The 286,213-nt window shown below is 47.3% G+C and overlaps 4 protein-coding genes and 3 long non-coding RNA genes across 13 annotated transcripts; 4 read left to right on the forward strand and 3 right to left on the reverse strand.

Annotated features, from left to right (window-relative positions):
* Positions 1-715: 715 nt before the first annotated feature.
* TMEM181 (transmembrane protein 181) lies at positions 716-50,875 on the forward strand. Of its 4 annotated transcripts, none has more exons than XM_047858997.1 (17): positions 716-861; positions 13,039-13,142; positions 19,912-19,967; positions 21,756-21,846; positions 23,752-23,873; positions 27,090-27,200; positions 37,691-37,771; positions 39,516-39,615; positions 40,193-40,323; positions 40,530-40,621; positions 41,821-41,878; positions 44,416-44,518; positions 45,123-45,174; positions 47,325-47,407; positions 48,512-48,601; positions 49,972-50,038; positions 50,205-50,875. In XM_047858997.1, the coding sequence occupies exons 1-17, from the start codon at positions 854-856 to the stop codon at positions 50,368-50,370; spliced, it is 1,515 nt and encodes a 504-aa protein (XP_047714953.1). In that variant the 5' UTR covers positions 716-853; the 3' UTR covers positions 50,371-50,875. The 4 variants fall into 4 exon arrangements, with proteins under 4 accessions (XP_047714953.1, XP_047714957.1, XP_047714955.1 ...); XM_047859001.1 differs by having other exon boundaries at positions 50,467-50,873; XM_047858999.1 differs by lacking the exon at positions 716-861 and adding an exon at positions 1,206-1,768.
* Positions 50,876-54,865: 3,990 nt separating this feature from the next.
* Positions 54,866-62,532, reverse strand: DYNLT1 (dynein light chain Tctex-type 1). The gene is made up of 5 exons (XM_047860452.1): positions 62,440-62,532; positions 59,521-59,562; positions 56,232-56,355; positions 55,773-55,850; positions 54,866-55,266 (listed from the first exon to the last, which is right to left on the reverse strand). The coding sequence occupies exons 1-5, from the start codon at positions 62,464-62,466 to the stop codon at positions 55,196-55,198; spliced, it is 342 nt and encodes a 113-aa protein (XP_047716408.1). The 5' UTR covers positions 62,467-62,532; the 3' UTR covers positions 54,866-55,195.
* Positions 62,533-69,247: 6,715 nt separating this feature from the next.
* Positions 69,248-80,192, reverse strand: LOC125165701 (uncharacterized). The gene is made up of 2 exons (XR_007152192.1): positions 80,067-80,192; positions 69,248-70,042 (listed from the first exon to the last, which is right to left on the reverse strand). It is a non-coding gene; the product is annotated as an uncharacterized LOC125165701 (long non-coding RNA).
* Positions 80,193-80,684: 492 nt separating this feature from the next.
* SYTL3 (synaptotagmin like 3) lies at positions 80,685-163,899 on the forward strand. Of its 3 annotated transcripts, none has more exons than XM_047858897.1 (15): positions 80,685-80,816; positions 83,543-83,761; positions 101,615-101,679; positions 121,497-121,548; positions 122,582-122,651; positions 124,950-125,028; positions 129,013-129,137; positions 136,804-136,938; positions 148,452-148,630; positions 153,906-154,008; positions 157,986-158,156; positions 159,933-160,038; positions 161,027-161,132; positions 162,030-162,250; positions 163,570-163,899. In XM_047858897.1, the coding sequence occupies exons 1-15, from the start codon at positions 80,707-80,709 to the stop codon at positions 163,677-163,679; spliced, it is 1,851 nt and encodes a 616-aa protein (XP_047714853.1). In that variant the 5' UTR covers positions 80,685-80,706; the 3' UTR covers positions 163,680-163,899. The 3 variants fall into 3 exon arrangements, with proteins under 3 accessions (XP_047714853.1, XP_047714854.1, XP_047714855.1); XM_047858898.1 differs by having other exon boundaries at positions 162,030-162,235; XM_047858899.1 differs by lacking the exons at positions 80,685-80,816; positions 83,543-83,761 and adding an exon at positions 97,884-97,949.
* A 1,443-nt stretch (positions 163,900-165,342) lies between these two features.
* On the reverse strand, positions 165,343-215,082 carry EZR (ezrin). 2 transcript variants are annotated; one of them, XM_047858084.1, is made up of 14 exons: positions 214,964-215,082; positions 213,987-214,074; positions 189,369-189,452; positions 184,602-184,697; positions 183,411-183,685; positions 182,732-182,815; positions 181,620-181,766; positions 174,169-174,265; positions 169,133-169,296; positions 168,710-168,840; positions 167,898-168,058; positions 167,455-167,547; positions 165,624-165,875; positions 165,343-165,507 (listed from the first exon to the last, which is right to left on the reverse strand). In XM_047858084.1, the coding sequence occupies exons 2-14, from the start codon at positions 213,996-213,998 to the stop codon at positions 165,343-165,345; spliced, it is 1,761 nt and encodes a 586-aa protein (XP_047714040.1). In that variant the 5' UTR covers positions 213,999-214,074; positions 214,964-215,082. The 2 variants fall into 2 exon arrangements, with proteins under 2 accessions (XP_047714040.1, XP_047714041.1); XM_047858085.1 differs by lacking the exons at positions 183,411-183,685; positions 184,602-184,697; positions 213,987-214,074; positions 214,964-215,082 and having other exon boundaries at positions 189,369-189,427.
* A 23-nt stretch (positions 215,083-215,105) lies between these two features.
* LOC125165337 (uncharacterized) lies at positions 215,106-223,734 on the forward strand. Its single transcript, XR_007152072.1, has 2 exons — positions 215,106-215,905; positions 223,103-223,734. It is a non-coding gene; the product is annotated as an uncharacterized LOC125165337 (long non-coding RNA).
* Positions 223,735-257,404: 33,670 nt separating this feature from the next.
* Positions 257,405-282,765, forward strand: LOC125165632 (uncharacterized). Its single transcript, XR_007152164.1, has 4 exons — positions 257,405-258,337; positions 258,589-258,676; positions 280,706-280,867; positions 282,184-282,765. It is a non-coding gene; the product is annotated as an uncharacterized LOC125165632 (long non-coding RNA).
* The last annotated feature ends 3,448 nt before the right edge of the window (positions 282,766-286,213 follow it).

Genomic DNA, 286,213 nt, shown 5'->3' on the forward strand with positions numbered 1-286,213 from the left:
CCTCAGGGCCACTGTAGCAATCTGTGCTCCTCACACTTAGTTTTGGTAACTTACTTTGCCTGTAAGTTTGCTGAGGGCAGGAACGGAATCCTATCCGTGTTGGTCTCTTGTTGGCGGGAAGAAAGCTCGAGTCTTTTCTTTTCCTCATTCAGATTGACTTTAAGCCCATAGCAATAAGGGGACATTCTGACAAATGTTCCAAAGAGAATCTTGGAAATATCCAAAACTGTGGCTCTTTTAAGTTTATTTATTTTGAGAGAGAGAGAAAGAGAAGCAGGGAGGGGCAGAGAGCGAGAAAGAGACACCCAAGCAGGCTCATGCTCAGCACAGAGCCCAGTGTAGGGCTCTATCTTCCCACTGTGAGGTCAAGACGTGAGCTGACACCTAGAGTTAGAGCTTAACCGACTGGGCCACCCAGGCGCCCCTCCTCTGTTCTTGATTACAGAAATTTGGGAGGTGGGCGCGCCGCGGGACCCCCTCCCATGGGGCCAGTGGGGGGGGGTCTGGGCGGGGTCCTGCACCCCCTCTCCCGCCCCTGCTCCGCTCGGGCTGCACCCCACCTTCACCCGGGCCCCGCCCCCACTGTCACCCCCGCCCCCGCCCCCCTCACCTTCGCCCCTACCCCCCACCTTCGCCCCGGCCGCGCCGCCCCCCGCCCCTCCCGCCGCCGCGCGGTCGCTTCCGCGCACGTGACCCCGCGGCGCGTCGCGCTCTGACGAGTTCCACGGAGCCGGCTGCTCTGCTCCGGGGCCGCTGTCCCTCCGGCTGCGGCTGTGGCTGTGGCTGCCGCGGCTACCGTGCGGTGCCGGGCGGGCTCGGGGCGCGGGCCGGGGCCGAGGGCCGGGGCGCCGAGATGGAACCGTGAGTGCCGGTCGGCAGGGCGGGCGACGAGGGCCGGGGTCTCCCCTCCCTGGGCGCCCGGGCCCCGCGTCCGGGTCCCGCGAGCCCTGACGCCGGGCCCTCCGCCCACGTGGAGCCCGGGCCCCGGGGGGAGGGCGCGACGCCGGGGGCTTCGCGGGGGCGGCTAGGCGCACGCCCCCCCCCCTCCCCCGCCCCGGCGGCCTGCAGGCGGTGGGTACCGGGGCCGCGTTCCGGGACGGGTCTCGGCCAGAGGCGCCCCGGGAGGACCCTCGGAGGCCAGCTCTGGCCCTGCTGTCTCCGGAGACCCGTGCTCCCCAGGTTTGGATGGCTAAGGAGCGGCCCTCCCGGGAAGCCCTCACCGCCTTCCCTGGGGCAGCCCGGGGCCCAGCCTCCCCGCTGGAAGGGCGGTGGCCCCCTGCCCCGACAGTGGCCCTGTCACGTCTCTGTTAAAAGCGCCCAGAGCACCCCACTCAGCTCTTTGTGATCTAGCCCAGCTGAGACTAAAGAGAGGTGCTTTCCAGTGGCTTTTTGATGATGGTGGCACGTTGGGAGCCTGCCACAGCCCTTTTAGATCTCAGGGACACCGAGTTTTATGAGTTTTAATCTGCTGACTTTGGGCCTTATTACCTCTGTGAAGTTGAGGGATTTTAAGGAGGAAAAACCTGTCCAGGGCCCCACAGACGCCAGCCCTAAAGCTTGCCTTTGACGCAGCAGAGTCACCTGGGTACCTCCCAGGGGACATCCGGGAAGAGGAGAGAAAACTAACAAGTTTTGTGCTTGAGTTGCAAAAAGTCAGAAGTCCCAGAGAAGGAGTGCCCAGAGTCTGTCTGCTGTGTGGAGCAGTGTCTGTGGCAGGAGGTTGGGAGGGCCCCTTGGGCAGTTGAAGGCAACCTTCAGACAGGACTGTGTGAGTTTCTCTGTGTTTGGGGTCGTAGGGGCTGGGAGGGTTTGCATTGGACTGCTGCCGAGTCCTCTGACTGTGGACATAGAGAAGATCGGAGGGTGTTGCCAGAATGCAGACCTATGTGATGGAGGGAAAGGTTTTCCTCCACCTCCTCCGAAGTTTCTGACTGTGGTTAATTACTTTAGCACAGCATAGGGAACCGGGCCAGCCTAAAATGGTAGCCCTACATGGATATTTGAAAGGTCTTTCTTTTAACTAAACCCCGGGCAGAGGTGGGTTACCGGTGGTGCCTTCGCACAACTCCAGGGACACCGTTCGTTTGTGACCTGTGCGAATAGTGTACTTGGGATGCCGTGCGAAGATGCCTTCTGGGGTCGTGCAAAGCTGTGACCCTGCGGCAGAGTGACAGCCAGCATGGTTTGGGAGGTTCTCCTCCGTAGCGAACGTCCTTGGGTCCACACAGCACAGCAGCCCTGGGTGGTGTGTGGGGTGTCCTCCCATTTACTTGGACCAGAGGAGCAGAGAGCTTGAAGCGGTGTGGGCGTTGGCCAGGACTGCAGTCTGGGTCTCCTGGGGAAGTCGGGGGCTGTCTGTCACGTGATAGGGAACTAGACCAAGTGGGGGCTGTTAACTAAAGCGAGACTCTCAAACCACAGTGTGAGCAAAGGATTTCAGCGGAGTATGTCTCCTGCCATGGAGCGGTCGACGGCCCGACGCTCTCCTAGAAGCCATGCCGGGCTCTGTGGAGCAAGGGGCTGGGGTTGGGGGATGTTGGAGGTACCTGGAGGTCAGCCAGCCACCGTCGTCTCATTCAAGAGGACATGAAAGCAGTGGGAGTCAGAAAAAGTCTTTGGTGCGCATCAGAATCCCACGAGGAAACAAGCCTGAAGCGTGTCCTGCTTCAGGCCCCGGGAAGGTCAAAGTGCTCTTGTTGCCAGATGTGACAGAGCCCCGTGGCGAGAAGTGACAGGAGCAGGAAGAGGAGCCAGAGAAAGAGTGCCGGGGCAGGGGGATGGGGGGGGGGGGGGGACGGAAGAGAAAAGAGCAGCGTGGTGGAGGAGCTCAGCTTGGGGGGCCGGGGCCAATGCAGGGTCTGCAGGACTGTGAGCTCCCTGCTCACATGCAGCCCTGCCTACTCTTAAAAGGGCAGAAGAGATTGCTGTCAAAACCAGTCAGGATAAATAGTTTCCCCGTCCTTAAAGCTTTAAGCTTAAAATTCCTGCAAACTCCCTTCCTTTTCTGAAAATGCCTGGGAAGTGACAGGTGCCGGGGTTCAGGAGGTAAGGGCCGTGGGCGTCTCAAACAGTTGTTGCCCTGACTTCCTGTTTGAGCATAGCCGTCACAGCCCTACACATAGTTGAGGTGTCTCAGGTTCGTGTGTTGCTTTGCTCTCGCAGTAGCATTTCCTGCAGACGTAGATAAGGTTGTTGTTGGTGGTGGTGGTGGTGGTGTGTGTGTGTGTGGTGTTTGATACTTACAACCAGTTTTTGGAGAGTCTGTTTCACATGTCCGTTTCATTCTGTATGCATTTCAGAGTGGAATTGTATTAAGTGGACTCCTCCTCTGCCAGCAGTGAAGGCGTGGCTCAGACAGATGAACACAGACCTTGTTGGGGTTTCTGTGTCCCAGGCCTTCCGAGTGTCCCAGTGCTCGAGGGGACAGCAGGCCTGTGTCAGTATCCTTGTCTTGCAACTACAGAGTTTTTTAGGATTGTGCCTCTTAGGAATCTTTTGTTTTCCCCCCTGAACCCAAATGATCTCTGGAGCTAATAAAAAGTAACGCTGTTTTCTCTGTACCAGATACTGCTGTGAGCCCCTTCTGTGTGTCATTTCGTGCCATCCTCACAGCTACTCGCCCCGTGACCATTCCCATTGTTACAGATGGCAACACTGAGGTGCAGAGAAGTCCGGTCCGAGGTTCTCAAGGTCACAGTATGTCGCAGAGCTGAGGCTGAAGCCCGAGTGGTTGGCTCCAGAGCCCACATGAGTGACATCGCTCAGTAGCGGCTGGCAATGAACGAGTGCTCACGAGGGCTTTCGTGTAACGAATGACTCATTTAATTACCCCGGCTCCCCTCGGCGGTGGGGCATGTCCATTTTCTGAATTTTACAGTTCGGGGACTGGAGGTGCCGAGAAGGAGAGTGGCTTGCCCCAGGTCACCCTGCGGGTCGTGGCGGAGAGGCCTTCTAGCCCGGGCGGTCTGCCTTCAGATCCTGGGTTCTTCACCGCCGGACGCGCTGTCTGGGCCTGGGCTTGGGTGCTGCCCCCTGGCTGGCGCACTGCCTGCGCTGACCAGCGTGTGGCCTGCTTCCTTGTTGTCTTTGCCCCGGGAAGGCTATTCAGTTACCTAACACGCTCCTGGGTGTGAGTCACTGGGCTTGCAGCCTGGCGAGGATACACAAGGATTCGTGGTTCCTTGAGGAGTGTCGATGAGCATACTGTTCATTAAAATACGCTTTGAGGTTGTTGGGCCTTGAATGTTGGTATAATGGCTTTTTTGACTAGGTAGCCATAAATTATTTATAATATAGTCAAGTTTGAACTTTGAATATATTTGGCTGTATTCAATATATGTCCCTGATAGAAATTTCGGAGTTCTTATTCTGTTCTTCCCCTTAGAGTTTTTTCTTCTCAAAACCCATTGAACGGTAGGTTTAAAAAGGGGAGATTTTGGTGAGGGGGCCAAAAAGCGAGAGTGAGGGAGCGGTGGGCCTCCTTTCTGCTGCTGACTCTGGGGGTTCAAATCCCGCCCCCCTCATGTGGACTGGGACCTCAGCAGTGTATGCCAACCCTAGCCTCTAATGTCCCGTCTGTGAAAGGGCTGATAGTACCTGCCTCACCGGGAAGCACCTAGCCTAGTACCAAATAGGTGCTTAGGGAATGACGGCCCTGCACTTTTCTTCAGTTGGCTGGGTTCTGAGCTGGAGGAGGGGAGGTATTACAGAGTGGATCATCAGGGATAATGGTAAGATGGAAACGTTTTTAGAAAAAAAATTCTTTAATGTTTATTTTTTGAGAGAGAGAGAGAGAGAGTGTGAGCAGGGGAGGGGCAGAGAGAGAGAGGGAGACACAGAATCCGAAGCAGGCTCCAGGCTCCGAGCCGTCAGCACAGATCCCGACGTGGGGCTCGAACCCATGAACCGCGAGCTCATGACCTGAGCCAAAGTCGGACGCCCAACTGACTGAGCCACCCAGGCGTCCCGAAAACAGATTTTTAAAAAAGAAAAAGTAGGGGATGGGGACAAAAGCACAACTCTTACTACTATAGCAAACCTGATTGAGTTCTTCCTATATGCTTCCTGCACTGTCCTGGATTCTTCATTCTTTCATCTATGCCCGCCAACGACCCTGGGGGTTTTCCACGTGTCTCTGATGTACAGAGGAGGACACTGGGGCCCTGAGAGTTACTTAGTCGTCTGCCTAGCAAGTGGGGGTGGGTGGGCAGGATTTGAAGCCAGGCTGCAGATACCAGGCCAGCGCTTTGGACCACGGGAGAAGAGATTACTTTTATACACATGATGAGAAAAACAAAATCTTCGCTTAAAGCATGCCCACGTACTGAGACTGAAAGGCCCTTCCCACTGCCCAGATGTCATTTTTTTAATTCTCCAGTGGGAAATCTGGGAAGGAGTTGAACAAGTAGCGAGATTTGTGATACTGAAATATTTTCAGTCTTAACTTACCTACTGTATTGTGACTTTATGAGACCAGATGAAATACGTATTTATAAGAATGCTTCGGCCTCCTGGATGCTGTTTTCTCCTGCCTCCCTGTGTGTGCTGACTATATCATTTAGGGTTCTGTCAAAGGCAGAGACTGCTGCTGGTCTCCTCTTGCCGCGTCACTGGAAGGCCATGCCTTCAGGTGTCTTCTCGCCTTCTCTGCTCAGCCAAGTTCTGTCCGTGTCATGGTCATTCTGCTCCAGGCCCATAAAGGGACTCGTCGAGTGTGTGCCTCTCCCACGGTTTCTCTCCAGTGGTGTTTTAATAACTCTTATAGGGCCTGTGTGGGAGGGAGAAGCGTCCAGTGGGAAAGTAATGTTGGCTCAAGCAGTTCTGGAGTTCTCGGTGGCCCTAATGGGGACACTGGCTTTCCAGGCGGCTGAGCAGGGGCCTGACTGAGGGTGTGTGCTGAGGGGAAGGCACTTTCTTGGAGCTGTTCTGGCCAGTTCCCAGACCTAGCAAAGGCCAGAACCATACAAAAAATTTACAAGATAACAGTGGGAGAAAACGTTCAATTTTACAATTCAGTGGTCCATACTTTATAATCGCAAAGAAATTAGAACCTGGAGGAAACCAGAGTAAAACCAGGGAGGAATGCATAGAAATGGAAGAAATCAATAGTTATTGGACTAAGGAATCTCTAGTTCATGGCCTGTCATTTATAAGGCTCAGCGCTGGACCACTGGGCCTAGAGAGGCCAAGGGGGAGCTCCAGGCTGGGAGAGGCATGGAAGTCTGTGAACAGTTGCTACCCACAGTGAAATCTGGAAATGGGCACGTGCCTCCTGTCCTCCATTGGAGGAGACAGTTGCCTGGTCAGTGTGGTTGGGGGGCGACCTCACAGGAGGCAGGACTCAGCTGGGCCGGGAAGGAAGGGGGAAGGAAGGGTGCGTCGGGCCTGGAGGGAGAGGAAGGACTCGGTGACTAATCATCGATGGAAATAGGAAGGGCAGGCAACAAGGATGGTTGGTGACTGTTTCACATTCTGACAGGACAGTTCCAGGTGCTTGAACAGGGAGGTTTCTATACTTATGTGACGTAGTGTCTTGAGTTTCATTTTTAATTGTGGGGTTTTTTTTCTTTTTTTGGTATGTATATGAAGGCAAGCTTTGTTTTGTTTTTTTTTTTTTTTTAATGTTTATTTTGAGAGAGAGAAAGAGCTTGTGAGCCAGGGGAGGGTCAGAGAGAGAGAGAGAGCACGAATCCCAAGCAAGCTCTGTACTCTCAGTGCAGACCCCAGCTCAGGGCTTGATCCCACAGTCCCTGAGATCGCAACCTGAGCCGAAATCAGGAGTTGGATGTTTAACCGTCTGAGCTACCTGGGTGCCCCGGGAAGCTTCTGGTTCGAATCGAATACCTGTGAAAAGTGGCTTAAAGAACAGGAGCATCGAGAAGTTGAAGGGGGCATCTCCAGGGCCGCTTTGGCAGCTCTTGTGTCCCTGTGTGGCCTAGGTAGTCTCTGTCTCTGGCTCTCAGTCTGGGCCTGTCGGCTGTGTGCACCTTCTGACGTGCCGTGTGGCTGTGGCCGTGCGGGCAGCGCTCCCCTGCACGGCTCTCCCCACGGGGACAGAGGAGGCTCTTCTCACACATCTCTTTGTGAGGCAGGGAAACCTTGCCTAGCAGCGCCTGGCTGGTTTCCCACAGGTTCTGGGCCCCAGTGCGGCCGGGGGGGGGGGGGGGGGGGACTGGGCAAGTGAGGCTGGTCTCTGGAGGGCAGGGGACCAGGGGAGGAGGAGGCAGAGTGTGGCTCTGGGCAGACAGCAGTGGTGCTTCTGCCCTGCCCCCGAAGAAGTCCCTTCATCTCCCATGGCTCCTGTTCCTCCTTTAGAACGAAGTGAGGATTATGGTGGGTGAGTTGTTTCCAAAGAAACCCGTGTGATCATGTCACAGGCGTGCCAGCGACTGTTGGTGGTGGAGTGTTTGGCTGTCACTCACCGTGATAGGGAAGCCACTGGAGAGTTCCGGACTGAGAGTGAACGCACGTGGCTTTCAGAGCAGTGAGGCGGAGAGCAGAGTGTGGGTGCTCAGGCCACAAGCCGAGGCCCGGGGGAGGCCTGCGGTGCAGTGAAAGATGGCAGGGCCTGACTGGGGGACCGAGAAGGGCCGCGACACGATGTATGTTGAAGGCTGTGTTGTTGCATTAGATGTGGGGAGTGAGCAGAAGACAGGTGTCGAAGGTGACCGCCCTGCTCTCGGCCTGAGCCCCTGGAAGGCTGGGGCTGCCACGTCCTGGGGCTGGGAACTCTGCAGGACAGGGTGGGGGAAGATCCGGAGTCTGGCTTTGGACGCATCACACCAGCCGCTCACCAGATGTGCAAGCGGAGGGTCAAACAGGTGTTCGCTGTCAGCCTGGGGCTCAGCTGGGCCGGGCCGTGAACGTGGAATTGTTCGCCCGGAACAGGGTGAGATCGTTGCGCAGAGCTGACAAGGGAAGAGGGCAAAGGGCAGCACGTGCCAATGTGTCCCGGCAGGACAGCGGTGACGTCTGGCTGCAGAAGGTCCTGCGGGATGGTTTTCCTGCTGTTTCGTTGTGGGTATTGATGGCTTCACAGACTTCATGGTACCTGGAAGCAGTCCCTTGGGAGATGGTTATGACTATGCACAACGAAGGGCAGGCGCAGCTTGCAGCCATTTGGATGATGGCTGCAGTTTGGGGGACTGGCTTTCCAGTAAAGGTGTTTTTAGTTTCTCTAGGAAATAAGTCTGGGTGCTATTTTAAGTCACCCGTGAAACTGAGATTAATTTAGAAGGGACCTAAACGGTCCAAGCCAAAGCTAAGGGGACAATCTGTTCCATTGAGTTTGAAAGGTCTTCCAAGGCTCCAGGGGCTCCAGGGAGGTCTGCATTTTAGAGTGTGTGTGTTAAATGCCTGAGTGTGAAAAGAGACGTGGGCCTGGAGAGGAAGACTGGCGTCTGGGTCCCATCCAGAAGAGAAAAAGGAGGGACAGCTGTCCTGAGCTGGCAGGGTTTTGTCCGGGGCCTTCCTGCTCTGGTTATCTGGGTTGAAGATCCCACCACATGCGGTGCTTGACTTGGCCAGGGTGTCTGGGGAAGTGGGGAGTCCTCTCCCTGCTCCCTAGTATCTTACACACCAATTCAAGGGAAGTACGTGAACACTTTTGAGATAACTAATGAAAGTTGGACAGGTGTTTTCTTGTGTCCAGCGTCCATGGCAGGTAGATGGGTACTTTGTCTTCAGGCCCTCGGCTGTGTCGTGCAGGCCACGTGTGTCGTAATAGGTTAAAGTTACGAGAGATGGGAGGGAGGGGAAGCTTCCTGGAGAAGGTGGGACCTGCAGGTGAGCCCTGTGAGGCAGATTTCGATGGTTTGGTGTGGAGAAGAGAGAGCATTTCACATCAGGAGAGCAGTGTGCGAAGGGGCTGGTCTAGAGTCTGGCTTCACCATGGTGGGAAACATTAAAGAAATTAAGCCCTGGATGCTGATGCTTGGGTTTGAACACCGCCTCAGCCACTTAGTAGCTCGCTGGTCTAGGGCAGGTTACCTGCTGAGCCGTGGCACGGCACCCAGGGGAGGCATCTGGCAGGCTGTTGCAGTGACCGTGCTTGGCGTGGCCAGGGCCTGGGCCCCGAGACCCCGCATGGGGAACGAGACGTTAGGAAGCAAAGCGCCCCTCCTCCTGGCTGGCCGCAGGCGTGGGGTGAATGAGAGATAGGCATCCTCAGAGGTGACTCCAAGGTTGCAGGATGTGGGATGCAGAAAGGGGAGAGGCAGGAAATGGGCAGTGGAAGCAGCTTTTTCATTTGTTACTTTGTTTTTTAATGGGTTCGGTTTTAAACTTATTGACCATAAAGTGGTGTAGACTCCTTAGTGAAAATGTCTTGGGGGACACTGTCTCAGGGTGGGATCAGGGGCAGGGAGGGGGTTGAGATGGTTCCTGGAGGTGGGAAGGAGTGTGAGAGAGGAAGCAGGAGAGAGGAGGCAGGAGATGGTCCGGCATCGGAGAGTCCATGCAGTGCAGGGGCATGGGTGACAGCAGAGGCCGAGCGGATTAGGCTCCTGGATCGGAGGCCTCTTGGTGTCAGGCTGTGTGTATTGCCTACATCACAGCCTTGCCTCTGAGCACTTAGGGAATATTCGTTCCATTGGTGGCCGGATCCTAGGGAATACAGGTTGCCTGTTCACTGAGACTTGCCTGGGCTGTCGGCTCGCTTGATGGTCAGAAACACGTTGGTGTTTCAGCTGGGAGGTGAAGTGGGAGGTAGGCAGAGAAAGCGCTGGGAGCCTGGGTCAGGCAGGAAGTGGTTGTGGGGCGGCTGGCAGGGTGGGGGGAGACGTGAAAGGAGACCCTCTGGGGAGTGGCCTCGACTCCCCACTGCTGCCACTCACAGCGCCACTACTTTGATTGAGCAACAGTGCAGAACTGTGATTTGTCTCGAATAGGAAGGTGTTTCTGAGGCTTAGGAAGTCCCTTGTTTTTGAGCGAACTGCTGTGGAGTTTTTAGACACGAAGCCGAGAGCAAAAGGAACCCTGGAGAGGAGGCACCGTCGTGCGGAACTGAGCCATCTTGGTGCTGGTGCTGGCCCACAGCACCCTGTGGCTGGAGGGGGTCCTCAGACCCCAGGCCCCCAGGGTGAGGATGCCTGGAAAGGTTTACCGCTGGAAGACAGCAGAAATGTGGCTCCGTGCCCAGCCTGCCCCCAGCAAGCCGAGGTCATGGCCGCGATTGTGCCCGATCACATTTTCTCGAGCAGGGGGTTTATTCCGCTTTCTCTGTGTCTTTTTTCCATTGACTTGGGTGAGGTCTGATTTCTGAACCAGGAAAATCTGTAATAAATTGGAATTAAGTAGCAGGGTTTACAATTTTTTTTAATGTTTAGTATTTATTTTTGAGAGAGAGTGCGTGCACAGGTGCGTGTGAGTGGGGGAGGGGCAGAGAGAAAGAGGGAGACACAGAACCCGAAACAGGCTCCAGGCTCCGCCGAGCTGTCAGCACAGAGTCCGTTGCTCAAACGGACTTGAACCCATGAGCCGTGAGATCATGACCTGAGCCGAAGTTGGATGCTTAACTGGCTGAGCCACCCAGGCACCCCTTAAGTAGCAGGGTTAAGGAAGGGAAGCACTAGATTTGTATTCAGCCCTGGAGGAGGAAATTGGCACAGCGTCCCTGGGCAGGTGTTTGCTGCAGGAACTTGGCCTTGTGCTCCCGTTGCCCTGCTGATCTCTTTTCTCCTCATACCCTCTCGTCTGCTAAGTAACTAGGCTTTTCTAGCAAATGATTGATAATGTGTCTTAATGATAGGTTTTAAATATCAAAATTTAAATGTAATTATTATTACTCTGTTTTTCTCTGCTTCTAACTAATGTCCTTTGGGCTCTCGCCTGTGCTCAGAGCCCTCAGCGCCCCTCAGAGCCTCAGCACAGGGTGGACGGGGCGGGGGGAGGGGGTGGAAACAGGTCTCCCTGAGAGCAGCAGAGTGGGATGCCGCAAGTGACTCTAATTTTTTATACAACCTTGGGTTTATGGAAGAGTGGCAAAGATAGTACAAAGTGCCTCTGCACACCCTTCACGCAGCTTCCCCTCTTGCTAGCGTCTCAGCATCGCGGCACGTTTATCAGAGCTAAGAGAGCGACATCGGTGCAGTCCTGTGAACTACAGACTATTTGCATTTTCCCAGCATCTAGTCCATTTAGCTTTGTGTAGTGTTTTTTCCAAGTGAAAATGCCCCGTGCAGCTGCACAGAAATCTTCCCTTCTGCAGACTGTGCTAAGGATCTGCATTATTAGCCTCGACACCTGGGGATGGCAGAGAAATGACAAAGAGGACCTTGTTCGCATGCCGCCCCGCCTCCACGGGGCTTTCTCCAGAAGGGCACTCACGGAGATGGGTCCCCTCAGCTCTCCCTGCTTCCCTGAGCCTCCTTCCTGGGGAGCGGCAGTTACTGCCAAGGGGCAGAGCTGTGACATCTCAGGCAACTGTTCTGCCGTGTCTAGGCCCCAGTGTCCCCATGTGTCAGTCGAAGGGGTTAGACTTCCTCCCTGAGGTCATTTCTGGCTCTAATATTTTAAGACTTTCAGGCCTCTTATAATCATTAGGATCCAAAATCAGAGTTGGGGTCAGACTACTTAATTCACTGGCCCTCGTTTTCATGCACAGCAGGGTCGCTTGTGGGTCAGCCTTTGGACTTGAGTCCAGAAGGAAGAGACAGAGTTACTACTCGTCCCTTTATTTCTTCACTGGTGCCGTCATTCAATGAAACACAGTGACACTGACCTCAGAGTTCATTCGCCCAAAGGTCTGGTGGGTCCTGCTGGAGAGAGCTGGCTTGGTATCAGCCGAGCCACGTCTGAGCCAAGGTGGCTTCTGGGCCCCACCTTTGCCCCGAGATACCATCTGGCTGATTTCCTGCTCAGGAACTGGAATCGTCAGCCACGTAAAGGAGAGGTTGTATGTGTGCACACAGTACCGTAAAAGCAAATAACCTTTCCTTCCGTTTCAGTTCTCAGCCTGGTTCTGCCTGTCCCAGGCGTGTGTGCACTGTTCTGAGGTGTGAGAAGTTCCTCCTGTCCCAGCTCCCAAGACCAGGAAATGCTATGGGAATAAAAAGAATGTAAAAAGCAAAGCAAAACAGCCCCCCACCCCCGTCGCTCATCTCTTTGGGTTTATGGGTCTCCTCGTTAGGTTATTTGGTAGCGGTCGGCCGCTTGCGGGCCAGACCTGGCCTGCCACCTCTTTGCAGTCAGGTTGAACTGAAACACAGCCACGCACACGCGTGTTCATCACGCCTGCCTGCGTGTAGAGGCAGCAGTGAGGACTAGAGGCCGTGTGGCTGGCCGGGCCTCACACATTTGAAGTGTGGTCCTTCGTGGATTTTCTTCTGACGCCTGAGGTGGGGCATTCGAAAGGAGAACTGATCCCTCCCCACTGCCGTCTTCTTCCAGAGCAGAAAATAGGACTGAATAGGCAGGGACCTCCTGACGGGGGGGTGGGATGGATCCACTGAGCTGCTCTCCACGTTGGAGTAAGTCACAGAGGACTGTGGGCGGCCTGCTCAGCAAAGGCCAGGCTGAGCTTCACCGTGTGGGTGGGTGCAGGTGCAGGGCTGTGCAGAGCCCTGGACAGGAAACGTGAGGCCGTGGGCTTCCTGGAGGGCCAGGTAGGAAGATACGTGCTGGAGGCACCTGCAGTTCCTGGTCTGGGCTTGACTGCGTCCGCAGACAGCCGCGAGCCCGTGTGAATTGGGGTCTTCCCTGCACCCAGGCTCTGCTCTGGCTGCTGAAAGTCGGGCTGTGTAGAAGTGCTGAGCCACCACGTGGGTGGGGTGGTGAAACACGCCCCGAGTGGGCGTCGAAGCCGCAGCACGTTCTCGCGCCACGAGGAGTGGGGTTTGGCTGCCTGCGGAGAAGCCCTCTCCCCGGAGCGCTTGACCCAGGGCTTAGCGGACAGTCCCCCACCCTCTGGTGGCCCCCAAGGTGTTTTGGTCAGGCGGGCGACCTGGGTCTTGGGGAGGCCCGCCCCTGAGGGGGGGAGGGGATGGCCCGATGTAGCCTCGGCCACCCCTGTGTGAGCCTCACCCGCTGGCTTCTCTGCAGGCTGGCGCCCATGCGGCTGTACACGCTCTCCAAGCGCCACTTTGTCCTCGTGTTCGTCGTCTTCTTCGTCTGTTTCGGCCTGACCGTCTTCGTTGGGATCAGAGGTAAGCCGCAGTTTTTGATCGTTTTATCATTTACAGTTACCTTAGTACCCGCTTTTCAGCCCAGCTGAGCTGTCCCCACTCGCTGGCACCCGCTAAGAGCCCTCCCTGCTGTAGAGGGTGAAGTGCCACTTCTTCTGAACCCACTGGGTGAGGGGTAACCCTGGCCTTGCCCCACACAGCAGCCAGGGCTTGAGTTTAGCCTGGCAGTACCGGGAGGCCTCGATGGCGTACCTTTTAGCGGACGGTCCAACATTTCTGCAGTCTCCTGTGCTCGGGACCCAGCCTGGGCGCTGGCGAGTCCAGGACATGCTGGCCGATGGGGGCCGCAGGCAATGTAAACGGCCCGGCGCAGCAGATTCCAGGGAGGGCATGAGATAGCTGTGAGCACGGGGCTGGGGTGACCGAGGGGACCTGGGAGGCTGCTCTAGTGACGCCCCAAGCTCTTGGCAGGAGGGAGCCTGCAGGTTGGCTTTTGCCTTGTGTTCAGGGCACCAGGTGCCCTGGGGTTCCAGAGCCACATCATAATGCTTTTAGCTTCAGAAATGCCTTTGAAATCATCCAGTCCAACCCCATTTTGCACAGATGGAAAACAGAACCAGAGAAGCTGGCCTGTTTTCAGCAGGTTCCCAGAAACCTGGTCTCTTCAGCCCTGTCTGGGGGGTAGGAGACCAGGAGCCTGTGTGGTTGTTTCTTCTTTCTTTCTTAAATATATTTTTTACTGAGGGTGGTCTCTGATAGGTGTTTGATTACGGCATTTCCTACTAAAGTCAAATGACACTTAGGCTTAGCGTGTCCCAGAGGCGGCTGGGCCTCCAAAGGCTAGTTTCTTAAACTTTTTTTATGTTTATTTAATTTTGAGAGAGAGGGAGAGACAGAGCGTGAGCAGGGGAGGGGCAGAGAAAGAGGGAGACGTAGAATCCGAAGCAGGCTTCAGGCTCCGAGCTGTCAGCACAGAGCCCGACGTGGGACCTGAACTCACCAACCGCGAGATCATGACCTGAGCCGTTGTTAGACGCTCAGCCAACTGAGCCACCCAGGTGCCCCTCAGAGGCTAGTTTCTTAACCTACACTGGATGTGGGCTGGGTGAATGGCCCAAGGAAGCTGGGGAGAGGGAGGTCGTTTATGTGCTGTTTGCCTGCTGGTGACGAAAATGATGGTGACAAGCAACTGTAGCCTCCTCTTTTCCTGCCTGTGAAGTCACCAAGGAATAAGTTACATTAATCACAGCACAGGACATATCAGTCATCTTACTTGATTTTCATAACTGTCCTTTTAAGATTGGTAGGAGAGGCATTCATAGTCTCCTGAACTGCCGTCTCATGGGACCTCAGCCAACTCGTTTCCTTAAGCCACTGTTGGCCACAACATCCGTGATTATATTCAACCTTTTCCACTCTTGCATAAGTGAAAAGTGATACACCTGGGCTGAGATGGGAAGAGCGATGTCAGGATTTCCATGTCCCTTTCCTTCTTTCCAGTGAGTGCTGGTATTAGGGTTCTCCAGAGAAACACACCAATAGGATATACGTAGATACCGATATAGATGGATTTATTGTGCCTTCGGGGCCTGCTTGGGCGCGATCGTATATGCCCCACTTCCGTCGGATGATGGAGTGCTGCTAGCGTGTCCAGCTCCGTTCCTGCTGGGTCGGCTGACACGCAGCTCGTGGCGGGCAGCTCAGGTCTCCTGGTAACTTGGTGGCCCACGGGTAAGCATTTAGTCTCTCCTAAGGCCCGGTAGGAAGGCAAGAGCTGTGTGTCACGAGGGGAGTGGTTATCTGTGGAGGAGGGCAAGGCTTTGCTCCAGAGTCCCAAGGGTCTGCGCGAAGATTCATCTGTGGGCCCTGCCAAAGGCTCCAGATGACATCCTTGTCTTCTGACATTTCAGACACCTTTACATCTGCCGGATCATGTGGCCCAGCAGCAGGCAGCCCGCACGGCAGCCTGGAGCTGGTGGAGAGCCTTCTCTTGTCCTGGCCCCCACTCAAAACTTGCAGCTTTTTGGTTCACGAGGTAAATGGGCCAGAGTATGACACCCAAGCGAGGAACACGTTGCCTCCAAAAGGCAAAGAGGGGAGGCCCGCTAGGCGTCGCGTCTCTGGTTTGGTTGTAGGGGAGCCAAATACAACGGTTTAGCTTTCACCTCAGAAGGGATAGCTCTACATGGCGCACGTGTATCTTGACCAGATTTCTTTCCGTTCTCCCACGTGCGAGTGTCTTACCAGGAAGTTTACAGTACTCGCTGCTTCTTGCTCACGGCGGCTTGTGGGAGGGAGAGGTGACCAAGGTCCGTGCGAACCAAATTAGGATGTAGGGCCGGAGATTTGACACTCCTTTGAGGGAGGACCATGAAGGTGTATTGCTGGCCTGGCTTCTGGTGGGCCTCGCTCTCGGCGATGAAGAAAATGGCGTTTGCCGGATCAGCAGCTGCCTCAGGTCCCAGAGGATGTGTGAATTTGCTCAAGCAATGAAACCCTGCCTGCAACAGCCGCTGCGGTTCGAACCACACCCGGTGATGCTTAATGGCGATCTGCTGTCCTCTCCAAGACCCACCCACCTTCTGCCCAGGCCAGATAGGCGAGTTGAACGGCCGTGTGGTGGGAACCTTTCCGGTTGGGGGATGGGAGAACTCACGGCTGCAGTCCATCCAGGCATGCGATACTGCTTTTGATTATGTTTTTGTAAGTAGAGGCTCCCTGCAGGGTGGGGATTCTGCCAGGCGCTGAGTGTATCTAGTGCAGTTCTGCGTTCTGGAACTGGGGACCCACTGGGCCCATTGTGACACGTACCTGAGCTAAAACCCCACTGATTGCGTGACCTCCGTGAGTCCCTGCTCTGACTGGTGGACCGCATTGATGTTTTGGGTCTCCTGAAATTAGGGTCAGTTCAGAGCCGGTGTCCGGGGGTCCCCAAAATGTATTTCTTTTCCCCAGTGTGCGGTCATCTTGGTAAAAGGTTGTAGGTTCCTTTGGGAGAATGATTAATAGTACACATTTTTGGCAATGTACTGGGGTGCTTTCTTAAGGGGACCCTGTCTCCTCTTCACTCAAGGTTTGAGTCTGTAACCCGGCTCAAATCTGGAATCTATCGATGGGCTGCAACTTCCTGTGTTTATGATTCTGGTTACACTTTTGTTCACTTAGAATTTTCTGCTTACACAGATCAGGTAAGACTATAGTAGGCTTCCTGTGTATTTCACTTCTGGAAACACCATAATCAACTAGCCAGCACCACAGGTCTGTGTGAATCAGATGGTCGGATTGCTGCTTTGACTCTCCTGTTCGTTACAGTGACCATACCCACCTTGCTTTTGGTGGCTGAGTCCCTCTGCTTGGCCCCACCGCTGCTGGGATTCAGCGACTCCCATAGCGTTTGGTTTCCCCCCGTTCAGTGGTCATGGCTCCTGCTCTCTGGGTGGCCTGCCGAGCAGGGCCGTCACAGAGCTCTTTCAGGATGCTGGGGCTCCCCTCACAAATTTATTCCTCACAGTAGTAGTGAAAGGTTTGTCTTCTGGGCTCTTCCAGCAGGTCTTAAATGACAAATCCACCCCAATGTTCTAGTCTCCCCAAGTCTCCCAATCCCCTCCTCTCCATTAAGCCAAGGCAGGTGTGGCATTTCTGATTTGCTCACTGGGGACCACCTTTTGGTCCAAGTTTTAACCAGCCAACCGAACTGTTAGAGCCCCTCCTAACTCCCTGAGCTCTAGCATGCAACGCAGTATCTCTGCTGAGTGAGCCCATGTCCATAAATCCAGCCTGATCCAATTTACGTTCCTTCCACCATGTTCCCCACACCCTTAGTAGTCGTTCCCATACACGTTCCCCAGATTTCTCTCTGTATAAATCCGAAAACTCAAGTATTCTTTGAGAGTGTAGTGCATCTCCTCGTGGGTCATATTTGGTGCCTCACCTTCAGAGGCCTGTTGGGACTTAAGTCTAGTTATTGTTCTAGAAGCAAAGAAGGAAGGTTGCTCAGCAGAATCTGCATCGTCTTGCCTGATCCTCAGGGATCACTTGCGTAGGTAATGCAGGGTCTTCGTCTAGGAAGGAGGTGGGAGGGCTGTTTCTACTGGGAATGGAGAGAACTCGTCTAATGGCAAAGAAGATGCATTGAAACGTAGTAGCTCCACACCCCCAGCTTCCTCAGGATCCTCCTGTGCGTCTCCAGACCAGGATCCCACATCCCCAGACCAGGACCCCACTGCTCCCCAGTCAGTGCCCTCACTTCAGCAGTGAGCCTGTGAGGCCGGTGTCCAACTTGCATTGTAATTCTGCCAGTTGCAGGATGAGATTCTGAGCTTGATTTTCAGCACTCAGCCCCTATGGCTACAGGTGATAAGGGTCTCTGTCAGGGCGCACAGAAGCTGTCAGATCATTTATGCAGCTCTGGAGCTGGGAATTCAAACCCCTGACCTCGCCTTTTCTTTTACCACGTTATCCAGGGACATTAGGAACAACCAGTCAACCTCATTCTATTTGTTATAAAAAAAAATTTTTTTTTAAGTTTATCCATCTATTTTGAGAGAGAGATAGACAGCAAGGGAGGGGCAGAGACAGAAGGAAACAGAGAATCCCAAGCAGGCTCCGCACTGTCAGCAGAGCCTGACGTGGGTCTTGATCCCACGAACCGTGAAATCATGACCTGAGCTGAAAGCAAGTGGAACACTTAACTGAGTAAGCCAGCCAGGCACCCCAATCATTAGCATCTTTATTATTTTTTTTTTAATTTTTTTTTAATGTTTATTTATTTTTGAGACAGAGAGAGACAGAGCATGAACGGGGGAGGGTCAGAGAGAGAGAGAGAGACAGAATCTGAACCAGGCTCCAGGCTCTGAGCTGTCAGCACAGAGCCCGACGCGGGGCTCAAACTCACGGACCACGAGATCATGACCTGAGCCGAAGTCGGCCGCTTAACCGACTGACCACCCAGGCGCCCCAGCATCTTTAAATCTAATCAGATTAGAGAGCCAATTCCAGAAACCCCAGAACCAATATTAAAAAAGGTCATTATTAATATTCTGTTCCTCTTTAACCACTCTTGTGCCAAACTCTGTATTAGTTAGGGTTCTCCAGAGAAATGGAACCAAAGGGGAGATACATATATATGTATATACTCAGACACACATACGCATAGGAGGGGGGAGGGAGGGACAGGGAGACAAGGAGAGAGAGGGGCAGAGGTAGAGAAGAAAGAGAGATTTACTGTAAGGAACTGGCTTGCATGATAATGGAGGCTGAGAAGTTTCAAGATATGGAGGCATAGCAGAGCTGGTTAAGTTCCAGCTTGTGTCTGGAAACAGATGAACACCTATGTGCCAGCTTGAAGACCGAGGACAAGACCAGGCAGAGAGCAGATTCTCCCCCATTCAGCCTTTTGCTCTGTTCAGGCCTTCAACCATTTGGATGAGGCCTACCCACATTGGGGAGGACCAAATTTTTTCTCGTCTGTCCACTGATTCGCCAGAATCATGTTTATCCAAGTATCTGGGCACCCCAGGGCCCAGTCAGTTGACACAAAAATCACCATCCTACGTCCTGTGGTAACATTGTTAGGATTTCAGATTAAGAGTGTGTTAGCGACCAGTGGGTTTGTCACCCCTCATTTTGCAGATGTGAAAATAGATTCAAAAAGCCAAGTTGGCTAAGACTAGAGTCTGGACTTTGCGACTCCCAGTTCTTAATTCTTTCTGAGAAAGCAGATTGCCTTATTTCCTGGAACAGGGATTTGCTGAGATTGTGAGTCTATTTAAAATAAGCCTCATTGTGGGCGAAAGCCTCCTTCCCACAGAGGGACAGCCTGTCAGCATTCTTAACGGTTCTTAATGTTGCTACGTTACTTACATACTTGCTGTACGTACTCGAGTATTTCCTTCTGTACATGGCGGTTCCTGGGCAGCAGGCTGGGGATGGTCACCCAGGCAGCCCAGAAAACTGGCATCCCAGCTGAGTGTAATTTATTGTAGAGCAAATTAAATTAAAATCTGCTTCACACTGTTTCCTTTGATTGCTTCTTTTAAGGCCAAAGCTCTGAACAGTTACATTGTAGGATTCCATGAAGCTTATAGATCTGTTATTTCAGGAAAAGCCTTGAGTATGCATTAAAATATTTTATACTTTTTTATATCCTGAACTCAATACATATTTTTGGAAGACTGGATTAATTGGATGAACCGATAAATGTGGCTTAGTTTTTTAGCAGAAATTGTTATACTTTATAAAATCTATAGACAGTGTCCGTGTCATTAACGGTTTCTTGGATCGGAGCACTACTGAGTGAGCCGTCATTGAAAGCAAAGGAGAGGTTTTGCATGTCTAGATCCCATGGAAGTCACACACATTGTGTGGTGGTCACGTGATGTTCGCCTGGTCTGCGATGTTGTGTGTCTGTTTGTATGTTTATATGTCCCCTAAGGACAGACCAGGAAAATAGGGCCACCTCTACATAATGCGAGTCTTTCTTGGCATTTGAAAAACAATCGATAGGGGCACCTGGGTGGCCAGTTAAGTGTCCACCTTCAGCACTTCAGCTCAGGTTATGATCTCGCGGTCTGTGAGTTGGAGCCCCATTTTGGGCTCTGTGCTGACTGACGGCTCAGAGCCTGAACCCTGCTTCAGATTCTGTCTGCCTCTTTCTCTGCCCCTCCCTCACTTGTGCTCTGTGTCTGTCTCTCTGAGAAATACACGTTAAAAAAATTTTTAAGTGAAAAACAATAAATTAATTATTGATATAGATATAACCTGGCTTTTTCTTTCTCTGTTACATTTTTAGGGCCCAAAGTGATCCAGACTTCCGCAGCTAATTTTTCACTAAGTAATAGTAAAAAGGTAAGACTGGGTCGAAGTGGCAGCTGGAGGGGCCCTAGAAACTTCCCGGTGACTCAGACGCGGTCCTGTCCTGTGTGGAGGGTCCCCGCACCACCCTTGCCCTGCAGCTCCCTTCTTCGGCAGCATGCATTTCCTACAGCGCTGTCAGCCGCTGGGCCCTGGGCTCTTGTTTGCCGAAAGGTCCTTTTCTGCTGCAGTGAATACCGCAGCACTGTGAGAGGCCGGTGGTGTTACCTGTGAGGGAGCAGCGGTTCCTTTCCAAATGCTGGTTAACTCCCCCTGATTCCTCCCGCCCCTGAGTCTTACTAGACTGTAAGTTCTAACAGTGCTCACTCAGGCATCTGACTATTTTTTATTATTTTTATGCAAGCGAAGATGCCGTCTCCATGTCGGGTTTCTAACAGGCACAGGTCTGTCTGACGATTGTTTGGTCATTCCTTGTATGAACTCGGTTTAAGTGAAAAATCCGTTTTCTTTTCTTTCTTTCATGTGGTTGATTCTTCACCATCTTTAGAGAAAAACAAAGGTCCTTCCAGTTGGAGAATTTCAGTACTCTTTAATAAATGCTAACTTGTGAGAGCCCAAACAACGAAACCCCTTTATTTTTCTGCATATCAGACATAGTATCTTTATCTGTAAACCGAATTCAGTTGTCCTACATTCTCCTGGCATCATAACAAGTTTAAGTTGGATTATTTGCCCCCAAATATCCCCTTGTCTTCCTTCTCTTAGCTCCCTGGTGGGTTTTCACCCTTAAGATTTTCAAAAAAGCAAAAGGACGAAAATGCCCTAAAGCTTACCTTGTAATCCTTTTTCTTCCTATTCCTAGTTTCAAAGGGCCCTCTGGTTAGCCCGCTAGCATGTGTGTTTATTTTATTTACTTCTTGCCCTGAGGATCTGATCTAAGAGGTGCCGCCATGGAGCTTCCTAACCATAGTTTGGTCTTTTACAATTTCTGTCTCAGGACGTAAGTCCTTTTTTGACACCGAAAATAACAGCCGTCCCACCAAACTGACTTGCTTGCAAGAGCTCACGCTCACTTCTGCAAGATGCTAGACCACCCGCCGGTAGGCATCATTGCCTCGGTGGCTTCGGGCACGCCTTCGGGCACAGGGAGTTTCCGCGGGGCTAAAACACAGAAATGATATATTTACATGCAGAGACTACACATTCTAATAATGTGTTTCTTTGGAACCCTGGGTGGTTTTCAAACACTTACACAGTGTTCTCTGTATCCCAGGCTGCCAGAAGCCATTATTGTGGTTTTCAGCAGACACTGCTGAAAGTGTCATTGGCAGAAGTATTATTGGCAACCTGGTCCCCTCTAATTTTTCTCTCCAGGGGTGTTAAGACTTCACAAAAGCTGAAGACAACCAACCTCACCCAGCAACAGGTCTGGCACACTGCTGCTGGGGAATGATTCCTGTGAATACGGAAATACGTCTTTGATGTCCTTTATTATCTTAACAACACATCTCATTATATGTACTTTTAATTTTTTTCTCCAAGATGGCCTTTTGGTATTTAAGTAGGAATGTGATCCCAAGGCTGCAGGTGGTGGAAATCGCCTGCTTAGAGGTGTTTGTAAGACAGAGGTGACTGCAGTAGAAAGTCCTCTCTTTTTCTGGAGGCAGAATTTCACTGTATTGTCTAAATGAAAGCTGCACGTTTCTGTTTCAGAGCTAACACTCCAACCTTTTTTGCTAAATGTAAATTTTTGTATATTAAGACAGACTGAATGAAAAGGTCATATGGATTCCTTAACTTTTTTTTTTCTTTTTGCCTTAGCTGAAGCCAATTCAAATACTTTCAAATCCACTGTCTACATATAATCAGCAACTGTGGCTGACATGTGTTGTTGAGTTGGATCAATCAAAAGGTATGAAGTCTGGCATTTTGGAATGATTTTTCTTTGTACAAAGCACCATATTTGAAAGATGGACGGAGCTTTAGAATCTTTGAACAAGTTCTCAGAGGTGGATCACAAGGATGGTCATTATTCTTTATAATGGCAACAAATTGAAAGCCCCTCAAAAGTCTGCCAGTGTCTTCCAGAGTAAGTTAGAAGTAAGTCAGCATTGGTCAGCTCTCAGGGAGCACCGATCAGCTTAGCTAAGTGGCTGCAAAGCGTAGGTGCTGCTACAGCAGGCTTTTGCCTTGGGGTTCTGGGAGAGAATTAAGTTCTGATGCCCTGAGCCAATGGTTCTGTCCCCCAGGGAAACTTGGCAGTGTCTAGGAACATTGTGACATTTTGGTTGTCACCACTGGGGAGGAGGGATGTTACCAGTATCTAGAGGGAGGAGGCCAGGGATGCTTCTAAACAGCCTGTAGTGCACGGGGCTGTCCCATGACGAAGGATTGTCTGGCCTCAAAATATCAGTACTGCTGAGGCTGAGAAGCCCTGCCCTGCAGCACCCACGGTTTTTTGTTTTTTTTTTTTTAATTTTTTTTTTAATGTTTATTTATTTTTGAGACAGAGCATGAACGGGGGAGGGTCAGAGAGAGGGAGACACAGAATCCGAAACAGGCTCCAGGCTCTGAGCTGTGAGCACAGAGCCCGACGCAGGGCTCGAACTCACGGACCGCGAGATCATGACCTGAGCCGAAGTCGGCCGCTTAACCCACTGAGCCACCCAGGCGCCCCAGCACCCACGGTTTATAATGCATCGGCTCTGTTCGTCTAGAGTGGCACTACTTACATACCATTCGGGGGGAACTGAAGAAATGACCACCCACGTTATTTTCCATGTTCTGTGATCAGGCGAGAAAGATTTGGTTGAGAAAGAATTTGAAAAGATAACCCCATGACCGCAGTAAATTAAATGAAAAAAAAATGTATATTACAAAAAACTTAATCCTTTTTTATAACATTTCATTATTTTTGTAAAGTTTATATATTTTGAGAGAGTGCAAGTGGGGGAGGGGCAGAGAGAGAGGGAGACAGAGAATCCCAAGCAGGCTCTACACTGTCAGCACAGAGCCCGACGTGGAGCTGGAACTCACGAAACCATGAGATCATGACCTGAGCCGAAAAGTCAGAAGCTTAACCGGCTGAGGCACCCAGGCGCTGCAGTTTTTATAACATTTTAAAAAACAAAAATAAATTTAGCATCACTGTGTATTTTTATGTCTAGAAAATGGTCTGGAAGGATGGACACAACATGTTAATTATGGTTATCTCTTGGCGATGGGATTGTAAGTGTTTTATTTCTTTTTAATGTTTATTTTTGAGAAAGAGAGAGTGAGCGAGCGAGCATGAGCAGGGAAGGGGCCGAGACAGGGAGACACAGAATCTGAAGTAGACTCCAGGCTCTGAGCTGTCAGCAAAGAACCATGAGATCATGACTTGAGCCAAAGTCAGATGCTTAACCAACTGAGCCACCCAGGTGCCCCAGGATTAGTACTTTTTGTTCCTTGATTTTTTAACAGTGGACATAAAGACAAAATAATAAATTATATAAACAGAAAAATAAATCTAACTTTATTGTGGTGTAAAGTGAAGTTAAACATTTATGTGGGGAAATAAAAAATAAAATTTCATTAGCCATCAAATACTTGCCCTTTTGTGAACCAAAAATGATGGATCTGGAATGAAGGTTTTCACACAGGCTCCTGGACAATGGGTTGGAAGTAGAACCTAATGGAAAGGTTTTACTTCGCTGACAAGTGTGAGGTTTTCAAATGTGCCAAGGCTGAGGTGGTCAAAGGACCCTCCTGGGCTCTTACCTTTGCAAGTGTGATGTGCCTGACATGGTCTCTGACGCTGACTTTCTTTCTTTTGTAGAAACATCTATTCAGACAAGCTTTCTCATGACTGTTAAAGTTGATGGTGTAGCTCAAGATGGAACCACCATGTTCATTCATAACAAAGTTCACAATCGGACAAGGACCCTCACCTGTGCGGGGGTGAGTGCATTTGATTGGTCAGTGATTATTCATCACTGTTAGTGCATCACTGCTGCACTATTACATATGTGCTCTCTGAAGTGAAAGCATTGAGTCATACCAATGGTGGTGTGGAAAACACACCTAACTTTATACATTGATACCCTTAGAAATTCTTACAAACTTACACACATGTACACATGATACGTGAACCCACATATGATGCCTGGTGTCTACAGGTGACTCTTTACGGGCTGCTCGTCATCTCTGAAGTCTGCCGTTGTTCGTGGTCATTCCGAATTGCCGGGGTCTCGGGCGTCAGCCCTGTGATGAACACCCTGATCCACCTGTGGGGGCTGAGGCCCAGGCCCCTTAGGAAGAGCAGCCTGCTTGCTTGAGTGTCTACTTTCGGACGTACTGTGTGGTCATGGGTTAGGAAACCTGGCGGTCCAAAGTGAGAAAGGAACCCTCACTCTCGATTATTTTTTGGCACCATATTCTGCTGGAATCCCAGGAATGAGAGCCAGAACCCCTCTGTATAGGGCTGGGAAGCTCCCTAGGACTCAGCAGGTGGCCTGGAGAACATGGGGAACATCAGAAAAGAGAATGCATTGGAGTGTAGGGTTAGGAAAGTGGTTTCCCCGACAGGCCTCATGCCTGGCTTTCCATGCAGTCAGGTTTCATTGAGTCCCCAGAGCAGGCCCACGGAGCAGGCACTGTTACCAGAGCCCCAAATTATGTAAGAAACTGAGGCTCCGAAAGGTCAGAGTACTTGCCTGAGGTGACGCTAGTGACAGGGGGGGCCAGGATTTCAGCTCGTGGTTTGTTATTGTGCAGCGTGTATCCTTAGCAACCACGCACCGCCCGGTTGAGAAGAGTGAAGAGCAGGACTGTTTGTCCTGGCAGGAAAGGATTCAGATGGCAGGGCTCCTGTTGGATGGCTGGCCCCCGTCTGTGGTTCCCTGGCCCGCATCTATGGTTCCTCCCTGCCAGGGCCTGCTCCCTGGGACCGCGTGGCAGCTCCGCCCACTGGGTCGGCCTCATGGGCCTGGCAGGTGCTGCTCCGGAAACATAAGTGACCAGACCCTCGTTCTGCCTCCTCTGTAATCACCCACGGGAGCAGGGCTGGGCCGGCCTGTAACGTGTTCTCCTTGACTGCAGGGTGGGGTTACGCCTTCCCTGACCGTCCTCATAAAGTGGCAAGGATCAAGTCGAATATCATATGTGAGCGCCTGCGTGTTGGTGCCCATGGGGCCCTGCACCTGCCGTGTCTGTGTCCAGTAGGTGCTGTGTTAGCTCCACCAGTACACGGGAGGGATGATGGATGCGGGGTCTGAAAGGACCTCTGCTCAGGCCTCGGCCCTGCCTCCACTCCCGGGAAGGCTGGAGTCCGCCCTCAGCTGGCCTTGCTCTTTCTCGCACCGAACAGGCGGTCAGTGACTTCGTCCTAAGGCTGGTGTGACTAATCTTTCTGGTTTGCGAGGACTGAGGAGTTCCCAGGATGGGGGACTTTCCCTTTGAAACTGGGGAAGGTCTCAGGCCAACTAGGAAGACTCGGGCACCTTGTATAGTGCCAGGCTGCCTGTGAGGCTGCTTGCCTGCACTGCTGTGGCACTGCCCGCCACACTGTGCACCTTGACAGTGGCCCTTTGTGCCTCTCCGCGGTGTCTCCCCTCTCCTGTCGGTGGCCCTACTTCAGTTTACGCTGTGTCGCCTTGGGGACTTCTCTGTTCTGTTCTGTCTGTGCAGGTCCCACCCTAGCTCTCCCAGGAGCATTGCCCTGACTTAAAAAAAGATGGGATTTTTTATGTTGTAGAGATATCAACCACCCTTTACGCTGCCTTTGTCTTGACGTGAAGAGAAAACGCTGTCTGCCTCGGGTAGCAAGTGGTCCGCACCGGGCGGGTGACAGGCTGCTGTGCTCTCATCAAGTGATTGCACAAGCACATCATAATCGGTGCTTGAACCACAGCTTGAACTCAGACCCCCTCCTCTCCCTCCCAGATCATCAGGTGGGCTCACTATAGCTTTTTTAAACCTGAAGATATGTACAGCCTGAGGTATAACCGTGTTGTTAACGTAAACGTCCCCTGAAAGTCCAGATTTGTAAGAAGTGGTCACCTGTGCGACATGAATACCTTCACAAGTGCGATCCTCTCCATTCCTGATCACGCCCAGGACTTAGCTGCCCCTCTCTCCATGCGTCCTCCTGTGACCCGACTTTGAGGAACAAAAGGTGGATTTGGGTTTGCTGAGACCAGGCAAGGCAGGCACACCACCTTCTTCTGATTTCTTCCCCGGCCCTGAGGTCAGCACCCCTGCCTTCAGATTGTCCTCATATCTTTTGAAGGCTTCTTAAGAACACCCAGATCTGTTTTCCTACCCTGACCTCAGACATTCCTAGCTTGGGGAGTCTCTGATCAGTGGTAGGGGTGACTGCCCTGTTCAAAGCCACAGCTGTCACAGGTGCCACCCAGAGACTGGGCTGTCAGACACGGAGAGAACTTCTGATGGGGTGTGCCAGGCGGCGTGGCTGTGCCAAGGTCACTGCCTGCCTGGCCACCGAGTACACATCCCCATCCGGAGTGAGGGCTCCACCACCCCAGTGAATAGAGGGGAGCCGGTTCCTAGTTGTACAAGACAGAAGACGGGGGGGCTCTTGGCCGACAGATGAGCACACACACCTGTGTGATCACACTAGCCATTGTTCCCACAGCCTTTGTCTTAGGTGTGGGCCTGACCTCCTAACAGAGACTACAGGGGCTCTGCGTAGGAAGGACCAGGCATTGGGGCGAGGAGGCATGCAGTCCACTCTGTATATTGTGCAGCAGCTGTGGAAGTGAGCAGGGAGGAGAGTGGGGGGGGGGGTGTCTGATTTGTTGTGTCTTGGCTTACACCACCCCCCACCCCACCCTATTGTATTTGTGTGAACGGCAGGTTTGCATTGTGTAGTTACCTTTTTTATGCGGGTGACACTGTTCTGAATCATCCAAAGTAGAACGATTCTAATGATTATAAACCATATATTGTTTGTTTGTTTCCAAAAATACCCATTTGGTTCTTTCTTTCTAAGAATTGTTTTTGGCTGATGTCTGAATTTTTCTGGGCTCTGGCAAGTTCCCTGGAGGTGGTTCATTGTGCTCCTGTGTCGTTGCCATGTGTTACTTCATGGGTCAATTGCTGGGGGAGCCGACCTTGCTTGCTTTAAAAACACAGCTCTTCCTTGTGTCTTTGCAGAAGTGTGCAGAAATTATTGTGGCTCACCTCGGCTACTTGAATTACACTCAGTATACCGTGACTGTGGGATTCGAACACCTGAAGCTAGCCATCAAGGAAATGAACTTTACAGTAAGTATGCCAGCTGCCCTCAGTGTCTCCGTGGCTTGTTTAGTTCTCAGCCTTCTGCCAAATGATTGAAATAAATGTCAGCTTTGAAATCCTGTTATTTGGGACAAGGGCAGACACGCACAGTTTTTAAAAACTATAGAGAAACCATAATTTCTTAAATATACGGAACCAAGAATAGCTTAAAGGAACAACATGAAATTAGAAAGCCTTTGTGGTGTTCTGAGATTCAGAACAGAGAGAATAGAGAGTAGCCTTCCAGTTGGAAGGTCAGGAAGAGGTTGTCAGGTGCACCCTCCTGGTAGCCGAACAGGTGGGACCCCCTTCACCTTGCTTGTGGTCTGCCCTTGGGCTCCGCTGGGACCTGCGGTGAGGCTCGGGCACTGCTCTCACAGGGCCCACCCGGTGTGCAGCTTGCAGGGTTAGATTTCCCAGTCTTGTGCCCCGCTGAAATCAACCTCTTTGTTCCTTCCGTTCGTTTGTTCCACGGTATAACCAGCACAGTGACCGGGAGTATGGCTTTGAGCTGGTTTAGATCCTGGCACCATGAGCAGATTCTGTTTCCTCTGTTTCTTATCTGTAAACTAGCTGCCTCACAAAGCCTGTGGATCAAATGAAGGTGGTAATGGGTTCCTTTTGAAAAGCAGTCTTTTATTGAGCCAGACCTCACATCCCCTAGAAGCAGCCTGGGGGCAGCCACTCCCCATTCCTCCCTCCCCCGTCCCTGAGGGACTGAGAAGTCACTCACCTTCTTTCTGTCTCTGTGGATTAGCCTGTTGGGGACATTTCATGTGACTGGATTCTTACCATGTGTGGTCTTTTGTGACTGACTTCTCTCCTGAAGCATAGTACTTTCAAGAGTTCATCTGTGCTCTTGAGGACGTCAGCACTTCATTCTCTCTCTGCTGCGTGATGGTTCACTGTGTGGGTGGACTGCATTTTGTGTGTCTGCTCATTGCTTGATGGGCATTTGGGATATTTCCATTTGGGGCTTTTATGAATAATGCTGCTGTGAACGTTCATGTGAGGGTTTTTATGTGGACTGACGGGCACCCTCTCCTGAGAGGTTTGACGTGTAGGCCCTCTTCTGCGGTCTTGACATGCATGGCCTCACCCGCCCCACCTCTGTACTGGTGCCTGTGGTCCCCATTTTCCCGGGGGGCCTCTGGAGGTCAGCCAGGCTCGGAATCATTCATAGTGCCTGTTCATCGTAGGCGCTCAACAAATGGCACCTGTTAACGTTCATATTACTTATTTTTTCACTTTCTGTCTCCAGACTACCCTGGAGTGACTTTTATTCTGTACCTATGTGATGGCTTTGCAGATATTTAAAAATGTTGTCTCGGTCCCTCTGAGGTTCTTCCTTGACATGGTCCTCGGGGTGGCTTCTGTGCCTCTCGGGCTCCTGGGTTTCCTTTCTGTGGCTGCCCGTGTCAGCCTGGCCAAGGGGACGGCTGCTTGTCAAGCAGAAGGAGTAGGTGGCCCTCCAGGTGCTGCTGGAACCAGACAGCTGGCTCCTCTGGCAGCCTCCTCACCTGTCGGCTTGTGTGCTGCCTGCTGGTAAGGACTCCTTGGACTTTTTCCACTGTAACTGCTGTTGAGTCTGGCCTTTTTCATTCTCTGCTTCTTTGGTTAGTTTGTAACAATTCTTAGACTCTGCTCAGACCTTAACACTTTGCTCTTGAATTTCTTTTCAGCAGCTTTGACTTTTGGTCTAGCCTCTCCTGATCTTTTGAGTTTGAATCTGGATTCTGTTCTTTGTCGTATGAAGATTTCCTAGAGCTTTGTCCTCAGAAAGTCTGGCCAGCATTCTGCCTGTGTCCTCAAGTTCATAGGGTCTGAGACAGATGCCCCAAGCTCACCCTTGCTGATCCTGTCTTGTGCTAATCATCTGTGCTTTAGACTTTGCTATTTCAGAATTACCTGGAATCAAGAATGCAGAAAACAAAGAGCACCATGTTTCTCAGACAGGGGACCTCTCCTTTTCATCTTTATAGGAGCATCACCCCCTGAAGGCCTTTACCAAAGTTCTCAGCAGCTCTCCCCCAGGCTTAGTTCACCCTGACCCTGTTACATGGGTTTGGACTCTTGTTTGTTTTTGATTGAGGTTCTCTCCTTTCATCTTTTGTATCTATTTTATTTTCTCTGGGAATTCTTCCCAAATAATTTGATACATATCTCAGATAAACTTGGTACATGTCATTCCACTGTTGCTAAAGAAGGCAGGTGATGTGATCTCACTGGGGGAGTCAATGAGGAAGTTGCTGTCAGAACAGCTCACCTTGAATGCCAATAGGCAGAGCTTTGTTTTGGGTGGCGCTCTTCAGGAAGTCCAGAATGCTAATACATAAGACCCTTGGGATTTGTGAGGGATGTCACCTAAGATTTTTCTACATTTTTGTACATTTCTGTATTCCCAGTACCCAACAGTGTGCCTGGAAACAGTTAAGCCTGAAATAAATATATCTGGGTTGAATTGAAGGATAACACCATAGCACTTCACAAATTAAGAAATTCAGATGGCCAGCGGACTTTGGTTTTTATCCTTGCTTATAAACCCAAGGGTCAGAGAATTCAGAAAGAAATGTCTTTTTTTTTTAAATTTTTTGAATGTTTGTTTATTTTTGAGAGAGAGAGAGAGAGAGAGAGAGAGCGAGAGCGCGCGCATGGGAGGGGCAGAGAGAGAGGGAGACACAGAACTTGAAGCAGGCTACAGGCTCTGAGGTGTTATCACAGAGCCTGACATGGGGCTCAAACTCACACACTGAAATCATGACCTGAGCTGAAGTCGGATGCCTAACCAACTGAGCCACCCATGTGCCCCTAGAAATGTCTTATTTTAACCTGGAAAGTGGTGAAAATACCCACAAGAAAAATAACATCTAAGGTCAGTGAGATGCAGGGGCATACATTCTCTCGTACAGTTTAATGGTGTAAATTGATTTCAGTGTTGGGGGCAGTTTGGTGGTGTAGCAAAGCCTTTATGTGCATGTTCTTTTTTGACCTAGTAATTCTACTTCTGTGAATTTATTCTAAGGAAATAATTAGAAATGTACAAAGATTTCTATTTTTCGTAGCAGGAAGTTGTGGGTAATCTGTATTTCAGTAGAGTTCTGGTTAAATAAATAGATTAGTTTTTCTGTAGCTGTTAAAATAATGAACTAGTCACAAAATATATTAAATACCACAAACTGCTATTGATTTAAAAAAAGAAAAGAAAAAGTGTATGAATTAAAAGTATTGATTAATATTTTTTATTATAGAAAACTCTAGAAAGCTATCTTTGGGTGGTGGGTTTATTGTTTGATTTCTTCTTTTCTTTTTTTAAAATATGTTTATTTATCTCTGAGAGAGAGAGAAAGGGGGGGAGGGTGGGGCAGAGAGAGAGGGAGACACAGAATTCAAAGCAGGCTCCAGCCTCCAAGCCATCAGCACAGAGCCCGATGTGGGGCTCAAATTCCTGAACCTTGAGATCGTGACCTGAGCTAAAGTTGGATGCTTTATCAGCTGAGCCACCCAGGTGCCCCTGTGTGTGTGTGTGTGTGTGTGTGTGTGTGTGTGTGTGTATGTGTATGTGTGTTAATAATGAGCTTTTTACTACCTTTATAATCAGAAGTGAAAATTATTTTTTTTAAAAGGCTCCTGAGACAACTGATATTTAAAAGAGGAAGTCCAAGATACCCTCTGGCAATTCATTCTAAGAAGCTTAGTTATTGAAGAGCTACCTCAGTAAATCACAATTTACTGTTATGTCTAAACCTCATACAGAGATGCATTGAGAAATCAGAGAACCTTACCCAAAGTACTTCTGTATCTTTATAAAACTGCTGTTGAAAAATATCCATTATGTTGTGAACACTGATCTAAACCTCCATATAGGATTCTTTTTGACCATTTGTTATAAACTCCTTTTACTAGAGACTGAAAGGTATATAGCTTGTCACATGTCACTTTTGCTATTAGCTGCTGGAAATTTCAGAAATACCAGTTTTATGCTGAATTGTGACAATTACTAATATCCTGATATAGGTTTCTGGTGTGATTATTTGCCCTCTTTCTTTACAGTTTTGCCATTTAAAAAACTTTAAAACTTGTTCCTGTCTAATCTGTCTTTTTATTATAAGCTGACTTCATTTCCTTCTCAGAAGTAAACAAAGTGTAACAAATGAAATACATTTAAAAAGTATGTCAGTGATGCTATCATACATGCACCAAATGGCTAACATAACAAAGTCAAAAAGATGCCAACGCTGGCCAGGCCGCCTAGCAGCCAGAGCTCCTGTGCTCCACTAGTGGAAGTGTAAACTGATACACCAGAAATGCACAAACATCAACCAGAAGACATGCATTTCATTGTTCATGTCTTAGCAACATGGTTCTTAATAGCTCCAAACTGTACCCATTAATAAAAGGAATGCTCATAGTGGCACGTCCTTTCCTGTAACGGAGTATGTATGGCTGTGAGGAGGAGTGGTTACAGCTACGTGCAGCCTTAGGGATGACTTTCACAAGCATGATGATGAACACAATAGCACACAGTGTGTGATTCCATTTATATAAGTTATATGAACAGGCAAATGAATCTGTGCTGTTAAATCAGGATTAGTGTTACTCGGGTAGGTTAGTGACTTGAAGGGGGCATATGGGGAGGGACTTCTGGGGGTGCTGTGATGCTGTTTCTTGATCGGAATGCTGTCCACACTGGTGTGTTCCATTTGTGACAGTTCATTGAGTTGTACACTTAGGGTATGCATACAGGTTTTCATAGGTATGTTACCTTTCAGTAAAAACTTAACAAGATATATGTGATTAAAAATCAGAGCTCAGCAGGTTGGTGCCTGTTTAACCACATTCTTTAGACTGTCCTTGCTTCTTTGACAGAATTTGATGTATTATTCTATTCCTGTTGTTTGGTGTTTTCTAGGAAGCCTTTGGCATTTGGAGACTTGAGTTCTGTGTTCTCCCTGTGTGGGGTGGTGGCTGTGGCTCTTCCCCAAGAGCTGCAGGTCCATGTGGGCATCTTCCCCTGGGCTTCCCCAGTTCTTTCTCATTGATAGAAGTCGTGTTCAGGGTGAAAATTACCCTGGTTGCTGCTCCAACCTACTGGGAGAGAGAATCGTCACGAGGGCAGGCCCCAAGTATTCACATGCTACGTTTTTGGCAGAAGACGTCTGTCCTTAAGCAGACACCTAGATGGTTGATGCCCTTTTCCTGTCTTGCCTGCTGTGTGGGTTTTATCTTCCATCTGGTGTGGTTGTTGAGGCTATGTACCCTTACTTTGAGAAGCTTGATTTCGCTCCTTTCGTTTTCATTCCCATGCTCCGTGAACATCTGGTTCATTGATTTCCACTTACATTCATATCTGCTTGAAGTAGAGTGGCAGTCCTTCCATCTCTGCTTCTTCTATCAGCTGTTCTTCTGAGTACCTCTTGCCCACACCCCATTACCATGTTCAAGTCAAGACCACCCTGCAGGCCTTAAGGTATGTGGGAGATGGCGCTTATCTCTGGTGTTTTTTAAAAAGGTTTGTTCTATTGGCCATGCTCTGCATATGCAGTGGAGTGTAGACTTTAGACATGGTGCAGATTGCTTTTACTCACTTGCCTGTCATTTTCTCCTGAGCTTTGTGAACACCTCCACCCGCATCACATCAGTTCCCTGTGTCTTCAGGGCCAAGCTGGGCATTTTCCCCTCTAATTAAATACCTTCTGGTTGATTCTTGAGCGACACTGCAGCCAGCTGTTCGCATTTCCTTCTTTTTCTTCCTAAGCCACAGCCTTTCACTGGTAGATGAGATGAAAACAACAGCTAATGTTCCCAAGTCCTTCAGTTTTCCATCCAGTGGACGCCCTCCAGTTTTCATGTGAATTGAGAGGTCTGGCAGCAGGCAGCACTTTGATAAGCACTGACTGGATTCTTGGATCACTCTTGATATGTTGTTCTAATAGGACATTACAAAAGTTCTTCCCCTCCAGATATTTCTGTGTATAATCTTTTATATTGGTTTTCAAGTGGGCTGTGAACCAGTTCCATTAGGTTTCTGGGAATACCACCTACTTGAGCAGCCTGTACCCTAATGTGCCCCCACCCCTGTGTGTTCCTGTGGCTTTCCTAGTCAAAGGGCTTGAAGGTTATCATAGAGTATATGTTCTCTGCCAGAACATTAGCTCCTGGAGGCATTTTTCTGATTTTGTTTGTTAGTGTTTCCTGTCTGCACCATATTTGACATCATATTTGCTTGCATATAGTCAGAATAGGTGCTCAACAAATGTTGAATGGATGAATGGAGAAACTGGACCAAAACTCTCTAGATTCTGCTTAGGGAGAAGTGGCCTAGGGCATAAAATGGATACTTGTTCCAAAGTCAGTTTGTGGTATTGCAGGGTGAGCCCAATCTCTGAAAGGACAAAGGCGGCTTTGTGAAGGCCAAAGGACCTTAACACACATGCCAGTGAATGGATTGATGGCTCTGAAGATTTCACAGTAAATGTCTAGAGCCTGAGTGTTTTCTGTTTGCTTTCTTTTACTTATTTCCTTTTTAATCTCAAATATACATATTCACACTTAAAAGAAAACACAAAGACAAAACTCCCTAATTCCATAGAATGAGGTCCATGCAGTGGCTGTGGTCCTAATCATGGCACTGGCACAGGCACTGGCCAACTGATTGACAGAATCCCAGTGGGCCTGGCATCACTGGATCCATTGTTTGAGGTGGAGGGGCCAGGGCCATGTTCTCTGAACTTCCTGCATTCTTCTTGGGCTCACTTGAAGGAAAAGAAAGACTTTTCAAGCCCTTGGCACAAGTGAATGCCAGACTGAGCCGTGAGGCTGGTCGGGTCTCCGAGGAACTCAGCTGCTGCTAGTGAAGGCATCCTCCCAGAGATAAATGCTATGTGAACATGGTTTCCCTGGATCGGGAAGGACAGGGAAAGGTACAGCAGGAGCAAAGGAAGACTGGATTGAGTGCAGTACAGTTTTGAGTGTCCACCGTGCACCAGCTGTCAACCCAGTGTTCAGGGCATTGTTTTCTAGTGTTAATTTTGAAAGTGAGTGAGTTTTATACTGTTCTGACAATCTTTAAAACAGAATTTCCCTCCTTCAGTGGGGGTCCATAGTTATTTCCTTTCTGAAGAGTTACAGTCTCCTGAAGGTGAAAAACTTACTTTCTTCACTGTTAACTTTAAACGTATTTTGTGACTTTTTGCCTAACGTTAACACTTTTTCTTTCTCTTCTTGATTATGTCTTAAATCTGTTTTTTCAGCTAAGATACGTATTGTACTTTTTTCTATTTGAATATTCTGTTCCCATTGATACCCCCATCAGTGCTCATAATTGCTACTTTCTCATTAACACTGATTGTTAATTGTTGGTTTTTGTTTGATGGCTTTACTGAAGCATAATTTACATACAGGGTAGGGCACATATTTAAAATATAAGATTTGATCCCTTTTTAAAAAAATTTTTTTAAACGTTTTTATTTATTTTTGAGACAGAGAGAGACAGAGCATGAACGGGGGAGGGGCAGAGAGAGAGGGAGACACAGAATCGGAAGCAGGCTCCAGGCTCCGAGCCATCAGCCCAGAGCCCGATGCGGGGCTCGAACTCACGGACCTCGAGATCGTGACCTCAGCTGAAGTCGGACGCCTAACCGACCTAGCCACCGAGGCGCCCCAGATTGGATCCCTTTTAACATACATACATACCTGGGAAAAAGTCACCGTAATCAAGATAATATGCATACCCCCTCACTTCCTAAAAGTTCCCTCATGTCTCTTCCTCCTCTTACCTTCTGTCCCCTGGCCACCACTGATCTGTTTTCCTTACAGATTCATTTGTATTTTTTTAGAATTTTATATAAACACAATCTTACTTTTCATCCAGCATAATTATTTTGAGATTAATTGATGATGTTGGGTGTATCAGTTCATTCCTTTTTGTTGCTGGGTAATATTCTGGTATGTGGACACAGCAGAATTTCTTCATCCATTCACTCACTAATGGACACTTAGATTGTCTCCAGTTTACGGCTCTTATAAATAAAGCTGTTGTGAACATCAGTGTATAAATCTCTGTATGGACGTGTGCTTTCATTTCTCTTGGATGAATTCCTAGGATCAGAGTGGCTGGGTCATATGGTAGGGGTATGTTTGTTTAAGAAACTGACAGACTTTTTCCAAAGTGGTTATATTGTTTTACATTCTGCCAGCTGTGTATGAGAATGCTCCAGTTGCATCATATCCTCATCAATACTTGGTATGGTTGTGTTTTTAATTTTGGCCATTCTAATAGGTGTATAGTGGTATTGCATTGTGATTTTAATCTGCAGCACTTTGAGAATGTCTTCTAGCTTATGTTTTTCTGGCAAGAAATATGCTGTCCGTATCTTTGACCCTGTGCTGGTGCTCCTCTCCTCCCCCTCTACCCCCGCTTTTAAGATGTTTCTCTTTTACTGATTTAAACAATTTGATTTTGGTGTTCCTTGGTGTACTTTTCTTCATGTTTTTCTTACTTAGCGTTCATTGAGTTCTTGGATTTGTGATTTCATAGTTTTCATTAAATTTGGAAAAGTTTTGCTCATTACTTCTTCACATATTTTGTTTCATCCTCTTGTTTACCACCCCCCTGAGAAATTCAAATATACATCTATTAGGCCATTTGAAGTCGTCTCGTACTTACTGGTGTTCTGTTTATTTTTTGCTCCAGTTCATTTGAAATCACTTCTCCTGTCATGTCTCCACATTCTCTCATCTCTGCAATGTCTATTCTGCTCTTGTTCCATTTCCAGGTTTCTCCCTCACATGTTCAGACTTTCCTCCAGCTTCTCACTGTCCTTATCTGCTAATTCTATATCATCTGTGATACCTGGGGCAATTTTGATTGATTAGTTTTTTCCTTGTTATGGTTCCATTTTTCTTGTTTTTTTACATGTTTAGTATTTTTCTTTTTCCTTTCTTTTTTTGAGTATAATTGACACAGTGTTACATGTGTGGTATTTTTTATTGAATGCCAGACATTATTGATGTTAGATTTTGTATTCTTATAAATAATCCTTCCATTGGATGTTCTTTCCTGCTTTGTCAAAGATGAGTTGGCCATACGTTTGTGGGTCTAGTTCTGGGGTTTCTATTCTATTCCATTAGTCTATGTGTCTGTTTTTGTGCCAATATTCTTATAAATAATCCTTGAGCTTTGTTCTGGGATGTTGTCAAGTTACTTGGAAATGGATTGATTTTTTTTTTTTTTTTTAGGTCTTTTAAACTTCACTAAATAGGGCCAAAGCAGCATGAAATCTAAGGATACTTTTTTTCTCACCACTGGGGTGAGAGCATTTGTGCCTCTTTGTGTGTTTTTTTCTGTCTGTGAAAGCAGGCACTATTACTGGCCCTCTGTGAGTGCCAGTGATCCATTTCAGAGATTTTTTTCTTCCAGCGGTAGGTGGTTTACTCACACTCATGCCCTGATCAGTGTTCAGGTGGAGATGTGACAAGGACAGTCTTTGGCAGGTATCCAGGTCTCTCTCTTACAGCTCTCCTCTCTGTACTCTGTCCTTTGAATCGCAGCCGGTGGATTGTCTTCCTGGACTCCCAGCAGGTGTGTTCGTGATGCTCTGCTTGGGCTCCCTCCCTGCCATGGCTTGGGGCAGCTGGAGGGTGTACCGCTCTTATCAGCCAGAGATTATTGTCCTTCATTACATCTGTCCAGGGTTTTAGGTTGTGTGTGTGTTTACTTACCTGTGTGTGTATGTGTGTATTTTAAATGTTTCAGGTAAGCAAGGTAAATGTCATGTCTGTAACTCTGTTCTGAAGTAGATTTTTTTTTAATTGCTCAGATGATTTGAATTCCATGCATTAACACACTAGGGCTCATTGGCCCAGTGCAGTGCCCTGGGGTCTGGTGGTAAATCTGGCTGGTGACTGAGGTTGGAAGGGCTGCCTTCTGCCTGCCATTGGCATGTGTTGCCTGCATCCTCAGCTGTGTGAGGTGTACACTTGATAGGGGTGAATCTACTCAGCATGAGAGCTGACACCTGTAGTTCCATTGTGCTTTTGGTTTCAGATTCATATTTGTATGTTTCACTTATTTTTTTTAGAACATCCTACCTACTCACATTTTCGCATCTTTTAAGAATCTGTTTCTTTTAATGGAAAGCGTAGCTTTTTCTAATAAAGGGATTGACAGTGTTAATTTTCAAAATCAGGTTTAAAAGCAAAATGCTCTTGTGATTACAGAATGATTTGTCTGCCAGATTTATCATTAGTGCAAACCATTTAAAACTATTTTCAATGTTTGATAATTAAGATTTTCTTAAGTCTGTGCTCTTTAACATAAAAATTTACTGTTAAAATTTTAGAACATATGAGAAAGTATAAGGAAAGAGAACATTTAAAATTAAAGCCTCATATCAAGACAGAACTATTATTAATAATCTGGTGTACTTCCTTTTAGATGCATATATCTTTTCAAATTATTTTCCTACTTTGCATTTTAGTGGAAGACTTATGACCCTGCATTTTCCCAATTGGAAATTTGGTTCCGATTCGTCTTTGTGGTGCTTACCTTCATTGTCACTGTAAGTCCTGTTTGCCTGACAGACCACGTCAGGATCCTAACAAGGGCAGAGTTACTTTATGAATGATGATTACGGACATATGACCCACACAGGAGATTTATCTGAACTCTGAGACGCTCCATCCAATGGGCCAACCTGATATTACCAAATATTCTGTATGTCTGCTAGGATGCTGCAGGGCAAAAAGAACGACGGAAGAACTTCCATGTAATAGTGATTACAGATTGCTGACATTTAAGTAAATGCTCATCAGAATGCAAAGACCATGTCATTTAACCTGTGTGCCATTTAACCTAACTTGTTTGAATCATCTTCTTTGCATGTAGGCAGATACAGCAGGGACATTCTTTGGTTTTTACATGTGGGAAATCGTATGAGACCTTTCAGTCTTTGGGCGTTTTCAGGAGGCAGGCCTCAGATGAGTGGGTTTGGAAGTGCAAGCTTCTGTCTCATTTGCGGTCTGAGTTCAGCATCCAGAAGCACCCTGTGACTTTGGGGAAAATGCTTACCCTTAAAGCACAAATGTTCCCCACAAAGGCCCCATCAGTGCTGATGAGAATTTAAAACTGGAGGAGGAGGGGGTGTGCCTTGGTACTTAGTGCCATCCAAAGGGTGGTGTTCTGCCCATCAGCTGCTTGCCGCTTGCTGATGCAGAGGGTGTGACATTCAAGAGATCTGTTGAGTCTTTGCGGTGGTGGCCACTCCAGTCGCCACCCAGGGATCACTTGGTGCTTTACAATCTGACGGAACACAGCAGGACATAGGCTCGTGGGGGGTAGGCACGTGAGAAAAGTGCCAGATGGTGGTGACATGGGACCTGGGTGTGGATGGAGGGTGGGACATGGCCTCTGGAGTATAGTAGAATATGCAGAGAGCTGGGGATTGCATTGCATTCCCGGCCATGCTCTGGGCTCCCCAAGTGAACTACTAAAGGAAAGTGGAGAAGTGCCATTTATATTTGGCCAGCAGAAATCTTTGCTGTTTCTTGAAGCATCTCTAATGTCTGAGTTGCTGCTGCCACACTCTGGGGCCCAAAGAGCTGGCACCCAGGGCACTATGTTCATAAACCAGAGACATGAGCCTGAGCCTAACAGACCAGGAGAAATGGCCCATTGGCCCAGGAAGACCAGATTGCTCAGAAAATCATTGGCATATGTAGATTACAGAAAAACAAAACAAAAAACTCCAGGTCTTCTTATACAGATAGTGTAATGTGTTAAAGTACTTGAAAGAAACTTCCATGGCTCAATCAGTACACCTTCTTCAGGGACGTGTTTGAAAACATACACATCTAGTGACCATAGTTATTAGCCTCATTCTCTTGGTTTTTGTTCGGGGACCCCCCAGTGCCCTCCTTACAAGCTATAGTCATCAGATGTTGCATGGCTGGGAGCGTGTGGCCTGTCCCCAGGGAGGTCCTCTGTGTGGCTCTGTGGGGCCGGCCTTATAGAAGTAGCCTGTCCGGGAAGGAGGAGGGTGGGTCCTCTTCCCTTTTGCAGAGGGGTTATGGCCGGTATATATTCTCTGTCCCCACCTGCCACTACGAGAACAGCTTGTGGCCATCTTACCCGTGGCCCCTTGGCAGACATTCACCATCTCCTCTCCGTTGGCACTGATGGTCTCAGCAGGCAGTGCAACAAGGGGGTCAACTTCGAGGTTTGGCTGACCAATTGGGACGGCTTACCACGATACTAAGCAAGGTATACGCAAAAACAGTAACTCAAGTGCCTGATTTGGTCTGCAGTGCCTGTTTGCCCATTCCCTCCGGAAGTTTTCCATGAGAGACTGGGGGATGGAGCAGAAGTGGATGTCCATTCTTTTGCCTCTGCTGCTGCTTTACAATGGTAGGTGCCCGTTTTTATTTTGGAGCTTTCAGCTCTAAGGCTTAAAGCTGGAAGGTGTCCTAGAGAGAGTCTGGCCCCAGAGTCTTTAGAAGAGCGTGGGAGCCTCTGAAGGAACAGGTAGCAGCATCCCCCAGAGTGCATGAGCGCTGTTGCACGGGGATGTGGCAGATGCCTGGCTGCTTTCACAAATAAGTGATCGCTTTGGTAGTTAAAACCTGGAAGGGCTACAGACACAGCCGTCTTGGAACTTGGCTGAAGGCGGCAAACACTGCCGTCTGTTCCTCTTCCCCTGCTTCAGAAAGCATTTGCTTCCAGAGCTGCAGCACTGGGATTCCCAGGCCTGTGGGGAGGAGCGGATGGCGGGAGCAGACGGCACTCTGTAATGATCACTGGAGCAATCTGTTCAATGGCTTTCAGGTTTTTTGAAAAACAAAACAGCCTTTAGTTTACTACCTCCCTTTGGCTCTGCCTGAGGAGAAGGTGATTGTGAGTTCTGCCCTCACAGAGGGGACCGGAAGCCCTATGCGGGGTGGGGGGAGCCTGCCTTCATCAGGCCTTTCTGCCTGTTGCATTCCAGATCCGTTCTTCCCCCTCTCCTTTCTGGTGAACAGCTGGTTTCCAGGCATGCTGGACGATCTCTTTCAGTCTGTGTTCCTGTGTGCCTTGCTGCTCTTCTGGCTGTGCGTGTACCATGGGATACGGGTTCAGGTGAGCACCAGCCCTCAGCGCTGCCAGTCCAGACTCTGGCAATAGTCCTTGAGGTAAATTTCTCCTTGAGAATCTGTCTTCAGCCTCAGTCAGCAGAAGCTTGCATGCTATGTGGAAATGCTTTTATCTATGATCTAGTGTGGTCTGCTAGACACTAATGGTTTGGTAGAATTACTAACTTATTTCTTACTTTTTTTGATTTTTAGGGAGAAAGGAAGTGTTTGACTTTCTATTTACCTAAATTCTTCATTGTTGGACTGTTGTGGTTGGCTTCTGTTACACTAGGAATATGGCAGACGTGAGTAATTTTGTTATGTGTGAAACTTCAGGCATGAGAAGCATTTGACAAAGGTGGAAAGATCCACAGTCTCACTATATTTTGTGAACTCATCTGGAAAGGAATCTGTCACCAGGGTATCAAGACCGGATAGTGTGATTTGAACTGAGGATTCATTTTTGCTTGAATGTCACGTCAGGTAACGCAGTCCTTATAGTCTAGTTTGGAAAATGAAAAAGTATGTGTCATTTTAGCTTGCCCCTTCAAAGTGGCAAAGACATTGTCTTTAGGAATGACGCTCAGGGGTCCTGGCTCATCCCTGCCCGCCAGAAGCTTTAGTTTCTCCTTGGGCTTACATCTGTAAACTCCCATCCCTGCACCAGCTCCCAAGGCTTGTTGATATTAGTAGTTTTGTCCTGTAAACTGGGACCACTGTAGAAGCCTGATGTGGGCACAGCCTGATGCATTCAAGTAGGATTTTCTATAGAAATGAGTTCCATTTCAGGGGTATGATTTTGGCACTTGGCACGTCTGACTTCATGGCCCATGACAGCACTCAGCCCACCTCGTCTCCCTTCCCCGTCCCTGCCTGCCACCTCAGCTACCTAGTTTCATTTTAAAATGAGTTGCATGGTGGGGTGCCTAGGGGACTCTGTCGGTTAAGCATCCGACTTCAGCTGAGGTCACGATCTTACATTTCATGAGTTTGAGCCCACATCAGGCTCTCTGCTCTCAGTGCAGAGCCAGCTTTGGATCCTCTGTCCCTACCTCTCTGCCCCCTTCCCTACTTGTGCACACTCTCGCTCTCAAACATAAGTAAACACTTAAAAAAAATGAGTTGCATGGAAGTTGGTATTTACTTTTATAACTTTCTTTGTGTACTCAACTATTCCCAGTGCCCATGAATGCCATTGAAAAGGTGCCTGAAAACAGTTTTTGGCCTTGGAAGAGAAATGGTATAGGGATTTCTTTGAAATGAAAAATACTGCAGCCTCATAGTACTAATGACTATGGGAAAACAATTAAGTTTAGTAGCACCAGATGCATTTTCATTGTGAAATTTAGGGTTTCTTATAAATTTAGGATTATTTTTAAAAATCTTTTACTGTTGGTTAGCAAGGAGTTTATGTTAATAAGTTTCTTAAAAAGCCAAGTGAAAGTATAAAATGGAAAGTACTAGTTATTAATCTATGATATTTTTTATAATATTGTATTTTCAGAGTTAATGAATTACACGATCCAATGTACCAATATCGAGTTGACACAGGAAATTTTCAGGTAAGAATTATTAATGATGCCTGGTGTTTTTTTTAAATGCCGTTTTTCAAAATTACTGAACTTCGTAACTTAAATTGTGTTAGGGACATGAGCTCATTGGCTGGCACTTTGGGGGAGAATGCAGAAGGTTCATGGGTGCAAAATTTGGAAAAAGGTATTTGAATAGTATAAAAAATAAGTTTTTTTTTTTTAATTTTTTTTTCAACGTTTTTATTTATTTTTGGGACAGAGAGAGACAGAGCATGAACGGGGGAGGGGCAGAGAGAGAGGGAGACACAGAATCGGAAACAGGCTCCAGGCTCTGAGCCATCAGCCCAGAGCCCGACGCGGGGCTCGAACTCACGGACCGCGAGATCGTGACCTGGCTGAAGTCGGACGCTTAACCGACTGCGCCACCCAGGCGCCCCTAAAAATAAGCTTTTAAAAACAAAGTTGTTGCTTCCATTGCTTGGTATATGGTTGAGGCACAGAAGAGGTGTCAGATTTAAGAGCATTGTAGAACAATTAAGAAGACATTTTTGTTTGTTTAATTCTCTAAAATAGAGGAAGGTTTCCAGCTAATGAATGATGTGGCCAGGCCGGCACTGTAGGCGTGCAACCCGGGCAGTCACAGGGCCCAGCACCCTGGGTGATGCTCTGCTCTTGCCAACCCAGAATTCTTTATACTTTCAAACAAGGGGTCCTGTGTTTTTATTTTACACAGAGGTTCACAAATGGCAGTCAGCCCTGAGTGGGGCTTTCCCTTGAGTCTCTAGGTTTATCTGCATCCCTCATGTCTTGCAGGGCAGCCCCTGTCACACGCAGCTGGCTGCTCAGCCCGGGTATGGATGTGCGTAGGGCTGGTGGGAGGCGGCGGGGGGCGGGGGGGGGGGCGCCGCAGAGGGAGCCCTGGGAGGGGTCTAGGAGGGATGTTTCCAGCAGGGCAATCCCAGAGGCACAGAGTTGAATTCTGAGCTTGGTGACAGCCAGCATTTCTCTGATGCTTTGCAGAGCTTCCTGTGAAGTGATAAAATCTGTGGCTCTTTATGGGAATGGCCTCTGAGAAAGAGGGAGGTTTAGTGAATGATGGTATCTTGAAAGATGTATAATGCGTGTTGAGACTACACATGTCATAGCAAACAGAATAAGCCCTGATTCTTAATCGAATTTCAGCAGGGAAGTGCCAGTAGCCTTTCCATTCCATTATTTAGAAGTTTGAGGAGTTTTGAAGGTCAGTCAATGAATGCCTTTTGAGCAGCATGCCATGATTCTTGCTCTCAAAGAATGCGTGACCTTGTGAGGGAGAAAAAGCTTAGAAATAAGTACAGACCAGTATTGACAAGTGTGCAGTGTCCTGACAGCTGTATCCTTACATACAGTGGGCCCAAGTTACAAGTTATTTGTGTTTTGTCCTTTTTCTTTGTCTTTTATTTAGCCTTATAATGCTTTAATAAGATTTTGTGGGGAGGGGCTGCACCTGGAGTGGAGAGTAGGGGAGGCATTCTGGGCCAGGGAAGGGAGGAATTGTTCCAGACTTGTATGGGGCCACAGGGGGAGGAGGCCATGCAGGAGACCTGAGTCAGGGCAGACTCAATGGAGGCTGTGCTCGAGAAGGGCACCCGCACCCTAGGAAGGCTTGAGGCCCTGTGTATGAGGGGCTGGGCTTCAGAGAAGCCTTTTCTCCCTGAGGGCAGGGCACTAAAGGAAGGGACAGGGAGGAGCGGCTTTGACACATTCTCATGAAGATTCTACAGACCCCAGTGATGGATCACATACTGGGCTGTAGGTTGAGCATAATTCCCCAGATTTAGATGAAATAATATAAATTCATGCTAATCTGTTATTGGAGCTTTTGTCTGGTCCAGTCCCCTCATTTTTCATATGAGGAAACTGAGGGCGGTGAAAGGTCTTGCCTGCGGTCACTTGGGGCCAGTACCTGGGCCAGTGTGCCCAGCTCCCTGGATGGCCTTCGGGGTAAAACCTGTGTCCTGGGGGCAGCATCCCAGCCTGTTTCCCTCTGTAAAAGGGGGCAATGCTGCAGTCTTAAAGAGTTGTTGTGTGGGTTGAATTGACCAGGAATTCAAAGCACATGGCCAGCACTTAGAAGGACTTGAGCAAGGCAGCTGTCACCTGTCCCCTTCTCAATCAGTGACCTACATCTGTTACTAGAGAAAACACTGGAAACCAGAGACTTCTAGGAAGCTGAAAAAAGCTGAAGACCCAGCACTGGTGTATTGAGCACCTGCTACGTCCCAGGCCCTGTGCTAGGAGCTTTCCATGTGTCATGGAAGGAGCTTGGATTCTCGCTCATCTGATGAACGAGGGCTGGGGATGCCCACCCAGGTGAGCCACCCGTGCTCACAGATAGGGTGAGAGGCTGGGTCTGGATAAGGAAGTCACAGTGGTGGGAACACATCCTTGTTCTGTGTTACAGAGTGACCTTCAGGATTCTAGGCTCCTTTTAAAAATGTTTGGTTTTCCTGCTTGTGGTGGTATTGGAAAGACGAGCAGCACTGAGCCCCTGTTCTTATTCGATTGCCCATCTTGTGTCATTCTAGGGAATGAAAATTTTCTTCATGGTGGTGGCAGCTGTGTATATTTTATACCTTTTGTTCTTGATAGTGCGGGCCTGTTCTGAGCTACGTCACATGCCTTATGTAGGTAAGTGCCACATCACAAATTGCCCAGGGCAAGGTGAGCCAGGAGTTGACCTCACATGGTGGGAGGAGTGGCCGGAGTCCACCCAGCAGGAGGCCTGACCTGGATGGGGACCCATCGCATTCCCTTAGGCTAGAGACCAGTGTCTTTGGTCCCTGGGGAGGTCTGGTATCAGGGCTGACTGGGTAACTGTGAGCCTTTTGGACAGTGCCTTAGGCCAGCACTGAAGGGAGGCCTGTGGGGTAGAAGCCACCTGGGGCCCTGGGTGCCACTGTGGCTTTGGAGCTGCCTGGATCCTTCCAGAATCATACCTATATAGAGGAGGTGGCCATTGTGGTTTTCCTGGTCCTGAATCCGGGCAACTCACCTGATCTCATAGGATCCTTTCCTTCAATCCGTCACAACCAAATAATAATGGCCATGGTCTCTCTGGGAGGTGGGATAGCATTTCTTCTGGGCTTCAGGTACACACAGGCTTAAAGTCCAGATAGAGGAGGGGTTTTGTTCAGGAGGCTTTGTTTATTTTTGTTTTTATTTTTAAGGTCTCTGAGCTGAAAATGGAATTTACTTCCAATGTGGTTTAACGGGGTATTTATTTCTTTTTCAGATCTCAGGTTAAAATTTTTGACTGCACTGACTTTTGTAGTACTTGTCATTAGGTAAGAAGACTTTATTTTTTTGAAAGAAACAAAACCGTGAATTTTATTTTCCTACCATGAATATCTTTCTCCCCCTTTTACAAAGTTAACTTTAGGGCATTTCTAGCCAAACATATTCACTGGGTCAGAGAGCCTCTTGCCCAGGGCAGGTGCTGAGTGTGCACAGTGGTGGAGCGAGTACAGTTGTGTTGAATGTGCCCTGGGGAATGAAGAACGTTGACTTGAACCCAGCCGGTCCAGTGCTGGGGGAGCTCACTACTTGCTCTGATGTCACCATGTAGGTGGATCAGCCACAGAGCAACTCAGGTTAAAGAATTAGAACACCACACATGTACTTGGCACCTGGCATCCTTTTGGTGCTCTAAGTAGAGGACTAAGTACCATAGGTGTCCTTGAACCCCATGTGGTGGCCCCGACAGGAAGGGATGCTGTACCTGGAGACTACGAAGGCCCAGGTGACCCAGTTGTCCCTGTGAATCAATGCCAGATCATTGTTCGGTCGTTTGTGGTTTGTCTCTTTCTGCTAAAATCAAAATCCAGAGGGAAAGAAATCTATTACCTGCTTTTCTCTCTTGGTTGTTTGGGTGGCGAATAAATGGCAGCCAGCCCTCTTCTCTGGCCCGAGCCACACTGGGCTCTGAGAGGCCAGCTTTGCAAGGAGGCGCTGAGGTCCCCGGCTGCTTGAGCAGGCAGACTCCTGTGGGCACCTGCGTCCTTTCCCTTTCCCAGGTTGTGCACATCACTCATCACACTGCGTGAACTCAGCGTGGGCTTCCAAGTGAGATCCTTCAGAATTTGCGTTTGCCTGAAAACAGCAGTGCCCGTATCACGCAGGCGGGCCCTCTTCATCTCTTGGCGTGTGTTGTCTCCCACCTCTCCCATGCCTCCTCTCACACACTCCGTCTCTCACACACGCGCTCTCTCACACACCCTCACGTCCTTCAACACCTACCCATACTCCTCACACACCTCTCACACAGTCACACACTCTCACACACGGTCTCTCACACACACTCTCACCCTCTCACACACACACCCTCGCCACCCCCCCCCCCAATCCTTACCCTCCTGCTACCCAGTCCACAGGTCAGGAGTGGGATACTTGTAGTGCCCTCCGAGGAGTCTTAGAAGTTGTTAGGCCCTCATGGTCTTTCTTCATACAGGTTCAAGGGGATTCGTTTATTTGCCCAGCAGACCTGTACCGAGTGTCTGCTCCCTGGTCAGCAGGCAGACATGTTCCTCCCGATGGTGGTGGTTCTACTCCAGGGGAGGAAGACGGTGACAAGTAGATAGCAGTCCCGTCGTGAAAACAGATGTGATGATGGCAGGAGAGGCTGTGCTGCAGGTGGGGAGGGGAGAGAACGTCTCTCTGAGGAGGTGACGGAGGCCTGACGATGAGCCCTGGAAATACATGGGCGCTGGGGACAGCAGGTGGCTTGGGGAGGAGAAGGAGAGGAGACATCGCCAGAGGGGAGGCCACCGGAGAGGTCAGGGCAGGGTCCGCAGGCCGCCATGCGGAGTCCCAGTTTGTTCTGGGCGATGGGAACCCTTTGGAAGGGTCGAAGCCCAGAGGTGAAGGCTTAGATTGTCAGCGGTCAGTCAGGCTCCCTGTGGAGGACGGGCCGCGCGGGGAGGGGAGACGAGCGCAGGGGAGCGGGTTCGGAGGCTGCGGAGCTCCGTGTCAGGACCCTCGGTGGTGGCGCGCGGCCGAAGGCGGGTGTGGGTGTGGGGTGTGCGCACAGGGGTGCGGCGCCGCCTCACCGTGAGAACCCCGAGCGGAGGAGGGGCGCGCGCCGAGGAGCCGCGGGCTCCCCTCCGGGCGCTGTCGTCTGCTGTGGGGACCCGTCTGGGAAGCGTCCTCGAAGGCGGCTCGAGAAGGGAAGGAGGACGCGGCGGGCGCTTCCGGCCCCCGAGGCGAGGCTGCGACGCGGCCTGTGTCAACGTTAGCCGCTTCTACCCCAGCCGAGGCAGGGTTGGTGTGCGCGTGCGCGTGTTCGGGCGCGTGTGGGCGCGTGCGTGCGCGCGCACTCGGGCCGTGCAGCCCTTGTAGCGAATGGACGGTGTGAATAGGCTGAGTGGAAGGAGCTCTGGGAAGCTAGTGCCACTTCCTCGTGTGTTTTTACTTACTGTCCCTACCCCCTTTTTTCCAGCATCGTCATCCTTTATTTAAGGTTTGGAGCGCAAGTATTACAAGACAATTTTGTAGCTGAACTGTCAACTCACTACCAGAATTATATCCTTTCAATGGGAGGCGGCCGCCGGCCTTCAGGAACACGCTCAGCGTGGAGTGGTTAGCGTCTTAGGTCTGCAAACGTGAAGAAGAGGCGGGCCCCTGCGCTGTGGTGCCCTGTGTGCTGCGGCCCGCCACCGCCCTCCCCTGCCCTCCCCTGCCCTCCCTTGCCCTCCCCTGCGGGCAGCGGCCCAGGCCCAGCAGGGCCAAGCTGTCCCAAGGGACTCCCGCTCCCCAGCTGCTCTCCCCGCCACCCTGCTCTCCTGTCCGCCTGCTGGGGATTCTTTAGGAACCCAGACTCCGTCCGGAGCCTCGCCTCAATCCCGGTGCCCGCTTCTGCCCGCAGAGCACCGAGGGAGACTGAGCCTGATGGGAGAGTCCTCTGTCCCCATCACTGGGGTGTGTCCAGCTGCAGTGTCCACAGGTGGTGGAGATTAGGGCAGTTTAAGCCTGTGTCCCCAGAAAGGGCTCAGAAGTCCCGGCTCCCAATGTGCCTGGGGCCAGTGGGGTGAGCTCCTGGGCTCGGAGCTAAACCTTCGGCTGTCTGGCAGCTTAAGTGTTCTTGCCGCACCCTCCCCTCCCTTTCTGTGATGGCATCCATCAGGGGGCGCTTTGGAGTTTTCATCCCTTATATCTCAGGTTCTTCCCCTGGGCCTTTGTACATCCTTAGAGTTCATGCAGGATTTGTCAAACTTCAGTGACTGAATTTGACACTAAACTTTTATCAGAGGAGTCTGTAATGCAGAGAAGGCGAAGAGAAACTGGTTCGAGAAACTGTTTCCCGTTCTTCCTTTCAGTCTTGGTTTACCCATATGCATGTGTGGCCTTCCTGCCCTTTGGTCCTGCCACCTCCAGAGGTTTCCATGAAAAGAAGACAGCACGGTGCACCTGTTGTTCACAGGTGACCTTGAAAGGTTATTGTAACGTCCAGCTGTGGGCTTGCCCTGTGGCTTCCTGCCGTCTGGGCTGTGCAGCACTGAGGTACTCACTGCTGGTTAGCAGTAGCAAGGACTGCGGGTGGTTGGACGGAGGCAGCCAGACTGAAAGCAAAGACGCCAACTGAATACGCAGTGTTCGGGGCTGCTTATTTCCCTTAACCGGTATCACCAGCTGAATTCTTATCTTTCTATGGCTTGTTGAACTTTTACCTCTACACTTTGGCCTTCGTGTATTCTCCATCGAAGAACGCCCTGTACGGTAAGCCTCCCCTGGGGCCGGGACGCTGGCCAGATAGCTTCACGGTAGTTCAGGACCCACCTCCTGGGTTCCCTGTTAGTGCTGGGCACTGGGACTCTTATTTATTCATTCATTCATTCATTCATTCATTCATTCTGTAATTTATTTATTTTTTATAATTTAATCCAAGTTAGTTAGCACATGGTGCAACAATGATTTCAGGAGTAGATTCCTTAAGCCCCTTACCCATTTGGCCTATCCCCCGCCAAACCCCTCCAGCAACCCTCTATTTGTTCTCTATGTTTAATAGTCTCATGTTTTATCCCCCTCCCTGTTTTATATTATTTATGCTTCCCTTCCCTTATGTTCATCTGTTTTGTATCTCAAAGTCCTCATATGAGTGAAACTGTATGATATTGGTCTTTATCTGACTGACTTATTTCACTTAGCATAATACTCTCTAGTTCCATCCACATAGTTGCAAATGGCAAGATTTCATTCTTTTTGTTTGCTGAGTAATACTGCATTGTATATATATATACCACATCTTCTTCATTCATCCATCGATGGACATTTGGGCTCTTTCCATATTTTGACTATTGTTGATAGTGTTGCTGTAAACATTGGGATGGGCACCATGACTGTTTGGCAGAGAGAGAGACACGAGGTCAGTTGCAGCGTGAGCTCTGAGGCATTAGAACATGGTATGTGCTGTGTTATTACATAGTTAGTGGGTCTTAGCACATATGAAGTCAAGTCTGTTGGAGACCAGTGCCATGGCCATTCAAGGAAAGCCAAGGTGCCAGCTCCCCCGCCCCCAACCCCCCAAAGAAGAACTAAACTCTCACACAGGCAATGAGAAGGATGAGAACCTCCTGGAATGTGGGCAGGGAGATAGCCTTTCGGGACCACCACCTGACTTTCATGTTGTGTGAACTCTCAAAGCGCCTTCATGAAAATGTCTTGTTTGAGCCTCACAGCATCTTTATGATGAAGATGCAGTTACTCCCATTTGAGGTGAAGAAACCAGACAGAGGCTTGCTTCCCCAGGGCAGGAGGGAGGGCAGGCACCTCTGGTCTCCTGGGCATTTTCCGCCCCTGCTACCTGTGCGGACTTGGGAGAAAGTAGCCGGGTTGCAGCTCCTGTCCGAGGGCTCCCCTGGTGCCTCTTTTCTCCACCGGTCTGTCTGCCCGGTGGCCTGCCCGGTGGCAATGCTGCCCCTGGCTTGTACTTGAGAAAGCACGCTGGGGAGGCGAGATTTATTCAGGTCACATAGATAATAAATGTTGGAAGCTGGGATTTGAATCCAGCCCTTTCTACTCCTGTCCTTTTTCTGTAGCATCCTGCCTCTCTAGGCTCATGCATGAAAATGCTCTTTGTTGGTTTTCAGAGTCCCAGCTGAAAGACAACCCTGCATTCTCCATGCTGAATGACTCCGACGATGATGTGATCTATGGGTAAGTCACTGCCTCTCTGAAGGCTGTGCTATAGTGAGCACTCGGCCTGGGTGTATGGAACAGGTGTTAACAATCCTAAAATGATTTTCAAGGCATTATGACCTTTCTTTTACCTGGGAGTGTCATGTGATACCATGGTTTTCTGTTTTCACATTGTTCTGACTAGATGGAGTGGCATTCCTTTTTTTGAACACTTACCACGAGTGGTGACCACAGGAGGAACAGTTCGTTCTGGCCTTGAGCCCTGGTGCTTGATTGGGGGGGGGGGGGGGGGGGTGGTGAGGAGCAGGTGGGGGCAGTTGGCTATAGAAATGGGGAGCACAGAGCTATGAATGTGTTCTTGCTAGAATGGTATGTCAGTGTGGAAGAGGAGAATAAATGAGGAGCTGTCAAAAGCCGAGTGGCTTCAAAGGTCTCTTTTGTGACAGGAGTGACTATGAAGAGATGCCTCTGCAGAACGGCCAGGCCATCCGGGCGCAGTACAAGGAGGGGTCTGAGAGTGACTGAGCCTCGGGCTGTCCTGCAGCACCGCTTCCTGGCCCTCCGTGCTCCTGCTGGTGTTCAGGCTTGTGTCCTGAGCAGAGATTTCCCGGTCCTTACTTGTTTACGTATTTTTGAAAGGAAAACCAAAACCAAGGGTAAATTTAAACATTGGGCCAAATTTATTGTTAGAGTGGCTACATTTGTTTGGGAAGAGAGGTGCTGATGAAAAATGTAAACAGGCAAATCCTTTTTCAAGGGTTTCAGATGAGAAAGGGTTTGTTTTTTTTTTTAAATTTTTTTTTTTTCAACGTTTTATTTATTTTGGGGACAGAGAGAGACAGAGCATGAACGGGGGAGGGGCAGAGAGAGAGGGAGACACAGAATCGGAAGCAGGCTCCAGGCTCCGAGCCATCAGCCCAGAGCCTGACGCGGGGCTCGAACTCACGGACCGTGAGATCGTGACCTGGCTGAAGTCGGACGCTTAACCGACTGCGCCACCCAGGCGCCCCAGAAAGGGTTTGTTTTTAGTGGTGAGGAGGAAATTACTCCTGTTTTTAGTAGTTTTTTTTTTTTTTTTAATAATTTGCTAACTCCAAGTCCACAGAAAGCCCTTATGAATGAAGTTGTCAGCATGGTGACGTTCTCTCTCTCTTCCTTTTTTCTCTGCCCTGTACCAGTTTCGACCCTTTAAACTCTAAGGGAAGCCTATTTTTGTGCCTGTCTCATGAGGGCAGCCTGAGTGGCCAGCGCTCTGGATAACCACGCATGTTAAGTGACTCGTAACTTGTCTGTTGTGTGAAATTTGTGTCATGTCTCACTAGAGAAATGGTGGGCGAGCCGGTTCTAGCCCTTCACTGCCCGCCCCCCACCCTGCCCCCCGGGGGTGGAACTGGCATTGTGGGCTTCTGAGGAGGACTGGGTGAGCTTCATAAGGAAAGGGTAAGAAAATTGACAAGTGCCAGCTCTTGTTGGGAGAGGTCTTGCTACCATACAGTTTTCCAAGGGCCTGTGTACACACGTGTGTGCATGTGAGGGTTACATGTATGAATATGAATGGATGTTGCTGTGATTGGGGTGGGGAAGAGGGTATCCATTACAGTTCCCATGAGCTGTAGTTTCTACAACTCCATTAAAGATGACACCCTGTGGAACTTTATTTTTTTCATAAAAGCTAAACAAAGGATCGATAAAATATTATAGTTTCTTTACTGAAAAAAGGTTTTTTAGTTCCTCATTTGGAACCTAAATGAAAGGAAAGTAAAACATTTTTTTTTTTAATTTTTTTTCAACGTTTTGTATTTATTTTTGGGACAGAGAGAGACAGAGCATGAACGGGGGAGGGGCAGAGAGAGAGGGAGACACAGAATCGGAAGCAGGCTCCAGGCTCTGAGCCATCAGCCCAGAGCCCGACGCGGGGCTCGAACTCACGGACCGCGAGATTGTGACCTGGCTGAAGTCGGACGCTTAACCGACTGCGCCACCCAGGCGCCCCGAAAGTAAAACATTTTTGATGACTTGTGGAAGGAAGCACATCTTTGGGTAGAAGGTCACTTGATGGGAATCATGCCCCACCCTCTCGGCCTCTTACGGTGGCCTGGGAAGATGATGGCTTGCTCTGGAAAAGAAAAGTTGTCTGAATCTGTGGCATCACAGAAGGCCCTGGAGAGTTGCCAGTTCCTTTTTGTCAGAGACTAAGTGTAGAAGTCTGGTATAGATACCTCCTTTGCTTTTCCTTTGACACGCACAATAATGTCTGTCTTGAACTGTTGACATACGATCGTTGCTAACATCCTGATTGATGGCATGGCACAGGATAGGAGTGTTCGGCTCTGCAAACAGTACCTACATTTTCTTCATCTATGCATTAACTCTTAGATTACCAAGCTAAAAATCGGATTTCACTTTAGACAATGCTGGAACCTTTTAGAGGTTCATGAGAGACTATTCATTATGACTTTACCTCTTTGTGTTTAATTTAAACTTTAGTGATAACGTACCTTTAATATGGATTCCACTTAAATTTGTTTTTAAAACCCTGTAAATATGAAAGTTTGAATTAAAACAACTGTATTATTGCAAGGGTAATTCGAGTTTACATGGTTTTTACATTTTCAATGGTGTGATTTCTTTTTTTTTTTTTATTGTATTCAGTGGTATTGGAAAAACTTTTCTGTTACCAAATTTTTCTTCTACTAACTATAAATAATTTTATGTAAATTGATGAAAACTTACTTGGACTGATTAATGTATTCTAGTATGTGATATAGTTTACAGGTTTTAATCATTATAAAATAACTGTCCATAATTTGGAATGCTGTTATTTATCAGTAAACTACTTGAGGCATTTAGCCATATACGTTAGAACTTTTTAAACCTTGTCTTTGTCCTGTAGTATAATTATAAACTGATGACTTATATCTTCATACTTGAGTCTTCATGGTATCAAGTCAATGAAATGAAAATACGGGAGTATTTACTTACTTTTTATAACTAAGTTGGAGACAAAAAAGGTATAAAAGTAAGTACTTAAAGGGAAAATGGTTCTTTGTTAAATCGTGCATTTTGGATCTCTGGTGCATCACATGTATCAACAAATTACACACTCCATGTAAAAATTTGCTTAAAGTATATAGCATTTAGCATGTATTATGTATGCCGTAGATACTAGGTTCAAACACTAAAGTCTGCCGGAAACTTTCGGCAGTAGCAAGAAAAAAACTTTTCTTTGGAGAGTGTCAAAGTTTTGCAAACTTAAATTATAAATTCAGAGGGCTGACTTCAGTTCTTGCATGGTAATGGCTTGTATAACATCATCTTTGGGATAATTTTTTATACTGGTCCAGTCTAGGGGAATCTGGAAGGTGCCTGTCGGTATTTCAGTTTCCCTAGGGAAAGCATCATTATCCATGTGGGTAATAGGTCTGCTTGATTTATTATTAAATCATTACAGCAGTGAAGTGATGCAGTTTTCTCTCTCTTAAGCCCCATTTGAAAGGCTAGAGAAGGGGATATATAAAATATATTCAAGGTTTGTAAGATTGTTCCTGTACATAATTACAGATTGCAATAAAAGTTAAGATATACTATGTAAACCCAGCCCACTAAATGGGCAGGTTACAAGACAAATGTCACCAGCCTCAAGTATTTCCTGAACTATTTACTGAAGGTACAGTTGTTAAATGGGTTACGGTGTGGTCAGTGACTTGTTTCCTGGAATCCTTCTCACAGGGTAAACCACGGGAGCTCATAGACAGGATGACAAGAGATAGCTAGTACATACTTAAGTCACTAAAGAATATGTATTTTGAGGATTTTAGAAACCAGTTGCCTTAGAGGTTAGACTTTTGGAAAAAAAAGATGTTAATCTTTTCCCCAGGCCAAAGGGAAGTCGCTTTCGTCTGTGACATCTTGTTACCCTGTTCATGTTGACCTGACAGGTTTTAGATATACTGGTAACTATAGTACCACACAATGAAACACAGAATTTTCTGCTACTGAAAACTGCCTTTTTACAAAAAGCCTGTAAATATTTGTAAAATAAAAACAACTTTAAGCTCAGAAGAACGAACTATGTATTAGGTCTTGGAACTGTGTCAGTGAGCACAGTAACACCTGATCACAGAATGATCATTGTAATCAATCAAAAGTGAATAAATGTTTGTTTATGGCAAACTTACACTTTGGAAATGGCTTCATTCTGAGACTGCCTTTCTGGTAAACGTTAATAAATTTGAAACATTCGGTCCTTATTTATATGCGATGTATTTGCTCTTGTGTGTGAAGTTAATTTGGCCATTCAGACATGAGTGCTTCAGGGACAAAAGGAGAGCTTTTTTCATTTCAGCAAGTGGGTATAGAAGCCTGTCTTTATTACAGTGTGAATGTGCCTGTGGATGAGCACTGAGAGGAGGTCACAGACTGAGGCTTGGGGCCCACCCCTCCCCTTACTTGGATAAGATTTTAAATCAGATAACCTCCAAACATGTTTACTGACTTATAAATAATGGTCTAATTGTGGACACAAAGTGAATGTTATGAAAGCATCTTGGAAGCCCGGATGTACTAAAACATGTTTTTGGTGATTGACTGCTACTGAAAAATGGAGACTGGGCAGCACGTGGGGACCAGAGCTCTCTGGCTGGAGTAGGAACCAGCTCACCCACTCCCAGAAGCCAGTGGAATCCTAGTCCTGCGGGTAAAAGCATCAAATCATTGTACTGAGAAGACCAAAGCCAAACTGTAACTTTTCCTTTTTTGTTTTTGCAGTTTTAGATTCTGAAGTCACTAAGGACATTGAAAGAATTCATTTGTGGTGTTATTTAGACTATGAAGAAAAACACAAACTTTAAATTGGAATAATTTATTACTCTAACCAAAGTACAAAGTGTGGAAAATTAGTGTATCTGAATCATTCAGAGAGTAGAGAAAGTTTCAAACTAGCAGATTTCAGTTTTTAGCACCTTTGAAAAGAAATAGTTAAGACGAGTGGCAGCAGAGGCCTGACTGCCTGGGATGGCAAGTCCTCGGACCTGGGGGTGCTGTTCGCAGAACAGGGCCAGCCTTCGGCTTTTCTCTCCATCTGGAGAGCGCCCCGAGAACCACGCTGAAGGAGCACGAGAAAGGCGTTCACCGGCCTCCCGGGGGCCGGGAGCGGAGCGGAGGGTCGGCCGCGGCTCAGATGGACAGCCCGAAGGCGCTAACGATGCAGTACATGGTCTTGTTCTCCCACCGCACAGTGCAGCTGCCTGTGGGGAAGAAGGCACAGCGTCACTCAACTCAGGAAGACGGGGCTCGCTAGTCTGACTTGTCACCTTTCTTCACGGCACACAAAGAAAGAAAGCCAGTAAGTCTCTTCTAGGAAATGTGTTAAAGGTGAGTCTAATAATAAGCATGCATTCAAAAAATTTGTTTTGAGAGAGAGAGGCAGAACGCAAGCAGGGGAGGGGCAGAGAGAGAGGGAGACAGAATCTGAAACAGGCTCCAGGCTCTGAGCTGTCAGCACAGAGCCCAACGTGGGGCTCAAATTCATGAGCCACGAGATCATGACCTGAGCCGATGTCAGATGCTTAACTGAGTCACCCGGGCGCCACTAATAAGCATGCATTCAAACACGGGAAATGTCCAAGCACACACTTCACAAAATACTGCACTGAATGATCTAGATCTCAACAGGATCAAGGAGGCGCCTCAAGGCCTTCAGGGAAAAGAAAAGCCCACGACAAGCCTTCACAAAACACAGGGAAAACCATACCGTCCGTAGAGCTGTCCCAGAAGCAGGAACTTGCCGTGTGTAACCCTGCTCCGTTCTTCTGCATAATTACACAGGTCACTTCAATTAAAACAAACTTTTATTAGAGAGATACACTTGGCAACCCTACTTTAGCCTACTCTGGGCATATACATGCAGATCACATGGTTGATGTGCACGATAAATATTATCAGGGTAGATTGGTCCTATGACAGTGACACATCACACCCTTCCCATTCCTTCACCACATGCCTGTTCTAAAGCAGCCGATCTGCAATGCTGGGAAATCCTGTGCCATGCGCCCTGCAACTGTTCCAGCCAGGCGGGTGGTAATGCACACGACACCGCGACCAACTGCTACTGGGAACTTTGAGGTCAGATACCACACTGCCACACGTGCCTCTCATCAGTATATATGAGAAGAACCACCGACAGTATATATGAGAAGCAAAAACGCATTACCGATGTATTTAAATGGCTTGCCCAGCTTGGTGAGTTGGCTTAAAGTCTGTTCGACTACGTTTGTGGTCCACTGGTTCACTTTGCTGTGCTGATAGGCGTTGCCACCGATTGCACTTTCTATAGCCTAGAACACAAAGGACAGAGGTCACTGCTGGCAGAACACAGCCAACACCTTCCAGGTAGTACTGAGTTCATCACCCTAAGAACTGCTAAAATACAATCTGCCTGAAACGTAAGCTTATTTATCACCATGAGGACTCCTGTGCAAATACATCCTTTGCTTATCAGTGTTCTATTTCATTAAGGTTTATATTCATTTTTAAAAATCCACACTTATATAGAGTCTGTCAAATTTTAAACACATTTTGACTGAATTTAATGTTTACTGTTACAGTTGGTACTTGGAGATAATCAATACTTTTCCTACTAAGGCTAGAAAATATTTCCCTTTGTCCTTTTTTTTTTTTTTTTGAGAGAGAGTGAGCGAGCATGCAAACGGGGGAGAGGAGCAGAGTGAGAGAAAATCAGGCTCCACACTCAGCACAGAGCCTGAAGCGGGGCTCGATCCCACAACCCGGGGATCATGACCTGAGCCAAAATCAAAGAGTCGGATGCTCAACCAACTGAGCCACCCAGGGGCCCTTGCCTGTTCCTTTCTTAAAAATATAGTAGCTATAAGACTTTATATGGGTTGCCTGTACAACTGACAATGCACAAACCTATCCAAATAATCATGTATTCAAAAATACTTCCTTTATCCAGCATCTTCTGGAACTATGTTAACACAGAAGTACACTTTTCAGATTACAAGAGAAAGACCCCTATATATTATAAAAATTATTTTAAGTTTATGATGAATTTCTCTATCTGAAATTCCTGGTCTTTTTCTGTGTGCGTCCCGGTGCGGGCTCATGTTATGTACGTATGTATGTATTCAGGAATACATATGGCCGCTTGCCCCTACTCTTGCTGTGTAGTGAGGCTGCAAGTCTGTAGTCAGGCTATTACCATCTGAAGATTTTCTGGGCCTTTTACGTTGGTTGCCAGTGTGCCTGCCTCTAAGCCACTTCCTTCTCTACCCCTTTTCTAACTTGCTGTGCTGGAAACCAGAAACCTGAGTTCTGATGACAGTTGTGACCTAGATAGAATGTAAACATTTGGTGAGGGCCCAGTTCTGTCCTCAGAGAAGCAGAAAAAAACAGTCCTGGGCTCAGAGCTGTGCACATTGGAGACGGATTAGGGTCTGTTGTCTGGAACATAAGCTCAGTGATCTTGCTTTTGAGGAACAAAGAGCTACCTAAGTCCCACCCTGGTTTCTACCTGTCTGTCCCGGGACTCTGAGTGGTGACATGAAACACACCACATGTAGCACCTGGCCTTCCTCTACCTCTTGCCCCCACCATTGTCCTAGCTCCTTCTCATCCTGACATGTTCTGCCCCCCTCCCCAGCTCTGGGACTGGGAGATAGGCACTCCTGGTTTAAGGGGACCTGGTTGTTAGAAGATCTGGACATTGGTCAAAGAAAGGGGGAGGCACCACTCAAGCTCAACTCTGGCAACTGTCCACATACCCTTTGGAATTCAGTGTTTTTCAGGGAGGAGGAAAACTCCACTTTTGGACGCACCCAAATTTATTACTACCCAATCCTTAAAATAGCTCAAGTGAAGAATTAACCTACTGCCAGGGGTGAAAAAGCTGTTGAGGCCGGTGACCACATGAAGGCACTACAGGATATTACTTCAGGCCTCCACGGGGCCTGGGAAGGTCTACTCTCAACCATACCTGCTGCAGGCAGTAGAGTCTAAGAGGAGGCCGAAAACCAGCGAGAGCAAAGGGGACTTCACAACAAGCCAGCCCCACGTGTCACAGGTCCTGTGTGGCTCCCCCCACCCGTGTTCCGTAAGAAACATGTGTAGGAAAACTGTGAAAAGCACACCACTACAGATCCTGCACGACCGCCAGGAGATCACGTGGGACGGTGAATAATGTACATGGTAGGACAACGACATTCTGCTTTTTGGTGTTGGGTCACGAAAACAGGTTGTGATTCTTCATTATTCTGGCGTTCGTTAGTAATTTGTTTGCATTAGAGTCAATTCCCCATTACACATATCTCAATTGGTACTATTTTTAAATTTTTTTTTTAATATTTACTTTTGAGAGAAAGAGAGAGTATTGGGGGGAGGGGGGAAGGGCAGAGAGAGAGGGAGACACAGAATCTGAAGCAGGCTCCAGGCTCTGAGCTGTCAGCACAGAGCCTGATGCGGGGCTCGAACCCACGAAGTTGGCCACCCAACCAACTGAGCCACACAGGCGCCCCTCAACTGAGACTGTTAAACTTCAATCATCTAATGGCTTTCTCCTGGCCAATGGCTTCAGTCTGGTCTCAATTTACACAGGAAGGGAAGGAGACTAGGAATAGCTTTCTGGCCTCATTCCTGCCCCAGGCTCCCCCAGTGCTCTGCACTACAGCCCCATCAGCCTCACTTCAGTCCCTCAAACATACCAAGCACAGTCCCACCACAGGGCCTTTGAACACGTGTAATGCCTGGAACGTCTACCCCCCTCTTCTTGCGGAGTTAACACCACTCCTACTCATTCTCCAGATTCTAGCTCCGAACTCACCAGATGGGTCAAATCCTTCATAGCACCACTTGCCATAGCAGTTACCACACAGGGAATGCAAGTTTACAATTCCCAGTGTCATTGACAGGTGCCTGCCTTCCCCTGCCCCATCCTGTAAAGTCCCTGAAGGTCGGTCCCTAATGCCCCCTTGCAATGTACTTTTTAAATGAATGAAAAACAAATATCCTATTTTGTCTTCCACTGTCATCCACTGTCTTCCATGCATCCACTGGGGCATGGTCAATAATGATAAAATAGGTAGTTGAGGAATATACGAAAAATAAGCAGGTAAGCCCCAACTGGATCACCAGGTCTTAAGTGACTGGAAGTTACTCATTTTTTTTACATACTCTTTATTCAACACCAGAAACATTTATTTGTATACCATGACAGGAGTCTTTTATGCTAAGAGGTTATAGAATCAAACCTTAGTAACATTCAATAATAATGTCAGTACATACAGTTTCCTGTCTGGTTTAAAATATATAATTTACATAATATGGGAGTAATTCTTATCTACATATTCACTGACGTAAAAACTGTTATTTTAAATGCCAAAACACACAGGCTCAGCTGAAACAATTCCAAGGCAGTATTTAAAACACGTTATTTTACTCATAAAGCCGTTAATCAACATTTAAAAAATAAGCATCTTTCCTCTTACCTCTTTTACAATGTTGCTCACTTCATCAACAACAAAAGCAGTCTGTAAGGAAGAAAATTAGTTAAGTTTCATGGCTTTAAAAGATCTGTTTCCCCTGCACTGATTAATGCAAATTTAGGTAATGAACATAATTTAGAAATGAAGACTTAGAAATAACTGAACTAGATTGTTCATTTTACCAAGGAAAACACTACGATGAGGCTCAGAAACACCAAGTGGCTCTTAGAGAATCGCAGAGCTGGTACAGTCAGGAGTCTAGACAACGTATATAATTTAAACGTTTTTGCTTTGTTTTAATCATGCCATGGTTCAAAAGACTGACTCCGCTTTAGATTCAATCTCTCTAGCCATTTCAACTGGCTGCTGGGATCATTAACAAATACAAAAGTTTACTGACTGACTTGATTTTTGTTTACATTAGTGAACACTCTGCCTGATCAAACTCATTAGGAGGTTTGACACTTAAGACATTTCTGTTTCTGTTTTTAACCACCATTAGTGATAAAGTACAATGATTAAACTATTTCTGATAATTATGTTTTCTTCTCAATGCTGTCCTACCTCAAGACTACAAAACCAGCTGCTAGCACAGCTGTTCTCCACAGGTGTGTCACGATGAGCTGGGCTGCTGCAGTAATCTAGAGGAAGAGTTTACAAATGGGTTTTCTTTACACATATAGTACATGTGAATGGGTACAAGGTTCTGTCTGAATCCTGGGAACAATACTTAGCTCTGGACATTCCTTCTAGAGGGCAGCCCGAGGCCCTTAGTCATTGTGACTCCTGGTGGAATAAAGTCAGAGCACCCTGCTTTTGGCAGTGAGTTTCCCTCCCAGCTGGGACGCTGTCCACTGTGGCCCCGTCTGAGCAATGCCCCTTTCTTTCCAGGAGGATCACGAGCAGCCTGCCTTGAAGCCCTCTCACTTGCTCTGCTCAGAAGGCATACTTGGGAGACAAAGCCAACTCACCAAATGATGAAAATTTGCACTATCTTACAGGTTAAATGACTTCTTGAGATTTAAAGGATCCTTCCAGGGGACTTCAGTGATCCTAAACCATACAGGAAAATCCCTGTGTGACTATCCACATTGCTAAAATATGGAAAAGGTTGCGGGGCATTTCAGTGGAGATTTAGTGGAAAAGTAGAGCAGTTGTACAGAATCCACTGGGCAATTTCAACTTCTACAAGAAATAGGAACAAGGAGTTGAGAATAGTCTTACAAAGGTCCAGATATTTATATGAAGTTAGAGGATATGCAGAAAAGGCTTAGTTCAGAAGCTGTTAGGACTGGCATCCATTAGTAAATACCTAAGGCACGCCTACTAGGAAGAAGTTGCCCTCTTATCATGCAAGGGCCTAGGGCTTTATCTCCTGTAAAACACATGCTCTGTTCAGCCCCTTCAATCCTCAGATCTGTAAGTGAGATCTGGAATAATGAAGTCACTTAGCCACCTCATTGGTGGGAGAGCCAGAACCGAAATGCCAGTATTAAGAGATTTCCCTTACAGGGTCATTTCCGTTTTTAAAGTTTTATAGATATTCCTATCATATGAGCCATTTTCCTACATTAGTTTCCAGGGAAAAGCTTTTCCTTTGCTAGCTGCTTACGCACCATGGATCCACTTGATTTTTTACCAGCACTGAAACACATGATTGTGCTGCCAATTCGCATGGTACAAGCATTAGAATTTTTTCCCTCTCTAAACATCCCTGCTTAAACTAAGTTTCAAAAATGGTAAACCTTACCGAATTCGTCTATCCTTTTTATTTTTGACAGGCTGCATAATCTGTAGGACTCTATTTCAACAAAAATTACTACTTAGCAAGGAGAAAATGGGCAGCAAGAATTATTACTTAGCAGGAAGAAAATGGGCAAATATTTTTCTATAATAGTAGCATCCATCAGCTATAGTCCCTGAATGCATGTTAAACTGAAGGAAAGCCATGTTACCAGCCCGCTGTTAGAATGTCTTCTGCTTGGCAAATAATTGTGTGCTTTACCCTGCTGCTTCCTCACTGAGGCAAGAAGAGATTATTTTTCCCAAGTAGGAGTTATCATACTGACATCTCAAACTCAAAATGAAACCTAAGGGATGGTGGCCACGGTGGATGTAAGCACCACACTGAAGAACAAGGTGCGGAACGGAAGACAAAGGCAGGCTCTCCTCCTGTGCGCTTCCGCATTTTGCAGGTGCATCAAATCCATTACTGAAGGGACTTAGAAGATGTGACTGGACGTGTCATGCATATGTGTCACTCTGTAGTCTTCCGTTAAAACATCAGCAGACGCACACGCGGCCTTCAGCCTTCCCCACCCGTGGACGTGGAGCACCTAATCTAGGGTGGGGGGTCTGCACCACGGAATAAAGGGAGTGAATGATACCACTCTCCCGGCGGCCCTGCCGGCGTGGAGCAAGGTCTGGGGGCGCGGCTGGGCCGCGGGCGTGGAGCGGTTCGGGGGCGTGGTGGGCCGGCGCGGGGCCAGGTTCGGGGCGGGGCTGGGCCAGGGGCGCGGCGGGCACCGGGCTGGCCCGGGACGTAGGGCGGGCGTGGGACGCGCCCCGGGGACGCCCGGGGACGCCCGGAGACGGGAGAGCGCGGCGGGGTGTTCCCGGCCGCAGGGAGAAGTCCCAGGGCTGCGGGGCCCCTCCCGGAAGAACGACGGGGCTCACGCCGCCGCGCGGGGAGCCCCTGCCGCGCCCCGCCCCCCGGGCAGGGTGACGACGCCCAGAGCAGGCCGGGCCGGGGGTCACCGCGAAGCGCTCGGCAGGGGGCTGGTGCCGTCAGCCCGCACCTCGGACTGCCGCTGCCCACGTCCAGACGCGGCCCGGGTGCCCACACACGCCCTTGGCTGCCGCCGCCCACCCGCGCCCGGGGCTCTCGGCCTCCACCCTTCCTGTTGCTGACCCGGCGGTTACCTCCTCGGCAGCCTGGTAGTCTTCCATCTTTCCTTCTGCACGTCGCCTCCGCCTCCCCGAGTAGTGCGCACCGCGCAGGCGCACTCAGGCTCCGCCCCTCAGGCTCGCGCCTCGCCCCGCCTTCCCTGCCGGCCTGCGCAGCTCCAGGGCCCCTCCCACGCCCGGCTAGCGGGGCTGGGGACTCGGGATCGGCCCCTCCTCCAGTCTTCTCCAGGGTGGTTTCCGTGGGAACCCGGGGTAGCCTGGCAGCAACTACAACAAAACAAATGTACAAAAGCCATTCCGAGAGGAAGAGTCGTCCGGACCTTCCCTCCAGCTTGTGCTGTATGGATTAGTTTTAATGTTCAAATGGATTCAGACATCCTGTAATACACTGCAAAGGGATTTCTGAATATGAATGATGAGCAGCTGAGAAACTAGTTACAGTCTTCCTGGAGATCCAGGATTAGGAAACTTCAGCTCTGAACGAAACCCTGTTTTAGGGAGGTAAATTTTCCATATAAATGAGCTTGTTTTTTTTTTAAGTACCAATAAAAAAAAAAAAAAGCCATTCTGGGTGGAAAATTTTGTGAAATGCTGCACACTTCCTGGCTGCTTTAACCAAACTGACCTAAATAGACACTTGTATACAGGGGTCTTTCTGAAAATTAGTAATTGTACAGTACTTTCCAAGAAGGACTGGAGTTTGGGCACTTGTTTGCATGTACTTTGTGGCTAAGATCTTTGATTTGGGGGGCTGTTTTTTCTGGTCTTGCTATGTCCTGGAAATCAGGCTATCACTTCTTACCTCTCTAAAGTGCAGTTGCTGAAACCCACTTTCCATCCCCCCAGGAAGCACTGACCACAAGCCCTTGAGATATAGTAGAATTAAGCTACAGAGCTCACTTTCAATCCATCAGAAACCTTTGTTTCTACCCTATGAATCTAAGTTCCAGGCAGGCAGAAGCCATTTTATTCACTGATGCACTACCCCCTACCCCTTCCATTATGCCTGGCACAAGTAGGTATATAATTACAATTGACTGAATGAATAAATGAATGAATGAACGAACGAATGATTTCCCCAGGGTCATCCGTTTTGCCTCACGGCCACTGCAGAGGGCTGCGGAGTGAAAAAAGATGCAATTATCTGCTCCCTTGCGGGAGGCAGAGGGCTGGTGAGCAGAGATCCCAGCGGTGAGACACACAAGGCTGCTCTGCCCTAGACACCTGACCTCAGCTAACTGTATTTTCCTTTGCTATTCATTCCCTTCCTATTATCTGGCTTCGAGTCACCTGTCCCAGTGTTTCAGCCTTTGTGCCTCACATGTGGTTCTAATTCTGACATGTCTTTATCTGGCTTCCCGGCATTCCCAGCTTCACCCGAGATCCCATTTTAGGTGTCCTTCTGCCTGCCGGGTTCTGGGCCCTTAGCGCCGCCACGCTCCTCAGCCAAACGGGTCTCTTCACCGTTTCCTAATTTACTCTCGCTACTCTGCTGTGGACCTGGAGACCAGGTCTTTTTCTGGTCTTGCTATGTCCTTGAAATCAGGTGAGTGTCTTAGAATCATGTGCAAAGCAGAGTGAACAGGTTCTGAGGGGACATCTGTATTTGAGTGCTGTGTGGTTTGGGGCATCTTCTAGAGGTTGCTCCACAGCCTTTTAGGAACTTCCTAATTCAACGGAGTGTTCTAAATGGCTGCTGGGATGGTGCATTAGTAATGCCTAGACTTTAAGTTACAGTGTAATTGAAACTCAGCACGTGCAGAAATCCACAGAAAACGTACAGGCGAATTTAAAAAGTTTTTTGACTTTATTTTTATTTATTTTGAGAGAGAGATAGAGAGCAAGCAGGGGAGGTGCCGAGAGAGAGGGAGACAGAATCCCAAGCAGTCTCTGTGCTGACATGCAGGGCTCGAACCCACAAACCACGAGATCATGACCTGAGCGGAAGAATCAAACCCTTAACCGACTGAGCCACCCAGGCGCCCCTGAATTAGAAAAAATTTTACATGACTTTATCTCATATGCACTGGGTACTGCTCTCCAATTTTAACTATCAAAGAACATTCATTAAACGATCTTGCCATATGCACATTGTGCCTCAGAAATGGATAAATTGGGCTGTTTCTCTTTAGAGCAGTTCGTTCACCTGTTCAACACACTTACATTGAACATTCACTTTGTGTCAGCCTCTGAGCTGGAGTCGAGGCTACAGAGTTTACTAAGACATGATCTCTGGGAAAATGTTAAAAACACATTTTCTGTAAACAGGAGGACGTGAATTCTCTATGCTCAGTGGTGTTGCAGTGCTTGGAAAAATGCTATGTGCTATGCTATTGTATGCCGCCCAATTGGCAGACAGGCCGTAGGGCCAAGGAATAAAATCACTACGGCATTGACCGTTCACTAGGTGCCGTGTCCAGCACCCTCAATCTGCCAAGAGTGAGTGTCCATCATAAGTACTGAAGTATAAGCACACCAGCTCATAGCTGCTAATTAATCTCTGGTATTCAGCCGTAGTTTAGAATGTTTAGTTTCTGTGCAGCAAGGCAGTGGAACGAATCTCTGGTTTGTTTCTCAGTGTGGGGATTAGCTGTGGGCTTGCAGATGCTGCGTGCTCTCTTCCTGTGAACCCAGGCCCTTTAAAAAAATTTTTTTTAACGTTCATTTTTTTGAGAGAGGGAGAGAGACAAAGCGCTAGCAGGGGAGGAGCAGAGAGAGAAGGAGACACAGAATCCGAAGCAGGCTCCAGAGTCTGAGCTGTCGGCACAGAGCCCGATGTGGGGCTCAAACAAACCCACAGTGCGATCATGACCTGAGCTGAAGTCGACGCTTAACCAACTGAGCCATCCAGGTGCTCCTCGAGTCAAGTCCCTTAAACACAAACTCTTTATAAAGTAGGGATTGGCCTTGCCAGTGCCTTTATTTAGCAAGTGTTGACCTCATGATCTTAGCCGTGTCACCTGAAAAAAAAGAATATTAACAGGCACAGTTGGGTCTTGCAGTGCTGTGTGTGATCTGCAGCCCCTCACCATCCAATCTTGTGGATGTTCGAGTTTTCCTGCCTTTCTCTGTGCCCAGGAGTGTGTTACTCAGATGGACCACGGAGTCGTGCCAGGCCGGTGAGAATCATACCCATTTGATGACAAAGATGATAATGCCAAAACACTCGGGCCTGAGGAATTTGATGCCGTAATGGAGAAGAAAAGAAACTTGTGGCTGACACATACCTGAAGTGAGAGTCCTGTGCTGAGAAATTATGTGGTGACAAGATTACTTAAGAGATGCCTATACTTAGATCTGCTGCCAGCGGGGAAGCACAGGCAAGCGGGACTGAAATTCCTCCGTACCTGGAAATGGCGGCTGCTCCGGGCCCCTTGGCTCCTTCTTCCCCCTGATCCTGGCTCCCTCCGCCCCATCCTTGAGACCCCATAGCCAAGATCCAACAACTAAAGGATAACTTGGGGCATAGCAGGGGCCTCCAGCGGGCATTTCTCTGACTGGTTGATTTTTATGCTATAGCAGTTCTTAAATATTTGATCAGTTCTGTGTGTATGAAAAATTACACCGTATCAGCACAGGCTAGGTTAGCTGCAGAAACAAATGACCCCAGACTCTTGGTGGTTGATAACAACAAAGATGTGTTTGTCACCCACACTATGTGACCATCAGGGGTCTGTTATGGCTCTGTCCTATGTCTTCTCCACACTGGGACCAGACTGATGGAGCAGCCTGGTGCCAGAATCATTGAGGGAAGGGGAAGGGACAGGGAACAGTGGCCCCGTGTGCTGGCTAGGATGGTGCTGCTCATAGGAGACAGGGGTCACCTCTGCACACGTTTCATCATCCAGAGCAAGTCTCTCGACCAGCCTGAGTTTACAGGCAGACACTTACGGAAGAAGAGGGCTACAACCCACCACATGGAGCCTTTGGGAGTTGTGTCTTGATGATTTATCATGTTCACTCTTTTTGCCTGACTCCTGCCCATGCACCAATCCTGGCACTCTCCCCTTCCAGGGCTACTCTGGTCTAAGCCCCAGGCCAGCCCTGTGTCACCTCGCTCTTTTTTTAGATGTGATCTAATCAATACCTGCTCAATTCATATTTTTGTTTTTTAAAAGATTTTATTTTTAAGTAATCTCTATACCCGATGTGGGGCTCGAACTTACAACTGCAAGATCAAGAGTTGCGTGCGCCACCAACCAAGCCAGTCAGGTGCCTCTCAACACCCACCTTTCTCCACCCTTCCCTGCTGTCCACTGCAGCCCAAGGCCTTAGGCCAGTGGTCTCCAGACTTCTTTAATTTTGCCCCCCTAGCAGGAACAATTTTTGATCTTGTATCTCAAAGTTATGTTTATTCCCATGGTGATATATTCAATGGTGGATCCATTCATTAAACATCCATCAAGTCTAAGTTTTAGCTTTAAAAGTTAAATATAAATAGAAGTGCTAGTATTTTCTTACTATATCCTGCTGTTATGGTCTGAAGTGTCCTTCCTCAAAATCACATGTTGAAGCCCTAATCCCCCAGTACCTCAGAATGTGACATTCTGTATTTGGAAATAAGGTATATTTGGAGATGGGGTCCTTAAATAAGTAGTCAAGTTAAAATGAGGTCATATGGGTGGGCCTTAATCTAATATGACTGTGTCCTTTTAAGAAGAAGAGATTAGGGGTGCCTGGGTGGCTCAGTCGGTTGAGTGTCTGACTTTGGCTCAGGTCACGATCTCACTGTTTGTGAGTTCCATCCCTGCTGTCAGTGCAGAGCCTGCTGTGGATCTTCTGTCCCCTGTCTCTGTGCCCCTCCCCGACTTGAGCACTCTTTCTTGCTCTCTCACTCTCTCTCAAAAATAAATAAAACACATTAAAGAAAAGAAGAAATTAGGACACAGACAGGCACAGAGAGCCCTTGTGAAGACACAAAGACAAGACGGCCAACTACAGGCCAAGGATAGAGGCTTCCAGAAAAAAACCAATCCTACCAAAACCTTGATCTTGAACTTCTAGACTCCCGAATTATGAGAAGATGAATTTCTGTTGTTTAAGCCACACAAGTATTTGTTACAGCAGCCCCTAGCTAAGTAATACACCTACTTTGGAAATAAATATCATAGGGTACCCTCATTCCAAAAACATTTTCTTCCAAATATTCCTAAATGGATTCACTTAGTGTCTTATGCTACAAATAGTAAAATTACTATTAAACAGATAACAGGTATTATTTACTAAAGATCTTCTTAGGCCAGGGGTCCTCAACCACAGTCACTATGGCAGGGCCTGATGTAACAAATACATAATAAATATCTGTGAATGAACAGAATGAACTGTGAAACGAAGAGGGAAGCCTGTGGCCTTCACCAGGAAATGGTTCTGGAAGACCAGATGGTTTGCTCAAGGTCACTCTGATCTGTCTGTCTCACCCCAGAGCTTGCCCTCTTAATTCACTCTTGCCTCAGCCCACCACCCTTCACAGCCCGTTACCACCCACCCTCCCAGCCCTGCTCCTCCCCTGATGGAATGTACCATCTCAGGTCATCATCCTCGGGCCGCAGAAGAATGAGATTTCAGAACTGAGGAGCCGGAGGGATGATCAAAGTGAACCTCATTTACAGTTGAGGAAACTGAGGCCCAGTAGTGTTCAGAGGTATCCAGTGACTCCCAAGGCCACACAGTGCACCTTATTTTCAGGGATCAGCTGACTTACCTGATCATTCAGTTAGAGTTCACACTACTTCACCCCCAAAGGTGAGTCTGAGACCCTCAAAAGAACCCACTAAGGGAATGGAAAAACAAGTCCACAGAGTGGGAGAAGATATATGTAATGTAAATACCTGACAAAGGACTCATATCCTGAATATATAAAGAACTTCTATAAATCAATCACAGAAAGACAGATAACCCAATCGTAAAATAGGCAAAAGACTTGAGCAGGCCCTGCATCAAAGTAGCTAGCTAAATGATGAATAAACCGATAAAATAACGTTCAAATTGCTCAGCTGCCTTAAATATCAGGGGAATGAAAATTGAAACCAGAATGTGATTCCAACACACACTGACCAGCATGGATAAAATAAGAAAGGCAAATAGTAAGTGTTGGGGGAACATGTTTCTGATAGGTGTGCAAATTAGCATAACCACTTTGAAAGACTGGCAGCAGCTACTAGTGTTGAACGTTCCATATCTGGGCACATAGCCAACAGAAACACGGACAAGAATTCGCCCAGACACTATACCAGAATGTTCTTAACAGCACTGTTCAGACCAGCCCAAACGACGGATCGCACAAATGGCCATCGCTAGTGCTATAGATAAGCTTGTTATGTATTCATATGATATAATGCCACAACGAGAATGAGTAAACTATAACCACATGTGAAACCCCTTAAAAGCATAAAGTTGAACAAAAAATCAAAATGGCTGCACTAATGCTTCAGAGAAGCTTGATTTTAAAGTCGCCTTTTTCCTCTCTTTGGCAAAACCTCACCTCCTGCCTCGTCAGCCTTTTGTTTCAGGAACCCGGCACCACCCTGAAAACGCGACTGAAGAGGCTGGCAGAAAGTATCCTATTCCTGTGGAAACCGGCCCCATCCTGCATTTCCCTACATCCTCCCCACTCCTCCTCCAGGCGGGCTTGCAGGTTCTTGAAAGCCTCAGCCTGCAGCAGCCTCCCGGGCCCACAAAGCACTAAAGCTGTGGTTCCTCGCCATCCCGAACTCTGTCTTGGCATTATGTTTTGTCTCCAAAGCACGGAGGTCTGTTTTCTCCAACACCTGCAATAGTACGGTTGAACCTCAAGCATGCTGAACAAAAGAAGCCAGACGCAGAACATATTATATACGTTCATTGATTGACACAAAGTGCAAAAACAGGAAAGCGACTCAGTGGTGTTAGAGATCAGGAAAATAGTTATCTTTGGGGAGAAGGTAGTAACTGGAAGGGCAGACAAAGGGACTTCCGGGGTGCCGTTGTAGTTTCTTGATAGGGGTGTGTTCCCCCCGCTTGTGATTTTATCGTATTCTATTTGTATGGGATACCTCAGTGAAATCCCCTGCCCCCGCCCCGCGGTGCACCCTCCCCCCTCCAAAGCTTATGCCAGTCTTGTTATTCTTGCGTTTGTAACCATTCTTCACAATGTGATCAGTCATTTACACTTGAGGTCAATGTGAAACCCCTTGCAAATGTGAAAACGTTTGAATATTTGAAGACTCTAGTATGTCTTGGGGTTTCCCTGGTAGGGGTGAAAGTTTCAGGAACGTCAGCTCCGTCTGTCCTCCAGCTGAAGACCGTGGACTGTTGGCCTACAAGAGCCCCTGGGTGTGGCTTTGGGTGGCCTCGCTCCTGAGGTCCTTGGCGATGTGGGGGCAACCACAGAAGCTGTCTGGGCGGGCGCAGGCGCTGCCCCGCTTCAGCACTGGCCCGACAGGAAGGAAAGAGAAATGCGTCAGTTGTTCCAAAGTGAAGAAAAGTTGACTTCCTTCTCTCCAGAACAGGCCCCCTGTCTCCTCTCTTGAAGCAGATGCCAAGGTAGGTGAGTATCCACATCCAGCCATGTGGGGAGGTTGTGCTGAGAGCGAGGTGGGTAGAGAGTATGGTGATTGTAACTTTTCCTAAATTAATGACACTGAGAAGGTGGGAGACAAAAACAGTGATAAATTAGCCAGAGGATGACTTCTAATTTTATTGAATAGCATACACTTAAACGGTAGGGCAATAATGATTTAAATGGAATGGAGGAAATACTTGAGAGTTAGTTGAAAACCACACCAAACCAAACAACTCTATCTAAAAGTTATATGGTGTGAATTTTTTTTAAGGTGGTGCTTGTTTTGATTGTATTTATATTGTTTTCGTACTGTGGTTATTGCATATGTTGGACTTCTTCTGTGGCTTGTAAATTAGTGTACATACAGTTTATTATTGCCTTGCTGTGGATTCATAGATTCAGATTGTTTCCATCATGCATAATCTCTAGTTTGGAGATAGAACATAAATATACTTTTAAAATTAAAAAAGAAAGTCAGTTAGCTGGGGTCTAATTTTAACTTCTTTCGGGTAAGCTGCCTTCACCTCCAAATGCATTTCTTGGCAAGAGGAGAGATGATGAGGGAGACATGCGCGTTAGGTATTAAGGATCCACTATGACGTTAGAATCGATGTTAAGAAAAAGATTATTCGGCTAAGACTGAAGACTTAGCTGAACGGGAGACTCTAGCTTCTGAACTTTTCTGCCTAAATAAAGCATAAGGCTTTGAAGTTCAACAGACCCAAATTGGAGTGTGATTTTAGGTAAATTACTTAATCGCTCCCAGCCTCACACTCATCTGTGAAATGGGTGTACTTACTTCATAGTGTGGTAATGAAGGTAGAGGTAATTTATGCAGAGCCCTTGTCAGACTGGCCCCGAGTAAGTGCTAAATGAACAGTTGCTTTTGGTCCAACAAAAAGTATAACAACAATTATGAGCAGTGTCTGTGACAAGGTAATAATTTTAATTCTCATTTCTTTACTCTTCCTTGAGAAGAGGTCCAGTGTAAGCCTTGGAAGTTGTGGGTTTCTATTTCAGTGTTTAACTTTGATTCTAAAACTAACGTTTATCAACTGCGTGTTCTACGCTTAGCACCGTGATCTCAACTTTTGGGGTTTTCTCGTGGCAAGATACCTACCTGAACGAGAAAGAACCGGTAGAATCAGCAGTGAACTGCAGCGACCTTTCAGGACAAAGGCTCATTTCCCTTTCTCCCATGTCAGGTGGGCTTTGCGTCTTCTTGAGTTAAGCCCATGTATGCGCAACTTCCTACCGTAAGGACCTGAAGCGCATACAACTTGTGGAGACTTTTTTAAGAGAACGAATGCAACACGAGGTCGGGGCCCCAGACGGGGCCACGCGAGGGACGCCAAAGCGTGAGCTTCAACAGCTGCCCAGAAAACGCACGTCTGGTTAAGGGACCAGGGAGGCGAAGGACCCGTAGACACGCCCCTCCGTTCCCCTGTCGGGCTTTCTGGTGGACACGCATGCGCGTCACCTGGCCTTTGTAAAAACGAACCGGCCCCGTTTGGGCCGGAACCACGGAGGCAACAGCTGTTATTCGCCCACCTCCTGCCTTACGTGGACCCGGTGTCCTCTGTGGCTGTGCCATACGCCAGCGAAAAGGGACGGCGCTTCGGGTGAAGTTTGGGGGTCAGCGTCCCCACGCTCAGTCCCGTCCCACCCCACCCCCCCCCCCCGCGTGCCAGGCAGAGTGCTGGGGCCGTGTTCTCAGACTGCGGCCCTTCCAGGAAACAGCTGTGGTAGCAGCAGAGCGGCGGAGGCTGAGGCCCCCCGAAACGACCCGCCGTTGCGCGGCTGTGGCTTTCGGGCTTTGAGAACATTCTGTAGTTGCCCTCGAACATCCCGGCAGCGCCGACCTTCCCGCTCACGCGCACGCACGCCCCTGCGGTTTGCCGCATTTCCACTGTCCCCGTCCCCTGCATCACGGTCGGGCGGGGGAGCTTTCCTGCCCAGGATCTGGTGACCAGCTGCTCAGAGATGACACGGGATCGGGTGAAAGGACCGGGGACACCTGCCGGCAAGCAAAGAACGTCTCCTTTCCTGTCCTCCTCGTTCTTTTGCCTCAGTTCCGAGATTCTCGTGCTTCCCCCTTGTCAGGTCTAAAAGCCAGGCCAGCTTTGCCGCGAGGCCGAGGAAGGAAAGCAGGCAGCATTTCAACACACCATTGGCTGTTTTGTCCCCGCGGCAAGGTTGTCCCCACATGTTTGGCCCACAGGGTTGTCCCCCCTCCCCCAGCCATCTCTGCTTCCTCCATAAGGAGAATCCCACCTTCCTCCGAGCATTCTCCTTCTCTGTAGCTTCTTGCATTTTATTATTATTTTTTAACTCAAGGACCATTTCCAGAATTCCATTTTTTTATTTGATTTTTAAAGTTTTATTTAAAGCCAAGTTAGTTAACATGTAGTGTAATAATGGCTTTAGGAGTAGAATTTAGTGATTCATCGTTTATACACAGCGCCCAGTGCTCATCACCATTTAGCCCGTGCTCCCCACCCAGCACCCCTCCAGCACCCCTCAGTTTGTTCCCTGTATTTAAGAGTCTCTCTCATGGGGCACCTGGGTGGCTCAGTCAGTTAAGCGTCCGACTGCAGCTCAGGCCATGATCTCATGGTTTGTGAGTTCAAACCCCGCACTGGGCTAGTTGCTGTCAGCGCAGAGCCCGTTTGCAGATCCTCTGTCCCCTTCTCTCTCTGCCTCTTCCCCATTCTCTCTCTCTTTCAAAAAAAAGAGTCTCTTATAGTTTGCCTCCCTGTTTTTATCTTATTTTTCCTTCCCTTCCCCTATGTTCATCTGTTTTTTTTCTTAAATTGCACATATGAGTGGAATCGTATGATATTTCTCTTTCTCTATTTCACTTAGCATTTTACCTGCTAGTTCCATCCATGTTGTTGCAAATGGCAACATTTCATCCTTTTTGATCGCTGAGTAATATTCCATTGTAAATATACACCACATCTTCTTTATTCATTCATCCATCAGTGGACATTTGAACTCTTTCCGTAACTTGGCTATTGTTGATAGATTCTGGCGTCTTTACGCTCAACCCACCGTGTTATAATTTATTTGCTTGCCAGTAAATTTTCTGGCTGGAATGTGAACTTCTTGAATGCAGGAATTGGGTCTTCCTTATTGTACATCCTTAATACCTGGCATATGCTTGGCACACAGAAGGCCTGGAGATCCATGTTGTTGAACCCATGCCCCCCAACACCATAACCCAGCTGTGTTTGTCTGGAGGCCAGAGTTGCACCAGGATGCAGCCTGACTGGTACAGACAAAATGGAAATACACGGATTGAAGTACCATGCTGCGTTTAGGAGGGGACCCTGCTGCCTCTGTCCCTATCGGTCCCTGAGAAACGGCTTCTTCTCCTACTTTGGGGGTTTCCTACGTGGGGGACGGATTGCAGGGAGGAATGTTTGAGCGTTGCTTGCTTCGTTCCAGCCATTGCTCTAGGTCTCCACCTGGGTGATTTATTTCACCCCCAAATCCACCCTGTGGAGCAGGGTCACAGAGGAGGTCACAGAGGAGGCAGAGAAGGAAGGGGGGTGTTGCAGAGATTGAGCAACTGGCCCGAGAGCACGTGGCTATGCCCTGGAATTGGGTTTGATCTCAGATCGCCCTGTATCCCCACTGATGTGGAGATGGTACAGTTTGGTTGGTTTTATGTTTTAATTGTTACGTACAAACGGACAGGTGGGGGAGTGCTGTAAAGCCAAGGCAGTCACGGTTGCAAAATTACAAACGTGCAGTGGAGAAAGGAGGTTGGGGCATCCCATGGATGAAAACGGAGCCTGGCTTCTTTGCTTGGGACAAAATAAATACAATTTAAGAATCTGTCAGGTGGGTGAGAGAGTGACTGAAAAAGGAGCATCTCAGAAAAATGGATCTGGGAGATTTCATCTCTCCGGCTGTGGGGCTGTGAATTTCTGCAGGAGATCGTTAAAACGCTTGTTAGTATGCTTCTCAAATTCTGAAATGACTCCGATTCTCCTGTGCTTTTCACATTTCTGAAGGCTGAAGCTTTCAGAATTGGGTGCTTGCCCACCTGACTCTCCTTACTTCCTACTCGACTTGAATTTGTGCTTCCTGCTTTGCAAGCAAACCCGCGTGGCACAATATTTACTGGGTTTCTCAACACATGCCAAATACTACTTGCTGGGTGGTGAGGGATCACTAAAACTCAATGTCACCACTAGAAAGGATTCTTGACTACAAGCCAGCATGAAGTCAGCGTCCCAATAGAGAAATATACGAAGTGGAAAGGTGTTATAATGAAGAAGGAGTGATTACCTTCGATTGCAAATAAGGAAAATTGGGTAGCAATTAAGCCGGACCTTGAAAGATTAAAAATGATGATGGTGATACTGTCACTACCGCTAGTAATTACAGCGAACATTTATCAACTGCTTATTATGTGCTTGCCACTGTGATCTAAGTGCTCGATAGGTAGCAACACAGTTAATCCTCACAACTACTCTATGAAGTAGGCACGGTCGTTCTCTGTATAGACAAGGAAGTTAAATCCCAGTGGGTTTATGTAACTTGTCCAGCATCTCAGCAGTTAGTGAGAGGCAGAGCTGAGCTACTCGCCCACATAGTCAGCTCCAAGCCTGCTTTCCTGACGGTTCCCTCACTGTCTCTGGGTAATTTAGATTTTGGTCGACGGAGGGAAGAGTAGGCGCCAATCAATGCACAGAAAAGGAAAAGGGCCCGATGGGCTCGAGGGAATAGTCTCGAAGGAGTCCACTATGGGAGCAATGGAGCACTTAGTGGGAGTGAGGATGCAGAAGTAGGAATACCCCAGATCTGGGGATGTCAGGAAGGCCATGTTCGTGCTTCGGAATTTGTTTATAGGCTGTGGAGAAGCTGGACTCCCGTGCTGGAGGAAGAATGTCACGTTCCCGCCTCAGGGTTGGTAAATACACTGTCCCCACCTGAGAGATGCCCTCTCCATGCCTCAGACCAGCTCCTCCTCGTCCCCCAGGCTCGGTGGGTCTCCACTTTGCCACGAAGACACCTCGTGAGGGTTACAGATGTTACTCTCCTCTCTTACTCTGTCATCCTAGACAGTAACACGTAGCCCAGTGCAAGGAGCATGCAAACTGATTTTGATAGATTTCATGTAATTCTTTTACTACCTCCGTGTTCTACTCCAAAACATCGCATCAATCAAAACACCCGCAAGAGAAGTAGGTTTGTTTCATCCGTGTTTCAAAGACTATGAAACATATCCCAGCATGGTTTCTACTACAGGGGACTAGAATCTGTAAAGGTGTACCTCCCCCTGCTAACGCCAGGCGGTGGTTGAGATTCTCTCTGGCTTTCTTGGTGTTTACCATGGGCCTGTGCTGCTTACTGACTGGGAAGTTCGCTAAAAACCACAAGCAACTTTAAAAATTAAAAATGAATTGTTACCACGGTTCTGGGGGCGCTTTGTCTTGCAGAAATAGAGCATGAGCTAAGAACCGTTTTAGTGAATCATTGTGGAGTGATTTGCAAAATGGGTCACAGAGTAGAATCTTCAAGTTAGCAGTTGATACAAAACTAAGAATTCAAATCCCAGTGCAGAAAGAGCCCCAGAACTTCTCTTCAAGAGGATGGGGAAAAAATGCAGCTGAAAGAATTCAAATAATTTGCACTGAGCTCTCGATTATAACCTGGAAATCAGACCTGATATTACATGTGCAAATTCACAAACTAAAGTCCCCAGACCAAAACACAAAACAACCACCACCACCACCAACCAGTTCTGTATTTCCCTTACCCCATTCTCCTACAAACCCAATAATGTGTTGCAACATGAACAAGAGAATTATACAATTTAATTTGTAAGTGACCTTAGAAATTGTTGGATCTTCTAATTCAGTGGTTTTTAAAACTATGAAATTCAATGCTTACTCATTATATGAAATATATTGTAATTCGCAATCTGGAAAATTCAGAACATGTTAAAAACTTTGAAGATATACTCTGTGTTTATAAAAGAGTTAAATTTTATCAGATAATTGTAATTTTTCCCCCAATTACATGGTCTGGTAAGATAGTCAACATTTGCATGGGAGTGCGAGACAGTTCTTTGTCACTCTGCCAACCAGAAGCACCCCACAAATTTCTAAAGATGTAAGGGTGTTACTGCCCCCATTGAAAATCCTGAATGAGTCCTAGGAAACAACCATGAAGCAACCATGGCTCAAACCTGTTACGTGGAAAGTCCAAGCCACCAGGCTAGGCAGGACACTAGGAGGACACTGGAGACCAAAGAGAAAACATCTTCCTCCACTTCTGTTAAATCTTGATGTGACCGATCCTGGGGTGATGCCCTATGAACAGTACCGATTTATGACTCTGGAGTGATGCTCTCTGCAGTGCTGAGGGCATCACTTCAAAAGTCACCCCTTGGTTAGACAGGCTCTGGAGACAGATCCTTCAGGTCAAAGAAAAAAAGCACACTTCCATCTAACAATAGAAGGCTTTACTCCTAATAAATATTAGCCAAGTGCTTGTGTGACTGAAGGTTTACAGAAGTTAGAATCAAATTTCTGGAAGTCAAGGATAAAAAAAACACAGTGGGATGGATACAGAACACCTACACCTCTAGTGTTCTAAGCTTATGCCAGCATCAATTTGGAATACCAGAAACCACCACGTTTGGCTCTCTATTTGAAATGCATTCAATGAATTGTGATTTGGTTCTATATTCTTAGCTTTAAAACCGATAGAGTAACGATACATCAAGCACAACTTTGCTACTTTCTGCCAAACCGCTGCTCAAATAATTGATTGTTTTCTTAGTCTATGCCCTTTATACCTCAAGGATGTCCTTCTTGTGTTCTTTCAGTTTATCAGAATGATATACTCCACCTTGATTTTTTTTAAGATTTGAATTTTACGTAATCTCTACACCTAATGAGGGGCTTGAACTCGCAATCCCAAGATCAAGAGTCACATGCTCTACCGACTGAGTCAGCCAGGCGCCCTTATACCACCTTGATTTTTCTTTTGTTTTGTTTCTTTATTTGGTTTTGTCTTGCTACTAAGAAGGTCAGAAATACGTCCATGCTCAAGTACAATGACTGTTTCACTGCAGGTTCCTGCTAGAATGATCTCCTCTTGCCACTCTGACTGCTGATATGTCTCTGACTTTATCTTAATTGTCCTCTGTGTTTTTATTGTAAGTAGCATCATATTCTTGTTAGACAGGGGATAGGGTGTAAATCACCAATCACGTCGTGTGCTCTAAGCACTTGAACAGTGTTGGCACTTGGCAGGTGCTCAGTAAGTATTTGCTGGATGGGTGGATGGGTGGATGGGTGGATGGATGGATGGATGGATGGATCCTAGAAACAAACTGAATTTCACTTTTCTATAGCCAGGAGTGAATGGCCACTGAGGGGAGGGTTAGCTCCCTCTCATCCATGAAAAGGGCACTTCCCACTGGAGGCCCACAGCCATGGATTGGATAGAGGATGAGGAGTGTTGTTAAATGATAATTGTATCCTGTATTTCTGTAAAACCCTGCCATCTGAACGAGTGAACATTTACATGTTCCAGGATTCCCCCAGTGAGTTCATTGGTCATGTCATTTCTAGCCTAGCACTGCACGACCAGAGCTAGAGAGTGGAGTACAAAAACCACCTGAAAAGAAAGCTCAGTGCACACAAATCATGTGTTTTGAGCCAAGTGCAAACCTCTTCATTTGAAAGACTTGAGGGGTGTCTGGGTGGCTCAGTCGGTTAAACGTCTGACTCTTGATTTCGGCTCAGGTCATGCTCTCATGGTTGGTGAGTTTGAGCCTCACGTTGGGCTCTGTATTGACCATGCAGAGCCTGCTTGGGATTCTTTCTCTCTCTCTCTCTCTCTCTCTCTCTCTCTCTCTCCCTCCCTCCCTCTCTCTCCCTCTCTCTCCCTCTCTCCCTCTATCCCTCTCTCTCTCTCTGCCCCTTCCCCCACCAAAATAAATAAACTTAAAAAATAAAGAAATAAATAAAATTTAAAGACTTGAGAATCAGACCACCGATATAGTTCTTGGTCCAATGGTATGGTTAATGATTAGAAATAAGATGAAAGAAAGAAGAACCAAGGGGCAAGTTGAGAAGAAATAGGCTCATAAGGTTGGTGACTTATTGGGCCAATTTGCGCCTCACCACTTGTCACTTGATGATACTTTATTCCACATTACTTTCCTCTTTTCCAGAAATTCAGATCCTCGGGGAACTAAGATCTACAAGTTCCATCCGTTCACCTGGAAAGTGGGGACCAAGGAGAATCGAGGCTTTGCCACAGCCATGCAGCAATTACCAGCCAGGCTGGGCCAGAGCCCAGAGTCCTTGTTGATTTGTCATTTTCCCACCATCTAGATCGGATGCCTTTTGAGAGCAGGCGCTGACGAGAACCTTACTGAAGACTAGAGGCCAAGTGTGCACCTTTGCAGAGCTCTGCGACACCCTATTTGTCATGCAACCAGTGCATTTGGGTGAGCGATGTATTTTAACTTTGTCTCATGACAGAGGAAATGACAAATCTAGACTCCTTTGAGCCACGGGTCCTTAGCCTACAGGGCCATGAACTTGGATGGGAAAGGGATTCCGCCTTTATTTATTTACCTCTGACTACAATATAGCATTTCCTTCCATTGTGAATATAGGCATCAAACCACAGAAGAACTAGCAGGACCCGTTGACTGTCACCAGTAGAAATCATAGATATTTTCATACCACAAGGCATGTTACAGATATCTCAAAATATGATTTATAATCACCACTACTTTGAAATTATAGTAGTTGTTAGACTCATGACTTCATGCGTCAATGAACATATATATTCCTATATTAAAACATTTCAGTATAATTGATTCCCTTTGTAATTCAATGTATTTTATTTTATGCATTTAAGTACACAGGCTTCACTAGACTACCAAAGATTAAGAAAAAAAGAATAAGAATCTCTGCTTAAAGAAAATGATTCCTGGGGCGCCTGGGTGGCTCAGTCGGTTGAGCATCCGACTTGGGCTCAGGTCATGATCTCGCAGTTTGTGAGTTTCGAGCCCAGCATTGGGCTCTGTGCTGACAGCTCAGAGTCTGGAGCCTGCTTTGGCTTCTGTGTCTCCCTCTCTCTCTGCCCCTAACCCACTCACATTCTGTCTCTGTCTCTCTCAAAAATAAACATTAAAAAAAAAAACTAAAAAAAAAAAAAAAAAAGGAAATGATCCCTTAGGGCTCTATTAACCTCTTATTCAGTGATTTGTTATGAATCATAATTTAATGTGAGTTTCTGTTGAAGCCCAACAAAAGGAGTTTAGGTTCTGAAGCATCGAAAGGAAGTCTTATTACTAAGGAAATCATGTAGATTTGATAACAAAATGGCATTTACAGAAAGTATATTGATTTGATCTACGCGTTCTGCATTTCACTGATATGCATCTAGCCAGTGTTTTATCAATTCAATGTCATCTTCTTGGTTGGGAAGAGGAACAAATGGAAGGTCATGTGAGTCCAGTGTCACCAATGGTGGGAAAAGGCAGGGAGAATGTGTACAGAACCTTTCAATCAGCATTAAACAGAAACGAGACCCCATGCATAAGGCAGTCCACGAAAACCATTAAAAAACAAATAATTGCTATATTGAGGTTGTGATGATGTCCCTTCACACCTCCCCAATTGATTAAAAGGTTTTTTTTTTTTGAGTTTTGAAGTTAATTGTAAAAATAATAGCTATGCGTTGAGCACATTGTTCTTCTAGTGTATTGTCAGTTAGGATGAGGTACGTTAATCATGGACCTTTATGCCTCTAATCATGGAGATACTGGATTCCTATTAGAACAATTAAAGTTCAGAGTGGCTCAGTCGGTTGAGCGTCTGACTTAGGCTCAGGTCATGATCTCGCAGTTCGTGTGTTCAAGCCCCACATTGGGCTCTTTGCTGTCAGCACAGAGCCCGCTTTGGATCCTCTGACCCCTGGCTCTCTGCCCCTCCCCCATACTCTCTCTCAAAATAAATAAAGTTAAAAAAAAAAACAACAAAACAACAATTCAAGTTTAGAAGTTTTGGCTTTGAGAAACATGAGAAGGCCAATTTAATAAAAGTTAAATTCTTACATTATCGCCGTGGCAGAAAGTGCAAGGGTCCGTGTGGAACACTCGGTGTTTCTGAAATAATGCCGTGGGCGAACGCAAGCCAGGAAAATGATGCCACTTTTGTTGCTGTCTTTTCTACAGGTGTTGACCTGGCTGGGCTTTTAATTAACATTACTGCTGACCTGAAAGCATTGGAGGCGAAGGTTATTTTCTAAACGTCCTCGATAGTCTTCTCACCGCCTTTCGTAAGTTTCCTCCGACCCGGGCTCGCTTCCGCTTTGCGCAGAAATTATCTGCTTAGAGCCCTGCCTGATTTATAACAATCTCTGGCAAAACCCCAGAAAAGAGATAACACTCTTGTCTTCGACGGACCTCGGAGGCGGCAGCGGGGCCGGTGGAAAGGGTCTTCCGGTGGCCCGAGGCTCTGGGAGCCACCAGTCCAGCTGAGGGACAGCCTCTTGGGGCTTTCTTCTCCCTGAGGAGCGTGACGCAGTTAAAAAGGAAAAAAAAAAAAAAGAGCCACAAGCCAGAGAGTTACCAATGACATAGGAGAGGGAGCGCTTTCAAGCCACCGAGCCGCTCCTGGAGGCTCTGAGCTCACCCACCCCCAGCCAGGGGGCTCGGTCGTGGAGCGACACTCAACACGCGCACGAGAGACGGAATGGCCGGGGAAGTCAGTCTGAATTCCCTCCAGGAACTGGAACGCGAGGTCATCCTCCAGGTCCTGTACCGAGACCAGGCGGTTCAAAACACCGAGGAGGAGAGGATCCGGTATGCTGTCCCCGCGCCGCGCGATTCCCTGGGAGCTGGGCTTTTCCTGCGCACAGCACAGCCCGATGCCACTTGGCTGGCTGCTGGCTCCCTGCTGCCCACGGGGCGTCCCGTCTGCAAGCGTCCCAGTGAGGGGTGGAGGCCAGGTGCCCCGGCCGCGTGACTGAGCTTCCCTAAGGGAGGAGGGAGGCTGCTTTTGTCATTCACTTAAAAATATGCCTTTCTGTGATAAGTGTGTTGTCTGCTACCTGTCACTTTGCTACTTCCTGGGAATAATTCAAAGGAAGATGTTCAGGCCTCTACTATACCTCTCAAGGGAAAGACCTCCAGGGAAGGGCTGCCTCCGTTGTGCGATCCTGCGGCAGATCTGGTGCAATCCTTCCCCGTCTTTTTCTTTGTGTGCTTTTGCTAACAAGTTGGCTTTGAGGGGAGGGGAGTGTAAAATGTGAACCTGCTCAGCCAGTTCCCTGACTGATCTGCAATAGGCAGTTTCTTTCCTTGTCTGTCTTGAAGCTGCACCGGCTGTTTGGTAGTAGTTAACGCTTACTAAAGCACCGTATCAAAACTGCCGAGCCATAGCGGTCAAGATCCACCTTTAGAAATGGTGATGCCTTGTTTATCAATGTTTATAAAGGATATGAAGTCTAGAAAATAAGTACATGGAATAGGCTTTTTTATTTTGTTTTGTTTTTAAACTTTTTTAATGTTTATTCTTTATTTTATTTTATTTTTATTTTTTTAAATGTTTTATTTATTTTTGAGACAGAGAGAGACAGAGCATGAACAGGGGAGGGGCAGAGAGAGAGAGGGAGACACAGAATCCGAAACAGGCTCCAGGCTCTGAGCTGTCAGCACAGAGCCTGATGTGGAGCTTGAACTCACAGACCACGAGATCATGACCTGAGCCGAAGTCGGATGCTCAACCGGCTGAGCCACCCAGGTGCCCCCAATGTTTATTTATTCTTGAGAGACAGAGCGTGAGTGGGGGAGGGGCAGAGAGAGAGAGAGAAGACACAGAATCAAGAGCAGGCTCCAGGCTCCGAGCTGTCAGCACAGAGCCCGACGTGGGGCTCGAACCCACGAACCATGAGATCATGACCTGAGCTGAAGTCAGATGCTTAACTGACTGAGCCACCCAGGGTCCCCTGTTTTTAACATTAAAAAATTTTTTTAATGTTTATTTATTTTTGAGAGAGAGAGAGAGACAGAGTGTGAGTGGCAGAGGGGCAGATAAAGAGGGAGGCACAGAATCAAGAGCAGGCTCCAGGCTCTGGGCTGACACCACAGAGCCCAACACGGGGTTTGAACCCACGAACCGTGAAATCATAACCAGAGCCAAAGTCGGACGCTTAACTGAATCACCCAGGCGCCTCTTTAAAAAATTTTTTTAATGTTTATTTATTTTTGAGAGAGAAAGAGGATGAGTGGGGGGACTAAACATTTTTTAAAGTTTATTTATCTTGAGAGAGAGACAGACAGACAGGGAGAATCCCAAGCAGGCTCTGTGCTGTTAGCTCAGAGCCCGATGTGAGGCTCAGTCTCATGAACTGTGAGATCATGACCTAAGCTGAAATCAAGAGTCAGATGTTCAACCACCTGAGCCACCCAGGTGCCCTGTATTTTGTTTTGTTTTTAATGACAGAACTCTTTCAGAGTTTGCCAAGAAAAATGCACATATAAAATAAAACTTTGGGCACCCAAATGCTTGAGAAATGAGAGAAATTTGCTGGTTAACTGAAAGGTACAATGTTTTTTCTGTACTCCTCGGTTACCCCAAGGCTCTCTAAATGTACTTATACTTTCTTCCACTAAAAAATAGAATACACTGAACAAAATGGAATTGTCTTTGATGATTAGAGGTCTTTCAGTGGTTTAGAAACGTCATTTTGAATATCAACAAAGTAACATGGACACCGTGGAAAGGAAGCTTTGTTCCAGAGGGACAAAGGGACATTTGCCCTGTTTGTAGGGCAAATCCTGCAAGTTGAATGTAAGCTATTTCTTTGGGACTGGCTTCTCTCTTCTAAAAGTAGGTGGCAGAGACATTTCATAAAAGAGTATTCTGGTTAATGACGCCTCTCTGGGGTCCAGTGTAAGGTCCGTTTGCACTTGTGCTATTGTCTAGGGGAAATAGGTATTGGGGGTGAACTGACCACCCATTAAAAAACAAAAACAAACAAACAAAAACAGTAGCAAAAGCATAGCATCAGTTGAATAATTGTGTTGGATAACTTATGACAATAGCAAGTGTGTATGTTCTATCTTTATAGTTCTTTCTATGCCTTCTGTATTAAAATTGATGCCACGCTTTCTGTGTATGTGTGTTTTGTTTTGCTTTGTTTTGTTTTCTTCTCCCACTGTTCTTGCTAACCATTACGACACCCTTTGGGCATGGAGGGATGAGCCTAGAACAAAGTGAGTAGCTAACTCATCTGTGCCAGGAGTTTGTTACGCTTTGCCATTTGGTCTTCTCAGCATCCCTGGGAGATCACCTTTTTCTCATCTCTGTTTCACAGTTGAGAAAATCTCTGAGCCTCTTTTTGGAAGGTTGAGTGAGACCCCTCGCTTTCAGGGCCATGTTGTTGCCTGGGGGTGTCGGATGCCAAAGCGCCGTCTGCCTTCTCGTGCTGTGAGCGGCAGCGTTGGGGCTCTTGCCGCGTGGGAGTGTGCCTCGCACCTGTCCTTCCATTCAGTCCTGTCTCATCATTTGACTCTTTGGGTCGCAGGAAACTGAAGACGCACCTGCAGCATCTCAGGTGGAAAGGAGCAAGGAGCGTGAGCCCAGAATACAAAGAGAAGTCCTGCGCACGCTGCCAGTGCCAGCTCGGGCTTCTGCTGAACCGGGGGGCCGTGTGCAAGGGCTGCAGCCACCGCGTGTGCTCCGAGTGCCGAGTCTTCCTGCGGAGGACCCGCGCCTGGAAGTGCACCGTGTGCTTTGAGGACAGGTGAGATTGCCCGGGTGTTCACTTCCTCCCGTGGACTCAGCCCTGGAGACGGTCCCAGACACCCCCCCGACAGAGAGAGCTGTCCCTCCTCAAAGGTTCATAGAGTGCTTAATACAAAGCTACCTTTCTAGACTTGGAAATTTTAGTAATTTAAAAATAAATTTTATTAAATAAAAAAGATATTTTTAAATTTGCAAACGTTTGTTTGTAATGGCTGAGGATGGGCTAACCCAGGAGTTAAGATCCATTTGGATTTTGTAACTAGGTGCCTAAGTTTTCTCAGAGCTTAATTTATCTCTTTCAGAGAAAGTGGAGTGAATTTTAACCTAGGGAATATTAGAATGATTCTGTGTAGCTTTATTTATTTATTTATTTATTTATTTATTTATTTATTTAAGAGGAGGGGTGCCTGGGTGGCTCAGTTGGTTAAGTGTCTAAGTTCAGCTCAGGTTATGACCTTGTGGTTTATGGGTTCAAGCCCCGCATCGGGCTCTGTGCTGACAATGCAGAACCTGCTTGGGATTTTCTCTCTCCCTCTCTTTCTGCCCCTCCCCGGCTTGCACTTTCTCCCTCTCTCTTAAGATAAATAAACTTTAAAAAAAAGAGAGTGTGTGTGTGTACATGTGAGCAGGGGAGGGGCAGAGACAGAGAATTTTTTTTTTAATGTTTATTTATTTATTTTGAGAGAGGGGGAGCGAGTGCACGAGCAGGGGGAGGGGCAGAGAGAGGGAGAGAGGGAATCCCAAGCAGGCTCTGCACTATCAGTTCAGAGTCCAACATGGGGCTTGACCCCATGAACTGTGAGATCATGACCTGAGCCAAAATCAAGAGTTGGACACTTAACTGACCAAACCACCCAGGTGCCGAGAGAGAGAGAGAGAGAGAGAGAGAGAGAGAGAGAGAGACAGAGAAAGAGAATCTTGAGCAGGCTCGATGCTCAGTGTGGAGCCTTAAGCAGACTCAATCCCATGACCCTGGGATCATGACCTGAGCCAAAATCAAAAGTTGGATGCTCAACCAACTGAGCCACTCACATGCCTCATGTTATTTTTAAAAATATCTTTTTGAGGTATAATTGACATATAACGTTATATTGATTTCAGGTGTGCAACATAATGTCTAGATATTTGTATGCATTGCAAGGTGATTGGCACAGTAAATCTTACTACCATCCTCTTAATCTCTGCTTCAATTCTGTATGATAACCTTGCCGGGTAGAGTATTCTTGGTTGGAAGTTTTTTTCCTTTCAGTACTTCCTTTCCCACCCTCTCCTGGCCTGCAAATTCTAATGAAAAAATCTGCTGATCATCTTATGGGGGTTCCTTGTATGTAGCAAGTTGTTTTTCTCTTGTTGCTCTTATGATTCTCTTTTTAACTTTTGACATTTAATTATACTGGGCTTGGTGTGATCTCTTTGGATTTGTCTTACGTGGAACTCTCTGGTATTCCTGGACCTGGCTGGCTGTTTTTCTTCCCAGGCTAGGGAACTTTTCAGCCATTATTTCTTCAAATAATTTTCTGCTCCTTTCTTTCTCTTCTTCTGGATCCTGTAATGTGAATGTTAATTATTCCACTTGATGTTGTCCCATGGGGCTCTTAGGTTGTCTTCATTTTTTTCTTTTTTTTTTTCACTTTGCTGCTGTTTGGGTGAGCTCCACTGCTGTGTCTTCCAGATTGTTGATCTGTTCTTCTGCTTCATCTGGTCTGCTGGTGAGCCCCCTTAGTTATGCCTCAGCTCTGTGACTTCTGTTTGGCATGTACTGATCTTTTCTCTATTTGTTGATGGTCTCACCACATTCATCTGGTCTTCTCCTGAGTCTGCCCAGCATCTTTATGGCTGTTACTTTGACTTCTTTATCAGACAGATTTATCTTTATCTCTGTTAAATTAAGGCCTTTTTCTGAGATTTCGTCTTCTTCTTGCATTTGGAATGTACTTCTCTGTGTCTTCATTTGGCTTGACTCTCTCTGTGTGTTTCTATACATTAGGACAAACAGCAACTTCTCCCCATCTTGAAGGAGTGGACTTGTATGGGTGATGAACCTTGTTGTTCAACCTTGCCCTAGCTCTTTCTTGTCTTCCCCAACCCTTGTGATTGCCCAAGCAGCCTGATTTATTCCTCTTTTTTCAATTTTTTAATGTTTATTTATTTTTGAAGGAGAGAGAGAGACACACACACAGAGCATGAGTGAGGGAGGGACAGAGAGAGAAGGAGACACAGAATCCAAAGCAGGCTCCAGGCTCTGAGCTGTCAGCACAGAGCCCAGTGCAGAGCTCAAACTCATGAGCTGTGAGATCATGACCTGATCCAAAGTTGGATGCTTAACCGACTGAGCCCCCCACGCCCCAAATGCTCGATAGGGCTCTGTTGGTGTGCTAAGACCTGTCAGCGTTCCAAAAGGAAAGATCTATTAGAACCTAGTTTCGGGCTGATTGGAAGCCAGATCTGTAGGCAGCAGCTTTTAAAGTATGCAAACATATCCAGTCCTGTGGGACCACAATTGTAAACTGTGCTGGCCTCTAGACCAGGAGATCTGAAGGTGCCCTTTGGGTGGAGGTTACAAAACTCAGGGCTCCAGACAAATGTATAAGCTCCTTCCTAGGAGGTACCAGAGAGCCGTAGTGAGGCCAGGGGAGAGTGTAAGGATTGTGTCTCCCTGCATATGTTCCCTGAAACAGCTCATAACCTCCAGTTTTATGGCGAACGGGAAGTCTGTCTCTCAGGCTAAAGCTCCAGGACAAGTAAATGGATCTTTTTCACAGGGAGACTGGGGACGTGCTTCAGTCTACTGTCTGTGCAGCCCTGGGGCTTGCAGCCTGCCAAGAACCGTCTTTACGATTGTTACAGTCCCGTGGTGCCCAGGAACACGAGCTCTCTGGCTGCCAGGGCCAGGTGACCAATGGGTGTCCTCTGTGTGGGCTGTGTGCACCTGCTGGCTTTGCGGTGAAGCTGGGGAGTGCAGAGGTTGGAGCGTGCTTACTGGCTTCAGCAAGGCAAGGGGAGGACGCCGTGACTGCTCACCCTGCTGGCCTCAGCCAGGCAGTGGGACAGTGCGACGTCTGCACTACCAGGGTAGAGAGCCAGTGCAAAAATGGTGCTCGTCTCTGGAGAGGGTCCCAACTGCCCCTTGCCCCTCTGACAGGCGCTTTAATACTAGCAAATGAACCTCCTTCACATAGAGTCTTGACGCTTTTCACACTTGCTTTGGTCCCGGGTCTCCATGGGAGACCACATGCCCCTTTGCACACAGGCCTCATCGTTTCTCTAAGCCAGACCTTTCGGGGGCACATGTCTCTGCGGCAGGTCCCACGGGTTGGTGTTCCTGGCATGGGGCACGAACCCCTCGCTCCTCTAGGAGAAAGCCGTGATTATAAGATCCCACCCTGTCGTGGATCTCTGTGCCGGGGCGGGGTTTTTGTTGAGACCGAGTCTCGGCCCTTCCGACCCACCTCAGTGTGGTCTCCTTATCCTTTGCCGTGGAGGAGCAGGTGAGGCGGCTTTCAGGGCTTCCTCAGAGGGAGCTGTTCCACGAGGCTGCAGATTTGGGGTGCCCGTGGGCGGAGGCGGGTTCTTCCCACACCACCACGTTCCCACACAGCTCTAGATAAGGCCTTTTGGAAGGGGGCAAGCTGACTTCTATCGGATACTCGAAATGAAGAAATGCGTGATAGAGAAGTTGTGAGGTCTTTAACCATTTTTTGCCACAGAGTTGGTATTTTCAACCACCCATTTTGAACACGATAAAGAGGGTGTTTGGCTTGGGTTCCCACTTTTCTTTTTTTTTTTTTTTTTTTTAACGTTTATTTATTTTTGAGACAGAGAGAGACAGCATGAACGGGGGAGGGTCAGAGAGAGAGGGAAACACAGAATCTGAAACAGGCTCCAGGCTCTGAGCTGTCAGTACAGAGCCCGACGCGGGGCTCGAACTCACGGACCGTGAGATCATGACCTGAGCCGAAGTCGGTCGCTTAACCGACCAAACCACCCAGGCGCCCCGGGTTCCCGCTTTTCAAAGCAAGCACGCGCTGGTCATCGATTCCTTGAAAACGCAAGAGGCGGCGTTTCTGTCTGCTGGGGTCAGCGTGCGCGAGAGCATTGCAGAACCCAGAGGGAGGGAGAAATGTTTGCTTGGTGTGGGTCTAGGAGAATCATCGGAGACTTTGAGATTTGAAAACAACTTCTAAATATTGCTGCAGAAGTGCGAGTGCCCTGGACAGAGATCACGCGGTGTGCGTGCGCTGGCCGGGTTTTCTCTCCCCCTAAACCGGAGGCTTGTGTTTATTGGGCGCCTGCCATTAATCGCCTCAAACCTCCTGTCCCTTCTCGAGGCTTCATTTCAATCCCTCATCCAGAGAGAAGTGGTTTGACCAGCTTTTGCTTTGCTCCTTTACTTCTGTAGCAGCTGCCGAATCAGACTTCAGTCAGCTGAGTCTGCACATTTTATATGTGCTCCTTGGTGTGTGGAGGCCAGTGTCCTTCAGACTTTTCTTTTCTCCTTTTGCTAGTGCTCCCTGCTCAAGCCCTGCAGGCTTTTCTTACCTTGAGAAGGAAAGACGGAGATTTGCTGGGAGCCGGCCACACTGTGCTCACATAGGCCCAGGCTCTAGAGAGAGCAGGAAACAATTCCAAAGAATGTCTGGAAAGGTCTTAAGATTTTCTTCCCTCGTTTCAATCAGCCATATGTATTTGAAGTCTCATGGTAAACATTGCCCGCTAAGGGATTAAATTCAGCATTTTTTTTTTTTTTTTTTGTCTTCTGGTAGTTAACTATAAGTTAAAAATCAAAACAAAAGGACAAGGCTGAGGCAATCTCCCGGGAAGCCAGCGGTGTTGAAATCTCTCCACCCGAGAGGGCGTCGTGTCCTGGCTCTTGTAACTCTACCCGCTAAGGACACAGAGTGTGATTTCTAAAACCCTGGCTTCCTTATTTTGAAATAAGGTTGCTTTTCAAAATACCTAAGATAATTGCATTACTAGGAGTCCATTGCCTCAGGAAATTGTATGGGGAGAGAAGGAAATAATTTATAACAACACACACTTTCTCGTTCTCCTTTCTTTGCAGCCCTATGTCCTCTCTCTGGTTTTGTCACCCTGCCCTGCTATCCTATTTCAGGGCCAAAGCAGAGCCTGGTAAAACTTTAGAGTATTTGACAGTCATAACTGAGCTGGGTCCTAGAGGGGTGATTGAGCCCCATGTTTTCCTCTCCCTGGGTCACCTTCAGCTGGAGACTCAGTCCTTGGGAAGAAGTGGATCCATCATGGAACCAGGAGGAGGGAAGGAGGTTTTTTAAATCCAGAAAGAAGAAGGAGTAGGCTAGCAGTTTTAAAAAAGTAAAACCAGGGGTGCCTGGGTGGCTCAGTTGGTTAAGCGTCCGACTTTGACTCAGGTCATGATCTCATAGTTTGTGAGTTCAAGCCCCATGTCAGGCTCTGTGCTGACAGCTCGGAACCTGGAGCCTCCTTCAGATTCTGTCTGTCTGTCTGTCTCTCTCAAAAATAAATGAACTTTTAAATAAATAAAAAAAACCAACTTACAAATTGGCGGAAAAGGCCTATGGAATGTGCCTTGGGGTTCTGTGGAGGTTCCAGGAGACCTTTGAGGTTTCTGCTACAGGCAGGTTTTCTCTCCAAGAGCTGCTAAAGGTCACGAGGAGCTCAGAGGATGGAGGGCTGAGCTGGTTCGAGGGGACTTTCAGAGTATCTGTGGTTGGAGTATTTCTGGAAGAGGGTCAGTGGGAGAGAGGGAGACAGGCATCCTCAGGGAGAGAGGACAGTGTGGGAATGAATGTTTAGCATTTCATTGCACTGCATGTTTCATTTAAACCTTAAAACAGTTTTATGGGGCAGCTTCAACTATTATTCTAATATTACAGGTGAAGAAACAGAGGCTAAGAGACATAAGAAAGTTAGCCCAAGGTCAGGGAGTCAGTTAGATGAAAACCCTGGTCTCCTGAATCCCATCCCTCCTAGATCTCTGCCCTGTCCTGCCTGATGGGAGAAAAGCCACTCAAAAGACTTTGGATCTTGGGGGCACCTGGGTGGCTCAGCCAGTTAAGCATCTAACTGTTGATTTCGGCTCTGGTCATGATCTCACAGTTTGTGGGGTCGAGCCCTGTATCAGCACAGAGCCTGCTTGGGCTCTCTCTCTCTCTCTCTCTCTCTTTCTCTCTCAAAAATAAATAAACATTAAAAAAAAGAGAGAGAGAAGACCTTGGATATTGGACCGTAGGAAATGGGGTGTGAACCATTGCCAAAAGAAAGCCATACCAAAGTGGACCAGCGTTCTGCAGGGCAACCCAGGGGACAGGAAGATGAAGGCCAATGATCCAAGAGAGTCTTTGCAGTGAAGGGGCTATGAAGTGATGAGGCTGGAGGCGAAAAGAACTCGGGAGTAAAAGAGAAGCAGTAAGAAAAGACCCAGGAAACAAAGACAAGTTGGAAAGGACTTGGGAGAACAAAGTTGGTTGAAAGTTGCTTCCAGTCGTGAGGAGACGTATATTGTCCTTAGCAGGAGCCATCCAAAGAGGCTGATTTAGGAGAAGGAAAGAAGAGAAAGAGACATAAATATCCTTGCTTCTTTGGTTGATTACCACAACCCCCCACCCTCAAGTATACGGACAGTTTCCTCGATGAAATGGCACGAGGTTAAAACCATGTTGAAATATGTCAAGGAGACTAAGCTTTATATTTACTTGTTTGTTTTAGCTTTTGTTTTAAAAAATAAGATTGAGGTTGATGACTTAGGTTCACACTGATTGTTTTCCCTTCAAAATTATTTACTGTGCAATAGCATCAAATTCCACGTGTCTAGAAAAAACCTGCTCATCTCCCTGAAGTAGATTGCTGAGGACTTACACGTGTTCAAGACATTTTCTCTTCAAACTGTGATCGTTTCTCTTGCTTCGTAATCGGCTGTGACCATAAACAATCATTCATTCATTCTTTAGCCTCAGAGATTTGTTGGAATGCTTTCTTGGTTTCATTAGGCACGTTTGCTATTTATAAAATAACTAGAGCAGAGATTTTAGAGTTAGGGTTTCAGATGGTAGGGGGCAGTACTGTTGATTTCAGAGTATGGGCTGCTCACATTCCTGTGATGAACTATGCCTGAGGCTAACGGACAGAAACCTAAGCGTGTCCCGTTCCAAACTGATACAGACGTTAGCATTTATTGTCACATTCTTAGTTCTCAGGTTGGGATTTGCATTAATGCTGTAGAGCAGTAAGAGTTAAATACGATTTTGGAATTTATTAAAGGGGATTTTTGTTGTTGTCGTCCAAATACATTTTAGACTGGGATTTAGATGTAAAGATATCATTAGAGGATGACGTATTTTTTGCAACGCGTAAAATAATTGTTGTTGAAAATCAAGTGACATTTCCAGACAAGTTCTCTAACAATTGTTATTTCCTGTTTAAAGTTAAACTTCCCAGAGTTTGGAAAATACAATCTTTGAAATTTCAGACTGCTACCCCCAGTGTTTTCCTAATCCCATGTTTTGATAAAATACTGAATCCCCACTTTATCCCCATCAAGGGAAATAGCCAATGTATGAGAATGGAATAATTTGCGGTCATTATTGTAAACACTTCTGCTCTTCGTGTGAGTAAAAGGTCTAACTCTACGAAATATTGAAAAGAAATTGAATGCTGGGTGTGGTAGGGGAGAGCTGGAAAAGAAGGAGTTTAGTTTGATGCCAGGGTTAAAGTGACATTTCTTTGCTGCCTGTCTTCTATTTCAAGACCTGATTTTTTTTTCTAATCTCATTTTAATACTTGATCTCAGCCGAAAGGCCAAGAAGCAATTTTTCTAATCTGGTTTTGAATATTGCTGATGGAAACTATGCTCATGTGTTTCACACCAAAAAGTATACACAAGTTAAATATTGAGTAAAATATTTCACATAGTTGTATGTTTGCACATTTTCTTTCTTTCTTAAAAATTTTTTTAATGTTTATTTCTTTTTGAGAGAGAGAGAGAGAGAGAGAGAGAGAGAGAGAGAGAGAGAGATGGAGTGCAAGTGGGGGAGGGAGGGAGGAAGAGGGAGACACAGAATCTGAAGCAGGCTCCAGGCTCTAAGCTGTCAGCACAGAGCCAGATGCGGGAGTGGAAACCATGAACCGTGAGATCATGACCTGAACTGAAGTCGGACGCTTAACCAACTGAGCCACCCAGGTGCCCCTGTTGCACATTTTTGAGAGATTAGCCACTGAATCTAATTTCACAAGGGAAAAGCCTTTTGTTCTTTGAAAATGAAGTGTTTTTTTCCTGTCAGTTCTGACTTACAGATGGCATCTGCTTTGGTCCTCACAACAGCATGGCTGTTTCACACGGCTTGTGTATATTGCTTTCTCTAGGAATGTGATAGATGGTAATCAGATATAGGATCATGACGTCCTTTCTAATCCATTGACCAGATGGAAGTAATGACTATTTAATATTCTTTGAAGTCTTATGCTACTAAAACATACGGTAAAAAGGTAGACATTTATAGGGCATTTTGAGAAAATTTTTATTTTGAAAAGTATTTTGTGCGTACCAAAGGGAATACCTTCACAGTAGTTTGACTATCATTCCTTTTGTCGAGGCTGAAATTTCTTCTGCGATCAGTGCTTGATTAGTCATGGCAGGCTCTTGCTTTTAAAACCTTTCTTTGAGATTAGTAAGCTTTCCGTACCATTAATTCTCTAATTCATACTTGACATTGTCACCTCACTCAGCCGAGCTGAAACTTTTCACCCGACAGGGAAGGTCAGAGCGAGGAGGCTGCCGTCCCAGCCAGCACTTTGCCTGGTAGGGAAGTGTTGCCTCAGTTAACACTCTGAGCTAGAGTTAAGGGTACTGGAAGGCGTAGGGATGCTGGGCAGGCTGGTGGGTCCTTTGAAGTCATGTCTTCATGGGAATTTCCACAACAGCCTACCCATGCCCTTAGGTCAGACCAAAGCACATTCCAACGCCAGAGAGAAGTCATGCGTGGATTTGGCGATTTTAGATGTTTCAACTCCTGTACCGTTCCATTAATGCAGATATTTAAGAATCAGTATTTTTTTGAAAGAAAGTTGCCCACAGATTTCTCGCTAATGTTAAAGCTGACCTCTGTATGAGGTCTGAAACACCTTCTTCTATCTTTAGGATGCTTTGGTAATGATGGGATTCGCTTTTGTGATATCTTTGTCAGATTCAAACTTACACTTAATGTTTTTTTTAAAGAAATTAACAAAACTATTTCTTTAAAAGGGAAGAGGGGTGCCTGGGTGGTTCAGACAATTAGTTGGGCATTGGCTCTTAATTTTGGTTCGGGTCATGATCCCAGGGTCCTGGGATCAAGCCCCACATCTGTTCTGTGCTGAGCACGGAGCCTGCTTAGGATGCTCTCTCTCTTTGCCCTTCTCCCCCGCTTGTGTACTCTCTCCCCCTCTAAAATAAATTTAATAAACAACAAAGAAACAAATGGAAAGAAATATGTCTGCCTAATTCTGCTATGTACTTTGCTACCCATATGAGGAATACTTTTATAACAACAGAAATGAAGTCATCAGATAAGAAATCAATTATTTCTTCCCCTTTGAAAATTGTAAAAACTTGCTAACAAGGCAGTGAAACTGGTAACTTGAACAGAGTCCTCTTTCAATGGTTACTTTGTATTTAAGGCTCCATAATCTAGGGGCAGTAAATTTATGTTGCCTTATGCTTGGGAAAGGATGGTAGGAGGCACATAACATCCTAGATAATGTATAATCTTATGTGTTAAAGGTATCTGAGTTCATTTTCAGTTCGATTTAGGAACTGCAAGTATTTAAAATTTGAATCTTATAAATGCTGATAAATCCTGGGGTGTCTGGTTGGCTCAATTGAGCATGTGAGTTAAAAAAAATTTTTTTAATGTTTATTTATTTTTTAGAGAGAGAGAGAGAGAGAAGCAGAGAGAGAGAGAGACGGAGAGAGAGGGAGACACAGAATCTGAAGCAGACTCCAGGCTCTGAGCTATCTGTCAGCACAGACCCCGACGTGGGGCTTGGACCCACAAACCATGAGATCATGACCTGAGCCAAAGGTGGATGCTTAACCAACTGAGCCACCCAGGCACCCTGAGCATGTGACTCTTGATCTCAGGCTCGTGAGTTCAAGCCCATGTTGGGCATAAAGCCTACTTAAAATAAATGAATAAATGAATGAATGAATGCTGACAGATCCTAAGAGCTAGTGTATTGTAAAGCCTTCTGCCACCTGAAATAGCAAAATGAAAATATTAATGTTGGTTTTGACAACAATCTGTAGCTTTCACATATTCAGATAATAAGCTGGTGTTCATGGCAGCATTATTCAGAATAGTCACAAGGGGGAAACAACCCAGTGTCCATCCACAGATGAAGGGATTAAAAAAAATGTGGCATAAACATACTATGGAATATCATTCAGCTATAAAAAAGAATGAAAATTTAACACATGCTAAAATGTGAATGAACCTTGCAAATATTATGCTCAGTGAAATAAGCTAGAAGGAAAAACGTATGATTCTACTCACATGCGGTATCCAGAGTAAAGACAGGAATCCACAGAGACAGAAACGTTTTATAAATTTTATTCATTTTGTCAAATATTTTGAAGTATCTATATTGTTATAAATTATTACTTTTATGTTTTATAATATCTCCCTCAGTGATTATGTTTGTCACCTGCATGGTTTTAGGATTATATTTACAATTAGTAAACTAAGTCTAAATTTTAATAGATTCAGGCACTAGTTGCCAATCTTTTGAGACCATGATTTCCCAATGTGCAAGTTCTTCACTTTGATTCATTTTTCAATAAACTAAAGTGCCTCTTGAAGGATTTTTTGCCCCAGAAGAGCAAGTGGGTGGCATATTGTCTGAGTCATGGCATATTTGAGGATGACATCAGTAGCCTTCCCTCAAGCTCCTTTGAGCTATCCCTTGGATTTCTTGCTTTTGTTTTTTGTTTTGTTTTGTTTGTTTTGTTTTGTTTTGTTTTGAGAGAGAGAGAGTGTTGTGCAAGTGGGAGTGGGCAGGGGCAGAGGGAGAGAGAGAGAGAGAGAGAGAGAGAGAGAAAGAGAGAGAGAGAATCTGAAGCAGGTTCCACGCTCAGCATGGAGCCATCCCACAATCCCAGCATCAGGACCTGACCTGAGATCAAGAGTTGGACGCTCAGCTGACTGAGTCACCCATGTGCCCTGCTTGTTTATATATATATATATATATATATATATATATATATATATATATATATAATTTTACCATGATTTAAAATATATATATATATATTTTTTAAATCATGGTAAAATATATACAACATAAAATTTACTACTTAGCGATTTTTAAGTCTACAGTTCAGTGGCATTAAGTCTGTTCATGTTGTATGACCATCACCACCATCTGTTTCCAGAACTTCTTCATCTCTCAAAACTGAAACTTCGTACCCGTTAAACAACAACACCTTATTTCTTCCTCCCGCTGAAAACCAGCGTTCTATTTTCTGTCTCTGTAAATTTGCATATTCTAGGTACTCCTAGACGTAGAATCGTACAGTTCTTGTCTTTTTATGACCGGCTCATTTTACTGAGCGTGATGTCCTCAAGCCTCCTCCATGTTGCAGCGATATTGCAGGTTTCCTTCCTTTCTAAGGCTGTACATTCCATAGGGCGAGTATGTCACATTTTGTTTGGTCATTAGTTTGTTGATGGACACTTGAGTCGCTTCTACATTTTGGCTGTTGTAAAAAATGCTGCTGTGAACATGGGTGTGCAAATATCTCTGAGACCCTACTTTCAGTTCTTTGGGACATATTGCAGGCTCATATGGTCCTCACATGTTTAATTTTTTCATACTCTTTCCCGTAGTAGCTGCACCATTTTATAATCCCACCAAGAGTGTACAAGGACTCCCGCTTCTCCACGTCTTCGTTAACACTTGTTATTTTCAGGGGTTGGTTGGTTTGTTTTTATTTTTTGATGTTTATTTATTTATGTTGAGAGAGAGAGAGAGAGAACCAGCAGGAGAGGGTCAGAGAGAAAAAGAGACAGAATCTCAAGCAGGCTCTGCACCATCAGTGCAGAGTCCAACGCGGGGCTCAAACCCATAAACCATGAGATCATGACCTGAGCCTAGATTAAGAGTTGGACGCTTAACCAGCTGCACCACCCAGGTGTCCCTGTTTTTGATAATAGTCATCCTAATTGGGGGGGGGGGTGAAGGTCAGCTTGTTTTTTGACTCAGTAACATTTTCTTCAGTTGGATGTGACTATTCTGATGATCTTTTATGCCCCTTGCCCTTGCTTCTTAAAAAATACCTTTTAATATGTAGGTTGGCTTTGTTCTGTATCCCCCATTTGTGTTATCTTCTGCAATATTTAATGTCTTTTCTTTTCTGTTCATGTTCTGGAACAGCGCCTCTACTGAGTCTGTGTCACTGATTCCATTTCCTAGGCCCTTAGTTCTGTTCCTTGTGGTTGGTCACCAGTCACTCCGCTTTTGTGTTGTTAGTTTCCTAGATTTTTCTTTCCTAAAAGAGTCTGATGTCTCTTCATGTCAGCCTAGCTTGTCCTTATGTCTTTCTGTTTCCTTCTCCTGGAGGCTGGGCTTTTTGAAAACGAAGTGCTTTCTGGAATGTGCCCTGGATTCCCCTGTGGTGCACCTTCTGAGAAGGCCACTTCTCTGGTCTTCGGGACTCCGTTTCTCCTGCCGGCTGACATTTTGTCAGAGGCTCTCCATTGTCTCTTCAATTATTACATGCTCCGTATCTCTCGCCATTCATGTGGTGGTGCAGGGGAGTGATGGGGAAGCCCCCCTTCAATCTCTGGGGAAGACAGGGTGATGTGCAGCATCTAACCCGATTTGTTTTGAAGTTTACTTACTTATTTTGAGAGAGAGCATGCAAGCAGGGGAGGAGCAGAGATAGGAGACAGAGGATCCAAAGTGGGCTCTGCGATGACAGCAGAGAGCCCAATGCGGGGCGCAAACTCACAAACTGTGAGATCATGACCTGAGCCAAAGTCAGATGCTTAACCGACTGAGCCACCCAGGCGTCCCTCTAATCTGATTTTTATTGTTGAGGTCTTAAGCGCAGCTCTGTGCGGCCACAGTGGAATTTTTCTCACTTTTGTCAATTAGTTATCCGATGTAACAAACCAAGAGTCACAAACTTGTGGCCAACAGGCTGCATAAGCCCACAGGCCTTGTTTATTTTGGGGCCTGCGTGAAGTCTAATATTTATCGTTTTAATGTCTTAAAACGGGCCGTGGGTTCTCCCGTTCGCCACGGCGCCCACTCCTCCTTACGGTCTCACAATGGCCCGCCTTCCTCATTTACGGTTTCTGCCCGGTGCCTGAGTCTGACACACATTAGACCTCAGTGCTTACCACCAGCAGGGTCCCAGCCTGTCTCTTCAGTCCCCAGGGTGCTCCCCACAGAGCTGGGCATTTTTACTCATTCACCAAGCTGCTTGCATTCACTGGCCCCTGCCCTGCTCCTCAGTCACGCTTGGGGCTGCGGATACAGCCCTGAGAGTGACACAGAGGGGACCTGCCTTCTCTCTGCGGTCCAGTGAGGCAGAGTTATTAATGTTTCGCAAGAAGTGGTGGTGACAGCTCGATACAGTCATTTCTGTATCTTCATCTCGATTCCCCGAGCCCTCCCCTAGTTACCGAGGATTTAATCACAATGATCAGTCTTTTTTTTCCTGTAAAAATGTTGAAAGCCGATCTACTGAGCTGGCAGGAAAAAAAAAACCTGTTTTGCTTTGTAACTAAAAACCATCTTAGATGCAAGATTATTTGAAGTAAAAAAAAAAAAAAATCAGCTGTCTGCATGCACAAGGTTGCTCTGGCTGGGAATGACCACGCAGGTGGACAAGCTCATGCAAAGCGGTTAGGTTGATCTCAGTTTTACAATATTAGGCTTCTTCACTTGGGCTTTTTGCAGCCTGTTTGTCTGATGAGCCACCAGGGCACTCTTGAGGCACCCTGGCCATCAGGACATTGGGTGGAGAACAGATCTGCCCAGAGAAACGTGCTTCTCTAGGCCTTCTAGGAATCCTGACTCTGCAGATCGACTTTCCACTTCTTGTCCTTTGCATGGTGGAGGATACATTAAGCAACTCCAGGGACATCATGCTGACTTTCTGAAGAGCATCCAGCGTGGATGGGACAGCTAGCCATCTGCAGATGCAAGTAATTAAATGCAAAATAACACTGCCTTCCAACAGGCCTGTTGAGCTCACTGCTCGCTGAGAGTAACAGGTCAGACTGTCTTTCTGTTAGGGTCATCCGTTCATTGTATCATTGAACAAGTGTGTATGCTGGAATTTGCAAAGGGCTTTCCAACTGTTATTTCCTGTTTACTGATGAAATGACAGCATTAGCAGAGGTCAAGGCTATGAAAACGGATGCTGGAACCTCCAGAAGTGTAGTAAGAGCTGGCTATGCACCACGAGCTTGGCATTTATAATGATAGTGATCCTCATGCAGTGTTACTGACAAGGTCAGGCACGGAATTCAGGTCTCCTAGTTCTGCATCTTCTGCTGTCCCCACAACCCTCGGCTTCTGCTTTTTGAGATGTATTTGGCAATTGATTGAAGAAGTTTGAAAGACACAAGTCTCCATTCTGAGGAATGTAAAAGCATTAGCCCATTGCTGAGCTCAGAAAATGTTCCAAGAAGCTTTTTTTAAAAAAATTTTTTAAATTTTTTTATTTTTTTCAACATATGAAATTTGTTGTCAAATTGGTTTCCATACAACACCCAGTGCTCATCCCAAAAGGTGCCCTCCTCACTACCCATCACCCACCCTCCCCGCCCTCCCACCCCCCATCAACCCTCAGTTTGTTCTCAATTTTTAAGAGTCTCTTATGCTTTGGCTCTCTCCCACTGTAGCCTCTTTTTTTTTTTTTTTTCCTTCCCCTCCCCCATGGGTTTCTGTTAAGTTTCTCAGGATGCACATAAGAGTGAACACATATGGTATCTGTCTTTCTCTGTATGGCTTATTTCACTTAGCATCACACTCTCCAGTTCCATCCACGTTGCTACAAAGGGCCATATTTCATTCCAAGAAGCTTTCATAGGCAGATTCTGATCAATCATCTGGGAAGAAATAATAAACGCTTCTTCTGGTTACTGTGAGTCAGTCTACCCTGCGCTGGCCCTACTGAGGACAGATGTGATGGTGTCATCACTGCAAGATCTGCTCACCTCTGTCTTAGACGATAAGAGCAACAAATGGTCCCCCCTTTGCAGCTGGGATTGGTGTGCACAGGGAGCCTTTATTAAGGGTCTTAGGGAATCATTGCTTAGGAATGGCTGGTTCTGCAAGAAGTGTTTAGGGAGATCCAGCTCAAATCTGTTCTCGAAGCAAACAGCCTCAAAAGTAAAAAAGTGCTGTTTGGCATGTGGTTTAGGACTGTGGCATTTTCCTCCTTCTATTATTTAAACACAGACAAGCCCGAGAGACTAAATTTGTGCAAGTATGTGTCCAAATCTGTCCTGCCAAATAAGCTCCTGTTGAACTTCACAAGTGCTCAGTTGGGATGTTCAATTAGATGACTGGCACCAGGCGACGTATATTTTAATTCTGTCTGAAACCTAGAGCACTAGGCTAGAGGAGGACTTGGTAATAAAACACTGACTTACTCGGGTGCCTTCAGCTTCCCCCCTCCCTCCGCTGAGCTCTCCTTTCCTGGCCCTGCACCTGGGCGCTTACTTCTCAGCCAGGCACCTGTGTCTGCCTAGCCTCTGCTGGCTGTAGGGGGTGGTGGTTTGACTCGCTGATGAATTCTCAGCTCCGACCTCCTTCCAGTCTGAGCCCTTGCCCCATTCCCGGCCCCGGCTTGTATACGGATGCTTTTGGACACAAGGATAATGGCTGCAAAGCGCGACAGCGCTGATTAGCTGAAAGGGTCACCACCACCAGGAAAAGAAATCCAGGAAGTGGAGTTCATCCATTCGATGGAAGCCTCCTGGTTCCACATTTGATTTTGCTCTTTGACTCTCCTCATCTGATACTTAGACCTTGCCCTGCTGATAAAGACGGAGGAGGCCCCCACAGGCATGGAGAAATTGGTGGGTGTGGCCCTTCGAGGGGCGTGAATTCACCACTGGCCCATTTATCTCTCCAAACTTCCCCTGGTGGTTGATCCCTTGCTTGCTTTCTTGCGCCAGAGGGGGCCCTTTGGAGGTGCTGAGTTCTCAAAGACTAGATATTCAATTTTATGGTGCAAACTTTTCTCTGTCTCTCTAGACACATTATCACAGTTGAACATTTTATATATTTTGGCTCTGAATGGTAGTGACTGATTATCAAAATTCTTCTATCACAATTTATAAATGCCCCGTGTATTTTTCTCTTGTTCTAGTCGCTAAGCATTGGGAATCGTGGTTTACTTACTAATCAGAGAACATAATAGTTTCTAACTAGATGAAGGGGGAAAGATGGTTAGTATCTTCTAACAATTACTAGAACTCCGTAGAGAAAGAGGGTATTTCTTTTAAAAACATGTAGATGGACATATATTTGTGAATTTGCTTACATTTACAGCAATTGTAAGCATTCATTCAGAAAAACGCATTTGAGTTCATATATAGCCTAAAAGAACCCAGTGGAGAACACTTATTTCGGTAAACATAGACGAGAATTTGTAAGGTACAGTGTTAATTTTTCTTAAACTTTCATAACCCAGGAATTGGCAAGTTTTGTGGCACATCATTTTAAGGGTGTGGATAACTTGTAATATCTGTGTGTTTACTTTTTTGTATCCTAAAAGGGTGTTAACAATTCTACATTTCCAAGGTTTTTTTGAGGTTGACAGTGGCTTCTCCAGAAATTTGGGAACTGTTGAAGAGCACGATGCATTTGGGGACTTTGGTTTCAGCCAGTGAGCATATAAAGGGCCCTGCATCCTGTTCCACATGTGACCAAGACTGGAGGTGTAGGGGTGTAGACGTACCCTAGTGGGTGTTGGCCGAGCAGCTGGGCAAGAACAGGTCATTTCCCCTGTTTCTCAGGTGGTCCACTCGGACCCAGGTCCCGGATCTCCATGAAGTACACTGATCCCATATTCCAGACTTCAGGGCCTTCCAGGAAACTTCTCAGCTACTCTGTTAGCTCTTAGTAAACGTCGTGGTTAACACAAACTAACCTTAACCTAACCTAGGGATGAGTTCCCTCTTAGCCAAATAGGCAGCGTTGGATTTTGTGTTGACCATCCTTCACGCCACTGTTTGCTGCTGTAAACATAATAAATTGATCATTTGTTAAAGTTTATTTATTTACTTTTGAGAGAGCATGTGCATATGCATGAGAGAGAAAGCGGAGGAGGAGCAGAGAGATAGGGAATGAGAGAGACTCCCAAGCAGGCTCCACAAACACAGGGCTTGAATCCATGAACCGTGAGATTATGACCTGAGCCAAAATCAAGAGTCAGATACTCGACTGACTGAGCCACCCAGGCACCCCATAAATTGACCATTTTGATGGCAATTTTGTTTCTCATTGTATGTTTCTTCAGAAAACATTAAGTACTTAATATGTGTTGGTCATACACATATGTTAGTATGCAAACATTATAAGTACGTATTACATGTAGGGTAAAATATACCCAAGCACAGTCTTCCAGCCTTGCTGCTAACTAGTCAGATCACTTAACTAGTCAGATCACTTCACTAGTCAGGTTGCTTAACCTCTCTAGGGGATCTGTAAAGTTAGCAGGGGGGAGATCAGAAACATGAACTCTGAGGAACCTTGCGAGACTAATCTTTTGTGATACTATCTACCTCCCCCTTATGAGCCAAATACAGCACCGACCACATCGCTATCTGAGGCTTCCTGTCTGCTTGTTTTTCAGAAATGTGAAAATAAAAACTGGAGAATGGTTCTTTGAGGAACGAGCCAAGAAATTTCCAACTGAAGGTAAATGCCCTTAAGTTTTTTACTAAAGTAAAATGATACTATCATTTCCAGTTTTAAAATATTTGGTGTTAAGATTTGAATACACAAAACTTTACAGGTCCTGGTAGACAGGCCTTTCCTTTCTGACCTCTAGTTCTGTTCGGTTATGCTTTCCCCCCCCTGCCCCCTGGCCCACCCTGCTCAGCGCCTTTGACTGCAGACCACCCCTCTCTAGCTCAGTTCTAACTGCTGAAATCCGCCTCCTTTCCCCGCGTGTGGGAGTGAGGACTCCCTCCTCCAAAACACCGGCAGCTCTGGGTTGTCCACCTTTTCCAAAATTTGTGGCAAGTGCCTTATGTGGTATTACTATTTGCATACTTCCCTTTCTCTCCATAAGCAGAAACTATGCTTTGAAAATCTAGTCCCTTACAGCACAAAGCACAATACCTTGTTCCTGAGACTTGGTCAAAATGACTGAATAACTGAAGGCCACGGAGAGTGAACAGGATTAGAATTTAGCAGATGTTGATGATTAGGAAGCGAGCACATGTCGTGATTGTAGGAGCGTGAATGCGCATATGGTCTGGGTACCACAAGAATATCTTACAGAGTCTTTGCAAAGCTGATGTAGCGGTGTAATTGGTAGCTGGGGCTGGAAACCAGGGGGAGAACTAATTCTGCCTCGGTAACAGAGGTGCCCACATCAGAGGATGTGAGCCGCATGGACAGGAAAACAACTTTTCAGACAAAGGCGCACGCACGTGTCATCAAAATAAAGCAGAGCTCACATGCTCTGTGAATCACATTCGTCCATGGTGGTAACACACATCCTCTGACGTGTGTGACAGTGGGGGCTGCACACAAGGAGCCCAGGCTGACCTAGAGGGAATGGGGCGGCTTGAAACCTTTTTTCTGCCGGAAAGAAGCTATGTAGCCACAACCCCAGATGCGTTGTGAGGAAAGGAAGCCATTTGTTTGAGTGTTGACACTCAGCTTTTGTAAAAGGCACGGTCGGCTGAAGTTGACATTCAGTCGGCATTAAATTCTCTGCTGGATCGTATTCCTGACTTCCCTTACTCGAGAAAAAACGATGTTTCTGCCAAGTTGATCAGAAATCTGGAAGGAAGCACAGTGCTAACGGGCAGGCTGAAGCAAAAGGGTGAGCGAGTGCGTGTGACCTCACCTGGCACACCGCTTCTCAACCCTTTTTCTCACCGCCCCCCCCCCCTTCTCTCCCAGGCAGCCTTGTTAACACTGTTTCCTAAATACTACCCGTCCGTGAAAGTTTCATATCTCAGGTACATATCTGTTTGTGTACCGAGGCCTTCTGGAGCACACTAGGATTTGCTTCTTCCACTAACTCCTTTCTCTGGCCCCTCGGGGCCGTCGTCCCCATTTCGGGCGTAATCTAGGCGGGCTTGGCAGTGTGAGGTCTAAGTTTTAGGCTTTGTTTTGTGACTTTAAAATACTTTTGCGGGGGGGGGGCACCTGGCTGGCTCAGTCGGTAAACCTGTGGCTCTTGGTCTTGGGGTCGTGAGTTCAAGCCCCATGTTGGGGAGTAGATTGTACTTAAAAAAATAATTTTCTTGTTGGGGGGCTGGGGTCTTCTTCAGGTGGTAGATTCTCATTTTTTTTTTCACTCAGTTTCTACTTCACAAACGGTAAGACTGTAGGGAGTGAAATTCCTGTAATTTCTCAATAACAAGTCTGGGAAGACCTCTCCTGGCAACTATTTTATGCACTGTTGAAAGTTTTAGTATCATTATTTGAATCAGGGAAATTGATTTGCAGGCCGGAACACAGGTGTGTGCATGCGTGCATGCGTGTGCACGTGCGTGTGTGCACGTGCATGCTCGTTATCTTCTCATCGTCTTTCTGGCACTCTCCCAGTGAGTAGAAGTGAATAGAAGCAACCAGCATGGCGGCCACCTGAGCTAAGGACTGAACCTGAACTCCTGGGTCTCTCTTTTTTGTCCACTGACTTTCCACCAGCATGAAAATATCAGTAAGGTAAGAAAAATCAGACAGTGAAAGGCAGCCTGAGACAAAATCATCCTTTTATTGTTTCTCCCAAGGTGTGAAAGTAACAAACAACAAAAAAATAAAAAAAACCCAATTCCTTCCTCCTCTACTCTTGCTTCGTCCAGTGCTGAGGTGTCTCATTTCTTATTGTCCAGTTTGGGGCAAGATGCGCTCAGAATGCGTGGAAAGACCCAGAAAAGTGCCGTGCTGGGGGAGCACACATAGTTCTGTGAGCTAAACCAGGGGTAGGTGGGGGTTGGCAGGCGGGCGTCGGGAAGGGCAGTGGGGGTGAGGTGATGAAGGCTTGTCTGGACAGGTGGGAACTCTACCTCACTTACATCTGTGCCCCCTGGGAGAGAAGCTGGCACAGTAGTTGAGGAGTTGACTTGAACCCACGCGCGGTATGCTCTGAGGGCCAGTTAGGAAAATGGAAACCACGTGGGGCTTTGAGCAAAGAGAATTTAATTTAGGGAATTGGTTAGACAGGTATTATTGGAGGAAGAAAGGCAAAAAGGGAGCCCTGTGGGAACACAGCGATGGTAACTGCAGGAAGTGAGTACCAGGTGGGCCTCTTCTCAGAGGACGCTCCCAGGAACCTCCCACCTTCCGGTCTCTCTGGCACCCCCTGGTGGGCCCTGATGGGGAGCCCGCGGCAATCCCTGCTCTGTGATGTGTTCCAGACTGAGATTCTGCGTATTATCCAGTGTTTGCTGTAATGGTGTGAACACGGCTCTTCCCAGCCTTCCACATCCTAATCCGAAGCCAGAGAAACGAGATGGTGGTTTAAACCACGAGAGAGTATGAGACAGCTCAGATCTGTGCCTCCTTCTATTTCTGGGTAGGAAATTCCTCCAAAGTGTAGTGGGTTAAACAGTCAGTATTATTTTACATGGTTTCTGTCTCCAGCTGGGGGTTTGCCCGGGGCTGGAGGATCTGCTTTCTCCGGGGCTCACGCACGTACCTGGCGAGCTAGTGCCGCTGTCGCGGGAACCCTGGGTCCCTCCACACCTGGGCCTCCCCACGGGGCTGCTCGAGTGTGTTCACAACAACGTGGTGGCTGGCCTCCCCCAGGCTCGTGGGCCAAGAGAGACAAAGGCAGAATCCTACCCTTTTATATTAAAAAAAAAAAAAAATTATTATGGTAAAATACCCACGGCATAAAATTTACCATTTTAACCGTTTTTAACCACACAGTTCAGTGGCATTGAGTGCGTTCGCCCTGCTGTCTAGCCGTCACTACCATCCATACTCAGAAATTTGTCATCTTCCCACGCTCTCCCCTTCCCTCACCTCCACAGAACCCCTGGAAACTTCTATTCTGCTTCCTACTTTCTGTCTCTTTCCATCTCTTTTATGGCCTAGCTTCAGAAAGCTCTCCCTGTCATTGCCTCTCTATCCTGTGGTGACACAGGTCTGCTCGATTCAGGGTGGAAGGGGACGGCACAGGGGGTGTCAGGAGGCAAGGGGCCCTGGAGCCCATCAGGAAGCAGGCTACCATAGCCCGTATTCCTTATCCTCGTCCTTATCCTAATCCTAATCTTAATCCACGCACCTGAGAATCATACCTGACTCCCTCCCCGCATCCGGTCAGTCAGCAAATCCTGACATTTCTGCCTCCCCAGTCCTAGAATCTTCCCTGCTCCTCATTCCCACTTACAGTGTAGTAGCTCCTAGCTGGTCCCCGTGACTCCACCTGCTTCCCCCACATTCCCTCCTCCCATTTTGTAAAGAGAGTTTTCTTTTCTCTTTAAAAATGAATTGTTCATCTGATCATAGAAGGGATGCATACTTATTGCAGAATATTTGGGAAATACAGAAGGGTGCGCAGAAGGCAATAAAAATCCCACCGCTCAACAAGCCACTGTTAATTCCACACACACACATGCACACACATACTCTTCCAGTCTTCTTTCTGTGTGATGTTGTGCGTATGTGTGTGCATGTACAGACTTGATAATTTTTTAAACGAATATATGATCAGACTATATGTAGGTTTTACTCTGGCTTTTAGTGCTTGCTTCAGCAGCACATGGACTAAAATGTCGCTTTTAAAATTCAATTTAGCACATTTTCTTATGCTATTAAGACACTTCCTGACCACTGCATAAAATATATCAGATGGATGAATTATCTTTTATGCAACCTGTTCCTTCTTGTCAGTGAGTGTATCAAGGTATTCAAAATTTCATATTACAGATAACTCTGTGGTGAACATCCTGTACTATCTTGGCATCTCTTTATTTCCTCTAGATAGATTCTTAGAAGAAGAATGAGTAATCAAATGTGTGAACACTTAAAAGGCTTTGATATGTTTTGCCCAATTGCCCCCTGGGAAGTGTGTGCTCATTTACACGACCTTGGCAGGGTACGTGAGCTGTCCTACCACACTCTGGCCCCGTTACCTCCTATCTCTTGAAACGTGACTTCAAATTACATTTGTTCTGAGTGTAAAAGTAATATATTTTCATTAAAAAAAAAAAGAAGTGAAGAAAAGCATACCAAATAATGTTAAAAATCCAATGACTTCACCCTGAAATGTTTTGTTAACATTTTGATATACATTATTTCTATTATTTGGTGAGGAAATGTATGTATGTTTGTGAGTGTATACACACATATACACATGTGTATATAGTTCTTTTTTTTTTAATGTTTATTTTTGAGAGACAGAGAGACAGAGCACTAGTGGGGGAGGAGCAGAGAGAGAGAGGGAGACAACATCCGAAGCAGGCTCCAGGCTCTGAGCTATCAGCACAGAGCCCGATGCGGGGCTCGAACCCACAAACTGTGAGATCATGACCTGAGCCGAAGTTGGACACTTAAGCGACTGAACCACCCAGGTGCCCCTGTGTGTGTACATAAATATACACATATACGCACATAACTACACACATACATTTTTAAGAGTATTGAGGTTAAACCATAAGAAATTGATGTTTTTAGGTAAAAATGATTAAATAAAGGCAATTTTGTATGAGCCAAGCTAATAGATTTACATAATTGGGATCAAATCATATATAGAGTTTTATACTATTTCTTTACATAATAATTTACAAAGAACATTCTTCCATATCCTTAACTGTCATCAGCTATATAATTTCTGATAACTGCATCTCATTCCATCATTGGAATGTGACTTGATTTATTGAACCAAATCGCTATTGCACAGTGAGGGAATTTCCAGTTTTGCTGTTACATTTTTGGAAGTTTATAATATTACTAAAATAATAAAGTGCAGCGGACTTCTTTGTAGATAAATCTTTAGCCCATCTCTGAATATTTCTAGAAAGAAAAGGGTAAGGTGAAAGGTGGGGAACATCGCCTCCGGGAAGCGTGTGCCCTCCTCACCAGTAGGAATTATCCTGAAAAGCAAACACAACTTTGTCAGTTTGGCAAAACCACATTGGTAGTCTCAAGTGGTTTCCTGTGGTTTTCATCAAATTCGTCTAATTACTCGCAAAGTTGAGTATTTCCCACCTGTGTGAACTTCTGCAGCTGTCCTTTCTGTATACGTTCAGACTCTTAGCTCTTTTCTGTCAGCTACGCCCACAGTGTTATGTTTTTTTGACATACAGAAGTCTTTTCTTGTGGGTAGACAGTCAGATACCAAGAAGGTACCTACAGATGAAAAGTTAGGTGTCCGTTTCCTTTTTAGCATCCAGAAACCATGAGCCAAATTTAATGTCCAATGGAAGTAATTCCAGCAATAATTATGACCGTTGTCACCCAATTTCTTTTTTATGTGCCTCTTTTAATGGTTCTATTAGATATATGCCGTTTATGGTAAATTCTCCCCAAATTTCCTCGAAAGTAGACAAGGTATAAGTAGTAATCCAATGAAGAATAATAGATATTGTAGCAGTTTCTTGTGCTACTTTCCCAACCCTTGTAAAGATTTAAAAGCAAGAAAAGATGAACTCCATTTTTTTTTTAATTTTTTTTTCAACGTTTTATTTTATTTTTGGGACAGAGAGAGACAGAGCATGAACGGGGGAGGGGCAGAGAGAGAGGGAGACACAGAATCGGAAACAGGCTCCAGGCTCCGAGCCATCAGCCCAGAGCCTGACGCGGGGCTCGAACTCACAGACTGCGAGATCGTGACCTGGCTGAAGTCGGACGCTTAACCGACTGCGCCACCCAGGCGCCCCATCCATTTTTTTTTATTTTGCGGGTAGATGGTACAAAAAATATTTTAAATACTTTGCTTTACTTAAAATTTTTTTCTGATTATAAACTGGCTTTTTTTCCCTGTCCAAGATTTCATAGTTTGATATTTAGCTTTACTGTCTGAAAATAGTTCCTTGTATGCCATAGTTGCGGTCCATCTGGGGTGCCTCAGAATGTTCAAAACATACAGACCTTCATGGGGTCTCCAGTGTTTCTGTAGGCAGCTACCCAGCCTTTTGGGTATTGTCACCTCCTGCCCCTCACCGTGGGGCATTTGACAGTCTCTGCATTGAAGGTTTTTACTGTGGCTTCTGGGAACTCTGCTCCAGGATCAGCTCTGATCTGTTTCAAATTCAAATCTCTTGATGCTATGGGACCAGGGGAGACTCAACAGTGTGTATTTAACAAGTCCCCAAATAATCTTTTATGCATTTTAAGTTTGAAAGCCCCTGGCAAAGTAGCAAATATAATAAACAATTATGATGGACCTCTTCTAGATCACTAATAACTTAGAAAATGAACTGAAAACCCCATCTTATTTATTTATTTATTTATTTTTTGGCATCTGCTAAGCTTATAGAGATAGCGCCCTCTTCTGGCTCCTTGCTGTGAATGCGTGTTTTTTTTTTTTTTTTAATTAAAAAAATTTTTTTTACAACTATGACATTTTCTTGCTTGATGTTTCAGTTTAAGAGGGGAAAGATGACAATACTAATACTCTTAATACTAATATATTTCAAAGTTTAAGAATAGTTAAATGTTATCTATAAACAATCTTTTGTGACTTTCATTTTGTTGTTAGTAATGCAAAAATAAAATAATTTAGGAAGGCTGTACCTTAATATAGCCTCTGATGAGGGTCTCACTTATATAACTAACCAGGACCATATTATGTTTCACTATCATGAAGGAAAAGAATTTTTATCACCCCCTCCTAGTAGTAACTGTGATTTAATTCTTCGTGTGACTTTTTAGAGTTTTATTCTTCTACACGGGCAGCTCAGATATGGCCCATCTGATTGCAGGGCTATGAGAACAGCTGTCAGGACTGGCTGTGTGCGGTTGGAAAACTTGGGCCCGTGGATTAAAAGAAGTAGGTATGAATAAATAGGGGTGACTCTATTGCAAAACTCTGCCTTTATGGCCTCTTTGTTATTTGGCTCAGGAAAGACCTTTGACCCCGTGCAATTCAGCAGGTGGGGTCTGCAAGGATGATTCAGTAAAGCTTCCTAGAGGTTGCAGACCAAGTGCCTAGTTCATATGCTTACGTTCACAAGAGGGTGTCTTTATGAAATCAGATTTACCAGATACATAATTTTGTATATGCTTTTGTCTTCTTTTAAAGAAGATGTGGTGTCTTACTCTCTCGAATATTTCTTTCTCACTGCTCTCCTTAAGAGGAAAGACGAAACGAACACAAGCCCACAATGGGCAGTGGGTGTCCTAGAAGTGATTTTCCCAGCTGATCGGATTGCTTGTCACGTCCCTGACAGATTTTCAGACCAGTGCTTCTAAATTAGTTAGAATAGAGACTGTCAAGTCAGATTGGATGATTACCGTATGAAGTAACGCCTTGACCTTCAAACCTTTTGTTCTGACCCAGTGTTTCTAGGTAATAGTCTTCCGGAGACAGGTTCTTGAGTTTAGTCATCTTTGATTTCATGACGCCTTTGGCTTTGTTCAGAGGAGCAATTCAAAAATGGAAGTGCTTACATTGTCCAAGGTGCTTTGAATACATCAAGTCAACCCAGATTTTTTTTTCTGTATTGTATCTCAGATATCTCCCCAGGCCACTAGAGTATTCCTGCTGGTTTTTGGGTGCCAGATTTCCTACCAGGATTATTTTTGTGTCTCTGCCTCTGCCACTGTCCTTTGTGCCCTGTCTCCTGCCCCTTGATGATGCGGCCACCCTAGGCAGTTTACATATTTGGTCCCGAATTGTCATGACTACCTCCCTATCTCCTTTTGGGTTTTGATCCATTGCTTTTTTTTTTTTTTTTCAACGTTTATTTATTTTTGGGACAGAGAGAGACAGAGCATGAACGGGGGAGGGGCAGAGAGAGAGGGAGACACAGAATCGGAAACAGGCTCCAGGCTCTGAGCCATCAGCCCAGAGCCCGACGCGGGGCTCGAACTCACGGACCGCGAGATCGTGACCTGGCTGAAGTCGGACGCTTAACCGACTGCGCCACCCAGGCGCCCCATTGATCCATTGCTTTTAACATGAAGGGGAAACCATGATTAAATGGGCTAGTTATTAGGCTAGCAGTATTTTATTTTGCTCAATACTCCCTGCTCCACTGGGGGTCAGCAAACTATAGCACGCAGACCAAATGTAGCCCACCATCTGTTTATGTAAAGTTTTATTGGAACACAGCCATGCTCACTCCTTTCTGTCTGTGGCCAGCTTTGCGATACAATGGTTGAGGTTGCAACAGGGATCCTATGGCTGGCAAAGCCTATACTTTTTTAACCTGAACCTTTGCAGAAAGTTTGCTGCCCTCCGCTCTACATGATAGGCTGATGATGCTACCACATTTTGGTGACCAAACATTTTCCTGTTTATGAACAGAATGAGAAACCAAAGTGAGGGGTGCCTGGGTGGCCCAGTTGATTGAGCACCCGATTTCGGCTCAGGTCACTATCTCACAGTTCATGGGTTTGAGCCTTGCATCGGGCTTTGAGCTGACCGTGTGGACAGTGAGGAGCCCACTTTGGATTCTGTGTCTCCCTCTCTCTCTGCCCTTCCCCCTTTTTCTCTCTCTCTCTCTCTCAAAAATAAATAAATATTAAAAAAAAAAAAAAAGAAACCAAGGTGATATCACTGAACTGAATAGGATTTCTGAATTAAGAATTCATGTGTTCATATGTTTAGACCAAATTATCGATCAGGGTAGTTTGTAGGGAGCACCCTGACAATTGGACATTGAGCTATCTCCTTATATGAATACATCTTTGGAAAGACCAGACACATACATACTTAACTAGGGAAATCATTTTCTATTTAAGAACTCCATGCTCATTGTTTTATTGCAGTAAAATAGACATAAAATTTACCACTGTCACCATTTTTAAGTGCAGAATTCAGCATTAAGCACGTTCACAGTTTTGTGCACCCAACACCACCATCTGACTCCAGGGCTTTTTCATGTTGCAAAACCCAAACTCTCTTTCCCATTAAACACAAACCGTCCATTCCGCCCTCCCAACCAGCTCCCCGTGACCACCGTTCTGCCTTCTGGTTCTATGAATTGACGACGCTAGTTGCCTCATGTAAATGGAATCAGTATATTTGTCCTTTTGTGTCTTTCTTACTTACCATGACGTCTTCAAGGTCCATCCATGTTGTAGCATGTGTCACACTTTTACTCCTTTTTAAGACCAAACAAAATTCCGTTGGTTATATATACTGCATTTTGTCTACCATTCATCCCAGTGGGTGTTTGGCTTGCTTCTACATTTTGGCGATCAGGAACAGTGCTTGCTATGAACATGGGTGCGCAAATACCTGTTCAAGTTCCTGTTTTCCCTTCTTTTGTGTTTATACCCAGACGTGGTATTACTGGATCAAACAGTAATTCTATGTTTCAGTTTTTGAGGGACCACCATACTATTTTCCACAGCAGCTGCGCCATTTTATGTTCCCACTAGCAGTGCACAAAGGTTCCGGTTTCTCCATATCCTTCTTGTGATTCTCTTTCTTTCTCTCTTTCCTTCGTAATAGCCATTCTGACGGGCATGAGGTGGTATTCCATTGTGTATTTCTTTAAGTCATTCCCTCAGTACGTATTAGGTATCTTCTAGCCTGACATTTATTCCATTCTGCGTATGGATTTTTTGGATAGTTGACAGATGTATATATTGCAAAAAAAATGTGTCACAATAAGGTTTGATAACACATCTTTTCATCTCCCACAATTACCATTTGCCATTGTTGTTATGGTGAGAACATTAACACTGCTCTCACAGCAACTTTGAAGTCACAACACAGTCCTATTCACTGTAGTCGCCATGGTGACTATGTACTAGATTCCCAGAACTTACCTTATAACTGAAAGTTTGTACCCTTTAACCAATATCTCCCCACTTACCCTGCCCCCCCCCGCCCCTGACGACCACCATTCTACTCTCTGTCCTGAGTTTCATGTTTTTAGGTTCCACATATAAGTGACATCATATAGTATTGATCTTTTTCTGTCAGACTTATTCCCTTAGCATAATGCCTTCAAGGTCTATCCATGTTGTTACAAATGGCAGGATTTCTTCCTTTTTTTTAGAAAAAATATTTATTTATTTTGAGAGAGGGGTAGCGTGTGAACAGGGAAGAGGGAGAGAGAGGGGGAGAGGGAAAGTCCCAAGCAGGCTCTGTGCCATCAGCATCGAGCCAGATGTGGGGCTTGAACTCATGAACCATGAGACCACGACCTGAGCCAGTATCAAGAGTTGGTTGCTTAACCGACTGAGCCACCCACGCGGCCCAGGATTTCTTCCTTCTTATGGTTGAAAATATTCTGTTTTAATATATCCCACATTTTCTTTAACTGTTCATCAGTTGAAGGACACTTAAGTTGTTTCTATGTCTTGGCTGTTGTGAACAATGCTGCAGTGAACGTGGGAGTGTAAATGTCTGTTCAGTAGTGATTTCATATCCTTTGGATATATACCCAGTGTGGGATTGCTAGGTCATATCGTAGTTCCGTTTTTAATTTTTCTGAGACACTTCTGTGCTATTTTCCATAGTGGCTGCATTGTTGTGTTTTGATTTGCATTTCCCTAATGATGAGTGATGTTGAACATCTTTTCATTTTCATGTACTCATTGGCCATTTGTATATTTTCTTGACTATTGAAGTCCTGTGCCCATTTTAAAAATTGGATCATTTTGTTTCTTTTTAAAAAAATAATTATTTATTTTGACAGTGCACATATGCAGGGGAGGGGCAGAGAGAGAGGGGAGGGAGGGAGGGAGGGACGGGGGGAGAGAGAGAGAGAGAGAGAGAGAGAGAGAGAGAGAGAGAGAATCCCAAGTAGGCTCTATGCTATCAGCATAGAGCCCAACTCGGGGCTTGATCCCAAGAACCGTGAGATCATGACCTGAGCTGAGATCAAGAGCCCACTTAACCGACTAAGCCACCCAAGTGCCCCTGTTTGTTTCCTGAAAAGGAAGAAGAAAGTTAGAAGACTCATGCTTCCCAATTTCAAAACTTACTACAAAGCTGCAGTGATCCAAACAATGTGACACTGGCATAAGGACAAGCAGAGAACAGTGGAATAGAATAGCCTAGAAAACCCAGAGAAAAACTCTTGCATACGTGGTCAAATGACTTTCAACAATGCCGATATCGTTCAAGGCGGAAGGGCCAGGCTTTAATAAATGGTGCTGGGAAAACTGGATACTCACATGTAAAAGAACAAAGTCGGATCCCTACCTAACACAGTACAAATGGACAACAGACCTAAAACTATAAAGGTCGTGAAAGAAAAATATAGGGGCTCTGGGTGGCTCAGTTGGCTAAGCATCCGACTTCAGCTCAGGTCACAATCTCACGGTTCATGAGTTCGAGCCCCGCGTCTGGCTCTGTGCTGACAGCTCAGAGCCTGGAGCTTGCTTCAGATTCTACCTCCCTCTCTCTCTGCCCCTCCCCCTTCATGCTCTGTCTCTCTCTCTCTCCAAAATAAATAAACATTTAAAAAAAGAAGAAGAAAAAACATAGAGGGAAAGATGCCATTGGCTTTGACAATGATTTTTTTAGATGGCGCAGGCAACAGAAAAAAAAAAAGGACTAATGGGACTACATCCTGATGAAAAACTTGTGCATCAAAGGACACCGTAAAGAGAGTAAGAAGGCAACCCACGGAATGGGAGGAAGTATTTGCAAAATCACATATCTGATAAAGGATTAATATCCAAATTCTTTAGAATAGAGAACTCCTGAAACCTACATTCCACTTTTTTTTTCCAACGTTTTTTTATTTATTTTTGGGACAGAGAGAGACAGAGCATGAACGGGGGAGGGGCAGAGAGAGAGGGAGACACAGAATCGGAAACAGGCTCCAGGCTCTGAGCCATCAGCCCAGAGCCCGACGCGGGGCTCGAACCCACGGACCGCGAGATCGTGACCTGGCTGAAGTCAGACGCTTAACCGACTACGCCACCCAGGCGCCCCATTTTTTTTAAATTTTTTTTTCAACTTTTGAAATTTATTTTTGGGACAGAGAGAGACAGAGCATGAACGGGGGAGGGGCAGAGAGAGAGGGAGACACTACATTCCACTTTTAGAGAAAATCAAGAGACCCAGGAAGGCAGTCCATGCTGTAGTCCCCACGTCCTCAAACCTAGGCCAGTTACTACCAACCTGAAGTATATCTTTGGGGAAGAGTTACTGCCCAGCGCTTGGTGATTATTGTTAACATGAAAGCCATCCAGGATTTCTGCTGATAGAATATAGGGAGCTTAAGTAAGGAGCAAAAATTATTTTCCTCTCTTGCAACTAAGCAGAAGAGTAATGTCTAGTGGCAGAAGGATACTGGATGAGAGATATTTTCTGCCAACAGGGTCATAAATCTACTGTTATTAATTTTTGTTCCCCTGGAGGCATTAGTTGCTGATTCACAGTTGTACACTTCATCTTCTTTCGTATTGGGCTAGTGGCTTGGCCCCAGTGCTATTTAAACTCAAAGCTTCTCTAAGGACTAAAATATATTTAAAAATTTTTCTGGAATCCACCTCCAAAATCATTTATAACAGGCTATCGTGATTCTTTATATGCTGAGGGGTTTATAGGTCAAGTTTTTTGAGACATTTTCCATTTTGCATATGTGAGCCAAAAATTGGTTTAAAACTTTATTATTCTAGGCATTTTCTTTCCTACTAAAGAAAAAAGTCCTAAAACACACTGTGATTGTCCAATACCCCCTCCAACCTTTGGTCTTACTCACCTTTTCTAAAATTTAGAGGATACTCGAGCTCCAGTGTGGACCAACCATCAGGCCTGTCACATACAGTTGTACAGGTTGAATGCTGTACTAGGGAGCCACCACTAAAGGGGTACAGTTCACGACATCCAAAAATTGTGTGCTTATTGTGATGACTTTTCTGGAAGAATCAGCACGATGCGTTGTTCTAACAAAATCCATATATTAAGACCAATTCCTAAGGGTAGACAAAAGTGTCTTGAGGAAGGGGCACATTTGCATTGTTCCCAGGAGGGCTCCACATGGGATAGCCCCGCCTGCCTTATGCTTTGCGTCATACCTGGAATTCAGGCTGTGGGTTCCTACATAGGGCGCTGCTCCCCTCCGTGGGCACCAACAGAGAGGTGGTTGTGGGCCAGGCCATCCTTCCGCTTGACGATCTGTTAGCTCTACAGCTGGATCCCACATGGCTGTCTGGGTGTGTTTAACTGTTCTAACAAAGGGCTGCTGTGGGGCCTTACAGTGTAGCAGGAGAAGTTAGGGGTGATGCCTTGCAAGAAGAATAACCCACACAGATCCCGCAGTTGAGGACGGGAGGCCGCTTGGCCACCACGACAGCGTGATTTGCCGGGCTGGCTGAATTGCACTGGGACATTACAGAGAGTCTGCTCCGCGCCCTCTTTGCTGTGAACATGTCACCCAAGCGGGAAGAGTGTTGGGGTAGCGGGGCATGGCACCTGCCGCAGGGCCTGGGGTCCAGGGTGCTGGTAGCCTGGCGGTTAGTGTGCTTGACCAGCATGACGATGGAGCCCAGCCAGGAGGGACATCCGTTCTATGGGAGTTTCTGTGAGCACCTGAAATAGGGTGCCGTACCTGTATTTATTTTTTCTTTTTTAAAGTTTATATTGAGAGAGAGAGTGTGGGGGCGGGGGGTGCACACACACAAGTGGAAGAGGGCACAGAGAAAGGAAGAGAGAGAGAATCCGAAGCAGCTGTCAGTGCAGCACAGAGCCCCACGTGGGGCTCGAATTCATGAATCGTGAGATCACGACCTGCGAGGTGAAGAGTCAGATGCTCAACCAACTGAGCCACCCAGGCGCCCCTTGCATCGAGAAGTGGCACAGAGATGGAAGGTGATTTGTCGTAGGCACGCTTGTGCCAGCTGCAGACCTGGATTTTGCTCCAGAAACCACGGCCGTGTTCTGTAGCTTGAATGGACCCTTCCAGCACCATATGCTCTTACTTGTGAGCAGAGCTGCGTCCTCCTTATCCTTGTCCCCGTAAAAGTGCCCCTGTGGATTCTACACGACGAGTGTGAATGAGCGGATGAGTTACACGTAAGCTGAGTTGTGAAAACACGATGACCGTCTTTTCACGTGTATTTGGTCGTATGGCTCAAACGAGGAGGTAACGCTTCTCGGTAAAACAGTGCTGGTTGCCGTTGGATTTATAGCCACCCCTCCCCACCCCCGCATGACAAACCCTTTGCTGATGCCGGTGACACCAAGATGCGTAAGATGGGACCCGTGTCCTCAAAGAGTTCACCGTCCAGTCAGGGAGACCGACACAGAGGTGCACCATCACAGCGCAGGCGGCAGTGTTAATGAAGTGTGCAGGGCAAGCATGAAGAGGCCAGCCTGGTGAGGACAGGCACCGGATCCCGGGGAATAATCCCCTGGCAGGGGCAGAGAGCCACGTGAGCCAGGAACACGGGAGAAGCACAGTCTCGTGAGGCGCCGGCATCTGGGAAATCCACCTTCACCAGGACCCACGAAGGGGACAGGTGATCCATACGGCAGAAGGTGATCCTGGGAGGCAGGAGGGACTGAATCACAAAGGACCTCTGAGCTAGAACAAAGCTAGAATGTGTTGCTGGCTCACTGTTCTGGGGGCTGGGAGTCCAAAGTCAAGGTGTCACATTGTTGTCTTCTCTGTGTGCATGTTCCTCTCTGTGACTAAATTTTTCTATTTTTTAAAATAAAGTTTGTTTATTTATTTTGAGAGAGAGAGAGAGAGAGTGAGGGACAGCATGGGGGGGGGGGGGGCAGAGAGCAAGGGAGAGAGAGAATCCCAAGCAGGCTCCATGCCGTCAATGCAGAGCCTGATGCGGGGCTTGTATTCACCAACCGTGAGATCATAACCTGAGGCGAAATCAAGAGTCGGACTGAGCCCCCCAGGAGCCCCCCATTGTCCCCTTGTTTATAAGGACACCAGTCATGTTGGATTAGGCCCATTTAATGACCTCACCTTAGCTTGATCTGCAAACACTCTATCTCCAAATAAGGTCACAGTGGCAGGTGCTAGGGGTTAGATTCCGCATGTCTTTTCAGGGGATACAACTCAGCCCAGAGCAGCCTTGGATGCGGTGGAGGAAGTTCATTGGCTGTCGGATCCACACGGGGCGCTGCACGCAAAGGACAGCACCTCCCCCTCTGGAGGGTGTGTTGGAGGGGGAGGGGGCAGGGCTAGGACCAAAGGGGGAGCCGAGGGGGGGCATGGAGGGCGCTGTTGGCACACACTGCCAGGCCCGTGCCTCCCCTCAGGGCCCTCACACCCAAGGCCGGATGTCCCAACCCACGTGCACCAGCTTTGTTTCTTGGCTTAAGCAGGGTAAGATACACAGGACAAATAGAAAGCATTTCTAAAATAAGAAATCCCACCCGGCCCCTGGGGGGCTCAGTGGGTTAAGCGTCTGACTCTTGATTTCAGCTCAGGTCAGGGATCTCATGGTTCGTGGGATCGAGCCTTGCATCAGGCTCTACACTGACAGTGTGGAGCCTTCTTGGGATTCTCTCCCTCTCTGCCCCTCCCCCACTTGCACTCTCTCTTGCTCTTTCTCAAAATAAACAAACACTTAAAAGTAAATAAAATGAAGAAATCCCCGAGTTTTCAGGGAGTTGGCCATTGGTTTATTAGTGGTTGTTTTTCCCCTTGCTTTTTATTAGGAACATTTTCACACCTGAGAAAAGTAGGGAGAATAGTACCCCCCCCCCCCCCCCAACACAGGTAGCAGTCACTGGTCTGCTCTGCCCTAACTTGTGTGTGTCCCACTTCGGAGACAAGTCATGGTGCACAAAGCAGCTTTGTCACTTGTAGACTGTGTCTTTGGGCCTGTTACCGAATGTCCCTGAGCCTCGGTTTTCGTTGATTAAATCGGAATGCCACCTGGTGACAAGCCGCGCATGCGCGAAGAGCGGTCCTCGGGGCACAGGGCGCGCAGTCAGCTGCTAATGAACGTCAGCCGGGCCTTCGGGAAGGTGCCCCGGAAGCCCAGGCTCCCGCCCGGCCCGCCGCTGCGCCTCAGCAGAGCCCGCGGCCTAACCAGGCGGCCGGAGCGTCACCGCTGGTGGACGCGGCCTCCCACCCCGCAAGGGCATTCCTTTCTTCAGCGTTTCCTGGCCGTGGGTCGTCAAAGTTTTAAAAAATGTTAACAGGGTGCTCCTGGGTGGCTCTGTCAGTCACGCGGCTGACTCTTAATTTCGGCTCAGGTCATGATCTCACAGTTTCTGGGATGGAGCCCCGCGTCGGGCTCTGCACTGACTGTAAGGAGCCTGCTTGGGATCCTCTCTCTCTCTCTCTCTCTCCCTCCCCCTCCCCCGACTCGCAGACTCGAGGTTTCTCTCTCAAAAGAAATCAATTCTCTCTCTTAAACATGAAGAAATAGGGGTGCCTGGGTGGCTCAGTCTGCTAAGTGTCTGACTTTGGCTCAGGTCATGATCTCACATTCAAGGGTTCAAGCCCTGCCTCAGGCTCTTTGCTGCTGCTTGCTTCAGATTCTGTGTCTCCTTCTCTCTCTGCCCCTTCTCCGCTCACACTCGTTCTCACTCTCTCAAAAATAAATAAATGTAAAAATAAATAAATAAGTAAATATTAACAAACAGTAGATAGTGCTTCTTAAGGAAGCCCCTGGTAAGAAACAACTGAGGGATGGGAGAGGAAAATAAAATGGACATACACAGTGAACGGGACACAGCCCCAGGGCAGCGCTTCCCAAACTCCAGTCAATGGACTTCGGGATGGGCCTAGGGCTCTGCATTGCCGACAAGCTTCCGACTGTGATGCAGCGGGCCGCACTGCCCACACTTGGGGTACCTAGGACATGGGGTGCAGCAGGTCTCAAGGGCCAAGCCTGTCCCTCTCTCTGTGTCTGTATGTCCTGTGAGTGAAGAATGAGTTTTACATTTTTGAATGGCCAGAAGACTGTTTGTATCACATTAAAAAAAAAACCATGAAATTCAATTTTCAGTGTCCATCATATTTTATCACAGCCCACTCTTTCGTAGTGTGTCTGGCTGCTGTCACAGGGGCAGAGGACAGAGCCTGCGCGGAACCTGGAATACTTATTTGGTCCTTACGGAAAGGGTTTGCTGAGCCCATGGCGTGGCCGGCCAGGCCCGATGAGGCCAGCAGGGGGCAGCAGAGAGCCGTTTGTGGCCAGGCCTTCCCTGGGACCTGGGGAGGGGTATTTGGAAATGCGGTGTAGGGGGACTAAACTGAAACTAAGGGTGGAGCTCAGGGCACTGGAAGATGAGGTGGGAGTAAGTAGACAACGTCTGGGGAAGCAGGGCTGAAAGAAGGAGTAAGGAGAGATGCTGCTGGGGCTGGCAGGAGAGGTGGGCCCAGAGCAGGTGTGGAGGCCCAGGGATGCCGCGTGGGGCTCGGACGTTGGGCGACGGCAATACGGAGTCACTGCAGCGTTAGGCGGTGGAAGGACAGCACCGTTTGGGGGGTGGGGAGACTGTAACTCTGGTGCCATGGGGACGCTGTCACAACAATCTGGGGACAAGATGTTGAGGGTCTGCTGAGGGCGGGCAGCCGGGAGAGGAGCCAGCAGCCAGAGTGAGCGAACCAGCCAACCCACAAGAGGGCTCAGAATTCACTCTCTCTTGGGTTCTGCGTCTTTACCAGGACACCGCGGGTAAACAGCGTCACTACCTTTTCTCTTTCTTTGCCTTGTTTCTCTCTGCTTTCATGACAACCGACCGTGTTGCAGTTGGGGCGGTTCTCTTTTCCTTCCGGCCTAGCTCTTTTCTTTCCAGTGGCTCCTGCAGATGTGGGATTTCATCCATTACCAGCGCAGCTCTCAGCCTTTGGGGGCCGCCTTTCTGTTCTGCCTTGGAGAAGCGTTTCTTTATTATTATTTTTTTAATATTTATTTTTGGGAGAGCGCAAGAGGGGGAGGGGCAGAGCGAGGGGACAGACAATCCAAAGCGGGCTCTGCGCTGACAGCAGACAGCCCAACGTGGGCCTCGAACTCACAAACTGCGAGATCATGACCTGAGCCGAAGTTGTCGGCTCAACCGACTGAGCCACCCGGATACCCCCAGAAGCGTTTCTTAACGGGGGATGGGGAGGGCTCACAGACTCCTTTTAGAATCTGGTGAACACTGTCATGAACCTCCCCCCAAATGTACACGAACAGGGAGACCCAAAGTCCGACCTATGATGTCAGGGCTCATGCACTCCCTGAGGCCAGCTCCCGTTAAGGGCCCCTGCCCTGGGGGCTGCACGGCTTAGGGTCAGCTGGGCGCCAGCTGCCTCCTGGCTTTAAGGTTTGGGGCTCGACATCAGAGACGCTTGCCTTCCCCCTCCCAAGCTCCTCCCTGCCTTCTCCATGTCTTATGGAGATGATGTGGGTACGTAAGCCTTTCTTTGGAATGGATTAAAACTTTCAAACACACAACACAGGAGCTAGACAGACCTCCTAGGATGCCAGGTCCGGTGGTTCTCAGCTGTGTGTTGAGCAGCGTGAAGCCCAATGGGGAACGTCCCTAAGCAAGAGAATCTGCTAGAAGGCTTCCCAGCTGGGCAGACTAACCTCTTCCTATGCATTGGGCCAGGAAACATTGTGTTCACAGAACTATGAACATGTAGAGTTCTATTTTTGGGGACGTAATACATCATAAAATCCCCTTTATTTGAAACAAAAAGAGTACTATATCAGATGCAGTCTTATTTAGGAAATTATTAGCCTCCATAACTAGAAATAAGCAGATTACATTTTTTAACAGATTAATTTAATCTCCATAACAAGGAATGTTTAGAGGAATATAGTCATTCAATTATGAAATGTTTCCAACGGACAAATGGAAGCTTGGAAGCTTAGGACTACTTTTCAAATTTTCCAGATTTAGAAAATCTAACCCAACGTCAACTTTTAATAAAAGCAGCCTTTCCTAGCAATTGTGGTCTCTTAGCGTGGGTGTGTGTGCATGTTTTTAACAACAGCTTTAGCAGAATGTAGTTTATAGAACATACACTTCATTTAAGTCCATAATTTTTTTTAGTCAATTTATTGATGTGACCATCACCACAATAGAACTTGAGCCTTTCTTTTTTTGTTGTTTTAAAGTTTATTTATTTATTTTTGAGGGAGAGAGAGAGAGAGAGAGGGAGAGAGAGAGAGTGAGTACAAGCAGGAGAGGGGCAGACAGAGAGAGGGAGACATAGAACCCGAAGCAGGCTCCAGGCTCTGAGATGTCAGCGCAGAGTCTGACGCGGGGCTCAAACCCACGAACGGTGAGATCATGACCTGAGCTGAAGTCGGACGCTTAACTGACTGTGCCACCCAGGCGCCCCCTAGGGCCTTTCTGTCACCCCCAAGATGGTTTTTTTAGTTTTTAATTGCAAGAAGTGGTATTAGAAAAATAAGAATTCTAATCGATTACTTTCTGTGTTTGCCTCCCCAAGGTTGTCTTCTTACTAATGAGTGACCTTTCCTGGTATCTCTTCCAGGCAAACACGACAGAGCTGGAGCAAAGCTCTTGCAATCTTATCAGGAACTGAGGTGAGTGCTATACCAGGCCAGACCGTCCTGGCCCCTCCAGGCCTGGAGCACCAAGGACTCGCTGAAAGAACTTCTAGATCTCTTGACTTTCAGACCTGGCTGCTTTGGAATGTGACTTTTTTTTTTTTTTTTTAAATGATAAAGTGCCTGGAAAAGATTTAAACAGAGATATTTCCAGATTCTTATGAAAAGCCTTCTTAGCAGCTCACAGAGCATTTTCTCACGACAGGTTTTATTGCTTACATTCTTCTGAAATGTTGTAAGGAAACGAAATATTATTTTTGATGGCATCTTAAGTGAAATTCTAAACCGAGCGTTTGTCTTACGAATCACTCCTGTCTCCAACATCATGCCCAGTGCCTGACGCCTCAGACATCTGCGTAATCCAATGGAAATGAAGTGGAGACTCTGCGAGATGCTAACTTCTTGATGCACATCCTAAACACCCAGCGTTCTTGAAGCTGGCAACAATTCACACACCTGATTGCACCGAATTTATTGAAGTGTTGCTGAAAGCTCCCCACCAGCAGCTTTTTTTTTTTTTTTTTTTTTTTTTTTGGCCCATAATGAGATTTTCCAATCTTGGGACCTCTTCATTTCTTTTACTCCCCCATCACAAACTTCTTATTCCTCTCATGCTCGATTTAATGATTTATGACATCCACGGAATTTTTGGCACTTCTGCTGGTGCGGTTTGGGCCGAGAGAACGCGCATGTCCATATCAGACGCGTGCGTGGAGTCTGGGTCCCAGAGCGGCCGGGCTCCTTTAGGCGACACGGGTGGGGCGCGAGGCCGAGACACCGGCAGCATGGTGCTCCTTGGCCACGTTCCGATACCGGGAAGTAATGCCCTGTCGGGAGGAGCAGATCCAGGCAGGGCTGCGGGCTCCTATTCTAAAATGCGAGGAAGGAAAGGAAAAAAAAAAAATCAGAGAACATGAACTGTAGGGTGATGGCGAGTCTTGCGTATTTGTAAGCCTAATAGTTGGATCATCCATGACCTGTTTCTTATTCCTGTGTTTTTCCTTGGCAGCAACATTTCTGTGGTTCCTCCTACCCCACCTCCTCTGAGTGAAAGCCAGTGCACCAGCAGCTCCCACAGGGTAATGTGTCTGTGCCTCCCTGGGGAAGGGGACGTGGGAGAGAAATGGAGGAAGAAAGGGCATCTGAGAGGTTGGACCAAGACCCCCAGAGCAAAGGGATCCAATTGTGGCTGAAGCTGGCCGTGGAGGGAGGCAGAGAATAGAGGCCAGAAGGGCTGGGCCTGCCCAGTGTCTGTGTGTCCCCTATGCTTTGGGGGCCATGGGATCATCTGCATAACAGTGATTCACCTGCCTGCACCCCACAACCTCATGTATACCCCATATCCCCGCCTATACCTCACGTCCTCACCTGCACCTGTGCCCCACATCCTTGCCTGTGCCCCCTGTCCTCACCTGCACCCCACATCCACCTGCACCCCGTGTCCTCACCTGTGCCCTGCATCCCGGCCTGTACCCCACATCCTTGGCTGCACCCCACATCCCCACCACTTTACTCTTGTCATTTTGCTGGCTGTGTTCCCTAACTGTGCACTGTGCTCTTGAGTGTGGGGTTCTGAATAGGCTGCAGTGTGTTGGGGGCCTCTGGGGGTGTAAAAAGAAAGAAATACATGTTGATTCACAGGTGTGTGATTTATACGTGTGGGAGTGCCTGGGGTGTGTGTGTGTGTGAGTGTGTGTGTGTGTGTACTTTTGTGTGTTTTTAGATGCTAATATAAAGTAGACCAGGAACATTTCTGTCTACGGAAATTAGTGGTATGATCTTGGAGTTACCTGTGTTCCCACTTGGGAGGTGGAAATAATTATACTCCTCTGGCTTGTTTCTCATGGCTGGTGTGAGAAATCAACAAAATAATGTCTGTACTGGTACTTGGAAACTGTAAAGAAAAAAAAAAAAGAAATAAATTAAAAAAAAAGAAACTGTAAAGTGCCATGAAGACACATGGTCTTGGTCATTTTCATTATTACCATTCTGCAAATTAAAGAGAGTAACTATAGCTGTACATAGAAAGGCACATTCATATGCTAGTGAGAGAGAGAGAGTATATTCATTCTTTTTCCAGTTTCAAACTGAGACCCTGGAATGAACTTCAAAATTCTGTTGTCCACTTTCTACTTGAGATTCTAAATCCTCCCAACTTGTTCCAGCACAGATGTATTTCCTGAATGGATGGACAGATGGATGGATGGATGGATGGATGGATGGATGGAACAGGGAAGGAGGGAGGGAGGGATGGAGGGAGGGACAGAGAGATGGAGTGAAGGATGAATGGAAGCAGGGAAGGAGGGATGGAGGGATAGGTGGATGGGTGGATGGAAACAGGGAAGGAGGGATGAGTGGATGGATGGAGGGAGGGAGGGATGGAGGGAGGGAGGGAGGGAAGGAGGGATGGAAGGATAGATGGATGGAGGGATGGAGGGATGGATGGATGGATGGATGGATGGATAGATGGATGAATGGAAACAGGGAAGGAGGGATGGAGGGATGAGTGGATGGAGGGATGGAGGGATGGATGGATAGATGGATGGAGGGATGGATGGATGGATGGAGGCATGGATGGATGGATGGATGGATGGAGGGATGAGTGGATGGAGGGATGGAGGGATGGATGGAAACAGGGAAGGAAGGAAGGAAGGAGGGATGAGTGGATGGATGGAGGGATGGATGGATGGAAACAGGGAAGGAGGGATGGATGGATGGAAACAGGGAAGGAGGGATGAGTAGATGGGTGGCTGGAAGGGTGGAGGCATGGAGGGATGGATGGAGGGGGAGACAGAGGGATGGAGGGAAGGATAGATGGAGGGGTAGATAGATGGATGGGACTTGAAGGGGAAGTGATCTCCTTTCTGTCATTTTTGCTTTTTCTTCTCTCTCCTGCTTGGGGGGGTGGAACTAACTCCTGGCTCCAGGCTGGTCCCCTGAGCCTGGTACCACCATCGGCCCCTGTGTCACTGTTGTGTTGGCTGTTGTGTTGCCATCCCCTCTGCCTGGAGCTGGGGTGGGGTCATACAAGAGCAGGTTAAAGAAGCAGGAGTGTACTTGAGTGCAGTCTGAGCCAGTGAAATGTCGGTTATTATTTCCAAGAGGTAGTTGCTGTCAACGCCCCTTGCTGATGCCCCTTCCTTAGATGTGGGTGTCAAACCTCAGAGGAAAGAAGCTGAGTAAGAGGGTCCCTACCTCTTGAGAGGATAGTGCCCTCCCCTCTCCAGACATGCATGCACACACACCTGCACGCACCCGGAGCACCCCCACTCCACTCACACTTGCCAGTGTTTGGGGGTTGGCGACCTGGAGGCTACTGGGGCAGACACGGGTCTTCAAATATAACTCTCATTCTCTCTCCTCTGTCTCTGTTTTAGTTACAGGAACTTGGTCAGTTTAAAGGATTTAATAAGTCCATGGAAAATTTGTTTCTGTCTGTTACCACCCACATGAAAAGTAAGTGGATGCCTCTGATGTGTTCCTCCCACCACCCCCCGGGCCAGCCAAGCCCATTGGCCGAGGCACGGCCAGGGACCTCTGTCTCTAGGCCCTGGGGAAAGCCACAGCGCTGGCCCTTCACCCCTCCCGTGCAGAGCAGGCCTATGGTTTCCCGGGGGAAGAGGAGACACCCTTCAGGCCACTGGAGTGGCTCAGTTTACCCCTACTGCTACCCGAACCTGCCAGAGCTCAGCACAGACCTGGCAGCCAGTCCTGGCACCCATCACAGCCTCTCCCAAGGACCAGCAGAGACAGTAGAGGGTTCCAATGAATGAAAACTGGGAGCTTTCAGGCCAGGCAGGGCCCAGCGTCTGTCGCTTGCGTGGAACTACTTGTCCTTTCCTCCTTGGTAAATTTATCTTCTTCAGTTAGCAGTAACCCTATGATTTGTAGACGCAAGGAACCCAGAACTACCACTGCTCAGAATCTTGCCTCTTTCGATGTTGTTTCCTATCAGGTATTTCCCCCTGTGGATCTTAAGCTGCAAATCCCAGAGAATAGCCCCCACTTAGACCTGCTAAGGTGCCCAGAGCAGGCCAGGCATTTAGAGAAGGTCCTGAGTGGGATCAGGGGGTCTTGGGCATCCATTCTCTCTCACGGTGCTTCTGTTTGGTTTCTACCCATGCCAATGCCTGTGGATGGGGTCGGGCTTGTGCCTTGGCTCTGAGACAGTCTTATTATTTGATTTTAATTAGTCCTCTGAGTTCCCCCACGAGCCCTTCCGAGCTGTATTGTGACAACTGAAATCAAAGCACCCTTTTTAGATAAACAGGGAAGTGACCATCTCACGAGACCGTCTGTCCCCCTCTGCTTCAGAAGGGCGAAGCAGCCAAATCTCATGCCACCTGTTGGCTAATAGAGCTCAGAGGTTTAAAACCACCCCGTTAGTCTGCCGGGCTTGCGGACCACATCCGCCCTCCATGCGCACCAGCCTTGGACGTGGGTTTCCAACTGGAACGGCGGCCTGAACTCTGAGCGGCTGGCCCCGTTCCTGCTGACGCTGCTCTTGTCGAAACTTCTCAGCGTCTCTTTCTAGAAGCACGGCCTCTACCCAAATCCATGCGGCTTATGTGAACTCCCTCCCACCACTGTATTTTGGAATCATGTCTCAGCATTAACTCTGGCCTGGTAATCCCTCAGCCAGACGCCCAGAGAGGCAGGACGCACGTTTCATCTTGTCCCGTGTCCCACTCGCCCTCCTACACACGCTGGGACCCACGCACGGGTACATTGGAGCGTGCTTTCGTACCCATAGCCTCGCCTGTACCCTTGCTTACATGTTGGAGACTTGCCGTGTCAATACCTCGAGTGTTATGGAGGTGGCATCAGTAAAGAGCAGCAGACCCAGGTGGACAGCTGGGGCTAATCCCCGGTGGCAGGGGGTGGCAGGGGGGATTCAAAAGAGCAAAGCAGCATCCTGTCTCTGCCATGGAATATGGACTGAAGCACCCCCCACCCCAGGTCCCCTCCCTACTTGTTCAGACACTGGTGCTTCATGGGACGCCAGGACCTCAGCCCAGAGGCAGGGGTGGAAACACCCAGCTTTCTGGGCCCCCCCCCTCCGAGGGCGGTCTGCCCCGGGGGGGAGTGGGGGGGGGCCTCTCTCAGGTGCTCCCCGCTGCTTCCACGGGGCAGGGCACAGGCTCTACACCATTCACCCTGTCTCTGCCTCAGGGCACGTAGCAGGGGTGGGGCTGATTCCTGCTTCTTCAGGTCCTGAGCTGTCGTGCACAGGTCCCTCTTGATCCTTTTTGCTGTGTGTTTCCTACAGAAGTGGGTACAGAGGACGGCCTCATTCTGAGGGTGCCTGGGGTCTGGGGGGATGGCTGGAGGGGGCCTTAGCCTCAAGAGTTTAGGAAGCTGCCCCAGAGCTACGACCTCTGGCGGCCCGTGTTGCCCCGTGAAGCGGATCCAGTTGGAAGAAAGAGATTTCCAGCCCTTTTTATTATCTTTGCATGTCTAGGAGATTCCAGCACTATAGCCCCACCCCCCCCCCACCCCCGCTCAGAAGGGGAGGAGCAAATCGTTGATTTTCATTTCAGGACCATTCTGTGCTTCTCGCTGTTACTTTTCCTTTTCACTTGACAATGCTGATCACAAGCCTACTTGTTAGAAGCTGGATACTTAGGAGACACCCCCACCTGCCTCGTCTGTGGACATAAATGGACCAGATGAAGGCACAGGCTTTGGGGTGAATGCCAAACAGATGGTGGTGAGGGGACACCCCCTCCCCCCGCCCTGAGGGCCTCATCCCCTTCATAGCTGGGCTGGAATTTAGCTGTATGAGGAGCCCAGGTTCACTGTCCACCTGGAGGGCCTGGTGTGCCGGGACCTTGCTCACTTCCAGGAGCAGAAAGTTGCCCCACGGTTTCTGGAGGGTAGACCCGCGGCGCAGTGTGGACAGAAGCGCTCTCAGAGAGGAGAGGTCCCACACATCCTGGTGGGAAGGAGAATGCCCTGGGGTTTGGGGGGGCAGGCGAGCTTCTCCTCCGGAGAAAAGAGACACTCTGCAGATGTACCCTTGGCAGTACATGCAGGAATACCTAATCAAGAGCAACAACTGAGGATTATTTACACCCTGGAGCTGGGCCGTCCAGTATGGTAACCACAGGTGGCTCTTGAAGAGTGGCCTGCTGGGGGGCGGGGGCGGGGGGGGGGAGAGTAAAACACACAGCAGATTCTGGAAACTTAGTATTTAAAAAAGCGAAATTCAAAAGCTAATTAATCACACAGCATAGGGAATACTGATAGTAATATTGGAACAATCTTACCTGGTGATGGAGGGTAACTACACTTGATGTGGTGATCATTTTGTAATGTGCACCGGAAACTAGTAAGGACTGTATGTCAATTACCCAGTAAATAATGTCATTGATTTTAATATTGATCATATATTTTAACAGTATTTTAGATATATTGTGGTAAATGAAAAATAGTGTTAAAATTAATTTCACCTCTTTTTATGTTTATTTATTTATTTTGAGAAAGGGGGGGGGGGCGAGGGAGGGGGAGACAGAGAGGGAGAGAGAGAATCCCAAGCAGGCTCCGAGCTGCCAGGGTGGACTGGAGCCCAACATGGGACTGGATCTCACTAACCATGAGATCATGGCCTCAGCCAAAATCAAGAGTCAGCCACTTAACAGACTGAGCCACCCAGGCACCCCTTACCTCTGTGTTAAATGTGGCAACTAGAAAATTTGAGATGGCATATGTGAGCCCCATGACAGCCATCAGAGCATGCCACTCTAAAGATGGCTTCAAGGTCATCTTTGAGAGAAACAAGGACCCCCTGGAAAAGGGAAGACATTTTTGAAAGACAAAATCACCTTGGAGGTGGCTGTCTCACTTCTTTGTGTGCATTCCTTCCTTCCCGCTTTATTCATCTCTTCTGGACCACTGGTATGCTGGGGGGCGGGGGGAGGTGTATTTTCAGGCTTTGCCTATTAAAATAGTTATAAGCGTACCCTGAATCTTCCGCCTCTCTTCCAAGTGTCCCAAGAGATGGTATTTACTTATAAATCTTTGTGAGGAGCCCTAAAAAAGCTGGCTGGTTTGTTAGGCTGCCTTTTTCGTGTTTGGACAACTGCGTGCTCATGACGGGCGGCCCGGGATCCAGAGTAAGCTGGCTGGAAGTCCTTCCTTTCACTCGAGCCCTGACGGTGGCTGTCTGCCTACAGAGGCACATGGCCACACTGTCACCTTCTGGGAATCTGGCTCCTCTGTCCTGTGCAGGGCGCCGTGCGCCCTGCGTCCGGCATGTGGCTTCTGGGGGTGGCTCCCCCTGAGCCCAGAGCTCAGAGCCGTCGTGCCCACGCCGTGAGCCTAGCCTCAGAGACCTTGAGGCTCCCCGGGGGTGTGGTTGCAGGGCATCTCAGAGGAGGGCCCCACGAGTCTGTCAAAGCTGTGTGCTCCCACCTGTCATCCCTTGTATTTGTTTTCTAGAGCTTTCCAAGTCCCAGAATGACATGACCTCTGACAAGCAACTGCTAGCCACGGGTCCCAGGCAGTGTGCTAGCCGGACGGAGAGGAGGAGCCAGTCTGACACTGCCATCAACGTCACCGCCAGGGTATTCCCTGAGGCCGCCGGGCCGCCACCAGAGCTACTTCTAGTCCATTTTCTCTATAGATTTCGTTTTCCTTTTCTTTTATTGCACAACACCAAGCAGTCTGAAGAAAACATAATTACAAACCCTTCTCTGTTGGGGAGGCCTGGCCAAATGAAGGTCAAATTCCAGGGTCGATTCGGAAAATAGTTCAGAGCAGGGAAAAGCTTCAGCCTAATTCTGAGCCCCTGGGGTCCCAGGTGTCCACGGGAACGCCTCGCTGGTCTCAAGGCCACACCAAAGGCAGAGTGGCCCCCTGCAGGGCTGAGATGTGCCACGTTACTCCTGGGGTCCGAATACCTCATGGAGGGTCAAGAGGCCTTCTTGTTTCCAACAACCTCCAGTTCGAGTCTGATAGAAACCCACTAAAAACCTACGTGCCGCCTGACCGAGGGCAGTCAGCAGGGAGGCTCCCTCCCGGTATCTAAACCACAAGAGAGAGAGCTCACCTAATAAAGGCTTTTAAGGAAATAATTACTCTGGCTTTCCACCAGGATTAACCAAGTCTGAAGCAGATGCACTGGGACAGGAGAGAAAATGACTTTACAATCAGGACACCTAGGTTCCAGTCCAGCGGAGGTGACCTGGCTAGGGCAGATGCCATCACCTGGTCAACAGGACTGCGCTGGGTGCCTGGATAGGACAGGTGTCCCTTCTCTGCCACTGTGGGCTCCGCTCGGGATGTCCCCAGACAGATTCCTTTAGGCAAGGAGATGAGGTTAGCCCCACCCTCCTGCTGGAACTTCCAGACACCCACTCTCGAGGTTTCAAATTCTGCCTCCATCCACGACCCTCTGCCTTGGGCACGTCACGTCAACTCCCGGAACGTCACTATGCCCTTGGTGAAAATGAAGGTGATGATACCTGTTCCGCCCAAAGGCACAGGCTGCTTATAAAGATCCCCGAGATAATATAGTATCTAAATTGCTACCTAAGCCATCTACATATACTATCTAAATTGCCGGTCTTCCTAATTATGTGCCAGACTCCACTCAGGGCTTTACCCGGGCCATCTCATTTTATCCTCACACTACCTCGTGAACTATGTATCGCATTTGGCCCTGTTGTCCATTTAGGGAAACCGAGGCTTAGAGAGATGATGTCAATGCCCGCGGTTACATAACCCGAAAGCGGTGGGCGGTCTTGGCTTGGAGGCTGAATTCTGAAGCAGCTGTTCTCAGTGTGTGTGTGTGTGTGTGTGTGTGTGTGTGTGAGTCACTTGGGAATGTTGTTGACATGCAGATCTGGGGCAGGTGTGAGATGTGGCATCTCCAGTGAGTTTCTGAGGAGCTCTTGGGTGAGTGGGTTGTGGCTCCTGGCCCCTGGGACCTCCCTAGGTTTAGGAGAAGGCGTCTAGAGTGTGTGAGATGCATTTGGAAGGCCTTTGAGGCGCCGAAGGGCCAATAAGCGTTCGTTCCTGTTGGCTCCCCAGGGTCTACACAAACACCGTTCCAGACACCATCCCTGAGTCAACAGACAGAGGAGAGGTTCACGTGCATTTAGGAACCACTGTGTTCCAGGCACGGTGGTGGTTATTACGTACTAGTCACGTTTAGTTCTTGCAGAAACACTGAGGCGGATATTGTCACTCCCATGATGAAGATCCAGGATCTGAGTTTCAGCGAGAGGGTAACCAACCTGCCTAATGTCACGTAACTAATACAATGTGGAGCCGGGAGTAGAGTCCAAGTTTGTAGGTTCTGAATCCTAAACTTGTAACTTCCTCATTATATGCCCCACATAAGGAGGACAAATGAGGGCCCAAATCCTTGGGATGGAGCCCCTCGGATGCTAACACTCACTAAGGTTACCAGGCACTGTTCTTCGTGTAAAGCCCTTATAGATACTAAATCCTTACAGCAACCCTGTGAGGTCTGGGCTATCACTGTCCCTATGAAAGATGAGGGGCAAAGGGGAAAGAGATGACCAAGGGGTAATGTGGTCGGAAGTGTCGGGGCGAGGCAGAGTCTGTTCCAGACACCACACCTGTGACGCCTGCGGGAAAAGATGCCAACAGGGTTTGTGGACGGCATGTTTCTGCTTCCGATGCCTGTGCCATGTGATAGGGCATCCCAGGTTTCCCAGGCTTAGTTTCTGGCCTCCCCTACTTCATGTGCATGGGGAATGAGCCTGCTGGGTAATTGCAGGGTTGTCTGATGGGACAAGGGAGCTTGAGGGTCGAAGCGAGGAGGAGCAGGGGAGGCCATGGCGAGACAGCCCCCACCATCTGGACGCTCTGCCACTTGCATCCAGTTGACTGCCATGCTCTTGAAGCAACACGCTTTCTACTTTTTGCAGGCATTCTGTCTCCCCACCTTCCTTGAAGATATGGCTGTTTTGGAGCAATGTAGCCAAATGTTTATAAAGTACTCAGCAATCATGGCATGATCTATAAATGCTAAATAATCACAGGGTTGACAGATAAAGAGTACATCTTTAAATAGGACGTTTGTCAGACTGCAATTACACATGCCCTCGTTGGTGAGCTCATAAAACTGACACTCACATTTCCATCGGAACGCCTCGGAGCATTCTGCCAACCTTAAGCACACCACGTGGTGCCCTTTGGAGGCAGGGGGTGTCAGTGCCCACTTTGCAGGTGGCTAGACTGAGGCACAGAAATAGGAGATAACTTTCTTAGGACCATGTGGTGACTCTGAGATGGTAACTGAGGAAACGGCTCAGGACGGCTTCTATGCCACTTCTCTGACCATTAAGCGTGCACTGCATGTTCTGGAAATGCTCCCGTAAAGACCCTCATTTACCCATGTGGGCTGGGATTCTTTAAGAGGTGAACTCTCTCGAGACTTCCTGTGCATCCCCGTGGGATTTTATTGTGCATCGTATTAATGTGTGGCTGATCTATATTGGCCGTAAAGACCCTGTTAACCAGGAAGGAAACACGAGAAGCTGTTGGGAGGGGCTGTCTCCGAGGAGTGGGACAAGGACGGAGGCGGGGAAGAAACCCTTCCTTTCATTCGGTGCCCCTTTATGTGAAGTTTTCCCACGTCCTGTGAAATCTGAAGAAACCATCCGCCCCCAGGGCATGGCGTTTCTGCATCCTTCTTTCCCCCACCTGCTGGCCACACGTAAAGGCTGAGCAGCCAGAGAAAAGGGAGGCAGTGGCATTGAGTTCAAGGATGAAAACACTTGGTCTTAGACTTGAGGGCTGTTGACCCCCTTGATGGTCCCAGGAGAGGCGGCCTACCTCTCGGCCGGGACAGGACGTTGCTCAGAGCACGTATTGTTGGCCGAGCCCAGCCCCGGTGGTTGTCTGAGACCCTCAGATGCAGGCTTGGTGGCAACAGGTGCTCTCCCTTTTCACGTTTAAGATCAGCTAAAACAAACAATCCCACACGCGTGAATTGTGTGGTTCCAGGGAGTCCATAATTTGATCAAATGGAGCCTAATGTTTATTGATCTTTCAGCATATAATATGAAACTTAATAACTGCACAGAGTAGACCTCATCCAGGGCGATCATTTTTCTCTGTAATCTGACCCAAACTAGATAGCTACTGAAATACATTAAAAATCACAGGGGAGGGGCGCCTGGGTGGCGCAGTCGGTTAAGCGTCCGACTTCAGCCAGGTCACGATCTCGTGGTCCGGAGTTCGAGCCCCGCGTCGGGCTCTGGGCTGATGGCCCAGAGCCTGGAGCCTGTTTCCGATTCTGTGTCTCCCTTTCTCTCTGCCCCTCCCCCGTTCATGCTCTGTCTCTCTCTGTCCCAAAAATAAATAAACGTTGAAAAAAAAAATTAAAAAAAAATCACAGGGGAAATAAATGCCTTTCTCAATGTCGTCGATAGGCTGCCATCTGAATCTCGATGCCCTTTCACAGGGCACTGAGTCTGACAGAGTCATTTAGATCCTTCAGAATTTACCAGGGAAGAGGTGAACGCCAAAGTTCACGTCGATTCCTTAGTCAAATAGGGATGTTCTTCAGAACAGTGTCGGCTTTTCTAATGATTTCAAAATATTTATATCGGCACTTATGTTTCATTAACGTTTTTTTGGAATCCTAACATATTTGGAAACAGTCTTCCCTAGCTATGAATTTTTTTTTCCTGGCTATGAATTTGACATGCCACATGATCGCTCTTATAAAGATAGTTCTTTGTCCCTTTTCGGAAACTTCTGTCATCAATTTAAAAAAAAATGTTTATTTATTTATTGTGTGAGAGGGAAGGGGGAAGGGGCAGAGAGAGAGACAGAGAGAGAGAGAATCCCAAGCAGGCTCCGTACTCTAGGCGTGGAGCTGGATGTGGGGCTCAGTCCCACAAACTGTGAGATCATGACCTGAGCCTAAATCAAGAATCGGACACTTAACCGACTGAGCCACCCAGGCGCCCGTCACCAACTTTTTTTTTTTTTTTTTTTATGATTTAAAAACTATGTTGCCCTAAAGAAAACTGGATTAGGTGGTTATATATTGAACGGCTACGTGTTACAAAGCTGTATATTAATATTTAGCCCATTTTATTCTTTCTGTCCCATTCTGACTGCTGCCTTACAGGCCGTTCCAAATGGAATCTTCCACGTCCTCCAAGCGCCCCCCCCCCCCCCCCCCCCCGTCCCACCCCGGACACAGTCAGAAGGTAGAGGCCTTGGAGCCCTCTGACTACTTCCTCCCGCTCAGTTTCTCTGGCTCTTCAGCCACCTTTCCTCCTGCCTCGGGAATGGACGTTCCTTCCCGAGGCGGAGCCCTCCCCTGGGGGCTGGGTTCATCCTCCTCGCTCTCTTCTGGGACCTGCTCCATCAGCTCACCGCTTTCCCCGCTTCTGTTTCTCCTCAACCTGCGAGTTAGCCCTGACCACCCCCCCCTTAAAAAAGAAAAACAGCATCTTCTGAAGGATCCCCTTCAAGCTGCTCTTCCACTTCTTCATCTCAGCCCAAGTCCACAAAAACGTCCTCTGCCCTTGCCCCCCATCACCCTCCCTCCTGTTCACTCCTACCTTCCGTGCAGTCCGTTCCCTGTGCCACTGTGACACTGCTCCCTGGGGCGCCGCCAGGCACCCCTGATTGAAAAGCCTGCTGGCCCATTTGAGCATCACCCTCATCAATGACTTTGTCACCTTTGACACAGTTGACCAGAATTCCACTCTTTTCTTTAATTACAAAAATGGTTTTATTGCTTGTATGTATAATAAAACCTAGGCCTACACACTAATGAAAGTTTAGAAGACACAGACGAGGAGGAGGAGGGGGAGGAGGCAGGAGAGGAGAAAAATCAAGCACGCACTGAGCCGGGCCAGTCACTTGGAGCGCACACGTACATTCACTTTGCAAACACGATGCCGTGCTGCACATCCACTTTTGTTATTTGCTTTCTCAAGAATCTCTAACTTTATATTTTAATTTCTTCCCTGTCAATACATACATATTGTCATTGTTTTACAGCTATTTTTTAGGGCTTTTAAAAAAAGTGATTATTGGGGCGCCTGGGTGGCGCAGTCAGTTAAGCGTCCGACTTCAGCCAGGTCACGATCTCGCGGTCCGTGAGTTCGAGCCCCGCGTCGGGCTCTGGGCTGATGGCTCAGAGCCTGGAGCCTGTTTCCGATTCTGTGTCTCCCTCTCTCTCTGCCCCTCACCCGTTCATGCTCTGTCTCTCTCTGTCCCCAAAAAATAAATAAACGTTGAAAAATAAAATAAAATTAAAAAGTGATTATTTATTTTGAGAGAGAGCATGAGCAGGGGAGGAGCGGGGGGGGGGGGGGGTGGTCAGAGAGAATCCCAAGCAGGTTCCCCAGTGTCAGTGTGTAGCCTGATGCAGGGCTCGAACTCATGAACTGTGAGATCATGACGGGAGCCACCCGGGCACCCGTAGGACTTTTAATTCATGCTGCGAGATTGCCCTCCTCTGAGGTTGACTCAGTTAACGACCACCAGAGGTGGAGTAGCCCGCTTTTCAGCACCCCTGCTGGCACCAAATGTTACACTTTTTAAAAAAAATATTTTTGAATGTGTATTTATTTTTGAGAGAGAAGGGGGCGGACAGAGAGAGAAGGAGACACAGAATCTGAAGCAGGCTCCAGGCTCTGAGCTGTCAGCACAGAGCCCAACGCAGGGCTCAAACCCATGAACTACAAGATCATGACCTGGGCTGAAGTCGGCAGCTTAACCGACTGAGCCACCCGGGTGCCCCCAAATGTTATACTTTCTATTTTAATATTTGCTAATTTGATAGGCCAGTTTTAAAAATCTCCATTTCTTTAATTTCAGGTGAGCCTTTTCTCATACTCTTCTCCTTTTGGAACATCCCTCATGCCCGAAATCCTCCCCTTGGATCTGCAATTCTTCTGGCTGTCTCCTCCCCTGGGCCGGCTCTTTGGTGACCCCCCCCTCCGCCAAGCTACCTGTTCTCTGGAAAGCCTGACACAGCAGGAATCTGGCCTCTTGATTCTCTTTGGTTGCGTGGGTCATCAGCAAGTCTAGGAACATGCTCGGTACTTGACCGTCAGCATAGGCCCACCACTCACGATGCCCCTCCTCTGAGTCTCTCCACAGCCAGCCTTGAACCTCCCACTCAGGTCCTACTTTCCGCTAAAGATCATCCTGACACCCCCTTCTGCATAAGCTCTCCACCCCCTCTTTCCCATGGACTTGGCTTATGCCTCCATTTCAGTGGTGGGTCTATTTCCTACCAGCCAGGTGAGCCCCTGGAGAGCGGATGATACTTCTTCTCCCCCTCTCTTCTCCTCTGCCCCCTTCTTTCTGCCCCAGGACTTAGAGCAGTGGGTCAAAGATAGGATCGCTTAACAAATGTCTGATGGAACTGAGCTGGCATTCTGGGGATCGAGAGCATGAACAGTAATTGGGAGCTAATCATTTCTTCCACTTATAACCTAATATTCTCAGTCTGTCATTCCTGAGAATTACAGCTATGATGCAAATGCTACATTTGTTATATTTCCAAGTTCCACTTCCAGCATTAAAATGTAAGGTCTGGATTCAGAAACTTTGTACTTCCAGCCAGGAAGAGGTTTCCTACCTTGGGCATTGTGTTTTTGGCTCTGTGCTAGCCCTGTCCAATAGAAGCTTCTAATCACGGCCACATGTGGCTGCTGGGCACCTGAAATGTGTCTCGTGCAACTGAGGAGTTAAATTTTTTTAATTTTAGTTGCTTTTAACCAATGAGAATTTAAACTTCTATAGCCACATGTAGCTAGCGACTAGCACATTGGAAAGCACAGCTCTATACATGATAAAAGGGGTACTGACTATTTTATAAAATTTAGAGACATATTTTAATTTTTCCCTTTTTTTAAATGAGCACATTACAACTAAAACTCTGATAGGCTAAATATCGTATTTCATGTGATTAAATGCAGGGATCGCTATTAAGGTCAACGTGTGGACTTGATTTTTCTTTAAGACTTACTAATCCATAAGTGACCCACCCACCACCGTTCATGAATATCCCAGTGCTTGCTGATGCCTGCCCGGGGCCCTGCGGGTGTGTGTGTATGCATTGATTCAAACGGAAGTGTGCTCTCTTACTCAGCACCCAGAAGTTTGCATATGAGTGCCGTCAGGTCAGAGGTGCAGGCTCTGCTCATTGAAGTCCCCACCTTTGAACAAAATCACACTAGGACACAGACTCTGTTGTTAATTCCGTGTTTCCTTTTCCAGAAGCCAAGCACACCAGATATTCTGAAACCTCTCAACCAAGAGAGTCCCAAACACCTTACTAACCCTGTTTCGAAGCAAGAGGACGTCTCATCCAGGCCAACGCCCAGCACTTTGTTCTCAGGAGGCTTGAGACACGTGAGTCTCATCTAACACTCTGGACCCCTGATGTGTGGCGGTCGCCATGATGTCGGACGGGGTTGGTAGGCGGGGGTAGGAGGGAAGTGTTGTCTTGTGGCATAAACTGGAACGTGACAACAGAACTTGGAGGTAATATTTTACTCACACTGGGAGCTGGGGAAACCTGGCTATATACTTTGATGGTTTTTCTTTCATACACACAGATAGCAATGAATAATAAATAACGGCATATTTGGATGAGCAGTTTTTACTTTCAGTGAGGTCAACGTATCAAATATTTCTCTTACAATTATTTCTGTGTCTTGTCTACCCACAAGTCATGAAGACATTCTCTTGTTCTCTTCTAGAAACTTTAGGAAAATTTCATTGTTCTGTGTAGGTCTGTGCCCCTGATCATTAATGTTTGTGAATAGTATAGGTTGAGGTTCATTCTTTCCACGTGGACACCCAGTTATTCCGGCCCCCTTTGTTCACAAAACGACTCTCATTTCCCCCATTGACTTTGGTATCTTTGTTGAAAGTCAAGTAACCGTGCAGGCGTGGGTCTTTTTGGGGACTCTTCACTCTGTTCCTCTCACCTCTGTGCTCTGGCCCAGACCACACCGTCCTGATTACGGCAGGAAGTCATGAAGTCAAGTTTCCAAAGTCCTTCAACTGTGCTCTTCTTTATCAACATGTTTTAAAGGTTGGCTCTGTTGATAGGCAAGCCTTTTATTCATTCTTTTGTGGCTTCAAAAACACTGGCGGAATGCTTACTTTAGCCTCAAATTGTGATATGTGGTGTGACAGAGCCTTGGGTGACAGGTCACGAGGCCTCGATCACTGTGATAGCTCTTTACCTTATTAAATAATCTTAGACGGGCTCCTGGGTGGCTCAGTCGGTTGGGTGTCCGACTTTGGCTCAGGTCATGATCTCGCGGTTTGTGAGTTCGAGCCCCGCGTTGGGCTCTGTGCTGACAGCTGGGAGCCTGGAGCCTGCTTCTGATTCTGCGTCTCCTCTCTGTGCCCCTCCCATGCTCATACTCTGTCTCTCTGTCTCTCAATAATGAATAAACGTTAAAAAAAAAAAAATAATCTTAGACAATGGCAGAAACTCTCCAAACTTCTTCAAGGAAATGGGTATCAAGCCTGTTCTTTTTATTTCACTGGATTGTTTTGAGAGTGAAAATGCACTCATTCCATGGTGTATTATAGTGGTTATGAACTCAGCTTCCAGGGCCATCTGGGTGGCTCAGTCAGTTGAGGATCCGACTCTTGATTTCGACTCAGGTCATAATCTCACGTCTTGTGGGTTCGAGCCCTATGTTGGGCTCCACACTGACGGTGCAGAACCTGCTTGGGATTCTCTGTCTCTGCCCCATCCCTGCTCATGCTTGCTTGTGCGCTCTCTCTCTCTCAAAATAAATACACTTAAAAAAATAAAAAGAATTCAGCTCCTAGAAACCACCTTCTTGGTTCACATTCCAGCTCCTATAGTGTGACCCAGAGCAAGTCCTTTAACCTCTCTGTGCATTGGGGTGGTTGTGTTTTTATGGAAAATGATACTCACTTTAGAAAACAATTAACTTACCCCCATCCTATCTATCGGATCCTATCAGATGAATATCTGGTAGAACATTACAAAGTCACGGCAAAAGCAGGCCAGACCCGTGCACTGAATAGGTAACATCCTAGACTCAATCTGATAAATGCTGGCAGCTCCCAAACCAGCCCTTCACTGAGTGGTCCTGCCTCTTTCGGAACCACTGCTCTATACCCGCACTACTCAAAATGTGGGGCCAGCAGCCCTGGCATCACCTGGGACCTTCCAGAAATCAGAGTCTCTGGCCCCATCCCAGACCTACTGGGTCAGAATCTGCAATTTAACAAGAGCCCAGGTGATTCATATGCACCATGAAGTTTGAGAAACGCTGCTTGAGCTCTAGCAGTTTCAAACCTGAGTAAAGTATGTCATTTGTTAAGGATTTCTTAACAGTCAAGGGCCATGCTGTCCACTACAGTAGCCATTAGTCACATGTGACTGTCGAGCACTTGAATTACGGCTAGTCCGAAATGAGTATATAAAATACACACTGCCCAGGACCTGATTATAATGTTTTTTGTCAATTATATCTAAATAAATAAAATACACACTGGGTTTTAAAGACTTAAGTAGGAAAAAATATAAAAGGTGTCATTAATAATTTTTATATTGACATACGTTGAAATGATAGTATTTTGGATATATGACATTAATAAAATGTACAGGCATACCTCCTAGATACTGTCACTTCCAGGCCACCTCAGTAAGGTGAAGATCATAATAAAGTCAAATGAATGTTTGTTTCCAGTGCATATAAAAGTTATGTTCACCCTACACCCTAGTTGGTTTCAGTGTGCAGTGACATTATGTCTAAAAAACCGATGTACGTGCCTTAATTAAAAAATACTTGGGGTGCCTGGGTGGCGCAGTCGGTTAAGCGTCCGACTTCAGCCAGGTCACGATCTCGCGGTCCGTGAGTTCGAGCCCCGCGTCGGGCTCTGGGCTGATGGCTCAGAGCCTGGAGCCTGTTTCCGATTCTGTGTCTCCCTCTCTCTCTGCCCCTCCCCCGTTCATGCTCTGTCTCTCTCTGTCCCAAAAATAAATAAACGTTGAAAAAAAATTAAAAAAAAAAAACTTTATTGCTAAAAAATGCTACCCATCATCCTCTGAGCTTTGAGTTGTAATCATTGATCACAGATCTCCATAACAAATATAGTAATAATGAAACCGTTTGAAAGATCGTGAAAATTACCAAAATGTGACACAGGCACGAAGTGAGCAAACGCCATGGTTAGAACGGCAGTGATAGACTGGCTGGAAACGGGGTTCCCACAGACCCTCAGTTTGCGAAACACACAACATCTGTGAAATGCAATAAAACCAGGGATGCCTGTATTATTAAAATTAATCTCACCTGGTTTTAAAAAATAGGCCACTAGGGAATTTTAAATATTTTTTAAGTTTATTTATTTTGAGAGAGAGAAAGCACACACACAAACAGGCAGGGGAGGGGCACAGAGAGAGAGAGAGAGAGAGAGACTCCCAAACAGGCTGTGGGCACAGAGCCCGACGCAGGGCTCGATCCCACGAACTATGAGAGGATGACCTGAGCTGAGATCAAGGGTCAGACACTTAATTCCCCAGGTGCCCCTGGAGAATTTTAAATGACAGATTCGGCTCACATTCTAGTTCTGTCGAACAGCACCGGTCTGGGTACGGTGATTGTGCGTTCAGTGGCACCTGGGATGATCTAACGTGGAATTACCCAAATGTGGCGTCATGTGCCTCTGTGCGCTTCCTGGGAAGAAGGTTCGTGTTTCCATCAGTTCTCAGACAGGTCTGCACACCCACACTGGTCAAGGACCAGGAATGAAAAGCAAACTCGGTTCATACAAGTTCTTCCCGGGAGCCTCCGAGTCCCAGCAGGGTGTAACCACCTGCCCCCGGGGAAGAAACGACCCTGCGCCCTGGCCCTCTGCTTCTTGGTGCCTTTTCGTTCCAGAGACTGAGGTGGTGAGAGCCTCGGCTGGCCGGGCCAGGAGGCCTCAGAAAGCTATGCTTGAGGGTGGGTTAGCCCCTTTCTTCACAGCTGGGTGTTGTAGGTGCTGGAGACTAGTTCAGCGAGGTGGCAGAGCAGAGGAAACGCTTCTCTGAGGGTGAGATAGGCAAGGATGGTTCCAGAACATTCTCTCATTGGGTTCAACCCTGCGGTGGGTCTGAGACAGGAAGAGCTTTTCCAAGATTCTCTGCAAGGTTTGCCCCTACTCCAGCCGATGGAAGGATGCCAGCTAGCTTGAGCTTTTTTTAAAAGGCTGGTCCTGAGGGTGACGCTAGCCTTCTGGGAGAGTCCAAGGGGCAGCTTCCCCAGAACTGCCCAGGGTCCCACAGACTAAACTCTAAGCTCCTCCAGGGGCCAGAATCATGTCTTTGGGTGCCAGAATCTAACACATAGGCACAGACATGAGCTAGGATCCACCCCATGTGGCCCACGAGGCCCCACACGACTTCCCACACACGCCCCACCTGCCCCCTTGCTCGGTCCACATAACCGCACTGGTCGTTGAACACGCGAGACGCAAGCCTGCCCTGGGGGCATTTCTGCCCTCTCCCATGTGACACCACACCCATTGACTCCCTTCCTTTAAATCTTTGCTCCAAGGTCACATTGTAGGCGGGGTCTACCCCCTGCCCTGTCCTGCCCTCCATCGCCCTTACCTTCTCTCTGTTACCCATATTCTTATCACCTTCTATAGCTGTGTAATTGGTTTATCTGTTGTTTGTTGTCTCCTCTAAGTCCCACGTGCCCAAGCAGTGCCTGACCCTGAAGCAGCACTCGGTAAACACGTGCGGAATGACCGTGTTACTCCTACCCGGAGCTCTGGTTTCCTGAAAGCCTACTGTGTGCTAACGACCGAGCCAGGTGTCTCCCCTGGCAATCGTTTGCACAACCATCTGGTCAGGTGGATGCTATTGTCCCATTTCACAAATGGGAAGACAGGTTCCCAGAGGTTAAGGCGGCTCACTGAGGTCAGACGGTAACCGCTGAGCCCTGACTCAACACCCAGAGCCGCGCGAGTCAAAGCCCTGGGGTTCCGTTGGGCTCTCCGATGGAGTGGGTTTCCTGCCCTCAGTCCCTGGTTCAGCTGCACTGGCCTGGGGCCGCCCCGCACCTAGAAAACCTCTCGGACTGTTGGGAAATGATGCTGTGGCAAGGAGACGCGGGTGAGTGTGTTTGTCTCGCTCTGTCCTTCAAACTACACCGCAAATTCAACTGGGCTCCCCTTCGTCCTTTCTTCTAGTGGGCTCGGATGTGTGCCCTTCAAGTTCTCCTCGTGGAGTTGAACTATTATGTGATTAAACCTGTTCCTTTAGGCTGAAGCAGTGTTTGAGGAAACGAAACTCCCACAAAGCAAATACTGATTATTGCTTCTTGCCCAGAGATGTTGCCTGTTCTTCCGACAGACCTTGAGGCTAAGAGCCAGGAAGTTTGGATAAAGCTTACCAAATCTCTACTTACTACAAAAGGAGAAAGCCAAAGGGGCAGTAAATAGGGGGAAACACTCAACCTCCCAGTAGTTAAATCAGTGCAAAATGAAAGCAAGCTCTGCTTTAGGGTCATTTCAGCAAATTTTAGAAGTGGTACAGGTCCATGTTGGCAGGGGTATGGAGCTAGCTGCAGGCATCTTTATAAACTCCTGGGGTCTGCGGGAGGGCATTTACCTATGTGTATCAAAAGCCTTGAAAATGCCTGTTCTCTTCAATCAAACAATTCAGTTACAGGAAATATTCTTGAAAAATTATCGTGAATGTTGCCCAAAATGTGTGTACGTGGATGTCCAGGGAGCCTTGTTTATAACTGTTTTAATTTTGAAGAATTGGAAACAACCAAAATATTCAAAATAGGGCAATGGTTAAATGAATTATGGTATATTGATTCAGAGGAATACTTTGTAGCTATTAAAAAGAATGTTGAAGAATATTAATATAGAAAATATATGCTGACAAATGAAAATATAAGGTTATAAAATAGTATGATAGTAGCACATCTTTATAAAAGCAACGTGATTCTACTATAGACTTTGCAAACCAAGTGGGAGGATTATACCCAAATTTAACCCTGGAATGATGGGGTTATGCTTTTTTCTTAAACATTTTTTTGGGGCTCATGTGTGTTTTCTGTGTTTTTCCTATAAACATGTAATATTTTGGGAGAAAAAAAATAAGTTGTTAAAAAAAAAAAAAAAGCTCAGGGGTGCCTGGGTGGCTCAGTCCATTAAGCGTCTAACTTTGGCTCAGGTCATGATCACATGGTTCATGGGTTCGAGCCCTGCGCTGGGCTCTGTGCTGACAGCTCGGAGCCTGGAGCCTGTTTTTGAATTCTGTGTCTCCCTCTCTCTCTGCTCCTCCCCTGCTCATATTCTGTCTCTGTCTCTCTCTCTCTCTCTCTCTCTCAAAAATAAATAAATATTTTTTAAAAATTAAAAAAATAAGTTCAGTTATCAGAAGTAGAACTTGGTGGAGTGAAGAAATACGTTAACATTTTAGCGTTCCCACGGGAAAACAAATCCTACCAGAGTTCCTGTCTGGTTTTTAATTTTGTTTATACTTATGTTTAAAAAAAGCTAAAAAGGAATGCATTTATATCAGTGTTTTCAAACAGCTTACACTTTTCCTGCCAGAAGGTGTTGTGATTGGCAGGCGTGACAGTGGAATACTGTTCGGAAGTGACAGTGAATGAACTCAAACCACAACGACCACATGGATGAATTTAAAAAGCAGAGTATCAAGGGAAAGTCAGTTATAGAGGAATAGGTACCCAGTAGGATTCTAATTATATAAATTCCAAGCTCAGGCAAAACTAACCAATATATTGTTTGGGGGGATCTACTACATCTGTACTAAAACCATAAAGAGAAACGAGGATGATTAACAGGAGACTTCGAAACAGCATTTACTCAGGGACAGAAAAGAGGCACTGGACAAAGGTAGGGCCCCGGGGCACTTCTGAGGTCCTGGTTATGTTGTTTTACTCCAGCTGAGTGGTGGGTACATGGATGTCCATTTCATAATTATTATTTAACTATATCAATTATATGTACTTTTTGATATAGTTTTATAATAAAGAAGGAAAAAAAGAAAAGAAAAGGAGATGATTTATCCTGCTTACAAAGGGCAGCCACATTGTCTGGCATTTTCCAAATGGTAACGAATGTTCTATACTTACTATGCGTGGGGATGGTTCTAAGTCTCCTTATGTATTTATTTTTTAATATATATATTTAATTTAATTTAATTAATTTAAATTAATTTAATTAAATTTAATTAATTGATTTAATTTAATTTAATTAATTTAACATTAATTTAATTAATATTTAATATATATTAATATATAATATTAATAATAATATATATAATAAATATATATATTTAATGTTTACTTTTGAGAGAGAGCGACAGAGACAGAATGTGAGCAGGAGCAGAGAGAGAGGGAAACATAGAATCCGAAGCAGGCTCCAGGCTCTGAGCTGTCAGCACAGAGCCTGACGCAGGGCTCGAACCCACAATCGCGAGATCATGACCTGAGCCGCCGTCAGACGTTTAACTGACTGAGCCACCAAGTGCCCCTCTAAGTCTCTTTAGACGCATTAACTAATTGAGCCTCATCCCAGTCTTATGGAATAGAGCCCCATTTTGCACATGAGGAAACTGAGACTAGAGAGGTTACGAATATGGTTCAAGATCACACAGCCACTAAGTGTCAGGGCCAGGAGCTGAATGAAAGCCTGTCAGGCTTCATTGCCACCATTTGGACCGCTCTGCAGTAATGCTCTCAGCGTGTTCTCGGTGATCAGGACTTTTTCTTTCTAAAGTATACGGTTGGCTCTTCAACAATGTGAACCTTAGGGGCATTGACCCCCTGTGCAGTCGAGAATTAGTGTATAACTTACAACTCCCCCAAAACTTAATAGCCCACTGTTGACCGGAAGCCTTACTGATAACACAAATGGTCAACTGACGCCTGTTTTGGATGTTACATGTGTAATTACTGTAAACTAGAGGGCACCGGGGTGGCTCAGTCAGTTAAAACGTCCGACTTCGGCTCAGGTCATGATCTCACAGTCCGTGGGTTTGAGCCCCGCATCGGGCTCTGTGCTGACAGCTCGGAGCCTGGAGCCTGCTTCGGATTCTGTGTCTCCCTTTCTCTCTGGCCCTTCCCTGCTCGTTCTCTCTCTCTCTCTCACTCTTTCTCAAAGATAAACATTAAAAAGAAATTTTTTAACGTAAACTAGAGAAAGGTAAACGTTAGGAAAATCATAAGGAAGAGAAATCACATCTGTCGTCCCGTCCTGTGCTTACTGGAAAGATCTGCCTCGTTCAAACCCATGTTGCTCAAGGGTCAGCTGTAGCTGTGGTTTCAGTTGACCCCTCCCGTCTTGGTAAAATAAGAGGGGATGGAGCCTTGCTCAAGGTCACGGTAGATAACGTGTGCCCTTCAGAGAAAACCACTGAATGTTCCCTGCCCGGCTGGAGTAGTTCTCCTTTGCTTTCGCTCAGATTTCCTTTCCCTCAAGGCCCAACAGCACTAATGGCTCCAGGAAAAGTCAGGCTGAGCTCGTAGTTGCTCTTCTGGGCCCGGACTTCTTGGTGGACTCCATCTGCTCTTCTTAGCTCCCGTTCTCGCTGGCAAGGGAAAGAGAACCAGAAAGCCCTCCCGAGGCAACAGTGGCAAAGACATAAATTATGTCAGGGATGCGGTTGACCAGAGGATGTGCTCTGCTGTCTTCTCACGATCTGAGGCTGCACGTTTCCTCCTGAAGCAGGCACAGCAGCTGACTTGCTCAGAGATCCTACCAGAAGCTGGTGGCCCAAGGAGTTAGGCCCCCCAGTCCACTTCCAGTCCTACCTCTGATTTCCTGGGCAACCTTTGGGTGCGTCCCAGCCGGCTTTGACCTCCGTGAACGTACTTATGAAATGAAGGAGGAGTCATTCTAACGCTTCCTGGATGCGTTATCACTCTGGGCACCGAGCTGGGGGAGTCAGGGGCATCCCTCTCTGGACCTGTTCCTGAACAGCTGCACACACAACAGGGCGGGCCTCACGGCCGGTGTGAGTGTGCGGGGATCAGGTCTGCCCTGTTTTGTCCCCTGGGCCCGAAGTATTTCTCTGGGTAGCTCAGTTACTGACTCAGATCGACCATTTCATGCCTTCTCCAGTTTTTTTCAAGACTCTTTCAGATCTTCCACCCTGCTTTACTTCCTCATTTTGAGCAAATATCCCTTTTTACTTAAAAAAAAAGAAAAGCGGGGGTGGGGAGATGGGTCTGGGTGGCTCTGTCGGCTGAGCGTCCAATTTCAGCTCAGGTCAGGATTTTGTGGTTCGTGGGTACGAGCCCCGCATCGGGCTCTCTGCCGTCATTGGGGAGCCACTTCAGATCTGTCTCCCTCTCTCCATGCTCTCTCTCAAGAATAAACATGAAAAAAAGAAAAAAAGCATCTGTTCAGAATTGCCTAATTCTCCTGATACCAAAATTAACCTCACTGTGTCTGCGCCCAACCTACTCTCCTTTCCCTCCCGAACGGAAGAAGCCAGCCACCCCGGCAGTATCTTGGGGCCCCTTCTCTCTTGCCCATTACTGTTTCTTCCATTAAAGATAGCATGTCTTTTCGTTCTCGGTCTTAGCGATTTTTGTCTTCGTCTTTGATTTTCAGCAAGTTTGTTATGTGCCGACATGTAGTTTTATTTAAAAATATTTTTCCTCTGGCGTCTGCAGTGAAGTGACTTAAGGAAGTTCTACAAGATTACGACGACTACCCAACCAACCGAGTGAGTCGTCTTACTTAGTTCTACATATGGCTCTTTCCTGCACAAGACCGCCTACCCCATCGTGCCAGAATATTTACGTAGAGCACTTTTAAATCAAAGTACTCCAAGCGCTTTCTCTATCCCCTCCATAAATATTTACCGGGGACTCTTTGGTGAGCCAGGCCCCGAGCTGGGTGCTGGAGATACGGCGGAGGGCAGGAACGTGCAGAGCCCCACGTGCTAGGAGCTTCCAGTGGCTTTCAGTGGGTGTGACCCGCCTCCAGAGAGAATGGACTTTTGCTTCCAGCACACAGAGTGAAGGTCAACAGTCTTTATCCATCTGGTGTCCAGGTCGTTTGAAGCTGGGTTTCAGTCTTTGTGAGGACTGCTCCATTTCAAGTTGATTCTTCCTCCTGGGAAGGAAGCCGGTAGGGGAGTCCCCACTGAAAGTCTGGAGGTCTCCAAGCCCCTCCTCTGTGGTGGTCTTCTCCAGTAAGATGAACTTCTCAAAGCATTTTTAAGCTTCTCAGCTGCTCAGTGAGCCCTTCCAAATCAGCAAATCCCTTGAGGGAAAGAGAAGCATCTAGAGTCTGTCTCATTGTGTCTCGCTTAGGTGCGGTTCCCCTTTCTCTGTGAACCCAGCCCAAGTTCTGTGTGCCTTTCAGGGCCCTGGCCACCGGTGTGTGTCTCTCAACCCTTTGCTTGGCTCCTGAGCCCCATGGCTGCTGTGTTTCACTTGACTTCCCTGTCTTCCTGCTCTGCTCGTAAAGGGACAAATGCCTCGAAGGGAGACCGACCGCTCAGAAGGTCAGGCTCACGGCCACACTGCCCTTCTCTAGTAGCGTGGACCCCTCTCCCTGGCTGTCTTGGTAGCTCTACAATGGCCATGAAGCCACTTGTGATTTAATTCAGTTTTCCGTCTGTTCTCGGCAGAAAAGTTGCTATAATACAACTTAGTCTGACGTGGCCCAAAGTGAGCCACGAGACGAATGCCATTTCAATTGTCAGAACTTTTTAGCACCTGCGATCCACACCCCTGTTCTGCTCACCAGCGGAGCCCGCCTTCCACCGAGCGTCCCGACCCGTCTCTCTTCGCTGCTGTGCGCCTCATTGCTTCATGCTGTCTCCCCACTCCCTGCCTGTCTGGATGCGAGATTTCAAGATTGTGTTCCATCCCAACAATGGTGTGGATGTGGGCGGCTGAGCACCCACCTGCCCTCCAGAGCTGGTGACGGGGTGCGGCGAAGTTGGTTGTGTTCCTGACGTTAGTTAACTCAGGTTCGGGTCCTCCGATGAGCTGTTGGTTTCGTTTGGTTCGGCTCGGCGCTCTCTCTAGCGGGCGAGAAAGCCCCGGACTTTCTTCTTCGTTTCTTTTCAGGATGTTTGACGGTGTGGAGGAACTTGTTGGGAATTAGAAGTGGAAATCATTTTTTTTTCCCCTCTATTTTCATAGTCAGCACTGAGATTTTGCATGTGAATGGGGCAAATATTGAAACCAATTTAACAGTGATACAGCAGTTCGTTTGTCTTTTAGGCACAGGCGTCCCACGCGACCTGTCTATGTTATGTAAGCTCACGGCATCCTCACTTATGGTGGCAGTTCTGTTTCTCATTTTAGGTACCCATAAAAATCAAAACACAATTACTCTTGTTCTTGACTACATACTTCACACGTTTCATTCCGTTTACTCCTTACCGTAACCCCAGGAGACTAGTATGAATTTTTCCATTGAGACTTTGATGTCGCTCCCTTAGCAGAACAAGCCTTTGAATCTAGCCCTGTGGGACTCCCAGTCATGGTGCTTGGCAGGCCTGCTCTCTGGCTCTCCACGTGGCTGTTCCTGCCATGGGTGTTATCTGCTCTCCTGAGACTTATCTTTGCAGAATTACGGAGGAGATCAGCCACTTCATCCCAACTGATTTGTGTTAAAGAATGAGATTGTGCAAGCTGGGCAAGACCAGACTTTCTGAGGATTTCTCATCTCCTTAGGAAAGAATGTGTGGCAACTTATTTTGGCAAAGTACAAACTGGTGTATTATTAACTTACTGTGAGTCAGGATGCTTGCTTTGTGTGATTTTTTTTTTTTTTTTTTTTTTTGAGATCTTGAAGCCAGAACTGCCAACAACAACAACAAAAGGATTAATTGTGAACTAATTTATTGTATCTGTCATTCTTGATTTCAGGCAAGTCTACTTAGCATTAACAGCACTTGTACAGAGATGGGAAATTTTGACAATGCTAATGTCACTGGAGAAATAGAGTTTGCCATTCGTTATTGCTTCAAAACCTGCTCTTTAGAAATATGCATCAAGGCCTGTAAGAATCTTGCCTATGGAGAGGAAAAGAAGAAAAAGTGCAATCCGTAAGTTTCTTTTCCTAAGTTTTGACATTAGATGATAGGCATATTGGGTCTAAAGTTTATATAGAAAAGTAAAAGTCGAAAATAAACCAAGACAATTGTAAAAAAACAAAAACAAAAACTAAACTAAAAAGCCATAACAAGAATTATTTTAAGGCTGCACTAATTCAAACAATGTGCTATTGATGCAATGATAGATAAGTAGGTCACCTGAGCAGAATCAGAGGTCCAGATGCAGACCTAGGCTATATTTGGGAGTTTCTAGGATCAAGGGGCTATTAGAAATCGGTGCGGAAAAGATGAATGTCAATGCATGCTGTTGGGAAATTTGACTTCCCATACAGGAAAAACCAAACCAAAAACCTGTCTCACACAATCTGTAAACAGATTAAAGATTTTTTCCAAGGCACCTGGGTGGCTCAGTCAGTTGAGCGTCTGACTCTTGATTTCGGCTCAGGTCATGAATCCAAGGTCATGGGATCGAGCCATGCATTGGGCTTTGTGCTGAGCCTGGAGCCTGTTTAAGATTCTCTCTCTCTCTCCCTTTGCCCCTCTCCCCTGTGGTGCTCTCTTTCTTTAAAAAAAGGTGGGTTTTTTTTTTTCCCAATTGCTATGAAAGGATATCACTTTAATTTTTAGTGTGCATTTCCCCGATTACTAAGAAAGATGAGCAACTTAGACACTTAGGGGTCACCTTCTGTGAACTTCCCATTCCTATCTTCTGCCATTTTTCTATTGGGTTGTCATTTTTGTCATTTATTTACAGGAGGGTAGGAGTTTTTTTAAACCCATTCTTCATTGGTTATGTGTATTTTGCATATCTTCTACTTGTTACTTGTTTTCTAACATTGTTTATGATAGCTTTCCTTGCAGAGAATTTGATGTCCAGTTTATCAGTCTTTTCCTTTAAAATGTCTGCCTGTTGAGTCTGCAGGAAAACTGAAGGTTATAAATCTCTTCTTCTCTATTTTCATCTATTAGAATGTTTTCATACTTAGATCCTTTCACATTACAACTGGAATTGATTTTCTGTGTATGGTTTAAGGTTAAGGACCACATCTTTGTCTTTCTCTTGCCTACATGGGAAACTTTGAGCACAGTTTTTTGATGACCAGTTAGGGAGGGGGGATAGATTGTTGGTCCAACCAGACGCTCCTCTGCTCTGAAACTTTCAGGGTAGACACGAAGCACAGATGAAGTACATCACTGTCGCACTCATGGTTCTCCAAAACAGGGTCCTTCTTGTCTTGCTAGTGTCTTCTGTTATCCCCCCAACTTATACCTTATGCTTAGGAAACCTGGAATAGTCGTTGTTTCAAAGCTATCGCCCTGACTTTTCCAAACAGAGGCATTCCTCGTGTTTGTTCTGGGACTGCCTTCCCAATGCCACTGCTACAAGTAGCAACCCTGATCCTGTCCGTTTTTCAGACTCCAGTCCAGTCAGAGACATTTACTCAGCCCTTGACTGTGCATGCATGCTGGGCCTCTGCTGTAATTCTCAGAAGGACTATAGTGAGATGGTTGAGAGGATGGACATTGAACCCTGGTCCACCATGTATGCAGTTTGACCTTGGGCAAGCCACTCAACCTCTCGATACCTCAGTTCCCTCACTGTAACATGGGAATAATAATAGCACCTACTTCAAAGGATTGTTGTGGTGTTTCCCTGAATTTGTCCCTACTGAGCCTTCAGAACAATGTCTAGAACATGATGAACACTCAACAGATAGGAAGCAAGTGAGACATGAAGTACACAGACAAGTAGACCTAAAAATCCACAATAGGGACCCCCTTGAGGTTTGGGCCAAATACTCAGCTGTTGACACACAGGACAAGATTTCATGAGGTCTGTCACAGAGTGGCTGCTGGTGAGCCACTGGGTGTGGCTCAGTGCTGGGGAAGATGGGAGCTCTGAGCAGCCAGAGTGGAGACTGCTAAACACCCAGGGCAGTCAGGGAGACACAGCAGTAGGACCTCTCCAGCCCCGGAGTAAGGGCTACTGTAACTCACCCCAGCTGAGCAAAATCAAACCTTGCCAGGGGCAAACTGACTTGCCCATCAGTGAAATGCCTGCTAGAACAAAACTCCATGCTTTTTCAAGGAAAAATAGCCCAGAGAGGATTCTGGGACAGTGGCAGGGTGGGAAGCACCAGGAATCGGTCAGACAACAATCGCACTGCAGACAACAATCGCACTGGTACCATCTGTCCGATGTAACTATTTTGGAACTCTGGAGTCTAGTGAAGGCTGGCAACTTCCAGGGGAAGCCTTGGAGGGGACATCGAGGTCAATTTCAGTCAATGTCAGTTCTTAGCAGGATAGCAGCTACCCATCCCTCACTCGCAGCCACGGCCATGCCAGTGTTCCTGGAGCAGCTCACACATCTCTCACAGGCGTCCACGTGGGATATCTGTCCTCCAAATATCAGGGATCTGTGCTCTGACTGCAGGTTGCCGCTTCTGATCACAGAGGCACAGACACAGAGGTGGGCAGCCATTACTGTATCTCCTCCAGTTACTGGGATCCAAAGGGGGTCCTCAGGGGGGTTACCCACAGATTTTTCATCAGCTACTATAGAGGCCAGAAGGCAGTAAGGAAATATATTCAAAGTACTAAAAGGAAAAAAAAAAGCTGTCAACCAAGAACCCGATAGCCAGCAAAGCTGTTCTTCAGGTTTCTGTTCTGAGGCAGATACTAAGACATTCTTGGATAAACAAAAGCCAAGGGACTTTGTTAACACTAGAAATTTCTGTCTTGCAAGAAATGCTCTAAGGGGCCCTGCAGGGTGGGCCAGAAGGATACCAGACAGTAACTCAAAGACCTACAAAGAAACAAAGACCTCAGGAAAAGCAAAGACACAGGCAATTACAAAAGCAAGTATTATTCAACCGTGGCACGTGCTTCCACTGTTTGTTTTCCACAAGACTTAAGAGACTAATCTATATATTTTTAATTATTCATCTCTCACTGTTGCTGTAACTTTCGTTTGTAACTCCACACTGTTTTTTAAACTAATTTAAGAGCGGAATGCATTTAAAGGAATGATTAGTTGGTGACTTTGGTCACGCAGTGTAGCAAGGTGCAATTCTGTGACCTCGGCAATGCACAGAGGTGAGGTTGGCACTATAAAGAAACCGAGGGGGGGCGCCTGGATGGCTCAGTCCCTTGCGCATCGACTTTGGCTCAGGTCATGATCTCGTGGTTCGTGGATTTGAGCCCCGGGTAGGGCTTACTGCTGACAGTGCAGAGCCCACTTCTGATCCTCTGCCCCCCTCTTTCTCTGCCCCACCCCCCACTCTTTCTCTCTCAAAAATAAATATTAAAAAAAAGAACATCTACAAAAAGAAATGAGAATGGAATTTAAACATTTCGCCACAAAATTGAGCTAAATACGAAGAATGAATACAATAACGCAGGTAGTGAGGGACACTGATGCTAGAAGATAGAAACAAATGGCAAGTGACAGAAGGAAGTCCCTCCTTATGAGAGTTACTTTCAAATGTCAATGATTTAGAGACAGAAATTGTCAGAATGGATAAAAACATAGGAGCCAAAGGTTGCCAGGATCAGGTTCTTGGGCCCGACAACAATAGAAACGAGGCTGGACCCCACAGTCAAAGTGCAGGCAAGGCTTTATTGGGGCCGCAGCTCGAGCTGAAGAGAGAGACGGCACTAACAGAGCGGTTGGGCCGATGGCCTTGTGCAGGGAAGAGGCTGGCCTCAGGAAACAGGAGGAGGGGGGAGCAGGGGAGGCCCCTTTCTACAGAGAAAGTAACCTCATCCTGATCGGTTGGAAGGCAACTCAGGCTGCTTGTTGGTGCTTTTTGGAGCTGGGGTCCTCTGCTTTAAGTCCAGCTTGTACATGGGGCCACATCCTGGCGCCCCTTTGCAAGGGAAGCAGTTTAACAATTGCAGCTGACCGGGGAACGTGGGTGGCTCAGCCGGTTAAGCATCCGACTTCAGCTCAGGTCATGATCCTCATGGTTCGTGAGTTCGGGCCCCACATCGGGCTCCGTGCCGACAGCTCAGAGCCTGGAGCCTGCCTCGGATTCTGTGTCTCCCTCTCTCTCTGCCCCTTCCCGCTCACACTCTGTCTTTCTCAAAAATAAACATTAAGAAAAACAAAAACAATTGCAGCTGACAGAAAGTGCCCGAGGTGCACAACCTTTTGCTTGGGGCTAGTTCCCAGGGACCCTCAGTGTCTCACAGCTCTGTGCCCTCTACAAGAGACTCCCTCCGGATCCAAAGACAGAGACAGAAGATCTTCCATGTAAATAGTAACCAGAAGAGAACAGGAGGGGCTGTGCTAATATCACACAAAATAGACTTTTTTTCAAAAATTTTTTTTACTTATTTTTGAGAGAGCATGAGCGGGGGAGGGGCAAAGAGAGAGAAGGGGACAGAGGATCCATAGCAGCGAGCAGCGAGCCTGATGTGGGGCTCCAACCCACGAACAGTGAGCACGTGACCGGAGCCAAAGTTGGTCACTCAGCCGACTGAGCCACCTAGGTGCCCTACACAAAATAGACTTTAAAGCAACAAAGATCATAAAAGATAAAGGATGTTATATGCTAATAAGAGGTTCCGTACAGCAAGATGTGACTGGTCTGTTTTGCTTCGGGAGAGTCAAGCCTGTGGGGAGCGCGCCTGGGGATGGAAGGGTCCTTGCTGTTACCAAAACTGCCAGAGCAACACCAGGACAGTCTCGGGACCTCCCTGGAGGGAGGGGTCCTTCTGGACAGGATTTCAGGGGACGGGCAGAATGCGGGAGGAGAGGCCCCACAAGGGAAAAGTAAAGTGTGAGGCATGTACTTTCTATTTCCACATTTTTTTTTTTTTTTTGGCGGGTTGGAGGAAGCAATCAGTGGAGGGAGGACGAGCTGGCACGGGGCCTCCACACCCAGGCGGTCAGAGAATCTGTCACTCGTGCAGCCTCAGCAGCCCAGCCTCTGGTTCCGGGATTGTTACCAAATGGCGAGGAATGAGCGATGGGGTAGGATGAGCGAGGGGTAGGGCGTGAGGAAAGCAGGGGAGCTTCCCACCCCCAGGAACATTCCAGAGGATTATGGCCAAAGACTGTGTAAACCAGAAGCCGTATACCCAGCACTATCATTGTTCCCTGTCAGGGGAGGCCACCAAGCCCTGTCAACCTCAAATCCAGCGAGAAGCAGGGTACAGAAAATGCTGATGTGTGATTCTCCTCCTCCTGATCCCTTTGTCCCCCACCCCCACCCCCTGGTTGAGCTTTCACCCTGTCCCGTCTGCGTTTGGCCACCAGGTACGTGAAGACCTACCTGCTGCCTGACAGATCCTCCCAGGGAAAACGCAAGACTGGAGTCCAAAGGAACACCGTGGACCCAACCTTCCAAGAGACCTTGAAGGTACTTGCTGGACAAATCTTCACATGCTAAGTCCCCCGTCCCAGGCTGGGCACACGGGGCCAGAGTTCAGCAGAGTGTTCTTCGAAACTCTCGAGTCAGTTAAACATAAGTAACAGACACTTGTACGTTTCTGCAGGCCTCTGTCAATCAGTGACAGGTCGGTAGAAACTAAATGGCAGCCTTTGTACAGGAAAAGTGCAGAGTCTGCTGGACTTGAGAAGGCATTTGATTAATGATTTCTGAGAAAATGGTGGAAAAGAACCTGGCTGCCTCCCAAGCTCTAAAACTGGTTTGTCCTATTGAATTTTGATGACTCTCAGAGAGGGACTTCTCGGCCGGGTACCCTGTGTGTTCCTCTGCTGAGTTACCATCTTCATCAAAGTGCTCCTTTATCGTAATCACTTGGCAACCCCAGGCTGCTGCTTTTATGGAAAAAAAAAATAGTCATCTTATGAAAAACATCGTACAGAGGAATTGTTTGGATTTTCACTTTGGTGCTGAGAAATCACGATTTGTGATGTGGGGCAGAGCTAGAAAGTGACTCTGGGGATTTGGGGTCGACGGGTGGAGATGATGTCCGGCATCGGCTGAGAGCTAGATGTGGGAGGCTCCGTGCTAGAAGAACAGTCCAGATGTGCTGGGCCATACCCAGTCAGCGCTGGGCATCCCAGGGACCCCGTTGTTAAGCCTGAACCAGGAGAGGGCCTGATTTGCCTTCCTTGGCAAGTAGGGACACTTCTGAATGCCCGGCCAGGAACCATCTGGCCAGCTGACATGAGTCCCATTTGTTAAGTAATACAAGCCACTGTTTTCTGTGTCCCTGCTGCGGCCAAGTATTTTCTATACCCCCTGAGCTAGGTATTGCAATCCTCGTTTCCCAGTGGGGAAACCGAGGCATAGAGAGTACTCAGAAGGACAACTCTAACTCACAAGGGACTAGCAGACCTCCACAAGATTTATGTTCATAGGACTCCCCAAAGGATGGTTTAAAAAATTTTTTTTAATGTTTTTATTTATTTTTGAGAGAGAGAGAGACAGAATGTGAGTGGGGGAGGGGCAGAGAGAGAGAGAGAGGGAGACACAGAATCCGACAGAGCCCGACATGGGGCTCAAACCCACAAACTGTGAGATCACGACCTGAGCCAAAATCGGAAGCTTAACTGACTGAGCCACCCAGGCACCCCGCCAAAGGATGTTTTTTAAAGTAGCCTGTGGTTCAGCAGGTGTGGCTGGGGCTTAACGGATCACCGGTCTAGGACCCCTCTGGTACCAAGTCGCTAGAGACTGGTCTTCAGGTGATTTTGCTCACATATCTGCTGAAAGAGTTTTGAACAGCTGTGTACCACCTCACACATTGTAAGTTCTTATCTAAAACCACGTGTTATAAGTTGAAAGTGTTTTGTACTAAACAGATAAATACTTCACATTTTATGAAATGAGACAAAGAGGAGGATTGACTATATTTTAGATAAATATATAGTTTGATTTTTAAAGTTTTAGCCACCTTATTCAAAATGCATGCAGGGGGCGTGCCTGGGTGGCTCAGTCGGTTGTACGTCTGACTTTAGTTCAGGTCATGATCTTGCGGTCTATGAGTTCAAGTCCCGTGTCAGGCTCTGTGCTGACAGTCTGGAGCCTGCTTCAGATTCTGTGTCTCCCTCTCTCTCTGCCCCTCCCCCCCCTCATGCTCTGTCTCTCTCTGTCTCAGAAATAAACATTAAAATAAATAAAATGCATGCAGAATCTCAAAGAAAACACCTAAAATTTGTATCCATTGGTTCTACCCAGTAGATGGTAAATGTTTTGGTTGTCCTGGAAAACTTTCCGGATACATTGAAGAGAATCCGTGTCCCTCATCTGTTCTCAAATCAGAGCATCCTGACACGGGCCAAGCCTTACTTTTCACAGAAAGGCATGTGAGGCAGCAAAGATGGGGGGCAAGAGAAGCGGAGCAATCATTGAGAGTTTTCAGAAATCAGTGTTTCGGATGATCTCTGTGTTTAGCACGCGGGAGGTTCATCCAACTGTGGGCAAGACACCGAGAGAGCCTGGGGTGTGAGAACTGTCCTCCGCCAGTTTCAAGAACATTCCTGTGCAAACTGAGGATCTAGAAGCTGATCCTCAAGGTTTTCTAAGCAGAAGGGAAGCCGTCCTGCACCCCAGGGCTGCTGGCACCCCACCTGAAGACCAGTGTAGGGGGCCGGGGAAGGATGGAATGCGACCCCTGATCTGGGAGGTGTTGGGTGCCCCCGGACAGCGGCGGTCTGCGTTCGTGGGGCTGGGCGCCCAGGGGAGGCCGTAGCAACCCCACGGTCTGCCAGGACCGCCTCGCGGATGTACCATGGCGATGGGAACAGGTCTTGTTTGCAAAAGCGACTTAGTGGACCAAAGGGAGAAGTCCCGTTGGTCGCTGGGGAGGAGGGGCGCTCGTGTGTGAGCACCTGAGAAGCAGGTCTGCGTTCCCGAGGGAGTGGAGGACAGGGCTTTCCGCACACAGGGTGGATGGAGATCACATGGGGGACAGTCACCTGCCCTCCCTGGGACGATTCTTTCTCAGAGGGAGCAGGTGCGGCGCCGTGAGCGGTCAGCCCGCACAACCGGCTGGGCGTGTGGCCGTGAAGGGAATAACCAGGTTAATTTAGAGTTTAAGGACAGACTGGGGAAGGAGTGCAGGGCAGAGTCCGAAACGGACCATGGACTTGAGGGAAGACAGACCGAGAATCAGCCCGAGGCAGTAGAGGGATGTGGCTTCCGACCACAATGGGCGCTGATAATCCCAGAGGGAAGAAACGGGGGGGGGGGGGGGGGGGCGAGGGCGGAAGGCAGCCCGGCCTGAGCGGGGGCTGTTCACCGGCCTGGGCCCACTTACCCTCCCTCTCGCCCATCATCTACCTGGAAGGGCACTAACGGTGGTCAGGAGACGCGACTCAGGGAAACGTGCGCGGCTGCTGTAAGTGGGTGTGAGGGTCCCGCCCCGCAGTGTGACAGGAGCACACCCTCAACACGTTGTCGTGGGGGCAGCACAGGGCAGAGAGCAGGCTCCCGAGGTCTGCAGGGCAGATCTGAGGCCTGGCCTGCTGGGCCCCCAATGAGGAAGCCCTAAGACTGGCTGTTGCCCCTGTAAATTGGTGAATGGCAATACTCACCTCGGGTGCTCCTGAGGGGTAAGGAGCAATGTAGCTAAAAGTCTGGTGCCACACAAGCGTTCAGTAAAGTTTGACTTTTGTTGTTATTGAGAAAATCCAACAAAGAAGCTTGGAACAGGCTGTCAGAGGCTGAGTGGAGTCAGCGGCTCTTGGGAAGCCTGGCCGTGTCCCTGGCCTTCGGGAAGGGGCACAGGGCACCCTCACACAGGGCCTTTGGCCTCTAGTCCCCATGGGGGCAGAAGCCCACCCTCACTGGAGGGGAGGCGCAAAGCTTTCTTGGCCTCCGCCTGGGCTGAGGCTTCTGGGGGGGGGGGGGGGCGGGGGCAAGGGGAGGATGGTCAAGAAATACTGTGTGACCCTGAGTGCTGGCACGGGCCCGTCTAGGCAAATGCCCATGCTAAAAACTCATGCTTTACATTAAAAAAACCAACAACAGCAAAACCCCAAAACCTTGTTTTCAGTATTTTGGGACAATCCTGGCCAGGCAAGTTCAGATCCTCAGCTGGGACAGATCTCGACTTGAGCTGGATGGGGACTTTCATCCTTGCCTTGGGGACAGAACTTGACAGAGAGAGAGGACTTAGCAACCCACTCTTCCCACCCCCCCGCCCCTCCCCGGGGCTGAGCACAGGCCACTTAGCTGGGGAGGGGAGTTGTTCTGTGCTTGAGAAAGCAGAGACACCCCTCACCCCCGCTCCAAGCTGCTCAGCACATCCTGACCCCATCAGGACCCCGGCTCCAGCCTGTGGGAGGAAGGCCCGTGTGGCCCAGGGGAGGAGGGACAGTGTGGGCTGGGGGCCCAGACTGACTGTCTCTGTTCTGCCTCCACAGTACCAGGTGGAGCCCGCCCAGCTGGTGACCCGGCGGCTGCAGGTCTCCGTGTGGCACCTGGGCACGCTCACCCGGAGGGTGTTTCTTGGAGAGGTGACCATTCCTCTGGCCACATGGGACTTTGAAGACAGCTCGACACAGTGTTTCTGCTGGTATCCGCTGAGGGCCAAGGTGATGTGTGGTTTGGGACTGAGCTACCCCACTCCCACTGTGAAAACGAAACCCATTCAAAGGGATTGGAGAAGAGAAAACCTACCAGGAAACCTTGGCTGTGACTCTTAGATAGGAACGTCCCACGGAGGAGAGGCTTCATATTGCGATCTCCGGGGTGGGGTTGGGCTGAGGGATCTTTACCTGCTCAGGTTTGTGCCGAGTACCCAAGAGCCCCTTCCTCAGTGTAGCCCAAACAGCAGCCTGGGTCAGGTCTCAGGGTTGAGGCCTCCCCTGCGGGCCACATGCTGCCCCTGAATTCGGGATCACTTGGTTTCAGCAGGGGAGCCCTTGGCTCCCTGCTGCCATAGCCAGAGTCCACTGCCTGCACCAGTCAGACCGCCCCCTGTCATGCAGGCTGTGAGGTATTGTTTCTAGATGCCCGACCCAGGCACTCCCAGAACAGTAATAGCTGAAAAAAGCTGGGCCAGATGCTCTCGGCAGGGCCAGGGCTGCCCTGACCAGCAGGGATTTCAGGGTGGGGCGCTGGGGAGGCCAGGAGAGGAGGAGCTGATAGATTTAGGGGTCTGCTCACAGGCCACGCAGGTAAGAGGAGAGCCAGGGGAGAAAGGTTCACCTTTCCGGGCAGCTGCTTTTTACTTTCTGTGCCAAGATCCAAGGTTGGGAGAGGGTACGGATGAGGTCATAGGGGAGGAGGAGCGTGGGGCCCTGTCATCTAAGAAATGACTACAGGTGTGCCAATTGCCCCAAAGTCTGGCAGTGAGGCTGAGTTTCTACCAGGCCGGGGCAGGTCCTGTGTGCTGTTTCCTCTCAGAAGCCAGGGAGGCTGATTCGCCATCTCTCTGATTCCCGGCTTCAGTCAGGTCAAACCGCAAGGGTCTCCAGCCACCTGCTCTCTGTGCTGCTCTGCGCAGCTCGATATCTACATCCTGGCACCTTACGCTCACCCTTCTCAGAGCCTAGTTTGTCCGCAGACATCCACTTGGGAGGTCTGCTTGGAATGCTTTCTCCTGTCCAAGGTCTGCCTAAGACTTAGCTGAAATCCCACCTCCTCCATGAAGGCTTCCTTGATTCTCCCTGCCAGATGTGCTTTCCCCCAGGATCCTGTACTTGGGTGCCCTGCCTGTCTTCCCTCTAGGACCCCTTGCTTAGGGACAAGACTAGCCACCACCAAGGCTGGTGGGAAGAGAAGGTGCCAGGCTAAAAGACGTCCCTCCTAATACCACCTAATAGACAGTGCGACCCCTCCCTCCACCCCGGCTCACCCTGCTGGATTGGGAGGGTCCTGCTCACAGGCCTGCCCCGTTAGTGCAGGTTTCCGGAAAGTGAGGGTGGAGGCACCCGAGGGCCAGCTGCCTGCGTGTGAGGCAGCCAGGAGACCTAGAGGCCAGTGTAGACAGGGGCTGGCCCCACCCTCTCCTAGGAGTCCTTGTCCTGGGCAACCGTTCCTCTTGCAGCAGGATGAATCTAGACCCTTCCTCTGCCCCTCAGGGTTAAAGATAGGATTGGCTTGTAGTCTGGCAAAATCACTCCAGACCAGAGAAGCCACCGGGTATGCAGGGGAGTGTGCTCAGGGCAGTGGAGTGGGAATGGAGAGTCCCCACAAAGGCAGGAAGGACCAGTCCCGCCATGGGCATGTCCACTCCACCCCAGGGCACTCCCCAACCTGCAGAGGCTTTGCAGGGGTAAGGCTAGTGGGCAAGGGGGACAATTAGAGGAGCCCAGAAAGTTCTGGGGGCTGAGGAATCCTGCCTGTGCTTCTGTCTCTCGCCCCAGGCAGAGAAACATGAAGACAGCATTCTTCCAAATAATGGAGAACTTGCAGTCCGGGCCAAACTGGTCTTCCCTGCAGGGCCCAGAAAGCTCAAAGAGGCCCAAGAAGGTAGGTGGCCTCCAGCCCCACGAATGTTCATCTGTCACCGTGTCACTGTCTCCAGAGCAACAGGTGGGGTGACGATTTCCTTTTCTGCCACCCGCTGAGCCTGCAATGCTCCGGTGACTTTCCAGGATCTGGGAAGCTCAGCCTGAGGAGTGGGTTCTTGGAACCTATGACTTGGAACGGAAATGAGGGGCCAAAGAGGCCACCACGCCTTTGATGTCCACTTTGCGAGGCTCTGAGGACACCAGCCCTGGGGCTTTCCTCCCAGGGGGCTGGTGGTCTGGACAGTCCCCGTGGTGCAAACCACCCCGCTGCCACCTGTCTGGAGCAGGGAATGTTCCCCTGACCGCCTGCACGTAGGTTGGGAGTATGGCTCCTTAGGAGAACCAAGAGCACATCTCAAGGCGCTGGGGCCTACAAGGCTCTGCGTGAATGCGCACCGGCTCCCAAGCAGGGAGTTATTGCCCAGCAAGATAAGGGATCAAGGGCAGGCGCTTGAGGTGCTTACAGGAGATTTAAGTGAAATAAAGTGGGGCTTATGGAAGAGAGGAGGGTGGAGGGGGACGAGGGAACGCGTGATCCCATGATGCGTTTAGTGACCTCTTACTTGCCTGGAAGAGGAAGGTCTGTGGCCAGAGCTCACAGGGCCACCAGCAGGCCAACCCCCTAGAAGAGAGGTCTTGGGGCCCCCACATCCCCCCAAACCACCCCCTGCAGCTAGGCCGAAACCCCTACAGCCTTCCTCTCCTTGGGTCCCTCTTCACTATCTTTGCAGCTTCCATTCTTGGATTTGGGTGATCCCTCCATCCTGTTGCCATGCCGGCCTTGCGGTGGGACAGCATGTGAACAAGGCCAGCAGAGCCTTCCCCCAGTGGATGTCCTCCTCTTCCCGTCTGCTCCCTTGGGGCCTCAGGGCTCTAACGTCCTCTTGCTGTCGGTTTTGGGGTGCTACGTGCAGAAGTGGGGCTCACAGCAAATGCTTTCCTTCCAGGGACGGGAGATGGGCCATCCCCTAATGGTCAGCTTTGTCTGGTCGTGCTGGGAGCCAAGAATTTACCTGTGCGGTCAGATGGTACCCTAAACTCCTTTGTTAAGGGGTAAGTATTCTATTTAATCAACCATCATTTACTGATTCCTGGAAGCTACATAGGAAACAGCAAAAAGGGCAAGCCATTTTGAATTTGTATTTTAGCTTTCCTGGGAAAATCTGACACTATGTTAAAGACTCTGATTTCCAGAACTCAGGGGATTTGGCTGTGTGGAGGCTAGATCTGGAACACTGCGTTTTAACCCCAAACCCAGATCTTACTGGTTCATATAATTGCATCAGAAAGTCAGCCTTTCCTGGCTGAAACGGAGCTTGGAAAAAAGCAGTGCGTTTGGCACACATTCCCTCAGCTTAGCATCTCCTCCTGGATTAAGAAGAGGATGGAGTCTGTTTATTTCATCCTTATCCACTACAGGTGTGCCGGTGTCTCTAAAAGCAAAGCACCACCATTAATTACTATACAGAATTGCTTCGTCCCCAGTGACATAATGGAAAAATGGGGGCTTACCGTGTCAAGACAGCGCTGAGTTCCTATCCTCAGGCTGCCACATAACATATGGCCTTGGGCGACTTATGTGGCCCTTCTGCATTTACTTCCTGAGAACGGGGTTAGGGGGAGACAATGTGTGTGCGGAGTCCCCGTCCCTGGGTAGCAGGTCTAAAGCCCTGCTTTGCCTGGTGGTAGGCATTACCGAGGAGGGGGGATTACGATGAGGGGCTGAGTGGCCTGGAATCCCAATTACCCTTAGCGTCTGGAGCAGACTTTAGCTCTAAATCCGGAACATCCTAGCGAGAGGTCACATGGCCAATCTTGCGATTCCCATCCTGGTTCCCGGCTTGGAATTTTTCTTTTGTGGTGGACTTAGCCCTTCCGGAGGGCACCAGGGGCGGAAGCCGGGCAGGACAGGAACTGCAGAGTCAGGGTCTCTCTCTCTCTCTCCTGCAGCTGCCTGACTCTGCCAGACCAACACAAGCTGAAGCTCAAGTCCCCAGTCGTCAAGAAGCAAGCTTGCCCCCAGTGGAAGCACTCCTTCACGTTCAGTGGCGTAAGCCCTTCTCAGCTGAGGCAGTCCAGCCTGGAGTTAACCGTCTGGGACCAGGCCATCTTTGGTGTGAACGACCGCTTGCTGGGGGCAGCCAGGCTTGGTTCCAGTAAGTCCGTCCGAGGTATTTATTGGGCCTAAGCAGCACGGCTTATCCTTAGCGACTGTCTTACGTGGTTACCACTGAAAGGGCCATCGTGCTTCCATGACGGCAGGTGATTTGACGGACTTGGAAATGGCCTAACTCACCACAATTAAGGAGATGGCCACGTCTAGTTCTTACTCTACAACTGAGCTCTAATAGAGAAGCATTTCAACAATTTAGATCAGATGTAGATGACACAAAAATGATAGGCTTCAAAATGGGCTGGGTACAGTACTGGCTTTTGTTCGTGGTGTCCATCATAAAAGGATTATTTTCTTACGGGAAAATACCTTAATCCAAACAAATGGCGACTCAAAGTAGCTCAGGAAGAGTGGGACGAAAGGGTGATGCTCCTCGGTGTTGCTGGGCTGGGGTGCTGCTGGCTTTGTGGGGGAGGCGGCCCTTGGTGCAGGGGGTCGCACACCCTGGCCCCTGCCCACAAGTAGTGCCCCTCAAACACTGTGCCAACCAGAGACACCTGCACCCATCTCCAGAGCCCCCCCCCCCCGCCCCTCTGAAGACAAACCAGAATCGTTCAATTACTGTTTTGAAAGGCACATTGTTCAAGGCACACCCCCTTCCCGTCGGGATTCCTTTCTGTCTGCAAACCTGGCTCCCAGTCTGGGACACCCCCTCCCCTCGATCCACGGCCACAGTAATGTATTAAGACCGTCCACTCACCTCGAAGAGCCAACCCACCAAACGCGTCCCCTCCTTTCAAACTATGGGAAAGAAAGCAGCTTTGGGCTCTGAAGTCCACACAGGATTTAGGAAGGGAGGCCCGAGCGCGTTCTGTTCCAAGTTTCGTATCGGGGCAGAGGTGGTCTTGCCCTTCCCCACCAGTGGTTGGCATTTTCATATGGTCTTGAGGTGAAAAACGCTTTAAGAGGTTTGTCTTTGGCTTTTTAAAATACTTTTTAGAGTAAGAGCCTGAATGGGGGAGGGGCAGGGAAGGGGACAGAGAATCTGAAGCGGGCTCTGTGCTGACAGCCAGTCGAATGCTTAACTGACTGAGCCACCCAGGTGCCTCGATTGTCCTCCTTTTTAAAAAGCCACGGTGAGGCGCCTGGGTGGGTCAGTCGGTAAAGCGTCTGGCTCTTGACTTTGGCTCAGGTCACGATCTAACGGTTCGTGGGCTCGAGCCCCACGCTGGGCTCTGCGCTGGCAGCACGGAGCCTGCTTGGGGCTCTCTCCCCCGCACTCGCGCTCTCAAAAATAATAAAGCCGAGGAAAGGGCTGGGAGGGTGGCATGTCTCGTCACCCCCCATTACTGATTTGTCACCTCACTGCCCTCGCAGAGGAAGACGCAGCTGGCGGTGTGGACTCATGCTCTCAGTCAGAGCTTCAATGGCAGAAAGTCCTTTCCAGCCCCAATCTGTGGACAGACCTGACACTCACTCTTCACTGAAGCCAAGGTTCCAGTCCGCAGTGGGAGTCTCGAGTGCCGCATGCCAGAAGGTGGCTGGACGCGTGGGTGTGGACACTCGCCGGCTGCAGCTGTAGCGAGAACATTCCTCCACACCCCCACGTGTATTTATGTTCAACGGCTGATGGTATAAACATGAGTCTCAGGTTGGTTTTGTGCTGAGGTGTGGAAATGGTCCGATTTCAATAAATGGTCAACACTCCCCTCTGTCCCCCGGTGCTTATCAAAGAGTGAAACTTACGGCACGTGCATTTGAAAGAAACATTAAGAGCCCTGGCGGGTGTTAGGTCCCTCGAGGAGGCAGATCAGGCTGCCGAGGGGACCCCCGTTTCGGCTCGGTAAGCGCCAGGGTCCACCCGAGGGGCAGCAGCAGGTCTGGAGAGCACGGCCCCCAGGGCCGCTCGGATGCAGAGTCCGACGAGGACCCTCCCACCCCGACACACAAGTACACACCCACGGCCACGGCTTGCCTTGCACATCTTTTTATTTCTCAATCTGTGGTGCGGGGTTCATCTGCACAGGACTCTTGCCCGGAAAGGAAAAGGACACAGCTGAGCGTGACAGGGCACCGGTGGCGAGACCTGGCATTTCAACAACTTTTCGAGGAAGCGGTAGGTCAGAACAGGTTCTCCTTGTGGGAACGGAGACCGGACCAGGTTGGAAGAGTCCCTTCATAGCTGGGTGGGGCCTGAATTATCCGAACAGCATGTGTGCATGGTTTCAAACAAGAAGCTCGGACAGAAAACCGAGCCGTGCATGGTCCGTTACGTGCACAGAGAGCAGAGTGAAAAGTCATGTTCACAGATGTGATTACAGCAGTTAATCAACCTCATCACTGCCCTCACGTCACATCACCTGCCATGGTTGCATGGTTAATATGTAATTCTTTTATTCTGTAAAAGGTAACAAAATATACAGAATGAAACTTTCCCTTTGTAAAACTAATGTTACAAACCCATATTGTCACATATATAAATACTATTCTCGACAGCTGATCATTAATTGGTGTGAGTCCAACAAGGTAGCCCTCTGTTAAGCAAGAAAACAAAAGTTCATCTAAGACTGGAGTGTCCTCCCTGTTGATCCCGAACTGGAGGAGGGGAGGAAGAAAAATCAGTGTGTGCACTGTGTGTGAGTGCTTTAGACTCGGTTTTCAAGATAATTTTCACCCCTCAAAAAACAAATATACAAAGATGGATCCTTCATAGAAATCAAAAATCAACTTGAGCTAATTTCAAATACAGAAAAAAGTATGGCACAGAATATAAGCCACGATGTGGTTTTAATTACAGGGAATCTTGTATCACACATGCCAGCATGGACTTCACAGGCATCTTTCCTTAATTCAGTCCTGCTATAGGCAAAGACCAGGAGGTGATTCAATAACAGTAATAATGAAACCAGGCCTGTTTGGCACAATGATACAATTGGGAAAAATAAACCAGGGAAGCGTCCACTGATCCCAGCCCCAGAATATTCCCGCTGACATAACTACTCTCATTTTAAAGGAACTGGACTTCGATGGGGGTGGGGGTTCTAGATTTAAAGAACTACAAATACAAGCTCTGGAGTCTGCCAGCGATCCCCCCACGAAGCCCAGATGTGAGGCCCCACCCCTGTGCCCCACCCCACCCCAGTCCTGGCCTCACATGGCCTCGAACTCGTCGATCCGCTGCTTGGTGTTGCCCTGCCGGATCTGACGCAGCGTCTTGTACTTGTCCCGGCCTTGCCTCATGTTCTCGTTGTGGATGATGTCGTTGTGGGTCCTCTTGTTCTCGTCCCTGGCCTGGGACAGCTCGTTGGTCAGGGTCTACAACGTGAAGCAGCACAGGTCAGGCACGACCAGGAGAGGTGGGTGCGGGGGGACAGCCCCCGCGCCACCCTGGGAGACAGGAGGAGGGGCGCCCCCCAGCCCGCTGCCCTCACCATCAGCTGCCGCTGCACCCGCTCGTTCTTCTCGGCCTCGGTGATGCGCTTCTCCTCGTTGCGGTCGTCCAAGATGCCCTCGCTCGAGAGCTCGGCGCTGTAGCCCGTGTGCTCTGCGCCCTCGTCCTGCAGGCTGTCCTGGACGTGGTAGCTCACCGGCTCGTAGACAGGGGGGGGCGGGGGCGGGGGGGCGGTCATCACCAGGTGCAGCTCCTCCTTGGTCTTCACCAAGTCATCCTGGGCTTCTTTGGCCTTTGAAAGTAGTCGGGACACAGGTGACCCACTTGTCACAAGGAACCACGTGTTTAGACCATCTTTGGAAGAATCCCCTTTTCTTAAACCAACGAAGGCTTCTGCACCTCGTCTCGCCACTCGCCTCCCCTTCCCCTGGCGGGCTGGGTGCATGAGCCTAAGCGGCACGGAGCGGAGGAGGGGACCACGTGTCCCTGTGCAGGGTCTGACCAGCCTCTTCCCGAGTCTGGGGCTCCAGATCCTCTGAGCAGTTCTCAACTGTGCCCAGGGCATAAAAAAAATTGATGCCAGGGGGTCGACTTTAAGAACCATAGCTTCTTAGGGCGCCTAAGTAGCTCAGTTGGTTGAGCATCCGGCTTTGGCTCAGGTCATGATCTCACGGTTCATGAGTTTGAGCCCCACATCGGGCTCTGTGCTGACAGCTCAGAACCTGGAGCCTGCTTCGGATTCTGTGTCTCCCTCTCTCTGCCCCTCCCCCACTTGCATTCTCTCTCTTAAAATAAATATTAAAAAATTTTTTTTTAAAAACCCCATACTTTTCTTCTGTGCCTAATTCTAGAATATGTTCATTGTATAGGTTTCTTAAAGGGAACTTACTAAACAAGAAACCCTCTAGCCACCAGAAAAAGCCACTATAGTGTTTTAGAGTGCAGCTTTGTTCTCCTTCCTGGTGTGGCCACTCTTCATTAAGCTCCTCACTGCCTGCCTGCACTGTGTTCAAGCACTTTCCTACCTGCCATTACCCCTAAACCTTCCGGCAACTTCTTGGCGGTACAAAAAATCATGCCTATCTTGCTGCCACTCCAGCCCTGGAGATGAGCTTAGTTTGAAATCAGCTTTTGCCACTTAATACCTTATAATGAGTGCTTTCTCCAAAACCTAAAGACCAGAGATCTGCATGCAACTTGGATTCGGGGCGTGGGGGCCGAATGGTGAGGGAGGCACCAGGGAAGGACAGTGGGAGGTCCATGTGGGGGGCTGTCACAGCTCAGCAGATGTCTACACGGAACCACATCCAAAGCTCCCCTGGGGACCATGCTTTTCTGCTGGGTGTGGGGGGACTCCCAGCTGGAGAGACCGGCTCCCCGGACACTGCAGCGGAACATGGTTCTTACTGTTACAGCTACAATTCATTCAACCCTCTGCAGGCTGGTCCTCAGAGCAACCTCACAGGTTGGCTATTAGTCCTGATCTGCAATGAGGAAACTGAGGCTTGGAGAGGTCAGGCCCCTGTCCTATCACACAGGGAGGAACAGAGTGGAGACCCTTGCCTGCATCCTGAGACCTTGAGCCTGGGCCTTTGCATGGTGCCACGCTGCATACGCTAGGGGTCGCGAGAGGCAGGAGGCCTTGGGTGGCCCGTTGCCAGGGGCACCCACACAGCTGCGTCGGAAGCTGGCACCTGATGGGGCCGAAAGGTCTGAGGCGGGGGGCGGGGACACGGCAAGGTGGGTGGAACTGAACCCGAGGCTCCCTGCTGGGCAGACCGAGCCTGCCCCTGGGGGGGTCTGGCTCATGACGGGGGAGGGGGGGGGGGGTGGTGGTGCCGCCAGCCCCAGCCCCGAGCGCGCGCACTCACCCTGTGCTGCCACTCCTCCACCTCGTCCTCCTTGCGCCGCCGGGCCTCCTCCAGGAGCGCGATCTTGGCAGTGTACTCGGCCAGCTCCGCGGCCTGGCGGGGCGCACAAAGCTCCGATTACCGTGGGGCCTGTGGCCAGAGCCCTCTTGCCGACGGACGGCCTCGTGTTTTGGCAACTGGCCCCGTGGGCAACTCAGCCTCGTGCCCGCCTCCTCCCCGGCCGCTGCTGCCCACTGTGCCCTCGAGGCCTCGCTCAGAGGACCACGGTGGAACCACCCGAGGTCCACCCACCGGGACGGCCTCTCCCACCAGGCTGAAAGCCCTCGAGCAGGTGGTTTTCCGGCCACGGACACAAAGGACGGATGATACAGCGGGTGTCACTGTGTCATCCCCAGAGGCGGCCTCTCCGTGCTTCAGCCTCGTGAAACTCAGGGAGCTCGTACCAGCTGCTCCTGGCTCTTTATCTGATCCGCCGCCTGCCGCTCCAGCTCCTCCTTGGCCCGCAGAGCAGCCACGCGGTCAGCCTCCAGGCGCTCTGCCTCCTCCTGTGCACGCTTCCTCTCCTCCTCCAGCTGCAGGGCTCTCTGAATCTGGTCCGAGAGTTCTGGAGAGAGGGCACAGACCCAGGACTGCTCGACGGATTCGGCCAGGGGCCCCGAATTCCCAGCCCAGAGGCACAGGATGGGGTCCGGGGCGGGAACCACCCCACGGGCTACAAAGCACTGCACCGGGGCCTCTGCTTCCACGGACACCGAAGGGAAAAGCACTCTGGGGCGCGTTCCTGCTGCGCACATCGGCATCCTCACCGTGGTCAGAAACTGCTGCGCAGGGTTTCTCCCTCCTGGCCAGGGCCAGGCTCTCCTGGCAAATGCAGGAATTGCCCCGCCTGCCCAAGTTTTAGTTTCTAAGACGGGCCAGGGCCACGTGGCATGGTTTGGGCAGTCACTAGCCGTGTGACCTTGGGCAAACTGTTTTACCCGCTAAACTTTAACATCCTCAACAGGAAAACGGGGGTAACTCAGTACTAACCCCAAAGGAGTGAGGAATGGAAATTTAAAAGGATGATGTGCAGAAAGCACTTAGAACCGTACAGAACCACCCGGTCCAACCCCTCGTCATCGGCTCTGGTCCGCGAGCCTCTACTGTGGGTGCCGTGTTCACCGGAGACCATCCTGGCTGTGAGCGTACTGCCCGGCCACCTGGCCCTCGCCGCGGGGATGCTGGCCTACGGCAAAAGTGCCCAGCACACACCCACCTTTCTCTGCCTTCTTGGTTTTCTGCTCGAAGTCCTGCAGCCTGAGCATCAGCTCCTCCTTCTCCCGCATCATCTGCTCCTTCTCTCTCTCCACGGTTTCTCTCCTCTTCTTCTCGGTTTCCAGCTGCTGCCTGTTGGGGGGCAGGGGGGCACGGGAAGGCTAGGAGCTGGCAGGCACTTGCCACGTCACCAGCGCCCAGTCCAGGACCGCCCTCCAATGGAAGGGACTCCGCAGTGGCAGCAGCGACCCCCGGCGCTCCCGCCCCGGGGCCCTCCCGCTGCCCGGCCCGCAGCGGGGCAGCTCCACCCTCGTTGGCCAGGTGAGGTGCCCGCGGCTCCTCCGACGGGGAAGGGCCCGGGTGTCCCGAGGGCAGTGAGCCCAGGCAGACGCCGCCCCGCCCCGCTGGCCTCCCGCCCGCTCACCGCTCCAGCTGCTTCTGGTGCTTCTCCTCCCGCGCCTGAGCCTTCATCTGTTGCACCTCGATGGTGTCGGGCTTCCTGCGGCGCATGTACAGCTCGTGATTGCCCATGCACAGCTGCAGGATCCGCTTGTTAATTCGCAGGCGGGGGGCATAGAACACGAAGTCCTACAGAACAGAACAGGGCCGACCCTCAGGGGGAGCTCCCTCCTCTGGCTGTCTTCTTCCAAACCCGACTTCACAAAGTTCCGGATAACCTTTTCCAAAAGGACAAATGCGGCCACAATGGGGCTTCAAGGAAAAGCCAGGGACAACAAGTGGCCAGACAGAAAGTCCCTGGTGTCACCGGATTTGGATTCTCCGGAACAAAGGGAGCAAGTGTGTGTGGTCTTTGCAGGTGTACACGCGCACTGAAACCCCTCTGGCTGGACTACGAAGCCCCTCTCTAGGACAGGGGGTCTTACGGCCTTGGGAAACCCAGCACCCCGATTCCTGTGCTGCCTGATCTGCAGGTAACACCCATCCCCAGCAACCCCAGAGCCACCATGTCCAAGTCTTGCCTGGGGTGCGGCTTGTCTCCCTGCCTCAACAGTCACCTCCTACACTGCCACCAGCTGTCATTCAGGTCACTACCGGACGCCTGATGCCAGCCTGTTTAGCTCCAGGACCAGGTACAAATACCGTGGCCGGGCACCTGTGTGTGGAGGCTTCTGGCTCTGGCTCCAGCCTACCCCTTGCTCACCTGAACTGCACTTTCGTGCCCCCAAGCAGATTTGCTCAAAGCATCTCTGCTACTTGGGAAGTACTGTCCAATCCCATAAGCCCAGGGGTACCGGCACATCAGGAAACGGCATGAAGCCATCATCTCCGGTCTCTGCGACCCCTCCCGTGTCCCCTGCACTTGAGGGGGTCATCCACACTTTCCTCGGCTGACTTGTATTGGTCTCCATCTTCCACTGGACAGGCACCTCCCTTGCCAGCAGGCCTGTGTTCATCCATCTCTGTCTCAAGGACCCAACTAATACCCTATATTTACCAGGTGCTGGAGTTTACACAGCACTGCCACGGCTGAGCCTGTGACCTTGAGTGAGTCATTTCCTCTGAGGCTGAACACCGTCAGCTGCACAGTGGGGAGGACAGTAATCTAACTGGACTGCTCAGAAGATTAACTCAGATCCTGTTTGTCAGGACTCAGAATGGGGTCTGGCAGGACAGGAGTTGCCTGGTACACAGAGGCTCAGACAGAGTGCTGGTTGCCTTATGAAAGTGGAACCTTTTTGAAGAGAACAGACCAAACAAAGCATCCAAGAACGTTAGGACTATGAGCACAAAAGTCTGGGATGTGCCACAGGGAGGTCACACGACTTCGCCTCCTAGCTCCAGCTACTGCTGTGATTAATGCAGGGGATGGGAGGGGAGAGAGGGTTTAGAAACTGGTGAGAAGTTGTTTTTAAATGCCAGTCTGCTTCCGCTTTTTTCCCCTTTCTCTTCTCAGTACGGGGCTCCTGGCATCCAGATTCTGACCAGGGGAAGGGGAACAGGGGAAGGGTGGATGAAACAAAGACACAGCAGCTTCTGCAACCCGAAGGGACATGCCACTGAGCTGAGCAACACGCCCCCGAAGGCCCTATGTAGCCTCTCTGTTTTTTCATCTGTGCCAGAAATGCTGGAAAGACAGTAATGTTGAACCCGAGAGCCCACGGAGTTCCCGGGGGTGGGGGGGCTCTCCTCGGGCTTCCACACACTTGTGACGAAGTCATCGGGTTTCCCAGGGAGTGTCTGCAGAGCTGGGAGAAGCAGGTGTGTTCACCGCGCACCTATCTCTGTTACACAAGAGAAACCGATCTTCTGTTAGGGCCGCGCGGGCATGCCACCCAAAAAGATGTCGACTGTGGCTAAGCGTTGCAAAGGAGCTCTGATTAGCACCAACTCCTCCTTACAAAGACGTCAAGGGACAGAAACTGCGGTAGCATCATGGAGGCAGGTGATCCTGAGTCAAGCTCTGCACACAGCCTGAGAGCAGAGGAAATTTCCTACGCTGCCTTTGAAGGAGGCTGGTTTCCGACTTCAAGTTAAAAACAAAAACTGAAACCAGTATTTATTTAAGGATTTCTAAATCCAAGTACCCAGCCCACGCCTCCTCATGCAAAACCACAACACCAACTAGACCTGGGGCGGACTTTCCCAACCCTGGAGAGAACGGACGTCCTAAAACCTGAAACTCGAGGCATGAGGCGAGTTCAAGGGAACGGATCCAAGTCCCTAAGGATACAAGAGAAGGAGATGGAAATGCAAGTGAAGCGAGGAGCCCCAGGAGCCTCCAGGAGGCCGCCCTCGACTGAGGGCAGAGCTGCTCCCAGGCAAACGGCGGTTTTCCTAAGTTAAACAGGTAGCTGCCGGAGCCCTCACTCTTCCACGAGGCCACAGGGACAAAAAGCCCTTTTTGAAGGAGGCAGAGCCGGTCTCTGCCCCCGCAGAATGACAGGGCAGGGGGCAGGCTCCGAGCACTCTCGGTGCCCCAGCCCGCCATGCAGTGTCCCAGCAGGCAGGAGGAGAGCCAGCTTTTATAAGGGACACGCCGGGTCGCCGGGAGCCTGGGCGACAGTGGCTCGTCTGTGAGCCTGCCACGGACACTGCCCTCCACGAGTCAGCCTCAGCAAAGGAATCCTAAGCCACACCAGCGAGCCAGCCCGGACCTCTGGTGTTTCCTTGTCTGTCTCCTGGGCCAACGGGATTTTCTACGGCCCCGAGTACGGGGCCAGAAGCGGGGCAGTGCCGCAGAGGCAGGAAGGAGCAGAGCGACCCTGGCGAGGTGCAGAGGGGGACGGGGACACGTCCCCTCAAACCAGCTCCTCACTTGGAACCCCTGCCCCCCCCCCGCCCCCCCGACAGGAGCCTGACAAGGTCGGCCTTCTTGGTGAGGCAGACCCAACCACCTGGAGCGGTCACACCATCCCCCGTCCCCTCACCCTGATTTGTTACTAAATATAACCGCACTGTCGAATTCACCGCCGGAAAGCACGGTACTTGTTTTCATCCGTCTCTTGCACTAGAACGTGGACCATGAGGACAGGAACCCCATGCTGTGTGCACAATCCTACAAGAGCCTACTCGCAGTATGCCACCAACCAGTGCTTCTCTTGCCTTTTCTTTAATCAGTGGCCCCACACAGAACTAGTATATAGTAAAAGTACGCTCAGCTGATTCAACCTTTGCTTGGAATTTTAAGATCAGGAAATATTCGGGAGGGAGGCAAACCATAAGAGACTCAAGTACTGAGAACTAAGGGTTGATGGGGGGTGGGGGAGAGGGGAAAGTGGGTGGTGGGCATTGAGGGGGGCACCCGCTGGGATGAGCACTGGGTATTGTATGGAAAGCATTTGACAATAAGTTTAAAAAAAAAAAGAAGGAAATATTCTTCAGGTTTTCAAAAGCTAAACTTAAGCCGAATTAAGAAACGCACGCGCATGCGCGCGCACACCCTCCCCCCTCCCACACATTAATCCTTAAGTAGTCCAGTCCAGTATTCTTGCTTCTGCCAAACTTCTTTAAACAGTTTTGAAAACTGAGCACCACCCTATGGGCAGATGGCCGCCTACCCAAGGACTTGAGGGTCTTCTCACTGTCCCAACTGCCCCACCTCAGGGCCCATGGTAACATGGGGACACTGTGACCCTTGGGCTGCGATGCTGCATGTTAACGTGGCCTGTTACCATGGAGCTCGCAACTCGGTATTAAATGCTGATTTAATTGTAAATAACTGGGCAACTACCCACTGAGCAGGGGGTCAAGAGTTTACAAACAGCAGGAAACGTTTTCAATAAAGGAGAAAATACTTTCACAAACAGCGTCAAGACCTGTTTTTCACTTACGCCAGACTGATACGTGGGGAGGGGCAGTTGGACAATAATGCGGCTCACTGTTCCACGTGGGTCACTTGTTGCCCAGCGGGGCCCCGGCCCAGGAAGGCTCCCGACGCCCTGGCCTGGACCACAGCCCATGCTGGCCTCTCTAAGCCCAACACTGTAACCAAGACACAAAGTCCTTTACGATCTACAGTTCTGTAAAAATCATAACAGGCTCACAGGATGAGAGAATCCTTTAAGTGACAGTTTTAAGAACCAGATTTCTGATTAGAAGACAAAATCCTCACTCATTCCGTCACACTACGGCATGTACGTCTCAAATTTTCTCACCAAATAGCTGAAAGCTTACATGTTAGCAGAATCAACGATAAAACCGAATGCGTTTCCCGCACACACCAGTCTTTGCGGTTGTTAGTTAACAGTCTACGTTCCTCAGACTGCAGGAAATGAAGTCCCTTTTCTAGCTAAGTCCTCCCAGGAAGAGTGTCCCACCAGCCTCATCTCTGCGAGGACCCACTTCCCACATCAGCTCCAACGCGAAGGCACCTGCGTAAAGCGCAGTGGTGGGGGCAGAAGGTGCTTGGAGAAAAGCAGAGGGGCACAGTCCCGGAAGAGAATGTAGGTGGGGGACAGGAGGACCCGCGGTGCCCTGGATGCAGGTGTGACTTTTCGTAACATGGTAAATTGCAAAGACGGCTCAGAAAGCCAACTCGGGCCCTTGAGACTTGTGCCCCAACTGGCTTCCAGGGAGGTGCCGACGAGAGCCCCCACCCCAGGTACACCATCTGGAGGCAGGTTGGTTTTCCGCAGGAAAACGAACATTTCACAAGCCCAGAAATGCAACCTTTCATGAAATGCTTATCATTTGGTCAATGACTCAGAACTGTCCTTTTCTTCATAAGGAACGAAGACCATTTGAAAACTTAGGGGAACAGTCAGCTAGCTTTTGACAGACACCTGGGCCCCAGCGCACCTCTCCTATAGCGGTCAGTCACATGATGCAAGGGGTCCTTGACCCTCAGTGTAACCTGCTGGCAGTTTGTTTACCCTGTACCACACAAGGGATCCTGCATATCACCAGCTCCTTGTCCCAGAGAAATCAGACTGTTACCTGGAAAACATAGTTGGCTATAAGAAAACCATAACCCCTCGCCTAGAATTTATAGAAACTTACGGGAGCCTTCTTGTCGATGGGCTTAATGACAAACTTTTTGTCATTGAAAGAGATGTTCCTGATTTCACTCCATGGAAAGCCAATCTTTGGGGTCAACCTGAGGTTAAAAAAGAGGGAAGGGGATAGTTAGATGTGTATTTGGATTGCAAATCTATTCTTAGAATTTTTGCTTCAATTTGAAAAAGTATAAAGCCCAGGAAGCACAGTATATAACACACGTTGTTACCGGAGTTCCTACCTGTGCTAGGTGAGGTCAGGTCCAGGCTCCAGCAGACCTGCACCGGGCCGCCCCAGCCAGTAAGCTCCAGGTCAACTCGGATTCCCAACCCGGTGCACCCTTTCACCCTGTGACAGCTTGCCCAGCCATCTCCTGTAGCCTAACTGGGTCCTTGTGCCCAGAACCCCACTTCTAGTCACTGGGTCTGATTCATTTCCCTTGTAGTCAATCCATTCTCCTCTAAACTGCCAACACAGGAATCCTGTTTCCATAGGATGGAATCCAGGGGCCTCGACTTAGCATCCAAGAGGCTTCCGATCGAGCTCCTGATTCACACCCAGGCCCTCAACACCCGTCCCACGGCCCACCTGGCCAGTAGAGCTCCCTGCTCTACGCCACAAACATACACCCTCAGGCCGGCTCAGCCTCCTTCAACAGCCTTGCCTCTTCTTGACCTGTAGTCTCTTGTGCTACATCAACTATTCTCTTCGTGTTTTCCCAATTCCTCCGTTTTTATTGAGCTCTCTGAAGACCAGGCAGGTAAGCTTTCTGATGTCAAAGGTCATGTCTTAGGTTTTCTAGGCATGCTGTACTCAGAGCGGCTGCTTGCTGATGGAAACGGAAAAGTGCCTGGTGTGCTTCCACTCCAAGAGTGCCTTGCTCATTTTCTGTGGGCATCATCTGTCCATGGCTGCAAGGGGGGTACTGAAGTCCCTACGCTTACCTATTGTTGTCTATTTCCCCTTCATGTGTCAGAACTTGCTTATCGTATTAGGTGCTCCAGGGCTGGGTGTGCATGTATTTACAGTTGTTTGAGGTCCCTGATGAGGACTTGGTATGGACCCTGCTCTTCTGAGTCTCATCTTAGGGGTGCATGGCATGTTCACCCGGCTGGCCAGACACCCTCCCGTGTCCTCCTCCAACTTCTATGACAGCACGAGGCCCACAACCCCCTGAGGAAAGCCCCAGCACTTCCCTGCTTGGTCGCTACTAGCCGACCACTGGCTCAAACTCTGGCTCTTTAGCATTCCCAGGAGAAGTTCTCCAGAGGGTTAAGACCAACCACATGGCTCTTACCACACGACCCGCCCCTGTTCTTCACCTCTTTTGCCCTATGCTTTCAACATATTACCAAGGACACCATCTAGAAAGACAGACCCTCAAACCACCATCCAAAGATCCTACCATCAAAACCCAACCTTTCCCCCAGTTCATAAAAACTTTCAATTTAGAAAATAAGCAGAGATGGAGAGAAACCAATTGCCTACCGACACGTTTAAATAAAAACTGATGGGCAATGTAGGTTTGCTATGACAAGCCAGGTCAAGGTGGCAGGGTGGCTTCTGATGGCCAAGAGAGGACACCCAAGCCTCACAGACGGCTCTTCTGGGACACAGCAGTTCCACACACCTGGAGGAATGAGGTCAGGGCACTGGCCAGTCCTTTTTGGCATTCGCCTTTTTACAGCTCTGTCCTCCAGGGTCACCAATGCCTGCTGAAACGTATCTGGCCAACATGCCTCACACAGTCAGACACGCAAGACGTTCACTCTGCTACTGAGCAAAGAGGTGACGTTGTTTGCAGGCCTCTGAGCACCGGAAAGGAACTCAGGATACCACCTACTCCCACTGCTGGCTTTAACCCAGTGGTGTTAGAGGGACACCTCTACATGGCTGTAAGAGGGACAACAGGTAGACATCTGCTGCTTCGTAGCACCTGCTCCACAGCACAAGGGCTCTCTGCTAGCTCATTTCTCACCTGTGCAGTCACCACTGCAGCCAGATTTCCAACACTCAGAATGCCAAGGAGGCAAGGATCTCAGGTGCTCGGCTTTTTTTTTTTTTTTTAAGATTCTGCCTCTTCTTTTTAAGTTTATTTTGAGAGAGAGTGTGCATACATGTGTGAGTGGGGGAGGTGCAGAGAGAGAATCCCAAGCAGTCTCCGGGCTATCAGTGTGGAGCCTGATGCGGGGCTCAAACCCTCAAACTGTGAGATTATGACCTGAGCCGAAATCAAGTGTCGACCTAACTGACTGAGCCGCCCAGGCAGCCCTGAGGCTCCTAGCTTTATATGGGGTTCTCAAAACAGTTCTAATCCTAGAAAACCTGGACCTTCAGGTTAGACAGGCATCTTTCTTTTAATTTTAAGGATTAGGCGTCCGGTCACCATGCCCTCCAGCCCTCTGCTTGCTTTCTGAGGTGTCTGTAAAGTCTATCTTTTTAAGACTCTGGAACCTCATATAACGGTTTACAGCCGTTCAGAAACCTAACTGTAGGATCAGGGATGGGACTATATATTTTTTTTAAAAATGGGATTCTCCAAACAGGGACCAGAGCTCTTTAGAGAAACAGCTGATTCCAGGGCTGGAGGAGGAAAAGTACAAGATGATCCTGGAACATCTTGAGGAGCCAGGAAGTAAAGAAGTGCTCAAAAAAATAACGGGGTCTGTCTGGGGTGCCTGGGTGGCTCAGCTGGTTGAGCGACTGACTCTTGGGACTCTTGGTTTCAGCTCAGGTCTTGATCTTGCAGTTGTGTGGGTTCAGGCCCCACATCGGGCCCTGTGCTGACAGAGTGGAGCCTGCTTGGGATTTGCTCTCTCCCTCTCTCTGCTCCTCCCCCACAAATGTTCTCTCTCTCTCAAGATGAATAAACAAAAAAAAAGTAAAAATGGGGTCATATCAAAAGGGCACAGGAGCCAACTCGAAAGGGATCCTAAAGGCAAATCTTAATTTGAACAAAATAATTATGGTAATAGATTATAGCCTGTAGAATAAAATATCCATGAGTAGAAAACCGACTCTGTTCAGAAACCATACATTGAAAAGAAATGTTCTGTTTTGTTTTTGTTTTGTTTTTTTTGTGGGGGGGATCACTGTTTCCTCAAAACCACAGTAATAATTGTTTAAGACTTGTGAATGGATGCTAGAAGAGATTAAAGTATAACGAGAAACAGGGTATTTACATAGTTCCCAAGTGTCTGCCTGAAATGTACTTACTGACCACAAAGGGAAGGACAGTAACTTCACAAAGAAGCCTGGCAGACAGCACCCTGACCAGACACCAAAGTTAACACCACCAGCAGTGGTAAAATATTCCCACACCACGCACTGCCTTGTGAGAGGCCCCAGGAAGGCACGACAGACCTCTGTGGGATTCCTGCCCAAAGTGCAGAACTCAAATCTAACTGAGAAAACACGACACAGATCCAAGCTGAGGGACTTTCTAAAGAGTTAATGGCCAGTAGTCTTCCAAAGTGTCAAGGTCAAGACTGGGGAGGAGGCAACTAAGTGCAGGTGTGAGTCTGGGCAGGATCCTGGGGCAGAAAAAGGACATTAGTGACAAGTGTGCAAAATGGAAATAGGGTCTGTATATTGCAAAAAGCATCGTGTCAACACTGACCTGGACTGTGGTTATGTAAGATGTTAACACATGGAGCAGCCGGGTGAGGGCATATGGGAATTCTTCATACCTGCTACTTTTGGAACAATTTTAAAGTCTGAAATGATGTCAAATGAAAAAAAAATAAATGGCTAAAAATTTAAATTCAAAGTATGCAGGTGGGGGGAGTGATGATACTGTTCTTCTGTATCTTGACAAGAGTCTGAATTTTTCAGGCACATGTCTGTTCAAACTCAGCAAATGGGGCTGCCTGGGTGGCTCAGTACATTAAGCGTCCAATCTCATCGTTCTGTGACTTCGGGCCCTACGTTGCGCTCTGCAATGACAGTGCAGAGCCTGCCTGGAATTCTCTCCCTCTCTCTCGCCCCTCCTCCGTTCTTGCTTGCTTGCTCTCTCTCTCAAAATAAACAAACTTAAAAAAAATAAACTCAACAAATGAACACTTAAGAAGTGTGCATTTCAATGTACTTGAATATTACATCAAACAAAAGACAAGCAAGAGCTCTAGTAAACAACATGCATTTTGGGGAAGGCACACAGATGCCTGCAATTTACTCTGAAATGTATCTGGAAGAAAGGGGCCCGAGGTTGCAGTGACGTGAGGCTGAGCAGTGAAGCGCTAAGGACAGAATCTCTGCAGGCACCGGACATTCACCATAAAATCCTCTCCATGTTGTGGTTTGCTTGAAATTTTTCATTAAAAACATTTAGAAAAGGTCTGGGGTGTTGGAAGGGGCTGGAGGTCACTGTGGGCTCCACAGACGGCTCTGTGGGCACTCCTACAACAGAAGCAAACACCCTGATCTGAACCAGCAGGGGCCGATCCAGGCGTGCCGCCACCTCTTGGCAGGGCAGGCGTGTCAAGGAACTGTCCCCACGCATCCCTTGTGCCCACCTCCTGCCAGCCACTCCTAACCAGGTCCTACCGCTTCTCCCTCGGCCCTCATGCACATCCAGACACGCAGAGGCCAAACCCTCCTCTCCGCCAGTCTGAGGGGAACTTTTAAACTCAGTACTCTCAGTGGATTAGCTGTATTCCCCTTCAACGGTCTCTGTAAGAGACTAGGAGGTTTTTCCGGAAATTCTGTTCCACGTTCAAGTTAGGGCTCCAAAGACCAGAAAGGAGAGAAGTATCTGACAATTGCATACCTGGTAAAAGAAAACTCCCACAAATCCAAAGAACTGCCTTTTGCTCTCCTCTCTTAAATAGGTAACCTGTTAGCACTAAGGCACAAAGATGTAACATACACACAAAAAGGGGGGGTGGGGGTGGAGGCAAAATTAACATATCGTGCCTATGAGCGTAATTTTAGAAACTGGAAATAATTTCTTAAGTATCTACATGATACATAAAATACTATATATACTGTATTACAGTTTTACGATCCGGTACTGCATATACTATATGCTGTAGTATACGTATGCTGTATATAACCAGTATGCTATAGAACCTAACAATAACCACTGGCTTACTATATACGTAATAAAGCTAACAAAACAAGTACAGATCAGTGTGTGTGATTTACCACTCTGAGCAAGAGATTTAAGGGAGAAAGACACTGGTCCTTGTTTGGCCCCAGCGTGTCTACAGCCCTCTGCAGCATTCGCTCCCTTCAAGGGCCCAGAGAGTCACACGGCGCAGACTCCTGCCCCTGGGAGGACCAGGAAGGCTGCAAGGAGAGGAGGGTGGGGGAGGGTGAGCCCTGGGAGCACAGAGGTGCTCTCGCAGGACTGAAAAACGCGGGGGCAAGGGCGCACTCCTCTCACGGTTCTGTTTTGGGTCTGACGATGCCAGGTAGGATCACATAACACACTAATGGGAACTTCCTTTGCTCCCTCTTCATCTACGGTTTACAGAATGAAAAAGACTAAGATGCTTTCCGTCCCACGCGTTCCCACTCCGTGGTTACGTACACACTGAAAAGGGACCTCAAGAGACATTTCCCAACCAGGATACATTTAGTTCTAAAAAGGGATAATAAAGGTATATTTGTTTATCTGCAGGTGCACTAAGTCTCTCATCGCCCAACTTACATACTCAAAAGATCCAATTTCTCACTTGAACAGCGCTCCACGAACATCAGTTCTCACTGCTGGCCCTGCACCGAGGGGGGTAACCCAACACCCGCCACAGCCAGGACTTGTCCCAGCACGGCTCAGGCTCGAGGCAGGGTCCTGCTGGCGCTGGTAAGCAAGCTGTCCATCCTTGCTGGCGAGGAGAACCACCTGGGCCCGCTGGTGACCAAATGTCTGGCTAAGTGTTTCTTCCTAACTGAAAAGAGGGGTGCCCTCCGAGGCAGAAGTGAGGTCGCCCTACGCCCCAGTCTTTGTTGGGGAGAAGACCCCTTTGAGAGGACTGTCAGTTTCACTGGTAAACTGGGGGTGGGGGCAGAGGGAGGAGAGCAGGGATCGACTGAATGAGCCGTGCAACTCTAATTTTTACTTGGGAAAAATTAACATTTACCGTGGGCTGGAGGTAGTTACCAGCTGACATCAGCAAGTTCCTGCCCGTGGCTGTTTCCTGCAGCTGGAAAAACCTGTCCGGACAGCCCCGGCCACGGCTATGTTACAAAATCTGCTCATTCAAGAAATGAGTGCAGAGACACAGGCAGTTTCCCACACACGTTCCCACGAGGGCACCGCGTTCTCACTGTGTGTGCACCGCCCGCTACCAGCCACCACCCTCCAACTGAGGCGCCTCCGGAAGGACCAGGCGCTGGTTTCTGGAGTCTCCCGGACCGTTGACGTTTCCCTACAACACTGCTGCCAGCACACTTGGGGAAGCAGCACACCAGGAGTCCTCAATAACTCACTTCTAGATTCTTGGGGGAGTTCCTGCCATTCTCTGATAAGCGTATCAGGTCCTACACTGTAACCAGAGTCCTCCCTGACTGGAACCATAACTTCCAGTAAGAGTGACTGTCCTCCTCCAATTCTGGCACTCAGGGGAGGGTCTGGGAAGGCCTGCCACGGGCCTCTGCCTGACCCAAGTCAAAGGTATCCGTACCCTGGGTTCTGGCAAGAAGACAGATTCTTCATGTGACATCACCAGTCGCGGGCAGCAGCATGCCCTTCGTGGAGGCCAGAGAGAGGGTTTTGGGGGGGTCCGAGAGCCCGGACATAGAGAAGAGCTGCGACGGGAGGAGATGTGTTCTCCACAGACACCATGGAGACCTGGCCCCGCTGACTCAGATCTTTTTCTCTGTGTATCTAGCTCCCTGGCAGAAAGCAGACACCCATGCGCAGTGTCTGTAACCACAGGGAAGGGCAAAGGAAGCTGCAGGGCCCAGCTGGCTCCACGCTGGCTCTGGCTCTTGCAGACCTTACTCAATGCACACAGCTAGCACGGGGCAATTAGATACTCTCACAGGCTCAGAGGATTTAGCTAAACTGTCTGTACATAAGCCACTGTTTACAGAACCTTAAGGTCTCTGATAGCACTGTAACCATCCCTGGTTGGATTAGCACAAGCCTTAAGCCACCAGCACAGCTAGGGCTGCCTGGGTGGTATCTGTGGGTGTGCTGGTGCCTATGGGCAGCTGGTGGCCGGGCCTCAGCAGATGGGCAGGGGAGGCCTTCCTGCAGCTCCGGCATGTGGGGTCACGGGTCAGCACACACCAGGGCTAGTGAACAGGCTACAGTGATGGAAGATAAACGGCCAACACCTCGAGCTGACCTCGGACACAACGTGGGCACGTCACAGCTGAAAAGCCCTTAAGAGACTCACGCACTAGACAAATGTGTCAAAACACACTACACACACAGATGCCATTTTCTCCACCGTTTCCAGCCCCGATACCCCACCCACCGAAGATAATTACAAAGTTCAACTCACTTATCATCTTTCTCATAAATATTCAGTCCGAGGGCATCAACTCCAAGCCAAAGGTCTGTTCCCTTCTTGTTTTTGATCTCAAAGTAATTGATCCCATACATTTCCAGGTCCTGGGCAATCTTCAGATACTCCAACATGGCACTGTCTCTGGCGGGCGGAACAAACAAGCGTGGTCGTTAGAGCTGCATCCCGAGCCATGAATCCGCTACCAGGGTCTTCCGCCTCAGGCAGGTCGTGCAGGGTGGGCCCACAGCCGTGGTTTAGCGGCTGCCCCTCTGCTGACTGTCCACGCCTGCGCCCCAAGCTGTCCTGGATGCTGACCACCGATGCGCTTCAGACATTCTGAAAGGACTGAACGGACTCATGCTGCTTTCTCTGGACACAAAGATCTTCCTTTTAAATCGTATCCGTAGGCACGATCTTTCTCTTGCCCACACACTGCTGCAGGGACTCCCACTGTCTATTTCACCAGCACTTGCCACTTAGGCTTTGAGTCCCTTCCCTCCAACAAGAGATGCCTGGGACAGAGGATACTCGAAGGACACAACGGCTGTGAGGCCCAAACTGTAAATGAGCTTCTGAGGCTGGGGGTAGGGACACAGAGAATTGCTCGTGACGCCCGAGATGAAGAATCCAGGGCAACAGAATGTGGCCACTTCTTACACCTAATAGCCACATGTCACATCATGTCCCTCCTTCATGCTCCCTGAATAGCAAGGGGTTCTCACTTGGGATCAATTTTTTCCCATTTATACACTTTTGAAAGGAAACACCTTACAGACAATGGACAAGCCAGCACCTCTATGACAGGAAAGAAAAATAATGCTCTTTCCCCCTTGACTAGAACAGTGTTTTAGACACGAGACGGTCTCTCCTCTAAAACAAACAAGGGAGAAGACTTTAGGGCCTTAAGCTTGAACTAAATTGCTTCTTACCCCAGTCGGGAACACCCGGCTTTATTTAAGGAAAACCTCCTGTGCAACCGTTACCTTTCACTGCTCTGTGGCACCCAGGCTGCAGCCCCGTGGGGTTCCTGAAGCACCACCCTGGGGACCCCAACTGAACTCCATGCAAAGGAGCCGGGCGGGAGGGAGGGGCCGCCCAGCACTCACTTGAGCATCCCGCGGTGCTCCGCGTGCCACACCTGGATCCGGTCCTCCCACTGGTCCCTGGTGAGCTTGTGCTGGTCCATGACTCTGGGTTGCAAAGGAAGAGGGCACAGAACTGTCACCACAAAGGGCCACAGAAGGCAAGCAGCAGGCCACCGCTCACCTGCAAACCTGGAGTTTTCTTTCAAATAAGACCACACAGAGTGTTTCTACTTCCTGATGTGTAGCATTTCTGACCATTAACGACCTGAAAGACTTAGAACCTGGAATGCGACATACCCAGTCTTATTGGAGAATTTTAAAAAGGTATTTTATATTTTCTGGGGCCTCTTCTTCCAAAAGGGATAATTTATGTGACTATCAGTGAATACAAACAGATTTAATGGGGCCAAATCATTATACGCTAGGGAGAGCTAGGAATGGTCCCCGTCCTGCTACGTTTCTTTATCACAGACCCTGTCTGTACAGGTGGATCAGTGCCCGAGGGGAGGCCATGGCGGGTCAGCGCCTACACCGGCCAGAGCACACTTGGGCCAGCACGCAGATTAGCGGGTGCTAGAGCCCCAGCCTTAAGAAGCATTTACCCTTGTGCTTGCCGACTGCTTCTGCTCACACACACCACCTATGCCCTTCAAGGGTGCAACCCGCCGCTCTCGTCCAGGCCTGGCCACCCTGTGCTCACCTTTGGGGGATCAGCCGCTCAGAGCTGAGGTACCCAGACTTGTGCGTTTCTTTGTTATAGTCTCCGAACTTGGCTTGCACAGCATAGGAGCCCAGGAGCACTGCGGTCTCAGGAGGGCAGTAAATCTCATCACTGAGAATTCCCTCCTTCACTTGGAGGAAGAAAAGCTTCTGTGTGATGTCCTGGATGAGCTCCTCAGACACATCTTCGGGGTAGAACTTTGCCCGGAACTTGAATTGGAGAGGATTCTCCTTTCTGACCTCCTGTGCAGACACCTGGATGACAAAAGCCAAATGCCCTCTGCAAGTGTAGAGGATGAGACCAACCCCCCGCCCCCCAAACACAGGTCATAACCACCGGGTCAAAAGGATCATGCAGGCCAGTTTTCAGAAGATAGCGTTCACTCCAAAAGTCACCTTTTTAGCACGTAAGACGAGAAAAGGCCAGTTAAAGTCCTATCGCCCTCCCATACTCAGCTGGAAGTCTAGCAGCAGCCAGTTAGGGACTCACCAAGCCACTAGAACCAGCCCCAACTTCTGGGAACAATGTTACCAATTCCAGAGAACTCGAATTTAGAAAGGGCCTGCCTAGTGACCTGTGAACCTGGCATCTGCCCACGCGGCCAGTAGAGCCACGAGCCACGGAACTTATGTTTAGTAACTGCTCATGTACGCCCCTGCCCATTGCCATCTCTAATTGCCCTCAGGCTTGCCGTAGTAATATGGGAGGAAGATGCAGGTTTGGGAAAAGGGACATTTTCAAACTGTGTGGAGAAAACACATTTAAGCTTCCTGCTTTTCTTTACAGTTGTTAATGGAATTATCCAGTCTTTCGAGTTGAAAGATAATCTATCACAGGTTCAAACAAAGCAATAACAGGTTCTTACAAAACAGTGAATGATTCATGGTCTAGAAGATTAACAATCTCATTGGGGGAAAAAAACTAAGGTCAACTAAAAGCTAAGCAATTAACTATCATATGCTCCAATGAGTGAGCAGTAAGGAGAAATCCCAGGATCTAATTTCCAACCAATATCCCCATTTACTGGAAACCTGTAACCTTTTTGTCTATAGAAACTTTTACACAAATAAAAAGAACAAAAAACAAAAGACAGAAGAAGGTGTTCCAGTTTCAAAGTTAGCAGAGCAGACCAACACCCAAATATCCTGTGAATAGTTAACTCTGACTTACCTTTTTATCTAGTTTCAACCAGGTAGGAAATCCTTTATTATCCACATACTGGAGGCCAAAGTACCACACTTCCCTAAGGCCGATGGTCTTGACCACCTGCGTGAATGAGACAGAGGGGCAGAGGCTGACGTCTGGAAGGGCAGGAGGCACACGGCACAGCAGGGTCGCCAGGAGAGCCAGATGGCGGCTGCCCGGTCCCACACCTCTCCTGCACCATCCCAGGGAACCTGTTACCAACAGAGGCTGCTCCTCCAAAGCCATAGATGGCTTATTTTTAACATACGTTTGAGCAGATTCAGGGTTCACTTTAAATCTCAGAAAATCGTAAGACCTTGTAAACTCTTGCCCCCCCTCCTCTTACCCCACCCACGCTTTCCCAAGTAAAGACAACCAGCTGGGGTGGAGCGGGCACACACAGCCGGACCCCACCAGGGAACACCAGGGAGAGTGTGTGGCCCAGTGTGAATGCCCCTGCCAGGTGTGCTCCCACGAAAAAGGGGTTGAAAGTCACTAATGTGAAGCAAAGGAATACTTGGGTCTTCCCTGGCTGCCTGTCTCTGCTTCTCAGTGGCCCAGGCCTCTGCTTAACTGGGAACAGGGCAACAGCAGTCCCCAGAGAGGCAGGAGAAAGATGGGGGCAAACTTCCAGGGAAAGGGGGGGGGGGGGGCAGGGGAGTTATGCTTCACACACCAAGGGATGACTAGCATTCCTTCAACCTCCAGAAATCTGGAATTCTGATATAGGAAGGTGTAATTCAACCTAGGTCATCATAAGGATTTTACATTTTAAAATTCTCCACAGCACTAGAAAAAGTCTCCTGTGGTCCACTACAGACAGAATCCCATCCTGGTTATTCTTTTGTCTTAGGAACAGAAAAGCAACTTCCTGGGGACACCTGTTACACATCATCACAACTGAGTCCCAGGGCTTTGCTGCAGTTTAAATGCTGAGTCCCATGACATACAATGCTCAGCCTCTATATAAAAAGGTTACCATTCTTCAAATGTCATAAAAGGAAAGAGACCCAAACACATGAGAAATGACAAATCAGGTATCTGGAGCATTTGCTTAAAATAAAATTGGAAATTCCAAATAGACTCCTGTTTGGGAGCGTGTCTTCTCCTCTGCTGGGGGACCAGATACTTGCTGGGGCTCCAGGAGCCTGGTCGTCACACCCCCAGGAGGGACCTGTTCCCATCCCACTTGTTCCACTCTCCCATGGGGGGAGGGGGGCAGGGCCCCATCATGGCACGATGTGGAAGAACTTGGATGGTTCTGTGCTAACTCCCAAGTCTCTTGGGAACCCTGCCTAAGTCCTGTCAGGGCAGCTAAGTGCAGGGAACGCTGATCTGAAGACCAGGTTTTCCATACCCAATCCTGCTAATTTCACACTCTCTATAAACCTCCGTCTCAGCATCTGGATATAAAACCTGCCTTGCCTTCCTCTTCGGGTGGTCTCAGAGCGACCTATGAAAGGTCCACATACAGAAGCATCTGGTCTTTCCACTCCATGCACCGAACTGGAGCCTTAGCCTGGGTGCCAACCAGTGTGAGAGGATTCTGTCTGCTCCACCTCCCTCCCCACCGGGTCAGACCCCTGCTGATAGCCGCAGCCACAGCTCAGACTTCTCTTCCCCTCTGCTATGAGGCAGCCAGCCCCCTTGGCAAAGCAGATCACAGACTCCAGAACCACACTGTGGACAGAACCCTTGCACAATGAAACGCCTAACCCTGGGTACTCCGATCCGCCACACGTCTCTGTGGCATGAATCTCCTCACTCCAGGGTAACTGCCCGCAGAGTATATTTTAGAGCCTTACTTCTATTTCTATGGCTTCCCCAAAACGGCACACTTGAATTAACCTGCTTTCCTTCAGTCCATTCCAAAAACCAACCCCTAAGTCCTCCTTACAAGGGAAATCCAATATTCCTGAAAAAACACACTTCACCCTTCCCCTCGAATATCCTTGGCTTACTAAAGCAGATACGCAACACGGAAGCGGAATTTGAACAGGTGTGGAGAATATTCCTTCATTTCTGCTTCAGCAGTGTTTTACATGGCAGTTTGGAATGGAAAATGCAGGGACAAGTCTACTTGACTCCACCTCAAGTGACAACTGAACACAGGTTGTGATGATGGAAACAAAGGGCACACAGAGTCACAGCTCTCTCACTGCCTCCGGAACCGTAGGATCTCGCCTGGCTGTGCGGTGCTGGCCTGGGAGGCCCCCCATCAAGTCAGACCCCTGGACTAGAATCCAGGCAGATCCAGCAAGAGTGCTGGGGATGGGGACGGGGATGGGGATGGGCCGGGCCGGGACCCACAGAAGAGACTCATGTTGCTCATGCGGTGGGAGAGAAGGCTTCGGATGAGCTCACCTCTCAAGTGTCTTTCAACCCCTTCTACTTAAGGACCATATTCTAGTGCCTGGTAGTTTGGCCCAAACCTAGAATCAGGTGGAGCAACTGAGAAAAGGACACAGACTCCAAAGGCATCGAGAAGAAAACACGCGCAGCCTGGCTGGGGTGCGGGAAGGAGCCCCGGAAAGCACCCAGGGCACCCCTGATGACCTACTCACGGGAAGGCGGGACCTTCGCAGTGTCATGTGCTGCCTTGGAAAGACACAGAAGGATAAACAAACGGATCTTCAAAAAGACAAGTGTAAGCAGGCTTATGATGCCACACAGCCAGAACCTGCCCGGGCCCTGGTAAGCACTATGACCTCAGGCAACTCTCTTCTCTAACTTCCATGTCCTTCCATGTGTCCATGTACACATAGAGTTAGTTGCTTTCCAGGTCAGCTCCAACCTCAGCACCCTCAGATTACATCGCATTTTTCTTTAGGGACACACCAAACTGAAAAGAAATTAAATGTGAACTCTGTGATCAGAGTTCTTTGTGATCCAGGTCCGACTGTTGAAGGCGGAGTTCGGGATCTTTCTGTCTCCCACTACTTCCCTTTCTGATAACTGACTGGTGGTAGAATCTCACTACCTGTCTTGGAGGTTGGCTGAGATTCAGGCAGGAAACATGATTTGGGAACAGAGGTTCAAGTGGGATGTGGCCTTGTGTTCTGTTTAGCACACAGATCTGGGGACTTGACTTTCAGGGCTGGGGAACAGTATCATCGCGCTTGAATGTGGCTGATGGGGCTAACGAGCTCTGGAACAATTTAGATACTGAATTTATCCAGACTTGGCATGCTGACTGGATTTATTAAATACGTTTTTAAAATAACCCACACCTACCGACTGAGTTCAGGGTCCATTTTTTGTATACCTATTAACCCACAGCTCCATGCCTCTGTTAAGCAGATAATCTAATAAAAATACCTGTTTTTAAACCAACGCAGGGAAAAAAACCAAACCAACGCAAACACCAAACGAGTAAAATCGCTCAACATGTAGGAACATGCCGAGTTCTGTCAACGTGGCACCCTGGACCAGGAAGCGGGGGGAACCCCGAGTGGTACACAGCTCCATCCACGCCTAGCACACGAGCGTGTGGTTAAAAACGTCCGTGGAACTGGACCACCCAAGCGGAGTATTTCAGGGAGCAGGGCAGGCCTCGCTGCTCTCTCTGCTCCCTCCGCTTCCAAAGGGTCCCACGGGCAGACACGGATGTCTTGGACACTGGCAGTGGTGTCACCGCGGACTTCCTCACGCGATGTTGGAGAAGCGACACGCGAACAAACAAGGCAGATGGAGGCTGGGCAGGTAAACGGCCTAGGCATCGAAATTCTGTAACTAACCCCCAGTTTCCGTCTCCGCTTTAGAACAGTCACTTGAGGACAGCCCCACCACTCATTTACAGACAAGGACTCTGGTACGACCCATGTTCGAACCACTGACCCAACCCACACAGGGCTCGGCTGGCTCCACTTAATTTACTTCAGGATTCTCTTTCAGAAGAAACCTTTAGGTTTTTGCCCCAAGTCCAGCCTGACCGCGAAGAGTAAATGCCTCTGTCCTTACTGGGTATGGGCAGAGCCAGGCAATGACCTCACAAGAGCAGCACAGGCAGAACTGAGGTGTCCCTGCCCACCTCACGAAGCCCAGCACACACACCAGTGCCGGCCCAGCACATGGTGGGGATGAACCTACCGGGTGCTCACTTTTGGGGACAAGAAGGAGATATGACCAGACGCAGGAGGGAGTCCCCTACCCCTTTCAAATTTGCTAGAAGTCACCCACCCTCCCTCAGCTCCTGATCACCACCCACTCCAATTTCTGGGCTTAGTGCTAGGGTTCAGAACATCACTTGTCCCATCAGCGGGGCCTCTTAGCCAGGCAGGCTATAGCTCAAGGGACCTGTAAACTCATGTCTGCGCCTGTTGCCCTCCTGGAGCCCTGGCCCCGGAGCAGACTTTACTTAGCCCAGAGAAGCAGATCTTGTTCCAAAACTTGGAACTGTTCCATGGCAGAATTATCACCGCTTTCTGGGTGGCTCACTATGATCAGCATTCTGCATCCACCTTCAGGTCTCAAGAAGAAATACGCAGGGATGTGGACGTGCTCTGCCTTGCCTAGCTCACGGGCTGTGCTAATGAAGACTTCAGAGCATCCCCAAATTTCCTCTCACAGGGCTGTGAACAGGGGCTACTCGCGCAGGGTGTTTACAACAGTGTGAACCCCCTGGAAGAAGGAGAAATGTTCTCCTCTACAAAAAGAGGTAAGCCGCAAGCCAATATGCTCAGCAAAATTATTCAGATCTGCAAAAAATAATTTTCTAATTAGGGGTTCTCCCTCCTAAGCTCAAAGACCAACCTGATCAAAAAGCTGTTTTCCTGTTGTATTTGGCTGGATGGCAAACTCCAGCTCCGCATCCATGGTGGTAACTCGGACGTTGATCTAGAAAACAGAATGAAATAAATTACACTTAACTGGGTGCTCCTTTCTTGTAATGATCTTCTGAGCCGTCGGCATAAACTCAAAGCTACTTAGCAACACGGCAAGAGTAAATTCCTCACTGACATCCATTCTCATGCTGTCATGACACACGCATGCACACACACTCACACGCTGCGAGTGTCCACTCAGAGTGGACAGCTGCTGAGTCTCAGTGTGTGCACAGTTTGGACTCAAACGCAGGCCTCCTTTGCTTTACTAAAGCACATTCGCACTTAGGTCTAAGCTGGTTCTCTACAAAAATACCTTGATAAACATTTAACATTTCTCCGTGCACCAGCTCGCACTGACCCTCACGACAGCCAAGGAAGGCACCAGTGGGCTGGCCAGCCTCCTTGAGAAGTCAGACCAAGACAGTAAGTGAAAGGAACAGAGAAGGAGCAAGCGATATGCCAGAAGGTTTAGAAACATCAGAAACTGAATAGTGAAAAGAGAAACGGTCAGATGACTGATGACACGTCAAAAGAGGATATTGTGCAGTAACTGAAATGCTAATTAAGAAGATGGTAGAAACATGGAAAACTGCTTCAGAAACGAAAGCTATGACAAGCAAAATGGCACACATCCCATCAATACAAACCTGTGAGAGCCATCCAGCAGAGGACAGAAGTACGACATGGGGACGGACAGATCACAAGAGGGTCGGAGCACAAGGAACTGAAGTGGGGGCGATGAGGGGCCTTAACGAGGTCTCTAACATTCCCATGGAGTGTTTTGTTTAAAAAACTCATTTCAAAGTAGTTTTCAAATATATCACTCGAGAAAAGTCAAATTCACCAGCATATGAAACAGACAACATACTACTTTATGTGACTGTCCTAAAGAAAAACACCACCACACAGCAAGAGTAAAGCTTAAGTATCTTTTTTATTTTTTATTTATTTATGTTTTTATAAAGAGAGAGCGCAAGCGCATGTGAGCAGGAGAGACAGAGGGGCAGAGGAGGAGAGACAGAACCCCAAGCAGGCTCCACACTCAGCACAGAACCCGACGTGGGGCTCAATCCCACGACCCAGTGATCGCAACCTGAGCTGAAATGAAGAGTCAGACGCTCAACCAGTGCCTCATCCAGGCACCCCAGAATGCTCAATGTTAGGAAACGCTTGCTTTTCACCATTTTTCGAGTGACATACGTAAGTAGCTGGATAGACGTGTACCCTAAACCCCTCCTTCCTCAGATGTAAATATCACGGGGACAGAGCAACAGGACTAACGCTTTGCTGACAAAGGTCTAAGGAGAGCTGGCACACTACACATGCTTAGCAGTCACGACTCTGGTTGTCTCTTTAGGAACAAAACCAGTCTTTAGGGATGTTTTTCCCCCCCAACCCTGAAGACTGATAGTGGAGAGACACTTTGATACAATCCACTGTGTCTTAAAGGTTCTCTGGTTGATAGTAAAGAGAAGGGAGGCATAAATTTTCCAGGATTTCAAGAAAAGTCTCCCTTTCAATCTCAAGTCTACAAATTAAAAAACTCGAGTTTACTGAGAAGCAAAAGGAAACATACCCTAAATTCTTCAACTATATTAAAACATAAAAACCTAACTTTCTTTTCCTGCTGGCAATAATTTATTTTTTTAATAATCACAAAATGGCTATTATGAAGCAGAAGATAAAAGTACCTTTCTCAATTATGGTTCCAAATGCACATATTAGAGATGAAAAAGCAGCCCCAAGTCAAGCATTCCAGTAGACGAATGTCGCTCCAATTACACACTCATAAGCCCACAAGGATACATCACACCCAAAACTAAGATGGAGGCCCACAAATACGGACGGGGTCTTCGATATGCTTTTCTGATTCACTGATTGCAAACTGATTACCAGGAATATTAAAAAAAAAAAATGATTTTAAGGTTTAAATCAGATCTACATTTGATTCCAAGTTCACACAACTCTTTGAATGCTTTTTCAGAGGATGGGGGTAACAGGCCAGTAGTCCGTAGAAAGTAAACTTCTTAAAAATGAAGCATGAAGAGAAGGTCTGCATAACCTCCACAAAGTACACGAACCACCACAAGGACCTACTCTGCTGTCCACAGCTCCAACACAGCCATTCTGCCAAGTTTTGGTCTGGTCTTTCCAGAGAATTCTTTCTGTGAGGCCCAACACCCACCGGCAAGCATGAAGTGTGGTACAGAATCTCCAACAAAGACAGTGAGCCTAAATAAAGATCAGGGTGAGTTTTTCTGGCATTGCAGTAACAAATAAAATTGGGACAAATAACAGGAAACAAATAGGCTTTCCTCCATTGTTTGGTCTCCTGGCCCTGTAATTTCCATTTCTGATTTGGGGACACAACAGAATTTTTCTTATTTTCAATCTCCTGCCCCCAAATTATAAATCAAATGAATTTTATCAACATACGTGTATATTCATATATAGCGCATGCTCTACAATATTGATAGGAGGCTGGGACGAGATATCTCAGGAACCCTAAATAACACGTGAACGAACAATACATGATGACCGGTGGCCGAGCTGCTCTGCGTCACAGGTGCGTGCTCCTGGACAAGGTCACTGCCCCGCTAGTGTTTCTCACGGGGGCATGAATGGCATTCCAGGCACAGGTGCTCGCTCTGCCAAGACTATCTCCAGTGCAGGTCTGAGCCCACCTACTAAACACAAGTGTCCCCAGTCCCTGGGACAATCTAAAAGTGCTCCCATCATTTCCAGATGCTGAGGAAGCGGGAGGCTGCTACCCAGACTGAGGGCCACAGAGAGGCGCTGTCTTCATCAGAAGCAGGATATAGAGCTCTGGGTTTACAAAGCCTGTTAAGATTATTTTCAATTTTATAGATCTTTAATAATGAAATAGTGAAATATGGCACAAACTTGTATCCAAGTTTAAAATGAAGCACTTACTCAGATGACAAGACCATTTATATACATAATTTGATCCACTTATCCAGTACCTTTAAAAGAAATCAGACTTTACCAATTAAGGAAACATGTCTAAATCCCAACTCTCCTTTTTGATTCTCTTTGTCTTGAGTTTCCACGGTAAGCAATTCTTTTCAGTACTGGGATGGAAGCTGATGCTCGTATCTGCAACGGTGCCACAGAAATAAAGTGGGCTTGTGTGGTCCTGCATGATCAATGTGAGCATGGTTCCACAAAAAAAGCCAGAGGTCCACAGGCTTAAAACATACCATCACACAAACCCAAACCGTGTGCAAACGTTGGGGGAAAGAATGCATGGTTTGCAACTTTTATTGTCCTGGTAATTACCCCCAGGTTAAGTTTTTCTTATCAAAGGCAACATCTGCTGAAGGCAGCAAAATCCCATAGTAATGTGTGGGATACGTGTGTATAGACAGCATGCAGTCAGTCACTGAAAGTCTAACCCCAAAAGGCAGGGATTCTCTCAGGCTTGACACAATACTGAAAGCCTTTTAAACATTCTGCTTTGTTTAGGGGTGATGACAGTGATTCAAAAGTTGAGTTTTGCTCGAGTTCCCCCTCACGTGCACACAGACACACATGCCCCATGCCGTGGACGGTGTAGACGGTAGCTCAACAATTCATGTCTCCCTCCCCGTGCTACTCCAACTGAAACTAAGAAACAAAGCCATACTGAGAGTTCTAAAATGTTACAACATAGAAGGAACTAGACTTAACCAGACCCCACTACGTATAATGGGAATTCATAAATAACTTTAGATAATGGAGTTACGTTAGCAAAAGCTTTTTAAACTCCACAGATTAAAAATAATGAGGTCTTTCTACTGCTCTATGCCATGTCATAAATTTTAGAGTAAGAGGACTTGCTTAGACACAAGTCAAGAAAACATGTTAATGAAGATGCCCCAACACATCCAAAAAAATGAGGCTCTAATGAGTATAATGCAGATTTTCCACACTGGCCATATTTAGCAGAAAAATCTTTCTTCTTTTTGCCCCAGCAGCCTGGCTTAGTGGGGAACTTGTGTTCTCATTTCAGTAAGACAGGCGAGTTTATGATTACTAGAATATTAGTATACGCTGCAGGTCTGTATTTGAAAGAGACAAAGGCTATAAAAACAAAAATAGGAATGAAAAGTTTTATTTCTAAAACAAGAACAAATCTGGCCAGTAAAAGTTCTTAAATCTAAGCAAAATGCCATGCATGTTTAGTTTTTATGAAATGACTGCTGTTTCACAGGTGTACGAGCCATGCCTCTTGACTAGATAACGAATAGGTTATCTGATAGGGAATTTAACACATAGACCTATCTTTGCCTTAGTTAATGAAGTTAATGAAAACCTAACTGTAATGCTGTCTCTGTCCTCCCTCCGCTTAATAATCTACTCTAAAAAAATTCTATTTGCTGCTCTTATGGGTTAGCTCAGCTCAAAACTGTGACACTACATGCCAATGAACCATAGGGGTTTTATTTCACTGTTGGCAACCCACCCCAGCTAGCGGGCACACGGCATGCCCTGGAGGCTCGCTCACTGGGTGCCTGGGTGCCTACTGGGTGCCCTGGGTGCCTTGGGCACTGCAGACAGAGGAGTCAGACTTCTCTCGTCCTTCTGTCACTTACAACATGATGGATAGAGATGGGTCTCAAGTAGCGCCCATTCACAGTTATTTCCAAATGGGTCCAACTATTAGAATCCCCAGTGCAGCCTGAGTTTCTCGGCCTTAGCCCAAGAAAACCAGCTGAATTCGGGGATCACTGAACCACGGGCAAGAAAACAGCAGCCAGGGGGCCCGGGTTTGAGAGCTGGTGTTGTAGCCTGAGAACTTCCTCCCACTGGGCCTCACACCCCGCTTTGTCTGCAAGCTGAAGTTTTGGACTAGAAGTCCCGAGGTCCCTTCCACCTCAGAAATGCTAGGTCTGAAGTCCAACAGCAGCACCAGGGAGGTGCAGGAGCGCAATGAAGGCTGGAGCTGTGAAAACAGGTGGGTTGACGTCTTAGGAAAGCTGTGTGGACGGACCAGAAAGATTGAGGAGATAAAAATAGCCAACCGTGATGCTACTAAAAGCTGGCCAGGAGATGGTTTTCATGGGCAAAAGGAAAGCTCATACCTGATTTCACATTTCCAGGAGGGAAAATGCAACTCTCTGGCTGGACACAGAGTAGTACACGTTTTACTGCTCTGATGCAACTGACCTCTTTTTCCAAGAGGAGAATGTAAGTGTATTAAACCACAATTTTTTTTTTTTTTAAATAAACTCAATTAACAATTTACCCTATTAAAACAAAAATAAATCGGGGCACCTGGGTAGCTCAGTCAAAACGACTGATTCTTGATTTCGTCTCGCATCATGATTTCACGGTTCAGGAGTTTGAGCCCCAAGTCTGACAGAGCCTGCTTGGGCTTCTCTCTCTCTGCCCCTCCCCACCTGCTCTCTCAGAATAATAAATAAACTTAAAAAAAAAAAAAAAAAAAAAGAAATCCATTGTTCCCTTTGCTCACTCCCCCAGAAAGCTGAGAAACCACAAGCACAGGCCTGATAGCAGGTAGGGGGCCAAGACCCGCTTCCCTAGGCATCCCGGCCAATCCCTGCCCAGTGGTCCACATTCTGAAGAAAGCCCCTTCCCCTCATTTGTAATATGAAGTCCTGTGACTGGAAACGTTTTATCTACGAGGGATCTCCCAACTGTAACATTCTATAACTTAAAAAACTATCTGAATGGCTTCTGACACCACCCAAGTCAGGGGCAGTGCAGTTCTGTAGAACATTATCTGACCTTCATAGGGAGACAAAGAGGTGATACAAATGGGGGGGGCTATCTGGAGGTCACATATGTTAAGGTGGTTTCTGTTTTATTTTTCTTTCTTTAATGGAAAGGCTTGAGTGTCTTTGTTGTGTTAATATCTTTGGTGCAAAACCCCAGGACAGTGTCCTAGTCAAAGTTCCCCAGGAATGTTCTACCTACAGAAGTTTCTTCCATGGAATATCCCAAAGGACTGGTATGTTTCAGAATGTACTCTGGAAAACATGATTTCTAAGTCTTCCCAGTTTATTTGATTAAAATGGTATCTAAAATGCCTTCTAAGAGTCTGAGAGGCATAAAAATGATATTGACAATGAAATATTGTATTTTACTTCTAACCCACGTATGGCTGTCATATTATCTGCCAGTTCTTTCCCTTGTTTTGGTAAATAAATCCAGTACCGCAATTTTTCCTTTGGGAAGTGCCCACTTCCTTCTGAAATACAATGAATTTGGTTTAAGATTACCTCTCTTAAAAAAAAGAAAAAAAAAAAAAAGATTACCTCTCTAATCACACTTTTTACAGAATAAATTCATAGTGCACTAAAGACCAAGAAGGAAACATTCAAGACCAATCAATTCCTCTACAGCCTTTACAGGCAAGCACTCGTTTGTCTTCTTGGGCAAGGCAGTCAGATTTCATTTTAGTCGGCGGGTGGGGGAAGAAAGTTTGCAGCAGGAAAACCATTTAAAATACACAGCGAAATACAAACCGTAACAGTTGAATGTTTGAATTTCAGGCAGTGGATTCAGTGATAACAGATTAATCCCTATACTATCACACCTGCATTTACTCAAAAATTAGCCTCAGTAGAACCATCCAAGCACCACCAAGATTACATTGAGAGCTTGACCTTTCATAATCACTTAAAAATGTCAGTGCTGTTTTCCAACATTCCAGCCTTCTTCCGAAGGTGCCACTTCAGCAACTTCTAACAGCTTTCAAATATTTGGATAAGACCTTTCAAATACTTAGAAATGCTCTGATAGGAAGTAGATACAGTAAACTTTCTCCCACAAATGGGGGAAGCAGGGAAGTGGAACAAGGAAAAATTCTCACAACAGATAATAAATGATTTATAACAGTTTTCTGATGCTATTTTGGTTCATGTAATTCAATAATTATAGAGACTATTGTATTTTGATTTTCATGTTGAGTCATTATGTGTTCTTTTTTAATAACAGCTTTGTTGAAATATAACTTACACACAATTCGCCCATCTAAAACATGCAATTCAGTGGTTTTCAGCAGAGTTATGCAACCAGCACCACTATCTAATTTTAGAGCATCTCATTCCCTTAAAAGAAACCTGGTGCCCATTAGCAGTCACCCCTGCCAATACTCCTTTCTCCCCAGCCCTGAGAAACACTCATCTACTTTTTGTCTCCATAGATTTCCCTGTTCTCAACAGGGCGTATAAACACTCTGCCTTCCATCACTCAGTGTAATGTTTTCGAGGTTCATCCATGATATAGCCTGTACTGGGGCTTCCCTCTTTATCGCCAAGGAACATTCCAGTGTATGGATACATCACTGCTGTCCATCCATTCACCATTTGGGACATTTGGGTTGAGTATCTTAACTAGCTCCATGTTGCTTTAGTGATTGCAAATATGAACTATACTGTCAGTTTGGCATTCAAAATGGTAAGAATAAAAAATCTTTAGGGGAAAATAAAGATGAAAAAAAATGAATTTTTATGTGTGTACTTATTTAAAAGATTTTAAGTAATCTCTACATCCGATGTGGGGCTTGAAACCACAACCCTGAGATCAAGAGTCACATGCTCTGCTGACTGAGCCAGCCCAGCAACTCAGAAAAATGAATTTTTAAAAACTAAAATTCAATTTAAGTTTACTGCTGTAAGTTGTAAATGAAAATATTCTATGTGCTCACAGGAAGACAGTCCAAGCTGCCAAACTGATGTGAACACAGTAGAAGACACTCTGAATCCTACGCTCCCACACTTACTCTCTGAAGCCAGCAGTATTTCTAGCATCATGAATTCTAGTCAACTCCTTCCCCTTACACATGAGGGAAGACAACTGGGCGTTCACCACCAAGGAGAGGAGGGGAGAACCCAGGCTCTTGTTCAGGGTTCTCCCAAGTAAATCGTGTTCCTGCTCCAACTTTTAGGCAGGCGGCCGAGTCTTCTGTTCGACACTGAACTCCGATGGTGCCGGGCATGCTACAGCTACTTAACACAAACACCTCCAGAGCCCTGTTCACTGCTGCCCAAAGGACGTGACCACACCAGACATGTTGTAGGAAATCTGGCGTCCCTTGGTAATCGTTTAAGAAATACAGCCAGCTGCACCTTATAAGCTACTCCTTGGGTCCTCAGTGCTCCACAAACCTGCACACGCAAAAGACTCACCTGAAGAGCTTGTTGACACAGCTTTCCGGGCCCCGGGCCCAGAGAGTCTGACTCAGTAAGTTGGGATGGAGCCCATAAGTCGACACCGCTCTACCAAACTCACAGATGAGCCACCCCAGACAGCCACTGCTCTCAGGGCAAGAGGTTACTACCCCGAACATACAAGAAGCCACAACACCTTTTGGCCAAATTAATGCATTTATTGCTGTTATTTATAATCCACTACGTAAAAATATCTTCACTAAATTTTCATTCATTAGAACTAAAAACAGTTACAGACCTATGCTCTCCCATCCCACATACTCCATATCCCAACAGATGGACCCCCTATTTTGGTCATCTCTCTGGATCCTGATCTTTGAGATAAAGATCAAGTCCTTATGAGCAATACTCCAACTCAATAAATAATCCTAACATTAGCTATGACACACAGTGGTCATTTTTCACAAACGCTAGCTAACAAATGACCAAGCTCCGAAAACTTGACCGTTAACTTAGCAAACCTTAATCGGCTTAGCGTAGAAATGCAGATGCATGAATTCAGCCAAGCCCCAAAGGCAAATGGATTTTTTTTAGCTTTTCTCCCTGTATATCATCAGCCCTTTTTAGGGGATCATGGTAATGACTACTACTTAAAAGATAACTTTTTTCTACCTAGGATATAAAATGTTTGTTTCAAATGGACATCGCTGCTCCCAGTAACACTGTTTATATAAACAACAAAATTATATAGAAGTAGTTGCCATTGAAAATCCAGTGACCGGGGGCACCTGGGTGGCTCAGTCGGTTAAGCGTCCAACTTCAGCTCAGGTCACGTCTCAGGTCACGATCTCTGGGCTGATGGCCCAGAGCCTGGAGCCTGCTTCCGATTCTGTGTCTCTCCCTCTCTCTCTGCCCCTCCCCCGTTCATGCTCTGTCTCTCTGTCTCAAAAATAAATAAACGTTAAAAAAAAAAAAAGAAAGAAAAAGAAAATCCAGTGACCATATTTTACATTGTTATAGTTTCTAATAAGCACATAATTAGACGAGCCCGGCTTTTATTGAAGAAAGCCAGTCCAGAAACCACCCTGCTGTCGTATACCATTCTTTTAAGGATAGAGAGACCAAAAGAAAAACCGGTATGTTGCTATGGGGAGGTATTTACCACAACAGCACAACACTGATGTACAGAGAGAAAAACAAGTAAAATAGAAATGTGGTCCTGAAAATACGATTGTGCATCAAATGGAGCCAAGTCCGTAATGACCCGACACCAGCACCACGGTCGGTCAGAGCTGGGGGGGCAGCAGTCCCTCCTGAAATGTTCCCACCACCAGCAGAACCACATGTCACTACACGCCCAAAGCAGGCTGGGCTCAAACTTTAAAATTCCAGAGATACATGTTTAGTGCTAGCTCTTAACACCAGACCTTCAGAGAAGATGGAAAAAGCAGTATAAATACATTTTACTAATTAAATAACACTAACAGCAAACCTGTAAATCAACGGATAATCACTCACAATACTGCTATTCCTTTCTTTTGAGCTCCTGTGTATCTTACATTTAAATTATACCCAATCACATCATTTTATATGTTCTTCTATTTCAAGATTAAAGAAACTGAGTAGCAGTGAACAAATTGGTTGATTGGGGCAGGAACGTTTTCAGATGCCAAAGAGAACCGGTCAACCACCTTTGCAAATGTAGAGGCTGGATTATAACAAAAATGGTCAGGGAATTCAGTAAAAATTCTTCTGTGCATCATCGTTTTATCTGCAGCACAACAAACCATTGAAGACAGAAGGGCAGAATAGATACAAAACTCGTGTTCTGATAGTTTTCAAATAGTTACACAAAACTAGGACAACATACTGGTCTTTTCCAGTCTTTTATAGCCTCGTAACAGGAATAATAAAATCATCAAATGTTAAGGCTGACCAAGAGTCCATTTTGACAGCTCTGATAACCAATATACAGCACTTCTACAGAGGTCAAAGTGCTGATCCTCGGTTCTCAGTAATTCCTGGAACCTTCCCAGGAACCATGGGCGGGTGGTCCCACTATTCCTGAGAATAGGAAGCACTGAAAGTCACAGAGAAGGACTGGGCGATGCTGCTGATGGCTGTCCTCCCGTCTCATGGTGCCCATCACGGGGCTCCAGATACTCCATTCCTGGTGATGGTAGTCATTTCCCCTGGACAATTCAAGCTTGGCTACATGTGAGCTGATGCTAACAGTTCATGGGAGCCTGAGAATGTCCCATTGGGAGGGAGTATCTATCAAGAAACCAAATTAACCTGCCACAATCTAGTGCCTCAGGATGGGCCACTATCCTTCTGGATTAAAGCAATCCTGTGCCCTCCCCTCCTATTCCTTCTAGATGGGAGTGTAAAAAAAAGCAGTGGTCGGTTAACATCTGCCCAGGTGCTAATTACTAATGAAAAGTAAGGTCACAATCAGAGTTCAATGACAAATAGCCAGCTCAACTCCATTATCAACCAAGTAGCTGTAAGTAGAGTTTCTCAGTTCAGGTTAAGCACAGTCCTTAGTATTAGGGAATGGGAGTTTAAATTTTAACCTGGATGGGGTGCCTGGGTGGCTCAGCAGGTTAAGCGTCTGACTTCAGCTCACGTCATGATCTCACGGCTTGAGTTTGAGCCCCACATCAGGTTCTCTGTCAGCGAAGAGCCCATTTCACACCCTCTGTCCCCACCCCCCTTTGCGTGCATGTGTGCGCACACTCTCTAAAAAGTAAACACTTAAAAATATCTTTTTGACCATGGAAATACAGGGGTGGGAAGCAGCCAGGCCCCCGCTTCCTACCCCAAGAGCGTTTTGACACCATGAGGGGGGCACCAACATCATTTTAGCTAAGAATTCGATATCACTTAAGGAATTTTGAGGGTAACTTAATCATAATAAAAGTTAACACTATCTACCCTTTACCTCCTTTCTTAACTTCAGAAAAGTCAAATTTTTAATGTGCAGTGGACAATAGGGCAGAGTGTTAACATCACAGCTGGGTCTTGGGATTTCCAAAGAACTTTCATGTTTCAGGTATCTCTACACGTTACATTTTAGATCATATTTTTATGTTACATAAATGCATACATTATAAGTGGAACAACAAAAGTAGTGACAAGGTAAAACTATCTTGTAGGGAGATTCTAAATGGGTACTGCTTGGTGAGAGGTGAAAAGTTATCCTTGTCCAACTACTTTCTTTGAAAGGCTGAGGAAACTGAGGCCCAGAAAAGTGTATGCAACTTCCTCAACTTCTGATAATCAGCTACTAAAAATACTTATTTGTATCTATGGGGCTTCTAAATGTTATTGCTAAAGTTGTATCTTTCAATAACTCAATCGTTTTCAATTCTGAAAAGTTTATATTTCCAAATTCCAGGATAAAATTATGTAAAATTATAGATATACAAAAAGGAAGAGCCCAGATCAACCATCGCATAATTTCAAGAGCACGTAATGAAACCCCAAGTCTTTCTAAATGGCTCCTTTTGCTTCTGAAAATAAGCCACTTCCTGCCCCCAGACCCACTTCCTGTCAAGCAGAGCTGCAATACAAAAAGCAGACAAACCAGTCTTGTTTGTACTCATTATAACCAGAGAAAATCACAACCTTAGAGCTAGAAGGGAACTTTCTGAGCAGCCCCACTAAACAGAAGGTCAGTTCCCACTACTTGAAAACTGAGCTGGGAACATTTCGTGCTCCCCTCTGTTCATGGGCTCAGGCACCGCTTCTAGAAGGAGGAAACAGAGGCAGGAAGACACTGCTTTCCAGACATGTGACAAAATGAAAGGATCGTCCCTCTCACCCAAGTTCCAATGACCTGTGCTGCAGAGGAATACTGGTGGACATTTTCTTATCAGCTTGAGGGCACATAAAAATCATTTTCCTGATGCCTACTAGCTGTGCGTTTTAAATTTATTTTTGAGACAGAGAGAGACAGAGCATGAACAGGGGAGGGGCAGAGAGAGAGGGAGACACAGAATCTGAAGCAGGCTCCAGGCTCTGAGCTGTCAGCACAGAGCCCGACGCGGGGCTCGAACTCATGGACCGCTAGATCATGACCTGAGCCGAAGTCGGACGCTCAACCGACTGAGCCACCCAGGCGCCCATAGCTGTGCGTTTTAAAGAACCTTTTTTTGTGAGAGTCTGTAAGTAGGAATGACATACACTGTGTGTGTAGATTTAATATGGGCACTAAACTAGCTACAATGCTTGGACACCTGACCTAGGAAAGGGGAGGCAATGATCAAAGAATGTCACGTTCCACAAAAGAAACTTTCTTTCCAGAAACACAGATGCTGTCTACATCCTTTTCTCCCCACTTAAAGGTCACTTTCTCTTTACCTAATAAGCTTGTGAAGTCTTGATTCTGTAACACGTGATTTCAGTTTTGCTAGATGTGTCATACATACTTCAGCATCAATTTAGTCCACTGAAAAGGGAGGTTAATTATATCCACAAACTGAGGATCCCATAAAAGAAGAGAAGGGCCAGGATGGCCACCAGTTGCTGCAATGATTTTTCATTCTAGGCTCATAAAATACAGGAAATTAAAGGCCTATAGATTAAACTTCACTACCCACCTGGAATGTTTTCTCTGTAAAGTTACAAGTCTCTGAAGGGTTTCTCCTATCTAACCTACTGGGGAGGGGGCGTGATGTGGGGGGAAGCCTATGAAAAAATAGAAATGTCCAAGCAGAATTCTTTTCACTAACCTGTTGTTTTAGGCAAGGACATAAAAGATAAATTGTACTTAAATCCTGTGCCATTTCTTTGACAGATCTTTGCCCCTGCTTAAGATCCCATGTGCAGTAGGGGTGTCTGGATGGCTCAGTCGGTTAAGCATGCAACTCTTGATCTTGAGTTTGTGAGTTCAAGCCCCATGCTGGGTGTAAAGAGTATTTCAAAAATAAAAAGTGTTAAAACCACATATGCCATAATGTTTTGGGGTACAGAACATTTCCCTTGTAAGAAGCTTAGGCAAAATACATTTGAACTTGACCAAGAAGCCCTTACTTTTGACATCTTCAAAAACAGAGAGCAAGACCCCATTAGCTTTTTTAAAACTCCATATGAAATCAGTAACCTTACAAAATTTGCCTGCATAAGCATATTTCAACCAAACTTACTTTAAACGGCCCAGTGTTTCTGAAATTACACTAAGTGTCGGGGAAAAACAAAAACAAAAGCCTTCAATTTATACTTGGTCACAATCTGGTCTGTCAGGTCCAGGATGGACTACATCTATGCACATAACTAGTGGAGGGGAAGGGGGCGGGGGAGGTCTGTGCTGCTTCGTCCCACCCCTACCCCTACCCATGGTCCCAGTGCTCCAAAACCCTGCCCCGGAATGCCCCACGCTTTACGCTCACTTCCAATTTTCAGCTGCGCAAATGCTGCCATTGAGACAATGACCTATTTCCAGCCAGGGCTCAGAACACAGCACAACCCACCCCCACCCCCACCCCCAAGATTGTGGGAATACAGAGTAACTGGAACTAGCTGGGAACAAACACTTCTGTGTGTTTTCAAATCAACTGCAATGTTGACTGGAGGTCCCCCTTGAATAAAATATGTATGTGGGAGGTGAGAGGGTCCAGATGGGGTTAGGTCAGTCACTCATCTGATCAGAACACCCAAGGTCTCCCAAGAAACCGCATCCACTCGGGGGTCTGTGGAGAGCCGCTCAGCAGGACCCGCCTGGGACTCCAGATCCCAGGGCAGAGACGTCCCTTCCTGCTTGCCCTCCAACCACTCCAGTGTTTGGCGGTTTGTAAAAGTGACAGCATCTTTCCCTTTCACCCCCATGTGCTTTTAAAAAACAAACTTTACTTTGGAAAATCTGAAACATTCACAAAAATAGAACAGTACAAGGACTCGCCCCTCCCCTCATGTACTGTCTGTCACCCAGCTGGATGCCATTAACTTTCTAACATTCTCGATTCAAATATTCTTCCAGTTTAAGATAAAATTTTTTTTTTGCTGGCATTTTCTAGGCTGCCACAGGATCATTTCAATCGTAAAAGCTTCAGTACGTAGCTCGAAAGGACTCTGAGTACACACACGTGTGTATATGTGTTACCCACCAGACCACTATCACTTGCAACATAATTCAAAACTGTTCCTTAATATTTAAAATTCAGTTAATATTCAATTATCCATTGTCTCAAAAACCTTTTACAGTTGAATTCCTCGAATTGTGTCATGCACTCTGCAGCCTTGTCATCATACTGTATTTCCAAGCTGCCCTGTTTGGCCAGTTTCTTAACAAACATCCAGTTTTCCCCACCCTATCTCCCCATCTAAGTCCCACTTATGTAAGCAGATACTTGAAAAGAAGAAGCAACATCCGTAATTATTTAACCAAGGCAATGAAACACCTTAACAAGAACACTACACTAATATACATAACGTATTTTCATAAAGAGGTGGTTCCAAAATAATATTTATGTTCTAAGCTTGTACCAAGTGATCTGTGGTTCAATTTTCTCTTTAAAAACATAATAATCATGGCTGGCTCTCCCTCTAAGACATATCTTACAAGAAACCTATGGATGCAGTAATGGTGCAAAAGTCCAAATATTATTCAAAAAGAATTTTCCCTGAACCTCAATGCCTGAGAAATGATGGAAGAATCTACAAGGGCATGGCAAATGATGACATGCTTATCATCAAACCTACTTGAAAACAAGTTCTTAGAGAAGTATCTTGGCTCACTGCCCAATGCAAGAGTGATTTACCAAACAACAACAAAACAGACAAAAACAAACCACAGTCTGCCCAGTCGTTTTAACTGGTCACCCAACAAAGAGTCAGTGAGAGAAGAAAAGCACCTCTGCCTCCCGGCAAAGCCTGGATGAAAACCAACAGCAGTGCTGCTATCACTCCCTGATTTTATGTTAGAGGTTTGGAAGCAGGGATTTTCTTAATATTTTTGAGAGCGCGCACCGAGAGGGGGTGGGGCAAAGAAGGGGCAGAGGATCCAAATCGGGCTCTGCTGACAGCACAGGACCCAATGTGGGGCTTGAACCCAGGCAACCATGAGATCATGACCTGAGCCAAAGTCAGAGGCTTCAACGACCGAGCCACCCAGGCGCCCCTGGAAGCAGGGATTTTCCCCTTTTTGTTCATCAGTGTAACCCTAGGAGCTAAGAACCTGGCACATAGTAGGTGCTCTACTTGTTAATGAACAAGTGGAGGTCACAGAAGGGGGGAGGGGGGTGATGTTCATTGTAGCAAAAGGAAAATATATTGCATTATTAGGCTAAGTCAGAAAAAGAATGCCCATCATGAGTTACAAAAGCTTTTAATCAGATTAGAATTTAGTAGTTAAAGTAGAGTTCCTCTGCCATTTACTCTGTTCTCTATGGTGAGAAGAGACGGTGCCCGGGTGCCAGGCACGGGGCCAGAAGCTTCCGGTGCTAGGCTCTCCGGTCCTGCCTCATCAGAACCTGGGAGGTAGGTCCCTGGATCATGTCTCACAGGTGAGGGGGCAGGGCACAGGGAGGTTGACAAGCTCACCGCAGAACACCCTGTCAGAGGCAGGCATGTTTATCTAGTCGGTCAGCCAATAAAGTAGGAATTTAAAGTTTGTTCTTGAAGCAGGTAACAATGCCTTTTTTTTTAAGCCACTTTGCATCTTGCTTCGTGGCCAGGAAAGAAAAAACACAAAAAATAAAAAACACCCCCCACTCCAAGTATCTAACATTGTTATAGACAGAACTAAGTTCTATTAAGTAAAATAAAGTGGGCCAAAGGGTGGACAGTGAGAAGGTTCTATTTTAGAGTGGTCTAAATTAGGGATTGAATTAGAAAACCCTCTATAGTCAGAAATTCACATAGGCGATAGTAATTTCAAAAGTTAATTTCAAACTGTCAGTGATAAAAAAAAGCAACTCATTTATAGAATATTCTGCTTTCGACTCAAATACCAGATACAAATTGTGTTCTTTTAGTACATGCCAGAAATCTGTCATTATACAATGGCTTAGCAAGTGTGACACAAGATACTAGCACTTTCTCCACAGAACAAAAGACCTGCTGGGGGACCAGCCTTGTTTAAAGCATTACCGCCTTGTTTAAAGCATTACCTCAACACCAACCATGCCTGCTTCTAGGTGATGACAGCTTTCCCAATACCTGTCCAGGCACAGAGCCTGTGATATACCTAATACTAAGAAAACAGATGACTTGCTCTTTGAGAAGAAATTTTTAAAAACTGGAATAATTGGTGTGGGTCTGCTTCAAAATATTAGCTTAGTCATAAAATATATACAAGGATAACATATTGAACAGTAATTCTTTTTATCCGAAAGCAGGGGTTGGTGAAATCCTCCGCGAAGGGTCAGATAAGTATTTTATGCTTTGCGGGCCATTTTGGTATCTGGTGCAGATTTGCTGTTCTTTTGTTGTAAACAACCCTTTAAAAATGTAAAAACCATTCCTAGCTGGTATCCCCTACCAAAACCAGCACAGTCAGATTTGGCCTTGGCCTACTATTCCACCTAAAGTAAAAGCAATTATTTGTGACGATATCTGACACGATGATTTTGATACAGAAAGCTTAAAACTGGCTTTCAGGCAAAAATAGAAAAAAAAAAAATAGGACGCGGAAAGTGTCTTCATAGTTAACAAAAAGGTAAGCAAAATCTACTATACTTGGCTATTATAGTTTGATCCTCCTCGGTGGTATTTGTTCCTTTCTGCTGACAGTAAAAGTTGGGTCAGGGTCAGGAAATTTTCATTCTGCTTTTAAGGTTTTCTCAAATACATTAGATTAAAAAGGTAATTACTATGTTAATGCAGCCTTCCCCATTGTTTGAACCGTATTACCATTACCATTTACCTATCGGTATTAAAAACAGCTTAGAGAATGAAAAGTGACTCACAATCAAAGAAAAATAGAACTGACCAGTGCTGCTGCCTTAAATTCACTTCTGCTCCTGTGTACTGGTGAGCTCCTAGGCATCCCTCAACACCCGCCCCAAGCATCTCACCAGCTGAGAGGCCTTCCCTAGCTCTCCAGGGCATACTTCCTCTTCTTCTGTAGGTATCTCTATTATCATACCTACTACGCTGCACTATAATTCTTTGCTTACATATGGGACTCCCCGATTAGACTGAGAATCCCTTAAAGGCAACAATCTAGCTTATTTCTTTTCATAGTTCTAGCACTCAGAATGTAATGGCATACAACAGGCCTTCAATGGGGTAAGGAAGGAGCCCATATGACCTCCCAGGGAATTTGCACAACTACAAGAGGATGAGAAAGGATGTTCCCTTTTACTACACAACCCAAACACTTCACATCGCTGTTTTTCTTTTTTTTTTTTTCTTTTTTTTTTTTTCAACGTTTATTTATTTTTGGGCCAGAGAGAGACAGAGCATGAACGGGGGAGGGGCAGAGAGAGAGGGAGACACAGAATCGGAAACAGGCTCCAGGCTCTGAGCCATCAGCCCAGAGCCCGACACGGGGCTCGAACTCACGGACCACGAGATCGTGACCTGGCTGAAGTCGGACGCTTAACCGACTGCGCCACCCAGGCGCCCCTATATCGCTGTTTTTCTTAGAAGGCCTAGTGACAGACTTTACCTGGTTAATAGCAACTTGGAAACTAAAACCCTTAGTTTTAGCTCCGTTACACTGAAAAGTTTGTAAAGCTCGTTTCCAGGAAAAAATGTACACAAGAAACAGCACCTGGAGATAAAATTATTTGGATTTCATAGAAACTCTGTTTATGTAACATTCTTTTCATGTAAAAACTTCACTTCCATTTTACAGAGGACAAAATTGAGGTTCCTAGAAGCTTGCCAAAGTACAAGTAAAATACCAAATTAATTATGAAACTATTCTTTATATGGCTGTGTATTTTTACTTGGAAAAAATATGTATATTAGCTATACTAAGCATTTTTAGCCATAACGCTCCAACTCACATTATAGCATAGTTGTCTTAAAAAACAAAACAACAGGGGCGCCTGGGTGGCTCAGCCGGTTGAGCATCCGACTTCAGCTCAGGTCATGATCTCACGGTCTGTGAGTTCAAGCCCTGCGTCGGGCTCTGTGCCGACAGCTCAGAGCCTGGAGCCTGTTTCGGATTCTGTCTCTCCCTCTCTCTAACCCTTCCCCATTCATGCTCTGTCTCTGTCTCAAAAAAATAAATAAAGGTTAAAAATTTTAAAAAACAAAAAAAACAAAAACAAAACAACAAAAAAACATTTATAGAAGTCTATGGGCGCCTGGGTGGTTCAGTCGGCTGAGCCTCTGACTTCAGCTCAGGTCATGATCTAGAGGTTTGTTGAGTTCAAACCCTGCATAGGGCTCTGAGCTGCTTAGGATTCTCTCTCTCTCTCCCGCTCTCTGCCCCTCCCCCACTTGTGCTCCCTCTCACTCTCAAAATAAGTAAACTTTAAAAACACATCTAGAATAAGATCTTCCTTATGTCCACAGGCACGGATGGTAAGTCTCTTAGAAGGAAAATAATGCAACCTTCTGGTCTCTTCAATAAATATTCACATGTAATTAGCAGTGGCAACCAAACATTTAGTGCTTAAACTAAAAACTAACTGGAGTAGCTGGGGAATCCCAAATGCAGTTACTACTGAAATGAAATAAAATATAATGCATAAAATATGCATTCAGTGATTCTGAAAGCAGACTGAATTTTATTGCTTAAGACTGCAGGTAAAACATCTAAATACTTTAAGAAAGCAGGCATATATTGAATCATCCTAAGAATCTTCAAATTATCGAAGACACTTAAACAGAAGTTTAAGTAAAATAAAGAAATTATGGTAATTCAGTAAGAATAGTAATGTTTTCCTTACCCAACCTGTAAGTATTTGTAAGTTTATGAAATTTTTGTTAGAAATCACATTACTACTTAGAATAGTAACTAAGGAGGGGCACCTGGGTGGCTTAGTCGGTTGAGCATCCAACTTCGGCTCAGGTGGTGATCTCAGGGTTCGTGAGTTTGAGCCGCACCATCGGACTCTGTGCTGACAGCTCGGAGCCTGGAGCCTAGTGCCTGCTTCAGATTCTGTGTCTCCCTCGCTCTCTGCCCCTCCCCTGCTTGCACTACCTGTCTGTCTGTCTCTCTCTCAAAAATAAATAAAACATTAAAAAAAAACAAAAAACCAGTAACTAAGTGAGGCCAGTGTGGAAGGCCTGAAGAGCAAAGAGGAACATAAGAATGGGATCTCTTTCTTCCCTGCCATTTAATGGAAAACGGCTGGCTTTTCTTCCCCTTTAAAAACAAAGACAGCCAAAATTTGAGACCGAGCACCAGTGGCGGCCAAATTAAGCTCCACAACCAAGCCCCCACAGAGAGAAGTTCATAGCAGAGAGATTCAATTGGACATCTTAGCTAGTCTTTCTGGAGTTTGATAACCATCCAGCTATCTCCTTTATCCCCACCCCAGCCGCATTCCAAATACCAATGATGGCACCCAAGGCATTTAAGCTGGAACTTTAAGAAGGTGGTTGTGCATCCACTCCTACAAGAACATCTGCCTGAATGGGTGCTCTGGAATCACACTGGATTTTGCCGCCCCCCCCCCCCCCCAAACACACCACAGGCTCTGGTCTCTGCTCACACACAACCACCAGTATCAAGAGGGCCTCACCGCACTGGTGGGGTTCCAAAGGGAGAACTATGTAAAAACTGTCCCTTTCTTATGAAATCAGCAATTCCCAAAATCTGGGGGCACTTCAGAACCATCTGGAGAGCTTACTAGAAAAAGCACATCCTACCTGGCCCTAGAGACGGGGATTCAGTAGAACTGTGAGAGACTCCAGAATCTTCAGATCTCCAGATAATTACCAATACTAAAGTCGGAGAACACGGCACTAAATTAATCCTCACCTTTAACTTTATGTGTAATGTGTGCACGCACTCAGAAGAAAAATTAGAAGCCGGTGGATTACTTTTACTTTACGTGGACTTAAAAACCTGTAGCTTAAGAAAAACACTGACATCTATATTGTATTTCAGGAAGTAGCGGTTATAATAATGAGAGAAGTCAAAGGGACTCCTTTCATCATTTCCAGTCACGAATTTATTAGCAAGTACAAACCAAACTCAACCCTCCCTCCCACACCCAGTCCTTTTCCAGGTTCCTTATCTCAGTGAATGGCACTACCATCCGTCCAGTTATGCAAGCCAGGAGCCAGAAGTCAGCCTTCCACCCGCCCACTGCCCCTGCACATCCAATCCATCACTAAGTCCTATCACGTATACCTCCCAAAGAGCTCCCTAACACCCACCTCTCTCCACTTGCATCACACTGCCTTGGTCGATCCTATTACCACCCCTCACCTGGGCTGTTCCAATAGTCCAGTCTCCACCTCTCACCTCCTACTGATTCTCATGTGCAGGTGCAGTGACCTTTCAGAAGCCAATCTGATCAGGTCACTTCCTTCCAATCAAAACCCATCAGTGCTTCCCCCTGAGTTAAGCCCTGAAAATGCCCTCTTAAGACCTACTAGGCTAGGCACAGCTGGCCTGTTTTTCTCCCTAGCTATACTCGTCCATATTTGCAATGCTGAACTCATCCTACCCCCCCCCCCTTTTCTACCACAGGACCTTTGCACAAGTGGGTTCCCTCTGCCTGGTACACTCCTTGCCTCCCTTTTTCACCTAGTGAATGGCCCTGCATTCTTTACATTGCTCAGAATAGTCACTGCCTCTTGGGAGTGCCTTCCTGTCCTGCCCGATTAACTCTCCCCCCCAACCACCACCACCACATGCATGCCATGGTACACAATCAAGTTATTCTAGGATTGTTGTCTGTTCCCCTCAACAGACTGTAAATCCATGATGACAAGGACTATTTCTGTGCCTGCTCATCTTGGTAACCTCAACATCTACCATAGTAACGCATAAATGACTGAACTAATGGATGAATGTACAAATAGACTCATTGTGCCTTACAGACAGTGTGATGATGACAAATGACTAATCCTAGCCAGCACTTCTCACCACCACATGGGAAAATCTTAGCTAATTCACCATCTGCCCATTTTGAAGACGGAGGGATACACAAAACATATCCCATGTGTGCTTCTCAATTGACGGAGGGGATGGAAAATGTATCAGTGTATATTCAGTAAATCCCGTGCCTGTTGAAATATTCAGTGGACATTAATTGCCTCGCACAACAATATGAATTAAGGACGCCGGCAGTCCCATTTAATAGACAATGGACCTGCAGAAACAAGCTAAGAAACAAGGACTTATTCCATACTGGGTATCTACCCAAGGGGAAAAAATATATTCCCAGAGAGACAAGGCAATTTGAGAAATTATCTTCAAATTTTGGCAAAAGGCGGAATCTTGAACCTGTTTTCACAGTTTTCCTACTGAAGAGAATATTTGCTTTTATATCAGAAACTTCCAGATCAAAACTTTAGAAAGGAACATTTACGGCATCTGCCAGTACCACTTAAGGCAGCTCGCGGCTAAACTCAGAAAACAGATTCTGAGAGCTTAGCCTTGAATGCAACACCTTTTTCATTCCTAAGCTTGACTGCTGTGGTTTTCCTTCCTACCGCCCTATGCCTCCTTCCTATCATGATGAAGAGAGCAACTGTGGTGGTAAGAAGTAAGGAGGAAGGATACACCACAGGTCACCCTTGGCTGAACCACAGGCACAAAGACTGCTTCCTGAGACCGCTCCCTGGGCACAACCCCCCCCCCCCGCGGCTCTCTCCAAATAAGAAGGACGCACAAGGCCAAACATATCAGCTGAGCAGAGGGCGTACGTAGTGCCTTCTAGGCCTCAGATCATTCTCCCTGGAAGTCTGTCTACAAGTCACACATGAGTAGAGCCCCAAAGCAGTTGTGGGAAAAGTAAAACCAGACAACAGCTCTCCTTCTGAGTGCCCAGGCCGATCAAATCCTACCCACAGGCCTTGAGCAAGACTCAGCTGAAGGCTTCTCAATGAAGTCCACCCATTTCCCCATCGGATGATTTTCCTCTTAATTGTGTTGCACTTGACTTAAGCCTCTTTCCCTCTTTGGTGGCACTCAGAGTGACCCAGCTTCTATTTTAGCATTTGCAAGTGTCTGGGCTCAGGTCCCAGACTATAAGCTCCCCGAAGACAAGCTGCCTCACCCACCCACACTTTGCACACGCAGCTTGCAGGACAGATGCTTGCCAGAGAGAACACTCAATCTTTCTAGCAAGTAGTGATTCGAGAAGCAGTATTAAGAGGGAAAGCAGCAAATACATATTTCATTTACACCGTTTTTATAAAGTTGTCTACTCAGTTTAGATATCAATCAAAAATACTGAATTCAAAGGACCAGGTAGAAGCCTCAAACCCCAAATATTCAGATGTTTCTATATTTACACATACAATTAAAATATCCCTGCCATAAGAAATACAAAGAGCCTTAAAAAGAAAGGAAATTCTAATACACACTACCACATGGATGAACCCTGAGGTCATTAAACTAAAATGAGCCAGTCTCAAGTAGACACATACTGTGTGATTCCACTTATATTAGAGACCCAGAGCAGTCGAAGTCATAGAGAAAGGAAGTGAAGGGTGGGTGCCAGGGGCTGGAGGAGGGGATGGGGAGTTAGTGTTTAATGGGTACAGTGTTTCAGTTTCGAAAGATGTAAAAGTTCTACAGATGGATGAATGTACTTAATGCCACTGAAAAAAATGGTTAAGACAGAAAATTGCATATTATGTATTATTTTACTGCAACAACAACAACAAAAAAAACAGAATAAAAGAAATTACGGTTCACTTTGAGAAATGAGAAAGAAAAGCAGTAACAGGAAACTGGTTTACTGACTTTTTTCAGAGTGAGATCTTCAAAGCTGAACTCTGCATCTTTTCTTTTAGTGAAATAAAGAAAACCATACCTACAGTAATATCTTGACCACAGCTCTGCAAAAGGCTGCATGGGGGCTGTGCCCCGAGTAAGGTTGTGTTTTTAGGTCAGTTTTATATCACAGGCATTGTAAGGCCTGGATGTTATGTGCAAGTGGAAATGAAAAGAATTTTGTGGGGCCCCTGAGTGGCTCACTCGGTTGAGCCTGACTCTTGATTTTGGCTCAGGCCATGATCCCAGACCGTGGGATGGAACCTGCTTCAGCTCTGCACTGAGCCTGGAGCCTGCTTGAGATTCTCTCTCTCCCCCACCCCCCACCCATCCCACCACTTGTGCTCTCTAAAAGAAATTTTTTTAAATAGAAAAAAATAAATTTGTGTAGGAAAAAAAATTTCTACATCATGAATCATTTTAATCATGTAATTCAGGCAAAACTATATTGACTTCTTCTCTGATAGCATATTAACATGGTTATTTAGCCTAACAGTACAGACTTTATTAACAAAGAGCTCCTTTTATTAAGAATCTACGACTTCATGGTAGAAAAAGCACATCAACATCGACTACAGAACCAAATTGTTTGAAAAACTAGAAAAATCCCACATGTATCTTTTACTGCAATTTTTCATGAATCCAGAAATTTTCTTCATCATGATTTAAAACCATTAAAAAAAAAAGTTAAAGCCTCTCTGCAGCATCTGGTCACCGTTCACCTGTGTTAAAGCAGGTAAATCTATACAACTTTCCAAGAAACGCCGGTCACAAAGCACCTGCCTTGTTTGCTCCCACAACTTCAGTGAAAGTGATTCACCCCAGGCCTGGCCAGCAATCTAACCCTGATAGCGGCCTAATCAGATTCAGGGGACAGAGGTGCGGGCACCAGAATCAGCTGACGTTTATGATGTAGCCCAGGAGCGCACGACCAGGAGCGCAGGGGAACCTTCCTCCACCTGCAATTCAAGTTCATTACTAAACCGCTTTCAGAGATAGGAATCCTGCTGCCAGCAGCAAATTCCCAGGTTAAGAGAGCACAACTTCACAGGCCTGGCAGGAAGCTGCCCGCCAGAAAGACGGGGTCTTCTAAGCTGGACGCCCTTTAAAGCACCAAAGGCAGACTTGGGGTGAATCGGGTTCCGGTGCTTAAAGGGACTCGGAGTTGATGTGCCTTCGGAAGCCATCCGACTTTTCTTTAAAAAAAAAAAAAAAAAAAAACTCCCAAGTTGCATTAGAACACATTTTTTTTTTTTTTTAAGCAGACCAAACTTTCTTTTACAAAAGAGCATAAAGTACCCGGGCGGGCGGGGGGCGTTCACAAACAAAAAGACGGTAGAAAGAGGGGCAGCACAGTGGGCTTCCCAAGAGTTCCACACAAAAGGACCAACGAATCCCGAAGAGGGGAGACAATTCCCCACTCCGGCCGTCTCGCCGTTTGCACGAGAACCCCGGTGGCACAAAGAAGAGCCCCAGCACCTCGCCCAGGCAGCGCCGCCCGGCAAGAACGCCCGCAGCGTCCGACCCGCCCCGACGCCGGGTCACTTACTGGTTTCGGCATCTTCGGTTCCTGGCGGGTTCTCCTCAAGCCCCTGGAAACTCGACTCTGCCGCAGCAGCTGAGACCGCGCTCCCGACCTGCAGGCAGAGGAGAGCCCTTCAGAGCGCGCAGCCGCCCGCCGCCGCCGCCGCCTCCTCCCGCCGCCGCGCCCGACACTCGGCGCCCACCCCGCGCGCTGCTGCTTAAGAACCGGCCGGGCGGGCGCCGGCGTGAGTCACCGCCCAACCTGCAATTACGGCGGGCCGGGCGGGCCCTGCGGGGAGGGGGGCCGGGCCGCGCGGGGGAGGGGGGCGCGGGGGACCCCGGCGGGGGACGTGGGCGGCGGGGAGGGGGCGCGGGGTCCCGCTCGGGGACGCGGAAGCGGAGCGGGGCGGGGCGGGGCGGGGTGGGGGGGGTACACCGAGGTAGTTCTCGGACTTCCAGGAAGCCAGGCGGGAACGCCGCCGACAGCAAGTTTCACTTTGTGAAGCAACCGTTTGCCCCAGGGCTGAAACCGCAACCGTCAAGCCTTTGAGAAACACTTTTTTAAAAATGGTCCCCGCCCGGGAGCGGCCGGAGGGCCACGGGCCGAGCGAGGCGGGAGGGGCGCGGGCAGGACGCGCGCCCGCGCAGCCCGGGCTCCGCGGGCACTTCGGGTGGGGCACCCCCGGGGACAGAGTCGAAAGAGGAAGGTCTGGAGCACCAGGGGCGGCCACGCCGGAAGGTTCGGCTTCACCTGCCTCTTACTTGGGCCGAAAGAGAGAACCGTGCGCCAAGGGCCGGACGAGGGACCCCACCGGCCCGGGGACCACCCCGGCTCTTCCCGGGCACCACCGGCTCCGGGCTCCCGCGCAAGCCCCCCGCCCCCTCCGCCGGGCGGACCCCGCCACACCTGCCGGCGAGTCCGGGCCACGATCCCCTCCGTGGGGCGCGGACCCCCCGGCCCCGGCCCTCCGCCCCCCGGCCTCGGCCGCGCTCCCGGCTCACCCGCGGCGCCTGCAGGAGACCGCTGCGCTCCCGGCTGTCGGTGTGTCGGCGAAGTGAGCCCGCGGCCCGCGCTCCCGAGAGTCCTCGGCGGGGCGGGGTCCCGGGGCCGCGCCCCTAACTGCCCCGCCCGCCCGCCCGACCTGCGAGGTGCACCCGGCGCGCAAGATGGCTGCGGCCGCTGCCCGCGCCCCGGGGCGCCTCCCGCCCACGCCGCCCGGAGCCCCCCAACCACGCCACGCCCACCCCGCCGGGCGCCTCCCGAGGGGCGCGGGGACCCGGTGGGCGCATCCCCCGCCGCCTGTGTCGTAAAGACCTTTCCCTTCTCGCAGCCTGTCCCCTTGCTTTGCGGAGGACTTTGCCGGATTTAGGGTTCGAGTCCTAATGGCAGATGTAGGGTGTGAGATCGTTCGCTCCACAGCGGACAGAGGGGGGGAAAAACGTAAATAAACCCAAAGGAGCCGGCGGCCCCAGGGGAGCCTGGGCCGTTTTAGAGTGGGGCAGCCCCTGTGGTCAGGTCATTTTGTAGTTCTTGCACCAGGACGAGGCCGGGTTCTGAGACCCGCGGGCCGCCGTTCTCGTGCACGTGGTCGGAGCTCCTGCCTTCGGATTCGGCTGAGGACACAAGCATAGAAGACGCTCCACGGCTGAACGCTCCGGTTAAAGGGCACATTGTGGTCTAATTTGACTTGACTAACTCAGAGCTATGGTAAAATCTCCATAGGCAGGAATTCTAGGAATTGTTTTAAATATTTTTTTTTTTTTGCAGATGGTTCTCCAGAGGACATTTTAAAAACACACAAACACACATGGACGGTGGTGGGCAGTAGGATTTGTCACTCTGTGATGAAGACAGCTAACTCTAAGGCAGTGGTTCTCTAAGCGTGCTTCCCAGGCCAGCAGCATCGACCTCACCTCTGAACTTGCAGAAATGGAAACTCACAGGTACCGCCCCCGGAATCACAAACTAGGGCTGGGGCCCAGCAATCTGTGTCTCCCTGCCCTCCAGGTGATTGTGATACAGGCTCAATGCTTGAGAGCAGAGCCTCTCCTGAATTCCTTTCCTGGGCTCACCACTAACTCCCTACTGAGTTGAGGGAGTTATTGAGCTAGTGTGTGCTTTCACATCTGTAAAATGGCACAGTTATGGCACCTATTTCATGGGGTCGTTATGAGGATTAGAGGTCATATGTGGAGGATGCCTAAAACAGTGCTCAAATCTATCCTGGCACAGACAGTAACCGGTGACTTTGGGCAAAGCACCAGACTCTAAAGCTCAGTTTCCCTGTCTGTCGACTGGGGATGCGACTAGCACCTCCTGCAAGGACAGGTAGGGGTTAAATGAGATAATGCATGCAAAGTGCCTAGCACAGTGCCAACCTCCCCATAAGGCCTAACCTGTCACAGGGACAGATGGCTCATGGGGTAACCCCCACACCCTGAAGCTGCAGGCCCACAGCGTTGCAGGGGCACAGGTGTGGCCGGAGGCCTTTTCTGAGATTTTGTCCTGTATTGTGACAAGTGTGTTCCTGAAGAGAGACTTTCTTTTATATTAAAATGAGATGTAACTGTGGTAGGAACTATGAAAAGAGATTTAAATACCCTCCAGTGATAATAGTTTGGATGGAACTGGTCACTCCTAGCACGCTATCTCTAGCTCATTATCACTGTCTGGAGTCTCATTAGCCATGTTTGGTCCCCAACTCTTCTCATAGGATAGCCCTCTAATCTTTTTTTTTTTTTTTTTAATCTTACCCAGTTTATCGTCTTTTAAATTGGATGTTTGAGATAGCAGTGGCCCTAAGACCTTCTGGAGCATTTCCGAACTTTGCCCTTCAGGGGAATGCTTAAAAATGAACTGGCCTGTGGCAACGTGGTCCAAATGAAAAGATCACATTCTTACATCATGTGAATCTACAGATAATCTCAAAAAGTTTAATGAAAAGAAAAGATCAGAAGCAAATAGAGCTAAGTCTGAATTCTGGTCTTGGTCATTTGGGGCGAGTCTCTTAAAGTGACCAGCTCCCAGCTCTTCATGTGCAGAATGGAGATAATACATATTCCATGGTGTTCTTGGGTCACTGAGTCATAGAGTGGAGCATTTAGTTTTGACTTGTAGGCATAATTTCCTGTGTGAGTTAAAATAGCATAGAGGCATGGTTTGCATACGTATTCACATCTTAACTGTAAGCATTATACTAACATGTACAGGGTTTTCTGCCCCCACAAAAAACATTTGTGCTGTATCTTATGAGTGCTTGCAGAGGATTTACCAGGAGAAATTTATTTCATCTGACATTCGGACCTAAACCCCTTCCCACTCTCCCTCCTGTGGCCCCAGGACACACAGAAGACTGAATTCCAAGGCATCTATGAGAATTGCTTAGGACGGTGGTACTAAAACTTAAGTGTGCATTATTAAATTTTTTTTTTAACGTTTATTTATTTTTGAGACAGACAGAGCATGAACAGGGGAGGGTCAGAGAGAGGGAGACACAGAATCCGAAACAGGCTCCAGGCTCTGAGCTGTCAGCACAGAGCCCGACGCGGGGCTCGAACTCACGGACCGTGAGATCATGACCTGAGCCGAAGTCGGACGCTTAACCGACCGAGCCACCCAGGCGCCCCCAGTGTGCATTATTAGAATCATCCAAAGAGCCCCTCTAGGAATGACAGGCCAGTAAGCCTCAGGTGAACCCTGGGACCTATGGCTTTAACAAGCTCACAGGTGAGTCTGATGTATACCAGAATTTGAGAACAGCTGACTTAGGATGTGTCAGGATCCTGACAAATATTACTTACCCCTCCCTTCATGCTTCTTTTGTAAAGTTATTCCCCTGTATTTGTAAATCATGATTTTGTTCACATTTGGTAACCCATGTCACGGAAAGAAGTGAGGAGACTGGGAGCTGAGAGTCTTGGATTCCATTCCTTGCTCTCGTTGAACCTGCCCATCACCTTGAACGGCTGATTCCCTTCTCATTTCAGGGCGTCTGTTTTTTAGCTAGATGAGGGAAATCCTATGTCTCCCCCTGAACCTGGTGAAAGGCCGTTGGTAAATTGCTTGGAGTTCTTCAGGCAAGTTTATACTAAAGTCAGGGAAGCTCAAGGTGGCTTTAGACACAACATCAAGGACAAGAGCAGGCACATCCCTCAAGGGCAGGTTTCCTCTGAGATCACCTCCGAGCCTGTCTCCGCACTAGTGCTGAATTATCTCAACCAAAGTTCACAAAGAGTATGACAGTCTCTAGTCTCTCTCACTTCAAAAGAATAGGCAACAGGCAATAGGGAAGACTGCAGGGTGCCCTTGGCCAAACAAGAATTGGGGTTATTTCTCAGGACTCAATAACCTTGTGTGAAAATTCAGGACGGTGGGTGAAAGAGCAAAGGAGGGGTAAGAACTCAGGCAGCCTGACAGGTGGCCACTGCCTTGGGTCTAGAGATCATGTTTAAGGGACTTCCCAGCCAATAAGCTAGAAGGAGTCTCTTGGTAGTTTTGATCGAACAGCTTCTATACTTTGGGTCTGCTAAGAATTCTGGCCACTCCGTGTTCTATTTTAAAGTTTCCTTAGCTTATTTAAAACTTTGCATAAATAGCCTTACTGGGTTTTATGTAGAAGCGTATTAATGACCACACAACTTTTTAACTAATAAATGCCCTAAAATTTTAGTATAGCTTCTTTTCTCATTTTTCTTATCTCTGATCACTTTATGAGTTTTTTTTTTTTTTTTAATCCAGCTTACAAATTGTACAATGAGGTAGTGGACAGGACCTCAGATGTCATTTATTCCATTACCCACACTTCAAAGAGGAAATAGCCCCACAGAAATTAAGTTAATTGCCCGAACTTCTGCACCCAAACTTCTCTTGTCAAGATAGCCAGTGACTTTCGTCTTGCTAAATCCAGGGGCCAAACTTCTCTGCCTCATCTTACCCTTCTCCTGAGCAGCCTTCCCCACACATAACAGTCCCCGGGAGCATTCTGTTCTTAGGGTTTGTTTTTTCCGCTCTCCCGTCTCCAGGGCCCTCTCCCCAACCTCCTACCGCAGGCTTAGCCCAGAGCTCATTTCTGGGCCCTTACCTGTGTGCAGCTACTTCCTAGGCCATGGTATCCAGTCCCAAGGCTAGCATAGCATTCCCAGCCCCGACCTCCCCCACCAGGAACAACTCTCTACTCGGTGTCTCCAGTCTCCCAACTTTCCCCTTCTTGGCAAACAGCAGGCGCATCCAAGCCCTGTTGCTTGGTCCCAAACCTAGAAGCCAGCCTGAGTTCCTCTCTATCCCCTGACCCCACTTCATCCTTCATCCGTCTTGCATCCAATCCAGCAGACCTACCAGCGGCTTCACAGAATGTGTCCCGTTGTGTATCTCCCCAGCCAGTGGGTTTTAGCATGACATTCACACCCCTTCCTCCGCCCCTCAGGATCCCCTCCTGCCTGCTTCTCCTCCTGCACCCGCTGTTGGTCTCCTTGGTGCTGTGCTAACCGTGCCCCAGCTGTCCAGAGTTTCTGTTCCGTGAATGTAGCAAACCTATCCTGCCTTGGGGACCTCACTTGTGACACTCCCTCTGCCTAGAATGCCCTTCCCCCATCTCTGCCAACTTGGCCTTTATCCGAATACTGCCTTCTGCGAGAGCACTTCCCAACCTTTCCACAAGAAGTGCCACCTCCCAGGTCGCTCCCTGCTCCTTCAACTCATTTACTGTGTTCAGAGCACCTCACGCTCTCTGCTGTGTCTTGCTTGTTTGCGGCTGTTTTCCGCCTCCCCTACAAGGATTGAAGCTCCTCCTGTCTGTCTGTTCGCTGCTATGCCCTCAGCAGCTAGAACAGTGCCTGGCGCCTAGTTGGCGTTCAATGTATATTTGTTGAATAAACAAATGAATGAACACTGCTAGTTAGTATCGAAGTCACAGGAGTCAGGTTAGTTTTCTATCCAACACGCCTTAGTGCTGTGCCCTGGAAAACGCTTGACTTCCTTAGATCCCCAAACACCCTTGAAAAGCAGATGATGGTGGGGGAAAACTGTTTAAACAATTCATCTATTAAGACTCTTTCTGTGTTTCCCTTCATTCCAGTTTTAGTTGGGGCTCTAACAAGTTTGATGAGCTCTTTTCCCAGGACACAGCAGATTAGAAAGGAGGCGGCAAGGTATGAGCAGACACCCTGACAGCAGTAAGACGCAATGCCTGACGACAAAGACGCAGAAATATTACAAAGAACAGACAATAACCCAAATATAGCCGACTAGGGTCACATAAGCCAGAGACAGACAGGGCCACATCCCTCAGGGGCCCCAAGGGCACAAAGTGGAACCCATGCTGTTCCTAACGACAGTTTTCCCGGGAAACGGATTTATGTCTCCTCTGTATTATCAGGAAGCATGTTTTATAATTTGTAAAAATTATAAAATGTTTTTTTTTAATTTTTTTAATGTTTATTTATTTTTGCCAGAGAGAGAGAGAGAGAGAGAGAGAGAGAGACAGAGCATGAGCAGGGGAGGGGCAGAGAGAGAAGGAGACAGAGAATCCGAAGCAGGCTCCAGGCTCTGAGCTGTCAGCACAGAGCCCGATGCAGGGCTCGAACTCAGAGACCACGAGATCATGACCTGAGCCAAAGTCGGACACTCAACCAATGGAGCCACCCAGGCGCCCCAAAATGTTTTCATCTTCAAAAAATAATTCAATATACAACTATGTACCCGCTATCCAGATTTAACAAATGGTAATATTTTATCACATTATTTTCACATTTCATGAAAAAAAGAAAGCACTGAAGCCCACCTAGCCCTCCCCTGGAGAAGCTCCTGTTCTAAAGTTGATGTGTCTCTTCCATGCCTGGTTTAATGCTTTACATGGAAAAAAAAAATACACTGAATGTGAAAGCTGACTAGGTCCCGAATAAATTACTTATTATTAATCAGGTGCTTGGTTGCAGAATATAATCAACCATAAACATTTTTATCATGACTCTTTCTTTCTTTTCTTTTCTTTTTTTTTTTTTTTTTTTTTGGTTTCACAAAAGCTAAGTTAATAAAGTGGTTAATGAGCTGGAAATGTCCGGCATGACAGAGGTAGCTTTAGCATTTGTTTGGATTGCTGTCTACTCAGACCGTGAGCTCCTTGAAGGGAAAGCCAGAATCTGCTCTCTTAGTAGCTCATGTACCTAGAACAGAACCCTGCAGATAAAGGGAGCTCAGTAAATATTTATTGGGCTGAATCAAACACAGAGCCTGCGAATTTGTAGTGACTATATTATCTCACTAAGCATTGAAATGTGTGGATCCTAGAGATTTGAACGTACACTGAAGATTTAGCACTTAAAATAAACAACAACAACAAACAAACAAACAACAACAACAACAAAAACTGGTTGCTAACAGAGCAGACAAATTTCTGTAGCAGGTGCTGAAGGTTACCTGACCTGGCTGGATCTTACTGAATATCTATGGAATGAACTCATCTTTATAACATCTTGAGCAATGCTTTTAGGATGAAACATGGACCATGTACGTCATTCAACAAATATTTATTGAGTTCCTGCTTCTTGTCATGCAGTGGGTTACAGGGGGGGAGCAAGACAGATGAAACCCCTAAAGATCACACTTAATAAAACTTGGCCTTTGGCTGTTGGGGGTTTAGCAGACTTCCTGTGAATTCCCATGAAATTGGCATTGTCACTTGGCCAGTCTGCAATTCCAAGCCACCTCCTAGGACTTGGTCCTCAAGGGACCCCCCCCCACACACACACACACACACCAATTGGATTCAGGAATGCGTGGATGGCTGGACATCCAAAGACAACTGTAAGATCTGGAGCGGGTGCCAACCTGGCGTTATCTGGGATTGTTGGCACACCACTGCAGACCCCACTATAGACGAGAATGCTACAGGGGGGAAGCAGCCAGACTGAAGGAATGGTGGTCACTGGAGAAGCAGGACCGTCTAGAGGACCAGCCACCCCTCGGTTTCTGCTGATGGCTATTGCCAGGCTAGAATGTGAGCCTATCCTGCCACATGTCTACCCTTTCAAGAAAAGCTTGAAATCCTGATTTTGACACGAAATTTCCCAATTCTTACATTTGGCAGTGAGTTACATTTTTTTTTTTTTTCCCAAAACACGCTGCAAGCCAAACAAAATATGTCTGTAGACTGGGTGTGTACATCCACTGCCTTGCGCTCTACAGACCGGCTTGATTATCTGTGGTGCACATGGGTTCAACGCCGTGCATGTAGTTTCCCCCCCCCCCCCCCGCCTGCGCCCCCCGGCTCCAGAGTGCTGTCATTGCAGACATGCTCTTGCCCTGTGGGCAGCAGCCGGGAGAGGCTGTTCTCCACGCGTCGGGATGTGGTAGAAAACAGGTGGTCCCCAGGCCTTGCTATCCAGTCTTTCCGTTCTGCACATACTTCTTCTGGTCATACTTTCTGTTTTGGGGATTGTCTGGCACGGCTGATAACTCAAGGGCTTAGACTTAAGTGATGTTCAGGGAAGGGATCTCCTCATTTGTGTGCCGGTCCTCCCTAGCAGGTCCTCCCCGCAATGGCTGCTATGGTGCCATCCGAGCTGTCTGCCCGGCCCCTTGCCCTGCATATGCACCCACCAAGCAAGAGGAGCTTCTGGGTTTCTGCACATCTCCTTGCCAGAACAGCCCATTTTGCACCTAGACTAGCAATGGCTCACAACCTTGTCGTTAACCAGCTCCTCCGCTGGTTGATCTCTGTCACCACAAAACCTCCCCCGGGGAGGCCACAGAGACGACCTAGCACGCCATGTGGGTACTCGGTGCAGAGCTGCTGTTCCAGGCAGCCCTCTTCTTCTCAAGATGTCCGACCCTCCTAGAACATGCTTCTCCTCCTGGACCCACCTACCACACACCTGGGATGTTAGGCATGCGTCTCCCGAGACTTGCCTTTATTTTGAAATTGTTTACGAAAGAAGGCAAAGCAGCCTACCCTGAATCCCAAAGCTATGTTAAGTCTTAGAGCCGAGTTTGCTGGGGTTCCCGTCCCGGGTTTCATGACTTTGGGGAGGGTGCTAGCCAGCTGGTAGTGATCAAATGGGTAGAGACGCTGACAAACTGAGTTTTGTGACTCTCCCAAAGTTCAGAATTCTGATGTTATCCGTCCTCTTTCCTTTATCCCAAAGCCTGGCCGTGGCCTTCTGGAACTTGCAACTGAGAAGATCCCATAACTGAGGAACACCTACCTCACTTCCGTGTGGAAGACAGACTCTTTCCTTCCCTCTGAGGGAGCTCCACGAGGGTAATGCGTCTGGCCTCCCCTGTCCCCTCGATGGAGAAGGCCTTCATTTGGAAGGAGAACCTGGTCATGTGAAGCCTGTCTCTGTCTCTCTTGGGGCCAGCTCACCGGCCAAGAGGGGGGCTCTGCCCCTTCGGGCCACATGTGTGGTAGGGCCCAGCCCCAGCTGGGAGGCCCACGTGGTGCAGGGCCACCTCTGGGAGGGCGGCATACCCCTCTAATTCTGTGGTTCTAGGATGTCCACCTGCCCGCAGATGTAGGCCACATTCCCAACAGCGGCTTTAGCACAAGAAAGCTTTCCGGTGTTTCTCCACTGTTTTGAAACCAGGGTGGGAAAGAGGAGCGTTCTGTATTAGGTGCCTTCACACTATAAAGGCACCCCTAGTCTCTCCCCCAGGCTGCTCCACACAAGCGGAAAGCAATGGCCGTCCCTCCAGTGCCATCAGACTGCCAGAAACTTCCTGCTTGGACTCTCCCAATGCCTCCTGAGACAACAAAACCTTTCTTCATTAAAGACTTCAGTGGGGCACCTGGGTGGCTCAGTCAGCTGAGAGTCCGACTTAGGCTCAGCTCGGGATCTCACAGGTCATGAGTTCGAGGCCTGCGTCGGGCTCTGTGCTGACAGCTCAGAGCCCAGAGCCTGCTTCAGATTCTGTGTCTCCCTCTCTCTCTGCCCCTCCCTCCCCTACTTGCTTGCTCTCTCTCTCTGTTTACAAATTTAAAATTTTGGTTGTAGAACTCAGAGTGGTGTTTCATTTCTACTCAATTATAATTGTTACGAAGCTTTGGAGCACAAACCTCTGAAAAAGTGAATGCAGCACACTGTGTCGGGGCCCCTTTGCTGAGAAGGGACCTGGGCATGTGGCCAGGACCGTGCCCGGCTTGCCAGTTGAGAGGATAACTGGCAGAGCAGCCTGGCCCTGTCCACAGCCAGGTGCTCTGGGAGTCCACGGCTTCCACTCCACGGCTGTGCCAGGCAGGCTGCGGGCCACATCGCTCCTGGAGGGGTGCTTGGCAGTCAGACTGGGTGTAAATATCTGTCTCATTCTCAGCTCCTTATCTTCTGCCCATCCACACCCTCTGGACCGATCTGGACAATTCCACTCATATCCACCTCTTCCTTTCTGGCCTGACTCCCGCAGCTATTTTCTCAGCCTGGCATCCAGCCCTTCTCTCCCCCAGCTAGAGCCACTCGGTCCACACCAGCCGTCTGCCAGCCCCAAGGGTCTGTGTGGACCGAACACTCTGGGACTTGGCACCACGGTGTGCATCAGGACAGTCCGGCTGGCTTTGGGCTTCTACTTTTTTTTTTTTTTTTAATGCTTATTTAACTTTGAGACACACACAGAGAGAGAGAGAGAGAGAGAGACAGCATGAGCAGGGGAGGGGCAGAGAGAGAGAGGGAGACACAGAATCCAAAGCAGGCTCCAGGCTCTGAGCTGTCAGCACAGAGCCCGACGCGGGGCTCAAACCCACAAACCGCGAGACCATGACCTGAGCCAAAGTCAGACACCTAACCGACTGAGCCACCCAGGCACCCCTGGGCTTCTACTTCTTATTCTCTTGTTGCACCCAGATCCAGTCATGTGTGTAATTGGTCTATGTTTTCTCAACCGCCTTAGTTTTATTTTCTGAGTCTGCGTGCCTGCCAGGTAACCCCCTTCTCCAGGTGCCCCAGACCCTTAAGAACCTCGGTGATGCTTTATTCTTTTGATTCTTCTTCCAAGCAATTAGAGGCTGGGGTGAGGGTCTACCACCCCTTGACCCGTTTCCCACGGCAGACCACCACATACGTCAATGGTCACATGCTCCACACTCACTCTTCCAGTCCTTCTGACAGGTGCGTGTTCACATGACATGTGCCATGAAAGGAAACTGAGGCCCAGGGGTGAAGTCACTTCCCCAAGGCAGCAGAGCCAGGTCTGGAGCCAGACGATTGATCAGCAAAGCCCTCGCTCTCCCCTCTACATCATAGAGCCCAAGGCCCCTCGTCCCTGCTGTCACCTGTATCTAAAATGGGACAAAGCCAGGGTGCCTGAGGGACTCAGTCAGTTAAGCATCTCTTGATTTCAGCTCAGGTCACAATCTCACAGTTCGTGGGTTTGAGCCCTGAGTCAGGCTCTGTACTGGCAGCATGGAGCCTGCTTGGGATTCTCTCTCTCTTTCTCTCTCTCTCTCTCTCTCTACCCCTACCCCACTCTCTCCCTCCCTCTCTTTCTCTCTCTTTCAAAAGTAAATAAATCAACTTTTACAAAAATAACATAAAATGAAATGAAACAAGGCCACATTGAGGTGCTCAGTACCTCTGCCCTGGACAATCACAACAATCTTCATGTTGTTGCCTTTTAATCTGTTAGGTGAGCCAACAAATACTCATTAAGCACCCTGTTTCTGCCAGATACAGCTTCCACATGATCTATTTTTCAGCGCAACATTGACACGGCAGCTGGAGCTATGGTTTGGATCATGTCACACTCCTGCTCGCAAACCTTCAGGGCTCTAGCTCAAGGCAGGGCCTGCTGGAGTGGCTGCGAGGAACTGGGACTTGGAACCAGGCCATCTGTGGGGCCAGACAGGCTGGCCCAGCTGGGCAGAGGGCACAGCCAGGCAGCTCAGTGGGCGTGATCATGGGTAGAAGGTCCTGGAAGGAGTCACCAGGCTCCGGGAAGGTCCAGGGCCCAGGCAACAGAGGAAGGACTCGATTCCCAGGGAGGGGACCTGCAAATGAATGGAGTAACCTGGTTACTAGACTGAGCAGCACAAGGAGACTGGGGAACCTGAAGGTGTCATAAAAACAAGCAGGAAAGGGGGCAGACCTTGGCTAGCTTGGTGTTGTGTCCCGCAGAGTAAAGCTGCTTCAGGGCAAGATGGGTCCCGGGCCCAGAGGAGACAACTTGGACCCCTCATTGAGGAAGGGGTGCCGGACAAGGCTGGGGACAACAGCCTGACAACCACTCCCCACCCCCTTACTGCACTAACACAGGCCTTCTCCCCTTCCAGGCGGGTCAGAGGCCGCCTCCTCTGTGCCTGGGCTTGAGCCTTTCCGTGGCCTGGCTGTGGTGCTCAGCGCTCCGCCCCATCTATTCACTTCCTGAAGCCTACTTACCCTTCAGGAGCAAGTACAGGGGTGCTGGGTGGCTCAGTCGGTTAAGCATCCAACTTCAGCTCAGGTCATGATCTCACAGTTTGTGAGCGCGAGCCCCACATCAGGCTCTCTGCTGTCAGCACAGAGCCTGCTTTTCGATTCTATGTCTCTCTCTCTCTCTCTCTCTCTCTCTCTCTCTCTCTCTCTGTCTCTCTGTGCCTCCCCTGTGCTCACTCTCTCTCAAAAATAAATATTAGACGGGCGCCTGGGTGGCTCAGTCGGTTGAGCGTCCGACTTCGGCTCAGGTCATGATCTCACGGTCCGTGAGTTAGAGCCCCGCGTCGGGCTCTGTGCTGACAGCTCAGAGCCTGGAGCCTGTTTCGGATTCTGTGTCTCCCTCTCTCTGACCCTCCCCCGTTCATGCTCTGTCACTCTCTGTCTCAAAAATAAATAAACATTAAAAAAAAAATTAAAAAAAAATATTAGAAAAATATTTAAATCATTAAAAAAAAAAGACTAAGTGCAAACGAGCACGCTTTTTTTCTCTTTTCAGGCCTTCCCACTCTGTTTTCTTATATAACAGACTAAGTCTTTTTTTTTTTTAATGTTTATTTATTTTGAGAGAGAGAGAGAGAGAGCACAAGCAGGGGAGGGGCAGAGAGAGAGGGAGAGAGAGAATCCCAAGCAGGCTCTGTGCTGTCAGCTCAGAGCCTGACGTTGGGCTCAATCCCATGAACCGTGAGATCGTGACCTGAGCCAAAATCGAGAGTCGGACGTTTAACCGACTGAGCCACCCAGGTGCCCCAACAGACTCAGTCTTATATTACTTGCTGCATACCTCTATTAAAACACTCTTCTTTTAACCTGGTTTATTAGCTTCCTGGGGCTGCCATAACAGAGCATCACATGCTTCGTGGCTTAAAACAACAGAAATTTATTGTCCCACGGTTCTGGAGGCCAGAAGGCTGAAATCATGATGTCAGCAGGGCCGTGCTCCCTCAGAAACCACCTCCCAGTGATTTCCCAGTTCTTCTGGCTTTCAGTAGCCCTGGGCATTCCTTGGCTTGTGGCCACATTATCCAGTCTCTGCCTAGTCATCACATAGCCCCCTTCTCTCCGTGTCTCTTTTCTTCCTATAAGAACCCAGTCATATTGGATTAAGGGTTCACCCTGCTTCCATCTGACCTCATCTTACTGTAACTAATTAATCCGTAATTACCCCACTTCCAAATAAGCTCATATTCTGAGGTATGGGGGAGCAGGACTTCAACATGTCTTTTTGGAGGATGCAATTCAACCCATCACACCCAGTATGACAATGGTATCTAGGCCGCCATCTTCTATATCCTCAGCTCCTTGCCTACAGCCGGGTAGTTCTGGAGAGAAACAGACCTGGGTTTGTCACTCACCCTCTTGTAAAACCTGAGCAAGATCCTTAAGCCATTTGTCTTTTCTCGTCTGTAAAATAACCACAACACCTAGAGCTATTGTGATGTTAATGTCAGTTCATGTGCTCAGTGAGTGCCCGGGAAATTTTAATTAGTAGGTAGTAGTGCTGTGTGTTGCACAGGGTAGAGACTCAATAAATAAATGTGAGTCACTGTCTCTAATAAATATTTACTAAATTGGCAGGCCTGCAGAATACCTGAACTGATGAGCTTCTCCAGAGGGAGGGAGAGGCAGTGGCCAGCAAGCCCTGGAGACTCTAGCCCGTCCCCTGGCATCGTGGGACTTGCTGAGGTGACATGGTGGCCACTGCCTGTCCCTGCTTGGATGGCAGGAGATTCTGGCTCCCGTCCTCACAGCGGGGAATCCTGGCTGGTTCTGTGAGAATGTGAAGGTGGAGCAGGCAGGGACCCTACGCCCTGTTTTTTGTTCTCTAGCTGGTGTGTGTGTGTGTGTGTGTGCGCGTGCACGTGCGCGCACATGTTCTGGGGAATGGGGGCCTGGAAGACAGGGACCAGAGGGGCCCAGCATCGTCCTGAAAGAGACATTCAGGCTGGAATGAAAAGCTAGCAACCAGAGCTTGACCTCCTGCTCTGGGGCCCTCCATGATTTCTGTGAAGAATCAGATTCTTCTACAGGACGAGGGTGGGTAGTGGGCACAGCACAGGAGATGGAACCAGAGACTTGGGGCTGAAAGAAAACTCTACGTTGGAGTAGCTGGGGTGACCTCCACGATTGCAGTCTTCTCTTGTATCAGGTGGGGCTGGTAAAATCTGCCCTATCAAATAAGAACATGATTCAAATGCCAGCTGTTTATGTCCTGAGGTTGCCAACCCTTGAAAGGACATTTCCAGAGCATATCCAAATTTGCAGAGGACCATCACAGCTTTGCTTTGTTTTTATTTTCATTTTCACAACCAGAAGTGAAAAATCCATTAATTACTCTTAGAAAGAAGAAAATATGTCTGAGGCTCAACATCCATCTGCCATAGGATGAAACTTGGCATCCCTCATTCTTTCTCTATTTCATGAACACCCAAGATTGTATGCTTCTGTTTCAAGGGGGTTCCTTTTCCTCAGGAAAAATGCTGACCTGGCGTCTGGCCTCCCTAGACTCCATACTAGACAAATATTTCCACTGTAGACTAATCACCAACTCCTTGAAATTTCTTGAAAAATTGCTTCAAGGAGATGTACCAAAGTGGGAAGCACATTTTCAGGAAAGAAGATAATGATGGAGTTTCATCCAGGAACCACACATTTAAGAGTCAGACATCATTAGGGGTGCGTGGGTAGCTCAGTTGGTTGAGGGTCCGACTCTTGATCTCAGGGTTCATGACATCGAGCCCTGTGTTGGGCTCTGTGCTGACACTGCTGAGCCTGCTTGGGATTCTTTCTCTCCCTCTCTCTGCCCCTCCCCGCCTCTCAAAAATAAATAAATAAGCTTAAAAAAAAAAAAAAGGTGGTGCCTAGGTGGTTCAGTTGGTTAAGCATCCGACTTCCACTCAGGTCATGATCTCACGGTTCCTGAGCTCAAACCCCACATTGGGCTCACTGCTGTCAGCATGGAGCCTGCTTCTGATCTTCTGTCTTCCTCTCTCTCTGCCCCTCCCCCGCTTGTGCGAGCTCTCTCTCTCAGAAATAAAATATTAAAAAATTAAAAAAAAAAAAAGAGTCGGACATCATTGCACCAGACAACCTATGCGCTGCACAACACCGACACACGCTGCAAACGTGGGAAGTTTCATGATTAAATTTACATCCTTCAGTCTAGCCAGTGAGGGCAAGGATACGATGTGCATAGATAACTGGAACACTGCGCAGATCTAAGGAACTTCCGCGAAAGTTACAACGTGTGGTGAGGTCAAAGAATAAAGAGCTCACATTCTTTGGGGCAATAAGAAGAATGCCTGGTGTCTTTTTTTTCTAATGCGAGAGAGATCAGGGTCAGATAAAGAGAAGGGAGAAAACTGTGGTAAGCAGGTGATCCACAGGTAGGAAAGCAAGCTCTAAAAAGTACGGCCTGGATCCCAGTTGGTATGTTGATTACCACATTCAGTTTCCATTCCGGTTCTGTATTTATTGATCACATTTGCATTTACCCAGGTAAGGAAACTCTGCAATACAGGGCACGCAATTGGCGTGTCTAGGGACCTATGCAGTCTCAGCAGAATGTTGTCAAAGAGGATTCTAAGTTCAGAAGCCTCATAATTATCAGCAAAAGCTGCCCAATAATTTCACCAACAAACCATATGAACAGACTTCAATGCAGAGACTATTGGAGAGCACTTAACTTGCAGTAAAAAGTACCTCAAACTTCAGGTGTAGCTTGTATGGCATCCAGGAAACATACCACTGTTGGCAGGTTCCCATACCTCTAACCCCACAGTGGTAACGAACACGGCAACTTCTTTTAGAAAACCGTATTATATGCCCAGCATGAAGCCTTTACGTTTGTTATTTACAACTTTGTGGTCTGCAACAAACTAAAAATAGCTCAAATTGTTTAAATCCCTAATTGTTTGAATAACACAACTGCTTTAGACTTTCAGAAAGTTGGATTTCCCACTTGAGTTCCACAAGGTGCGTTAAAAGATCCCAGCCAGGGATCTTTCTGGGAAGTGATGTTGTAAAGTTTCTCTGCAGAAAATCTCTAGGGTTCTGGGACCTCTGCTTTCCGCAACAGGACATGTCACTGCAGAGGACCACACTGGGCGTGGTCCCGCTAAATGCTCACCATGCATGGATCTCGGACGATGTTACATTTTGGTGGGGTTCTGAGCCGTGCAATCAATGAGAGAAATACACTGAGGAGAAAATTTATTTGAGACTCTTCGCGGTTAAGTTTTTCTAAGGCAAGGAGATTATTTACCTCTGCTAAGTTCAGAGACTAGGTTTGGGTGACCTAAGGTTCTGGAAAAGCAACAAGAGACTGAAAGCACCTTGAAAATTATTCAAGCTTAAAGGAAAAGATCATAAATTGTTTTTAAAAAATCCATAAGACAGAACAATAATAAACCCCGAGGTAACTGAAGGACAAGGACTTTGCCAAAATGAGAAATATATTTGTGTGTGTGTGTGTGTGTGTGTATACACACTTTCCTCTTAAGAAAATGACTTGTATGGCAACACAAAGCACATGAAAATATAAAGTTCTCTGATAAAGGTAAATACATAGACAAATACATAATCCCGTAATATTAGAATGGTGGTGCATAAGTCACTTTTAATTTTGGTGTAGGATTCAAAGGATAAAAGCCCAAAATACAAACTATACCCCCATGTTAATGGATACAAAATATAAAAAGATGTTATTTGTGACATCAGTAACAAAATTGGTGTTGGAGAGGATGTAAAAGAGTAGAGTTTCTGTATGTGATCATGGACATTTCTTGATTTCAGTTCCCCAACATCCTTTCCCCATTCTTCCAGTAACAGAACCAGTGCTTGCCTTGTTCCATCATTGGCCCATGTGGTTTGCTGAGCTGCCTTGAACCCTAGCTCTGAGTTTGGACATGTGTCTCAGAATGGCCAGTGAGGAGGTGGAATCCCCCTGTCCACAGTGACTGGTTTCAGCAGAGGTCTTCAATTCTTTCAGTGGGACTCAATTCCATTTTTTGTTTGTCGATTTAACTCTTGGGAGACAGAGATGGACTTCAGCTATTCAGATATCTGCTCGACCCTGCTGAAAATGAAGTAAAAATGGAAGAAAGCATACCCAAGAGAAGAGAGGTTGGGGTCCAAATGACATTATTTGAACTCCTGGGTCCAGCTTGGCCAACCCCCCTGAAGTTTTCAGTTAAGCAAACTAAGAGATTCTCTTTTCTTTCCCACACCTGTTTGAGTTGGGTTTTCTGTCACTCACAAGTGACACTCAGAGTGGTATACCTTTACAATTCAGCTAATTGTAGATCCTTGTGACTGACCATAACCTGGATGTGAATTTGGAGTATCAAACAGCCCCTGAAACATCAAGACATACAGAGCATTTCTGCAGGCCTCTTTTTAATTCCAAACTGGGATATGTCAGTAATAGGTCCCTCATATCACCTGTCATCAGCTCTGACCCCTTCATCTGCCTTAATTTCTCCGTCCCACTTAATGTTACCGGACATAAAAGTACATCATTACTTGTTTATATATTTATGGTCTGTTTCACTTGCTAGAATGTAAACTCCATGAAGGCAGGCACTTGGCCTGCGGTGTGCTCTGCTGTTTCCCCAAGGTCAAGGACACTGCCTGGCACCAACTATAAATATCAGTTGAATGAACGAATGCATGAGTGAGTGACTTTGGCTTCTCATATCATTCTCCCTATATGATTAGCTCTGGAGTCAATTGCTGGGGTCCAAACAGTGACCTAGAGAGCAAAAGAGACTACTGTCCACTAGCAGGCCACCTGCATAGCCACCTCTCCTCTCAGGAAGGGACATCTCTTGTTAGCTAATTACATAACAAGAAACTCTACTTTCTATAAATTCTGAATGCAGTGGGTGAATGAATGAGCCACCTGGGTGGCTTAGTTGGTTAAGCATCTGACTTTTGATCTCGGCTCAGGTCTTGAGCTCATGGTCATGAGCTCAAGCCCCAAGTTGGACTCCATGCTGGGTGTGAAGCCTACTAAAAAACAAAAATAAGAAAGAAGGAAGGAAGCAAGGAAGGAAGGAAGGAAGGGAGGGGTGCCTGGGTGGTGCAGTCGGTTGAGCATCTGACTTTGGCTCAGGTCATGATCTCAGAGTTCATGGGATTGAGCCCAGAGTCAGGCTCTGCACTGACAGCAAGGAGCTTGTTTAGGACTCTCTCTCCCCCTCTCTTTCTGCCCCTCCCTGCCCCTCAAAAATAAATAAATAAACTTTAAAAAGAAAGAAAGAAAGCAGATACCATAAGATAGCTTTACTTACTAATATACCGAGAACTTAATTGGACCTGACAGTTTAAAAATATATCAGAGGAAAACATTTTGACTAACCTGAGCCATTTTGTCCAATGGGGTCAGAAGAGAAGTAGGTAGTAATAAATTATGCTTATAGGGGCGCCTGGGTGGCTCAGCCGGTTAAGTGTCTGACTTCGGCTCAGGTCATGATCTCACAGTTAGAAAGTCTGCCTTGAACGGGCTAACAGTTTTGATTTCCATCCCAATTTCCATGTTGTTTAGAGAGCTGCATTATAAATACTCCAAAATAACTGAAAGGTTGAAGGTTGAACCTGTATTTTAGGATTCTGAATTCCCTGTCCACTCCAAGTTCTTAAGTATTTTAATAGGGAATTGGTTTATTTGTATTTTTTTTTTAATTTTTTTTTTCAACGTTTATTTATTTTTGGGACAGAGAGAGACAGAGCATGAACGGGGAAGGGGCAGAGAGAGAGGGAGACACAGAATCGGAAACAGGCTCCAGGCTCTGAGCCATCAGCCCAGAGCCCGACGCGGGGCTCGAACCCACAGACCGCGAGATCGTGACCTGGCTGAAGTCGGACGCTTAACCGACTGCGCCACCCAGGCGCCCCTATTTGTATTTTTAAGAAAGCCAGGAATCAAGGAGGATATACTGAAAAGTCAGGTGATTTAGGGAATATGAGTTCCTCTCCTGAGGGAACTCAGTGGCCAAAGACCAACTACAAAGTAAAAACATAATTACACCCCAGGAGAAAGGCCCTGGCCAAGGGAGGAAGGGAGGGAAATACAAAGAAATGACAAGAGCGGAAGGGGCATTCTCAGGCAAGCTGACAAAGGAAGCAGTTAGCTCACGTTTTCTAAAGGTGAGGAAAGACGAATGCCCAACTATTTGTTCTGCTGTTAGGTAAACTGTAATTCAATCTTGGTTTTTTTCAGGGTGTTTCCTTCTCCAATCGTGATTCTCATTAAAATGTAGAGGCTTGGGGTGATTGTGTTAAGTGTTACATTTTCCATTTGCTGTGAGAGCTTGATAGCATCTTGAACCCTCCTTGGGTAGCACTTACGTTGCTGCACGGCGACTCTTGTTTATACCCTCGTGCGCACAGTAGATCACCACGTCCTCCGGGGCTGGGCCGCTAGACTCAGAATGCTCTTCGCACCAGCACAAACCAATGAACATTTGGTAGATCAGTTCTGGAGCAGATGCACTTTTGCCTTACAGTCCTTCAAACTCATTCAGTATGCAATCAGTTTAAATTAAATTCAGAAGGCTTGGAGAATTCTCAGTCTGGCAATGAAATCGATTAACTTGGCGACTGGTGTCTGACTGTTTAAAAATGAGGGGATTAGAATTACTTAAAATCTCTCTAAACATGTGTGAGAGGTTTTTTTAGCGAATAGACAATTAAGTAAATATTCAGAAAATGTACTCAAAGCCATAGGAGGAAGCTGATTTCCAGAGATAAGGAGCTTTTTAATACTTACCAACTTTGCAAAAAGTTTGTTTCTACAATGATGCTCAAATCTGTACTGTGTTCATACTCACTAATACTTTACTATTTTTCAAATACGATAGCTTGCTTCCCAAATTGGAACTTCTAGGGGTCAGTACTGACCCACTCACTCACGTATTCATTGATTCATTCAGACAATATTTATTGAGCCCCAATCATGTACCCAAGCGCCGAAGATATTATAGTGAATGGATATAGACATGCTTTCATAGCGCTTAAAACTGCACCAATAAATTAAAAAATCTCAACTATGACAAGGAGGTAGATGTACCCGGTGCTGGCGAGGACCATGTGAGATTTGCCCTAAGTTGGGTATTTTAGGAAAGTTCTCTAGGAGCGACGATGGATGAATGAACAAGATCTGGAGGGAGGTAGATTGACCAGGTCAAGAGAGGAGGGAAGGGGGGTTCAGGCAGAAGGAGCAGCAAACCCAGGTTCTTGTGGGGGAGTAAGGTCAGCATAGCTGACCCAGGAGGCCATGCCAGCGTATACGCCATTTTAGGGGGGTATGCTCATGTTTGGAAAACGGGAAATCACTGAAACGCTTTAAGCCAGAGAGGAGTGAGGTGGTTCGAGCTGTGGTAAGACCTGATTTGTCTTCCCAAAGACTCTGATCCTGTGTGCCGGAAGGATTGGAGGGTTGCTAGACTGGATGGGGAGTTAGGTGAGAAGGGCAGTTGGCAGGATGCTAAAGGAGGTCTAATGTTGCCCCTCACCCCACAGAGAATGACTCCTCCTTAGCCAGAGTCAGGGTTCTGACACCAAATTAAAATAAACCTGAAAACCTATTTCCTGACCAACAAGGAAATGGAACACCAGCCACACTGAACCTAGATGGTGTTTTTACGTTTTTTTTTTTTTTAAAGTGAACTCTACCCCCAACATGGGGCTCATACTCATAATCCCTCACAATGCTGAGATCAAGAGTCAGTCACAGGCTCTACCAACTGAGCCAGTCAAGTACCCCTGATTGTCTGATTTTTAAAGTAGGCTCCACACCCAATGTGGGGCTTGAACTCATGACCCTGTGATCAAGAGTCACGTGCTCTATGGACTGAGCCAGCCAGGCACCCCAACCCAAATGATTTTTTCATGTAATTGTTACCCCTCCAAAGCCTTTGAGCTTCTTAAGGACAGGAAATGTAAATTATTCATCATTGTATCTTAAGGCCTAAATACCATCAACAGATTATATAGCTGTCAGGTACAGAAAGGAAGCATGGCACGATAGCTTGCTAGGACTACTGTGACAAACTACTTGCTTAAGTGACAGACATTTATTTATTTTTTTTTTTAATGTTATTTGTTTTGAGAGAGAGCGGGAGTGGAGGAGGGCAGGGGGCGGGGAGGGGAGAGAGAAAGGGAGAGAGAGAATCTTAAGCAGGCTCCACACTCAGCACAGAGCCTGATGTGGGGCTTGATCCCACGACCCTGGGGTCTTGACCCGAACTGAAATCAAGAGTCCGACACTCAACCACTGAACCACCCAGGCGCCCCAACAGACATTTATTTTCCCACAATTCTGGAGGCTAGAAGTCTTAACTTAAGGTGTCAGTGGAATTGGTTCCTTCTGAGGGCTGAAGGAAGGACCTGTTCTAGGCCTCCCTCATGGCTTGTAAATGTGTCTTTACACCATCTTCCTTTGCGTGTGTCTCTGGGTCCAAATTTCCCCCTTTTACAACACAGTTTTATTGGATTAGAGCCCACCCTAAACACCTCATTTTAAACTTGGTTACCTTTATAAGGACCCTACCTCCAAATAAGGTCACATTTGGGGTAATGCAACTCAACTGATAACACATGGGGCTGTGGGATTTGGTAGCTGGCCTGTGTTCTAGAGGACTCCATTTATCAAGGCACCTTTTGCTTGTTCCATTTAATAGTGCTGACTCCTTCATGTGCCGGGCTCCAGAAAGCAGACTTCAGACTGTATAGAGCAGAGCAGGGAGATTGCCTTTTCCTGGTCTCTTCAAAGCTTATGCCATTTTCTTGAAAAAGCCCGACCAAAGCAGATAGATTTTCCAAACTCTTATCTGTTGAATTGTGTCCCTCCACCTCAAATTCGTATACTAAAGCCCTAACCCTCAGGACATCTGAATGTGATTGTATTTGGAGATAGGGTCTTTAAAGAGGTAAATAAGTTAAAATGAAGTCATTAGTGTGGACCTAATCCAGTATGACCGGTGTCCTTACAAGAAGAGGAAATTTGGACACAGACACACACGGAAGGAAGACCAAGGAAGACATGGGGAGAAAGAGGCCATCTGCAAGCTGGCGAGAGAGGCCTCAGGAGAAGCCAGCGCTGTTGACACTTTGATTTGGGGCTTCTATCCTCCAGGATGGTGAGAAAATAAATTTCTGTTATTGAAGGCACCTCGTCTGTGGATTTTGTTATGGTGTTTCTAGCAACCGACACACAAACCAAACCGGCCAATGGTGATTCTCAAAACCCAGTTTCACTTGATAACTCCTTCCCATGATTCACTTCTTATTAACAACAAGTAATGTTTCCTGAGTGCTTACCTGGTGTGTCAGGCACTATGCTGGAGTGCTGTCAATGTTGTCTTATTTAATCTGTACAAACCCCTAGACATGAGGACTATGATGATCTTAATTTGTATGCAGAAGAAACCTGAGCATGAAAGAGATCAAGTAACTTGCCTGAGGTTATCCAGTAGGAAGGGTACAGAGTCTGGGGTCTCCAAGACTGTGCCCTTAGCCTCTGAGCACTTTGTGCCAACCTGAGGACCATTCTGGAAGGAGGTAGAGCTTCACTGCACCATAGAGTTTACAGGCACAGCTGAGACATCTGGGTGTTTAGTTGATGAAGAGAGTGAATTACCCCTTACAACTACTTTCCCTCGTTAATAAGAAAATAAACAACCTGACTGAAACATCGGCCAAAACCTTTACAGACATCTCACAAAGAAGATATAAGCATGTGAAAAGATACTGCACATCCTCTGTCATCAGGAACACGCAGCAGATTAAAATAAAAATGAGGACCACTACACTCCTGTTAGAATGGCCAAAATCTAAAACATTGACAACACCAAATGCTGGTGAGGCTATGGAGTGACAGGAACTCTCAGTCATTGCTGGTGGGTATGCAAAACGGTACAACCACTTTGGAAGACAGCTAGGCAGTTTCTTAGAAAACTAAACATACTTTTACCATATGGTTCAGCAATCATATTCCTTGATATTTACCCCAATGAGCTGTAAATTCACGTCTACACAAAGCCCATTACATGAACATTTATAGCAGCTTTATTCAAAAAAGCACAATGTGGGGGCGCCTGGGTGGCGCAGTCGGTTAAGCGTCCGACTTCAGCCAGGTCACGATCTCGCGGTCCGGGAGTTCGAGCCCCGCGTCGGGCTCTGGGCTGATGGCTCAGAGCCCGGAGCCTGTTTCCGATTCTGTGTCTCCCTCTCTCTCTGCCCCTCCCCCGTTCATGCTCTGTCTCTCTCTGTCCCAAAAATAAATAAACGTTGAAAAAAAAAATTAAAAAAAAAAAAAAGCACAATGTGGAAGCAACCGAGATGCCCTTCAGTAGGTGAATAAAGGTTAGTACAATGAGGCAATAGAATATTATACAGCACTGAAAATAAATCAGCCATCAAACCATGAAAGGATGTAGAGAAAATGTTAAAGCATATTACTAAGTGAAATAAGATAATCTGAAAAGGCTACATACTATATGATTCCAACTATATGACATTTTGGAAAAGGCAAAACTATAGAGGCAGTAAAAGGATTAGTGGTTGCCCGGGGTTGGAGGGAGGGAGGGATGAATAAGTAGAGCACGGAGGACTTTTAGAGCAGTGAGACTGCTCTGTATGCTACTCTAATGGTGGATACATGTCATTATACATTTATCCGAACCCATAAAATGTACAACACCAAGAGTGAACCCTGATGTAAACTATGGACTTTGGATGATGACAGTGTGTCCATGTAGGTTCATCCACTGCAACAAATGTCCCATTCTGGTGGGGGTTGCTGACAAGGGGGGAGGCTGTGCGTATGTGTGAGCAAAGGGTATATAGGAATTCTCTGTGCATTCACATCAATTTTTCTGTGAGCCTAAAACTGCTCTAAAAACTAACATCTTAAAAATAGAGAAGAAAGTACTCCCCTAGCCTTCTGGGTCAGCTTGTGACTCTAGATCATTCTTAGTTCTTGCAGAAATCATCAGTCCTCCATGAACAGTCTTAAGACTATACCAACATTTCAGAGCTGGGATTAAATATTTTGCCTTTGCTATTATCACAAGTCATTAGACTCCTATTATTACTGATCTTAAGCAGAGGAAAGAAGATTGGAAGAAAATGACAAGTCATAAAATCACAAAGAAATTGGGGGAATATGTCTTTCATGACTAAAGCTGCATGTATTCGTATTAATGCCACAGTGGTGTCCCTGGTTTTTTTTTTTTTCACACAAGAGAACATTTACAAAAAGAAGGAGCATAACCTGAGTGAGATATACAGACCTCTCCCTCCTACTCAGGTCATCAGTTGGCATCAGATGTTGAAGACCTGGGGTGCCTGGGTGGCTCATTTAATAAGTGTCTGTTGAGGTGCCTGGATGGTTCAGTGGTCTGAGTGTCAGACTCTTGGTTTTGGCTCAGGTCATGATCTCACGGTCCATGCTCTCATGGTTTGTGGGTTCGAGCCCCGCATCAGGTGCTGTGCTGACAGCAAGGAGCCTACTTGGGATTCTCTCTCTTGCTCCCTCTCGCTCTCTGCCCATCCCCCACTCACACCATGTTGGTCTCTCTCAAACAAATAGATAAACTTAAAAAAAAAAGTTGAAGACCTCGAAGACCTTGGATGCTGATGGGAAAAAGACATGTTAAATGTCTTTTAGAACAGATAATAAGTGGGATGGGGTAACATGTTAGAGAGTATTGAGCTTTTCTTGAATGTAAAACTGCTTACATTCCTAGAGATGCTTTACTCCTGTTTTTTGCATCTAATTGCTGAACTGCTGGAATTTGCATTTTCCCACAATCAATGCCCCGCTGCTGGCTGCAACATGTATTGAAAAACAAGTAGTCATGCTCTGGGATGAGATAGCCCTTGTGAACAGCTATTGTCCCTCCCCAGCAGTGTCTGCCACCACTCAGAGGCACTTGAGGTATCGTGGGGGAAAGAAGGCAAGTGGGATTTCTCCATACCTGGAAGGGTTAAGCGATGAGTCAATCTACAGCAAATGGCACACCCAGTTTGAGGTCCGTGAGGGTGAAGTAATTTATCTGTGAGTCATCACTGAATACACTCTGTTCTATAGAATGTTGGTTAGCAACTTGCTTGCAAACATTCTGTCCAATGGTTCTGTTATACAGCACGTATGAAAGGAGGTAAGTTGCCCATTGTGACTTAGCATTTGGCAATGAAATAAAGCTGGCATTGATGGGCATGGGTTTTCACCAATGGATTTAAGGTCTGAAGAGAAGTGCTGGGTTGCAAGACTCCATTTTCACTCTAAGCATGAAAGTCAGAGAAGGACTTTGGTGCCTGTGGCTAAGGGGGAGAAGAGTGACTCTCCTGGGAAACTGTCAGTATGGAAAACAAAACAAAACAAGACAAAACAGAAAAGGAACTCAGCCCAATGGTCCTCTTGTTTTATTGTATTGTGGCTCTTTCAGAGACTCTGACTACATGGTTAAATTCTTAGCTATTTTCAAAACTTCATACTAATTGGTGTTTTTAAGCCAGAACCTTAAAACTCAGTTCTCCCAACCCCAGATCCTATCAAAAGAGCCCTGTATTTGTCAGTCAGGAGGAATGAGCAGGCAAGAGGGCGAGGCTGTGTGTGTCCATGGCTGGAAGAAAGGTGTGCTGTTTGGTTGCTAGGCAATAGGCTTTATGTGACAACAATTCCTTTTCTCTGAACAACCGGGGTGCTCTTTTTGGTTTCATGAAAGCCGTGCATTTTCTTGGTACAAGAAGTACACGTGGCGGTGCCTGGGTGGCTCCGTTGGTTAAGCCTCCAACTTCGGCTCTGGTCGTGATCTCGCATCTCGTGGGTTCGAGCCCCACGTCAGGCTGTGTGCTGATCGCTCAGAGCCCGGAGCCTGCTTCGGATTCTGTGTCTCTCTCTCTCTCTGGCCCTCCCCCGCTCACACTCTGTCTCTGTCTCTCTCTCTCTCAAACACAAATAAACATTAAAAAAAAAAGAAGTACATGTGGAGTTTACACTAATTTGTCATATGATAGTGTTTATGAAAGGGAATGTGAATCTACTTTTGAATTCTTTGATTTGCTTCCTTCCCATTGCCACCTGAGAAATCACTTGCTTCAGGGAGACACAATTCTTTCCTTTTCTCAGCTGAGGACCCTTGTCTGGTTTGTCTGGATGTGGTTTGTGTGATTGCCATTCTCTCCAAGCCTCTAAACTCCCCCAGGTGAATAGTGAATGGGCCTCTGAGCTTCTCAATCGAGAGAACATCTTCACATTTGGAAATGTTATTGGATTTGATGTTATAATTTCAAACTAGTTAGCTAATCCTGACGCGAACATGTTACGGTATCTTCTCTATTTCTTCTTCTTTTATTGATTCTGAATATAGCACGTGTAGGTTGTGTACTGGTTACAGTCTTCCCAAGATAGGGCCCTAGATCTCTTGCATCCTTACAGCCTTAAAGCATCTGACATAGGACTTGGCATGTAGTAGATGCCTCATAAATGCTCATTGAATGGAAGAATGGATGGAAGCACAAAGATTAATATAGCATTGCATTTTCCTAATACATGGATTTCAAATAGATTCAAGGCAGGTTCTGCAAATGAAGTGGTGATTGGCCTTATAGGTATTATAAAAAGAGACAAAAATTTAGATGCCCTTAATTTAGAGACGTGTCCTTCCTCTGAATGTAAAAGTCATATGTTTAATATAGAAATAGCAACCAGACACGCTTGGGTATAGATTCAGAATGCTAGAATGCTGATACTCTTTTAATCTTAGGAGACCATCGAGATACTTTGAAAAATGGAAAGTACATAGACTTGAGAACAAGCCCACAGGTTCAATATCTTTTCCCAAGATATTGTATTCCCCTAGAGCAAAGTTAGGCCTTTGCTACCACACTACAACGTACTCTGAAAATGTTTCCCCACTAATAGGAAGTGACGTGTCCCGGGCATTCTTTTATTTTTGATCGTGGATGAGGGGCACCTGGGTGGCTCAGTGGGTTAAGTGTCAGACTTTTGGTTTCAGCTCAGGTCGTGATCTCCTGGTTCATGAGATTAAGCCTCGCACTGGGCTCTGTGCTGGCAGTGTGGAGCCTGCTTGGGATTCTTTCTCTCTCTCTCTCTCTCTCTCTCTCTCTCTCTCTGCCATCCCCACACACGTGCTCTCTCTCTCTCTCTCAAAATAAATAAATAAACTGGGGCACCTGGATGGCTCAGTCAGTTGGATGTCTGACTTTGGCTCAGGTCACGATCTCATGGTCTGTGGGTTTGAGCCCCGTGTCAGGCTCTGTGCTGACAGCTCAGAGCTTGGAGCCTGCTTTGGATTCTTTGGATTCTGTGTTCTCCCTCTCTCTCTCTCTGACCCTCCCCCACTTATGCTCTGTCTCTGTCTCTCTCTCTCTCTTTCAAAAATAAAATAATAAATAAATAAATAAATAAATACACTTAAAAAAGAAAAATCTTTGGATGAGCTTTGTCTCCTGGGTTGAGAAGATTAAAATATTTCCCCTACCCCATCCCTGCCACACTCTGGAACATTGATTTTTGTTCCCAAAGAATAATGGTTAATATTCATCAAGTGCTTGCTATGTGCTAACCACTCTTCTAAGCTCTTTACATGGATTAATCCCTTAATCCTCACAACAATCCTGTGAGGTGGGTGCTATTATTGTCCTTTTTTAAAAAAAAAAAAAAGTTTTTTGAATGTTTTTATTTATTTTTGAGAGACAGAGCACCAGTGGGGGAGGGGCAGAGAGAGAGGGAGACACAGAATCCGAAGCAGGCTCCAGGCTCTGAGCTGTCAGCACAGAGCCTGATGCAGGGCTTGAACTCATGAACCGTGAGATCATGACCTGAGCCAAAGTCGGCCGGTCAACCGACAGAGCCACCCAGGCACCCCTATTATTGTCCTTTTTATAGAGGAAGGAACTGAGGCACAGAGAGGTTAAGTCACTTGCCTTAGGACTCTGCATCCAGCATGTGGCAGAACTGAGTTTGGAACCGACAGGCTAACCCCAGACCTCACTCTCTCGACCCTGCTCTGAGCCACCTCTGAAACAGAGAAGGGAAAAGCAAGTCCTGACACTCGGATTGTCACCATGCCGGGTGTGGGACTCTCCACCCACCTGCTGCCTCTCACAGTACACTCTCCTTGGCCTTGTTCCGGGCTGGTCAGGGGCTCGCTCACACCAAGGCCTAGGGGTCTTGCAAATGTGAGTGAGTGCAAGCGTGGCTCAGCCCCAGAGCACTAGGCCTAGGCCTGTGCTGCACCTGAGCCCAGCCTCCCCCAGGGCTTGCCTTGAGGCTTAACCCTCCAGACCTGCTCCCTGAAAGCCCTTCGTGGGGAGCCAGGCAAGGCACTCTGACTCCAAACACTTGTGCCTGGAGGAGATGCATTTCCCACAAGGGCAGGCCTGGGGCTGCACCCAAGGAGGGGCATTGACTTTCATGACAGAAAGAACATTCTGGTGCTCTGACCCTGCCAAAGGCTGTCAGAAAAGACTGCCCTCTCCTCCAGTGGGGTGGGGGCTGGGGGGCAGCTACACACAAACACTCAAGTGCTCTTATATAACAGGTTTGCCTTCCCACATCTCTCCTTTATCAGCAAACACTTCAGAAGGTAAGGCCCTACCTGCATTCCAAAGACCACACAAATCACTTCCCGCCCCGCTGCAAGGCTCACTCCCAGGATGAATCATAGCAACTGCTGAAGAGCAGTCAGCGGTGGGCCCCACCCTTCCCACAGGAAGCGAGAAAGAGTAAATATATAGTTGTTCTCTAAGGGCTGGCACACTGTTAAATAGGTGATTTTAAAAATCGAGAGCTATTTAAGAGGCAGTGACAGCTCTGGAGAAGAACAATGAGTCAGGGGACTGTGGCAGTAGCTGGGCGGAGACCACAGGATTCCTATAAACTCTTTTATAAACAGGGCTCTGAAATTCCAGAGCCCGCAGGAGGTGGCTCCTTCTGTGACTCAGCGCTGCTATGCCACCAAGAATGTACCCAGGATTGGGGCAATTGGGACACCTGAGATGTGGGGTCAGAGCCCTAGGAGAGAATGTTCTTTTAGCATTGAAAAAATCAAAGTGTCAATTCTTTCATGAACCTTCCGGCAGGGCCCTATAAGCCCCTCAATAAACAAGTGCTTGCTTCGGCACCTCCGGGACCCAAACAAAGGTCAGGGGGAGGTAGTGTCTGAGAGGACTGGAGGCCTTGGGATAATACTGACGATTAGGCTGCCATTCAAGGGGATTACGACGTGATCACTCTGGGAGCAAGAACCCCAGGTCACCAGTTCTATTCCCAGTATGCAATCTGGGTAGTCGTCAGTGATTGGGTCAAACCAACATTCCACTTGTCATTTCTCCAAAATGACAAAGATGCCACCCAACAAACAGCTCTGGGACCATACAAAACCACTGATAAGTGAGGAAGACCTAAACTACAAAAAGCCTGGGTGCATGCCGTCACCTGGGGCCTCGTTAAAATGTGGACTTAGGGTAGGGTCTGAGACTCTGCATTTGTGTTTGTCGGAGCCCAGGCTGCCTGCCCGTGGACCACACTTCAAGCACTGGGGTGCCAGACAACATGCGAGAGGGGTGTTCGGTGGAGATCAACCCTGGGAGAGTCGGGGGGACCTGGGGCATGAGGTTTGAGACAGGTCTTGGTGGTGAGATTGGATGGAGAGAAAAGATACCCCAGATCTCCCTGGTAAGGCGGTGGGTGACCCGATGAACTCCAGGGAGAATGGCAATGGCCCCTTGTGTAAGGACCAGGATTAGCTGGCCAGGTGCCCTTGGGGAAATTGAAGGGTTCGGGCAGTTAGGAGGTTGGAAACCGGACTCTGCCATTCAGTAGCCGGGAGACTAGGCAGGTCTGAAAGATGGGGATAATAATTAGATGAGATGGTATATAAGAGGCTTAGTTCAGGGCCTGGCACAGCATAAGCAGTCAGCAAATAGAACACTTGTTGATATCATTATTATTTTAAAGTTAAACATTTTTAAACATTTATTTATTTTTTGAGAGAGACAGAGTGTGAATGGGCGAGGGGCAGTCAGAGAGGAAGACGCAGAATCTGAAGCAGGCTCCAGGCTCTGAGCTGTCAGCACAGAGCCAGACACAGGGCTCGAACCCATGAAACACAAGATCATGACCTGAGCTGAGGTCGGACGCTTAACTGACCGAGCCACCCGGGTGCCCCTTATTATTAATTTTTTTAATGTTTTATTTATTTTTGAGAGAGGCAGAGACACAAGGGGACAGAGGATCTGAAGCGGGCTCTGTGCTCACAGCGGACAACCCGATGAACTGGAATTCACTAACCGTGAGATCATGACCTGAGCCGAAGTCGGACACTGAACCGACTAAGCCACCCAGGTGCCCCGATATTATTACTATTATTATTATTATTAACAGTGAAAGTGACTTCCTATTTAGCTCTGAGCCTTGGGCCAACATATCCCAAACAGATTGCTCCTGGTTGAGGCAGGCACTCCCTTCTCCCCATTCGTGTCCCCAGGTACAGGTTGGCCAGTGATGCTGGAATGGACTGGAGAAGTGGACCGCTTAACAGGAGGCAGAAGGCCTCACGCCCAGGGTCTAGGAAGGACCAAGACTGCCCCTGACCCTGGGCATAAACAGGGGAAATGATTTAGGGTTCTCAAAACTAATTTATTAGTGGAAAAAAGTTATTCAAAAGCCTGTTATGTCATTGACATGTCACCAAATGGCAGATTCTGTTTCAGCCACAGGATAGCAGGACATGTTCTAACCCCAGGTGCCCCAGATTCAGGATGGGGATTCACTAGTCCCAGGTTTCCTGATGCCAGGTATCTCCAGGGCCCCCTGTACCCCATGCCCTGACCCTCTGCTCCAAGCCAAGGGCTGGAGGGAGCCACTAAGGCTCTTTGGGCAGAAAGCCTCACCTTTTCCAAATATTTCCCTTTGAGAGTTAAAGCAAGAGATAAAAGGAAGGTATCAGGCAATGCTTGCCCCAGTTAGGCCAGACCTCTGGAGAGCAACTGCGAATGTTGATGAAAATGGGCAGAGTCTAAACAGCAATGATTTATTTTCCAAAGTCTCTGGCAGTTTTTCACCCTCAATTTTCTTCTCCTCCTCTTCTCTTTAACAGGGCAGGGCAAACCATCTGAAGGCCAAATGGCCACGCTCTGTGTTTTCCTCAGATGGATTTGCATGTGAACCCGTGAAGTTTTTGCCTGGCCATCGGGGCCTCTGGCTACTTCAGCTCTTTATCTGCTCTTTCCAGGACTGAGCCCACATGCAAAGAGGTTTCCCAGTGTTGGAGGTAAAGAGACACAAGGCAAACCATCCTCACTAAGCTGTGTGTCCCCTCTCCTGCCTAGCACCAAGGCTGGGTCTCCTTGCCCCATCCTCCTGAGGGGCCCCACGCCCACCCCCACCCTCACCCCCACCCCCACCCCCACCCCCACCCCAGGAGGCTCCCACAGTGGCCTCTGGCTGACCAAAGTTTACCAGCTGGGAGCCCCTCCCACCCATGGACTTCCTCTTGCCAGGTCTCAGTCCAAGGCGACAATTCAGTTATGTCACTCACATTTACTTCAGGGAGGAAGTCTCCCGGAAGCCCCCCTACCCTTCCCTGGGTCCTATATGCATTTTAGCCGCCGCCTTGATTGGTTTATTTAGGAAATCACCTGGCAGAGGATCCAGTAAATAGGTACTTTTTGATATTTTTGTTGTTATTAATAGTTAAGGCTTATTGAAATAATTGAGTGCCAGCCATACACCAGGCACGGTTGTAAGGGTGTTGGCTCTACAGAGATGAGCAGAATGTGTCCCCTGCCTCTGGCTGTTTCCAAGCCACTGGGGATGATGGACACACTGAGGGCCATGAAGGTAGAAGTGAGAACAGAGTGCTCAGTGCCCCAGATGCATGTGAGGAAGTGGCTGAGTCTACCTCTGAGAGGTGAGAAAACCTCACAGAGGAGGTGACATTTGGGCTGTGCTATGGTCTGAGGAGGTGACATTCGGGCGGGGCTATGATCGAAACGGGCCTCCCTCAGTTCACTATGCTAAACTCTCAAACCCCAAAGATAATGGTATTAGAAGGCGGGACATGTGAGCGATCCTTGGGTTGTGAGGGCAGAGCCTGATGAAGGGGACTGGTGCCCTTATAAAAGAGGCCCCAGGGAGCTCCGTCACCCCTTCTATCACGTGAGGACACAGCAGGAACGTGCCAGAAGTGGGCTCTCATCAGAACATGACCACGCCGGTGCCCTGACCTTGGACCTCCAGCCTCCAGAACTCTGAGAAATACATTTCTGTTGTTCGTAAGCCACCCAGTCTGTGGTATTTTGTTACAGCAGCCCAAATGGACGAAGTCAGGCTGGTTTTTGAGGGCAGATCAGAAGTTCGCCACAGGGAGAAGAGGGGAGAAGACACGCCAGGCTGTGAGAGAAGGATGTGGAGGAAAAAGGTGGCCATGAAAGAATGTGCCCTCTTCAGGGACAGCGGTCCACTTTGACTAGAGTGGGGATGGAACAAGCCTGAGGGGAGGGAAGGCCAGGGAGGACCTAAATAGAAGAGTGACCTTTTGAGGACTGTGGTGTTTCCACTGATGAGACCTCGAGATTGACAGGAAGTGGGTGGTGCTGTGGAGGATCGAGTGAAGAGGAGACTTACTGTAGTCGGGAACGTCTGCAGTATCTGGAGAAGTACCTACATGTGCCCACTTAGTAGATTTCATACAGGGGATGTTCCCTACAAGGCATAGATAGGTGAGGGAAATATTGCAGTAAGTCGTTACTAGGCTTAACAAGCTGGTACCATTTTTGGGGTGCCTGGGTGGCTGAGTTGGCTAAGTGTCAGACTCTTGCTTTGGGCTCAGGTCATGATCTCATGGTTTCCTGCGTTCAAGCCTCACATCGGGCTCCGCGATGACAATGGAGAGCCTACTTGGGATTCTCTGTTTCCCTCACTCTCTGCCCCACCCCACTTGAGCTATCTTTGTCTCTCTCAAAATAAATAAATAAGCTTTTTTTTACAAACCAAGAAAACAACCTTGTACCATTTTCCAGAGTGCATTGTAAAGCCCACAGTTGTTCTCTGGGGCCTTATTATAAGATCTCTGCATGTGAAGCATGGCTCTAAACAAATGTGTTTGCCTGGTGCACACACCCTTTGGAACTCTAGCGCTCTACAGAGTATGTTCTCCTTCAAAAGTGGGTGCAGTCGATACCAAAAGGGTACCTAAAGGGATAGCCCAAATAAAGCCTTGGATTTATCTCGAGAGAAATGCTTCAATGGAGAGAATGAATGGTTTGTGTTCAGTGTGCTGCAGATTCTGACTTAGACACTTGATCTCAAAAGTAAATTTTTGCTGCCAGGCCCAACTTTTCAGAATCCTTTTCTTCAGGGGGGCAGAGACCAGATAAGTAAGGGTGACCGTACGCACTGTATGTAGCTAGCGCCTAGGGGGTGCCTACGACAGCTTTAATGAACGAATGGGAGCCATTGCAGTAAAAACTTATTACATGTTTGAAGTCCTTGGGTTTTTGTGTTTTTTTTAATACTTTCAAAAATACAAAAGTGTCGCGGGAATAACTCAGAGAACTTTTTAGCTCTTGAACAATTTCAGAGTAGGTGGCAGGCTGGATTTCCCCTTACTCCTAAAAACGTTAGCGTACGTTGCCTACAAAGACAGTGTTCGGTGTAACCGCAACCGACCCATCAAGACGAGGGGATCAGCACTGGAACATTACAACTACGACCAATGCCATTGAGGCTTCGCCAACTGAATACTGTTCTTTATAGTCAAATGGTCCAAGCCAGGAGTGGGTGGTACGTTCAGCTGTCAGGGGTCTTTAATCTCAATCTGGAGTGGTTGCTCTGTCTTTCCTCTTCTCTCAAAACACTGACATTTTGAAAATTACAGGCCAATTAAATTTGTAGAATGTTCCTCAATTTGGGTATGTCTAATGTTTTCTCATAATCAGATTCAAGTTAGGCGTTTTTGATAGGAATTTCACAAAAGCGATTCCTGTCCACACTGCATCCTGTCAGGTGGCACATGATTTTATTTGCCCCATTATCAATGATATTAATTATTTCTTGACAGCTCCCGCCTCTGGTTATTTGTACAAATGGCACAGGAGGACTGCAGCCTACTAAGACACCAGTCCTTCTTTCCTCACACTGACACATGGAAGCCTCTACTGCAGGGCTTTTGTGGGGTGTAGGCACCTTTAGGGGGCCTGAGCTAGAGCCAGAGCTAGAACTGGGAGCTTGGTTTGAGCCTTGGCCTTGGCCTCTGTCCAGCAGAGTCTGAGACCCTTGGTGCTGTGGGCATCAGCATGCTTCCTGAACATGACATGGCCAGTGTAGGTAAATTAGCTGAACTTGGGGCTGATGCCTTTTGGGATCTTGGACTTGACCTCCTTGGGCTTTACAAGGACCTTGACAGGCTCGGACCATGCCCACTCATGGCCTTGACATTGTTGGCCTGCATTTTCCTCAAGCTCTTCTTGTGCTTCTTGGCAAAGAATTTGGGGTCTATCCCACTAACAGATTCATTATCTTTATAGTTTCTTGCACCATTCTTGGGACTGACCGTGTGCAGTGTGGTTCTTAGACTTGGCATGTCTGCTCTACAGCCACCAAATGAGGTTAACTTTGATGACTTGATTCAGGTGGTATCTGTTGGGTTTTTCCACCATTAAGTTATGTATTTGCTCCTTGTTTCTAATAAGAACTTATTCGAGACTATGCAAATATCTCATTCCTTCTCAAACTTTCATTCACTTGGCTTAACATCCATCGAAGTTCGTTGCTTAAATTATTATGATGATGGTTACCAAAATTCTACCAGAATTGTATCATGCCATCTACATTTATGTGTTGGCATGCTACAATAATTTTAAGTTGTCTCTTCTCTATCTATCTATCATCTATCTATCTCAGTATAGAATCATGGTTTCCTATTTTATTCAATGGGTTTCTTATTTTAATCAATTATAATTCTCTTATTACCATTATACGTTTTGATGCCTGAATTGTCCCAGATTCGGCTAGTGGGGCCCTATTCAAATTAGCCTCCGTGTCTTTTTTACTTACCTTCATCCTACTTTGAGTGCTTTACTTTCTAGACCAACAAAATGTTCCAACAAAAGGTTCATCTTATACTTTCCCTGACTCAGCCCTGGAATCAGGGAACCCTGGTTGCTTTTAGTGGCGAATGGGCTTTAGAAACCAAGATTTTGGTGCTAGGGATGTTCATTTCTTTTTTAAAGTTTTTTTTTTTAACGTTTAATTATTTTTGAGACAGAGAGAGACAGAGCATGAACAGGGGAGGGTCACAGAGAGAGGGAGGCACAGAATCTGAAACAGGTTCCAGGCTCTGAGCTGTCAGCACAGAGCCCGACGCGGGGCTCGAACCCACGGACCGTGAGATCATGACCTGAGCTGAAGTCGGACGCTTAACTGACCGAGCCACCCAGGCGCCCCTAGGGATGTTCATTTCTATTGGGGTCTTACTGCTTTAGGCTTTCTCCATAGTCAGAAGTAGAAAATATCTGTATAATCTCCTTCTCTCTCTCTCTCTCTCACACACACACACACACACGCACGCACACACACACATAACTACCAGTACATATTAATACTTCCAATTCCAATGCAATACCACGTGGTTCATTCTAGCTTCTCCCCTTTCCACATTTGTAACTCCTCTTTTCCACAGTGAGAAACTTCACCCCCATTATCCTCTATATATTTGCTTATTTGCAATCTCTTTGTATGAAGCCAATCTCCTGACTCTGCCAGGCCACTGCCCTGCACAAGGGCAGTGATTGTATGGGCCACTGATCCCAAGGACTTTGCAACTGAATTTTTAAGGAAGGAAGAGCTTTGCTTTATTTTTAGAATGAGAATATTATGGATTGTATATACTTTATATTTGACGATAAGCAACATCAACAACAGGGAACAGGTTAAGAAGGTGACTTCAGGGACACTTGGTTGGCTTAGTCAGTGGAACGTGTGACTCTTGATCTCAGGTTCAAGCCCTGAGCTCAAGCCCAGGGTGGGTGTAGAGATTACCTAAAAATAAAATATTTTAAAAAAAGAAGAAGAAGGTGACTTCAGAAATTTTGATTTTGTGTCTTTCACTTTTCACAAACTCTGTGACAAACTTTATCTATAGGGATAAAATAGGACATCCTAATATCCCCAAGCCCTGAGATAATCATGTCTTGCTAGTTTAGATATGCATTTAAAGAGAAGTTTGCTTTATTTTAACTAGAATTTTTAGGTGTTTTGTGGTTAAAATGTTTTCAAATTCGACTGTCCAACTTGCTACCAGAAACTTCAGTCCTGAACACCTAGCTTGAAATTATTTTAATTGAGTAATTACTCAGAAAAGTACCCTTCTACTGGCAAGTGAATTGTCATGTGGCCAGGTCTAGAATGAATGTCACTGGCTCCCCCTTGGAAACTTCCAATTCTTGGAGTATGCTTAGGAAAACTCTAGACAGCAGCCGGACATCAGGCTTTTTCAAAGTCTGCCTATCTTGACTCTTTTTTTTTCTTTTTTTCTTTTTTTTAAACGTTTATTTATTTTTGAGACAGAGAGAGACACAGCATGGATGGGGGAGGGTCAGAGAGAGAGGGAGACACAGAATCCAAAACAGGCTCCAGACTCTGAGCTGTCAGCACAGAGCCTGACGTAGGGCTCGAACTCATGGACTGCAAGATCATGACCTGAGCTGAAGTCGGACGCTTAACCGACTGAGCCACCCAGGCGCCCCTCTTTTTTTTTTTTTTTTAACAACCTATTTCTAGTGGTGTGAATCAGCTCCTTCTTCAAAGGCCTTTCATTTACTTGGTGAAGCTGCCCTACTTGTCTGTTGCCTATCTATCTATCTACCTATCTATCCATCCGTCCCATTAGCCAAGAGTCCCATGGCAATCACCACAATGTTTCAGACATTGATCTCTGTCATCTGAAGTGAACTTTGGAAAAGGGCTTGGTGGCTAAGGACTGTGTGAATATATCTAATGATTGCTGACTTTAACCAGGGAAGGGTTTATCTTGCATTCCAGGCATTTTTAAGATTCCTGGTATAAACTGCTATTGTCTTGAACCATTCTGCTCGGATCCATCCAATGTGATATGATTCTTTAGTTTTGGCATCAAGAGAATAATTAAGATTCCCCAGTGCCAGGCACAGCAAATGGCTGGGAACATTTCTATATTTCATCCTATTGGATTTTGAGTTACATAGTTTCTGGACACAGCCATTCTTGTAGAATCAGTAACCAGCGTCTTTCCCAGCTCACATGTGCCTCTAAACTGGTCTCAGGTGTTCATTCCATGGCATGCATTTCTTGTGTTCTACCGATTCTTTTGGCAGGAATACTCAGCCTTAATCTTACCAATAGCAATTGTTTTTATGTTAGAATGTGTCCCTTAAGGGGCGCCTGGATGGTTCAGTCCGTTAAGCTTCTGACTTCAGCTCAGGTTGTGATCTCACAGTCACGAACTCTCTTTGTGAGTTGGAGCCCTGCGTCGGGCTCTGTGCTGACAGCTCAGAGCCTGGAGCCTGCTTCAGGTTCTGTGTCTCCCTTTCTCTCTGCTCTTCCTCCACTTGGGCTCTGTCTCTCTCTGTCTCTCAAAAATGAATAAACATTCAATAAGAAAAAAAAAAAGAATGTGTCCCTTTAACAACCCTGGCATTCCGTAATGTAGCCTTGCTGGCTAAGGCCTTGAACAAGCCATTATAGACTCCCGAGTGTGTGCCAGCAGAAAGCATCATCGTGTATTTCACAGTAAAGTGAGCAATGTCAGTAAGCCTCAAACTTGTAGTTTTTAAACAAAAGGCCATGTCTAAATATATTATTAAAATTTTATTTAATGTTTATTTATTTTTGAGAGAGAGAGAGAAAGAGCGTGAGCAGGAGAGGGGCAGAGAGAAGAGGGAGAAGCAGAATCCAAAGCAGGCTCCAGATTCTGAGCAGACTGGGCCATCCAGGTGCCCCTAAATATATTATAATACTGTATATATTAAATGTGGTAAGTAGGTAGACAGCTTCTCCTGTGCTGTCTTGCCTGCTGCTCTCTTGTGGTGTATTCAATAAACTTCTGTCTCCTTTAAAATAAATAAAATAAATTAAAATAAAATAAAATAAAATAAAATAATAAAACTGGTAATTACCCCCAGGCTACCGGAGCCTTTTTTTTTGTTTTTGTTTTTGTTTTTACTATTGGAGAACAATGATTGATGTCTGGCAAAATAATTTCCCTAAAAATACCCCCAAAAGTTCACCTGAAGTTGTCACCTTGCGTAAGGCAGAAACAGTGAAACACCTTACCATGGCAAATATTTGGGGGAAGAGAACTGTACTCCGGATCTGAGTCCTCCACTTCTCTTCCTGTATGTACTACAGCATGGAAAGCCAGTCTGCAGACCCCAGGGAGCTGCTTTCCTGATATCTTCTTCACTTCCTTAGGCTCCACACTACCTGCAAAATGGTGAGCAGATGCTTTTGTGTGGCTCTCAGGCTCCTGCGGTTCTGGCTACCTTCATTTCTCAACCCCCCAGCATCCGGAGCCCTTGCGCCTATGATCTCCATTTCTATGCCCTTGCACTCCATTGTACCAATTAGTTCTCAACTGTATTATTTGCTTATTCATCTCTTATCCCCTCTAGACTGCAAGCCAGTAGTAACAGGTACCATGACCTACTCAGATTTATTTGTGTGCTTGCGATATATACAGAGATCAAGACTTATTTGTTGAATGCATAAATGAGGGAATGAATGAATGCTTACATGCTTCAAAGGTGCCATTGAAAATGTAGATTCTCATGGGCTCAGGTTCCAGTGTGGGGGTTGTGTTCACTTGCTTAGCAATAGTAGGAAACACTTCCATTACCTGCTACTGCTTGGTTCCTTGGTTTTGTCAACAGAGGATGTTGTATTGGGGCAACAGTAAAGCATTAGGGCATAGACAGGTTTTCAAAAGCAGTCCTTTACTGGAGCAAACAATAATCTGAGTGAATCACACCTTAAATCACTCTTGCTGGCAATGAAAGGAGTTAAAAGAATGAATCAGGGGCTCCTAGGTGGCTCAGTTGGTTAAGCATCCCACTTTGGCTCAGGTCATGATCTCTGGGTTCATGAGTTTGAAAATCTGCTTCGGATTCTGTCTCCCTCTCTCTCTGCCCCTCCCCCACTCGCCCTCTGTCTCTCTTTCTCAAAAATAAACATTAAAAAAAAATGAATTAAAACCATTATATTAAAGCACATTGGCAGCCAGCATCTATTACATTACACGCTCAGTTCATATTACTATTTTTGTAGCTAAAAACATCAGGGTTTTTTTTGCCATAACTGATCTTGCATATTACATGTTATATATTAATTTCTCATATCATATTACATATAATTGTATGTTAATTTCTCATACTTAAAATACAAGTTCTATTGAAGACCGCTACATCTAAAAAAAATTTTTTTTTAATGTTTATTTGTTTTTGAGAGAGAGACGGACAGAGCACAAGTCAGGGAGGGACAGAATGAGAGGGAGACACAGAATCCAAAGAGGCTCCAGGATCTGAGCTGTCAACAAAGAGCATGACATGGGCTTGAACTCACAAACTGTGAGATCATGACCTGGGCCGAAGTTGGTTGCTCAACTGACTGAGCCACCCAGGTGCCCCAAGACTGCTACATCTAAAAGTATGGGTTAATGTAGTCTAACAAAGTGGGTTCGTCTAATTTCTTTCCTATTGAATTGGCTGCTCATCTGACTGAATCAAATAATCCAAAAAGATATTCGATGTCAAGAACATGCTGCCTAAGTCACACACTTTTGAGTTAGGAAAAAATAGCTCCGCTCACCCTTAAATCCTTTAGTTAAACTTAATGCTTTGTGAATTTCTGGAAACTCAGTTCACTTAAAACATATTTGGATGTGTAATGCTTTGCAGTTTTCAGTTTTGAAGTTATATTCACTGCTACCTCACTGTGCAACACACACATGTACACACGCGCAGTACATTTTATAGCTTTAAACTTGAGAAGAGGCTGTAAAAGTCTCCCTTTGACTGGCAGTGATGAAAACAATTGATTATGCAAGATCAATTAACAAAATGAATGACTTTCAAAGAGAACAACATCCTCTAAATTATATATATATTTTAGAAAACCTTTAATTTTTCTTAATGCCTCGTGCTGTTCTTAGTTCTTTGTGTTTGCTTTCTTTTTGGTCTTACCAGACCAAATCATTTTCATTAAGAATTATAGTCAGAGTTGGAGCTTGGGACCAGTTAGAAAGAACAGGTCATTATTACCGTAAAAGTATGCCTAATGCCTATTTGTGAAACAGGCTATTTTGCTAAATTATTTCAGAAAGCTCTACTAAAGAAACTGATGTTTTCTACTTAATAGATTTTCAGTAACTGTCAAATGAATGGCAGACACAATTAAAGCTGAAGCTGATATTTGAAAATGATGTTACTGAAGTTTCAATAAGGACATTTAAAGTTATGGATGGTTGGGGCGCCTGGGTGGCTCAGGTCATGATCTCATGTTTCGTGAGTCCAAGCCCTGCGTTGGGCTCCGTGCTGTTAGCTCAGAGCCTGGAGCCTGCCTCAAATTCTGTCTCCCTCTCTCTCTGCCCCTTCCCCGCTCATGTTCTGTCTCTCTCTCAAAAATAAAAATAAACATTAAAAAAAATGAAGTTATGGATGGTAAAACTGGTCTTAATGTAAATTACCACCTGACTGTAACATTCAGTACGGTAAATGTAGCTCTCTAGAAGAAACAATAAAGGCATAATCATCACAGTTTTGTGGTTTCCTTCTTAAACACTCAGGGGAAGGGGCAAGAAAGAGGACTAATGTTTTTGAATATCTATATACACCACAAAAGAATCCAGGAACTTCATATATTTCACTTCATCCTTTCAGCAAAATAGGTTACAGATAAGGAAAATGAGTTTCAGAAAAACTGGGAAATTCACACAGCATTAACCAGAGAGGGTGAGTGATAGTCTGGGGATCATCTCCAGTCCTGGGGGGAGTCCCCACTGAGCGTCTGCTGTATTTGGAACTTCCATTCAGTAGTTCTGGTAGTTGTATAGGGTAAAGTGTAGAAAAATGTTTGAATAGCATTTTTCTTCTCCTTCTTCTATTGTTTTAGAGAGAGAAAGAGAGAGCACAAGTGGGGGAGAGAGGCAGAGGGAAAGAGACAGACAATCTTAAGCACGGGGCTCAATCCCATGACCCTGAGATCATGACCTGAGCCGAAATCAAGAGTCAGAAACTCAATCTACGGAGCAACCCAGACGACCTGAAAGTCATTCTTCTAACCAGTTTGCTTCTTGGTTCCTAACCAGCGAAGTGGATCTAAGCGAACCACTTTGTAAACAGTCCGGTCTCCGTATTAATGAGCACAGCAGGATCCAGAATCTTTAAAAAACTTTGTGCTGCGGTTTTCATATGATCTGTTTTCCAGGGAAGTGGAGATTTTTAAGACCCCTGGCACCATTATTTTCCCTCAGTAGTAATTCTTTTCTGAAGCCAGCAGCAGTACACACATCTTAATAAGGATTTATAACACTTACGAACTGATCTCAATTCAATTCTGTGCCAGCCTAAGACTGGATTTCTAATTAGATACGACAAGGATAAAAGAACCACAGAACTTAGTAATTCAGGGCACAAACACTGGAGTCAGACAAACTTGGGTAAGAATCCTGGCACTGCCTTTATACTAACATGTGACTTCGATCAAGTTATTCTATCTTCTCTGGGCCTTTGTTTCCTTTTCTGTAAAATGGGTATAATAATAATGGTATCTAAGCCATGGGTGGCGATTTTGTTAGGATTAAAGGAAACACCTCTGAAGCACTGGCAATGCCTGGCACATTGAAATTAATGAATGACAATTTTTAGTGATGTTGTTCACGTTCAATTGTCACTAAGTTATGTTCTTTCTACACCCAACTGCAAACGACAATCAAGGCTGTAAGCTAAGGAAATCACAGAGCCTTTATGGGCTTTATACCCAGAGGTGAGGATACGTGATTCTAAGGAGGATCAGAACTCATCAACAGAAACTCTTTCAAGCTTAGTTATCATCCAACAGGGAGTAGTGGCTTCGAATGGTCCTTTCTGCTTATGTAGTAGTAAAAGGATTTTCGGTGAACCACAGTTGGCATTTATTCAGTAACTTTTACCAAAGAGGCTCAAAACCAGTCACCAAAAAATAAACAGAAAAACCTGGAGACTCAGAACTAAGTAATGCGGCCTGATCGATGGACAGCCAGAAAAGCAGGAAAGGCCAGACGTGGCTCTGATCACGATATGGGACGTGAATACGGTGGAAACGAGAGCCTTCTGAGACTTCTAAGAAGTGTTTTGTTCCTCTGGCTTCAGAGACAGACAGATGACAGATGACAGCACCAAGGAAAGAGAAGACGTGAGGCCCAGCGACTGTCAGAGGAAGCACAGAGGCCTCAGAGGGCTGTTTCAGCAAAGGGAGAGGTAAGGATGGCAAAGACAGGTCTGCAGATGGGGCTGACAAGCGCTTCTAGACAGGAAATGACACGGGAGCAGCGTCGGGCTGGCATCTGGTAAGGTTCGTGCTGTTTCTACCATGTGGTTTGTAAGAAGTGTAATGCCATCTGGCAACTCCCTCCCAGAAGCATGAGTTAGTGCGGGTCTCAGCAGCCCTTTCGGCCACACAGGCTTTTTCACTAAAACATAACGCACCCGACAGATTGCGGAGTGGGCACGGAGTACCCCTACAGACTGCCGAAGCCTGGGGACGGGAACACACACCCTCAGGGGGCGCCGGTCCCGCCGGAAGCGCCCCTCCCCTGGATCTCGGCTCCGCCCCGCGGCGCGCGAGCGTGTCGTCACTCGCAACCGGCCAATCGGGGCGCGTGACAAAAATAGCGCCATATAAAGGCGTGCGTGCCGGAGCCGTAGTCTCCGAGCCGCGCGCTGGGGCGGGGTTGCGCGCGCAGGTGAGCGGGGCGGGGCCGGCGCGCACCTGCTTCCGCTGGACGTGTGCCGGAAAGGCAGTCGGCCGCTTCTCCGGAGGTCGCGGAACCTGCGGTCTGTGTAACCCCGACTCTGGGCTCTCGTTCAATACAAGTCGTAGCTGCTCTCCTGACTGGTTTCCAAGTCGGAAAGAAGCGCCGACCGCAACTTGCGGCTTGCGTAATCAAAGGGCATGTTTAAAGAGCAGACCGCAACCGAGTTTCCAGGGGCGGGCGACTCCTGGGCCCACCCGAGAACACGTTAATTTAGCCGGCGCTGAGCCCTGCAAGAAGTCTTAGATGAAGGGGCGCGGCTCTACCCTCTGGGAGCAGGCTCACAATTGTGGGTGGGAGATAGAGGATCCACGCCCAGCCGAGGCCTATGGTAGTAAGATAGACGTCCTTCCCTGGAGGAAGAGGTCAGTGCAGGGTGGAAGGCATTTCTCCAGGTCACCTTTCTAGGAGGAGGTGACTTTTGAGCTATTAGGTGGAAACAAAAAGGCTTTGACGTCGTACACATCAGGGTTCCAGCCTCTGCACGGGTCACACCCCCGCTCTGTGAACCCTGAACACATCAGCAAAGCTCAGAGTGTTTCCATCTTTAAGATGCAGATAGCAGTAGATGCCCAGTAACATTTTTGAGGAGCCCCTCCCTCCCCTGCCCGCCCCGGGTGATCATGTTAATTTCTCCCTCAATTTTACTCCCTCTCTTCTTTTCCTCAGTCTCTTCCTTTCATTCTTTCCATTTTCTTTCTTTTCTCCTTCATTCCTTCATTTTTCTTTTTTCTAATTGAGGTATAACCTACACATAATAACCTGCACAGAACTTAAGAGGACACGTAGGTGAACTTTTATGTATGTATACACAAGAAATCAGCTCCCAGATCAAGACGTAGGACGTTTCAGTCACCCCAGGTTTCCACCTGCTCCTTCCCAGCCAATGCTTATCACCCCAGAGGTAATCACTATTTGCAATCTATTAATATATATTAATTTGCCTGTTCTTAAATTTTATATAATGGCAATCAAGAAGTGTGCTTTTTTTTTTCCCTGTCTGGTTTATTTCACCCAACATAATGTCTGTAAGATTGATGCATGGTATTGCATATATCAATAGTTTGTTTATTGTCGGGCAGTATTCTTTTGTATAAATACACTTCAGTTAATTTATCCAATTCTATCATTGATGGTTAATTTGGTTGTTTTCAGTTTGGGGCTATTATGAAGAAGCTGCTGTGAACATTCTTACAGTCTTGGTGAATAAATGCACTCGATTTTATTGGGTATGTAGCAGCAGGTATGTAATTTCTGTCATAGGATAGGTGTGTGTTTAGTTTTATTTTTTATTTTTTTATTTTAAAAAAAAAATTTTTTTTTCAACGTTTACTTATTTTTTTTGGGACAGAGAGAGACAGAGCATGAACGGGGGAGGGGCAGAGAGAGAGGGAGACACAGAATCGGAAACAGGCTCCAGGCTCCGAGCCATCAGCCCAGAGCCTGACGCGGGGCTCGAACTCACAGACCGCGAGATCGTGACCTGGCTGAAGTCGGACGCTTAACCGACTGCGCCACCCAGGCGCCCCAAGTGTGTGTTTAGTTTTAATAGACACTGCCTAGCAGTTTCCCCAAAAGGTTGAATCAGTTTTTGAAAGTTAGTTACTTAATATCCTTGCCAACAGTCGGCATTAACAGTCTTCTAAATCCTTCGTGAGTATGTAGCAGTATTTTCTTGTGGTTTTCATTTGTATTTCCAAATGAATGATGATGTTGAGCCCCTTTTATAACTTATTAGCCATTTGGGTAACATTTTTTTCATGAAAAATAGACTTGTCTGTCTTTTCCCTAGGATTCCTAGGAATGCTTTGTATTTTCTGAATATGAGTCTTTTGTTAAGCATTGTGTATCATGAATATATTCTCCTAGTCTGCCTTGTCTAGTTTTTTTTCTTTTAATATTTTTTAATGTTTATTTATTTTTAAGGGAGAGAGAGACAGAGCACGAGCAGGGGAGGGGCAGAGAGAGAGGGAGACACAGAATCTGAAGCAGACCCCAGGCTCTGAGCTGTCAGCACAGAACCCCACATGGGGCTCACAAACCGTGAGATCATGACTTGAGCCGAATTTGGATGCCTAACTGCTGAGCTACCCAGGCGCCTGCTATTTAGTTTTTTATGGTATCTTTATTTTACTTTTTTTAAATGAACGTACAATAACATTGAGTTTTTAAAAATTGACACTTCTGTGAGGTTTGACACATGTGTAAATAGTGGAACCACCACCATAATCAGGATCCAGACTGTTCCATCACCCAGAAAACTCCCTTTGTAGTCATATCCTACTGCCACCTGTTATCTCTGGGAATCATGAATCTGTTCTTTGTTATAGTTTTGCCTTTTCCAAAATAGCATATGAATGGAATGATACAGTGAATAGCCTTTTGAGTCTGGCTTACTTTAAGTTTAAATACCCAGGAGAGCATTACTGGGTGACTTGGGAAGTATATATTTAACTTTATACAAATCTGCCAAACTGTTTCCCAGAGAGAACCATTTTGTGTTCCCATCAGCAATGTCAGAGTTCCAGTTGCTCTGCATCCTCATCAGCACTTGTTGTTGTCACTTTTTATTTTAGTGATTCCAATAGGAGATGGTGGTATATCATTGTGGTTTTAATGTGCCATTTTATAAAGGCTAATGATGTCGAGCATTATTTTATGGGCTTGTTTGAGATGCATTTATTCTCATTGGTGAAAGGTCTGTTCAAGCCTTTTTCCCATTAAAAGAAAAACAGGTTATTTTTTTACTATTGAATTTTGAGAATTATTTATGTATTCTGGATACAGGTCCTTTCAAAGACTTTCTTCTACTGAATTGATTTTGCATCTGTGTGAACAGTCATTGGCCATATTGTGTGCTTATTACCATTGTTCTTACATGTTTACTTTTTCCTTGTCCTCAATTTACTTATCATAATTATTAAAAATTCCCTTTCTGACAACTCCAAACTGTGTCATCTCTAAGTCAGGTTCTGATGCTCCCTTTGTCTTTTCAAACTATATTTTTTCTTATCTTTTAACATGCCTGGTAATTTTTTGCTGAATGCTAGACATAATGTATTAGGTAAGAGGAACTGGGGTGATCAGGCTTTTAGGGTAAAGTTTTATGTTAATCTGGCCAGGAGTTGCCTACGTTTAGTTTGCTATAGTTGTAGGTATGAGAGGCTTCCTCTAGTTTCCTTATTTTTCTGTGCTTCCCTGTTGTCTTTGGGTTTCCCTAAGAACTCCTTGAATAGACACTGTTTTGCAGCTAGCTCTGTCCATTGTAATCCCTGTTACTGTATCCGGAGCCCTGTGGATATGGTGGTAAGATGTGAGGGGAGGGAGGTGTTCTGTAATCATATAATCAAATCTGTTTTTAGTGGGCCTGAGTCCTTGGGTTGTGACCTTTAGAAGCAGTTCTTAACCTTTTTTTTTTTTTTTTCCCCTCTCTCCTTACCTGAGACATGAAGGCTTGAGGGGCCTAGAATTGGATAATTGCCATTCCTTCAAATCAGATAAGACTCTGGTAGTTTCCCTAAGAGGGCAGGCCTTTGTTACTTGGAGACATCTTTGGGTGTTTTTCAAAATGGTTAATTTTCCTGCCTAAAAGCATAGTGGGGCTTCTGGAGATAAAGCCCAGGAAAATGTGAGGACCCTCTAAGACTGGACCTCCAGGAGACCTGAAACCAGAAGTTCTGTTGATTAATTTTAAGTACGAAGATTTTCCAGTTATCTTTCTCTTACTGATATCTGATTTCCATGGTGGGCATAAAACGTATTTTATATTATTTCAGTTCTTTTAACTGTGTCAGGTCTTGTCTTATAACCCTGGATATCTCTCTTTTGGTCAGTGTTCCTCAGGAAGAACATATTAAACAAACTGTTCTTCAAGTATCAATTACATTAGTTGGTTGATGGTGTTTTTCAGTTCTGTATCCTTCCGGATTTTCTGTCTACTTGTTTGGTTGATTATTGAGAGGAGTGTTGGACTTTTCACCTATAATTCTGGATTTGTCCATTTCTCCTTCATTTTATCGATTTTTGCTGCAGGTACTTTGAAGCTCTGTTGTCAGGTGCATATATTAGAATGGCTGTGCTATCTTGGTGACCCTTTTATCATTTGCAAGGACAGTGAAGGCTATGAGGTTTTACCCCACTTGCAAGCTACTGCGTTAGCCTGCCACAGTTTTTTCATGGATGCTGGCAGAAGACACAGGATGCTATTAGCCACGAGCAGTAGCCACACTCAGCATTTGTGCTGCTTCCTTAAGCCCCATTTCTCAGGGGATGAGGCAGCCATCGTCCAGATGGCACCCGCACAGGCTGTTCCTTGAATCACAGCAGAGGATCCCTGTGATTAGGGAACCCAAATCTTTGCAATCTTCCTGACCTTTGCACCAAAAGGAGATACTATCGCTATTATCCCGGACTGGAAGCAAACTAGCCGCTGTCTTACTTGAGAGGGAAGCACTGTTTCTGTTCCCAGTGCTGTTGACTGTATACAAACATCCTTGAAAAGATAATCCAGATCCAAGACAGTTGTTGCCTCTGGGTCAGATCTGCTCACAAGGTGTTCAGAGAGTCTTTAGAGAATTGTCTTTTAGCAATAATGTCCCTCTTATCCCCGGTAATTTTTCTTGCTCTGAAGTCTACTTTGTCTGATATTAGCCTAGCCACTCCAACTTTCTTTTGGTTAGTGTTTGCATGGCACATTGGTTTCCATCTTTTCATTAAAAAGATTTTTTAATGTTTATTTATTTTTGAGAGAGAGAGAGAGAGAGAGAGAGAGAGAGAGAGAGACAGAGCACAAATGGGGGAGGGGCAGGGAGCGGGAGACACAGAATCCTAAGCAGGCTCCAGGCTCTGAGCTGTCAGCACAGAGCCCAACATGGGGCTTGAACCCACAAACCAGAGATCATGACCTGAGTTGAAGTCGGATGCTCAACCAGCTGAGCCACCCAGGTGCCCCTCCATCTTTTCATTTTTAACCTACCTCTATCATTATATTTAAGATGAGGTTGTGTGTGTGTGTGTGTGTGTGTTTTGTTTTGTAGACAGCGTATTGTTTGGTCTTGTTTTTTTACTACCCTGAAAATCTCTTATTTCCTAATTTGCATATTTAGATCAGGAGCTGGCAAATTATGCCTGTGAGTCAGATCTGGTTAGCTGCCTGTTTTTGTAACTAAAGTTTTATTGAAACATCGCTGTGCTCATTCATTTATAGCTTTTCTTTGGCTGCTTTTCCTTTACAAAAGCAGAATTGAGTAGTTGCAACAGAAACCATATGACTCAGAAATCCCCAAATATTTACTCTTTGGCACTCTCTAGAAAAAATTTGCAGACCCTGGTTTAGATTACTTATGGTTTCTTCTTTTTTTTAACTAAAAAATTTTTTTTCGAGAGAGAAAGAGCATGAGCAGGGGAGAGGGGCAGAAAGAGAGAGAGAGAGAGAATGAATCCCAAGCAGGTTCTGTGCTTAGTGCAGGGGCCAAAGCGGGGCTCAATCCCATGAACCTAGGATCATGACCCAAGCCAAAATCCAGAGTTGGACACTCAACTGAGTGAACCACCCAGGCTCCTCTAGATTATTTGTGTTTAATGTAGTTATTGACGTGTCTGGATTTAGATTATTTTTTTTAAAAACTTTTATTTCTTTTTGTTTTTTCCCTGTTTTTCAATCTTTATTTCCTCTCTCCTGCCTTATTTTGGATTATTAGAATAATTTTTAATATTCCATATTAATTTTCTGTTGGATTTTTCATTATATGTCTTTCTATATGTTTTTAGTGGTGGCTTTAGGAATTGTAATGTACATTTCACAGTCTTAACATTTCACAGCCTAATTAGAACTAATATCACTTCGAGTCAAAGATACATCTATCTACTGTACAGATCCCTTCTTCCTTCATGTTGGAATATCTATTTATTCGGGTTTTCTTTAATCTCTCTCAGAAATGTTGGGGCGCCTAGGTGGCGCAGTCGGTTAAGCGTCCGACTTCAGCCAGGCCACGATCTCGCGGTCCGTGAGTTCGAGCCCCGCGTCAGGCTCTGGGCTGATGGCTCAGAGCCTGGAGCCTGTTTCCGATTCTGTGTCTCCCTCTCTCTCTGCCCCTCTCCCGTTCATGCTCTGTCTCTCTCTGTCCCAAAAATAAATAAACGTTGAAAAAAAAAATTTAAGAAATGTGTTGCAGTTCTCAGTATAGAGATCTGGCAATTTTTGTTGTTGTTAGATTTAATCCTAGGTATTTATAGTTTTGATACTCTTGTAAATGGTATTCAATTTTTTTATTTCCAAATTTTTGGTTGTAGATATACAGAAATATGGTTGATTTTTGTGTATTAACCTTATAGACAGTGACTTTGATGAATTTATTAATTATAATTTTATTTTAGTTTTTCTATGTTTATAATCATGTCGTCTACAAATACATATAGTTTTACTTCTCCCTGTCCAATATTTATGCCTTTTATTTCTTTTTCTTGCCTTATTGCATTATTTGAGATCTTCAGTACAATGTTGAATGGAGGTGGTGATAGTGGACACCTTCCAAGAGACTTGGAGTGATGAAGGAGATTACTCTCCAGTGTGTTCCTTTTAATTCAGAACTGTTTTTTGTTTGGCATGGTCTGTCATGGGTCCTGGGAGTGACTGAGGTTACCTTACTTATTTCCAAAGACATCAATTTAGTCTTTTGTAGGCTCCAGGGAGGCAAGAGATCGATAGATGCCCCTGATCTGTATATACCTTCGTTCAAATTAGAAACAGGCACTTCTTTGGTTAGATCACTAAAAGAAAAGTTACTCTTTTCTTTGGACTGATAAAGACCTGGCCATGACATAGGGCTTGGTGAGCTGAGCCTGAGCTGGATTTCAGCCTTTCTGTCCCTTTGGCTGGGCCTTGGTGCAGCACAAACATTGTGCACTGTTTGGAGAGAAAGATAGGCCAGAGGACTGGAGAACAGAGTCAACCTGCCCTGGGGAAGTGGGTCCCAGCTCATCATTGTCAGCACTAGGAGGAGAGGGCCCATCTTTTGATGCTTCCAAGGGATTCTGACCCCAAATCATTGATCTAAATCTCTCATACACAACTGACATTATATACCTTACTTTGTGAAATAGTTTCAAATCCCAATTTTGGGATGTAGCATCACTCCTGTCTTGTTTCTTCAGTGTCCTCTTGCTTTCATGACTGTTATCTTCCACCTGCCCTTTCTCCTAATTAGATCATACCACCATCAGCTTGGTCCATGTGAGAATTTGAATGTATAGGATTAGCTGCATTCATAGAAATCCAAGGAGGCAGTGACTTGGGTGTGGAGGGTGAAATCAAAGAAGCTCTCACTCCCTTCTGCTGATAGCCTATTTACCTCTTCTGCTCCTACCAGATTGTATTTACCTGGGGGCATGCATTTCTTTACCTGTCTTTTGTTAAGTGCATTTAAGAACTTTCTGTTACAAAATATAAATGAACCTAGAAGGAAAAAGTCATTATAGGTCTTAATACCATTCTGTGATTCATTAATACAGTATTGTGTATTCATCACCTAGCTTTCTAATGACCCAATCAATATAGTTAAGTTTTGTTGGTGAGAGCAAGTGGAGAGGTGTAAAAAGCCATATGAAATTGGCCATGGGGTTTGAAATTGGCTATGGTTGAAATTGCCAGGGGAGTTTCTTCATCTAGAAAATAAGGTTGTGTATATCAGATGTTCTTTTCCAACTCCAATATCCAGTATTCTCAGCATTATCTTCAGAATAGTGGGAGGAAGGTAGATGAAAAGCTAAGCAGGGATCTAACCAAATATGTGGTTACCTGGTACGTTTGGGATCCACCCACCACACCGTGTGCTCAGTAAAGGAAGCCAGGCTTCTTGAGTTCCTTCCTGTTTACTCCTCCTTCCCAGAGGTCCGAGAGACTCCACCCTTAGCCCTTTGGGAATTTGCATCTTTTGCCTTCATCTAAAGTCCTGGCAGTGAGCCAGTGTGGGGGAGAGGTGTTGACGCTGATGGCAACCTGTCATAAGGGATTAAAGACCCTTCTCCATGCTCTGCAATACCCTGGGCCACCTGCCAGTCCTGCAGCTCCACATCATTTTTATAACTATGGATTCTATCTTTTCCTGCACTAGGCTATAAACTTCCGGAGCAGACACTATCTCTCTTATCCATCTTTTTCCTTTCTGTCTTTTGCACGGGGCCTGCTACTTAGTAAATGCTCAATTGATGAGCAGTGAATGAATGAATGGGAAGGAGGCAAGAGAGTGAATCAAATTTCCCTAGGTTTATATGTCAGCACTGACTGATTCTTTCCTGCTTGGGACCCTTCACATCCAGTTAGGCACTAAAATCCAATGATTCTTATTTTGCAATGTCTGTTTTTATGACTGCTTCCCCAAGTCCTCCCTCTTGTGGGAGGTTAGCCTCCAGCCCAGCTTCTTCCTCGCCACTTCTCCCTTCCTTATCTATCCCACACGTATCTATCTGCCTAAAGTACATTTCCAGCTTATCACTGGGCTGCTCAGAGTAAAATCCAAATTAATCAGCTGCTCTCCTAGATCCTACCCTCCCTCCCGTCCTATCATTAAATGTGGCTTGAGCTTCTATCTGGCCTCTGGGGAGGAGCTCCACCTAAATTCTCTGCTCCAGCTAGATGGGGTTTCATCATAGTCCTGCCTCCAAGCCCTTGCAAACTATCTCCTTGCCTGTTCCAACTACGTGCACCTTTCTAGGACTTGGTAAGCCCACCTCCTGCAAAGAAGCTCCTTGGGCATCCCAGGTCACCTCAGACTTGCTTTTCAGAAGCACATAATCACCAAACAGAGTGTAGAATGGGGTTATGTCAACATTGACATGATTTTATGTTTTTTTAATTTATTTTTTGAGAGAGAGAGAGAGAGAGAGAGACAGTGTGTGTGAGTGGGGGAGGGGCAGAGAGAGAGGGGGTCAGAGGATCCGAGGCTGGCTCTGCTGACAACAGCAAGCCTGATGTGGGGCACAAATTCGCAAACCCATGAGATCATGACCTGAGCGGGAAGCGACTGAGCGCCCCAAACACCCTAACATCTACGTGATTTTAAATTGTGGCAACAACACCCCACAACAACCAGGCTATCCGGGTCAGGAACAGAGAAGTAAGAACAATAAGTGGGGAATGGAGTTGGATGAGGGTCTTTGAGTGGCAGAGTGGGCGGAGCTTGTATGGGCTGAGCTTAAAGGCATCACAGAGACTTCCTGTGCCATCCTTAAGACACCTGTGCAGCAGTTGACTTTTTTGCAGAAATCTCCAGAGAATGTCTCCTTAGATTCTGAGCATCCTGAGCAGTCTCCAAGTGCTTTTAAAGAGTCTGTAGAGCCTTTCCTGGGAACAGGTGTTGAAAGGGATAAAGCATGGAAAGCCGGGAAAGCTGGCTTCACAGCTCTGTGCCAGGATCCACGCTGTGTGTAGTGCTGGAGTAATGCACAGTCTGATCATTTGTGTGCCAGACAACATTTTTTCTTGGCTCTATCTTTGGTAATTTGTTATCGAGAAAAAGACTCCCGCAAAATCATGTTTCTTGCACAATCCTAAAGGTGATAAATTGCCCAGGATGATCAGACACCAGAGTGGGTTGACCTGAGATCAAGATCAGGGCACATTGACGTTTGATCAAAATTGAACAGGACCTTTTGGGAACTGAAACATATTATCCACTTCCTACTGTGGCATGTTGTTTAAGTACTGGAAAGCACAAACAAAACACCCTCTTCTTTTTATTGCAAAAATAACATACATTTGCTGAAAAAAATTAGATAATACAGACAAGCAAAAAATTAAAATCATCCATAACTCTATTTTAGTGCACATCACCGAAATCTTTTATGCTCCTTGCCTCCCTCCCTCTCTCCCTCTCTCCTTCTCTCCTTCCTTTACCCTTCCTTTCTTCCTTCCTTCCTTCCTTCCTTCCTTCCTTCCTTCCTTCCTTTGCAATGGGAGGTGCTTAACCACCGTGCCTGCTTGGTAATTCCTAGAATTAGACCCCTTTCAGTGTCTGTGCTCCCCACCTCTCACCCTCAACCCCCTCCTCTCCTGGGGCACATCCTCCTCTCTGCCTTTTTCTTGCCCTCAGAGGATTTCAGCTGGGGTCATCCGCATGGGTAGGGGCAGAGACCAGGGCAAACCTCAGCATGAAGATGGGCATATCCAATGGCTAAGGAAGGTTCTAACTGGACTCTACAGGCACGGCAGCTGGTATAGCTCTAGGGGCAGCTCGGGGAGGAGTGTGGCCTGACAGAAGCCACTGCCACACAGACTATCTCTTTGTCACACCTCTCTCCATACAGTCAACACGTGACTGACCATAGGCTCCGGTGTGTGGTAGTGGTGTTTGGGGGTAGGGATGCACTGGCAGAAAGATTTACTTCTTCATGTTTTAACACACAGACAATAAGGTGCACGAAACACACTTGTCTTAAGCACATAGCTCAATACAGTTTTACATTTGTGGGTACCTGTATGACTACATTTGAGCTCAAGGTATGAAACATTTCCAGCACAGAAATGTCTCTATGTTTGTTTCCAGTCAATATCCATTTTTCCCTGACTCCTCTCCTCCCCGGACACAAAAAGGCAAACATGATTTGGGCTTCTTTTAAGATGAAGTTTTTATATCTGACTCCTTTTGTTCAAAATAATGTCTGAGATGCATATTGTTTGCAGATATGTTGAAAATCTTATCAGCTTCTTATTTTGCCAAAAAGGAATCATCTTGTGCATATTGTTTGTCACTGGTCTCCCCATTTAGCACATTGGCAACAGTTTCCCTGGTCTCTAGCATTCTTGTGCTGCGGATTTTTCAAAGTCCGGATGATGTTCTGTATGATGTATGTGGCGTAATTTATTTGGCCGGCCCTCCATTGTTCCACAGGAGATCATGTCCTTTTTAAAAAATTACAGACAATAATTCATTGGACACTCTTGCAATTAAGTCTTTGTGCACCTACTTAATTATTCCTCGAGGATAAACTCAGAAGTAGAATCACTCTGTCAAAGGTTGTATACATTTTTAAAGCTCTGTTATCCAGAAAGGTTGTACTAATTTTCTATTAGCAGCAGCAGTGAATGAGAGGGCCTCTGTCTCCTCAAATCTTTACCATCCCGGGCATTTTATTTTGAATAGTTGCCAATATATAGGTGAAATGGACCTTTTTGAAAAGTAATTTAAAAAATTTAAAGTATCTCATTTTAATTTGCATTTCTTCAATTACAAATGTGGTCAAACCCTTGTGTGTTTATTAACCTCCTCTTCTGTCTTGAGACTCTTGATGTCTGTCAGGCAGGGCTCAGCTGTAGATAACAGAAACCACTCTTTCTATTGTTTTCCTTTCTTTTTTTCTTAATGTTTATTTCTGAGAGAAGGGAGAGAGAGCATGAGCAGGGGGAGGGGCAAAGAGAGAGGAGAGAGAGAATCCTAAGCAGGCTGCGTGTTGTCAGCACAGAGCCCCACGCGGGCTCAAACCCACAAACTGTGAGATCATGACCTGAGTTGAAGTCACACACTTATCCCACTGAGCCACCCAGGTGCCCCAGCACTCCTTCTAGGTTAAGGAGGAAGAGCTAGACAAAGGGAATTAGCTTCTTACAGAATCCCTGGAAGGGCTGGAGGAGCAGGAATCCTGCGCTAGGCTTCTAGAAATGACTCTGAGAATGAAGCTTTGCGTCCTATTCCCAACACACACCACGCTGTGAACTAGGCCGGAACCATTGCTAATTCTGCCATCGGAACAGACAACAGCAACAAAGTGAAAACAACCCAAGTCACAAAATACCTAGAAATGCTAAGTTAATGCAACAAACATCCTATTAAGTGTATATGAGGTCAGGAGGAGGTCGTGGAGACTCCCTGGAGCCACAAATGGAAAGGGAGCAGGAAACGGGCATTGCAATCAAACGCTAAGGCCTTGCGCGGGTGCTTAGTCTGGTAACCTAGGTGCTTGGATGGTACGTGGGTTTGGGAGCCTGTGCCTCGTTAGGGAGATGAAACTGAGGGTTCGAAGACCACCCCCCCCCAAAGGGCTATGTCCCTGGGAAAGAATGGACTGAATTAAAAAAAAAAAAAAATCTGACTTTTAGCAAAGAGAAATAACGAAATTTGTCTTTGCCCATGCTGGGCGGGGCGGGGTTGGGGGGGTTGCGGAGGCGGGGTGTCCTGGGGCGGGAAGGAGCTTCTGAGAATTCATAACCATACATTGCCACTTGTATGGGTTTTGGGCTTGAGGTTTGAATCTACACTGAGTTGGTAACAATTTAGGATATGTCACAGAGGCTGTGCAGATCTTTCTGGGGAGACATGGCCTCAATCTAGGCCTTATAGGAAAACTCCAGCTGAATATACTCTTTCGCTCCAAAATTAAAAAGATGAAGAAACAACCTACCATAAATTAAAATTAACAGAAACTCCTAAAAACTTATGATTCTGGATTTATCAAATGCAGAATATAAAACAAGAATGTCTAAAATGTTTCATTAAATTTAAAATACACACAAGAGGAGTGCCTGAGTGGCTCAGTCGGTTAAGTGACTAACTCTTGATTTCTGCTCAGGTCATGATCTCTCTGTCGCTGAGTTTGAGCCCTGCATCAGGCTCTGCACTGATAGCTACCAGCGCAGAGCCTGCTTGAGATGCTCTCTCTCCTTTTCTCTCTGCCCCTCTTCTGCTTGCGATCTCTCTCTCTCAAAATAAATAGACATTTTAAAAAATTTAAAAATATAAAATAAAAATAAAATGAACTATACACAAGAAAGGAACAAGAGATACTATATAATATAATAGTATAATATGCATGCCAAAAAGTACACAAATTATAAGTGTACAGCTTGGTGAAATTTCACAATCTGAACATCCCCCATATTTCCTGTAAGTCATTACTCATACCTCTCCTAAGGATAACTACTATCCTGACTTCTAATAGCACAGATTAGTTTTAGGCTGATTTGAAAAAGCACCAAATTGGGGCGCCTGGGTGGCGCAGTCGGTTAAGCGTCCGACTTCAGCCAGGTCACGATCTCGCGGTCCGTGAGTTCGAGCCCCGCGTCAGGCTCTGGGCTGATGGCTCGGAGCCTGGAGCCTGTTTCCGATTCTGTGTCTCCCTCTCTCTCTGCCCCTCTCCCGTTCATGCTCTGTCTCTCTCTGTCCCAAAAATAAATAAACGTTGAAAAAAAATTAAAAAAAAAAAAAAGAAAAAGCACCAAATAAAATAAAAGCTTGAAAGTATAGTCAATGAAATTCAGAAAACAAATCACCAAATGCATTAAATAGATTTGATATATCTAAAGGAAGATTTAGGGAATTAATCGAATTAGAGCTGAACAATTTTCCAGAACACAGCACAGAGAAACAAAATAATGGAGAAAAGGCAGGAGTTACCAGATATGTTTCCAATAAACTTCCAGAAGAACAGTGGAGAGAACAGGTAAAAGGTGTTTTTTTTTCAACAAGAGAATTTCTGGGAATTTTTCATAATTGCTGAAAGCTATGAGTCTTTAGATTCATGAATAATAGCGAGTCCCAAGCAGAATAAATAAACACCTTGACTCAGCACCATGGTACAGAGATCACTGAAGAACACCAGAACCACATGCAACCACAGAAAGGACAGGTGCCTTATGAAGGCAGAGCAGTGAGTTCAACACCAGATTCCTCAAAGGTGACAGTGGAAGTGGAGGCAGGAGAGGGGCGGTGCCTTCCAAATGCAGAGACACAGTAGTAGCTGGTAAATAGAATTATACGTTTGGCTAATTTATCCTTCAAGAATGTGGGTACAAAGAAGATGTTTTCAGACCTCCCCCCCAACACCCCCACAAACAAAACGGACAAATACAAAAACAACAAACAAAGGCAGCAAAAACTATTGAGCATTTACTGCCTGCACAGCTTCACTGAGAGAACTTCTAAAGCATGTGATCCACAAGAAGGAAAATAATTCCAGAAGGAAGTTCTTAAATGCAAGAAGCAAAACTGAGTGAACAAAACTGGTAAGCATATGTGAAGGTCTTCGTAACCTCAGCCTACAATAGGATCTGATTTGGGAGTTAAAAGACAAGGTCAGATTAAAATCCTGGATCACAGAAACATGTGTGATGGGAGAGGAAAATTAGACTTCAAATATTTTATAGTCCTCATATTTTTGGGAAGAATAGCCTAGATACTTATTAGTTCTATGCTTTGTTAATTATGAATGTTAGAAATCAAAGGCTGAGCACTAAAAGAATAGAATTTGAGCAGTGTTCCTCAAAGTGTGCTCCCTGGGCTAGTATTATCAGCAGCACAGAGAAACATTTTTTAGAAATGAAAATTATTGGGTTCTGTCCCAGAAATCTAAATCAGAAATGCTCATTTGGAGACCAGCAATCTGTGTTTTCACAAGGTCTTCAGGTGATTCTGATGCCACTAACATTTGAGAACCATGGAATTAACTATATACGTTTGAATCCAGTGGAGGGAAAACAACTAAGTCAAACTTCTTTTTTTTTTTTTTTTAATGCTTATTTATTTTTGAGAGAGCATGAGAGGGGAGGGGCAGAGAGAGAACGGGACAGAGGATCTGAAGCTGGCTCTATTCTGACAGCAGAGAGGTCCATGCTGGGCTCGAACCCACGAACTGTGAGATCATGACCTGACCTGAACCAAAATGGACACTTAACTGACTGAGCCACCCAGATACCCACTAAGTCAAACTTCTTAATCCAAAATAAGGTAGAGAAGGAGAAAAAAAAAAAAAAATGGTAGCATAAAATGAGCAGGGGAAAGAGCAAAATAGAAACAATCCCAAGTATATCAATACTAATACTAGTACTACTAATAAAAAATATTGATAGACCAAATTTGCCTCTTAAGACAGAATTTTAGATTGATTTTTGACAAATCTATATCCTGTTTGTAGGAGACATCAAAAAATTGAAGGTAAAAAAATGAAAAAATATATGCAAGGAAAATAGGAAAACATGACTTCACAAAGTTGTCCATTCTAAATCTATCTATAAATTCAATTCTAATTGAATCCTAATAAAATTCCAAACCAGGGGCGCCTGGGTGGCTCAGTTTGTTGGGCATCCAACTTCGGCTCAGGTCATGATCTCACGGTTCGTGGGTTCTTAGCCCCACGTCGGGCTCTGTGCTGACAGCTCAGAGCCTGGAGCTTGCTTCGGATTCTGTGCCTCTCTCTTTCTGCCCCTCCCCCGCTTGCGCTCTGTCTCTCTCTCTCTCTCTCTCTCTCTCTCTCTCTCAAAAATAACATTAAAAAAATTCTAAACCAGGGTTTTCTGGGATCTTGACAAGCTGATTTTATAATTTTGTAGAAAAACAAAGTGCCAGGATAACTACATTAGAAGAAACACAGGTTTGGGGCGCCTGGGTGGCGCAGTCGGTTAAGCGTCCGACTTCAGCCAGGTCACGATCTCACGGTCCGTGAGTTCGAGCCCCGCGTCGGGCTCTGGGCTGATGGCTCGGAGCCTGGAGCCTGTTTCCGATTCTGTGTCTCCCTCTCTCTCTGCCCCTCCCCCGTTCATGCTCTGTCTGTCTCTGTCCCAAAAATAAATAAACGTTGAAAAAAAAAAAAAAAAGATTGAATCTTCACGTCTTCACATTATAAATAAAAATCAGTCCCAGGGTAGATTAAAGATCCTAATAGGAAAGACAAACATTTCCACCTTTAAGAAAAAATGGTAAGACTTCTTACAAATCACAAAAAAAGCATAAATAACAAGATTGAGAACTTCCTGGTATTAAATTTCAAAACTTCATCACATGACAAAATTCAGGAATAAAAAGATAAGTCATCGACTCTGAGAAGTTACGTGCAACGTATTTTATCTACAAGTACCAGCAGCAAAAGGTTAATAGACAGGATACATGCAGAACTGTTAATCAGGAAGATGAACAACCCAGTGGAAAAAGATAGGCAATTCGCTCAAGACAAAAACAAAATGGAAAATTAATAGAAAAAGTTCCTGATAATCAGGCAAAAGAACATTAAAACCGCAATGAAATATTTTATACCCTTCAGATCGATGAAAATTCCAACCGTCGATGGGCATCAACTACTGGTGTGGATGAGACGCAAACGGTCCAGAATGTAATCTGGTGACCACTTGGTAGAGTAATATTTAAATATGTAACCAATTGAAAAAATACAGAGATGACGAGATCCCAGTAAATCTTCACTTAGGTACATACCCTAGACACGCCCTTGCACATGACAAGGAGACATGTACAGGACTATCTAAAATATCACTCTTTTACAGTGGAAAATTGCAAACATGAAATTACCATCATCTGGAGAATGGATAAATAGTGGAATACTGAATGGATAAATCTCACAATACTGCGTGGAAATGTAAACTGCAGAAGAATACATACTGTGTATACCAGTCCCAGTCTTCGACTGGGGAATATGGGACCCCCCCCCCCGTCCTGGGTCCCCCTGTCTAGGAGTCCCTGTACTTTCGATCACCTTCCTTGGCATGGTTTACCTCCCCCACCAGTGCCTGGGACCGGGGCTGCCTGCCCTCTGGGCAGGGAGGTCAGCGCTTGGACAGAGACCTGCGTGGACCTCCGTCCTCACACCCCCCTGCACAGCACACGTTGTTGCTCAGATGTCAGAGGAGCTCTGGACTGTGCCTTTCTGTGCCAAGCTAGGTTCCAGCAAGGGCTGTCAGCAGACCGTTCCAGCTGGCTGCTGCCCTTTCTCTTTCACGGCGCAGAGCAAGACGGGGCTGCCAGCGTGGTGCTGACACACGAATATGGGCAACTCAAATTATTTATGTAGACAGGGCCCCTGCAGAATTCAATTCAAGGTGGGAGTTGCTTCTTGAAGGGAGAGAATTAGGTTAGGGTTAGAATTACGTTGGGAACTCGTCTTGAAATGTTTTATTCCTTGAGCTGTGTGGTGGAAGATAAAAGGCACTGATTGCATTACTTTTTATGCCTTTGTGTATGTTTGAAATATTTCATAAAATTAAAAAAAAGGGGGAAGAAAGAAAAGCCACTTAAGCCCCTCTCTGCCTGTGTGGGGGATGGGGCAGCTGGGCTTCGGTGGTGACTGCGGTGGGAGGGGGCGGGGGAAGAGCATGCGCCCCTCTGCTCTTCCCCCCATCCCTGCAGCTCCCGGTGCCGGCGGTCTCCTGTGGCCTTTCAGGGCTGTGTTAGCCCCTTCACCAGCACATACTTGCTGAACACTTAAGTCTTGCAAATGGAAAGAAAATTCCACGGCAAGTTAAAAGTCATCCCAAGTTTGAGTCTTGGACAAGACTGGTGAAACATGGTTTTTCATCGAATTCAATCCAGCCATAGGCACTTGTACTGCGTTGAGACGCATCTTAAGTATTGAGATACAGGAGTTTTCATTTGGTGATTCTTCCCAGTGTCTCAGGACAGGGAGGAAATCTCCTGCGGTAAAAAAGCCACGCTGGGAAACGGGCCCCTTGCTAAGTTCCCTCCTGGAAGCGGCGCCTCCCCGTGTGGGACGCTTTTTCTCCTAAGTGAGGTTTCAGTTCCAAGCCAGACCAGTTCTGCAGCATGCTTTTGTACCTTTCCAGAGACCGATCTGAATCAGCTTGCCAAGGCTTTAAAACCCACTGGATTCTTTCGTTACTTAAAAAGCCTCTTTCTCTGGAAAGCCTTTGAGCGAATCATAAAATTAACATCTAAAAAGACTTAGCAGCCACTGAACCCGGAAGGCTGTGGGCTTGATAGGCCGCGCGGTAACAGACCTTCCTAAGGGCAGTTGGGCTCGGGAGGCAGCTTTGCAGGTGGAAAGAAGGCGGCTGCTCGGAGGTGGAGGTGCCCAGGCCGGGGAGGCGGTGGGGGGAGGGAGCAGTAGTACCCTAGGCCCGAGCCCCAACCCTCCCGGCCCTCCCCCTGCCCCCTCACTGTTCCAGTGCACAGTTGATTAGCGGGCACCCCGCCCCCCTCCCTGTTCATCCTTTCTCTGGCTCGGTTCTAAGCAGACATCAACAAATGTTTAAACAAAGCAGGAGGGAAGCCAATTTTAGTTACTTTCACTTCCCCGCATTTTTTTTTTATTGCTTCAGTTAGGTGTAACAAATTTTTTAATTTACATTTTCAATTCTATTTTAGACCTGTTCTCTAAACTGTTAGACTGTAGACATTTTCTTTTTAATGAAAAAGAAAAGATTGACTTGGGGATTCACATTCAAAGCGTTTGATTAATCGGGGCTTGGTTTAGCATTCAAGAACATTGTCCTGCCGTTTTCCACTTCTTTGTTTTTTTTGCCCTAGATTTTTCTTTACCTCTTTTGTCTCCTGTATCTTTCCAGTTCTGTGGACTTCTCTGAGGGGAAGAGGGCTCTGAGGATTGAAGAAAGAAAAGCTCTTCTTTAGTCATTTATTACTAACAAGACTTCTGATGATTGAGTTTTCTTGCATATTTGGCCCCTCTACGTCTCCCTTTAGAAATTCAGGTAACCCTGATGAGGGGGGTGGGTGGAGAGAATAAATCACATTTCTCTTTTCCCTGACTTTGTGATGGATCGTGGTCTCCTGCCAAAACCTGCCAGTTTAGAAAGTGAAGGAGGTGGAGAGGAGCCAGGCTAGCCTGGGGGGTCGGGTGGGGTGGGGTGGGGTTCTAGAAGGTAGGTAGCTATTCATTTTTGGGTGTGCATTTTGTCAAGAGTAGCTGCTTTCTAAAGACTAACACTGCAGCTCAAGGGTCTGGAGGATGAGATTTGTGAATCTGAAAGATGTTTCAAAGGCAAAAATGCATTGCTCATGCAGTGTGTCTACAGAGAATGTCTTCCTTGGACAGATGGAAGTCCTCCAGGCGAGGCAGACCCCCGGTTCCTGCCCTCAGTGGCACATCTCTGCCAGCCTGTCCAATAAAAGGGACAAACAACGCTGGTTATGGTTCACTGTATTGGGGCACCAGGGTGAGCTCCACGCTGGGTTATATCCAGTGACCTGGGTGCCCAGGGAAGGGGGCCTCTTCCTCTTTCAAGTCTTCCTCGAGATTCAGGTACATTGGAAAACTCACTCCCAAGAACTTCTGGGATGTTGTCACTCTGGTTAAGGGGATGAGATGGATATTGGGAGGTTACCCAACAACCTTTTAACTTTCTGCATTCTAATATTTTCCTTTAATGTGCGACGCAATCTCCTGACTTCAACTGTTGTGTTGTGATATCACACTTGTATGGGCTGCATAGCCTCCCTCGGTGGACAGTGGCACTGCGAGCCCATGTCCCCTGTCACTTCTAGGCTAGCTCTTCTCTTTCTACTTGGGTTAAACTGTTAATGTTGGTCATTTTTTAAAAAATTATTTATTATTTTTTAAGTCAACTCTACCTCCAAGGTGGGGCTCAAACTCATGACTCCAAGATCAAGAGTCACATGCTCTCCTGCGGGAGCCAGCCAGGTTGCTCGGATATTGGTCACTTCTAGTGCAGCCTTTCACAAACCCCACCCTGCTGTTTTGGGAATTTGTCCTGCTCTTCACATTCTCCTGTCTTTTCTTCAGTCGTGGCTCCTTGAGTTGGGGCAGAAAAAGGCTGCCATTTTATAGACATTGCCGGCTGGTGATGGCCCTTCTGGTCTTCCAGAGAGAGGACTATCTATAAGGGGGTACGCGTCTGGCTCCTCTGACTCTTTTTCAAGTAGGCCTGGCCCTTGGGCCTGCCAGCCTAGGTTAGCTTAGCCAGCAACCCCCTCCCCTGCAGTGATGCGTGGAGTCCTGTGGAGTCCTGTGTGACCAGATTCCTCACCCCCAGCCCCCAGGCAATGGATGCCTGCTCACCTAGCCTGCCTTCAGCAAGGATCCGGTTGGCTCCTTTTAACCAAATCTTCCTCACTTCTGATGTTTCCACCTGGTCAGCTTTCCATCCACGGACCCCCACTGGCCCTTGGCTATAAATCCCCACTTTTCTTGTTGTATTACTGCAAGAGCCCATTGCAGCGATCCCCACACATATTGAGATGGTCCCTAACAAAGTCCATCTTCTCACTTTAACAAGTATCAGAATGATTTTTTTTTTTCCTTAACGCTTGGACGAATCAGTTGCTGTGTGCCATGTGCGATGGGCAAGTTCGTGGTTGCTGGCACTTAGGCCTTCCTGTGCTTTGCCATCAGAGGAGTCATATTTGTGTGTAAATGACAGGATAAGCTACTGAGACATTATGTTTTGTCTTGTCTTTTGGGAAATCTGAGAGTTCCTTTTCCGATTCCCAGAGAGGAATATGTAATTGTTCCTTTTCCTGTTCTCAGAAAGGCAGCCAAGCGTTTATGTCCTAAGGCCTGGATCAAGAATTGTAAAATTCAATTCTCACAAGTAGGTAATGTAAGTTCGTGACATAGCCCCAGTGCAGCAATAGAGAGTGGTGGAGATTGTGGCAAACAGGGAACTCTTGTCCCAAAGAAAGCCATTAGTCAGCTCCCACCAGCCATGGTATGTGCGAATGTGCACCTGCTATTTCCAGAGCACCTGACTTTTATTTTCACCTTTTTGTTTAAAAAAATTTTTGGGGGCGCCTGGGTGGCGCAGTCGGTTAAGCGTCCGACTTCAGCCAGGTCACGATCTCGCAGGGTCTGTGAGTTCGAGCCCCGCGTCGGGCTCTGGGCTGATGGCTCAGAGCCTGGAGCCTGTTTCCGATTCTGTGTCTCCCTCTCTCTCTGCCCCTCCCCCGTTCATGCTCTGTCTCTCTCTGTCCCAAAAATAAATAAACGTTGAAAAAAAAAAATTTACAAAAATTTTTTTTTATTTGGGGCTCCTGGGTGGCTCAGTCAGTTAAGCGTCTGACTTCAGCTCAGGTCACGATCTCATGGTTTGTGAGTTCAAGCCCCGCGTTGGGCTCTGTGCTGACAGCTCCGAGCCTGGAGCCTGCTTCAGATTCTGTGTGTCCCTCGATCTCTGCCCCTCCCCCATGCGCATTCTGTCTGTCTGTCTGTCTCTCTCTCTCAAAAATAAATAAACATTAAATTTTTTTTTTTTTAAATTTTAGAGATAGAGAGTGTGCGAGCAGGGGAAAAGGGCAGAGAGAGAGAGAGAGAGAGAGAGAGAGAGAGAGAGAATCCCACAGGACTCTAGCCCATGACTCTGGGATCATGACCTGAGCTGAAATCAAGAGTTGGATGCTCAACCGACTCAGCTACCCAGGCACCCCACTATTACCAGAGCACCTGATTTTTAAATGGAAAATAGGAAGCTGGATATCTACATGAAAATTCTAGGTTTTTTTAAGTGTTGGCAAGTAACAAAAGCAAACAAACACAGTAGGGACAAAACACCCCAAAATTTTGCTTTCAGGCATGTGGTTTGTAATATCTTGTTACCCCTCTAGTTGAGGGAGGGCAGTTAGGAGGCTGAAATTGCTCCCACACCTCCTCCACCTCGAGGACAGAGGAAGAAGGCTGCTTCTTGGACAGGAAGAGGAGGGGTGGGCAGCGGGGGATGGCTTGAGTTTGGGCCCATAGGAGTTTCCAAAACTATGCCCTGCATATCCACAGGGTGTTGGATGGGTCCCCTGAGTCACGTGCCCTTGGAGAGTAGCCAGTCTGACCGGCAAGCCTTGGCTTAGATCTTCATGCTGATCCTCAGTCAGAAAGGAGCATGTGCAACCGGACTTCATGACGTCCACGTGGCCTTTTTTCCAGTTCTCTGGACTGCTGGGGCCCAGGGGTTCCTGCACGAGCCTAGAGGCTCAGAGAGACGGGAATCCCCAAAGCACAGCTCAGGCAGGATTTTCTGCCAGGTTGGTGGTTCAAGACCAAGACATATTTAATTGGTTTAGAAAATAGAGATGCAAATATATGCCAGGTATCTTTGTATGCCAGTGTGTGTGTGCATAATATCTCTTGTTTGGGGCCCAGCTTGGAACCCCGAGAGTTTTGAAGATGTGGCTGCCTGAGAGTCAAGGCTTCACTCTGCAAAGATTTCCTCCTCCTTTAAAACTACCTGTAGGGGCAGCTGGGTGGCTCCATGGGTTGAGTGTCTGACTCAATTTCAGCTCAGGTCATGATCTCATGGTCATGGGTTCAAGCCCCGTGTCAGGCTCTGTGCTGACAGCTTGGAGCCTGCTTGGGATTCTTTCTCTCTCCCTCTCTCTCTGCCCCTCCCCTGTTCATGCTCTCTCTCTCAAAAATAAATAAACATTAATAAATTAAAAAATCTACCTGTAGTTGTTAGAAATGCTAGGGACGTCCATATCACTTTCTGCATGTGAGCAGAACTTAGGAAACCAGGCAGGTGCCTCCTCGTCCTGTGCAAACACACTGCTGACTTACCTGCCCTCTGCTACCTGAGCCACCAAGTTTTCATTGCTCTGTCATTTATCTTACAATACTTCATCTCCCCCAGCTGAGTCTCTTCTTAAGAATTTCGGATGCTCAAAATGGAATTTAGTGATGTTTTCACACCAAAATCTTCTTTATTGGGAATTTTGGGAACTTTGGGAGCAGAGGTTGTTTGGTTATAAGGCTTTTATTCTTAACTTTCTCTGCACACTCAGAACCTTTTGCGATGGGAATGAATTTGCAGTAACTTGTGTCCGCGGTGAAGGCTAACATGTGATTCTCCAAAAATCCTGTTTATATGGAGAATAAACGAGGTCCAGAACACTGTGTCCCATCCGTGAAACAAAATGTACATTTCCTAGGAGGAGGCACATCTCTCATTTTCAAAGCCTGAGCGGATGGTTCTGGAATGGTAATTCCAGCTGTTTGAATTTAGGGCCCTGGAAAGGTTCCTCCGAAGGCAATTCAAGGGCGTTGCCTCTTAGTGGCTGCGGTTGTTCTCCTGAGATGTAGCAATTAAATAAGGGCCAGGAATGTCCGACTTTTCTTGAATTGTGAGTTTCAGAGTTTACCTTCATTTGAGTCCTTATGGTTGTGACTGCATTTTAGGAACTGAATATGCCAGGGATGGAATAGCGTGTTGACCTGTGCCTTTGGCACTTGCTTGTGGCCTTTCTTACTGGATCGCCCCATCGCAGCCTTGACTGTTCAGCTCAATTCATTACTTATTTGACATGAAACATTGTCAGTGAGTCTAATGGAAAATTCCACTAAAGAAGGAAAAAACATCTCTAATATGGAACAGCGAGCTATTGATTAAAGCTGCCATGTGCCCTCAGAGCTCCTTTCTTCGATAATGCCTAAAACAGATCAAGGTTAACATGGTAAGCTCCACGCAGGCTGCCTTTCCGGCATTTTCACTTGCCGTTTGGGAACAACCTGGCCCCTTGCTCAACGTCTATATTGTCATCCAGGTGAATCACCCCTTTTGCCTTTGTGTTATTTTTTATAGGGTGTTACCTCTTAACAGTCCAAATGTCGGGCTGGCTTTGAGTACAGAGGTGATGGACTAATGTCCCAACTGCCTCACGTGGACCACACAGGTGACCCCGAGGACTGTGGGCTGGGACAAGGCAGTCACTCTCACCAAGATGCCACCTGGGACTCTGACCTTGTGAGTACAAGCGGAGGGAGTTGTGAGGTGACAGAATCCAGCATTCTTCTTTCATGTAATAATTGCATACAATTTCTGCAAATTCATGGGATCCCGAAAAACCCTCATAAACACGGCACATAGTATTTAGTGGGATGCACCGGGCCCTTTTCTAAGTGCTTGTAACCAGCTGACTTCCTTCATCCGCATAAAAACGCTGAGAGGAAGGTGCTGCCATTAGGCCCACATGGCGGTCGGGGACACAGGCACGCATGGCTCCTGAGGGGCAAAGCTGGGCCTGGTGCCCAGGCAGCGGGTCCAACCACTCTACTGCTTTCCTTTGTAGACCCCGTTTGCAGTCATTCATTCACCTAAGTCACAGGAAAGCCTTGTGTTTTCAAAATCTGAATCTACTTTCCACCAGAAAAAATATCAGGTTGCTCAGAGAATAAGGGCTCTCACCACAGCCTTGGTGACTTTCTCATTCTGACTATATTCATTTATTCAAAAAACATACAATGGGGATGTGTTATGTGCTGGGCACTGTGCTAGACGCTCGAAATATGTTGTATTTATAATAAATATGTGGGCAAAATATAGAAGCTACTCAAAACAGAGATTCCTGCCCACATGGAGCCTGGTGGTCCTAGAGGGTAACTTAGCTGAGCACTGGAAGTTGGAGACAGGGGAGATGCCTCAGACTAGCAGATAACAGGTCTTGTTGTTAAAAAGCATGAGCTTTAGGGGCACCTGGGTGGCTCAGTTGGTTAAGTGTCCGACTTCGGTTCAGGTCATGATCTCCCCATTCCTGAGTTTGGCAATCTGCACACCACCCGTGCCCCCCCCCCCCCCAGCAGGTTCTATGCTGACAGCTTGGAGCGACACTCTCTCTCTCAAAAATAATAAAATAAAAAATTAATAATTACTAGCTTTAAAGGCGCCTTACCCAGGGCAGACCCCTGAGTGATTGCAGTGGGGAACTTACACTTCAGTCCCTCTGCCAGAGTCTTCTTGATTTTTCTTTGGATTCTGGTAGTTTTCCTATCCTGCCTCCCAAAGGGCCATGCTATCTTCCTAAGTCATAGCACCTCCTGATCAGACACCGTCCATCCTCCCACCCACCCATCCATCCACCCATCCATCGAATTTCTTTTTCTTTTTTAAGTTTTATTTATTTAGTAATCTCTACACCCATCTTGGGGCTGGAACTCATGACCATGAGATCAAGAGTCTCCCGCTCTTCTGACCAAGCCAGTTAGGCACCTCCATCCAGTGAATTTCTTCAGTCACTCATTTATAACTTCTTCCCGTTTTCCTCCTGGCTGCGGGTGCTGCAGTGGGCCCCAGGGACACTCCGGCGAACGAGACGGCCCGTGGCCCTCAGTTGAGCAGCAGCAGGATGTTCAAATGGCCACACCGTGCATGTGTGAAGAGGGAAGAAAGCGTGATGACACGATCTGGGTGTGGATTTCAAGGTAGAAATGGAACAAATGTTGAGAAACATCTTTAAGAAGAATGCCTTTGCAGAATTGTTTCCGGTTTCTCCAAGTCTCTTCCTAGCACCTGGCAGAACGTCAGCACAGGAAAGGGATTTGGTCCCGCAGCCCACCCTGGGGGTTGTTGTTTTATAGACTTGAAGGTGGCCTCAGGCTGAGCACCTCTCCTTAGATGCTTCCGACACACAACCTGCACACACAGGCAGAAGGCTGTTGTGGTTCAAATGGGTGTTTAAAGTGAGTGTGCAGGGGCGCCTGGGTGGCCCAGTCAGTTAAGCGTCCGACTCTTGATCTCAGCTCAGGTCTTGATCTCAGGGCTGTGAGTTTGGGCCGCAGGTTGCACTCTTAGCCGGGCATGAAGCCTACTTAAAAACAAACAAACAGACAAACAAACAAGTGGGGTGTGCCTTCATCTCTGACCAGTCATCCCCACTCCAATCACTTTTTTTTTTTTTAATAATTTTTTTTTCAACGTTTATTTATTTTTGGGACAGAGAGAGACAGAGCATGAACGGGGGAGGGGCAGAGAGAGAGGGAGACACAGAATCGGAAACAGGCTCCAGGCTCTGAGCCATCAGCCCAGAGCCCGACGTGGGGCTCGAACTCCCGGACCGCGAGATCGTGACCTGGCTGAAGTCGGACGCTTAACCGACTGCGCCACCCAGGCGTCCCCCCACTCCAATCACTTTAATGAGGGCACAGTAGTAGGAACTCTAGAATATATACTTAGTTAGCCTTAGAATTATTTTGCAATAAGTTCTTGGTCCAAAGAAAGAAACTGGGCCAGAAGATGACTAGGTTTGCATTTAAAGTTATTTGAAGGGGCTTCTAGGTGACTGGGTTGAGCGTCTGACTGAGGCTCAGGTCATGATCTTGTGGTTCGTGGGTTCAAGCCTCACATCAGGCTCTGCGATGACAATGTGGAGCCTGATTTGGATTCTCTCTGTCTCCCTCTCTCCCTGCCCCTCCCCCATTCATGTTCTTGCTCTCTGTCAAAAATAAACGTTAAAAAATATTTTTGAAAAAGTCATTTGAAGCCTTTCTCTCTCTCTTCCCCCCCGCCCCAACTTCTCTTCATTCCTCCTCCCCTGGTATGCAGCCTGGCCAGAAGGTCTGGGTAGTGAGAGTGCAAGCTACTCAGCCGCCGTGTCATTCCCTGCCCGGGGAAAGGAGAAGCTTCTGTGGCTTACCCACCAGACTTCTGATAAGGAGATTCATCTTAGGTCAGAGAGGTAAAAACCAATGGAGAGACTGCCCTCTTCCAATTGTGCTCTTTCCTCAGGAAACACGTAGATGTAGTTGGTCGAGTCCTCTAGGGTAAGGATCAGTGCGAGAAATAGCTTGGAGCTGTTAGGATTACTCTTTTATTGTGGTAGACCATTAAACAGCTTCATTGAATTACCCATTTGAATTATGAAGCAATCCTAGGTCCGTTCCGTGGGGCCCAGAGGTTATTCCATGACAGGCCATGCGAAATCAAGTATGGGCATTTTCACGTGAACTTTGCCAGCCAGCCATTTCTTGATAAGAATCTCATGAAGCAAAGACCTCGCATTTTTGTCACACACACACACTTTTTTTCCCCTCTTCAGGATATAAAGATGTTTTAGAAGACATAATAGCTCAGCTTCACAGAGGACCACAGAAATTCACACCTGAGCTTGGATCGGTCACAGATACAAAGATGGCTCCTCACTTCCCAGAGAACACTCTCCTTCATGTGGGAACGTCCAGGCTGCTTGTTCCCCTTCTGCTGAAGTGGGGAGTCTGTAGAAATATTATGCCACACTTGACATCAGGCCTACATATTGGCGTGTCTCCCACCCCACTTCCTGGATGTGACCATTCCCCCAGCCCCTTGGAGGAGATAAGTTATCTTTCCTATCTCGACTCACTCATGTAACAGGAATCGGAAGCTCACGTCCCAAGTAGGGGTTGGACCACGAGGTTATGGCCCTTCAGCTGGCGAACACAGAAACGAATTGAGAGGTGGCCATTACTGCCATGCACCGGTATTGCCGATAGGAGAGTCAACTCTTGCACATACAACAATATGGATGAGCCCCGACATAAGTAGGCTGAGTGAAAGAGGCCAAACAAAACAAGTGTATACTGTGTGGCTCAATTTGTATAAATTTTTAGACGATGCAGACACATCTGCCGAGTCAGAAAGCAGATCGGTGGTTGCCTGAGGATGAGCTATGTGTATGGATGACAAAGGGGCGGGAGAAACCTTTTGAGGGTGATAGATGTGTTCATTATCTTAATTCAGGTGATGATTCCGTGGGCATATACATATGTCCAAACTCATCAAATTGTCTCTTAATTATGTGCTATTTATTGTATGTCAGTTATGCCTCCATAAAGATGTATAAGCAAAAAAAAAAAACCCCTCTAAACTGGGGTTATCCACAGAGGTTTTTGATGACCTAGGAAATGACTATGAAAATCTGTTGTACCCTGTGGATGGATGCACACTAGCTCTCGTAAAAGAGTTATGGAAATTGCAGATGAGTTACACAAATTTCTTCGGTAAAGAGGCAGTATTCGATCTTTGCTAATGTTTACTGACACGGCAAATTGTTCTCAGAGATACAATTCCTGGAGTCTATTTTTGAAAACCAAGAGAAAAAAAAAATGCTTGATCTGATCCTTTATAATTAAAGGAGATATTTTAACATTGAGTATGTCAGTAATTGCTTTCTAAAAGAAAGTTTAGGGGCACCTGGGTGGCTTAGTCGTTTAAGCGTCTGACTTGATTTCAGCTCACGGTTTTGATTTCATTTCACGGTTTGTGAGTTCAAAGCCCGTGTCGGGCTCTGTGCTGACAGTGTGGAGCCTGTTTTAGATCCACTGTCTCCCTCTCTCTGTGCCTCTACCCTGCTTGTGCTCTCCCTCTCTCTCTCTCTCAAAAATAAATAAATGTTAACAAAAATAAGTAAAAGAAAGTTGGGTGCCTGGTGACTCAGTCGGTTGAGGCTCCGACTTCGGCTCAGGTCATGATCTCATGGTTTGTGAGTTCGAGCCCTGTGTCAGGCTCTGTGCTGATAGCTCCCAGCCTGGAGTCTGCTTCGGATTCTGTGTCTCCCTCTCTCTCTGCCCACCACCCCCCGCCTACCCTCTGTCTCTCTCTCTCTCTCTCTTCAAAATAAATAAACATTAAAAAAAATAAGTAAAAGAAAGTTTAGAGAACATTTTCTTTTTTTTTTTTAATGGTTTTTTAAAATGTTTTTATTTATTTTTTTTGAGACAGAGACAGAGCATGAGCAGGGGAGGGGCAGAGAGAGGGGGAGACATAGAATCTGAAGCAGGCTCCAGGCTCTGAGCTGTCAGCACAGAGCCTGACGCAGGGCTTGAACTCACGGACTGTGAGATCATGACCTGAGCTGAAGTCAGACGCTCAACCAACTGAACCACCCAGGCGCCCCTAGAGAACATTTTCAAAATATGTTTGGAACTATTTCTGTCATATTGTTGCATCCACACGACTCCTGAAACAGAATGCTACGGGGACCAGTGACAGTCACAACAAAGTTTATTGCAATGAGAGGCAAGGCAAACCGATCGATCGGACCGACGCTCTTGACCAGAGTGCGGTCTCGAACAGCCAGGATACAGAGTTTTTATAGCCGACCACATCTTATTATCACCTGGGAACAGAACAAAGGAATAGTTCCCAGGTGGAAACAGTTCAAACAGGCCCTTGCCCCAATCCAGTCAAGTGCTAATCCATCCCTTGATCCATAGGATAAGGCTGTTGTCTCTTAATCTATAATGTTAAAGCAAAGATGTTATCTCTTAAGGCTACAGGTTAGCCCTACCCTTACAATATGTGATTTTGTTATTGAAAATGATGTGTGGCACTTTTTAA

This window comes from Prionailurus viverrinus, chromosome B2 (assembly GCF_022837055.1).
Source record: "Prionailurus viverrinus isolate Anna chromosome B2, UM_Priviv_1.0, whole genome shotgun sequence".
Classification (NCBI taxonomy): domain Eukaryota; kingdom Metazoa; phylum Chordata; class Mammalia; order Carnivora; family Felidae; genus Prionailurus; species Prionailurus viverrinus.

Excerpts from the sequence above, each read along its gene's own strand:
- TMEM181 (XM_047858997.1), top strand. Across the intron at positions 45,175-47,324 it reads TTTGTAGTACTTGTCATTAG|CATCGTCATCCTTTATTTAA; the intron begins GTAAGAAGACTT and ends CCTTTTTTCCAG. Across the intron at positions 47,408-48,511 it reads GTCAACTCACTACCAGAATT|CAGCTGAATTCTTATCTTTC; the intron begins ATATCCTTTCAA and ends AACCGGTATCAC.
- DYNLT1 (XM_047860452.1), bottom strand. The coding sequence starts at position 62,466 with ATGGAAGACTACCAGGCTGCCGAGGAG. Across the intron at positions 59,563-62,439 it reads ACTACCAGGCTGCCGAGGAG|ACTGCTTTTGTTGTTGATGA; the intron begins GTAACCGCCGGG and ends TCTTCCTTACAG. Across the intron at positions 56,356-59,520 it reads TGAGCAACATTGTAAAAGAG|GCTATAGAAAGTGCAATCGG; the intron begins GTAAGAGGAAAG and ends TTTGTGTTCTAG.
- SYTL3 (XM_047858897.1), top strand. The coding sequence starts at position 80,707 with ATGGCCGGGGAAGTCAGTCTGAATTCCCTCCAGGAACTGGAACGCGAG. Across the intron at positions 148,631-153,905 it reads AAGAAGAAAAAGTGCAATCC|GTACGTGAAGACCTACCTGC; the intron begins GTAAGTTTCTTT and ends TTTGGCCACCAG. Across the intron at positions 162,251-163,569 it reads TTCCAGTAAGTCCGTCCGAG|AGGAAGACGCAGCTGGCGGT; the intron begins GTATTTATTGGG and ends CTGCCCTCGCAG.
- EZR (XM_047858084.1), bottom strand. Across the intron at positions 182,816-183,410 it reads GAGCGGCTGATCCCCCAAAG|AGTCATGGACCAGCACAAGC; the intron begins GTGAGCACAGGG and ends TTTGCAACCCAG. Across the intron at positions 165,508-165,623 it reads GGGTGCAGCGGCAGCTGATG|ACCCTGACCAACGAGCTGTC; the intron begins GTGAGGGCAGCG and ends TTCACGTTGTAG.